Source organism: Sciurus carolinensis, chromosome 1 (genome assembly GCF_902686445.1).
Source record: "Sciurus carolinensis chromosome 1, mSciCar1.2, whole genome shotgun sequence".
Lineage (NCBI taxonomy): Eukaryota > Metazoa > Chordata > Mammalia > Rodentia > Sciuridae > Sciurus > Sciurus carolinensis.
Genome location: NC_062213.1, coordinates 17,119,659 through 17,383,740, shown reverse-complemented (window position 1 = coordinate 17,383,740; position 264,082 = coordinate 17,119,659). Strand labels below are relative to the sequence as shown.

At 45.5% G+C, this 264,082-nt stretch overlaps 1 protein-coding gene across 1 annotated transcript; it reads left to right on the top strand.

Annotated features, from left to right (window-relative positions):
• The first annotated feature begins 21,274 nt into the window (after nt 1-21,274).
• On the top strand, nt 21,275-137,975 carry Fer1l6 (fer-1 like family member 6). The gene is made up of 40 exons (XM_047542602.1): nt 21,275-21,353; nt 26,445-26,565; nt 29,252-29,306; nt 29,413-29,544; nt 32,379-32,441; nt 35,814-35,892; nt 37,117-37,273; nt 37,872-38,058; nt 39,005-39,197; nt 42,009-42,361; nt 47,640-47,748; nt 49,091-49,274; nt 53,886-54,006; nt 56,405-56,505; nt 59,692-59,782; nt 63,699-63,818; nt 65,647-65,799; nt 72,078-72,255; nt 76,259-76,383; nt 81,327-81,461; nt 84,374-84,523; nt 91,661-91,771; nt 92,015-92,176; nt 93,357-93,528; nt 95,817-96,043; nt 97,504-97,626; nt 98,857-98,896; nt 99,967-100,082; nt 101,275-101,406; nt 102,255-102,380; nt 105,258-105,385; nt 110,935-111,105; nt 113,640-113,800; nt 116,067-116,209; nt 118,361-118,449; nt 118,879-118,977; nt 121,400-121,641; nt 123,095-123,258; nt 135,113-135,213; nt 136,437-137,975. Exons 1-40 carry the CDS (start codon nt 21,275-21,277, stop codon nt 136,618-136,620), a joined length of 5,577 nt encoding a protein of 1,858 aa, XP_047398558.1. The 3' UTR covers nt 136,621-137,975.
• The last annotated feature ends 126,107 nt before the right edge of the window (nt 137,976-264,082 follow it).

Here is a 264,082-nt window from a genome sequence, read left to right as displayed (position 1 = left end):
AGCTGTGTCCCTTGGGAACTGTTATAGTAGGATGCTTGCCACCAGGAGTGCCTCATGTGAGCTGTCCGTGGGCTTTAAAATTGCTCTGGCCCCCTCCCGTCATTCCAAGACAAGCCCGTATGTTAGTCCACTCTGCTCAGGAGCCAAGTTCACTGAGAAGGCGAGGAGCTGGGGAGGACAGGAGAGCAGCTGGTCCAGCCTGGGTGGCACCCTGCTCTTCCCCGTAGATTTTGTAGGGCATTACCTACTGAGTTAAATAAGACATTACCCTCTGAGTTTGGAAAGTGCATTGGCACTTTTAGATAAAAGGTAACTGCCACCTGATATTTAAAAAACTAAATAGTACTGAATTTTTTTTTTTTCAGGCAAAATAAGGGTACCATGACATCTTATTCTCTCGGACTCAACCATTTGACATTTTCTAGCTCTCCAGCTGTTAAGAGAAGAGGGTGACTATTAGTAAAACAAACAAATTGATAGTATTCAAGCTTTAAAAAGCCACCTTCCAGGGGCTATTCAGCACCGAGTCACAAACACACAGCGTTGCTAAGCTTTCTCCAGTGCAGTCTTCATTTAAAAGAAAATTGAACACCTGCTATATAATCTTGATGGGATGGCTACCCTGGGTGGGTTGAGAAGGGTGAGGTAAATCCTGCAAGAGCGCTCAGGATGCTTGGGAAGAGATCGAGGGGATGGTGATGGTGACAGTGAGGACTTTGGGATGCATTTTCTGTGGATCAGAATACTGTAGTCATGTGGAATCCAAAGGTCAATTTTAACCATACAACAGTAATTGAATGACGACTACATGATGTGACTTTCTAGAAAGAGACTTCTCCTGTAGCCAGTTTCAGTGATGATTTCCCTGTGTTGTGAGTGTCACAGTGATTTGGTTTCTTTCAGATTGCATGTAACAAAATGATACACAAGTCACTCTTACTGATGGAAGTTTGTTCTGCGAACACATTGAACAATGGATAGTAAAGCGGAGAGTGCAGAGGTCAAGAACCAAGGTTTTGGAGTCAAGTCTTGGTTCCATAACCTGCAGACTGGTTGATCCTGGGCAAGTCCCTTAACTTCTCTGTGTATCCATTTCTTCCTCTGTGAAATAGGGATAATAGCAGGTACCTTATAGAGCTGTTTTGAGAATGAAATAAAAACAGAGGTCCCCGAGGTCCCCGAGGGACAACAGGCTCCCTTGGCACTTTATTTCATGATCGTTTTGAAAACTCAGCTATTTTGGCTCTGCTTCGAATTCTTCTACCACCACAACTAATTGCATTCTCTTCGTCTTCTACCAAGTCACTCCCGCTGACTCGTAACTCATAACAGGAAATAGCCCTGTTGTCACTTCTCCTTGTGGCACAGCGGGCTGCTTTTACCTGCATGAGTTTTGGGCTTCTGCCCCCATTACTGTCTTCTCAGTTCTCCTTTTATCCATCTAACTGGATATTGTCATCCCTTTTGTGACAGGTCACCTCCCAGACCTCTAGAGGACCCATGGGCCAATCAGCTGTGGCCGACAGATGAGGTCACATGGAGGCAGAATAGCCTGACTCCTGAGCCTCTGAGGATCACAGGCAACCTCAGTGGGGTGTTTCCAGTCCTGTGGTTACAGGGATGAGCAGAGGTCCCCAAAGGGTCTCAGTGCCCTTGACAGTCAGGCTGGGAAGAAGATAAGAGGCAGGTCCCATCTCCCATCTTTTATGTAACACGTAGCTTTCCTAATTGCTTTTCATTTTCACATCTAGAATATTAGCAACCTCAGGAGAGGAACTTAATTCTTTATGGTTCCTTTGGTATACGCATGGCCTGGTATAGATAACTGGTCAGTAATACAAGACACACACACACTTTTCAACAAATATTTAGTAATAATGATCTTTGTGTGTGTGTGGTGGCAGGGATTGAACCCAGGGCCTCATGCATACTAGGGAAGTGCTCTACCATTGAATTATATCCTCATTTCTAGTAATAATGAACTTGCTTCACTTTTTCTATTATATATACATATGCATACACATATTTTTTTTCTAATATCAAAGAAATGTATAGGCCTCATTGAAAAGTTGTAATGTTTTAAGAATCATATGCAGGAAATGCCATTTGCAATCTCTGTGATCTTGTCCCCATGACATTGTTTCTCCAGGTCTCTATTTCTCATCTAACCAGAAATGGAGATGATAGTTCTGCTAACTGTGGAGATTGCAAAGCCTAAATGACATGTAGTTTGTAAAGTGCCTGCCACAGTCTGCTTATGACATGATGGTTGGTGAGCAGACATTAGTTCTCCTACTTACCAAGAATACCTTCTTATTGCTGGGCTTCTCAAGGAGAGGGAAACAAAACTCAGGGAGTTTGGGGTGCCTGAGTTCCCCATGGACTCATTTTAGATCTCCTGTCACTAAGGGGACCCTCGTTTACTCTTTCGATTACTCTCACTTAACTGTGTTTACACAGGGGCACCTGGAAATGCATTTTCCCAGTATGCTTCACACAGGTTGAGATTTTTTTTTTGGTACCAGCGATTGAAGTGAGGGGTGCTTAACCAGTGAGCCACATCTCCAGCCTTTTCGTATTTTATTTAGAGATAGGGTCTTGCTGAGTTGCTTAAAGTCTCACTAAATTGCTGAGGCTGGCTTTGAACTTGCGATCCTTCTGCCTTAGCTTCCTGGACCACTGGGATTACAGGCATGTGTCACCACATTTGGCTCAGGTTGAGGTTTTGCAGCTCCAAGAAATTTATGGAAAAGCTAGAAAATGCCTAGAAAGGCTAGCCTCATGAGACCCGTTCTGTCATTCGAACGCTGAATCATGACCAGGAGTCCAGAGCCGGTCTCTGACCTTTGGCATTCAGTGTAATCATTTTTCACAAGAATTCACTGAGTAGTGTCCACAGTAATATACCCAGGATTAGAATTTGTAGACAATTTAGAATCTGTTAGTTATTTGTAAAAGCTTTTTTGGTTTATTGTCTCTTGAAAATGATTTCTATTTTAAATATTCAGAAGCAACTCATTTTCTAAAATAGGATCCAAGTGTTAATATAAAGGAGAATTCATTTCCTGTTCTTCGAGGGAAGATTGGCTTGCTTGCAGACTGCCTGGGTCACTTTTTCTGCCTGTTTTTCAGCAGTTCTAGTGCACATTCCCTTGAACCTAGCAAGAGAAGAGAGCACGAAACCATAGTTGGAAGCATCTTTAGCAGTACCCCGGAGAAGACAGGCGTGGGCTTTTGTCCCACACTTAGGGACTTAGCCACAGTTCTCACATCATGGTCTGTGCAAAGGTGTCATTCTAAGGCTCTGGTCTCCAACTGAATTAGAGGGTCCAATAAAATTTTTTTATTGTCAAATCAGTTTGGGGACCACTACATTCTATGGTACTTTTGTACTTTTGCAGACTCTTATTACACATTAGCGGGTTGAATTGAATTTAAGGAGTCCTAGGAGACTGGGTTTATCCCTACATTTTTCAAATGTATTTCAAAATGGAGCCTCTTTATGGATGGAAGTCTATTCGTGAATCACAGGATCTGGATTAGACACTGTTAGGCCAGGTCCTCTGAGAAAAGCAGATGCCAAGACAAGTGTTAGTGTGCCAGAGATTTATTCAGGAAAACGTGGGAAGGATGCAGGTCTGACACTTGTGACAGACAGGAGGCTGGAAGGGGAACTAGGTGGGAAGAATCTTCTCAGATAGTTTCCTGCAGGTCAATGGAGAGACTTGTGTCCCAAGTCACTCATTAGAGGAGTCCTGTGTCTTACAGGAAGGGGCCCAAATTGTTTGCTTGCTATGCATAGTCATTAGCTGGGAGCAGCCCACTGAGTTGTGGTCTCAGTGTGACACAGTGGTGGCCTGGTGGCAGTGCAACTGGGCCTGTTAATTAATCCTTCTCCCTGAGCTGGAGATCTGGGCACACAGTCTCCTGACCTCCACCAGTTCTGGTCAGACAGACGAGGTCATTCAACACTTCTGGGTCCTGAACAGTTGCTTTGTCCACTGGGGGGATATGTCCTTTCTCCCTCATGGGGCTGTTGGGACACAGCCACAAATGCAAGCTCTCTCTACTCAAGAAAGCATTCTAGCAATTTGGGGGATTATTGTTATGGGTGACCAAAGCCTTTTCAAGTGTGTCAGCTGCTGGAAGTCACTGTGCTCCTTGGTCCCAAGGCCTTGTCTAGTGCATGATTGTTGTGGATTTCCCCAGGCCTAGCAAGGTGTGGGCATCTAACAGGTACTCGGTAAATGTTTGTTGAATGAAGATAACAACTGTGTGAGCTCTCCAAGGAAACGGGCAGTGACTAAGGTTGTGTGTGGCATCATGATGGGAGACACCGAGATGTATTCCTTCGACAGGAGGCAGAGCATGGGGGAGGGCGTGTGGCTTCTGTCACCGTGATCTGCTCTATATCTGGATCCCAAGTAGCAGCTTCCTGTTGAGGATATTATTTTTCCAAAGTGGGGGAGAAAATCAAAACCTTACTTTGCAATATGTTCTCTTCTGCATTTTGAAAATAATTCTGAAGCTAATTGTATTGACAATTCCCAAACCATGATTATACAGCATTGCCCCTCCCACCAAAGTTAATTTCCCAGAGTGTGTACCTTCTTGATTGCTCTGAGATTGTCCAGCTCATCCCTTCTTCCTTTGGGGGAGTTCTAGCCAGGGCTGCATGGTTAAGGAAAGAAAGTAAGTGAAGGTGATTTGAGGCTGGGCCATCTCTTAGAGTTGAGTGTAAGCCCTTCTATTTGGTTCTAATTCCTGAAGGCCGGTGTTTGTTTCCTTCCTTATTTGTATATTTCTTAGACCAGCTCAGTATCTTGGTCAGTAAATGCTTATGGAATAACCCAAGGAATGAATTGCATGCGTGTGGTATGTAGTGGGTGCTGGGGAATTGTGGGGGACCTGATTCATGCCTAATGGTGACGGCGAACACTAATGAAAAAAATCACACAAAAATAAAATTACAAACTTTGAATGGTAAGAATGAGAAAGCACTGGGCTCTGGAGAGCTTCGAGCAGGGACCTGCTCAGCCTGGCTCTCCGAGAAGAGCTTTCTGAGTGTGTGACATTAAGTGACTCATGGAATCTGGGATGGTGTTACCCAGGCAAAGAGGGGTGCCAGGCCTGTGCATTCAGGCCCAGAGCAGAGCTTGTGCAGAGCCCGGGAGCCAGGGTGTGTTCTGGCCATCACTGAAGGAAGGCTGTGTGGCCCCAGCAGAGCCAGCCACGTGGCAGTGGTGGTGGGGACCCCACAGGATGAAGCAGGGATAAGCCCACAGCATTGTCTGCTTGGCATTTCTCTATGACCTGCCACTGATGCTCATTTATTTCTGACTGTCTACCATGAAGCCAGATGAGACTCAAGGTCTGGGTATCATTCTGAAAAAAGAAAAAAAAAAGCCCTGGGATCTTTTTTTGTGAATTTAGAGAACAGACCAGACAAGGGCAGGAGGCAAGAGGCTTGGTTCCCTTGAAAGGGTCCGGATGAGGGGTCAGCTCTGGCGGTGCCACGTAGCTGGGGCTCGGACCCCTCACCTTGTCAGTAATGGCTTCCCTGTCTGAGACCGGTGAGGCTTGGGTGCAGTCATCCTGGACAGTCTGCGACTCTGACTGGGACAAATCTGCTGTGGCAGAAAGTGGGAGGTGGCGTGCTCTGGGCCTGAGCCACAGCCCCTTTCTCTGAGGCGCCCTTTACTAGCCACGTGGCTGGGCAGCCAGGGCTGCCCTTGAAGGGCCATCCCTGCACAGGCCTCCCCTGCTGGCCTCTCTTCTTCCTGGGTGCTTGGCCCCTCAAGTGCTCTGACCATTTGTGGCCCACAGGCCTCCACCCCAGGCCCCACTGTGAGGCCCTCTTCAGTCCCAGAAAGACACCCAGTGGGAGAGCCTGAGACATCTCTATTCCCTCGGCACCACCAAGAAGAGCTGGGGGAGCTGACAGAGGTGGGGGTGTTCACTTCCCAGGCTCTGGAGCTCAGAGCAGCGGACGTGTGTCCACGCACCGTTCTGGAGAAGCCTGAATTCAAGCTGCTGGCAGCACGGTCCTCTGAGGGCTCCAGGGTGGAATACCCCCTGCCTCCTCCAGCATCTGTGGCTCAGTGTTCCTGGGCTCGTGGTCACATCACCCCAGTCTCTATTTGCATGTCCACATGACCTTCTCTGCTGTGTGGCTTCTCCTTCCAGTCTCTCACAAGGACACTTGTCTTTGGATTCAGGGCCCAGCAGGTAATTAATCCAGGGTGATCTCATCGTGAGATCCTTAATCACATCTGCGAACACAGGTCTGGAATGTGACTTAGCTTTTGGGGGACCACCATTCCGTGGTGACTGGAGAGGCATTTCATCCACCCAAAATGCCTTCTTTTTATTCTATCCATTTTTCTTCCTGATGAACTTGACCTCTTTGAAATGACATCAAAACACAGGCCCCAGAGAAATGCCACAGGTTGGGGCCTGAGGCACAGGTTCCTGGGTCAGGCGGTCTCAGTTCAAAGCCCAGCACTTACCAACCTCTCTGTGGCTCGGTTTGGCCATCTGCACATTGGGCACAATAACGGTACTTGCCTTTGAGGGCTGCTGTGGGGCCCGAGTAGTGTGACACTTCTAAAGGCAGCTGTGACTGGCCCGGGTGCAGGCTCAGTCCACGCTCCACATGATGACGGTGAGGAAGTGAGCAATGGGGAGCTTGTGACAGCTGGACAGCGGACGCTGGACAGGATCAAAATCTCAGTGTGACGGCCGGATGTGGCCACCCTGGCCAGAGCCTTGGCACTCTTTGGAACTAGGTTCTATTGAGGTTTCTTGGGTTTTGGTGCCAGGGTCGAATCCAGATCCAGGGCCTCACATGTGCTAGACAAGTGTCTGCCACCGAGCTGCCCCCCAGCCCTCTTTTGAGTCCCCATGTGCTTGTGGCTACCTGACTTGGGAGAAAACACTCTGGCGCCTCTGCTCTGAGCCTCTGTGTTTGCTGATTGGAGTCTTGGTTTCCGGAAGCCACGCTGAACAGAGCAATTTCAAACAGAGATAGGGAGCCGCCAGGCAGGTACACTCAGAAAAGGCACTTCCTGGGAGGGACCCGCCCTGTGGGAGGGGGCAGCCAGGTGCCTGGTACCCAGGCCGCTGGGCTCTCAAGGGATCTTTCCTCCTCCCAAGACAAGTGCTGGATACCGTCCCTCCTGCTGGGCTCAGCTCTGCTGGTCTGGGAAGCGTGGGCAGTCCTGTGCCCACCCAGGAGCCTGCTGGTCAAGGTGAGGTCTGTTGCTGTTTCTCGCTGCTGAGCTCGGCCCTTGCTCTGCCACAGCCCAGGCTGTTGGAAACCCTCGGCCATGCCACTCCTCTGCCTGTCCTTAGAGAGCTGGGCATCAAGGGTGAGGATGCAAATAGCACAGAAAGACGGAGCTTGGGTGTCAGGCTGCTCCGTGGCTCTAGGTAGGTTCCTTAACCTCTCTGAGTCCAGGTGCCGATGACCTGGATGGATATTTAGGAGGGAGCCTAGAGTGGAGATCTGACAAGTCAGGCTTGGATTGTACCTCTGTTGCTCAGGGCTGTGAGGCCTCGGGCGATTCCTAACCTTCTAGACCTCAATTTCCTCTTCTGAAAGAAAGATTGAGCACCTCCCTCAGCTGACCACGGGGAGGGTCCAGCAAAAAGAAAATGCATACAGAGCAGAGAGCCCAGAGCTTGCGCCTGTACCTGCTGTCATAACCATCCTGGGGCAACTTCGAACAATGACAAAATAGATGCCTGTAGACAATAGGGAATCAACCAGTTAACAACTTCAGCGTGGGCTAGAAGGTGAAGCATTGATGGGCAATAAGGAGGCACCCAGCTCTAACCCCAGCTTGGCCACTTTGCAGCTGGGTGACTCTGAGCAAGTTGTCCAACCTCTCTGAACCTTAGTTTTCTTGTCTTGAAGTAAGAATAATAGTAGCTATTTTCTTCACATTCTAAGTGCTTACATGTATGCACTCATTGCTCAGCACTGTAGAAGACAGGTACTGTTTGATACACATTTTAAGATGAGGAAATGAAGGCACAGAGAGGTTACACATTTTGCTCCAGGTCACACAGAGGATACACAGAGGAGGCCAAAGTTAGAGTTGAGCCTGTGTCTTAGGCAGTATGCTCTGAATATTTACCAGCCTCCTTTTCCTCTCAGGGTTTCACACATGGTCCTGTATGACCAGGACCTGAGGTCACTATTTACCTGTCTGGTTGACTCTGGGCCTCTCCTTGTCTCCTGTGTGTGGCGCTGGGATTTCTGGGAACTGGGACTTCAAGCCACTGTAGAGAGTAGTGCGTTGCATTTCTGTGTAAGATCAATATGGGACCTTCTTCTGATTTGGCTCCTGTCATCCACTGGGGACCAATTAGGCCTTGCGTTGTTTGTGCAGTTTGTGAGTTCATCATCTCTGGAAAGAGCAAATCTTTTCTGAGTCTCCTGGTTCGAGGCCAGTGACTAGGCCCGACTTTGGACCCCTTCTCTTTGGCGTGTCCAGGATGAGCCTGGAAGGACAGGACTGGGAGGCTTTCCATGATTGCTACTCAGTGCACTTTGACCTTGAGCTGAGGCTGGCATTTCAAGGATGGTTACTCCTGGAAGTTCACGGGACTGGAAGAGCTTCCTCCTCCTATCCAAGAGGCACAGATTCCAGCTTCTGCTGCAGCAACTGAGAAGAAACCTGAGCACAGCCCTGAGAAACATGCTGGCTGAGCGAGGAAGAGAAGGGCTGACAAGACCCTGTTGTTTCTGGAACCCTGCAAATTCACACAGAGGGCTCATTCAGGATACGGTGCTTCTACAAAGCCTCCCCAAAATGGCTGCAGCAGGAAGCTGGTCTGCACAGGGAGCTACGGAAGCAATACACTTACAGTGGAGTTTTTTCTTTTTTCTTTTCTCTTTTTGACATCATTTCTGGTGCATGGATGACTGGAAGCTGTTTGTGAGTAATTGCATCGAGTTTCATCATTCTGATTCAGGGCTAACCTGATTTAGAGAGGCTCATTTGACTGTTCTAATTAAAGTTTTTCCTCTTGGATTTAATCAGCTTGAGTGAAGTAGATTATCTCTCCTTGTGGTTACATAAGTTATTAAGGCACTCACACATATAAAGTAGGTAGGACCCTTTGCAGGTCGTATTTGAAATACCAAAATCATTCATTTTCAAAATCTAACGTCTTTTGCTTTTAACGGATGTGAATTTCCTTTTATATTTTTTAAGGACATAGAGAAAAGTAATGAGGTACCATTTTGAATCCAGGGGAGCATATTATGTAATGCACAGGAATTCTGAAGTTAAGCTCTGTTGAAGTAAAAAGGCAGGTTTTGAATGAATGGGATGTGAGGTGCCTGTTAGCCCTCAGCTTACCTGGGCTTGGAGAGGGCAGCCAAGGCTTGCTGAGGTCTTAGCATCTCGGCAGGTGCACACAGGGTAAATGGGTGTGCGGAGGTCCCAGCCCTGCCCGTAAGCTCATGTATGACTTTGAGTTTGTTCCTTTTGTTCTCTGGGTTTCAGTTTCACCAGTTGTCCAATGAATAAATGGATCTCGATTGGTGGTCATCAAACATAGAAGACTTACATTTATTCATAGGTTACTCCAATTCCTCAACATATAAAATAGACAAAAATGAACCCTCTCAGGTTGAAGGAGGTAGGAGGGGTGATGGCCAAATCAGGTCACCTGGTGCTCTGCTTGATCTCCATTCTCTTTCTCATACACTTGAACTCTCAGGCACATACCTAAACTTGAGATTGAGATTGACTGACAGTTTCTCCCAGGTCATATATCTGGAACTTTATTTTCAACTTTAACTTTAGTTTAACCTTGTTTCTCTAGTCATTTTGCAAAAAGATAGATAAGGAAATGACCCTATTATTTCATCTCCTCTTGATCAAAATTGCAAAATATTGTTATGCTTTATTCTGATTTTTTTTCTTGAAGAAACTAATAAGAAGCCTCTTTTCCCCCTGTTGCATATTTTGGGTTCTCTGTGGTCATCAGCTCATAATGTTGGAAGGAGGTGAATGCTTCATCACTGGAGGCCATGAGGCTAGGGCTGGCTGTTGAGAGAGGCTTATTTGTTTTATTACAAATACTTCATAAATCAGTCAATATTCTGTTACTATAATAAAATACCTGAGACCAGATAGATTTAAAAAAAAATAGAAGTTTATTTAGTTCATGGTTTTGGAGGCCAGGAAGTCCAATATCAAGATGTCAACAACTGGTGAGGGCCTACTTGATGCATCATAACATGGTGGAGGACGTCATGTGGCAGGAGAGAGTAACATGCTGTCTCGGGTCTCTTTTCCTTGTCCTATAAACAACAAATGCCTCATGACTTCATTTAGTCCTAATTACCTCCCAGAGGCCCAACCTCCACATACCATTAACATATGAATTTGGGCCTCAAGTTTTCAACACATGAACTCTGAGAGACACATTCAAATCTTAGCAAGATCTATCATGTTCAAAGCACTATGGTGCCTCCCCCACCTTGCTAACGAGGGGTAGAGACATACACATCAGCAATATGGGAGAGGAGGGCTCTTTTAGGGTACAAATAAGTGACACTGCTTTTTACTTTCAAAGTAATTGCTCCAGCAAGTTAGGAGAAAGTTTAGCATATCTTTATGAAGGTATGTCTTCCAGTTTCTTAAATTTCCCTAGGAGTGCAAAGGGCAGATTTGCTTTTAAATGCCAAACAGACAAGATCAACCCATTAGCACTCACAGATTTGGCTTCTGTCTCTAAACTGCATTGCTATTGAAAGGGACCTTTCTTTGATAAAGGATGGTTCCAGGGCTTCATTGGCCTGTAATATGCTGGATTGTTCTTGGATGTGTAGCCACGCTGTGCCAAGTCCACTGAGCCAGCAGAGGTTTGCAGTCCCAGCCACATCCTGGATCAGCTAGGCCTGCCCCAGGACCTCTAGTGTGGGGGTTGGACACTGGGCACCAACCTGGAGTCCTAATCCTCATGGTGAATCCCCGTTGTTCCCACACCAGGGTTCTTTACTTTCTTTCCAGAGGGTGAACCCCAGTCAGGGACAAGCAACCCATCAAAAATAATTCTGATAACACTGGACTTCAGAAAGGTCCTTCCGCCTTTCCTCTGGGGAATAGTGTCCCCAGGCAATTTTGCCTTTCCTTCCCAGTCGGTCTCAGATTCTGTATCCTGTACCCCGACAGGAGTCAGGGTCAGTGGAGACCCCGAAAGAGCCCCTTCCCCTGAGTCCCACTCCCCAGAGCTGAGAAACACTGGTCAGGTCCCTCTGCCCAGAAAGGGACCTGCTGCAGGCAGCCCTGCCAGGCCTGCCGCAGTGGAGGAGCAAGTGGCAACCTCTAGTTGGCAGCTTAGCAACATTTCACCTGGCCAAGTGCCCGTGCCCGGCCATGATGACCCTGGAGTGGTGGAGGTGGAATGTCTCCAGGGCGTGGGGGGAAGTGGCGAGGAGAAGAGGAGGTGGCCTGGGCAGGGAGAGAATGAGGTACCCGGCAGAAGGCTGCAACGGCTCCCGATTGTTCTTGGGATAAAATCCAGGTCCCTCAGGTGGCCTGTCTCTGCATGTCCCGCTCCTTGCCCTCTCTGGGCTTGACACTCTCCTGTCCTTCCCTCCACTCGTTACTCTAGGCATGCCGGGAGGGGACTTCTCTTCCACTGCCCTGGCTTTTGCCTGCAGACTTCCACACTTGCCGTTCCCTCTTTCTAAAGCTCTGACAGCATGGAGGGGGATTCTTTGAAATGCCATTTCAGGGTCAGTCTGGAAGGGTGTTGCCCAGGGCGTGTAGTGAGGAGAACAACCTGGTGGAAGGTCCGTCTGACTCTCTTGTCTGACTTGGTGCTGGAGGGCAGAGACCTTCCAGAAGGTGCCTTTTGGGTGCTGCCAACCCTGAGGTTCACCGAGTGCCTTTCAGACCTTCCAGTTGCTGCCACCCAAGGCTACCTGTTTCTCTCCCTCCCTCTCTCACTCAAATTTTTGCAAAAGGAACTTTCTGTCTTTCCCTCTTACAACCTCAGATAACTGCTGAAACCTTACAGCATCCAACCAAAGTCACACTTGAACCTCAATGTACTTTGAAAAAATAGTGACTTAAATAGTTAGGTACTTAGGAAGGAACTGGATTCCCCAGAGAGATTCAAGATTGATGTTAACGGGGACACATGTAAAGGAATGTTTAAGAGCCCTTCCAGCTCTGAGGTGCTACACATTTCCAGAAGAATGGGCAGAGTGCATGACCTTTGTCATTTAATTACCTTCTGGAACCACAGAGAAATCGAAGAGCTGTGTAAGAAACCCCCACCAGGCATCCAGGGTCAATTGCAGGCAGAGAAGTTATTTTCTCAGACAGGATTTTGCATCTCTCAATAGGAAGTTTGTGGGGATATTTTAATTCTGGAAAGTCCCTGAGGAAGGTCTTCTGTCATGAATGTAGAGAGGAAGGTTTGAAGGCTTGAGGTTAATGAAACAGAAGGCTTTGGTCTGACTTGTGTTTGTGGACAGAACATGATGAGAGGCGGGCAAGAGATGTCAGTCCCAGCAGAGCTGAGCATGAATCAGTCCAAGGAACTGAAACAGGGCTCAGCTCTGAGCCAGCCAGAGATGGGAGCTTTCTGACTGCACCCTCCTCCTGGTGCGCAGTGGGAGTCTTTGAGGCATCTCTGTGCACTGTTACGCTTGACTGGCTGCTGGGTCTGAGCCCTGCCTACATTCGCTTTTTACCATGACCTTGGGCATGTGGCCTGACCTCTTCAAGAGAGCGTCTCCTCTTTAGACCGAGGCTACTGTTGCCTGCTTCCAAGGTTGTCGAGGTCATTAAATGAGTGATCACATGGAAAGGAATCTGATACATAGCAGGTACTCAGTCCAGGCCCGTCCTTTCCAATCATCTCTTCTCTGCTTCGCAGCATCTTCTTCCTCTTTTCAGACATGACTAGGGTGTTGCCCATTCCAGGCCCGAGGAAGTCATTCTTCCCTCCAGTCTCCAAAAACCCTTCGTCCCCACTCATGAGAGCACTTCTTGTATTGTGTCTGTAACTTCGTGGGCATCTGCACCCCCACCAGCCCCTGTGCCACACACACCGTGGGCGTCTCTAAGCTCAGGACCCTGCTGGATTTATCTTTGTGCACCAGGGCCTACTGCAGTACTTAGAACACAGAAAGACTCTACATGCTTTTACTGAATAACTGCAAGAAGAAGAATAGCCAACACATAAAAGATACTTAGGTAGAAGGAGGGGAAAGAAAAAGAAGGACAACTAGAACAGGGAGTGATTCTAAGTAAAGGATGAGGCCATTTAACAGAGTACAATTGGTTTGCCAGAGTGGATAATTTCCTCTTTTCCACAAGCTCCAAGGTCAGAATGGGGGCAAGGCTCAGCCACTGACGTTTTAGATCATTCTCTTCTGCCTCTGTGCTCATCTTGGAATGACTTTTACTCCTTTCTGTCGTGTATGATACAGTTTTGATAGGGCCGAAAAAACTTCTGCTGAGCTTTCATGGAACTTTCTATCTGTCTACACCTTGGGCATGTGGCTGTCCATTTATCCACGATCCAACTTTGCATGAGCTCTGGTGTGTGCAGCATCACGGTGGATACTGAGGGTGCAGCTTAAACTTGGTGTCTGCCTTCAAAACTTAGCATCTAAGGAAGGAGAGTCATGTGTTTTCAAGTAACATGTCCATGTGGTCATGCAGATAAGGATGAAGTAACAATGGAGTCAAGAGGAACGAGTGACTTGTTCCTCCTTGGAAGACCAGAGAACATGTCACATCAAAGGAGTCCATTGAGCTGGACCTAGAAGGACAGTTCGGAAAGATGGGACGTGGGGGAGAAGCCACCCTCAAGAGAGCCTAGAGGGAGGAAGGCTCATGGGCAAGAGGGTGGGTGAGTTCAGGGGAGCTCCAGGACAGGGTCTGGGGGTCAGTGCTGGACAGGTGTGGCGAGGCTCTGTGACAGAGGCCCTGAGGAGATTCAGAGAAGGTCAATGCCATTTCTAACTTAATTTACATGAAAGACATGGTACGAACTATTTATAAGCGGTTTGTTGCCTCTATTATCACATTTTTCTCTTTGTGACAACCTGTAAAATAGGCATAACTTCTCCATTTTATAGATGAAGAAGCTTAGGTACAAAGAGATGACGAATGTGCTCAAGTTACGTAATTAGCAGTGGCTGAACTAACACTTCAAGCCAGGAATTTTGAGCAGCAAATCTGTGCTTTTAAAAATTAATCATTTTATTAAAGCATGACATACACGCAGAAAAAAAATACTAATTATGATTAGTATTATGAGTGAATGATTGAAAATTTTCACAAAGTGAATAATCTCCAAATCAAGTTGGAGAGATTTAGCATCTTTGCAACATGCCATGTTTATTTAGTCCATAAACATGGACTAACCCTCCATTTACTTATTATATTTTGTGTAATTTCCAGGTCAGAAGTATCATTCATATTTCTTAGATTTGTTCTTAAGTTTTCAAATTTTTGATGCTATTATAATAGCTTTTATTTATAATTTTAATTCCTTATTTTGGGTATAAGGAGGTGTAATTGGTGTTTGCATGTTGCCCTGATTTCTAGATACCCTGCTAAACTCGTTTACTAATTAACTAGCCAAACTCTATTGGACTGGTGGGAGCATCCAGTGCAGTGTTGAATAGAGGTGGTGATGGCAAACATCCTAGTCTTATTTATTTGTTTATTTTTTTTATCTCAGGAAGACTTTCGGAATATGCTATGGATATGTTATTGACTCTAGGGTTTTGCTGATTATCAGAGGAGGAAGCTCTCCACTCTTCTAGTTTTCAAAGATGGCTGCAGCATGGAGTGGGTTGCAGGAGGGAGAGAGAAAGGAAGCAGAAAGACCAAAGAGCTGAGCTAGCCTGGGAGCCCATGGATAAGAGGAGGGAAAGCACAGGAAGGCTGTCCTGGGTTCTTTCTTTCCTCAGTGATTCTGACCTGATAGTGAGAATTTTGAAATAGAAAAGAACAATGAAATCTGCAAGGATTCTTTCTCTGGTGTCCCCAATGGAGTTCTTTAAGACATAACAGATACTTTATGATAAATCTTTGGAAAAGTCTGGACATTCTGTCACCCTGTTGGAGAGTCCTAGTGCATATTAGTATTTAAAAGTTCCAAGAGTCCTGTAACAAAGGTGGTTTATTTAATTTAATTTAACACAGTGCCCATCTTCCTACCTTCAATATCCATAAGGCCAAAAAGTGAGGTTCAGGAGGAATTTTGCAGCCTCTCTTTACCCATCATGGAGTTTAGTGGTTCTCACTTTTAACAAAATCTGTTAGAAGTCAGGGTGTGGGGGTTCCTGAGGTGGTAACCGTCCTCTTCTCTTTCCCCCACATATTCAAAACCCACTGAGAAAGAGAGGGACGGAACCATGACCTCCGCTGCTGGAGGCTGGGTTGGAGGAAGCCAGCTGGCCTGGAGTCCAGATGGTTTTCCAAACACTGTTCTGGATCAGACAGACCCACCTGCCCAGCCACAGCAGGGAGGAGCCTGCCTCAGTGGCTTCCTTCCACTTGACAGTAGGAAGTAGAATGCAAATGCTCCCTGGGCAAGTAGACCCCCAAGGGAAAGGCCACATGGGGACAGGAGTGTAGGACCTCAATCCCAAGAGGAGAATGTGAACCAATGGATGTCATACTCTTCATCCCACCAAAAGACAATCAAGGAACATGGAAGGAGGAAGGTTTAGGGAATAGAGAAAAGAAGAAAGCTAAAGAGGGAGTTGAAAACATATATGCTGCGAATAAGGGAGAGAGCTGTGGATTCCAAGTGTGGAGAAGCTACCTGTAAGCCATCTTTAGTTTAATGGTGGGTTCCCTGGGATCTGGGGGAGCAGAGAGCTGGGCTCCAGTGAGCTTGGATATAAAGAGGATGGGAGAGAAAAGATGCACCATTTTCTCAGAGGCCCAGGCAAGGGAGAATTTTAGGCTGAGGAAAATCCAGCAGCTTAACTGCGCTGGGTCATTGACATCACCTGCCGATTTTTATTTTCCTGGTACTCTAACCAACCCAGTCATGTGTGATGTGCAGATGCTTAGCTATAGAGGAGCAGGAACAGGGAGGGATAGAACAGGGGCCCAGGCTGAAGGAGGATCCCCCAACCCTTGGAAGATGCGTCCATAGTGAACATGGCTGTCTTGCAGCCGGATGGGGATGGGATGGGGATGGGGTGGGGATGGGACGTGGGAGGAATGCCAAGAAAAAGCCTCTCTTCTCCTGGGTTAGTCCTACAACACCTTCCCGCCATGGTGCCCTTGAACATTTGGCAAGTGTCTCTGAGGTGCTGTGGGAGGCCAGCCCTTCAGGTGTGGCTCTAAATTATTCCTGAGTCATCCCTGGTTCAGAGGAATCACAGGAGGAGAAATTAATTAGCATCCTTCAGATGCATTTTCTAGACTCAGCTGACTTCTTGCAGGTGAAACATCAAGTTTCCTAGTGACATCTGTTGACTTGTGACATTCGATGACATTGTGGTGGCTGATGGAGTTGGAAGGTGAAAAGCAAGGGCCTAACGGTGGGGTGGGAGGTTCTGAATCACAGTAGGCAGGAGCAGCTGTGTTCCCATTGGACTGGCAGTTGTGCTGAGGACATTAGCTCACTGGGGACCTTTTATCCCGCTCCCCAGGGGAGGGACCATTTTCCCTTGAACCTGAGGGTTCTGTTTCTCTCAGTCTAGGAGGACCCTGTGCTAAATAGAGGAGGTGGCCAATTCTGTGGGCTAACTGTGGCGATGGGGGTGGGGTGGACGGGGGTCAAAGGTTGGGTTATTAAGTACTACCTACACACTAAGTGTTCTGAATGTAATACATTTGATTGTTTCTCTTGATTAAGAAATTCTCTCTTTAACTTCCTTTATAAAACATCAGACTCCTCTTTGAGGGGCAGTTCCTTGTCTCTGATCACTGACCACAGGGGTTTGTAGCCCTGATGCCCATTGGAATCCCCAGGAGCTTCAAAAACTCCTGCATGTGGGTCCCATTCCTGACCAATGAAAGATTATCTGGGATGGGATCCAGCCAGAACGTGGGGGGCAGTTTTAGAAAACTCTCTTCACATAAATCTGATGTTGAGCAGAATTACCTTAAAGAAATAGGACATTGAACAGGTAAATTTTGGTAGGAAGATCTTGGGAAGAGGGAGTGAAAGTTTCAGAGTCTTGAGGAGGGTTGCCATTTTAACAATCTTCCCTCCAACTCAGTTACAGCTGTTTCTATATTCAGTTGTTTGACTTAAATAAATATATTCCAGTCTTAGAAATAAGATGAATACACAGGAAGGATATTCCTAAGAGGGACTTTTCCAGCGGGCAACTGTGAATTTATCCAAGACTCTTTGGTTTAACTTAGAAATATTGTGATTTGTTTTGTTTCCAAGAGAAACTTGATTCTATACAAATATATTTTTTGATAAAGGAATTTTACTAAATGCATAATCAAATGTGGTTTAATCTTTTAAAGTTTGAAAGAGTTTTCATACAAATGAATCCATAGCTCAGCCAAAGTTTGCTTTCTATTTGTTTTCCCGTACTGGGTGTCACGGTTTCGGGCCTGGAAGGGGAGAAGCAGGGTGTACAGTCACCTGCAGGCCAGCTGCATCCTGTGCCCTCTTACATGGGGCCTGGGTAGTCCTGTTGTGCCCTTGGCCCAGCTAACTCAGTGCCTGGCCATCTGGCCTGAGCCCTTCTCTTCTGCACTGAAGGCAGACAATTGATTCCAGAAGGGATGTCTCATGGCTTAACTGGGCAGCCACTTGGCAACTCTGGCTGCAGGCAGTTTTCTAACCCTGACTTCACCGAGTCATAGACACCGTATGAAATTAGCTATTTGTAGTGCTTTTAAACAGTTTAGCTTGGGGTTTAGGAAGGTTGTCTTTATCACATCTTAGTGAGGAAAAAGCAGAGTTGACTTTGTGGACATTTCCTGAAGAAGAAGAGCAGAAGAGGAACCTGGTGCTCAGAGAAGTCCTGTGGCCAGGCCCGCTGGCATAGTTAGAGAGTGGTTAGATGAGACCCAAACGCCTGTGGCCCAGCTCCTCCTCCTAGGTGCCAGGTTGGCTGGCAGCAAGGCCCTGTGCTCGACACAGAGCACCCGCCACAGATGGACTGAAGCAAGTCTAATGGTGCCTTGTTCAATACTCTTGTTGCTTGGATACAGATATCGGAGTCACGGTAGCTTTCACCCCGAGGAGACCAGGTTGGTATGGGCGTTCCTGCATGTCTCTGGGCTTATCTTGGGGTGAACCTGGGAGGAGATTTCATCCACCTAAGACAGAAAGCCTTTCTGGGTTCCTGTGCTGGAGTTCCCAGGCAATGAGAGGTGGGTGGGATGGCAACTGCCTTGGGGACTTGCCAGGTAAGTCCTCCTAATTTGGTGGTTGATCCCGATATATTGGCACACTCCTGGCCCCCTCTCATTTTAAGAAAGGACAGTGGCATCTGCCTCATGGCATCTTGTGGGATCCTAGTTCATGTGTGTAAAATGAAGTTCCTGGCACATAGCTCTATGCAGGTGCAAAAAAATTCAAACTCACATTTCCTTGTTGCCAAGATCATAATAATTTGTCACATTTTTACACCTTACATTGTTTCCTACCTTGATGTCACCCTGTGAATCGGAGAAATATATTCTCCTATAAAGTGGGAGAAAAACAGGAGCACCCAGCCCCATAATTCTAGAATTGGATTCCCCCAGGACCGCAGCTGTCTTGCAGCCCAGACTCACTTTCTGCAGCCTTATCTGCAGTGGCACCAGGGCTCCGAGCTGGCACGTCACAGGGCTGTGGAGGAGAGATCAATTTTGATCTGGAAGCCTTTTCATCTGGGCGTCATGCTGGGTGCGCCCTTGACGACTGGCTCAGTTTCAGGCAGACAACTTGTGTGTTTATGAAACTCAAGTCAACCCACCCAGGAGGGTCGGCTGGTTGCAAATGCTTTGGGAATTCCTGAAAGGTTCCTTTGTCGTCTTCTGTCGGGGGTCCAAGCTGGGCCTAGCCCAGTACTTCTCAACCTCTGCTCTGCCCCCGATCAGTTAAACGCTTCTGAGGATGATTCAATACACCAGTGTTTTTAAAAACTTCCTTAGCAGATGCTAATGGGCAGCAGGGCCAAGTTCTCCTGATTTCAGAAGGGCAAGAGGAGGGGCATCTCTGTCTTCCCAAGACAGCAACTCAGCCATGCCTCTGTGCCTGCCACTGGCTTCCCTGTGGAAGAATCCAGAATGCTGAGACCATCCCTGATGTAGATGTCAGCTCACAGGAAAGGGATGCCCCCTCTCACAGATATTGTCATTTATTAGTAACAACTTCCTATTGTGGATGAAAGTAACAGCCTTGTCAAGCACCTGTGGAGCCATGGCTAGGTTCCTGGGAACATCAGCTTCTGCTTCCATGGCCTGATTGTGGCACTGAGCCCTGAGGGCCACAATCCAGGGTTTGGAGGGCACTAGCCTCAAGTCCCCTATTTGGTAACTACCCTTTGCCAACACAATCGTAGGAATATTACCAGAAGTCTTCTCTTAGTATTTTCAGAAAGGGGGAGTCCCAGAGGTTCCTGGGAGACTCAAGATGATGGCAACCCAAAGTGGGGAATGTCCTTCCCCAAAGGGCACTTATTTTGCACTTTCTGTATACCAGACACTGTTCTAAGTGCTTTGCTTCCTCTGCCTCATGCCATTCTCACAAGAGTCCTGTAAGGTAGGTGAGCAGCCCACACATGAGGGAACCGAGGCTCACAGAAGCAGCGTGACGGCCCAAGGAGTGAGGAGTGCCATCCATGCCCGAGGGCTCCAGAGCCCACCCTTGCCATCCTCCTGTAGTGCAGGGTCTCAACGGACCTGGGCCAGTGCCCCTTCTGATGCTTGTCCTCTCTACAGTGCCCTTCACTGTTGTCCTTGGGCCTCTGTGCGCCTCCAGGGACAGGGACCTCCCCCTACCCGCTCCCAAAGCATCCATCCCTCTGCTCAGACAGCACCAATGTGGAGCCTCCTAATTCCTCCTCTGCATCAAAGCAGAACATAAGCAGAATAAATAAACAAACAAGAACAGACGTAAATAGATGGATGAATCATGTGGACCTCCGCTGTAGCACCTCCTGCTAGTTGGTCCCGTTGCTATTCCTTAGCACAGCAAGAGCTAAGTTTTCTTGAGCAACAAGTATGTCCCAGGTTCTGTGCTAAATTCTTTGCATTTGTCACCACACTCCACACCCCAGTGGTCTCAGGGTGCAGAGGCAAAGCGACCAGTGCAAGACTGTGAAGACAGCGCCAGGGCTGGAGTCCAGGCACCCCGAGAGTGGAGCCCGATCTTACCCCTGCCCTCCACCACCTCGCAAGTCCCAGAGCAGGGAGCTAAATGGAGGAGGCCTGCTGTTCCTGCCTCTCACACGCTGCTGCAGGGCCTCAGAGTGATCACGGAGCAGGCTGGCAGCCCCCGCCCTCTCCTCCAAGTGCACAAGCCCTGGTTCCCCCCCCTCTGTCCTCTGCACTGTGACCATCCATCTCTCCACCCAGAGCAGCATGCTCCTCAGTCCCTCAACTCAGACAGGGATTCTCTCTGGGGGCTGGAGCATCCGGAATATTCTTGTCTGTTAGACACAGTGGCTTGGAACCCTTTCTGAGATGAGAGGAGGCTCAGACCTAGCTTTCTGCTCACTGCTAATGATACAAGAATGGTAGCTGGTATGTTGGGCACAGCTGAGCTGTGCACTGTGGGATGAGCTCATTAAGTCCAAGTGCCTCTTCACTCTAGAAATGGTCGGAGTCTGTCTCTGGAGAGGGAGATCACTCTGCCAAGGGGAATGGGCAGGTACCAGCCACCCAGGGTTAGACCCTGTGCTCTGAAATCAGGCAGACCTAGGATACTGCAGCAGCTCTGGTGCCAAGGAACCATGTGGCCTTAGAAGCAGTCCCTGCCTCTCTGGGCCTTGGCTCCTCATCTGTGAGCTGGGCAGAAGATCTCTGTGCTGAGCAAATGACGTGATTCCTTTTGAGTGCTGGCACAGGTGAGGCAGGAACAGGAGAGGGGTACCAGCTGTGCTGTTGGCATCCCAGCGAGCGTCATCTTAGCGCACTTGTTGCTGGTGGGTGTCCTGACACTTGTCCTTTGACCCGTCCTGGGTGGAGGAGGAGGCTGGTCAGCCCGGAGCATTTGTGAATTTGTGTTTGCTTTCTCCCGACAGGTCTGAATGACTCAAGTTTCTATTACTGTGTGTTTAGTTTTTATTCTTCTTTTCAGAAAGGGGATGTTCGGACTGAAGCTAAAGAAGAAGAAGAAAAATAAAGGAGAGAAGGGGTTAGTCCTAGCCAACAAGGCTGCGCAAGGTGAGGCTTGGGGGGCAGAGCTGACCTGGGTCTGGGACCTCACAGAGGGGACCCTCCTTGGCTGAGAATGTGGTTGTCCATGCAGTGAGGGGGGATGTGCTGCCTGCGGTGCTTCCCATCACAGGTGCAGCCTGAGGATTGTCACTCCGAGGTCCCTGTCATTGCCAAGCTGGGATAGGGTAGACACCTGCTGGGCCTTGGAAGGGGCCCCACAAGGAGGCAGCTACACAGTTTGAGCTCCATTTCTGTTCTACTTTGCTCTTGGCCTTGGATAGGTCACCCAATAGTTCCAAGCCTCAGTTTCTCCCTTCACCAAATGGTCAGGACATGGGTGGCTGGGCTGATCTCACACAGCAATGGGGAGGATCAAGTGAGATTTTGAAAATGAGAGTGAGGAGCACAGCCACTCTGAGAGCTTGGATAGACATTGTCTCATCCATCTTAGCCGTAGGTAAGGTTACCACGGTTTTACGAATGAGGTTACAGGGAGGCAGAGTCAATCAGTGTGGAAAAGATTGGCTGTAGGATTTGCAAGATCCAGGGAAGCATGAAAATGCAAAGCCATTGTTGAGTTAAGAATGTTAAGATGGGGACAGCAGAGCCTAAACCAAGAGCAATGAGGTCCTTCTGAGCGTGAGGCCCTATCTGGTAACACAGACCACATACTGGCCCCGAACACGGGAGGTACAGAGTCAGGAAGAAATGGCACTGGGATGTAAATCCCGGCTCTTGGACTTCCCACCTTTAGAATGGGCTACTTCCTTCTCCAAAAGAGCAAAGTTTTGAGTTAGAGCAGGAACTGAGCCAGTGGAGGCCAGGCCTCAGTGTGGATGGAATCAGATTGAATTAATGGCTTCCAAGTGGACAGGTCTAGGGGGATGGACCTGCTGGAGACTTCTGCTGAGTGGCCATGATAATAAGCACAGCTTTCCCGACCACTCTTCAGTGCTGTGCGTCTGGTTAATGTTTGCCCCTCTCTCTGCTCGTGGCAAAGGGCGGCTTCACTGCCATCCAGGGCAGCTTTCCTGTGACCTGTGCCCACCCAACTCCATTCTTTGTCCTTAGATAAAACACTGTGACAGAGGAAAGTACTGGGGACTCTTGGGTGGGAGGAGAGGAGCACTTTATTTCCAGTGGGAACAAGACTTAAAGCCCGACAGAAGTCATTTTCTATTCAATCAAACTGATGACATCAGGGAGTGGATGGAAAAGGATTTGGAGTCTTTCCTGTTGTCCTTGAAATTAGGTCGTGAGGACACAAGATTGAATAAGGCGTAGTCCCTTCTCTCAGAAACCTTATGAAAAACATTTATGACATACTTAATAATTTTCTGCTGCTTGTTACTTGACATACATTATTTATGACCCTGAACAGTAGATTCTATTGCCTGTTTTACAACAGAGGTTCAGAGAAGGTGAGTGGCTTTCCTCGAGTTACAGAGCTAATAAGTGGAGAGCCAGCTCCTAAGCCTAGGTCAGTCTGGGTCCCCTGGCCCAGGCGCTGGCCTCTGTCAGAAGCCTCACTGACAGGCTGGTGGAGAGTTGGAGCAGGCAACCCTGGGCATTTCAGAGGAGCTGGCTCCTGGGGCTCATTCTAATCACGGTTGGCAGCCCACAAAGCAAACAGGGCAGAGAGGACTCGGGCCCCTCCTAGAAAGCAAATGGGTCCATCCTGCTGGGAGGGACCAGGCATGTGAGAGACTGACAAACAGGTGATAGAATGGAGACTCTGGTTTTCCTTCTTGGCTTGGTCTACAATGTTAGGGCTTTTCTGGGTGAAATGTCTGGAGATTCTAAAAGTCTCTGCTTCTGGTGTCTGTGTATTTTCAGACCTGTGGTTATGTGCTTAAAATTCTCATTACCCTAAGCCAGGTATTAACTAGTTACCCAACAAGTAGTTCCTGGATGCCTCCCATGATCCTCCATTGAGTCACTGGTTCAACAAATGTTAATGGAACATCTGCTAAGTGTCAGGTGCTGGGCTGGGTTCTGAGAGTGTAATGGTGACACTGGGTCATATGAAGGGCGGACAGCCCTGTGGTGGACTCTACTGTTTGTCCTCTAGCTCTGTTCTCCACCCTTCTCCACCCATGCACCCATGGAGGCTAACCTCATAGCCAGGTCCCTGAGCATCTGGATTCAGGTCGCATCTGGCCAATGGGGCCCCAGAGGGAGGTTGAGAAGGGAGGTGAGGGAGCTCAGGGTCCAGTTGATGGCATCCCTCTCCTGAAAGAAGAAGGCTATTTGTCTTAGGGAGGCTGGCTCAACTCAAGCTTCCTCCCCTTCCCAGTGTGGTGACTCTTCCTCTCTCTTCTCACTTGGGAGGCGAGGAGACCTAGCAACTTGGCTGCTACCTCAGAGAACTGCCTCAGACAGCATGAGCTTTGGGGGTTTTCTGACACCCGCACCTTGGTGAAAAGCCCTATTCTGGATGTGCCATCTTTTGTGGACCCTGAATTTTACAAGTTGAGGCGAGTTCTAGAAAGGAAATGGATAGTAGCTGAAATGGAAGCTGTCGGGGGTTCGCTGATTTCTGACTCATTGGAATTGAGACTTTGGTGCAGTCAGAGAGGAGCTCTCCAGGGAGGTTACATCTGAACGGAAACTTCAAAGTGAGAGGGAGTCCAAGGGGACAGACAGGGAGGAGAACAGCTCAGGCAGAGGGATACCCAGGGAGAGCAATGCCAAGACAGGAGCGACCTGGCTGTGTGGCTAGAGAGCAGCGAGGGGGAGAGAGGGACAGCTGGCCAGGAGGAACAGGTGACAGCCAGACGGAGCAGGGCATAGGACTCATGGAGGGACTTCAGACTTTTTTCTAAGCATAATGGAAAGTCATTGAGGAGTTTTAAGACAAGAAGTGACATGACATGGTTAACTTTTTAGAAGATTAGCTTGGATGTCTCATGGTAAGTAGACTGGAGAGAGCACAGTAGGACTTCAGTGAGTGAACAAATGAAAGCATAGAAGCCTTAGCTGGTGCTCTGCCACCTTGAGGTGTCTCTCACCACCCACAATATAAAACCCCAGAGAAAGGGTTAATTCCCACGTGCTAAGCATCTAACCTAGCACAGTTTCTAGCATGTGCTAGGTCGTTGGCTGGAAGTAGATCCTCATCCTGAAAACCCCTGTGGTCAAGTATTTGCTTCATCGTGTGGTCTCGGGGTGCTCACCTGGCACTTACGTTCCCTCTGCGTCTCCAGTGCTGCCGTGGCTTTAGCTTGATGGGTGGGAGGACAGTCAAAGCGGGTTCTGCTCATTCAGGGATATTCTCTGAGCCGCTGAGCACCTCTTGGGGCCACACCTGTGTGCAGGAGCTCCTTGGCTGTGGGCTGCGTTATCTCGTCTGGCTTTGAGACAGGACTCTGGCATGGTTGACTGGTTAAATCAGAATCAAATTCATTGAAAATGGAAGGTGTCTTAGACATTATTAAACTGATCTCCTTATAGTGGAGTTCCATTATAAGGGTGGTGGGGGGGGGCTGTGGGGAGACACTCCCTGTTTCACCACATGACATACAGAATAGCTTGGTACAGATGGACTTATGTGTATATTGAGATTCAATATGAAATTACTCTGTCAAAAGTACTCTGTTGCCATAAACAGTCCCAAGACCACTTTCTTGACCCAATCCTTTCATTGTACAGGGAAGGAAAAGAAAGACCAAGAAATTCTGTGACTTACTTAAGTCACCCAACTTGGAATTCACAGGTTCAGCCCCTTCTACATACAACTCTGACAGCCATGGTGCTGGGGTTTTATGTATTTTGTTTAATATTCCTGATTTGCCTTGTTTTATATGTGAGAAAAACAGAACTGAGAAAACTTAAGTCACTTGCCCAAATCATAAAACTAGAAAGTGGGAGGGCTTAGATTTAAATCCAAAGCACTGGGATTCTGGGCTTGGAACTGCACCGTGCAGAGACTGGGGGAGTGGTAGGGAGGCCCAGCCACTCTTGCGTCTGCCAGGAACCTGGTTGAGAAGTGGTTCCCAAGCTTTGATGCACCTTAGTGTTACCTGGGGAATTCAAACAATCTTGACATCTGGGCAACATTCCAGATGAATTACATCAGAATCTGGTGTTAGGAGGGAAAGCGTCTAAACAATATGCTTGCTAGCCATTTAGTTAAATTTTCTAACTATTTGTACAGCCGTTTCCTAGGGTTTCCCAAGAAACCTACCGAGGGCAAGTACCTTGGTAACTTGACACCATACAAATTTATTCTTTCACAGTTATGGAGGCCAGAGGCCTGGTGGCAGTATCACTGTGTCAAAATGAAGGGGCCCCCTGCCCTCCAAAGAATCTGTTTCTTGTCTCCTCCAGCTTCAGGTGGCCGTGGCCTGCCTTGGGTTTTTGGTAGCATCCCTGCCCCCAGGGTCAGATTGCTGCAGTTTTGTTCTGTTTAAAATCTCCCTCCTCCCTGTTGTCAGGATACATCTGATTGTGATTAGGGCCTACCCAGATGACACAGGACAATCTCTTCATCTCAAAATCCTGAATAATCACATCTACAGAGACCTTCTCCAAATAAGGCATTGTTTACAGGCCCCAAGAATGAGGACCCACCAACTTTTTAGGGCATGGCACTGCTGCTCAAAACTGGCTGGCAGATGTAGGAAAGGCCTCATCCAGGTTCTTGCTGTTAGAAATGCAGAATCTTGACCCTTCCCAGACCTCCTGAATCAGAGTCTGCACTTCAACAACTTCCTGGTTGATCCTTATGTAGTTTAAACTTTGCTGATGGGGCTCAGAGAGACTCAGTGGCTTGTCTCAGATTCCACTGTGCTAAGTTATGACCTGAAAGCACATCTTTAGATTGATTCACCGTGCAGTTTTCTTTCTGTAAGACCATCCATACATATCTGCTCTTTTTTTTTAATAGATAGAAGATGATTTTTTTTTTTTTTTTAGAAAAATTGAGGTATGTGCCTGGTTTTTCTGCCAATAGAATGTTAAGTTTCATGGTGGCAGAGACTGTCCTCTTGTCTCCTGTAGGTGTGGTGACTTCCATGGTACTGGGTCCAGAGTGGGGACTTGATCACCACTATGTTCCAATCTAACAGGATCCTCTTCCTTTGCTCACCCCTCTAGATGGTCAGAGCGAAGCCACACTGCCACAGGAGGGGCCTTCTCACCAGGAAGGACCAGTGGGAGACTCGGTTCATGATGCTGCGTCCATCACCCCTGCCCCCTCAGCTCCTCTGAGGAGAAGGTATAGAGTTGATGCAGGTGCTCAGCACGTTTCCTGAGTGCGCCCTCTGTGCCAGGTACCCCTGAAGGCTCTGGCAGATCAGAAGACCTGATCCCTGTCTACGGGGCGCTGAAGGTCTCAGGCAGGAAGACAGACTTCTGTGTTGGCTCAGTTTTCTCTGGGTGCTAGCCTCTTATTTCTGGTCAGCCTTCAGCAGGCCAGAATCCTGGCTCTGCCAGCTTCAGGTCCTATGTCTTCTGAGTTTTGATGACATTGCTGTGGCTGGGGATGTAGCTCAGTGGTAGAGGATTTGCCTAGCATGTGTGAAGCCCAGGGTTCAATTTCCAGCACACACACACACACACACACACACACACACACACACACATTCACAAGCTTATGCACACACAATGCTCGTGCCCCTCATAGTTCAGGAATGACAGCAAGAGTAGAAGACAGGTTCAGGAGCTGTCTTTTACCTGCCCTTTAATTCATCAAGATACTAATTGTCTTAGCTTTGTGTTTGTCCCAAATGAAAAGGTGGTTCCTATACTATGGATAAAAGTTCAAAAAAAACTGGCTTTCTGCCGCTGTATCAATTAGCTACTGGTGTATTAAGAAAACTCCCCAATCAGTGGCTTAATATCATAGTTATTGATTATTGCTCTTGAGTCGTGGTCACGTGGGTAGTTTTGTGACCTCTGATAGTTTTACGATGCATCCCTCATTTGATCTGTGGTCATTTGGCAGTTCTACTAAATTTAGTTTTGGGGTCTGACGATGGTAGGCTGGCCTGGTACTGCAACCACTGGGCTCCCATCATATGGCATTAGAAAGTTAGTCGGAGCTTGTTCCAATGGTGACATTGGCAGGATTCCAACAGAGTACCCAAGGTCTCTTGAGGCCTAGGCTTAGAACAAACAAAAGTCATTTCTGCTGTACTCTGTTGGCCAATGCAAGTTACGAGGTCAGCCTGTGCTAGAGTGGGAGGAGACCACAAGGTACCAGGCCACAAGCTTGGACACAGAGAAGCCAATGACTGGGGTCACCCGTGCTTATAGTCTGCCATATTTGTTTATGCCAGTTTCTTACAATAATTCATCATGCCCTTTTATTCTTTCTCTGTAGAGGGAGGACAATATATGTGGGGAAGGGGCAGAAGGGGTATAAAAAGAAATCAGAGAATCTGGTAGCTCAGAGGTGACAATTAAAAGAAGACATACTTGTGTGCACAATTTCACTGTCATTTGTCTTCCCCCTACTCTGGCCCCTGACTACCACCCTTTCTCCCAGCCTCTGACTAGGAACTCCAATTATTCTTAAATATCTTTCAAGGCATCTCTTGTCATCTGTTTTACCAAGATAATAGCACTGAATGGAGAGAGGCAGGAGAAAGAGAAGTGAGGAGTAGTTGTCTCTTTCTTTCTCCTTGGTCAGAGCACTGACTAGCAATTGAAATTCTATCCATCCACCAATGCTCAATTCAAATCCAATCTCTTCAGTGAATTTCTTTTAGGAATTTTGTCTCTACATCTTTTGTATTGCATTCCCTCTGGTACATTTTACACTTACATATAATAGTTCTCGTTCCTCTCTCCCCTGCATAGATTGTTAGCTCTAGGACTAGGATGGTGGCTTGTCTTTGTTTTTTTCTTAACTGAGCTTAGCACTGGGCTTTCACATAATGAAAAATACATATGAACTTACCATTTTATTGATAAATATAATAAATGATATCTGTGCTTTCTTATATCTCCCTTAGCTCCAGAGTGAACTTAGGTGGTAGGAATTATTATTTCCACTTTCAGATAAGGAAATTAAGGATAAAGTCTCAAACTAGGGAGAACAAATATTCCAATTCCCATCAGTCTGACTCTAAAGACTTGAGATTTTCACTAGCTTACTCTATTCTTTACTAGACCCAAATATACTCAGTGAAAATGGGAATGAAGTCACATGTAAGATGGTTTTGTCAGACGCCAAGAGAACACAATTCAACAGGAACTCAAGCTCAGTTCATTTCCCACCCGTTACTGCTTCGGTGACAACGAGGATCCTTTATCTCTTTCCAATCTCTAAGTGCACATCTGTTCAGTTACCTGTGGTGACCCAGATAAATGAAATGCCTGAATGTGAAATCTCAGTGAGATGGCATCTTTCCAATTTTGTCAGATGTCATTCTTTCCAATTTTCTCCCTTACCAATCCTTTCAAAAGCAATCACAACCAAGAATTATTATATCTACAAAAATGGTGAGGTGGTCCTATGTCTAGGATCAGACAGGAGCTGGGAGATCCTTATTTTGATCCAGCTCTGCCACAGACTTTCTGAGACCTCTCAGTTTCTAGTTTTATAATATCAAAAAATAAAATTATATAAATAATATGGATAAGTTTATAAAAAGTGCTACTAAAACTTATGCTTACCAGGCACTGAGTTAAATGTTTTCTTGCATTACATCATTGATTTCTAGCAGTTACCTTGTGTGATAAGTACTATTAATAACTCCATTTTTAGGATAGGGAAACGGAGTCACAGAGAAGTTAAGACATTTGCCCATTATATGTATCTCCCCAGAGATGTAGAGAGAATATGTAATACTATATAATTGAAAAACCTTAGAAGTACTTGGGAAAATATCATGGCTTATAGATCCAAAGTTTGTACTTACTTGATGAAACAACTATATAAAATTTTCTATTAATAGATCAAAACTGCTGACTAAGATCCATGATGGAGAGATCAAATCCCAAAATTATCAAGTAAGTAAGTGATTATCTCTTCCTGTCCAGCCTCCCCCCACCGCAGTTCTCCCGTGTAAACACTGGGCAGCGTCCAGCATGGCGGACACTCTGCTTTGTGTTGTAGATTGCCATCAACATCACTGAGGCCCGCCAGCTGGTGGGTGAGAACATTGACCCAGTGGTGACCATTGAGATTGGGGATGAGAAGAAGCAGAGCACAGTGAAGGAGGGAACCAACAGCCCATTTTACAATGAAGTAAGTCATGGAGATCACAGCATTGCCGGCCCTAAACGTTCTCTTCACCACCAGCCGGCAGGATTCCTCATTCAAACCATCCCTAATCCAAGTTCATGGCAAGCTCTGAGTCACCTTACAAACACAGTCTCAAGAGTTTTAAACAAAAAAATTAATGGAAAGGAGAGGCAAGGAATTCTTCCTGAGGTTAAAGCCATCACTGTGTGTTCAGTAGGCCCACTTGATTTCTTACAAGCTCCTTGTCATCCATGATAAGCTCTAGACTGTACATAATAACATTGAAAGTTGGTCAGGGAGAAGATACACATTCTTTTCCAGGGCAGAGATGTGGCAAATTTAATAACTGATTTTGAAATAGGCATAACATATTGGAAAGCAAAACAGTTGTATTTTTTTTAATCTATGTAGTGATTGTGAAGGTAAACTTCAAAAAGAGAAGCTTCTAAATATTAAACATACTAAATACTCCTTATAAAATGAAAGTGTTGTATGATAAAATTATGTAAAGTAAAAAAATGTGTTTCCTTCTGATCTTTGGTCCAGAATCCCCTAGACCCTTTCTCTGGAGGCATTCATTCTTATCAGGCATTTGGCTATCTTTCAGAGATACCCCAGGCAGGCACAGGAATGTAAGTGAATATGGTACCCGTACGGCAGCATTTGCACACGCTCTCTGGGCCTCATTCTTTTCATGAAACACTGTACCTTGGAGATCAGTCCACAGCTGAACATACAGTTCAATCTTACTTCTCCCTCACGCCTTGATGTACCATAACTTACTAAACCAGTCTCTCATTCATGAATATTAACTTTTTCAGCATTTTGCTACTACTTATAATAATATTTATATGGTATAATTGGGGCATGGGGTATGTGCATTTAAAATTTTGATATCACCAAATTGCTTTCCAAAAGGTAAAAATTTATACTCTAACAGTGCACAGGAGGGATTATTTTCCTGTACGTGCTTTGACAGCATGAATTATCAAAAAGATGCAGCAAACTCTTAATTATTATTCTAATGAGAGTTTTAATTAAAAAGGAAGACGAGGAGAGCATGGATAATGACATTAACAGAAAACACCCAGATCCCATTTGAGCTGTTAGTTCCTTTCCTCTTCGTATTCCTCTGAGCCTTTAAAATGTCAGTACTTATCCCCTTCCTGCTCCATCTCCTGGCCCCCGAGACAACTTTTGGCAAGGGTATGATATGAGATCATGTGTATGACAATGCTTTGAAACTGCAAAGCCTTATAGATTCATCAATAATTATAATTCTGCATACAAGTCGTGGATCTAAATGACATTAAATTGGACCCAAGTGAAATCAGTAGAAAATCAAGCAAAAATATAGAGGGCGAACTCGGAATATTTGTCACAGCTTTTGACCCTAATTTTCAAGCCCAAAGGTCACCAGATGTTGAAGGAACTAGTTAGAAGTGGTTGGGGAGTATTTTCCATCTGGAAAAATGTGTGTGGTCCAGGGTCTAGGGAACCTACCTAGGACTGTTTAGTCTGAAATACATGAAGCTCAGCAGAAGGCAACAAACACTGGAGTTGATTTATCAGTCCAGAGGAGCCCCCACATCTCATATAATCAGCCTTATCAGAGAATGAGGAAGTTCATGTAAGTGGATTTTTTATATCAATTTTGAACAGAAAAACTTTAAAAGTTGAAAATATTCTGTGTATAAGAGTGTCATACAAATGACATTTCAGGAAACAGAATAAAGAGGACACTGAATGTCATGCCACCTTTCATTGCTACCTAAGGACCACCATTTTGAAGAACTCTGGTTATAGTGCATGATGATTTTTTTTTTTTTTTTCTATTTTGCCCCTGGAAAGGAAGTTAGTGGTCAGTTTCTCCATTTCTACTTTACATGTCCATCCCTCATGTGTCATTCCTCTACCCTGCAGCTCAAAAGAAAGAATTCAGGGGTCAATGGCCTCCCAGTCCTGCCTCGCTGTCCCCCATTAGTACCCAGACACAACCAAGCACACACTGACACCACCCAGGTCCTACCTCCTGGAACATAAACCTTCTGTTTGGGAGGAACTTGACTCCAGTTGGCTGGTTCTTGTCTTGTCTCTTGTGTGGTTACCTCAGAAGAAGTAAGATTTGGCCTAGAAAGAACGAGTGATATGAATCTAAGCACATCTTTTAAGTTCTTTATTCTTTGGTCATATGTAAAATATGGAACCAGTCCAGATAATTTCTTGACTCTGAAATTTAATTGCTTTCTTAATATCAAAAATCTCCCATGTTCAGTATTTTAAAAATTCTCTCTTCCTGGTCAATGTTGGTAGTTTCATAGGAAAATCCTGGAAAAAAAAAAAAAAAAAAGATTTAATCAAATTTAAAAACCACTCAGCTACCATTTGAATTCTTATTATAAGCAAGAAGAAAAAAAAAAAAAAAACCTGATGGTATCAAGGACTGGCAAAGTCATGGGGAAATGGCTGTTTTCATAGCTCCTTGTGGGAGTATAGAATGACTTAATTCCTTCAGGAGAAAATTTTAATATTATCTATTAAAGTTTATATGAACATAATACATGACCCAACTCTTCTACTTCTCACATCTATTTCAGAGGAACACATGCACATATCCCAAGCAAACATGTGGTTGGTGGCATTCTTTTTTTTTTGGATTAAAATTTTTTGATAGCCTAAATGGCCTTCAGTAGGAGCTAGACAATCAGGTGGGGATATACTCCTGCCACCAGGGACCAGGCAGCAGTGAGAGTGATGCAGATCTGAAATCACTCCAGAAACAGGGTTCTTAGGTGTAAGACTGGAGTCAATGCCAGAATGCACTTTATGTTTTGCAGTACTTTGTCTTTGACTTCATTGGGCCCCAAGTGCATCTTTTTGACAAGATCATCAAAATCTCAGTAAGTATACCCTTGGTGGTGATGGTGGTGGTAGGAGGTGGGGGAGATTCCAGGCACTAGGGACTCTGATAGCCAAGCATGCACAGGGATGAATAGATCCAGGAGGGTGAGTGTAGGTTGGTGAATTGGAAACCAACAAACTAGAACCTGAAATCACCAGTACAGAGAAATTTGGGAGATTCTTAAAAGAAGCCATGATTCTTGGAAGCAAGATGTAAGCTACAGAAAATCTATTACTAATCAAATGTGGGAATAAACATAAGCTTCAAATGACATCTTAATGGAGTGCCATTTTTAGTCTTTTTCTTTTTTATCAAGCATATGTTGGTGTTCTCTCTTGGGTTATATCCACACTAATGGTCATTAGTCACAGCAGTTTCCCCTTCTAGTTGGTGATAAATGGAGAAGTAGGAACAAGAATCAGGAAGAGAATCAGGAACAAGAATCAGTCTCAGCAATGGTGATGTGGGTCAGAGAATGTGATTTAGAGCTTGTGGTAGCCATGGAGATTCTCAGAAGTCTCCTCCAAGCCCTGCCCATAGGAGACCTTCCCCCAGCCCCACCAGCAGAACCACTGCTCCCACAGACCAGGTCTGAAGAGTGGAAACAGGGCTTCCTGGTCGAGGCAGGGGCCTTGTCTAGCTCTGCTCTCCATGTGGAAGAAATGGGAAGGGCTGTCATTTTTTGAGGAATGGGAAGGGAAAGTGCCCATGTTGAAGCCATATTGGCCCAACTGAGAGAAGGGAGGCTGAGTGGGATCATGACCAACTTCATACCATCCAGCAAAGGGACAGAGACTGTGGGTGGCAGGCAACATGGTTCTCACCAGTCTAAGAAATGGCCACTTTCTCTCCTGGAGAGGGGTGTGAGGTTGTGAGTGTCTGACGGTGGAGAGGTAGAGGCTTGATTCTGGAAGAACAGAACGTCCACTTTATATGTCAGTGGAAGTGTGGAGAATAGGGCTTGATGTCTTCAACAGTCATTTCAAGTTTGATTGGACTGTGGGGATGACAAAATCTGACTTGGAACTTTCCTTCCCTGTCCCCTCTGCCTTGCTGCCTTCATCCACCCTTTATCCATCACCCACTCAGCTTAATAAACACATTCATGACATATTCCCTTCAACCACAGCTGAATGTCAAAGATGTCCTGCGTTAAGGCCTAGGACCTGGTGGAGTTGTGGGATTGTCCTTCCTGGGGGCATTTAAAGAATGTGACTCTTGAGGAATGAAGTCATCAAGAGCCAACATTCTTAGTGTTTGAATTTCGGGCACGATGACAAGTGGTGCCGAAGATATTTTGGGACCTGGGATGCTGCCCAGGACTTTGCTCCATCACATCTGTTTGTGGAGTGGCTTTGCAGTCACTCCTAAGGGACTCTCCAGTCTCAGATGAGCAGGTCATCACTGGGCTTTGACATCAATCATAGGGTAGTGACCATTTGTGAGACACATGGATTTTTAGACAGAGGGTCAAAGTTCTTATCGCCTTTCTCTGTTCCTCTAACTTGGAAGATAAGGATGCTTTTGGCATCCCTAAATGACTCAGAAAGAGAGAGAGAGATAGAGAGGGGGTAGATTTTCAAGAACTGCCCTTGAGAGGGAAACATTTAATATGATTTTTCTGCAAGTTCATGAACTGAAAGTCAATGTGCTCAGAATAAATACGATGTGGGAGACGAGTCAGGGGAGGACTGTGAGCAGGTGCTATTGGAACAGCCAGCCTGTTACACATCCAAGACCAGCTTCCATTAACAATGGCCTGAGACACACAGGGCCCTGCGCTCTATGTGTGAGACACCTCCAGGGTCCTGGCACCGCATGCTGTGCCACACCAGGATCGCCTAGCGTGCAACCCGTTGAGGGATGCCTTGAAGTTTCCTGTGTTATTGGAAGATTCTTTTGGGGCTCCTCTTGCCTGCTGCCCCTCACCCTGCAAGAAGAACCGGAGACAGGTGTCTGATCTCCCTCAGGTCTGTGGGAAGCCATGGCAGCACCTGCAAGCATGGTGTGTTATAGAGTGAGCTTCCTGTGTGTGGCCTTAAATAGCTCCTCTACCCAAGCCAGGCTGTCCTTACTTCCCCTCAGTTCTCTGACACGGCTGGAAAATTTGGGCAAGTGAGAGACAGTGGAAAGAGAAATGGGAAGGGCTGTCATTTCTTGAGGTCAGTTGAATTTACTGTCTCTTACTGCCTCTGCCAAAAGGGGCTATTTAGAAGCCACAAAAGTCTCCCCTTCATCCATCATCCAATTATTTGTTCACTGAATGTTTATTGAACATCTATCATGAACAAGACAGTGTGGAAGGTAGAAGACTAGGAAACTGACCTTGATTCAAGGAACTCATTGGCCCATTTATTGTTAGGAGGACGCTCAGAAGCCATCGAGATTGCTGCTGGAATCCCTCCCCACCTCCTACCTGCCACAGGGTTCTTGGGACACGATGGTTATTTCCAGGGTTGGGGAGATCACTATCTCTAAGAAATTCCACTACATTGCTGAGAAGTTCTGACTTTTATGAAAATTTTCCCTCTAGTGAGCTGAAATCTCTCATCCTGTTACTTGAGAACCCCCCAGGGGACCTAGCCCCCTTTTTGAATGGCCACCTTTCCCAGATTTGAGTCACTTGAGTTCTTTTGTCCTCTCTCTGCTCAGTCCCTCACTGCCCTGGCTTTTTTTTTTTTTTTTTTTTTTCTTTTTTGGCTTAAAGATTAAACTAATCCTGATTCTTCAGCAACTTTCTGCATCATGAATGGGATTCTTGGGTGGGTACCCTCTCTGCCACCTTCCTGATGGCTTCTTCATTACGAGACTGTTAGCATTCAAGTGTGCTGTGTAACCAAACCAGGAACCCTGCTGGCTTCTGATCAGATTGAGGACAATCACCTTCCTTCTACAGCACCTCACCAAGGTGGCTTAAGGCGATGCTTGATGAGTTCCCTGAGATGGTTGTGAGCAAAGCACTTTGGGAGTTGAGGGGGAACAGTTTCAGCCAGGGTGGGGCTGAGGGAGGGCTGCTTGGCAGAGGTGACCATTGCTCTGGGCATTGAAGGAGGGGTAGAGTTTCAGCAGGTGGAGGGGGGCATTGACAGGCAGGCTGCACTAGGGTTCATCTTGTTAAAGAAAATTCCCAGGCAGTATGAGTATCAGGTGTCCATCAATAGAGAATCAGCTGCTGGAGGTAGAAGGTGAGATACTTCTGAAGGCCCTTTGTGACCCTGTGGTTTGATGACCAAATGCCATTGTACTCCAGATGAAGGTCAAAGCCAGAGAAGGGTCAAGACCTAGAAGCCTCTTTGATGTATAAAGAGCCCGTTTCAAGACTTATCCTCAAAGATAAATGTGCTGGACTCACGCCTCCCTCTCTCCTCAGGTCTTTCACCACAAGCTGATAGGAAGCATACTGATTGGCTCTTTCAAGGTAGATCTGGGGACTGTGTATAACCAACCTGGTAAGAAAGCATCACCTTCCATCTCTCTCGGACTCTGGTTTATAGCACCCAAGGTGGTCGTATTCATTCACTTGTCCATTTGATCATTCATGCAATAAAAATCAGCACCTATTATGCCAAGTTAATGGAGACATGGATCTTGCCCTCAAAAGTTTGACAATCAAATGATGAAATTATCATGCATGCCACCTCTGAATAGTTTCTTTTTTTCACACAAATTCTGTCTAATTTAGTGTGACGAGACATAAGCAGGAATGGTGGGCAACGGAGGGTAGAAGCTAAGAATCTGAACCCCAGAGTCAGACTGTCTGAATTTAAACCCCACTCTGCTCTTTCCTAGATGTGAAACTTTGAATGAAGGATTTAACTTCTCTGTTTCTCAGCTTCCTTATCTGTAGAAATGAGAATAAATTAAGCCTCCTAGGTTTTGGGGGTAGGAAGTTAGAGAGCCTAGCACATAATGATTCTGGCATTTCACATCAGACTGCCCCAGAGTGATTATTATTATACCCGATTTATAGGAAAATGAAATGCAGAGAAGCTAGGAATTTGTTCAAGGTCAAGAGCTAAATAAAAGCCAGCAACTGACATAGAACTTCTCCTGAAAGGCCCCCTTCTCTGCTCAAGTGATTCCAAGTCACAGGATCTCAGGGGCTGCAGAGTGGCCATGATGGAGAGCAGTGACTGGGCACCACAGCTTAGGGAGGGATAGAGTCTGCAGGGAACCGGGGGCTCCCCGCTGTGGTGGAAGGGCAGCGGCTACTGGGCTCCCCTGGCATTGGCTATCATGTGGAAATAAGAACCTAGTATTGCCAGTTTTTGTTTTAAGATAAGCCGGATGTTTAGATTTTGTAAATGATTTTGATATTTTGACTCACAGTATAGGCCAAACAAAAAGATTTGTGAGCCGCATTGGTGACCTGTGGCCTACTCTCCATTAATGTCCCCCTGGCTTGTCAAGCCTGGATTCCTACCTAGGTCATTCCTAGGTTGAGAGGTTCCTAAATACCTGTGGTGGCTGGAAAGAAAGGCAGAGAAGCCTGTGGGAAGCAAAAGGAGAGGAGGGAAAGGAAGGAGAGAGGCATGAAGCTTGGCAGTAACTGAGCCAGGCTGCTGCTGGAGTCACAGAGGGAGGGGCCCCAGAGGGGGGCCTGTGGCGTGGGAGGGGCAGGCTGGGGCCACTGGGCCCGTCCCGGGAGCTGAGCTGTCAAGGGGCCTTTACAGGTCATCAGTTCTGCGACAAGTGGGCGCTGCTCACAAACCCCAGCGACATCAGGACTGGTACCAAGGGCTACCTGAAGTGCGACATCAGCGTGATCGGGAAAGGCGACGTCTTAAAGACCAACTCCAAAACCTCCGATGCCGAGGAGCAAATAGAAAAGTGAGACAGGTCCACCAGGGCCATGGAAGAGCAATGCTGTGGCCCAACTTTGTATCTCTTCCTTCCTCCACCCCTTTCCGTATTGGCGCATGAGAACTGCCAAGTGCATGATTGGTCCACCTGGGACTCTGCTCTGTCAGAGGCACCAGGATGTGTCCTAGCGAAGGCATGGGTCACCCTGGGGAGTCACCTGCCAGGACAAGAATGGTGGTTTTCTGCTGATACCCATTATGGATACGCTGTTGCCTAGCTTACCTGATTTATCCAAATGTAGCTGAGATTTCTTTGAAGGAATGATCATTTTGACCCCTGGTTTGTGACCTGGGGAGACTTAAATGCACCTCTTTCAAGGTGCAGAGTGGGAGGCTGTCCACTCTATAATTCCAGCAGCTAGAGGAGTTTGCATTGCCCTATTCTGACTCTCCACTGTGATTTACACCAGAAAGAAAACCCATTTTAGTGACGGATCCTAGTCTTCTTGTATTACCAGAAGCCTCCTTTCCTCTTCCACTTTGCTTCTGTCTTTTCTATCCTTTCAAATGAGAGGGCTTCTTGTTTGTTTGTTTGTTTACTTTTATTTGTTTATTTTCTCTCTAAGGAACCTTTTGATCCCCCAAGGGTTTCCATCGGAGAGACCCTGGGCCAGATTCTATGTAAGACTCTACAGAGCAGAAGGGTTACCCAAAATGAACTCCAGCATCATGGCAAACGTCACCAAAGCATTTGTGGGTGACAGTAAGGACCTCGTGGATCCCTTTGTGGAGGTCACCTTTGCTGGGCAGACGGTGAGAAAACAGTCACCAGTTGTGGCTGGCCTGGACCAGCACCCTGCTCTGTATCAGGGCATTTTAATCAAATGAAATGAAGTTAAAGTCAAAATTGGGACGTGCCTTGAAAGACGAGACCTGCCACAGAAGGCACGGGGTCTGGTGGTGGGGGGAGTGGGGGGCGTTACCCACTTACTCCTCATCGGAATAGAAGCAGCAGCTCTGGGTGGGTTATGGGTTAGGACCCAGGAAGACAGACATCCTTCCTCACCACTGGCTATGTCTCTGAACCAGTCCCCAAGCCCTGTGGAATCACCACCACTTTCTAATCTGTTTCACAAGGGACCTGGGAGTCCTTGTCTTACATAAGCATGGACACCTCTGTTCCCTGCTCAAGGCCACAGGGAGCACCAGGGCCTGGGTACTTGGTAGAACTTGATCCTGGTTGGCTGGGCTTTGACACTTCAGCTACATGTTACTGCCACCAAAATATAAACTTGCCCTGACCGGGGTGAACACTGTAGTGTTTTTGACTCAGGTTCTTCTTGGAGGTCATATAGGAAGTCGCCAACACTTTATGACAAAAGATCTGAGGTCCAGACTGAGTAGTGATTTGCCCCTGTTATTGGCTTATGAAACACAAACTCAGGGTCAGCTCTGTCCACTGCATTCCTGGAGATGCACGGAACAGCTCCATTCACAGCATGGGTGTTTCAGCCCAGCTCTGATGTGCCCGTTAGCACATCCCAAGGACCCTGACTCACCTTTGTCCTGGTCCCTGGCACAGCGGCCAGCACTGAGTAGGCCCTCAGAGCGCTTTGTTGGGTGCAGCTGATTTCCCCGGGTGCCGGGGGACCAGCTGCGTCTCTTTGGTGGCTTGCTTCCTACCTCCAGCTGGCTTGAGGAGTTTTCCGCAGACAGTCACTTCCTTCCACAGCTCACGGCCTTCTGTCTGTGTTTTTAGGGGCGAACCACAGTGCAAAAGAACTGTGCCAACCCTGTGTGGCATGAACAGGTGGTCTTCAAGGAAATGTTCCCCCCCTTGTGTCGGAGGGTGAAGATCCAGGTGTGGGACGAAGGCAGCATGAATGACGTGGCGCTGGCCACCCACTTCATCGACCTGAAGAAGATCTCCAGTGAGCAGGACGGAGACAGAGGTGAAGCCCCCCACATCAGACTTGGAAACAGGTCCCAAAAAGACGGTGTTAGGGCCCTGGCCCTACACCAGGTGGGTCAGAGCGGCAGGCGTTAGGCACGGCCATACCTCTGTTGGGCCGCGGCTTGGCTTGGTTCAGGGTGGTGGTCTGAGCTGGACTCTGGGGGGCAGGTTTGGTCCTGGAACTAGGTCTTCCATGAGCCCTGCTCTGAGTCCTTGATCTCATCCAGTTGATTAGATCTGAGGTTGGTACACTTAGGTTTATCCACCAAATCCAGCTTGCTAGATTTTTTTTTTTAAGTTTGGAATGTTTCACAAGCAAAATGGTTTTTACATGTTCAGATGCCACCCCCCAAAATATCCCCAACCACTAATAGGAGCATGAAAGTATCAGGTCAGCAGGGAGCTGTGGCCGACTCAGTGAGCCAGAAATGGAAGAGAGAGTCCCAGCTAACCTGAGTCACTAGGAACAGGTCAGGGAAAGAGTTTCCACTCAGTGTATGGATTTTTGGGGGATGGGAGTACCAGGGATTGAACTCAGGGGCACTCAACCACTGAGCCACATCCTCAGCCCTATTTTGTGTTGCTTAGCGCTTTGCTTTTGCTAAAGCTGGCTTTGAACTCAAGATCCTCCTGCCTCAGCCTCCAGAGCCACTGGGATTATAGGCATGAGCCACCATACTCAACTTCTGTGTGTGACTTTTTATTTGAAAAAACCCATTAGTGGGTGATAATTCTCCAAATAGCTCAACAAACCCTTCCTCTTTAAATCTCCAGGCAACCATTCCCTGTACCACTAGTTCATGCTAATTGACAATCATGGATCTATGGATACATACACACGAACATATCATATGCATGTGTGCCCAAACACAAACACACACATACATGCCTGTATCGTAACGTGCCATAAATAGATCACATGTGAAGGTAGTATAGTTATTTTACCTTTCCCTCTATTAGGCTGAAAGCCTTGCTAAGATCAGAGAACAGGAATGACACATTTTTATGCCCCTCCCAGGGCAACAGCATAGAATGGCCTCCACGGATTTCCATTGTCTATTTCTTCACGTTTTGGAAGCATTTACCACTCGATGCAGAAAGCGCCATTTCCCCACTCGATGCAAACGTGTTCTATTCACAGCTTTTCAGAAGCACTTTGATGTGTTCAGGAAGATGGATATCAGCACTTAACAAGTAGACATCAGGGAGCATAAAATCTTCCTATTCCTTTTAACACAATTCTCCTGCTTCAAGTCTACTTAAGGGAGGGCGAGAATCCAGTCCATTGAAGTGGGGGTGGGATAGAGAACATTTAGGCATAAAAGTACTGTTAACAGGAGTATGTATGGAAACATCTTATAGTCCACTGGGGGGGGGGATTGGTAGGCAAATTAAGATACATTTATTTATTCACAATAATAGTAATATTCTTAAACATTCCTTAAGGGTCCTTGTGAAGTGCTTCTTAGATATCATTTCTTTTTTGAAATTTTTCCACATTTTTCTTGGTGCATTATAGTTGTACATATCGATGGGATTTATTGTACATATTTGTACATGCACACAATATAACAATATAATTTGGCCAATATCACTTCTCTTTTAGTGTTGGCAGGTGAGATGGGTACTATTAACAATTCCTTCAGATGAGGAAACTGAGGCACAGAGAAATTTTTAAAAAAACTTGCCTAAAGTCACATAGTTTGAAAGTTCCAGAGCTGAGATTCAAACTCAGGTAGTCAGTCTTCAGGACCCCCAGGCTGCACTGTGAGTCAAAAAGGAATATTAATGTTGCCAAAGAGATATTCCCAAAGATACTGTGCATTTTCTCCAACACTATATTTTAAGAAGGAAAAACACTTATGCCAGGAACAAGTTAAAATTACCAGGTCTTTTCAGTTCTATGTTTAGAACATATCTAGGAACATTCGTTCCTCTTCATCTCAACTACCTTACCCTGTTCCAAGCTGCTGATGTCTTCAGTTTTGATGATGAAATGGTCAGTGGACCACTTTGTCCCCATCCATTCTAATTCCCTCCACGTAGCAGCAGAGTGATCTCAAACGATGTGACTGTACCACATCTTTGCTCAAATTCCTTCCACATATCCCCATAGAATTCAGCATAAAGACCAAAATCCTTATCAAAACCTCCAAGACACCACCTCCCGCTGGTTCCTCGCACAGTCTCATCTTCAGCTCCCTGCTCCTCTCCAAGGGGCACATGCTGCTCCCCAAACCCAGAACACACACACACACACACACACACACACACACACACACAACTGTATGCGTACATACAAGCACACATGCACATGCATGCATTCATGCACACAAGCAACACATACATGCACACATGTGTGCACACATGCATTCTCTCTCTGTCTCCCTCCCTCTCTCTGCCTAACTGCTGTCCCTGCTCCATCAGCCTGTCCTTGGTTCCCGCAGCACAGGGTAGATCTCCTTTGTAGTGTTTATAATGTAAATATTTATTTGTTCCGTGTTTGCCTCTGCGCGTCTTCCGCTGGGCTCTCTGGTTAGTCTCTGGCACAGTGCCTGGACAGTTAGGAGTCAATAAACATTCGATGAACGAAGGAGACAAAGGGAGTCACGTTGGCCTTTATAACAGTACCACAAATGTTGCAAATGTGAACAAATATGGAGAAAAGATGAAAAGAAAAATTAATGCATTGTCTTTCGGTGACACTATATCCTGCAAATACTTTTTCACTTCTTCTGTATATTCTGTGTTTTTATAAGAATGTGAACAGCTTTCGTAGAGCAGATAACTCAAGCTTGGGTCCTCCTAGGCTTCCTCCCTACCTTTGGACCTGCCTGGATCAACCTGTACGGCTCCCCCAGGAACCACAGTCTGATGGACGACTACCAGGAACTGAATGAAGGCTTTGGGGAAGGGGTGTCATTCAGAGGCAGAATCTTGGTAGAAATTGCTGTGGAAATCCTCTCAGGAGGGGCACAGGAGTCTAAATTTTCCAAGGTACTGAAGGAGCTAAAGTTGTCTTCCAAGGACAAAGACTCCAAATCTTCCAAAGGCTCCAGTAAGGACAAGGCAGACAGAACGGACGACGGGAAACCCCAGCCGCTGTCAGACAAAACCCACTCCACCGAGGTGGAGGTGGAGCCCTTTGATGTGCCCCTCGAGGTAGGTCTGAGCTCTGCTCCTCCAGATGCACCTGAGGTGAGCCCAGGGCCCGCCGCCGCCCCTGTGCAGGCTCCCTGGAGCTCTCTGCCTGCAGCTGCCCCGTTCTTCCTGCCACACTGTTGACCCTGCTCGCCTTCTGGGGTGGATCCTCTGCTGCTGCTTGTACACAGAACAGCCACCTGTTAGGGCAGATTCCTTCAGAGTCCCCCCAGACACGGATTCCATGGGAACCCGGGGAAGGAGGCGTGGCGGTGCTCTGGGGTGCTGTGGGAGTGGGTGGGGGTGCCTGGCTGCACTGGATCTGTGGCCTAATCCCGCGGCGTGTGCTTTGGATGGGAGGTCGTGTAGGAGGAGGGCGACAAGCTGGGTGGAAGAACTTGGGGAACCTCTTCCCCTGCTGCACCTGGGAGGAGGGCTCAGCCCGGGGACTTTGGCTCCCTGCTCTCACTGGCTGGAGAGCACAGCAGCCTTTTGCGGCCCTCCTCTGCATCACGAGCAGGCGCTCCAGGGCTCCAGGACGTGCGTCTCTCGCCCGCTTAACTTAGCAAGCGCAATCTGTAGTGGAGCAAGGGAGTCTCACGTTTGGTCAGCGCTGAGGTGGGTAGATTCTCAGCTCGGCTTATTCTGCCTCTGGAGTGAGTTTCTCGGGTCGACAGGACGGGAGGCGACGGCTGGGCCCCCAGAGCTGTCCATTCCTCGGACAGACTAGGCGGCCACGGATTGAAGGGTGAGGGTCACTCAGGCCTTGGCAGAGCCACTTACTTTTACCTCTGGGGTCTTATAAAATGTGAAGACATTGTCTAGGAGAACACAGGGCTGGTGGCCTTGGGGTCACTTCTCCTCGTGGCTCTGATGCTAACACTGCTCTGCGTCTCCACTTTCTCATCAACAAAATGAGGTCTGAAGCTGCTCCGTCGTGGGCATCTGCTGGGGGTTAAGGAGAGAGCGGTAAATGGGTCAGCAGTTTCTGCCTCGCACAGTCTGCTCGCCACGGGTCTGTCGTATCAATGGTACCACGGTTTGCTCCTGCCACCAGGGGGCAGCTCTTCAAAACTTTCCACCAGTCTGTGACTGGTACTTTAGGGACTTCCCCAGCTCTGCCTCTGTACGCACCTACTGGGAAATAGTCTCTGGAAATGGCTGCTGCCGGTAAGCTGTGGTTAGAATCTGCATGGTCCTTAGGGGAGTCTCTCTGTGTTCAGAAGCTAGGCCAATGTTGAGAACTTAACTTTGGACTCTGCCAAAATTGTGGGTAGCTCAATGGCCACATGAGCTGATGTCTCCTGTATCTGCCCTTCTGGTAATCTTTCCTACTGAGGGTTGAGATTGGACGTTCTTTTATAAACATGGATGGCCACGTAGAAAGAAAGTAGATTTTCTTCATGGAAGTCAAGATCCTTAAGATATTTCGCTGAGGGTCCCTGAAGAAGTAAACTCTATCTGGGAGCAAGGGAGTCTTGGGAACTTACGTGGGGTGGAAAACACACTTGCCTACCAAGCCAGGGGGCATCTTGGCTGTGGTGTAGAAGGTGGCAGAGAGGGCGAAATGCAGGATCATCATTCAAACTCTTATCTCTAGCTTCTTCCTTCACCTTGGCTTCTGCTTGTGGCCAGATGCTTTTCGGGTTTATTTATTGGTATCATCCACTGCTGCCTAACAGGTCACCCCAAAGCTTAGCTTAAGATAACAAGTGCTTATTTCCTGTGGATAAGGAATTTGGGAGTAGCTCAGCTCATGTTATGCCTCAGGATTTCTTGTGAAGTTTCAGTCAAGGTCTTGGCAGGGATGGTGGCCTTCAGAAGGCCCCATCTCACCTGCCGAGTGAGGTGGCTCCTTTACTTGGCAGGAGGTCGGTCCCTGTTAGCTGTTGGCAGGAGGCCTTGGTTGCTCACTCTGCGGACCCTCTCATGGGCTGCTTGAGTGCCCTCCTGACATAGCAGCTGGCTCCCCTGGAGCAGGTGATCCAAAAGGGAGCAACGCAGAGACTCTTTCATGACCTAGCTATGGAAGTCGCTCGCTGACGTTTCTGCTGTGTTCTACTAGAAACAATTTATTTAGTGTGGCCCACCTGCAAAGGGAGGAGAATTAGGCTTCACTTTTTCCAGAGAGGATTGGCTGAGAATTTGCGGTTATATTTTGAAACCACAACTCTGACCTTCTACCCTCCCCGCAGCTGAGCAGTCTGGAGCTTGCCCTCCAAAACCCTTCCTACCACATCTCGTTAGCTGCCCTGGTCCTCCAGCTCCAGTGTCCCCAGCTGGAGCCAAGCCCTTACTGCACATCTGGGCAGTCGAGAGACCCCACAATGCTGGCCTCCCCAGCGCCCACCCATCACCACCATCAAAGCTTCCCCCTCCCCTGTGCCAAACGCTCATGGAGCAGAGTCGACCTAAGATAGGCTCATTTGAAAAATCCTGTCAACACTTATTGAGGAGCTTCTTATTTAAACATCATTTTCAACATCGGTAAGAATAAAAATTGAGCCTGGCTCCGTGGAGGTTATGGTCTAGGAGGGGAAGGAAGACAGGCAAACTCAAAGGAGCTGCATTGGGAGGTACAGATGGAGGGTTGTAAAAGCAACTGGCTTTGCACTGTGGCCGAAGGCGCAGGGTTACTGCCTCGCCTCTGGAGGAACTTTGCCTTCATTTGAACCTTCGGCCGGTGATTCGCCCTCCTGGCGCTTACTTCCTGTGATAGCCCCCTCCTTCAGAGCCTGTTCCATATCGTTTCTATTTCCTCCCGTGGGCCCTATTATGATGCTTGTGTCACAGATAATGAAAGTGACAGCCAGAGACTGAGCACGACTTGCCCAAAGTTAGGAAGCAGCAGAGCTGGGATTTGAAGTAGTCTCCTCTGGCTGGGGTCCCTGCGGTCCCTCTCCCAGGCTCCTCCTCTGGAGAGTGAATGCAGCCTGGGAGGGTGAGATAAGAAGCTGCTTATAGCAGTGGTGGAGTGTGACTAAGATCCGTGAAAAACTGTTCAGCATCTCTAGCGATTAGGGAAATGCAAATCAAGACTGCATGAGATTTCATTCACTCCCATCAGAATGGCAATGATCAAGGCTGTTGGCAAGGATGCGAGGGGAAAAGGCACACTCATGCATTGCTGGTGGGACTGAAAATTGGTGCAACCACTCTGGAAAGCAGTGTGGAGATTCCTCAAAAAATTAGGAATTTAGCCACCATATGACCCAGCTATCCCACTCCTCAATATATATGCAGAGGGTTTAAAATCAGCATACTAGAATGATGCAGCCACATCAATGTTTATAGCAGCACAGTTCACAATAGCTAAGCTATGGAACCAACCTAGATGCCCTTCAGCAGATGAACAGATTTAAAAAAAATGTATATAAACATAATGGAATATGACTCAGCCATGAAGAAGAATGGAATATGGCATTTGCCAGTAAATGGATGGAACTGGAGACTATTGTGCTAAGTGAAATAAGCCAGTCCCCAAAAACCAAAGGTCAAATGTTTTCTCTGATATGTGGAAGCTAATCCAAAACAGAAGGTAGGAAGAAAGAGAAAGAGAAAGGAAAAAATAAAGGGGAGAAGGATTTCCATCAAAGTTGAGGAAAGATCAGTAAAGTAAGGGGATTGAGGAGAAGAAGGAAGGACAAGATAGGGGAAGAACAGTGTAATGAATCTGACTAAACTTTCACATGTACATACATCACTACACCACAGTGAGTTCAAACATCGAGTAGATCCACAAGACACTAATTGAAACTATGTATGTATATAAATAAATTGCAGAAAGATCAGTAGAGTAGAGGGAGGGGAACGGAGGAGGGGGAAGTGCTGGGAACTGAATTGGAACAAATATACTCCATGCTTTTGTGATTATGTCAAAATGTATCCCAATGTTAATATATATCTAAAAATAATCCATTTTTTAAAAAACGATCCAGCACAAGCTGCCACCCTGTTCCATGTTTCTGGTCAATAGAAACATTTCCTGGGGCTGTCAATACCACAGGTGGCTCCCGAGTGAAGGAAGGGTCACCTTCCATCTATTGATTGGCTATCTGAGGGATGCTTTTGACTGTATGTGACTTTAAGCCCTAGGGACCAAAAATGCTTTGTTTCCTTAGTTAACCTTACTGGTTTTCTGCAGATTTTAATAAATCCAACTAAAACCAAACCAAAACAAAACCCAACAAACCAGGAAGCAGATTGTGCAACTTTAACTCACTCAGAAATGTGATTCTGGTCACTGTACTCCAGGGACATCTATTCCCTAAATCATCAGACTGTTCCATGTCAATAAGAGTCATTTGCAAATAATTGTGTATTACCTTGTGACGGCCCTGTCTTGTGACCTGTCGTAGTCCTAGGCTTCCAGGCTGGAGACTCCTTGTCGAAGCCGCCTTGGTGGAGAGATCTCTCAGGTCTGGCTTTTACTTGCTTTGACTTGACCTTGGGAAGCCCCTTAGTTTCTGAACTTTAGTTTATTAAGGTAAAAGGAGGAAGTTGGAATAGACACTGGCCCTTTGCAGTTTATAAGCACGTGCACCTCAGGAGGGATGGATCCCTCCCAGCAGCAGCCTTAGTGCTTGTAGCACCCCGGATGCACAGGACTGGGTCCCCCTAAACCTCCACCCTTTTATCCAAGTTTTCTGGTTACTTCAGGAAGTAAATTTGACTTTGGGTCCGCACCAGAGGATTGGGTTAACACACATTGGAGTTCCAGGAGCACTGGGTCTGTGGTCAGAATCCAGGGGAAAGCTACTCAACAGCCTCAAGCTTCATTTTCCTTGTCTGCAAAATGGGAATGGTCCCAGATTTTGCCCTCTCAAAGTTTTCAGGAGGAACAAGTAACATAATATGTGTGTGAGCATCCTGTATGAGCCATGAAGACAAACTCGAAAGCAAGGGTCGAATCTGTGACTCTCAGGATTTCACCTTTGATTTTGGGTTTCTGAAAACCTGATCCATTGAAGGTCATCCCAGGCCTGCGTTTTTACCCACAGAGTCTTAGAAAAATATAGACACCAAGTTCACCCTTTGATCTGAAAGGAGGTTCTCTGTATTTTAAGATAGAAGATCAGAAGGTTGAGTCTCATCGTTCTAGATAAGTGGTTGGATTTTGAATTTGCAATGGGTTTTCCATGGTTCCTGCTTGTCTGATCAGTGGGGAGATGTGACATTTCAGGCTGACACAGAGAGTCAGGTGTCTATAAATGATGTTGAACCAGGTCAGCATCACTGACTTGGTTTCCTGCTGAAAGAAGAAAACCAGTTCTGTCTAATAATTTTTTTCTTTCTATAGATCATGCCAGAAAAATATGAGGAATTTTTACTCTTTGGGGCATTTTTTGAAGCTACCATGATTGACCGGAAGATTGGTGATAAACCCATCAGCTTCGAAGTTTCTATTGGTAGGTGAAGACAAGTACAGTGCTTGACACCGATCTGTTTCCTGAATAGATTAATTAGTGTCCTATGTGAAGTGACAGCGATCTAGTGGCAGTTGGCATCTCAGAAAGAAGTGAGCAGTCCCTAGTGTCAATATATAAGGGACAGATTTGTTTAAAAATGTGGTTAATAGAATAGGCTAGATTCAGAGTTTCAGGGATAAATAAGCTAATACCTGCAAAGAAGCACATGCCCCGTGGATGCTGTTCATGTAAGTCCTAGCAATCTTCCTGGGCTGTGGTGCAGGCGGGTGAGCCATCCAAGCAAGAGCATTCAATCAGGGAAGGTCTCCATCCACGCAGCTGTCTTGCAGCAGGGCAGAAGGAAGTGGAGAAGGCACAATCTCCACGAGCAGGGAGGTGGCCACTGTGAGCTGCTGGCTCTCTTGGTAGCTGGGAGTTGGGTCCCCCTTCCTGGTAAAGTATCTGGATGAAGCACCAACAGTATCTACTGCAGAAATAGAGAGCGACAGTAGGCAGCCAATGGGGAGCTGAGGGGACGAGGCTGCAAGGGAGGCCAGCAGGGGAGGGCTGAGGAAGGCTTCCCAGATTTAGGGGCTCCAGGATCATGAGCTCATGACCACAGACTTTTCTTGATTTAAGTAAAATTGACCAAGTCTATAATATGACCAGCTCTGGGACTCCTTCCAAAAGTGGTGAATATTCCTCTTAGTCTTTTTTTTTAAGCATTTGAAATCAGATTGTCAAATGGAAAGATGGAGGACACCGATATTCCTGCAGGGGCTGTCTCTTCCTGTACGGAGCTCTAAGCCGCCCTGTGTGCCCCCACCTAATGCTTTCCTTCCCTTCTTCCCTTCTTCCTTCTTTCCCCACCTCCTATTACTTTTTAAAACATGCTGTTGACTTTGGGGACTTAGACAAGAAATCTTCTCGTAGAGGAAAAGCCGTTTGGGAAAGGTTTTGGGGATTTATTTTTTTCTTGGAGTGAAAAAAGTGATTTACAAAATTATATTACCTGCAACGATCCTTTACCAACTTTTGGACGGATATACACTAAGATATTAAAAGTGGTTATAACTGAATCTTGTCATTTCTAGTGACCCTTTTCTTTTTTACTTGCCGGTGTCTTCTACTTTCTAAGTTGGGTACTTTTTACAAAAGAGCAGGTAAGGTGGGTGGAGAGGGTGGCTCATTGTCACAGTCAGTTCTATTTTGTTCCCACCACTTCTTCTTTCCACCTTCACCCTGAGATCTTGGCAGGACCAGAACTTGGGTCCCTCATGCCAAGTTGACTGGTTCTACTTGCTGACACCCGGCCCCTCTCCCCTTGCTGCCACCTCTACAGGTAATTTTGGGAACCTGATTGATGGAGGGTTCCATCATGGCAGCAAGAAGAAGTCCTCTGAAGCAGCTGGAGAAGAGGCCCTGCCCCTGCTGCAGGAAGGAGCAGAGGAAGCAGCCCCCGACCTGGCCATCCCCATGTCTTCCACCACTCACCCGGAGAAGCCTCTGGTAACAGAGGGGAACAGGTAGGAGGCTCAGCAGGTGAGACCAACCCAGGTTCCCGGTAGTTGGGTTTTGTCCAGTTCCTGAGACTCTTTCATTCACTTCTTCCCCAAATTCAGAAACAGCCTTTTTTATTTCAGTTATGGAGCAAGGTGCACACAGGGGACACATGCTCAGCACCACTCCACTAAATCTTACAGCATGACCCGCCTCCGCATGACACATCCCGGTGATTTAGATGCAAACACCTCCACTTGGGCATCTTGCAAATCATTCGCCTGGCTCATTGTCTTCAGACATACCTTTCCTCCTTGTCCTGTCTTACGGATTCATTCCGTCATTCTCTTGAGGCCTGCAAACCACCACGGGAAGGTTGTCAAGGGCAGAACAGTGATGTTGATGGTGGTCAGGCCTGAAATGCTTCTGCTCTATGACTTCAAAGCACATAGAGTACAAAGGTCTGAAGTTAAGATTTTACACTAAACACTCTTAACAGTCATGATACACATCTGTGGCCCCATGCTAGCTTGATTTGGTGGGATTACTAAATACATATTTCTTATTTTTGCCACCGCTATTGGCAAACCAAAGAACTCAAAGAATGATTGTCTCTCAGCAGGAAAGACCATTTCGGAGAATAGCTGGGGACCTCCATGCACCTCACAGATCTCCTTTAATCCATGCAAATGTTCAATCTATAGAGAGATGTAAAATGATAGCATTCTTTTTTAAGAAAATAGTGTCAAGCACCAATGAAGCCATGTATGAAAAGAAACAAGCAAATGTAGTAAGAGTCTTCTCTTGTTGAGTCTTGTGCTTGCATAAAAATTCTCTGACCTCTGGGTGGCTCTCCTCATGTGACATGTGAGGAGATGGGAATCCAGTGATGTCACGTGGCCCCTACAAGGCCATACTGCTATCTCTTCAATCTCTGCTCTTCTTGGCCTAGACACTCTTTCTGGAAGCTGACCCATGGCTCTGTTAGGGCAGCAAGGACTCCCAAACCTATTTCCCCTGACAGCTCTCTTCCCTGAACATCAGGGGCAAACACCTCCACTTGGGCATCTTGCAAATCGTTCACCAGGCTCGTTGTCTTCAGAGATAACTTTCCTCCTTGTCCTGTCTTTCCTATCTTATGGATTCATTCCATGATTCTCTTGAGGCCTGCAAACCACCACGGGAAGGTTGCCAATTGTTCTTTTCTTCCTTCATACCCACATCCAATCAGTGATGACGTCTGATTGATTCTAGTGCTTCAGTATTTCTCAAATCTATTGCTCTTTCTTTAATTCTGGTCATTAGCATCTTTGGCCTAGAGAATCTTAAAAATCTCCTACCTGGCTTGGATTTTCTTCAAGGTACTCACTGAACTAGTTGAACCCATTACTCCCCTGGTTCACACCCTCATTGACTCCCTGTGGCTTTCAGAATTAATTCCAGAGGCTGGAGCTTGTGGCTTTAATCCGTCTACTTCTCCAGCATCATCTGCAGTCACTACCGAACCCCGCCGCGCCCTCCCCGCTGTTTCCTCTAGCCATGCAATGCCTCTGGCAGTTCCCCAGACTTGTCCTGCTGACTGCTGCTTCTGGGTCTTTGGACATGTTCCTCCCCCTGCCTGGCAACAGGCCCCTCCTCAGCTGCCAGCTCCTTTACCCTTCAAGAGTCAGCCCAGGCTCCCTCCCCTGGACCCCAAGCCTGGTTTGGACTTCTGTACACTTTTAGCAAGCACAAATCACACTGGCCTGAGATATTTGTCCTTGTCCATCTTCCCTCTAAGACGAGAGCACGTGGACGGCAGGGCATCAGCTGTTTATCTGCTCGTCTCAGTGCCTGGCACATGAGAGGTGCAGAAATGCTTTTGGATGAATCAAGGGGTCACTGGGTTGGCACAGGGCACTCTAGGGGTAGAGAAGGGGCAGGTGACTCACCCTGCTGGGGAGGAGGCAGAGATGGGATAAGTCATAGAAAAGGTGACACCCTGAAGGGCAAGGAAGGCTTAAGAGGTGGAAGGGAGTGTTGGGGACAAAGCAGGGTGGAGTCAGTGAAAACAATCTTAGCTGCTTGCTGCTCCTCTTGTTTTGAGCATTCCCTACATTGTTTAAACCCTCCCCTGCATGGAACACATTCCCTTTCTCCTGGATCCCCTTCTCCGGCTCTTTGCAGGGGGAGGTAACTGGGGATTGAACTCAGGGGCGCTCAACCACTGAGTCACATCCCCAGCCCTTTTTTTATATTTTATTTAGAGACAGGGTCTCACTGATTTGCTTAGCACCTTGCTTTTGCTGAAGCTGGTTTTGAACTCACCATCCTCCTGCCTCAGCCTACCATGTCACTGGGATTATAGGGGTGCACCACTGCGCCTAGCCCTTGGGGTCTCTTTTTGGCTCCCTGGCATTCATACTTGGTTGCTTTTCCTTTTGGGATGAAAGAATCCCAAACTCTCCTGTCCTAGAACTCCATTCTCACAGCTGAGACATCAGTGAATCCTACAACCGAATCTATAGGTTGGAGAGACTTTCTGAGACTACTCAGAAGTACTCTGTCTCCAAACCCCCTGCCCACCTTGCTGGACTAGCCCATTTCTGACCATTGGTGGAAATGCAGGGGTGTAGCATGGGAAGGGTGTGGGAGGAGCTGAGAGGTCTCAAGGCATCCTTGGATAGACCACATATTAGTGCTAGCCAGAAGGCTTGAGAAGATAAAAATAAGTGATGATGGTGGTTTTTGGTAGAGTTGGACTTTCTTTTTACTTCTTAGTCACTGTATTGAGTTTTTGCCCACAGAGTGGCCAACCAGGGTAGGCAGAAGCTGGATTGGAAGAGTCTGTCCATACTAAACTGCTATACACAGGCAGTTTCGTGCACACACAAACACACACATACACGAACACAAACAACTTATGTCAATAAAATACAACAGTATACATGTTCTAGGCTTTCTAATTTTACAAAGCAGTGCATTTGCATATGATTTACGTGCTGGGTCAGAGGTCAGGAATGAGATCGTAGCAGAAGACTTGCCTTGTTGGGCCATCGTTCAAGTCTCAGGATTCCAGAACTACCCTTGCCCTAAGTTACAAGGCTGGTCCTGTGTCAGGGCAGCCATTCAAATTGGCAGTCTTCTCTCTTCCCTGGCATGAGGTATTCTCAGTCTGCTGCCTTCCATCTGCACTGCAGTTTGCCTCGGAAGTCACAGCCTCCTGGTCCCTGTCAACCCAGTACAACTAAGTGGACCCTGAGATTTAGAGTCAAAGGCTCTGAACATCACTAGCACAAAATGATCCAAACCAAAGCACTTGGGGCAATACTGGGTAGGACTGTATTCATTCAGCTGCAGGATTTCTCAATGCGATGATTTGAAAACAGAGACGCAGAGCGGTTCCTTTCTAACCTATGTCGCTGTTGCTGTCATCTTCCTGCTGTAATGACAACATCAATTTCTGCCAAGAACTTATCTGGCTTCTTTTCTGAATGGACGCCTGCTGGTTTATTTTCTGCAGAACAGGCCAGGGGGCCTTCGCTGATTTCATTGTCTACTCCAGAAGAAATTCAGGTTGGAATCCATTCTTTCAGGCTGAAGTTCTTTTTAGTTTTTCAGGAATGAAAACAAAGCTTGTTTTCTCCCTATTTCTCTGTCTCTCTGTCCACCTCTCTCCCCACCCCACCTCTGGAGGTGTGCCACTCCAAACACCATCCACATTATCGGGGCCATTTGCCCCAACCCCTGTTCTGGAGGCTTGCTTTGGCCTGCCTTCTATAGTCCCAGGTGTCTGTGAGAAGATTCCTGGGGCTGGGGGAAACCCAGTTGAGAAAGTCACTGTCATTAGAAGGGAGTTTCTACATTTTTGCCACAGCTCTCCCACCTTACCTGCCTCTGCACCTGTCCCCTTCCTCCTTGGGAACTGAGTCTGGATTAATTCCTTCTCCTCTATCCCCCATCACACCGGGCTCACTGCCTTTCTCAACGCATTTAATCTATCCAACGCCACCCTCAAACACCCCTGGGACTCTACGGCTTCCACTTTTAGCAACTTTGCTATCCCTCTTGTCCCATCTTTGCCAAGCAATTCACCGACATTACTAGCACCGATGACTGGCAACATTAAGTACTGATGGGTGGAAGGGTGGTTGGGTGGGTGGATGGATGGGGGATGGATGGATGGGGGGTGGATGCCAAGTCACAGAACACTGAAGTTTCGTTTGGGACCTATCTTCATCCTCATTAAATATATTAGTACCTTCTATTTCTCTAGCGATTTCAGTTCACATCTGTTATCTCAGTCAATCCTTACATGTGTCTAGAATACAGACTATCAAATATGAAGTCAACTTTCCTCTCTCAATGTAAACCTCCATGAAGAAGGCCTGCCCCATAACTCCTGCCCTCATGGGCCATTTCTAACCCCTTACCCTGGGTCTACTGGTAGCTGCTAATGCCTCTCACTGTAGCCCTTAACTCTTCGCCCTTCATTGACCCTGGGTCCCCAGTTGTAGATCAAGGATGATACTGTTGGTGTGATAGTGCTGACCCCTCTCCTAACCCATCCCACCAGAACTTGAAAACAGGAACACGGGGCTAGCGCTGCCTGGAACACTGATTGCCAGCCGACTTTCAGACCCCATGTGCCTTTGCAGGAATTACAACTATTTACCGTTTGAGGCCAAGAAACCCTGCGTCTCCTTCATCAGTTCTTGGGGAGATCAGACCTTTAGGCTGCACTGGTCCAACATGCTGGAGAAAATGGCAGACTTCCTGGTAGGTGCCTTTGATAGCTGCTGGATTTGCAGAGAAGGAAAGTGGGGGCAAAGGGGGTCTTTAAAAATCCCTCCAGGGGAGGGTCTTCATCTCAGTTCAGGTACTGAATTGAGTCTGCTGCATTTCAGGAACACGTGGTTCCTACCATGTGAACCCAGGGGAATGAGAAGACGTTTGCAAAATCTCTGTACTTTAAATCAAACTATCCAAATTCAAATCCTTTCTCTGCTTCTTACTGTTACTGGGCCTAACAATAGGTTGATTCCTTAATCTCCAAAGAGCAGAAGTTTAAAAACATGTCACAGGTTTTATTGTATTTCTTTATTTTCTTTTCAAGAGATGCCATGTTCTTACTTTGGAACATTCTAATTTCTTATGTTTCACTTAAATCATAAACAAATGTGATATTCAACAAAATGACAGTACAACACCACAAGAAAATTAACTGCTTGAAAATTTTTAAGTTACTGGAGCTCAGTTGCCTGTAATTACTAAGCTAAATTTCTGTTGCCCTGTCTGCACATGACCATCCTGAGGGGTATATATTACAGGAAGAAAAAAATGTTAGTGATGGTGATTATTAGTGATTAGTCTTATGGGTATACCAAATGCTAGAATTTTCTTGGCCTCTCTTTTTTATCCAAACTTTTCTAAGAAGCTACTTCTTACCCAAGTAAATTTTTGTTACCCCTCGAAATTATAAATGTAAAAGTAATCCAGAGACGGTTTAATCTTGTGGATGATTTATGTAGGTAAATATAACTTTTGAGTAGAATCTTGAATAATATCTAATTTTTGAGTTCATAATATAACTATTATCTCCTACATAAAGTCATTTACCCCATTGTTTTCGGAGATTCGATTCTTGTAAAGTAGCCAGAATATACTAAGTTCTATATTCAGTAAAGAGAAGATAGTGTTTTGAAAAAACTCTGGTTTTAGTCTTCTCTTTACCCAATTAACTGGACAAATAATTTTATCTTGGGCATTATATTTTCTCTGAAATAGAGTTGTCTCATATTGTAATTTTTCCAATTGTTTTTTGAAAATAAACTAAAAAAAAGTTGTCGCAAAATTGATAGGTTCTGCTCACCTTGTCCCCACTCTTACAATTTCCCTCCCTCCCACCCCCACCTCCACAGGTGTCCTCTACTTGCTGTCCACACACCTCACCAGAAGGCTCTTGTCTTGTCTCTTCTATTCCATTAATAGCTGCACTAAGGAAAGAACACATTTCTCCCTCCCACTTACTTTATAATCTTAATTGTATAAAACAAAGTGTTGACTCTGGCCATGGGATTCCAGGCATTGTGGAGCTGGACCCAGAAAGCAGGTTGGAGGGCCTGGTCTGGGGTCGCACCATGATGTCATGTGGAGGCGCAGACTCTCTTTGGAAGGCTGGTCTTGCTTTCCCGCGGAGAGAATAGCTTTTCTCAAAGAGTCTTGACAAAACAAATCAGAAGTTTTCCGGGAGGCCATAGTATTCCTTAACTCCCATTCCCAATTTCCTTCTTAGTGTCAGGATCCCTTCAATCATGGCTAATAGGGTTAAAGTTCACACCCTTCTATAGAGTTATAGGAGGGACAATTATTATCCTGTTTTACAGATGAGCAAATTGGGCATGAAAGTGTTGGTTTATCACAACTCAGGTAGTCAGACCCCAGAGCCCACATCCTTAATGACTCCATGATGTTATTTGTTCTTATAGTAAAGGTGGAGAGAGAGAGAAGTATATGTCCCCATACACCAGACTTTGGCATATGACAGAGAATATAATTTTTGTATATTCTAGTACAGTAGTGGCAGCACAAAATCACCTTTGGGTGCCATTTACTTCCAAACTACTGAACGGAATCTTAGAACTTAGGCCAAAAGGACACATGTAATTACTAAGTATACAAGTGTATAGCCATTTCCATGTATAGTCTATTCCCCTCTGGCTAAAAGCTCATACAATCACTTGTATGGATAGCTTTTTAATTTCAGAGATTGTTCAATAAAATTATACTACTATTTGATAAATTGATGGGAACATGGTTTTTGGAGTTCTGGGTTATTGTATCAAATTCCCTCTATGCTGTTAGCTATTCCTCATGACATAGATTTCCCCACATAGTGGACTCTGAGTGGTACCCAGTTAGGGGATTGATCTGGGATAGAAGCAATGACTTGGAGCAATGTGAAAGACTGGCATCCAGACCAGTTCTCTTAAGAAAAACAAGGCTCAAAGTCAGAATGCAGAAGAATTCCCAGTTCAAGAACAAGAGAATGGAAGTGTTCTTCCTCCCTTTCCAAAACAAACAAACAAACAAACAAGAGCTGTCATTTTGAGGTTGTTTCTATCAATCTCTCCACTACAAGTCTCACCCCCCATCCCTGCTATTTATTTGCTTGCAGGAAGAAAGCATAGAAGAAGTCAGAGAACTGATCAAGATTTCAGAGGAGGCACCGGAAGAGAAAATGAAGATGGTGCTCAGTGATTTCATCCGTCAAAGCAGGTAGCTGGCACATGGGGAGCTGAGCGCGCATGGAATCAACTTTTAATGACGTTGAAAAAATAGTCCATTTCACATGTATTCAGATGGACACTTTGAGTTTTATATCTGTCCTCATTTTGTTCAGTAATTTGGCTAGAACTGGCAGACTAACTTCTGCTTCCTGACAGTTAAATAACTAAACCATAAACCAAAGGGGAGCAATAAAAAGGAAGACAGAACTGCTGCAGCGATTATAAAATAAGAAAAATGTTCAGCGTTCAACCCAGCATGATGTTTTTCATTTGGTAGATACTCAACAAACTATTTGTCAACTATGTGGATAAATTATATCAAATATGACAGTTAAACTTTTCATAGAACACATTAATGTTTGCTAATTAATGAATCCTGTTCTAGGTGGTAGACAATATAATTAATAAAAGATCAAAAATAGGGTATATAATTACCTATTCCTGAATAGCAAATTACCCTAAAACTCAGTGGCTTAACACAAAATTTATGATTGCACAGCTTGTGTGTGTGTGTGTGTGTGTGTGTGTGTGTACCTGAGGTGGGTCCTCTGGCTCAGGACTACCTCTGGGTACAAAATCAAAGCATTGTCTGGGGCTGAAGTCATCTCTAGGTTCAACTGGAAAAGACCCACTTTCAAGATCACTTATATGGTGGTTCACAGAATTCAGTTCTTGGTGGGCTGCTGGGTTGGGAATGTCACTTCCCTGCTAGGCCCCCTCCATTCGCTGCTGTGCAGGACACTCCACGATGCCACTCCCAACATGGCAGCTTGCTTCATCCGAGCCAGCAGGCAGGAAGAGTCAGAGAGAACGTCCCAAGATGGAAGTCATGATAGGCTTATCATGACCTGCCCTGGAAGTGCCACCCCATCTCTCCTGACATATTCCATAGAAGCAAGTCACTAGGTTCAAAGTGAGGGGACTGCAGAGTGGCATGAATTGTAGGAGGTGGGACTCACTGGGGGCCATGTTACCCCACATGGAAACACCTTGGATCCACTATTGCAATTAATTAGGTCCAGGCTTGAGCCAAAATGAGAATTTGCCATAATGGAATTAACAGAAAGGGAGTCCCCATTGATTTGTTGAAAGGCAAAACCAGAAGGCAGGCAGTAGCTAACTATGTTGTTCTGTTTTATTTACATCTTTCCTAACCTTGCAATTACCCAACCATTTTAACCTTATAGAAAAAGAAATGAGAAATAAATATACATTTTTCCCTTTTTCATTATAACAGCAGTATATATTAGTCCTACTCCTGCTGTGAGCTCAAGGCCACCTGTGATTCCCTTTAAGCATCTTTAAAAAGCTGTATAATCTCTATTCTTAAAAACTGTTTATGAACAAATTAATAGCTTAAAAACTTTTTTATCTTAGGAGATTATTTTAGGATAATAATTAATTGTTCCCCTTCTCTTCAAATTTCAAATCAACTGAAAACGTATTTGTGAGGGTCAAAGATCAAAATGTCAATTTTATATTTAGTAGGTCTGGATTTGAGAAAGTGACTTGGATTTGAGGACAAAATTGGCTTTCTGCCCCTCCCCACCTATTTATGGTCTAGCAGTGGGACTTTACGTTCTCCCTACAGCAAGGCCAAGTCACTTACCATGTAGAGGTAACAAGGCTGCCCACAGCCAGAAGACAGGCTGGTCTGATAGAAGAAGAATGGATGGAAGCATGTGCCATCTCACTTTCCCCAAGTTTGATGAGGAAGCAAATCCTTTCCTTGTGGGGAAGGAGATCTTAAGTGTCCACCATGTCTGTCCCATCTTGGAGAGTGGAATGGAAGTCTTTGCGTCTCTGGAAAAAGCAGGAATGAGTCAACAAAACTCCCACTTCAAAACATAATCCTTTTAGTTTTTTAAAAAAAATTAAGAGAAAGGGCAACTTTACTAGAGGATTTCCAGCAAGGCTTCCAACCGCCACTGGGCAGAGCTCTGGTAAGGGACATCTCATTGGGAGGCATGGCTTCTAAGGCTCCCCTTCTTGTTCCCTTTGTTAGTGACTCTTTTTCATCACAGAAGGACTATATGTTCATCGTTTTTAAAAAGTATAAAGTAGAGGTATTCTTTTCAATTCTTACTCCAACTCCACTTTCCAGAGAGGAGAGATTTATTTGTCCTCCTGGACTTTTTTCTGCCTTAGCAAACACACACCCTCGTATACCCACACTCGTAAGAACACTGTATTTCTTCCCAAATGATATCACACATTGTGCTCGGCAGCTTGTGTTTTCACTCAATGGTAAATCACAGGCACCTTTCTACAGGAGCCTGTAAGAGGTGTCTTCAATCTTCAAGTGATGGATGTGTCCAAACACATTCAACTTGTTCCTAATGATATTTAACTTGTCTCCATTTATTGTAGTACTATGGTATAAACTTACTCTTGCAAAATCGTTCAGTTATTTTCAAAGGGTAAGATTTCTAGTATAATTTTTGAGTCATATAATATACATTTAAATGTTGGTCGGTGCTGTTAAATAGTCTAAAACATTGCAATGATTTACACACTCTTCTACAATAGCACACACTCTCCTGCCCCAACCCACAGTTTCACCAACCTTGAATATTATTCATTTTATAGGTGAAGTTATATTGATTTTAGTTTGCATTTAAGGTATCACTAAGGAGGACAAATTCTTATTTCTTCAAGGTTTTTTTTTTTTCCATTATCATTTCTTCTTGAATCACATCCACAGGCTTTACTAATACAATACTGAACACATTTTAACTTCATTTCCAAAAAATGTTAGTACTCAGTAAGGTGGGGATATATCTCAGCATTGAGTCTAAAATATTTGCTTTGCATGTAGCTCTTTAGGAAATTTTTGGTATGTTTTAAGTTTGCAAGATAAAGGAAAACTGCATTCTTTTGTGAGGTTTTTCTTTTTTCCTATGATTTTTGATAAAAATCACAATGGATCTGTGATGAAAGAAAGTGGGAAAACATTCATTCCCACAAACCAATGCGGGGTCAGGGCACCATTTCCAATTGCATTCTCTCTCCTAGAGAAGTTCATGAACCACTGCTAATCCTAAATTAAAAATCTTGGTTCTGGGTCTCTATCAGCTTTCCACTTGAATTGTAGAATGAATATTTGCCCATCTCTGGAATTATATAAATGGATTTTGACTAAGCAGCCTTCGAAATCGTTATTCTTCTCTTGCAGTGCCTTTATCTCTGAAGCAGAAAAAAAACCCAAGATGTTGAACCAAACCACTTTAGATAAGAAACGACTCACACTCTGTTGGCAGGAGCTGGTATGTGAAAAGCTATTTATACTTTTAACAGAGCTAAAACGTGCTTTAAAAATAAACCTTGTGGGCGAAGCATAGGTCACAGGCCAGATAAGGATAAGGGTTAAAGGTCGCACGTTTGTATGGTGTAGAGGCATGAGTGAGAAGGGAATATATATTACATTGGAAATGTGCATCCAAGATTGACCAGGACCAGCCAGAGGCCCTCCGCTCTACTTCCTGTTCTGACCGAGTACCCCTTCCGCATTTTCTTGACACTTGTGTTTTCTTAAAGGCTATCAACTCTTTTCACTTGGCCCCCTGCCTCAGGAACCAAGAAACCAAAAGAAATAACTATTCTCCCTTTCCTTGAGTTCCTTCCTCCCATTAAGAATTGTGTTAAAACTTGTCAGCACGTCTTGAGAACAGGGCATCGTTGCCACCCCTCTGTGCCCTGGAGACCTGCACTCTGCCCCTAGATGCTTGTGGGCGCCTTAGAACTGTTCCACCCTTGCTGAGTGTTGACTGAGAAATGCAGGAGAAGCCAGACCCTGCATCATCTCACCTTGAACCCAATCCAGCCATGGCACCAAGGGATATTTTGTGTGAGGCCATAATAATTCTGAAAAAAAAAAAATCACTCAGTGTTTAACTTCTGAGGGACATTTTAAAGACATAAGTGGAGGTAAGAAATATTAAATGGAGTTTTAAAGGTCATGGCTAGTGAATAGTTAATTGAAGTCCAGAGACTAAAACCCAGTTGTCCTAATTCCTGATTCATCCTCTGGCCAGACACTTCTCTTCTACTCTCCAGCACAGCTGAGGGAGACTAGATCTCTCCATCTACCAGATCTTGCTTCCTCAGCCTCTCCGACTGAGTTGTCGTCTCTACCACATCCTCCACTGCATGTGCTCTTCAGAACTCTGACTTCTCACTGTCTCACAGTCCTTGACCTGGACAAACCCCCACTTCCACCATCTTTACAGCAGCCTGGGTGTCCCTTCTCGTCTCCAGATCATTGCATGTAGCCTCCTGGTGGAAGTCTTGCATACTTGGCTCATGGCACCTAAGACCCAACATATCCTACTGAGCACAAGGCCTTGTATAAATGTGTTCTTCCTCCTGTATTTGCTCTCCAGCTACATTTTTTTGCCCCAACAAGAAACCTAAATGTCAATTCTGACTCTTTATCTTTTCACCTTAAACAGACAGTTTGACTCCAGGTCCTATTGATTTTGCCCCTTAAAGACTCTGGAACTTACTCCACCTTCTGACCTATTCAATGGTCTTCCTTCAAGTCATCTTCCATACTACAACCAGAAAGATCTTTCTACAACAAAATCTAATGAGATGACTAGTGCCTAAAAAAATTACTAGGGTCTCTCAATCATTCATAGGCTGAAGTCCAAATTCCTTTTGCCTGAGAAGCGGGGCTGTTTACCATCTGCATCCCAATCTTATCCACCATCACTTCTTTCCCATATAGTTTTAGACTCTTGTTGATTATTTATCTCTACTTGTGGTTGTTCTCTCTGCCTGGGCCATCCTTTGTCTTCTTAGACACCTGATGAATTCTCTTCACTTTTAAAGAGTCAGCTCAAATGTCATATCCTCCATGAAGCCTGGCTTTGCCCCTATCTGGTCCCATGACAGTTTATATATTTTTATTATTTGCATGTATTACTTTCATCTCATCAAATTGTCAAAGTCTCAGGGAAAGGAAGCAGGCAATCGGACCCCTGCCCCAGGCCTTGACTCCTAGCATAGTCCCAGGAGACAGCAGAAGTTCGTCTTCCAGTCAATATGGACAGAGGCTTCCTGCTTGCCAGGCACTGTGCTGGGTGTTGGGAACACAAACCAAAAATATGTGAGGTTTGACCTTCAGGAATTTATAGACTGATGGTGGTTCATTCAGTCCATAAACATTTATTTAACACCTGCTCAGCTGGGAATATGCTATGTGTCACTGCTACATGACAGTATCTGTCAGACACTGACCATACAAGGGAAGGACTAGACAGAAGAGGTCCCCGTCCCCGTGAAGTTTACACTTTAATAAAGAAGGTGGGCAGGTACTCAACCAAGGCAGAAAAATGGTCACAGGTTATGATGAGGAAAGCCACAGTGATCAGGAAATGTGGGAGAAGGTCATACAAAGGAGACACTTAAACTGAAACCATGTGGAGTCTGGGGAACACCTGAGCTGGAGGAAGCACACAGGCTCCGGCCCTGGGATGGACCAGGCGTGGCATGCCTAGGACCTCCTGAGGTGCCGGGCTCTGTGGGCAAGCAGGACTGTTAGGAGAAGGAGTGGGGAGTGGGCAGGGCCAGCTGTCATGGGGCCTTAGAAGGCACTGTTAAGAGTTTGGCTTTTGTTTTATTCTTTTCTCTAAACTCATAAATGTGGGCTGAACCAATGACTCAAATCATTTCACACAAATGACCAAAAAAATCTATGAAAAAAATATTCAGCTTCTCTAGCAATTAGGGAAATGCAAATCAGAACTACACTAAGATCTCATCTCACTGCAGTCAGGGTGGCAGTGATCAAGAACATGAATAATAATAAATGCTGGTGAGGATGTGGGGAGAAGGTACACTCTTACGTTGTTGGTGGGACTGCAAATTAGTACAATCACTCTAAAGCAATGTGGAGATTCTTCAGAAAACTAGGACTAGACACCATATGACCCAGCTATTACTTTCCTCAGTGTTTATCCAAAAGATCTAAAATCCACATCCTACAGAGATAACGCAATTCACAATAGCCAAATTATGGAATCAACCCAGATGCCCATCAGTAGATGAATGGATTAAGAAAATGTGGTCTATATACACAATAGAGTTTTACTAAGCCATAAAGAAGAATGAAATAAGGGAAATAAATGGATGGAAATGGAGAAAATCATACTAAGTGAAAAAAGTCAGACTCAGAAAATCAAAGGTGAAATGTTTTCTCTCATACGTAGAAGCTAGAGCAAAATAAGGGAAGGAAGGCTGTCGGGAGGGGATCAGATATCAGAAACATACAGGGAAGGTCAGTGGAGTAGATGTAGGAGAATGAGGGAGGAAGGGAGGGAAAGGGGAAGACAAACGGAATAAATGTAACAAAATCACATCATATTCATATATAAAGATGCCAAAGGGAATTTCACTTTTATGTATATGTAGAAGGAGGGAAGTTTCATAGAGGAGTGAAGGAAGACTAGGGGGAGGGAGAGGGGAGGGAAAGGGGGGATGGATTGGAAACCAAATTCCTTGCATATATGATTTTGTCAAAATGAACCCAGTTACTATGCAGAATTATGATGCTCTGATAAAAAACAAAAAATTGAATTTACACAAATAAAGAGGTTCAGATGTTCTAGCCACTCTAAGGTGCTCTAGGTGGCCTTCCTCAGGGGACACCTCCTTGGGCTGGGAGCCTTGTGAGACCACCAGGTCCAGGAGCTGCGTGCAGTGGTTAATGACAGGCCCTCTGGCCTCAGTTGGGCATCAACTCCAGCTCCATGACTCCGCTTTCAGTCTGGAGAGGAGTAACGATGGACTAATACAGTGTTGTGAATATTGCCGGCTAATACAGTGTTGTGAATATTGCCGGCATAGAGTTAAGAACTCAGGAAATCTTAGCTGCCATTATTGTGGTTATTGAGGATTTCGGAAAGCCTAGATTCAGGTCCTGGCTCAGAAAGCGAAGTTCCCTCAACAAGCTTCTGTCCTTTGCGGGCATCAGCTTCCCATCCCTCTAAGGAAGGACACATGGTATGCACTGTCACGGGATTCCCAAGAAGTTCCTATCAAATGGGCAGCATGAGTAGTGGTTGGCCCCAAACCTGCTCAGTGTGGAGCATGAAGCCCACTCAGGGCTCTTCAGCATCAGAACAGCACTCATTACCCAGACTTCCAGAAAGATCTACTCTGACTCTCGTCCTGTTTTAGGAGGCGATGGCCACGGAAGCCAAGGGAATCCTTGAGCAGCACAAGAAACGGTTCTCTCTTGATGAAATGATCCAGGAAGCCCAAACCTTTGTGGAAAAAATCCGCTTTCTGGTTGACGAGGTAATCAACTCTCAAGGCGAACCTCATCCGGAAGGCTTGACTAAATGTCTTCCTCACGAGGGCTGGTGCTGGGTAAGGGAAAAGCCCTGCTGAGCTGACCCGAGCAGGCACTATTAGTTTAGGGATGAGAAAAGAGATTTTTAAATTAAGCCAAACGTGTACAGCTTTATTGAATTTTCTACAAATCCTGAGGATTCAGCAAATTAAAGTTGTGTTCCCAAACAGACTCACAAACGGCAAAATAAGCCCTTTGAAGGTGGGAACTTTGATTGGTTTTCAACTATAAGAGGATTTAAACTCAAGTCCAGTAAAGAAAGGTCAAACAGCATCTCTCTCTCTCTCTCTCTCTCTCTCTCTCTCTTTGTGATACTGAGGACTGAATCTGGGAGAGCTTTACCACTGAGCTGTATTCTTAAACACTTTTTTTAAAAATTTTGAGTCAGGATCTCACTAAGTTGCTTCGAGCCCTGCTAAATCGCTGAGGCTAGCCTCAAACTTGCAATCCTCCTTCCTCAGCCTCCGAGTTCCAGGGATTACAGGTGTGCACCACCACACCCAACCCGCATCCCATTTAAAAAAGTTGGTTGTAAACTATGTTCTGGTGACTTCTAGAATGATCTTTAAAGATTCTCGTGTTTGCTTCTGTCACATTCTTTTTGCTTGAAGGCTGCAAATGTATAGAAACTTTGGGAGCCAGGGATTGTGGGGGAGGTTTCAGAGAGAGGAAAAGATTTACTGCTCCTGTTGTTCTAGAAAGCTTTAATTCTCATCTCAAATCATTTGCTCCCTGGAGGCATATTAAACAGTGAGCCAGGCAGTCAGCAGACAAGGGATTTTAATGAGAACCCAGAAGTTTTAAATCAGGCAATGAGCTGTATGCTCTGAGATTGACCAACTCTGGGCCAGAAAAACCATCCTGTTGCTGTTCCCATATCAGAGAGAAGAGATGGACACCCCTTTTGGGTACCAATTATACCTGACTGTCAAGGGCGAGGAAGGCAGGGCATCTGCGTACAGTCCAGGTGTCAAGCCTACTTTATAACTGCATAGCTTCTTTTTATTTGGGTAATTATGTTGGCTCAGCAATGAGCATTTCAGACACTTACAATATAATGAGCCACTGGTATGGAAGTCTGCAGTTCCTATCTTGATTAGCTTCTCTTTAAAGTCTAATGTGCATTTTAGTCTAATTTAATTCTCCTGAATTAACCACTTAAATATTTGGCAATTATATTTTAGCTATAAAGTTCCTGGTAGATTTTTTTTATCTGGGGTGGGAGTATCAGGAATTTAACTTGGGGGTACTCAACCACTGAGCCACATCCCTAGCCCTAGTTTGTATTTTATTTAGACACAGGGTCTCACGGAGTCACTTAGCGCCTTGTTTTTGCTGAAGCTGGCTTTGAACTTGCCAATCTTTTGGTTATATCTTCTCATCTGAATATTCTAGAAATGCTACCTGGCCCTGAAAAGGTCTAATGCTAAGAAGCTAGGTCATTATTACTGCATTGGAAAAAGAAATTCATAGGGAATTGTAGAAAAATGTTTATTCTACTGATAGAGAAAAGCAGGCCACCAACTCCAAATCATGGGTCCAACCTGCATGTCCTCAAAGCACAGTGAACAATTTGGCTTCTGGGATTTAGATGAACTTCTAATTCACCACCCAAGGCTTCCTCTTCTTCTGCCTCTGCTGACTGCATAAGTCCCCAGATGGCTTGGGTCGCGGTATTAGCTTGGCGGAGGAGGGCCTCTTTCTGGCTGGGAGGACTCTGGAAGCACATTTGCTAAGCCCCGACCTGAGGATCGCCTTCCCTCTGCCACGCAGCCACAGCACACCGTCCCTGACGTGTTCATCTGGATGCTCAGCAACAACAAGAGAGTGGCATATGCCCGCCTGGCCGCCAAAGACCTGCTCTTCTCCCCCGTCCAGGAGCAGATGGGCAAGCTCTGTGGGAGGATCCAAACGCTCTTCCTCAAAGTAAGTCCGCGCTGTTTCTGACTAAGAGACGGAAACATCTATTTTTCTGAATGGCTCAGGATTTGGAGTGTGTGCCTGTGTCTCTGACTCTTCCCGGGGCTTTCAAAGGTATGAAGACAACCAGAGCTCCTTGTCCCTTGTGATTCAAATTGGGGATAAGAGGAGAGGAGAGATGAGAAAGAGGTTCCAGTAGACATTACAGGGAAACAGTTCCTAAATGGAAGTCCGTGATGCATCCCTCACCTTTCCAGGTGTCCATAGCTGCTGGGAAACCCATGATACAGATACGGCAGTGGGCAGCTGTATTCGTAGCCTCTGAGTGCTGTCCAGCTCTGAGAGGCGATTGTCGCTGTGCTTGTTGGGTGCTGCACATGGAAGTGCCCAGGCTTTGAGCATGAGACCCAGTGTGGGGTCGTGATTTAGAGCATGTCATTAGCTGGGGAGAACCTGGGTGGGCATTCATGCTAGTTTGCTAGGGGTGTCGTAACAAAGTATCGCACATGAACTAGCTTAAGTAACAGGAAGGGATTGCCCCTCAAATTCTGAAGACCACAAGTCCCAAATCAAGCTGTTGACAGGGCCATGCTCCCTCTAAAGGTGTCAGGAGAGAATGGTTCCAGCCCTCTCTCCTAGCTTCTAGTTAGTTCTGGTCCAGGGCACATTCCACGTGGCATCAATATTTGTACAGCATTCTTTTTGGGTGTGTGCCTGTATCTTCATGTGACTTTCTTTTTATCGTATGACATTAGTCATATTGGATTTGGGGTCTACCCCAATACAATATCATTCTAACTTAACTAATTACATCCACAATGACCCTATTTCCAAATAAGGTAACATCCTGAGTACTGAGGATTAGGACTTCAACAGATGAATTTGGGGGGAACATAATTCAACCCATAAAAGAATTCCAGGGCCAATATCCCTTGGCTATCTGATCCTGGGCAAGTTGCTTAATGTTCTTCTTCTGTTTAAACACTGTTCATCCCATTTTCCACCTATTCGTGGAATGGTTGTGAGAATTTAGTGAACAAATCTGAGCAAGGAACACAGGTTTGCTCACTGGCTAAATGCTCAGACAACCGGTCACCAGCATCCCGGAGAACCTTGCTGCAGTAGTGTGTCCCCTTCATGTCCCATCAGTTGTTTGTGGCTCTGCATGTTATTTTCTGTCATGCAGGGAAAATAATTTTTAAACCCACTCCCAGAAAAGCATTTACTGAAAACATGAAAATTTTCATTCAAGTCCTTCACCATGAATATCAGGAATTTTCTTTAATTTTCTCCATTCAGGGAATGTTAGGGAGACAGGAAACATTTGTCTTAAAAATAGCAAATCATTTCAAAAGGCCCAGTACTAAAAATACTAGAAAGTAGTATAAAGTTACTCTCTCCTAAATATTTTGATGTGTCCTGGCACTATTTAAAATTAGAACAAAGAACAGCTGTCAAATAAAACCAGACGACAGACGTGACAGAGAACAGAGAGCTGTGCCCTGTGCCATTCATCCTGGGCATATTATCTTCATCAACCTGTCTACCAACCTTGGCTCCTTTCTTTATCTATGTTTTCCTTTTGACACTGGGGTGTCTCTGGGTCACAGCTCTCTAAATCTTGTTGAATTCAATTATACCTACGTGATGACATGTCTTGATTCCATGATTCAGCAAATCTCTTTTCCTTCCTGTTTTGATTGTCACCCTGATTTTAACTCCCTCCCACCCACTGCCTCCTTTCGTGTCCCTTCCCCTCCCTGAATTGGGAAGTCTGAAAAGCAAGGGCTGTTGCGGGGAAACATAGTCTTCCCACACCTGCCGCTCAGTCTGGTTTCTGGGTGGGGAATTAGGAAGTGGGAAAAAGCCAAGAATGTAAATCTCTACCCCACAGATTCCTCAGAGTGGGTTCTAGTGCACTGTTTTCCTTTGAGTGGCTCCATGAACATCCCGTGTTTATACCTTGAGGAGCTGTGGTTGTGACCTTGGAAACCCCAGTTCTTGCCCATCCACCCATGGAAGGTTACAGGAAGTCCCACAGTCAGGGAACACGTTCAACATCCATGTTTGCCAAGCTTGCTCCCCGAGAATAACTATCCATACATTTTAGGAAACTTCTGGTTCTTTGGGGTCCAGTTTGGGGACTGGGAACGAGGAAGAAACAAAGGTGTGTCCTCTGGAGTGGCACTGCTAAGCCAGGTTATTCTGTGATGTAATCAAGGTCTCCCGGTCCCGGGCTCCATGATCTCTCTTCTCCTCTCATTTAAATATGTTCATGAAGCTACTAAAGATGGTGGATCAGAATGTGCGGACCTCAGTCCAATCCATTATTCAAAGAAACCAGCTCTCTCCTTTCAGTCTCTTTTCCACTATGACCCTGATGGCCAGAAATGTGGAAGAGGAAATTCGTTACCAAAGGCAATATGTCCTGCAGAAGGAGCAGGATGCACTCAGAGCCCCAGAGGGTGGCACTCAGTCCCCTCTTGTGCTGAGCCGACCCCTCTCACTCTGCCGCCAGCCCCGTCCTACCTTCTGCTCCATACCTCGTGTCCTTCTCCTCTTCTCTGGCCTCCAGTTTTCCCCAGGATGTAAAAAGAAGCATGGCTGAAAGGCGCCTTTCTGGGTTCTGCCCCAGAGTGGAACCTGTCCGTGACCATGACCCTCTCTCTTATGAACGCTGATCGACCAGCTTCAGCACAGTCTGCGTGGCCTGCCACTCTCTCTCCTTTCCCTGACTTGCCAAGTCGTGTGCTGTCTTTTAAGCCAGCTGGTATGCACCAGGACCCTGGTGGGAGGTGGACGGGCGAGGCTGAGGCTTTAGCATTCCATCTCATGCAATATTTTTATGTCTGTGATCAAAATTGTTTTTTTAGCACTTTTTTTTGCATTTTTAGTTATTTTTCTCTGCATGTTTTCTTGTTTCCTATCTTTCTGTCCCGTTCTCAAAGGTCAAGACCATGTAGTGACTGGTCAGGCTTCAGGGGCTCCTGAGAAGGGAAGGAAGGAGAGTGGGGCAGAGGAGGGAAGCAGGGACAGACACACGCCAGGCTGGAAGTGCACAGCAAATTAAAAATGGGTTGCAGGCCCTGGGAAGTGCTGGGAACGCTGAGGGAAGCCAGCTCGCAGGCTTCAGACTCTGCATGGTGTCACCAGTGATGTCAAGTTGCTTATCTTTTGACATACAAGTTGCAGTCTCCTGGAGTGCAGCTGAGGTCCTGGAGGAACACTGTCCAGGTGTTCACTGAGTTTTTTGGTTCTAGCTGTGACTTCGTACACATCCACTTTGCTTAGTAGCAGTAGAAAGGACAGATGTTTTCTCTTGTGGTTCTTATTTTGCATTAAGAAGCAAAAAAGTTTCAGACCTGCCTGTGGGCAGGGTGGGGTAATGGTACCTGGTGTGTTAAGAGCCTTACTGTGGGAACAGTGGGCTGGGAGACCAGCAGGAAGAAGTGCAAACTCTCAACACTGACTTCTTACCTGGCTGCCCAGGCAGTTCTCATGCACTGACACACACAGCCATGTGTGAGGGTCACTGACTGAGTCTGGGCTCTGGAACCAGGTAGAGCTGGGTTTCAGTGTTGGCTCTAATCCTGCCTTGCTCTGTGACCTTGGATGTTGTCTTAACCTCTCTGAACTCATATTTCTTTACCTTTAAAATATGCTTAATAAAAATATATCTACTTCATAGAGTTATTGGGAGACCAAATGATAAACAGTGACTTAACAGTATACAGAACTGTTACTAGAATATTCCATGTGAAGGAAGAAACATTAGACCAGGGCCTAGAACAATGTAAGTGCTTGGCATGTGTCAAATATCATTAGTGTTAGAAAAGCAAGTAAAGGCTTATTCATTCAACAGAGTTAGTACCACATTCTTCCTGGACACTCCTCTAGGCACCGGGGACATCACTGTGAGGCAACAGACAAGAGTTCCTGCCTTTATGAACTGGTACCCTAACGATGTCTGCCAGCGGCAGAGTCTTGGCTTTTACTAAAACAAAAGGACTTTCAGTCCTCTCGCTCTCCCTCCCTCTCCCTCTCCTTCTCTCTCCCTCCCTCCCCCTTCCCCTCCCCCTCCCCTTCCCCCTCTCCCTCTCCCTTTCCCTCTCCCTCCAGTGCTGGGAGGAAAGCAGGGTCTCATGCATGAGCAAGGACTTACCCCTGAGCTTCATCCCTGGCCCTCTCAGTAAACATTTGTGTAATTCAACAAGTGCTCCATTCACTTTACCTGCTATTACTAGAGAAGTGATGAATGTAGAATTATTTATCTTCTTATAATTAAAAAAATCACAGGTTGGAGAGTAGTTGCCCTTATTAGCCTCAAAATGACCCTATCTCATTTGTGTTTTTTTGAGCTGAATGAAGAGTGGTATCCTTCTCCCTGAAGGGTAAAGCCCCAACTCCTCCACACACTGCGTGGGCTCCTGGCCTCTCTCGTCCTCTGTCCAGCGGTCAGCCTCGCTGGTGTGAGTCCCTTTCTGAAAGCTCTCGGTGACATTCCGGGCACTGAATGTACATGAGCCCCTGTTGCTGGGTCTTCCCTCACGCCCTTTCCTCTTCCTAGGATGCTCTCAGACTGGTCACCTCCAAGGGGCTCATGACAGCTCAGCAAATGGAGTGCCCCAGCCCCCAACCATAGGAGATGCGTCCCAAGACCCTCAGCAGGTGCCTGAAATGGCAGAAGTACCAAATCCTACCCAGCCTATGGTCTTTTCTCTACATACACACCTGTCATAAAGTTGAATTTATAAATTAGGCACAGAGATTGACAATAATAACTAAATAAAATAGAACAATTATAACAACATACTGTAAGAAAACTCACGAATTCTTGATTTCTGAAATTTCCCATTTAATAGTTTTAGAGCCCAGATAACTGAAACTTCAGAAAGTGAAACCAGAATCATGGCGAAGGGGCACAGCTGTGTTGGAATTTTAAAGAAAGGGTGGAAGCACTGGTCGCCCCTTCTCTGCACCTTTGGAATTTCTCTCTCTCCATTTGAGTAAGGAATGCAGGTCGGGTCGGCCTCCTTGTCTGGATGTGGCTCTTGGAGGCAGGGCCAGGCTGTGTCTCGGCCACTGCAGTGGTCTCCTGCCTCTCCTGCAGCAAAGGCCCGGCAGCACTTGCAGTAGGTGCTGAATTGAGTTGCTCCAAATCCACTCATGGAACCCATGGAGCAAGATAAAAAAAGCCAACAGTCATGCTCAATTTTGAAGTTAGAGGTTCTCTGGGGGAGCCTTGGAAATTGTTCAAGCAAGTTCTGGCCTGTCATAACAGGATTCTGTGATTCTCCACGGTCAGGAAGTGGTGTAGAAGGATGGAGAGGCCTCTGAGAGGAAATTCTCAACATCACTCTGAAGAGACTCTTAGAAGAGTCAACAAAATCCGGAGAAGCAGCCATGTCTTAAGTGCCACCTGCTGCTCTCCAGTGAGGGCCTCGCCAGTGATTCTGAGCATAGCCAAGTCGGAACCTGGGACTCTAGATGGGAACAGGGGGTCCCCACACCTGGCGACCACGACATAAAGGGGATGCTGTGTGTGTATTGAGTTGTGTCCTTAGGACTTAGAATATACACAGCCCCACATGTACATAGGCACAGGCGGACATGTGTATTGTGTGTGCACACACTCCAGGTCACACACACCACACGCAGCCATACAAACGTAAACACAGAAAATCACACACACAGACCTGAGCACAGTCCCAGTAGAGGAAGCGGTGAACCTACCCTGCAGGAGGAAGGAACGAAGTTCAGGTGTCCAGGCAGGACCCACGGGCCCAGCAGGCCAGGCAGGCTCCTTGGACTGCACAAAGACCTGGGGGAAGTTCAGGAACAAGCCTCCAACTCTGAGTGGTGAGGAAGTGGGCTGTGGGGTTCAGAGGCAAGAGTCTGGATTTGGAATCATCTCTTTGGCTTGAATCTTGGCTCTGCCACTTGCAAACAGACCTCAGACAACTCACTTAATTTCTCTGAGCCTAAATTTCCTCATCTAGGAAACGGGCAATAAATGTATGTACCTGTTAGGTTTGAGTGATCCAGGGCTTGGAAGTGCTTAGCACACTTCATGTGTAAGCCTCAGGCCCCCCAAAACCTGGATCCTCCTCTGGGGTTGTGCAGTATGGCAACTGAGGCCACTTCTCTCATTTTGACACAAGCAGAGCCTTCGAGAATGACTGAGCAGACTTCCAGGCGTGTCTCCAGGAAGGATCTCTTTTCTCAGAGTGAGGCTCACATTGTCTCCTGCTAACGAAGCAGTCTTCCTTGTATTCTCTCCCCAGCTTCCTGGGAAACGGCCAGCTGGTTGGTCAGTGCAAGCAAAAGTGGATGTGTACCTCTGGCTGGGCTCCCTCCAATACTCTGGTGCCATTCTGGACAACCTGCCAGCAGGTTATGAAGCAGAAATACCCCCCAAAGCGGCTGGCATCAATCACCCTCCATGCAACCTGCTCTACCAAGGTATGGCTCCCACTGGGCAGAGGGGCATTACACGCCCATGGTGGGCTTCTGTGGAAATGGCACGGAGGGCAGCTTGCGTGAGCAGCTTGCACATTGTTCTAGAATCGACTTCTTTGCCTTCTGTAAGGCAGTTTCTGGTTCTTTCTGCCTTCCAGTGTTCCATTTAAACGTAGAAACTGAAGTCACTAAACATATCTGGAATAAACATCGATGCTTCTCTGTTAATGAAGAAGAAGCAGTTTGAGCTCCTTCGTAGGAGGACTATATAGGTTGAGTTTGCATTTTAAGTAAAATGTATCTTTTAAAGAAGTCTCAGCAAGTCTGTGTGCTGATGTGACCTATGGAATTAAGGCAGAGTTCTCCTTTTGATGTGGCATTGAGGCTTGAGCTCTTTCATGTCCCAGGAGTCACCCAGGGAAGACTGGCATTGTTGGGGTCACTCATGTTTCTCTAGCTCAGTTCTTGGCTAGGCTGCTTCTAGAAGGTCAACGTACTTTATGGAACCCTTTCTTCTACGTGGTCATTTTTTTATGAGTACCATCGTGTTTACATTTTCATACAATTTTGAATTTTATTATAAATATTAATGCTTCGTGATTTCATTTTGCTTTCTGTTTCCAAATTGCTTTACTTTGCATGAATTTTTGTTGCCAGATGCAGATAAAGCAGGTTGCAGTTTTACCTTGCCTTCCACTGACACTGAGTTTTGAGTTGAGGCAACGTTGAGAGGGCTGCAGAACTTGGTGCACACTGAGGTCTCCTTGGGTGCACAAGGCTTCTCTGATGTTGGTGGCCTTGATTTCCAGGGGCGTCTAAGAGGCTCAGTCATTGAGAAGTCAAGGTTCCAGAGATACACATCCAGGGTCTCAGCTTGTGGTGTCTGTGCCTAAAGCCAATACCTAGGAGCATTGTGTTTTTGAAAATGCATCATACCTACTATGTGTCAAGTATTGTACCCTGTACTGGATACACAAGGTTTCTTTCATTTCTCACACCAACCCTGGGAGGTTTCCTCATTTTATGGAGAGGTAAATATCCAGAGAGGCTTAGAAATTCCCCAAGATCACACAGTTAGTAAATGATGGAGAAACCCATCTCCAGCCCCTGATTTCTTTCTGTTTTTCATCCTACCTTTAGAGAGTTTTTAATCTTTGGACAAATAACACCCCCATGAAGTTATCTTCATATTTCTGTAAACACTATCTCTAGAGACCCAAGGACCAAGATACTTTTTGCTCTTCTAGCAACTAACAGTTTAGAGGAGAGGAGAGACTTTCCCATTGCTTTTTGACCTTCTGCAGCACGCTGCTTTCCTGGAGTGACCTAATAAACTTTTTCTGCTGTGCACTGACATTGACAGCATTGGCTGCCTTCCATCCCTACTGGAGATTTTCTGCTCCAGAGAATATCCATTCAGCAATTAATTAGTTTGCACCTATATATGGAAGGCGTGGTGGCAAAACTGGTAGTGGGTGTAGAGATGAGTGAGAGGTGATCATGACCCACTGGTGGGACAATCAAACATGTCTCTAAAACCACAAGGAGAAAGTGAACCATGTCACAGGAGTTGGACCACCGGTGTGTGGGGAGGTAGCTAGATTAGTCAAAGGAGCAGAACTGGTAAGAATTCGGGTTTCAAAAAACCAAAGGCTTAGTCTAAGTAAGTGGCGCTCCCTGGAGTTGTGTGTGTGTGGCTTTAAATTGGGAGCTCTGCTAAAATTTCAGGGGAAGCTGGGGGACATTCTCAGGTAATGAGACATTTCCATGTTCATTCCCAGCTCTGTAGTATGCTAAGGGACACGTGGGCTGTCTTCTAACATGCTCTTGTCAGGAAATTCTGTGCTCCCTGCTGAGTTTTCCATTGTTGAATGCTGCCATTTCAAAGGACTCTTGTCACCAGGGTGTATCCCGTCCACATGTGAGTTCACTGGTGTCTGTATAGGGAGATGGCTCTAGAACTGAGTTCAAAGGAATCGTTCTCTCCTTCCCCTGACTCGATCAGAACTTGGGGCCCCCCTGCACTGTGAGTACCTGGGCTTAATTGGGGAAGTGCAGAGCTTGAGTCCAAATGCTCTGCAGGGTCAGAGTGGAGATTCTAAGGTTGCTACACTCTCAGGCTCATGCTGGTCCACGTAGTCAGTCATCCTCCCGTGCTTTGCTCTGAGCCCTCAGCTCCTGTGCACACACCATCAAGAACCCCCTATAGCCTGCTAAACTCAGTTCCAATGCCTCATTCAGGCCTCCATGGCCCTCGGCAATATGCCCACCACTGCCTGGGACTATATACTGTGGTCAGACTAGACCATATTCCTGCCCATCCATGGCCTGGAGTTAGTTTCTGTGCTTGTCTTCATTTGTTCTGTGACGACTGCTTGAGTTATCCATCCCTGCCAATCAAATGCTATCACCCTTTAGGACTCTGCTCAAAGGGCAGTGCCACCTCCCCTGGAGTCCGCCTTTCATATTTGACTGTGGTTTGTGAATGCAAATTACTCTGTTGCGTGCATGTATTCTTTATGAAGAGTTTTGTTATATTTCTCATGCTGCTTGCTTTTTTCACTAGGTACTAGATTCTCCAGAGCCATGTCTTTTGCTAAGTGGACTTCTAACCTGCTGCCTCTCATTGCTTAACCTCCCCCTCGGGAGGGACACACAGGTTGCTTCCAGCCGCTCACCCGGCTGGTCACACTGCAGTGAGCGAGAGTAGCAGCACACCCGCATCTTCACACCACTTTTGACGTTCTCTCCATGTGCTAGGCACCATCTTCACCCTTTAGCCCCCTATAATAGCCCCGTGGGGAGCTCTTGCTACCCCCATTTCACAGACAAGGAAATAAAGGCACAGAAAAGGTTATAACCGCGTACAGGTTCCTTTACAGGCCTATTTGATATTCGCCTGGGAGTGATGTTGGGTGTACCTGGTGGGGGTGGTGCTCCCAGGGCATTTGCACCCTTCATTTAACTAAGTAGAGCTATTTAAATTGGTGTGCAAGAGTTCCTATTCACCCGTCCCCTCGTCCATTCAGAGATATGGATATACACTGAACATAAAACCTTTGGGAAAGACAGGAAAGAGAGGGCATGGGTAAGGAGGTAAAATGGAATCAATGAATTGTTTTTTTTTTTTTAAAAGAGGTTCTTGGAGGAGCCAGTGGTCATGAAGTCCCGTGAACCAAACAGTAGGAGCAACTCAACTCTCCTCTAGGTTTCCCAGTTGAACCCTGCTCTACTCCAACCTGCATCCTTTTTCTGCTTCCATTCTGTCAAACAGGTGGGCTCACTCCTGCCCTTTACCTGTCTTGCCCCCTGCCTATTTCTCCCAGGACACTCACCCCTGGCTTCCTGCCACTGTGATTGGATGCTTGTCTTTTCTTCTGTCTCCTGGGAGTTCCATAAAGGCAAGGACTATCTTAGTTACACCAGAACCCTTAGAGACCAGCACTGTCTTAAAGACCAAGAGCAAGACTATACACAGCAGGTATTCAATGTGTTTTGCTGGCAGAGTGGAGGAATGGACAAGTGGGTGTCTCAAGACATCTATTGAGTTTATCGAAATAAAAGCTACTTGTGGAGCAGCCCCTAACACACACACACACACACACACACACACACACACACACAATTGCAAACAAGAGAATTATAGGGAATAAAATACAATATTTTAGAAAAAGAAGTGATTTTAGAATCAGACAAAAGTAAAATTCAGGCCCTGCAAACTTGGGGAAGTATTTTAACTATTTTGTGGGCCATCCTCATCCATAAAAGGGGAATAATTATATATATATATATATATTCCACAAGGACATTGTGAAGAGTAAGGCACCCAGCTTGCAGAAGCACCAAGGAGAGCACCTGTTCCCCAAGTGCTCCATAAACGGCACCCCTTCTGGCTCCCCACTGCCACCACAGGGAAGGTGGCAGATACACACGTCACATACGAACCTCGCTCATGCGGCTCCCAGCAAGCCCACTAACGTCTGCCCTTCCCACAATTTGTCCGCAGCCCAGCATACCTTCCAGCTGAGAGCTCACATGTACCAAGCCCGGGGCCTCATCGCAGCTGACAGCAATGGACTTTCAGACCCTTTTGCCAAAGTCACATTCCTGTCCCACTGCCAGACCACAAAGGTAACCAGGGAACCAGCAACAGAACCTAGGAAGGAAAAATCAGGTGGTGCACACCAGCATCTCTGGGTGTGAGGGTGTTTCAGACTCAGAAATAAATGTGGGCCAGGAAGGACTGATGTGTGGGGTGTGTGTCGGGGGTCATTTCCCTGCAAGCCATTGTACTAAGGCAGAGGGAGCAAGTCTTGAGGCAAAGGGAAGGTGGGAGCAAAAGAAGAAAGGGGAGGAGTGGAACCTGGCATGCGGGGGGCACCCACGGGGGTGCCAGGCGCAGGGTGTGAGGTAGGGATCAAGCAAATGAGAAGGCACCACAGACAACCCTCACGAGGCTCGGATCTGTCACGACCCGGGTCTTGGTGGGGAAGAAGTTTCCAGTTTCGCTATCAGGGAGTTCTTGTGTTTGTATTTACCATCTGGGAGGCTCTGCACACTTTGAACCCCACTGTGCTCCAGAATCCTCCCTACCCTGCTCTGGAAACCACTAGTTGGTGGTGGATGTTGTATTGAAGGATTCTGGCAGACGTCCATTTCCTCTGCACTTCCTCCCTTTCCTATAGGTGGAGCTAAGGTGTAAACGGGCTCCTGATGAGCAGAGGTCGAGTAGGATGTTTTCTCGTTAGGCTGTCCTCTGACTTGCTGTTTGGAGAGGGTCAGGCTCTGGAAAGAATCATCCATCTCAGGTGGGCAAGACACCAAGAGCCCAGCTCACCTGCTCTACAGCTACATGTCTTAATAGCACAGCTCGGTTAATCTCAGGTTTGTCACCTTAAAGTAGGGCTGCTCTGAGGAAGTCAAGTGTATAAATGACTGATGGATGGTGGCCGTTTTACTGGCTGATGTCATTCTCCAAGGCAAAGCCTAGGGCCAGCCTGATGGGTTAGGTTGCATTTTGATTTACAATGCACAGACCGAGAGCGTGATGTGAACCAGCATCGTGTCCATTCACCCCGCTCCCATCAAATACTGGCTCTGTGTGGGTTCCAGAAGATTCAGGGCCAGACCTCGCTGCTGCAGATGTGCAACCCAGGCACAGACACAGTCCTCCAGATGGAGGGACTGGCTGCGCCAGGCTAAGCCCCACAGTGCAGAGCTGTGCAAAGCCCTGCAGTGGGAGGAGGAGAGGTCCATTCTGCCTGGGAGGACAGTCAGGAGAGCCTCAAGGAAGGTGGCTCCAACCTCATTCAGTAACTGAGAATGGAGACACGCGGGCAGCAGACCATTTTCTCCTTCCTGGGTTTTGAGGGTCATCCAGAGCCCAGGAGTTGAGTGGAGACGGTGCAGCCCTGCTGCCCAGGTCCCACTTGCAAGCTCCCCCACTTATTAGCTGTATAACATCAAACGAAACCCCCTTGCACCTCAGTTTCTTCCTCTGTGAACAGGATGATAGTGGTGTATATCACCCACCTCCCAGAGCACGAAGCACCCCAAATTGTGTCTGGTTTATAACAGCTGCCGTGTGATTGCTTGTTCTTGTCACCACTGAGGCTTCCGACCCAAAGCAAGGGGACTCTCAAGCCATGGACCTGGGTCCCTCCTCCACCTGCCTCGCTGTGGGATGCCAGGTCCTCAGAGGTGACCCCGGGAGCCGAGGGTTGAGTGAGCTTCCTGGCTGCTGTCCAGTCACCTGTTTTGCATCTTCAACAGCATCTTCTTTGCTTTCCATCCATATCTCAAAGCAGCAGATGGATTTTGTTTATCAAATAATCATTTGAAAGGGAAAATAGGTTCTGATGAGCCCTAGATTTGCCTTCATAATTTTGAATCAAGTATTTAATTTTTGCTAATAATGATAGTTATTTATTCAAAGCTTCCCACCATGTGCCAGGCACAAGGCTAAGCATTTTCTGTGCCTTGTTTGTCAATCTCACTGCAGTCCAAATGGACATGTTAGTATTGTCTGAATTCCACAGATCAGGCAGGTGAGGCTCAGGGACAGGACAGCTGGAAGATGTGGAACCCAGGTGTGTCCAATTCCAGGGTCACCTTGCTGAATCACTGTTTCCATGTTGGTAAGAAAGGGTCCCAGTTTCCCTCCCCTGTTCTGGTGCTTGCTGCCTCCCAGGGACTGGTCTGTGGCATCTGGCCTCCCTCTCATGCTCCTTGTGACAGGGAAATCTGAGCCCTGGTACTCAGCTGCTGGCACTCCTATGAACTGACTCCTGGTGCATGGAGGATCAGCCTCTGGAAGGCCGGTCCTTCACTAGGTGCAGAATGTTTTGGACAGGTGAGTCCAGTTATTGCAGATGTCATTGAGGACGTGGCCTTAGAAATCCTGTACCTGAGGATAAAGCGACAGGGGGAAAGTTGCAGAGAAAGGCTGTGGGGATGGATGGGGAGGGGTCAAGTGGCCAAGAGGGAGCATTAGAGGGGAAGGGGAGGGGGCTCAGAGGTGGGGATCCCAGAACCTGAGGTTTCCAACAATCAGAATGATGCTTAGTCCCCTGAGGACATGAACCTTCAGGCAAGATCCCCTGTGTACCTCAGCTGGTGTGTGGTAGAACTGGGCCTTTAAATCATTCTGGTGCTGGGGGTTGAACCCAGGACCCTGTGCATGCTGGGCAGCTGCTCTACCACTTAGCTGCATCCCAACCCTAAATGCGGATTCATTTGTAAATGAGTAGAGACTAGGACAGAGTGGGGGGCGGGGACAAAAAGCATTCATTAAGCCTGCCGTGCGCCTCGCTGTTAATACTCTTTATCTCAGATAAGGGTTATCATAACGCCACCAGATAGGTGCTAACCCCATATATATGAGAAAGCCAAGGTCTGGGGGTTAAATTGCCTTCTCAAGTTGGACACAGGGTAGATAATGAAACTAGAATTCCAATCAAGGCTGCCTGATTTTAAAGCAATACTCTGTCCAGGGTATTCAATCCTCTCTTCAAAGTGTTACCTAAGCATTACCATAATCTCCCAAATAATGATTCAACACAGTAAAATGAATAATCTTTAAGGAATCCCTTAAGAAATTAAACTAATCATGGATACCTTGGACGAGAAGTGGGAGAATGTATTTTTGTCTGGGTGAGCCTTTTGTACCTCTTGAAGGTGACTGTGGTCTTTTACATATAGGAGCAACTCCATGGATGGGTCAGTACCCACTCAATACCCACACAAATAGCTATGAAGCCCCTGCTGTGCATAGGAGACTGTCTTGGTACCTAACCCTGGGCCTGCACATTGTAGGTCCTGAATGAATGAATATATGATGGGTGAATGAGTGAATGAATGTATGCTGGTCTCTGAAATCCCTTCAGCTGGCACTTACAGACTTTGCTAAGGAACACGTCAAATATTTCTATAGGAAAGATGCTGTGAAGATCATAAATTGCTTCTGTATAGCACTGTCAGGTGCACGCTGCGAGAGGGATCACATGTCTGTTTTCAAAAGCAGAATAAAAACACATGGTTCTGTGTGCTGACAGTTCTGGTACTGGGTAACTTTGCATTGTGACTCCATGGTTCCTGATCATTGGTTGGTTGAAGTCCTTTTCATCCTTTCTTCTGTGCAATGTCTAAGACCTCACTGAGTCATAAAATACTCTAAAACCAAAACAGTGAGAAAGGAAGGAAACTGCAGAAACACATAATATTTTTATGATTCACCTAAAGATGAATACAAATATTCTTCCATGACCACAGTACAAATGATTTAATACCATAACTGGAAACAATTCCATGTAAAACTCTGAAATAACAGTTTCCTGTGGCCTTTGGAGTCTGAGAAGTGAGTCCAGGTCTTTCTCCCAGGGCCCCCAGGGAGATGATAACAGTAAAGGCTCAGATCAGAGATGCTGGAAATTTTCCTCAGCCCCAGGGGCTGCTGTGGTCCATTCACTTATCAGATCACCCGTCTGAGCGTGCAGCCTGGAAGACAGAGACGTGACTGACTCTCCAGGATTGTCCTCACATCACATGGCAGCCTGTGCCCAGACACAGGGCCCTCCCATCCTGAGGAGACCACCAGCCTTTAGCTCTGTGAAATGGACATATTTCCAAACATCCAGCTAAACAGAGAAGAGAACTCAGGTCCAAATATGCCCTCCCTTCTGAAGGCACCTCTTGAGAGGCCTGGCGGCAGGGCTGTGAGCCTCTCCCAGGTGAGACTCATGACTCTGGCCCAATCGTGCCTCTGACCTCCATCCACGTGATGGGAGCAGCCTGCTACCAGCTCCACAGTGCGCTGCCAGAGCCAACCCCAGGGAAGGAAGATGCTGTGTATCGGTGAGGCTTCTTCTGAGGCCCCTGGCCCTTTCAAAGCAGTCAATAAATACCACAAACCCAGAATTCCATGGAAGGAACATTCGATTTTAAACTCAACTTTAGGAGATTTGATAATAACGTTCTATTTGCTCCTAAGGAGGAGCCACTAGATCCCTCCTCTTCAGTGTCCCATCCACGAAGTGGAGTTAATACAGCATGTCTTTGGTGAGGATGGATGAGGTTAGCAGCCTGAGCTTTGATGCCAGATGATCCAGACCCAGTTCTACCACCTGCTGGCTCTGGACAAGTGAGTCTCAGTTTCCTCATCTTTAAAATGTGTATTAATACCTACACCCAGAACTGCAGTGAGGTTTGAATGAGCAGAGCTTGCACAGTGCAGTAGGAAGCATATAGTAAGTGCTCAATAAAGGTCAGGTAGTGTTATCATCGGTGCACTAACTTACTGTGAGGAACGAGTTGAGAGTATTTATGCAAGTGGGGTGTGAAACGTTGCTCTGCCGATGAAACTCATTAAGAAGGGAGGCTCCTCCGGGTCAGGGAATCTTTGCATCCCCCTGGCGTTGAGTACATAGCAGCTGCTCAGTTTATATGACACTTGAATGCTGAATGACTGAGCCAGGATGGTGGCCCTGGGTTCTCTCTGCCCTCCATAGGTGTCTGTTGAATGACCCTTGGTTGACCCTGCAGCCCAACTGAACGGCTCCCTTGACCCCTCCTTCCAGATCATTTCCCAGACTCTCTCCCCCACCTGGAACCAGACACTGCTGTTCAATGGGCTGGTGATGCACGGCGAGGAGCGGGAGATAGTGGCGTCCCCGCCCCTGGTGGTGGTGGAGCTCTATGACAGCGATGCCGTGGTGAGTGTCCCCGGGCCAGCTGGCAGCACCGCTTTACAGAGGCTGCACTGCACTAACTCCCCTTAAAGCAAATGAAGTCCCAATGGGGTGAGTGGCCAGGGCCCTGGACGTGCCTGAGGCAAAGCTGATCCCTGAAAACAAGGGTCACCACACCGGGCAGCTGGTGATGCCCAGTTTACTCTACTCAGAGGGTACTTCCTTAGAATTCTCTTGAAATTGCAATTAAAATGGGACCCAGTTAGCAAACTTTAGTCAACACTCACTTCTCCAGAAAATAATACTTATAAAAAGCAACCCCAGCTTGCTGGTGCTCTTGCTCTGTAATAAAAATGGCCACACCTTGTAAAACTCAGAGGTTTTTAGCGCTCCTACCAGCTGTGACCAGGTCTCTCCTTTGCTTGGTCATCGCTTCCAGACCCCACAACAAACAGTCGCCCCAACCCCTGCTCTGCTACGACGGGAACCAAACCTCTTCCTCTCCAAAGAGGTTTGTGTTCTGAAATTGGGGGAAGATTGAAATGCTTACTGGAGGATTTTTTTCTTAAAAGCTAAGACAATTTTTTTTTTTTTAATTAAGAAGTCTAAAATGAAAGGCAAAGCTTTGGTTCTTGTATTTGATGTCTCTGGCTCCTCAGGGGGTTGTCGAAGCTCAAATCTACAAAGTGGAACCGTTGTTCTGAGAAGCCTTGCCAAAGCCTCCCCGCACCCCACAGCACCACTGACAGCTGGGCCATGGGCCGAGGTCGGGAGGGAACCAGGGCATGGGAATCACAGCAGGGGAGCAGAGGCCTCAGAGAGCACAAAGCCCCCTTCTGGCTTTCTAGTAGAGAAGATAGAAAAGTCCAATGCCCTCTTGAAGGTCACTGGAGACCAAAGCCAGGACTTGAACTTGGGTCTGCGGTGCCCATTCTTTGCTGCACGCAGGTGGCTAGTATGGCTGTCTTCTCCACAGGCACATGTTCTGGTTCTCTGTCACTCCATCCCTCTGGGTCCCAGCCGTCCTCTGCACATTGGGGCCAGATGTACACATGTGTGAAAGGTGACTTGTCCTGTTCAAGATGTGGAGTTGATGTCCTACAGGAAGTGTCACAAAATAAATACCCTTTCAATTTTGTTCCCAGCCACACACTCCTGATCCTAAGTGCTGCTCCCTGTTGGAGAAGTAACCAAGCACCTTTGAAAGGCCTGCTCCTCCAGCCCGCCGGCGGGCGGGCTGTGTTTCCCGTCAGCACTATGTTATTTTCCACTCCCTTCTAGGTCTTCACTCAGGCGCAGTCTTCCTCAGCTTGACCCTAAGCCAACCCTTTCCAGAAAACTCAAGCCTACATTCTAGAATCTGAAAGGGAAAGGAAACATGGAGAGAGGCCAAACATGAAAGTGCACACGTTCCTCCTGGAGAAATACGTGGAGACACGCACAATATTGTGTTCACACCTGTGGCCTGCAGCTGAATGGGACCCAAAATATGGCCATGATCAGATGATGAGAACAGGACTCTGCAGGACCCATGTTTCCAGCCTAGAACTTTCATCTTCTGGTTGCTTGTGCTCTCAGAAGGGTCTGTAGGTTCTATAAGAAATGAGTTTATATTTTGCAAATTGTTTTTGGTTTATGTTTACTCTTCTTTCATTTCAGGGCCAATTTGAATTAACCATTCCTAACAGGATTAATAACAAACTAATTATTTGGTTGACCAATTATTTTATATCCAGCTGTTCTACCTCTGCCCAGGCCCAGGACAGGTCTGACCCCAACGGTGGATACCAACAGGCAGCTTTGTTTTCTCAAGGCCCGTTTCCACCTGCACTGAGTGTCCTGCAGTCAGCAGTGCCAATGCCAGTTCATGAATCTGAGGGCAGCGAGGCTGCATGGCTGCCCAAACCTGACCTACGCCAAGGGAGAATGTGGCACTGCCCTTGGACTGCAAAGGTCATTTACCCAACAGCTTTCATCCCAGCAGAAGTCACTGAAGGCCCGCCCTGGGCCAGGGGAGGCCGCCATGAATAAAGCAGGTGGCCCTGCCCAATGGAGCTGACATACTTGTGGTCCCTGACAAAAGTAGCAAAGCTGAGTGATTGCTTCAGTCACATGCTGCTCCCGAGGCGCGTGGACCTGGACTCCTGGGAGCAGGCCTGGGGAAGAGGCAGGAAGTGGCACCATCAAATCATTCTGAAAGAAGCCTAAGACCCATACACATACATACAAAGATATTTTCATTTCCTCTTATTTCCAAGAAAAATGGAGCAGGACTGTCCATCACTTAATGATAATCGTTACCATCATCTTCCCACTTATATGCCAGTCCCTACGCAAAGCAAATACATCTTATTGTTACTCTTCACTCTACAAACAGGTATAATTTTCAATCACTCATTAGGAGGAGGTAGATTTAAGAATGCAAACTCAAGTTTGCCTGACTCCAAAGCTCTTGCTCCCAACCACAATGGCGCCCTGCCTGGGATCCTTTGGAATATTTGCTGACACCTAACTTTTCCTTTCCCCACCCCAGTCTACCCAGGATGATTATTTTAACTGGGCTTGATGTGTGACAAAAGAGACAACCCCTAAGATAGCCTTGGCCAGAGAGCCCCATGATGACCCTCTTAGAGTGTCCCCTGGGAGCCTGAGTGGATCCCTCTCCTCCCCAAACCTGAGGAACTGGACAAGAAGAACTGGCAAAAGAAGAGAGTGAGGCAGCAGAAAGAGGGAGACACTGATGCTGACAGTCTTGTGAAGATCATTTGCAAGGGCTGGGGATATAGCTCAGTTGGTAGAGTGCTTGCCTCACAAGCACAAGGCCCTGGGTTCAAATCCCCAGCACTACACAAAAATTATTTGCAAAACCGCATCCGTGTGGGTCAGAACCCATAGGTAACCATGAGGAAACAAAAATCCATTTCTTTATGCCCTAGGGGAAGCCAGAGTATTTGGGTGCCACAGTGGCTGCTCCAGTGGTGAAGCTGGCTGACCAGGACTATGAGCCTCCCAGGCTGAGTTATCACCCCATCTTTTGTGGGAGCATCTCTGGAGGGGACCTCCTTGCTGTGTTTGAACTGCTGCAGGTAAGGGATCCAGAAGTGGCATCTGCACTGAATGTCTGCACCCGGCCAGAGAAGTGGCTTCCCTGGAGGTGTCACTTCAGTGAAGCTGTGCCTGGTTCCTCCCTGCTATCCTGTGGCTGGAATGATCTCCTCTGGGAGTCTTAGAGGTAGCACTTAAGAACTCAGGTGACATGGGCTTTTCCTAGAACCCCTGCACTACTAATCAGAGTCTTAGGATGAGAAATCTTTACAGGTTTGGTCATTGATGCTCGGTTAGCCCCACGTGTGAGTCCCTGAATCCCATGTGTTCCATGAATAGACACAAAAGGGGAAGGCGGGAAAACATTTTGGTCACTTAGCACATGCTAAGTTGTATTTGCTGCCTTACTTAACCTTCATCTTACTAGATGTCCCTTGAGCCTGCTGAGATGGGCATTGTGGTTCCCATTTTGCAGGTAGTAGACTGAGGATTCATGCAGTTGGCTGACTAGTTCATCATGCAGCCAGTTGGAGGTTGAGTTGAGAGTTGAACTTAGACCTGTAAAGCCTTTAGCTTCTTCCACAGCCTCACAGTTTCCCAAAGACCAAGGGCTCCTAGTCCTTCTCACTGAGACCATGGGGATTTTGAACATGTGTGGAGGAAGACTTTCAGAAGCAGAGGCAGGATATGGAGAAGGGAAGCTGAGACCCTGACTGTCCAGTGAAGAACCAATGAGGAACAAAGAAATGAGCCCGTGGACTGTGTCAGAGATTTCTCTCATTGGCCCCCCACTCACAGGGGGCAGGGGACACTTCACCTTTGGGAAGGCCAATCCTGCCTTAGTCCATTCAGGCTGCTTTAAGAGACTTTGAGTGTCATCTGGTTTACCCCACTAAAGAAAAATCTTTTTGGAGACAGAATGGCTGTTTTGGACAAACAGTGTACTGTCAGGGAAACTGAGTCTAGGAGGCTCTTGGAGGATGGTGTAGAAAGAGTTCAAGCATTAGCTCCAGTTCCATAAGGTTGCAACCTGGGAAGGTAGGAGAATAAGACAATTCCACAACCTACAAATAGTAGGCTCCAGGATTCCAGGCTGATAGAACACATGATTCCAATAGAACCAGCGGAAGCCAGGTAGATGTGTGTTGCACAGAGGTATGGATGGTCAGAACCGAAGGCAACTTGTGAAACCAGCTGGTCCAGTCTTTCCTTAAACCAGAGTCTAGGTGAGTTTTTGACTCTGAATGAGTGATTTTAGGTCACAACCAGGGAGGGGACCAAATACCACTGGATTCATAAGCAGGGAGTTTGCCCTTGTTGATCTTCTTAATGCTTCTAGAGAAAGTCCAGTTTAATATTCATTTCTCTATAATACCCCAACTCATCTGTCTCTGATACCTCAATATAATTTCTCAACTTGCTACTTTTGTTTTTAAGAGAGAGCAGTCTGCAGACTCAGTACCTCAAGAAAAGATCAGTGCTAACTATGGGACATTTCTCAAAGTCAGCTTCTTGGAACACCAGGCCCTCAAAATATATTGAAAAAAAGTTTAAGAATTGCTCCACATTCTATATTCCAACAATATGGTTTTCCTTTTTCATTGGTTTTCTTTTAAAGTGACTTTCCATGTAGGACAAATGGCACTTGTTTTACTTAGCAACATGGTATTTCCTTTTTTTTGGGTTTTTTTGTTTTTGTTTTTTGGTACTGGGGAATGAATCCAGAGGCACTTAACCACTGACCTTGTTTTTCTTTTGTATTTTATTTATAGACAGTGTCTCACTGAGTTACTTAGGGCCTCACCTAAGTTGCTGAGGCTGACTTTGAAATCGCAATCCTCTTACCTCAGCCTCCTGAGCTGCTGGCATTTCCTTTTAAAAAAACAAAGATGTGTCCCATAAAAAGTGGTTGCTGGATAATGATACAGATAGTAAAGGCGTTGGAGGGATGGCTGACTCAGGAAAACTAGGTCTAGTCCAACACTCCCACCTTGTAGGTGAGAAAGCTGAGGCTCAAGGTTAGCTGGCTTGGAGTCAGGCAACTGTCTTAGAAGCACGAAGCTGCCTTCCTAAGTGCTCTGGGCCTGAGTCCCCTTGTCTGTCAACAAGGGGCTGGACAGGTTGATCACCGAGGCCCTCGAGGCTCAGCCCTCTGTCCCGGGTCCCGCCTCCCCTTCTCTCTCAGCGCTGAGTTGGATGCAATGGTGAGGGCTGCTGCTGCTTCCTGACAGCTGGCTTAATAGAGGAAGCATCCTCCGGGGCAAGAGGCTTAAGAGAGACAATTCATTAGGGCGTCATTAGAAATTCTCATTTTATCACTTGTTCAACAAGTAATTTGATCATCAGCGAGACATCTCAGCATGCAGGTCTCTTACATGCCAAGAGGATGGGGACTGGAAGTTCCTTCATCTGTCACCAGCCGAGCTCAGGTTTCATCTGTGGATGGCTGACTTGAGCTTTGCCATCTCCATTGCTGAAGCACTTGCCTGATCCGGAAGCTTGAATTTTCTGTGAACCAGATTAAATCCATCAATTCCATTTCCCTCCTCCATCCAAGCCCACCACCCCGTCTTCCCAGTTCTAGTTGGTACCTGCTGTGCACCCGGATGCTCAGGCTTCCAAACTCATTGAGGCTTGTTTCTGCACACTGTCTATACCCATTGCCAGCCAGCCCCAGGGATGTTCCTGGTACAGTTCCCGTCTTCTCTGTTGCCGTGGACTCTTCTAGTTCCCATTTGAAAGGTACACTGTCCAGTCTATTGGCCACCTGTCCTATCCCTGTTCACAGCATCCTGCACGTTCCTTTGAGAGAAGCCAAGAAGATCCTAGCATTCTCCTCTTCAGAGATCCTCAGTCACTCCATACTTCTTACCTCTAATGACGTTTCCCAAAGTCTGTTTCGTTGAAGCACCAATCTCTCCAAATACAGTGAAAAGAAAGTCCGAGAAATACTTCATATTACACTTCTCTTGGGGATTCAAAGTGCCCACTACCATTTAAAGGCTCTGAGCAATTCTGCAGCAAAGAACTTTTTTAAATTTCTTTTTCAAAAGCCAGTATTTCTCCAACTGTGTTTGACCACAGAACACTTTTTTTTTTTTTTTTTTTTTAATGATCACTGTCAATATTTCCATGAAGAGAATTTCCACAGCCTGGCTTTTAACTCTTAAAATTGGTCTTCAGACTACTTTGCCAGCCTAATACTGGCACATTACTTACTGTACACAGCCTCTTTATGCCAGTTCACTCTGAATCCTGATCTCACAACACAGATTGATTCTTTAGATGGCATCTGTGTGACCTTTCTGTTTTAAAGATGCAGTTATTAATTAATGAATGATTTGCCAATCTTGACTTTATAGATACCATTCACAGAAGAAAAAAAAATTGACTAAAGAAGTCAGGGAAGACCAGTTGGCTGATCCTCCTACTTTTATTATCATTATTATTATTATTTTTTATTCATTGTATACAAATGGGGTACACCTTTCTAAGACTTTCCAGCAGAGGGTCCCAAGCCGTCGACTTGGTCAGGCCACACAGGGCCTCTTCTGTGGTCAGCAGGTCAGCTGGGACAGCAAAGGCTACCCTAACTTGTTCCCTGGCCTGCATTATCCGCTGCCATGTGACCTCGCCATGTGACCTCACTGCAGACATCCGGGCTGTTTCCGGCTTTGCAGCAAACTTGTTATTTGAACTTGGGTTCAGTGAAGTTCCTCTGGAATCTTTATTTTTTTTCCTTTTCTGCCAGGATCGGTCACACCCTTTCTGCCTTCTGCAGGTGTCATTCCACTTCTTGGGCTTCCCTTTCTCTACTCAGAAGCTGGGTATCACTCTTAACTGTTGTTCCTTAAAAAGTAATTTTTTCCTCTTCTCTGATTGTTTTTAAGTTATTTTCCTGTATCTTTGCTTTGTAGCAGTTTTATTCTCTTGTGTAAAAGTGAAAATGTCTTTGTCTTCCTCCTGATTTTTGGAGCTTTTGAAACTGTGGCTTGATGTTTCTAATTAGTTTTGAAAAATTATGAGTCATTATCTCTTCAAATATTCCTTCTGCTCCATCCTTCCAGCTCCCCGTCCTCTCCTCCCCTCTCCCCTCACCTCCGTGAGTCCAATTATGTGTATGCTGGAACTTGTGATTTATACTCTATGACTCTCATGTTCTTTTATGTATTATTTACCCTTTTATCTCTCTGAGCTTTATTCTAGGCATAATAATCTGTCTTCCAGTTGATTTCCTCTGCCTTTATCTGCATTTGATCTTTTTTTTAACCCATTCACTAATTTCTTGTTTCCAGTCAGTAGATTTTTATCATAAAATTTCCATTTCTTCCCTTTTTCTATAGGTTTTAGTCTCCTATTGAAATTCTTGGACTGGGGGTGTAGCTCAATGGTAGAGTGCTTGCCTAGCATGAGTGAGCCCTGGTGATAGGCCCCAAACTGGGAAAAAAGAAAGAAAGAGAAAAGAGAGAGAGAAAAATTCTTAACCTCCTGTTGAGCAGATTAAGCATTGTTATTTTAGAGTTCATGTCTGATTACTATATTATCTGAATCCTGCAAGGGTCTGTTTCTTTGGTTACTGTTTCTCCTGGACTTCAATCACACTGTGAGAAAAATACTCCTTTATGCCATATTTTATTGCATGCTAGATATTGCATATATCAATATGCAGGGAAAATTGGGGCCCAAACTGAAATATTTTGAAACCACTAGCAATCCTAGATCATCTGTAATTAAGATGATTTTAAGCTGCAAAAGTCAGTGGATTTCCAGGTTACCCCTACTCCTAGGGAAACTCTGTGTGCCAGAAAGTGTGCCAAGTGTCTTGCCTGCTGTCTCAGACTCTTCGCAGCAACTCTGTGAGTTAGACATCACCACTTTTATGCTGCAAATGATAAAACCGAGAGTCAGAGATACTCAGTGATGTGTCCAAGTTCACACAGCAAGCGAGGGAGGCCAAGCCTGGTCCCTCGTCACTGTCCTGGACAGGGGTGTAATGGAAGGAAAGATGGTGGGCTGAGAGAGACAGAAAGGAGAAAGGCTTCTGAGCACCAGTTTCAGATGGGCAGGGCTGGGGCTGGGGACACGCCTGGCCTGTTAGTTGGCTCCTCCTTAAATTTTGCATCAGATACCTCAGCTGCTGTTCCTTTGCCCACCCTGTTGCGGGACCTCCTTCGAGGTCCTGATGTTTTATCTGCACTGGGACATTTGAGCAGTCTGGCCTTCTCCCAGCCCATCCTGCTCACCCCTGATTCTTACTATTTTACTTTCATAATGGTCCCTTGTTTTTCCCTGGCACCATGTGCTGAGTGGCTGCGTATCATGTGGCTTTGTAGGTCAGTCAGCCACAGGCCCATTCACTGTGCAGAAGCTTGATCTTGGCTGTCAGCAAATTCCTTCGGTCTCCACCGTGCTGTAGGTCCCTCCAGGGCTGTGCTGAACTCTAAAGGATGTCTTCAGGGCAGCTCCCGTGCTGCCACGTCAGCATTCCCCGGAAGAGGGAGCATGACGCATTAACAGTGCCAGGAGAGCTTGGGAAGGGTGCGGGTAGGAGGGGAGGGATGGAGAGAGGACGGTTAATGGATACCAAGGTGCAGCTGGATAGGAGAAAGAACTTCTCATGTCCCACAGCACAGTAAGACAACCCTGACTGACAGCAGAGTTATTTCAAACTGGCTAGTAGAGAGGATTTTGAATGTTCCCCACACATATTTATCTTAGGTAATAGATATGTCAATTACCTTGATCTGATCATTTACCATTCATATATATGTATCAAGGTGTCACACTATACCCAGTAAATATGGCCAATTTTTATGTGTCAATTAAAATGAAAATCTAATAAAAAACATATCCAGAGGCACTTTCTCCCACGTTGCCATCATGGCCATTTCGTGGTTTTATGGTTGGAGCCAGAAGCAATTAACTTCCCCAGTGAGGTGGTTTCTGCAGGCTATGCTGCCCACCCCAGCGCTGCCAGGCAGTGCTGGGCAATTCATCCTCATCATGCCAGCTTCTTTATCTGGATCCTTCGGCAGCCTTATTATCTTGAGCCTATTTGGCCTTTTGCAGAATCTGTTTTTCTTTTTCTGAGCTTTCTTCTAATTAGCTTAACCACATCTGCCATTGCCAGCTAGAATATGTCTGTGAAAAAGGAACGGGGCTGTGTTTGCGCTTTGCAGGTTTTGATGAGCAATCAAGCTTTTTCTAGCTTACAGAGCTGATGTGTCAGTTGGCCAATAAGCATTTATCAAGAATGCACTCTATGGAGCACTGCTTGAGAGACTTGGAGAATGAGAGGACGTAAACAAAGACTTCCTCTTGGCCAAATCCTGTATAGGTTGTTTAACAAAGAGTCTCAGTGAGGTGAAACACTGGCTCCAAAGCAAAGTTTAATGAATCTGATTCCCAAGGAGCTAATGGGTCACCTGACCCAGTTCTACATAGACCTATATGGAAGACACTCTGCATTCAAAGAATGCAAGGGCAGGAAAATGACCACAGGAGCTGGGACTAAGTCAGGAAAGGCCTCTTGAAAGATGTGTGTGTTGAGCCAGGTCTTGAAGGCAGTGTGGGTGGCCCGCTCAGGAGGAAGACCCTGCCCTTAGTGACACTCTCGTCTTTTTTTTGGTGGGAGATGTCAACAAAGTACAGTTGCCTTCCTGTGTAACCTCAAGGGCAGAAGTGACACATCTTTCTCCTGAGTTCTGCCTTCAAAAAACATTGTGCTCCATCTCACTGATGAAGAAGTAGTTGCTGTTGCATCAAATTTGAATCTCTTTGTAGTGGTGCATTACCCATTTTCTGGAGATCTTGACAGAGTGGGGGGAATAGTCAGAACTCAAAGGTTCAGAACCGAATCAAATCTCTCTCCATTTTGCAACTGTAGTTCCTGTGGAACTTCATTCAGTTGGGAGGGTCTTTCTCTGCATCTTGCTCTTCTCCTTCTGTGTTGCTTGCTTCCTGAAGGCTGTGTCTTACCAACCTGTGGCACATCCTGAGTGCCACCTTGGAAATCAATGCATTTGTCAATGAATAAATAAAGTTGGTAAACTGCATGGTCCTTTTTGCATTTCAAGTTGACAAAACCATGATGTCTTATGGAGGGAGTGACCATGGACTGCTGTCCATCTCCCCTGCTCCTCTCCAGCTCTCTCACCAGCCCCCATTTTGTGTGGCAGGTCCCCCCGACTGGGCTGCAAGGGCTTCCTCCCTTGGACCCACCAGACTTCACCCAAATCTACCCAGTTCCTGCCAACATTCGGCCAGTGCTGAGTAAATACCGCGTGGAGGTAGGGCTCCGGAAGAGGGGGACTGTCCTCTAGGACTTGGGGGCAGTGGTCCTGCCTGCATGGTAGGAGGGGTGGATAGCTCAACCCAGGGAACGCCCATCCGGCTTGGCCTCCCATTGCTGCACAGTCCATGCCTGGAAGCAAGTAGTGGCCCTAGGAGGCACACTCTCCCACCACCTCCAGGGCGTTTACGTGGTTCCTCCCCAGGTCTGTGGGTGACAGCTCTGTGGGTCCTCTCCTCAGGTTCTCTTCTGGGGAGTCCGTGAAATGAAGAAGGTGCAGCTCCTGTCTGTGGACCGGCCGCAGGTTCTCATCGAGTGTGGGGGACGAGGAGTGAAGTCCTGCGTGATCCAGAGCTACAAGAACAATCCCAACTTCAGCGTCCAGGCAGATGCTTTCGAAGTGGTGCGTCCAGCCCGCCACAGCCCCGCCCCCTGCCCCGCCCCACCCCACCCCACCCCACCCCACCCACTGCCCTGCTGCCACAGATGAGCCCTACCCATTCCTGCTTGTCTAGGGGCAACTTCTTAGAATTGCACATGCCCATTGCCTACAAGAAAGTGCAGTCTAATTGCAAAAAAGCCAGGATTTCAGAATAAGAAAATACACGTTTGCGATTGTTGTTTTTGATGTTTTCAGGTATAGATCACACAGCAAATCAAAACAGATTGAAACACTTTTGCTGAGAATAGTGGTTCCTGAAGTTTATCCTCAGCAGCATCACCTGGGAATGCTCAGTTCTAGCACATTCTCAGACCTCTCCCAGCCCCTGAATTAGAAGCTGGTGAGGTGGGTCCCAGCTGTTTCTGGTTTAACAAGTCCTCCAGGTGGATCTGACACATAGAAAGTCAGAACCACCAACCTGGAAGCTATGCTATCGAAACTTATTTTAATGACTCAATTAAAAAAACAAATGTTATTTGTCCTTAGAATGCCGACAGTTTGCACTTTGTTCTTCTAAAGTGATGTGCATGGACACCTGTGCTTTTATTTATTTCAATATTTCAATATACTTTTGTGTTCTGATTTTGAATTAATTAAAAGGAGGGTTTGCTGTGTCCCACCCGTCAGCTCCACGGGATGCGTGATGCTAACTTAGGGAAGACTGAGGTTGAGGACCCTGAATATTGTTTGCAAACCTTTCACATGTTCCTTCCCTGGGCCTCTGGGCCATCAGGGGAAACAAGTGCAGTCATTCCATGTTAAATGACTCGACTCTCATCTGACATATTGTGGCTGTGTGAACTGTCATTTGAGGCAAGACTTCCACTGGTTAATGAGAATAAGAGCATTGAAAACATTGCTCTAGGAAATACAGAAGTGGAGGTTTTTACAATTTAAACCTGGGATGGATTGTGAATAAGACATGCTCATATATTTTTGGTACTTACTCCCTGGCTTGGGAAGACAATGCTCCAGTGTTTTGGCAAACTGAGTGACTGACCAAGGGACAGACAAGCAAGACAGGGGTAAGGAACAGGGTGGACATCTGGCTGGCCTTGGGCCTGCCTGCAGACAGGTCAGCAGGGCATGAGCAGCCAGGCCTGGCCAAGGCAATGGCCCCCTTCACCCACTTCTCCTGCAGGAGCTGCCTGAGGACGAACTTCTGCACCCGCCGCTGAGCATCTGCGTGGTAGACTGGAGAGCCTTCGGGAGGAGCACCCTTGTGGGCACCTACACCATCAACTGCTTGAAGCCGTTTTTGTGGAAATCCATACAGCCCCCTGCCCTGATCGCACAGGTGGATGGAGCCCAAGGTGGGCAAGGTAGGGGGCTCCTCCTGCACTCTGGCTCTGTGACTCCAGAGCCACAGTGTCTGCAGGCTGGCTGCTGGGGACCTGGCTCACAGCAAGTGGCTGGGTGGGTCTTGCTGACAAACTTGCTCCTGCGGTCTCCCCTACCTTTTTCAGCTGTGCGACTCTTACTTGAAGAGTCATATCAGCGTGACTCCTCTCAGAAGATGTCTTTGAGTGTGACTCATGCTCCTTCCTTCCTCCACTCTCTTGGCACGGCCTTTGCTTTGTGCTTGACGTCATTTCTGTTTGTTCCATTTTGGATCGCAGGTGCTTCAAGTTGAGAATGTGACCCTTCTTACTCCCGTGCCTTAGTGTTATCTTTGATCCATCAGGGCTTGTCTATCTTTATATCCTCCATTTTTCTTTATCTTATTCCCTGTCCCTACTCCCTGTTCCCTCCCCACCCCCATATGCCCCACAAGGACATCTTTGTAATGTTAAAACATACCTAATCTATGTAAGTTACATGGTGCTATACTCATCCCTTGATTTCCTGTTCTTGTCACTCGACACTATGTGTTAGGTCCTATCTGTACAGCAGTTCATTGCTTCCACCTGTCTCCTCTACCATATTTTGCTCTTCCTGTCCCTTTGTGTTGGACCCTTAGCTACCTGCAACTCCTCACTCCCACAAATGGCATCCTGACGAATCCTTGTGCCAGTGAAGGAAGATGCTGTGTGGGAATTTCTCTGGATTGTATGCCTAGGAGTAAGTTACTGGATCTCAGGATGCGGGCACATGTCATTTCTTCCAGTACAGTAAGAGGGCGCTCCAGAGGACAATGCTGAATTAAGTACCCCAGTCTACTGTCCACCATCACTGCCCCCGTAGCCCTACACCCCCTCCTCAGCAGCACCTCCTGCGAGTCACCTTTCTGAGGTTCTGTTTTGACATGCTTTGGATTTTGTTTTTGCTGTCCTGTGGATATAAAGTAGTATCTCGTTGTTAATTCAGCTTGGGTTTCTCTGATTACTACTGAATTTGCACACCTTGATATCCTGGCTGCCGTCTTAATCCCCCTTCTGTGATTGGCCTGCCCGTGTCCTTTTCTTGTGTCACATGTGCTTCCTTTCATTTTCTTTTGTGATTCACAAGTTCTCTGTCTATTCTTGATGCTAATAACCTACAAATTTTAGCTACTTCTCATATCTTTTCCTAGTAAGATGGAAACTAAACTTGCCTACAGTCCTCATCATTGAGCAGAAATCCTTGATTTTGATGTAGTTAGACCCACCCGTGCTTTAAATTGTATGATTTGTACTTTAGAATCTGGTTTAAAAAAACTCTTTTTCTCCCCTTGGTTACAAAGATCTTAAATTTTTTTTCAAGTAGCTTTATGGTTTTAGCATTCACATTGTCAATCTGCCTTTGTACCTGATGTTGGGGGGGTGCAGCTAGTCTTTCTCCCCAGAGTGACCATCTCTGCCCACAAGACCTGCTAACCAGTCATTTCTTTCCCCATTGGTTTTACTTCTCTCTCAACCGCCACGTTGCCATATGTCCCATCTAATGATAAGCTTTTAGTTTGTCCTACTGATTTCTATCTCTGTGTACAGCACAGAGTAGATACCTGTAAGATTTGTAGGATTAAATTTGCTGTTGAAAACTCAGCAACTGGAGGAAGGAGAACCTTGGAGGCCTTAGAAGTTAGGGAGGCTCCCAACTGGGAACTGTCCCTGAGTACGGAATTCTACAGCACAAAATGCAGAGAAGAGGACATTTAGCAACAAAGGACAGTGTTACTCTCCCTTAATGGTATTAAGGGCCAGTGAAGGCTCTCATAAGGTCCAAGGACCTACCTCTGCTCCCTATGAAGCAATGCATTCGGGTCTGCCTGTACTTAGGGGGTGACTGAGCTGTGGAGCTTCCAAAGACTCCTTGAGTTAACACATTGGGGAGAGGACCAACACTGAGGGTATGTGTCCCAAGCCTTGATTTTCATGATTCCAGTGGCCATGATTGATTGACATGTCCCTAAGGGATCCACTTATTGACTACCTACTATGTACCCACAGCAAATGCATCCCCTTATTGACTACCTACTATGTACCAGATGTCCTACATCAGGATATCATGTTATCCCCTGGTGAAATGAGTATTTTTATTGTCATTTTGTAAGTAAGGAAAAGTGGTTCAGAAATGTTAGCACTTGCCATATGTGAACCCAGGTCTGATTCCTAATATCAGATCTCTAAATGACCACCTCTATTGCAGCCCTGTTCTCTGACTGAATGTGCTTTTGCCTCAGCTATTTCAGATTCACTAATGGCGACTGACTCTTCTGAACTCCTTGAGTCCTCCCAGGATCCTCCAACAGATCATATCTACGTGGATGTTGATCCACCTCCCATGGTGGTTCCAGACTCTGCCCAGGTTCAGTCAGCCATCTTGGTGGACATACCTGACTCATCCCCTATGCTGGAGCCTGAACGCACACCTGCAGCCCAGGAAGCACCAAAAGATGGAAAAGTTAAGGTCAGGATATAATCCTTCATGTTTACAGGGCCCACTGGAATTTGCATTGGAGGATCTGTGTACTAATCTTTCCGACAACTAGCAGTGTGGCTTTGAGCCAGAAACCTCACATTTCTGAGTATTAGTTTCCCACTAATATTGATATTGATACCCACCTCAGAGCATTGTAGAATCAGAAAGTCAATATATATGAAATTATGTGACAGTAATATTGACTCAAAAAGAAACTCCTCTTAATCCATTAGCTTGGAAAGACAGTGGAGTGTCTATCCAGGACTAGTACACAAGTATTTGGAGCCTACTTTGTACATGGTCATACAGGATCAAAAAGATACATCTTTTTGATTCTGCAGAGGAGTAAGACTTCTTATCTTCACTTAAATGAGATTCAGGAAGAGAAGATGGAAAAGTACACAAAGAACCAGAGCCAAGGATAGGGTTGATCTTTCAAAGTCATAAATTTGAGTACAAAGTCCAAGACCATTTTAAAGAAAGTCCTAAGAAACTGCCTCCCCTGTGAATAATAAAGGCTGAAGTAAAAAGAACAGCGAGATGGAATCGTGGCTCTTTTCTCAGGCTGTTCCCATCTCATCCATCCTCAGAGACTCTTTGTGATCCCTCGCGGGGTTCTCTGCATCACCCCACATGGCACCCACCAGTTTAGGTTGGAGTGCTGGGTCCCAGTGTTTGTTGACATCATAAAACTCTGAAGCCAGAAAGACAGGGATGATGTTGTGACATCACATCTCTATATCCCTTTCCCTTGATAGACTTCCTGGCACACAAATGGTGCTCAGGAGATGCTGGGGAGAGTGGGAGGGCGACAGATGTATGATGCGTCTTCCATAGGCTGCCTCCAGTGCAATGACGCTCTTTTCCCCCAAACACCTCCTTTCTGCCATGAGTATATCACTTGTGGCCCCCATCACTATGTGACAGATGTCATTTATTTGCATCTGTGGTTACCAGAAATGAAGCTAATGGGAAATTGCCTAAATGACATCACTTAATCCTCACCACAGTGAAGTAGGTAGCTATCAGTGTCCCTGCCTCCTGTTGAGGAATCTGAGAATCACAATGCTGGTTTTAGTTGAATTGTAACCCAGATATCACTGAAGATAGTGCCGATTCCTCTGTGCCTCGCTGTGTCCTATGTCCTGCTCATTTGACATGTGCCTGTCTCCTCCTCTGCTGAACTCTAAGCTTCCCAAATGCCAGTCCATGTTCAATTCCCCATACATCCCCAGCATCAAGCCCAGGATCTCAACCTTCTTAATAAATGTTTGCTAAATGAATGAATGGATGAGTAGTTTATTAAACTTTCATTTATTGGCATGATACAGAGAGCTGCTACCGTAAAACCAACAGATACATCTGTTCTCTCCCTCAGTTAAGCAGTTGGCCACTAGTATGCAACAAAACGAGGCCCAACTAATGACCCGACCCTTATTCCTTGGCAGGATGCCAAGAAACCCTCGCGGAGATCCACTAAAAGGAGAAAGAGGACCATAGCGGATGAATCTGCCGAAAACGTCATTGACTGGTGGTCCAAGTATTATGCCTCCCTGAAGAAAGCACAGAAGGTAGCCTCCCCTTCCTGTGACAGTCGAGGGACTAAAGAGACCCCCCCACACACACATTCTCCTGCTTCAGATCCCATGTATCTCTTTTTAGATCCCACTAGATGTGGCTCCTGCACAAGTGTGGTTCTGTTAACTGCAAAAAGGGTAAAAAGATAAAATCTAGAAGGATCAATGATCTTGAATAGTAAAACCCTGCCTCAGAGTGGAGCCGGCACAGGACAGAGCTCTGCTGTAGTTGCTGGAAGGATGTCCAGGCCGGCTGGGCACCTGGAGGGTCTTCCTCCCAGTGAGACGCAGGGGCTCAGCAAGGAGAAGTGGGGTCTTGCTAGGTGGGCGTCAGTGATAGAGGCTTCATGTGCCCCAGGAGACCCAGGCCAACTGGCCTCCGGTCTCCAGCAGGCGGGAAATTATCGAAGTAAAGGCAGGTGTGGGCCTTGGCAGATGGAAAGAACCAGGGGCATTGCCACAGCAAGAGCAGGGCCTCGTGTACCTGGAACTAAACAAGGATCAAGCCATAAAGAAGAATCATGGGAAGGGGCTCTGCAGAGTTAGGCAAAAACCCAGTGCCTGAATTTAGTAAGACTTAACAACCTCAAAAAAAAAAAAAAAAAGGAAAGGGTAATCAAATGTTATGGTTATATTTAGTTGAATAGAGACTTTTCTGATTCTTTAAAGACTATAGATTCATCTAGGATATTGCACATGCTGATATATAGTAAATTAACAAACCAAATACTAATCTCTGCCTCCAACCTCCCTCCTTCGGCTCTGATGGAAGCGGCCACTTTCCGTGTGTGCTCGCCCTTTCCTTTTTCCCTGAGGACCTCCCCAGTCCCAGTACCAAGCCAAGGACCCAACATGCCAGCCAGTCATCCTCACAGCACAGATGAGCATGACGCCCCAGGGAAGTGTAGGAATAGTGGGGAGAGAGATTTCCCTGTGGCCGAGAAGAGTCTGCCCAGAGAGGACAGGATGCCCACAGCTCAGTGGCATGTTTTTTGGGTGTATGGTCACCTCTTCTCTTGGGCAGAACACCACACTGCACTTGGGTCCCATGTCTTTCCAGTGAGGCTTCACTCTGGGGACATCTTGGGGACTGTTTGAATACTCTTTTAAAGTGGCATCTCTGAGATGCAGAGAGTTGGGGTGATTGAATTAGAGCTGTTTGCAGTCAGGATTAGTAGATTAGGCATGGCAGCGTCAACTGTCTTGTCTCCCTCTTTTTCAAAGGCAAAGGAGAGCAATCCCAAGGAAAAGAAAGGCCACACAGGTAAGAGGCTGTTCTGGGGGTTCTTGGACAGAGATGGGGGTCACTGTAGTAAGAGAATTAGGAACCGGAAGCCATGGGAGGTATGTTAGAAGTCAGCTGCTTTCCTCAAGTGAGGAAGCAATTTCAGGAAGATGACCACACTTTGTAAAGGTCTTATAGATATTGACCTGGACAGAGCTCCCAGGTCTCTGAATTTTATTCAGTACCAGAATATTCATTTTTAAAACTCAGTTTATAAGGATTGAATAGATCTGGTTTGGCAGAAACCCAAATAAAAGAAACCTGGGATTGGAAATTTCCACAAACACAACTGAAGCCCACAGCAAGTCATAGCTTAAATCTAACCAAGGCTTGTCAGGTGACATTAATAGATGTAGGAGACCCAGGGCCACTCAGGTCCTCTGACCACTGCTAATTAGCACATGTGATTCCCTGGCCAACCCTGTGCATAGACAATAGTATCTTCATCTTGCAGAAGATGAAACAGAGGGACAAAGAGGTCAAGGAATATGTCCAAGGTTACACAGTTAAAAAATAGCAGATCCAGAAGTCCATCTCTGGCAGATTTTTCCCTGGGTCTGCTGCTAAAAAGTTACTAAGTAATTCCACTAACATCATTTTGGGTGAGACACTTAACATCTTGGAGTCTCATGAATCTCATGAATCTCAATTCCCCGAAGACATTCAAGAGGGGGTTTAACTAAAAACTTCAGAGTTGATCTAAATCTTGGGTCTGTTCTTTGCTTGTTGGGTGAATGGGAAAATAATCTATCCTCTCTGTGCCTACCTTAATGAGTTATTGCACGTACTTGGACAGATCAACACAGTGCCTGGCCTCAGGGGTCCACAGACATTGCATTTCTATGTGAGTGACATCCCCTGCTGTCATGTGGTACACAGCCTACAGGGCTATATACAGCAATCCTGCAGCAAAACACTGCTATGTTTTTTAAAAGAAGGTTCACAATATAAGGCAGTTACCAGAGCAAAGGGAAAGAAGGAACTAGGCTGTGTTCCTTTTCATCTCAAACGCCATGAGAAACCCAACAGTCTCTACTGGATATCCACAGAGACAAAACCAGAGGAAGTAGTGGTAGACATAGAAGACAGCCCAAGGAAGAAGAAAGACAAGTTGCTCAAGAAGAAACTCAAAGACGATGCAGTCCCTAACCTGGCCACCTTGAAGGTATGTGCACACAGGGGTCTCCACTGTGGGTGGGGTGAGGAGCTCAGCAGTGGAGCTCCTTGGTGCTTTGCTCAACCCTAGTAATGCCTGTGTGTGAACTAACTAACTTGATGTTTGTTAAAATCACTGGTGCAGAGAAATAAACCTTAAGTATCTAAGCCAAGACAATGGAGGTCATTTTCTTTTTTCTACATCCCTATATATTGAGAGGGGGCATAACTTACAATGCTCAACTTGGACCTGGCAAAGTAGTTTACAGTGTGTGAGCCCTCGACTCACCTTGTGGATTTGACATCACCATGCAGGTGTGTAGGTGCTTAGACAAGCAGGAGTTTTAACTCCGATAAAGTCAATTCCATCAGATAGATCTTGACATCATTCAGAAGGTATTAGAGGCATATTTGTGGATATGAAAATTTGGGGAATGAAAATTATGTATATGGATAACCAATTTGGGTACATAATTTTGTTAGGAAATTTGAATAAATAATTTCATTATATTACTAAATCTGAAGCTCAATTCTATTTTGCATTTCTAAAGTACATATATCACTTACCACTTGGAAAATTCATGCCTATGTGCATTAGAATAACAACAAATATTTCATTACTTTATATGTGCTAAGAACTAATGAACATCATTGATTTGAATTTCCTCAAAGTTCTATAGTTCGTATCTAGCAAACCATAACTATGAAATGGTTTGTCATATTTATACCTGTGTATTTTACAAATTTTTTGGTTTAGCTATATTTCTTTTGGGTTTTAAAGTTTACCAGGAAAGTTTTTAAAAGTTCAGAATAGTAGTTCCTGGAATCCTGAACCAAACCATAGTTGTCTTATTCAAGATAAGCCCTGTGTGGTGGCACACACCTGTAGTCCCAGCTACTCAAGAGGCTGAGGCAGGAGGATCACAAGTTTTGACTTGCTTGGGCAACTTAGTGAAATCCTGTCTCAAAGTTTTTTTAAAAAGGGGGTAAGGACTAGGGATGTAGCTCAGTGGTAAAGTGCCTCCTTGCATGTTCAATTCCTGGTACTTCGAACAAACCAGCAAACAAAAAGAAAGATAAGTTAACAGTGGCACCTTACATTTTTCCAAAAAGCATGTATTTTGGAGAATCTGAGCTTTTCTCTTTAAGTCAATCCTGTGCCTCCCTTCTGCTTAGCATAATCTTCTCCTTTCTCCCTAAAGATCTATGAGGGCGATCTTGAGAGTGAATTCAACAATTTTGAAGACTGGGTGAAAACATTTGAGCTCTTCAGAGGCAAATCTACTGAAGATGACCATGTTCTGGATGGAGACAGAGTCATAGGGAAGTTTAAGGCAGGTTCCCTGCTCACCCCATTGTTTGCCTTACTCTGTCGATAAATGTCAGCTGGGGCTCATTCTGGTAATGGGATTGTGGTGGGTGATGTGTTTAAGGACAATCCTTAACCTCTACTCAAGACCTTCTCTGGAACTCCACAAGAGTCAGCTCCAGTCTTCGGAGATATTTTGGTTCATGGTTGGTGGGGTGGAGCTCAGTCTGAGGTCTGCAAGGAGACAGAGTCATTACCCGAAAGGACTACAGAATGTCACTTGGCCTTCGACAACACTCTATGTATGTGATTTATCAAGCCTACCAGCTGGACAACTAAACTGAACAACACGTGCCCATCTGGTAGCCGTATGGTATCAGCATCATAGAGTTGCAGCTAGCATTTGCTATGCACCTCCTGCATGCAGGGCCTTTAATGCGCAGCATGCTGTGCTGGCATGGCATGGGTGTTGCACTTTGCCGATCTCAATTTTAATCCTAGTTATAATCCTAACTAGCTGCATAGCCTGGAACAAATTGTGCCACGTTCCTGAGCCTCAGATGCCTCATCTGGAAACAGGAATACTGCGGTGGGGATGGAATGAGATGGGAAGTGTGAGCGGGTGAAAGCATCCTGGGTCCTATTTGCTGTGACGAGGGTGTTAATGTACCAACCCCAACCCACCAATGTCCCATGAAGATGCTCAGATGCCAGCAACTCACAGGAGCTGCCGGAGGACATCCCTCTGGCAAGGGCAGCACCGACCCCGGTCCTGCTGATTCCTGGGCTGTGTCCATCCAGCTAGCTCTAGGCTCTGATTTTTGGAGGTACACTGACCCTCTTGTTTCAATTCGTTGTGTTTTGTGGTTCCAGGGCTCCTTCTGCATCTACAAAAGTCCCGAGGATTCTAGCTCTGAGGACAATGGGCAGCTAAGAATCCAGCAAGGAATTCCACTCAACCACCCTGTTCAAGTCCTGATCAGGGTGTACATTGTCGCGGTGAGTCCCTGTGTTGCTCCAAGGGGGTGTAGTAGTCTGCATGGGTTACCAGAACAAAAACCACAGCCAGGTGGCTTCAACCACCGAAATCTGTGTCCCAGTTCCGGAGGTCATAAGTCCATGGTTAAGGTGCCCAGGGTTGGTTTCTGTGAGGCCTCTCTCACTGGCTTGTGGGGAGAGATCAATCTGGAATCTTGTCCCCTTATTATAGGGCCACAAGCCCTATCAGATTAGGCTTTATGACCTCATTTGACCTCAATTACCTGCTGAAGACCCAATCCCCAAACAGTCACACTGGGGGTTGGGGCTTCAACATATACCTTTAGTGGGGTACACAATTCAGTCTCTAACAGGGTGTGAAGTTTGGTCACTGTAATGGACATTTCCTGGCTGAAGCAGGGAGCTCATCTGTTGCCACTGTGAAATTCTCCCAATGGCTTCTACATCCAACAGCCAGAAATTTCATTTTGAATATATTTCCAGGAAAAACATTATCTCTGCTGGGTTTCCCCCTTTCTGATAATAACAGCACAAAACTTTAATTATGAAACTTTTGGGACTGATTGGCAGGACTCTGGGAACCAAATAGCCACACCTGCTTTGCACCATCAGGGCAATTGTACAGACCCTAATAGTTCATGGATTGTTCTCATCGTCTGACTTTGAACTTGACTTTCATAATTGTATTTGATTGCAGTAGTCCTATTTTATGTCATCTTTCCTTACATTACCTATCTCCTTTTTAAGAAGCATAAATGAAGCATAAAATAAAAATGGGCTCTTCTTTAATTTGAGGGAGGACCAGCTGTTCTTCCACCCTGCAATTCTCAGGTTTCCTTCATCAGCCAAACAACCACTATGTGCCAGGGACATTGGGACAGAGAGATCAAGGTCACTGCCCTCAAGAAAGTCCCAGCTACCTGGAGAGATTAGAAGTACTTACACTGACAATGTCAGGTAGTCTCTGTTAAACACCCACCCACAGGATGGTTCCAGAGCAGCCTTTTCAAAGTTGCATTCAGGAAGTTATTCATGTCCTGGGAGATAATTAACCTGCATCCCTCGAGAAACAGACAGTGTGTTCAAGTAAAGTTGAGCAATAATGAATCTAATAATTCATTTCCCTTCTCCAGTTCCTGAGATTTGCAAAGCTCATTTGCACATTCAAGACTCTGAGAATTCCAGAAGCAAAGAGACCTACTTAACTGTGAAATCTTGAACACCATTCTCTAAACTCATTGCTCCATGCATTTTTTTCTTCTACAGAAAAGCCTAGAGAACTAAGGTTTGGGGGGATGCTGTTTGGATATTCCAGAATTATGAGAGTATGATAGTAGGAAAGAGAGGGAGAATTTCAGTAGGCCACAAAGGCTAGAGAAGCATTTGCCACCTTATTCCATGTCCAGCACCCTCTGGACCAAGGACAGGAGGGCAGATCAGATTCCTGTCCAGGAGGCAGCATGGAGAAGGGAGGATGGGAGGACTTGAACAGAGTCAGAGGGTGGTGGCCCTGGGTTGCAGAAAGGGAGACATTCACTGCATTAGGGCTTTTCATTGACCTCTGCGGTAGTGGCGGCAGTGTGTGGTTTCCTCTCTCATCCTGATATGTAACTAATTAAGTCATAAATTAACTTTGAAATATTTTAATTTAAGAAAACACTAAATGGAGTTTTTAAAACACTACTTTAAATGGCATAAAGCAAAACATTTTCCTCACCTCTATTTTTTGGGGATGGCAGGGAGTTCACCTAAAAGATATCTTGGATTTCTTTTTAAGATCAGTAAATATGGGTTTTCATTCCTTATAGTAACTGCATCGTGTTTTCTTAAATGAACGTATTATTCTTTCATTTATTCATTCATTCATTCATTTACTCAACAAATATTAAAAGACCCTATTTTATGTCCTAGAGGTAAAGTAATTAATAAGACAGACAGTGAGTGCCCTCGAATTCATGGAAAGTGCAGTCCAGTTGAGGGTGGTATGGGGTTAAGAAGATAGGAAAATAAAATAACAGATAAATAATCAGTATTAACGTTAGAGGTGACGGCTATGCAGAGAATTAAAATTGGGTGATGTGACAAGAAGAAATGGAGGAGGTACCATTTTGGATTGGATTTCTCCCCTTGTGATTGACATAAAGGTCGGTTACACTTTTCACCTATGAGGCAGTGCTCTAGGGACTTTCTTTCTGATGTGCTTATGCCTATCTGTCTGTGGGATCCAGTCTTAAATGTGGGATTCTCACTCTGCTGCACTGCAGGGTGGAGCTGCTCCAACTATTTGATGGACAGCCTTGACCTTGGTCTCTGCCTGCACAGTATTTGATTTTGATAGTTTAAGGCCCAGCTAGCCTGGAATCAGGCTTCACCCTCAGACACAGATCGTCCCTCAGCAGGCCACTGTGAATGGGATGGGACTGCAGGGGTCATGGGTCAGAAAGCACTGATGCTGGGAGGGCCCTTCAGGTCCACCCCATGACTTCACACTCAGGTCTAGAGACAGCATGACTTTCCCAAAGTCACACGAGTAGGCAGAACTAGGACTAGAACCTCACTCACGCTTTCTGCCTCCTGGTCCAACATGTTCCTTCTTAGTCTGTGCCCAGAGCTGCTTTCCACTGGGGAGACATCACCAGAGAAAGCTGAACTTGGGAAAAGCCAATAATTTTCCTTTTGACAGCAAGATGGAGATGCTAAAGCAATGGTTCTTCACCTTGGCTGTGCACTAGAATCATTGAGAGAGCTCTAAAAATCCCAAAGTCCACGTCCCATGAAATCCAAGCGTCTGGAAACAGGACTTGGGGATCCATTTAGGAAAGCATTTATGACCCCTGAATGCAGCCAGTGCTGAAACTCTTTCTTTTTTCTCCCCAGGCATTTAATCTTAGCCCAGCTGATCCAGATGGCAAATCAGATCCCTACATTGTGCTCAGACTTGGCAAAACCGAAATCAAGGAGCGTGACAAATACATCCCCAAACAACTGAACCCGGTGTTTGGAATGTGGGTGGTCATCTGGCTGTCCTTGTCCTTCCTGTGTCTTCTCCTGTGATGTTTCTTACAGGGGTGATGTGTGTATGTGCCTGTGTTCATGTGTAGGGGAGTCTTGGGTTAAGTAGTGGTGGAATGTTAAATGATGACTTCTGCTCTTGATAAGGCTAATCAAGTCTGTTCATGGAGACAGGTAGAATTTTCTGTGGACCACTCAGGAATTTGGTAGTACATGGTGGTCTTCATGCAATTACATAGTGTTCCAATAGCCATTTTCTCAATCTTAAATTTAAGAGGCACCTTGAAGGGTCATCAGCTTCCACCTCCTACTTCTGGACAAAGAGGTTTCTTTTTACAAACAAGGTAAAGTCCTGAGAAGTTAAGAAGCATATTCAAGTCCACACAGTTCCTAATTAGAAGAGACGGGGCCAGATGTTTGGTCTTTTGTCCCCTACGGGACAGATTTTTCTATCACATCATTTTGCTGTTAATTTAAAGTGGCCACTGAGATCAAAAAATTGAACCAAGTCCCCAGTTGTGTTTTGGTTTCCTTCAAAGTGATAAAACCCATTGCATGGTTACCTGTGTAGGTGGGCTGGTCACCTAGGAGTTCCCCACCCCACGGCAACTTCACCACCCTCATTGCTGAGTCACACATTGGTGTCCCCTGCTTGAGTCTGTACACCTGGCTGCCCCTGACTTTGGAATAAAAAGAAACCCAGGTTTCTCTCTGTTACATACAAGTAGTGCAACCTTATACAGATGACCTAACCTCTCTGATCCTAATTTTCTTCATCTGTAAAGCAATAGTATAGCACCTGACTCTTCAGACTCCTTTGAAAGAATATATGAAGCACCTAGCACGTGGTCTCTGCTAGTACACAGTTAATACTCAAAATACAGCTCCCTTCCCTTCCTCCTTGAAAATTTTAGCAATGGATACACTTGAAGTACATTTAATTTCTTTTTTTTTTTCTTAGTAACTAGGAGTCTGGGATGAAATCTCCATCAGTCTCATTTAAAATCATTTACGTCTTTGTAATCACTTTGGACCCTCTGACATTTGACCAGCATCAGTCTCTTAGATTTTATAGCTCCTGAGAAGATGAGGCAATAAATGATCTTGGTTGTCCAGATTAATGGGGATGTTGAAATGGCAGTGCCAGGGAAACTCACCCTTGCATCTCTGATCCAGAGACGACCTTTGTCATTGCCTGTGTTGATGTCACCAGCACTTTGTCCTGCCAAGTGCTTGGCAGACTCTGTTCACTAACTGCTTCCATCACGGCACCTGGAATTAGGCTGGTTTTATTACCCATCCCGTGGCCATGGCAAACAGAGAAGGGGATGATGGACGATTCCCGCCTGCCTCTGGCTCTGCAGGGCTTCTTCCAGAAGCTCTCCAGGTGTGGCTGTCTTGTCAGATGTGTTTGTAATTGTTACTTGGGGACAAGAATTGCTGGCTCTACCTGACAGTGTTCCAGCAAGGAGAGTGGTGGGCTCCCATGTCTGCCCTGGGGTCTTTATGTGAGGCCGTCATGGCCTCCCCACCTCATGCCCTGGCTGCTCGCCCTGCCTTGCTCTCTCCTCGGTAGCCTGACTTGAGTTGATGCCTTGGTGTTTATTGGCCGTCTCATGCTCCCTGGTAGAATAGAAGATCTACTTGAGCAGGCCCTTGGTCCACGCCATGTCCAGCACCGAGGACAGGGCCTGGAACAGGAGAGTACTGAGTATCTGTGGAATGAAGGAATGACAAGTGTACGACTGAACTTCTGCCACGGTCAGTGGGATCTGATGGGACCTGTCACTGTGCATCCACCTGAGGCTGCCTATCCACAGGGCCTGGCAGTTCCTCCTGGGTGGCCCTCAGTTTCCCAAAATGCATCCTGATATCTCCATTGCCTTGACCGTCAGCTGATCTGTGGGGGCCTCTAGCTCCCCTTGCTCATTCACATCTGCAGACCGTGACACACCTTGCATTCACATTGTCCTGGCCGTGTCCTGGCCATATCCTGGACATGACACACCTTGTTTTCCTTGTCCACCTGCAGAACTTCATTCAGTCCTCACGGTTGTTGAGAGTCTGCCCTGCGTCAGGCGCCCTAGAGCCTCCAAGCTTCCTATGAATGCTGGGAGAAAAATAAGTCAATGCGTGATTCTGAGAAAGCGTGGCAAGTCCCGTGAAAGCCCTGGGAGGACCCTGGCCATCGGGGGGAACCGGGGTGTTGGGTGCTCTAGAAAGCAGCCCATGCAAAGTCCAGAGTAGGGAGAGGGCAGGATGAGGCAGGAACTGGGACTTTCACCCAGGTTCTACCCCAGAAGAGACGGGTGGCCACCTGAGAATGCGTATCGGCTCCTAAGGCTGTGCCTCACACTTCCAGTGGCTGGGGGTCTGGAAGCAAGACGCTGGCGGGGTGGGCTTCTTCCCAGGGTTGTAGAAAAGACTCTGCTCCGGGCCTGCCTCCCAGCTGCTAGTGCCTTGCTGGCTGTCCTTGGTTTGGAGATGGGTCACTACAGTCCCAGCCTTCATCTTTACAAGGCCTCTTGCTGCATCTCTTCACATTGTCCTCTGTCTCTGCATGTCCGTCCCTGCATAATTTCCTCTTCTTATAAGGACCCCAGTCATTGGATAAGGGTCACCCCAACAACCTCATCTCAACTTGATTACCTCTGTAAAAGCAACATTTCCAAAAAGGGTCACAGTCTAAGGCACAGCAGTTAGGACTTCAGCTGGGATACATAAGCATACACTGTATATGGTTCCTGCTCATTATTAGGATATTATTACTTTGCTCTTAAGGCCTTTTACCTGGTGGGATGAGACCTTCCCAAATTATCAAGGACAATCTTTCTTATGTAAAGTCAACTAGTAGTAGATGTGAGTCCCATCTACATAATACCTCCACAGCTACACCTCAATTAGTTGCATAACTGGGGACCATGGTCTCCCCAAGTTGATGCATTACAACCACCTGCACCCTGCGAGGAGTTTGCAAACATTTGTTCTCTTCAATGAAGACAGACCCTAGGTGCAGATGTGTCAGGTGCTGGAGAAGAATAAAGAGGTTCTCACCCCATTTCCTTGGAGGCTGCACGCTCCTGGAGGAGGCATGCATTAACTCAGATGAATACGACATTTCTTGTGTGATATATAATGGAGAGGTGTATGGACTTTTGAGACTACACAGTTAGTGAATTTGACCTGCTTGGGTCAGATGCTGAGATTAGAAATTCCTCAGATCTGGAGCCGGGAGCATTCCCATGCACATTCAATCCCCCTGAAGAGATTTCTTTTTGTTCCCTGATTCCCCTCTTCCAGGAACACCTTGCCTGTGACTCCTCTGAGCCATCATTTTTAGCCACTTTCTTATCTGCCTTCCCCACCCAGAAATGATTCTACTTCTCTTAAAATCCACAGTACCTGGCACATAGTGGTTGTATAATAAATATCACATGAACAAATGAAGGAATGAGATGAATGAATGAACAGAGGAACCCTGGGACATCTTTGCTCTGCAGCTCAGGGGTCTGCATGCTCTTACTGTCTCCATATTTGCTCATTTCATGATGCATTATCTTTCCTCAAATCAGCATTGAGTGCAGCTAATGATAGCATGTCCCAGCACAAGCTGGTGTAAGCCTAGTGTTCGCCTGGGTGACTGGGGAAACCACCACCATGTGCTGTTTTGGGGAACTCCAAATGACAGCTCTAGTTGAAATTAAGGTAAGGTTTATCGCGCTCCCCGACCCGCAGGAATGACGCGATAAATGCTGGCAGTAAGAGCTCGTTAATTCAGTGTCTATCTTTATTGTAGCGCTACGGAGAATCTCCTCTTAACAGGGAAGTTACAGCCCCTATGTAGAGATAAGCAACCAATCACATTACAGAGCGCGAAGGGAGAGCGTAAACAAAACAATACAGTGAATCTAGGCAGGCAGTGTACACACGCCGATCATATATAGTGGCCCAATGAGGGTAACTTCCTTCTTTTAGCGTCACTTGTTAGTCTCAAAGTAGAACCGCACTGGCAAGATGCCAGGCGCCATCTTGGGACCATGTGCTCGCCCAGGGCCAGGGGTCCTGGGAACCCCGACAGAGGTTAATCTGTGAGCCCAGCCTGGGGAGATGGACCAGAGCAATCGGGTCCTTTGTCATGGTTACCAGGGACAGTTAAGCACTTATTAAATCCCTTAGTGGCAGCCAGCCCTGGTGACCAATGGAGGCTTTTCCCTGTGACCTCCTGAATATCAATTACAGGCGAGAATCCAAATCTTGGAGCCCAGGTAGGCAACACTGTGCGTTCAGATGGAAGACACCTGGACAGCCATATCCTTGTCCTGCTGGAGCAGCTGTCAGTCACCGTCACCAGAGCTGCCATGTCTGTGCTTTTTTCTCCCCTGGGGAGGTTTAATTGGCTCATGGCTGTGCTGTGATTGCAGTCTCTGCCACACTGGAGAGGGAGTGTCAGAACTAAGTGACCTGACCATGAGGACATCTGACCAGACAGGCCCATGGACATGCAGGAAATAAAAAGCCTACCACTCTCCATCTTCCTCTCTGTCCCTTGATCCTAGCCCAGCCCACCTGTCCCAGAGGGACCAGAGTCTGCACCAGCTAGAGAAACGCTAGTGCACCTTTGACTTTATGGTTAGAAAGACGTTTCTCTAAAATGCCACATTTCACTCAGTTTAATTCTTAAGCATCTGCTTTGATGCAAGAACTCAGTAATATAGATAATCCATTGTCACAAGAAATCTGACAGCATTGCAGTTTCTTTCCATATCTCTTAACTAAGGATATGGAAAACTAGGTTTCAGGGGTTTTATCTGTAACATGAAGGTATGGGATGTGGCGATTTCTGAGATCCCTTGCAGTTCAAAGCAACTTTCATTAAGTATCCTTTTTGTAGGTCAATTTAAGCTCCAGCAATGCAGAGACTGAAAGAGCAGGTCCCTATTCTTAAAAGGCTCAGGGTCTCGTAGAGACAGCATGTTGGGAATTTTTTGTTCTTATGATTTTTCAGAGTTTTCTTTTCAAATATATCTAGCTGGTATTCCTTGATAAAGCAACAATGGAGGGAAATGGCAATTTATTGGGCTTGAGTTGCGTGTTTGGAGGTGAAGTATGTTTTATATACACAGCATTGCCTTTAGCCTCATGTATGTTAGAAAGACCTACTTACCCCTATTTATGCAGAGATTAATTAACTTACCCTGGTTGTAAAACCAGGAGGTTGTCGATTGCAAACCAAGACTGCAAATCAGTCCCATTTGAGACCAAAATCACTAGTTGAAGACTCTTAAGACATGGCCCATCAAAGGGGAAATTATTGGCTATTGGAAATAGACAATTAAGGACACAATGCAGAGTGTTTTGGTACCTATTGAGTCTCATAATTTTGGTACTCAGTTCAAAATTAAACTAAACAAATATCTGTCCAGGGTGAATGCAATTGTTGAGCAGTTAGTGGATGTGAATAGCACTAGCTAAAAGCGAACCTGGGAAAAATTCCTTCTGTTGCCAAACATTGTAAATCCTGAAGCCTCTGCTTGGACTGCAGGTCATTCGAGATCCAGGCCACATTCCCAAAGGAGTCCTTGCTCTCCGTGCTAATCTATGACCATGACATGATTGGGACAGATGACCTCATTGGCGAGACCAAGATAGACCTAGAGAACCGCTTCTACAGCAAACACCGTGCCATCTGTGGCTTGCAGGGCCAGTATGAAATGTAAGTTCCTTCTCCGGCAGAGACCCCACTGGAGGCCATGACCATTCAGGGCTCTAGACTCTGTGTCCCCCTGTCAATTGCTAGGAAGACCAAACTGGTCCAGCTTTCACATCCCAAGTGTGCTCCATATCAGCTGTGCTGGTTTGGGGACGCTGCTCTATGCACTTGAGGGTCACCAGGTTTGGAATGCAGCTGTTATTTAGAACCCAGGGCAGGTTTTTCAAGATTCAAGGCTGAATCATGATACACTTGTTCCATCAGATGTGCCCTGGCAGGGAATGATTCTAGAAGGATTAAATAAGGCAGATGTCAGTATCTCAGCATCCTATAATGCATGCTGGGAGTCACCCAGCAAGTCCTAAGATCCTTATGTGGAGAATCTCTTTCAATTTCCTCAAGAACTCATTAAAATATTATTTTACAAATGAAGGAAGACTGGGCCTAAATCTCTTTTCAAAGATTTTGAATTATACTTAATTTAAAATGTAGACTACCAACTTATTTTTTTTAAGCATGTTGTGTCTGATATCATTTTTAAAATTTTTAGTTGTAGATAGACACATGACTTTATTTTATTCACTGTTTTATGTGGTGCTGAGGATCAAACCCAGTGCCTCACTCATGCTAGACAAGCACTCTACCACTGAGCTACAACCCCAGCCCATATCTGATATCTTAAAAAAATTTTTTTACAAATTTCAGCTGGAAAAACAAAGAACATTCATTGGTGTTCCATGTATAATTATAAGACTATTTTCCTGAATATAAAATAACTCACAGTCACTGTAGGAAATTTAAGAAATATTACAAATTCAAACTAATACCCTAATTATTCTACCCCCAAATAATGTACATAAACATTTTTGTGTATTTTGTTTTAACCTTTTTCTATTCTATTTTTCCCCAAAGTTGAATTACACTATCCATGAAGTTTTGTCAACTGCCCATCATACTAATTAGCCCTCATATTCGAAGATTTTATAATGTCATCAGTATTCTTTGTAATCATACTTTAATAGCTCTATAGTATTCCATCATATGAATTTATTATAAAATAATGGAGTCACTTTGCCTTCCTAAACTGTAGGTCACAAATACTTTCTTTATTCTATTATAAATATTGCTGCTGTGAGCATTCTCATGTAAAAGCTACCAAGTACCTCTCTGAATTCACTGGGTATCCGTGAATGGATTATTCTATCAATGGGGATTATTCTATTAAAGTGAATGCACATTTTAAGGACTTTCAATGTACTTATGACCAAATGACCTGTTAAAAGGGCAGTGCCCATTCACACTGTCACTGAGGAAGTCAGACCCTGATCTCCTCCATGGCAAGATTTCTAGCAGGTTCTCTTTCTGGTCTGCTCTTTCGGGAGCTTAGAATCCAGTTCACGAGGGGACTCTAGTGAATGCCTAAGTCACCTGGTAATTTTCCTGACTCTCCAAGTACCCTGGAGGATTCTGCTCAGAGTGATTAGGCCTTCCTATTCTGAAATCAGAGGGTGACCACAGACAAATGTCATGCAACCTTCATTCAGAAGAGTTCCTGATGGCTGACTTGCCAGGGAGCACTTTCTTGATGGAAGATGCAACCTTCATTCACTCAAACAGCTTTCAGATACGATAGGCACTCATATTTGGAGGGAGGCCGTGTGTGGCTTCAGGCTGGTGTGGAGGAACTTCCCAGGACCTTTCACATCACAGATTCTATGTGGGAAACTACTCTGTGGTCCTTTTTTGATTTATTCATATTTTTAAGCTGGTTAAATTCTGATGAACTTTGTGTCCCAATGTGCAGATACATCCCAGCTATCTTGATCAGAGTTCTTAGAACTTCCTTGCAAATTAATAATTTTTAACCAACAGCTATTTTTTAAGGGAAGAAAGTCTTGGGGAGATTTAGGAACTTCTCTTGAAAATAACTGATTAAAAGAACAACATTTGCAGACCCTCTGCATGTGACTTGAGTCTATAGTTTTTGTGGAGGAAAAGAAGGGAAGAAAGGAGCAGAGAGATGCAAAGGAAGAGGGAGGCTTTTCTCTTAGAATAAGCAGCAGCCACAGGGCATGAAACCAAATCAACAAAAGTTATTTGCCAGGAACTCCATGGAGACAAAAGCAGATTGGTGACTGTCACAGGTTCTGAGGAGCTGGAAAGAGGAGTACCTGCCTTATAGGGATAAGGCTTTCTATTGGGGTGATAAAAACTTTGAAACTCGTTGGAGGTGGTGGTAGCACAACATTGTGAATATATGAAATGCCACCAAATTCATGAACTTTAAAATGGTTGACATTGTTCTGTGAATGTCACTTCCACTCACAAGTCCTGCTTTACCTGCAAGCTGGACATAAGCAAAGGTGTTTGACCAGAAAGGAGAGAAACAGAAGAAAAACAGCAGCCCAGGTGTACAGAATGGCAAGTGAATCTAAGGTGCCTGCATGGGTCATCCTTGGGCAGCCTGTGGGGAACCTCAGTGTGTTCTCCAGGGGACGCCAGGCCTCACCCCTTCTGTAACTTCCTCCACATTTCAGAGAAGGGTACAATGCCTGGAGGGACACGTCCAAACCCACGGAGATCCTCACCAAGCTCTGCAAAGACAACAAGCTGGATGGACCCTACTTCCGCCCTGGGAAGATACAGATTGGAAGCAAGGTCTTTTCTGGAAAAACAGTCTTCACCGACCAGGACACTGGTAACCCCCTACAGAGTACTCTGCTGTAGCTCTTCTCTTGAAGAGCGCGATTCCATGGCATTCCAGGGCATAGTGTATCCCCTATCAGAAAGTAATGCATACCCACGGTAGAAATATGGAAGAGCAATTAGGAGAATGGAAACCACTCATGATCCCCAAACTCAGACAACTAACCGTGCTGCATTCTGACATATTTCCTTGCTCTGTGTGTGTTCGTGTGTGTATGATATATTATGTCTTTAAAGAACTAGAAACATGCCATAGTTTTGTACCCTGCTTTTTGGATTTCTAATAGGTTATATGATTCTGTTTTGTTCTTTCAAATGATCATGGATAATATTCCATTTCATGGCTATGCTATTTAGTTACATCCTGCTCATTTTTTATAATGACATTAATTAATTGTAGCATTGATTAATTAATGCTACAAGTTCCTTATCCATATTCATGTACATTTTTTTTTGGATTTTTAAAGTATTGATCATAAAGTAGGATCAGGTCAGAATACAGACCATAGCCTTGAAATTAATATTATATAGATAATTGGATACAATCAATTGTCCCATAAATGCTATACCAATAACCATCTTATTTCAACACCAACAAGTAGGTTTTCTACACAAGCAACATAGCACGTGCCAGGAAGGTCCCAGAGAAGTTTCCATGTATTCAGGATAAAAAAATCCACCTTTGTTTTAATGACAGAGAACAACTCTTTACTGTCACATCTGTGCATTGCCACCAATCTAGAGCAGTCCAGTGCTTTTGGTGCATAGAGTTCAATTAAGGACACAATGCGGGGTGTTTTGGTAACTACTGAGCCTCATAATCTTGGTACTAAGATTTCTTGTTGCTTTGTACTTCAGTCCCACAAATCCTAGGTTCTTGCATGCAAAATAATTGGTACTGCAACAGTGTATGAATGACATATTGATGGATTTCTGTTGAGAAAAGCACATTTGCACAATATACTCTAAAGTCAATGTAATTCCTTGGTCAGTATTCTACATTTTATGATTATGTAATTACCTTTTTGCCCACTAAAAATCTAAAATTATGTTTTTAGAGTCAGTTCCTGACTGATTAAACTTTATGACAAAGATTTCATTCATTGATTTTTGTTTGTGCCCATCAACTTTTTAACTGATTATAGTTACTGTCATTGGGAGATTTATTCTATGGCTCCTTTAAAAAAGTCAAATTCTACTTTCTTTAATCAAATTTGGTCCTTCTAAGCTTTTTGAAGATTTTATTTTCTCAATTTTTGTCTTATTTTGAGAGTATTCTTCCTGCCGCTATTTTTATCATAAATTATCTCCTTCGGAGAGAATCTTTCCTGTGGTGGAGTTTTAGTCAGCCTTTTTTGCTGCTGTGACTAAAAGACCTGACCAGAACAATTGTAGAGGAGGACAAGTTTATTTAAGGGCTAAAAGTTTCAGAGGTCACTATACATAGACAGCAGGCTCCATTTCCTCAGGGCTTGGGTGAGGCAGGACCTCATGGTGGAAGAGTGTCGTGGGGGGGAAGCAACTCACATGACAAACAGGAAGCAGAGAGTCCACTCACCGATACAAAATATATACCCCAAAGGCATGCCCCCAATGCCCACCTCCTCCAGCCACACCCTCCCCACGTTCAGTAACCACTCAGTCAATCCCACCAGCGGATTAATTCACTGATTGGGTTAAGACTCCCAGAACCCAATCATTTCTCCTCTAAACCTTCTTGCATTGTCTTACACATGAGCTTTTGGGGCACATCTGATGTCTAAATCATAACGGTGAGTACTGGTGTGAGGGTGCATCACGCAATAATGAGAAACAAGAGACCAATAGGAACAAATATGGTGCCCACATCACCGCTGTGCTTAGGGCTGTCCTGACCCCCAGGCCCTCTTAGTGCAGTGTTACCAACAGTTTCACATTCCCCGAGGCCCTAGCCTGAAGCCAAGCAGTGATTCATGGATTCTAGAGGAATCTGTCTTGGTGGGTGGATGGAGCCCTACTCCAGGACCCCTGCTGTTCTGAGTCTCTTGTCAACCTGTCCCATCTCTCTCTCCTCTCTCCCCTTCTCCACTTTCTTTCTTGTTCCATTTCCCCTTCCTTTTTTCTTTGTTGTCTTTTCTCTCCCCATTTCTCTGTATTTTTAAAAAATGAACCTCACAGGAAGTATTAGGGGGCACCTGACAGTCCCTGCTGCCTCTTTTCAGGAACATCCGTCTGACAAGTCACCCAACTGACAAGTCTCTTTGTCTTCTTCCCTGCAGAGGAGACGGTGGAGTCCTATGAGCACTTGGCCCTCAAGGTTCTCCACTCCTGGGAGGATTTCCCAGAGGTGGGATGTAGGCTGGTTCCTGAGCACATAGAAACCCGGCCGCTCTACCACAAGGATAAGCCAGGAATGGAGCAGGTATCGGCAAGACGGGCCTGGCCTCAATAGGAATGCTCTCCCCCGAGGGGTGTGATGTTGTCCCTAAAAACTAATCTCCAGTGTCCTAGAGTATTGTGTGTAGGGGGACTCTAAAGATAGATGCCAGAAGCTCTCCCACCCACCTCTAACAACCAAAAATGCTTGGCCTCTCGTGGGTGGAAGGGCAGGGATGCTGCTAAATCAAACATCCCACAATGCACAGGACAGCCCCCACCTTCAACAATGAAGAATATCTAGCCCAGAATGTCTATTATGCAGAAGTTGGAGCCAGTGCCAGACTGGGTACTTTTCCTTTTTATGATTTGAGTTCTCAAACTCTTTGGTAAATCCTGACATTTAAGGAGCTTTAAAACCCATCAGACATGCCTCAGACCTTGTCTAATATCTGTCTTTAGATTCTCCCCTACACACACACACGCTCAGAGTTTTCCTAGAGAAGCAACAGAGGGTAGCTGACCTTGAAGAACTGGCAAGAAGAAACCGTGTGGAAAAAAATCCAACCTCGGAGCAAAGCCAAGAGTCAGAAGGAAGAGAAGACAAACTTGGTTAAGAGGCTTCCATGAGCAAGGCCCTCTATACAAAGCCTCTCACCTGTTTAGGACAATCATACAATGGTTTATCCAAACTGGGGCCATCTTGAGTGAACAGGGGCACTATTACTAAATGGTACAAGGGACACACAGGATTTTCCTAAACAGGGATTCGTGGTTCCCCTGACTTTACAACTTAATGCAACTCCATATTGGGTTTCTATAAATTGATCCCCACTTTTAAGATGAGGAGACTGGGACTGAGAGGGGCTACGTAACTTGCTCATTGTTTCCTGGCTGGCAAGTACAGAGCTGGCATTTCCCACAGGCCGAGTGAGTCCCTCCCCGGTGCTCTGCCACAGGCCAAGGTGGCTCCTGCCCCAGCTTAGGATTCACTTGCTCTGTAACTGGCAAAGCACGTGAGCTCCAGTGTAAAGGGCCAGCAACGCCTGCCCTGCTGTCCCAGCAGTATCTGGGGACAGCAGGGGTCAAGGGGGGTGTCCACCTTGGAAGAGTAAACTCTTATCAGTTGTAGAAGCTGATTGTTTCTTGAAATGCATTGCCAGATGTTTGAGATATGTTGGTAACGGATCCTTCATTTTTTCCTGTCAGATGTGACTTCTTGATTAAGGATGAAAGTTAATGTACCTTTAGACAATAAATCATCCCAACTTTCCTTAGGACTCCATTGAGTGTTTTTCCCAAATGTTAAACCTTTGCTCACATTGTTCATCTTCTGAAAACCTTTATTTTTTTCTCCCCTAGTCAAACCCCTCTCCTACCCAAATCCTTCACACCCTTCCTATACTGTGGAATTCCACCTCCTTATAAAATCTCCTCTGGTTGTCCCCAGCCCTCGTCACTCTCTTGTCCTCTTGCCTGAGCTGATGAGTGTTTATAATACACACAAGAGCCGAGCCCGGAATGCAAGGAGCTTCTCCTCATGTGTTCTGAATTCTCTGGCCACAGGGTAGAGTTCCAGGCAACGAACACAAGGCCCTAAACTGACACTAGTTAGCCACAGAACTTCAGTTAATTTCCTTGACTTCTCTAAGCCTCTAAATGTGAAGTAGAAGCATGGTTGGGGTAGCTGTTAACAGAGGTAAAGGATGTGAAGGTACATTGGTACAAGGATGTGAAGGTAAGAGGAAGAAGATGGTATTTTCCCCTTCTTGGTCTTTAGAAATGTGTAAAAGCAGGGTTTCCAAGGTAACAGACAAGGGCTGTATCAGGACTCTACTACTTTGCTGTGAGTAAGCATGGTCATGAAGTTTTCTCATCTGCCAAAAGGTAGTAATGGTGTCCCCCCACTGGGGTATTGCGAGAATTTACTGCATATCAGTGCATCACACTGTGTCTACCACATAGTAGCTGCTCAGTAAGGATCTGCCCACCCTTCCCCTCTTAAAATATGATCTAATTCCTAATAAAAACTTAAGTTCTGTCTTTGTTAACACGTATGCTACACATGTACAAAGGTACCACGCTAAGCCCTGAACTCATTTCTAAATGAGTAAAGGGATCTGTTAAAACTATGCATGGTCAATTAGCTTTGCCCCCTACCCTCTCACAAGGCTAATAATCTTAATTTCTTAACAAGGGCCGCCTGCAGATGTGGGTGGACATGTTTCCCAAGGATATGCCTCAGCCTGGACCTCCTGTGGACATTTCACCAAGGAAACCCAAAGGGTAAGCCAGCTGCAGCCCAGCGTTAGGAGAGGAGGCCATGGTAGCAGACTAACTGGTCGTGGCCTTTGATCTGGGGTCTGATAGGCCACCTATACTCATACCCCACTTTCCACCTGCTCCCGTACCGCAGGGAGTAGGTGATGGTGGTAGCGATGGATGAAATGACAGCTTTTGATCTTCAAGTTCCTCATCTGAAAATTGCCTATTAATAGAAGGAGAATCTGCTCAGAGTAACTGGTGCCCTTGGCAAGTCTGAAATCTCCAGCCGGGATCCTCAGTTCTGATGGGACCAAGACCTTGAGTGCTGATATTTCTGAAGTTGGCAGATACGAAGACACTCAGGGACCAAAAGCAGCACTAGAATCACACTGATACCAGCTGAGTCAGTGTTCAGGGTCATCTACCTAATGCTGCCTTTCCCCTCCCCAGGTATGAGTTGAGGGTTACTATCTGGAACACGGAAGATGTCATTTTGGAAGATGAAAATATCTTCACGGGCCAAAAATCCAGTGATATTTATGTTAAAGGGTAAGTGTATCAACAAACTCCATCCTTCCTTCCTTTCCTCCTGCTCCTCACTGCTTTAATCCCTAACTAAATCTTGACCTCGCGGAAGATGCTACACCCACATCTCATGGATGCAGCTCATCTTAATTTGTTAGATAAAGTTAGATTAATTAGAACAAATAAAAAATTTAAAAATATTCTAGTAAATTTTATTATATAAACATGTTTCAATTAGATGTTGAATGTCAACAAGATATTCAAGATAGTCAAGATCCATGGGCTTTGACTTGGCATGGTGGCACATGCCTGTAATCCCAGCAGATCAGGAGGCTGAGGCAGGAGGATCGCGTGAGCCACCCTCAGCAAAAAATGAGGTGCTAAGCAACTCAGTGAGACCCTGTCTCTAAATAAAATACAAATGGGGCTGCAGATATGGCTCAGTTGTCAAGTGCCCCTGAGTTCAATCCCCGGTACCCCCCCAAAAAAGATCTATGGTCCTTTAAACTGAAGAAAGTAGAGTGATGTGTTGCTATCAATGAAAGATTAATCTGTCTAGCAATTATAAAGCTAATGCAAAAATTAAAACCTAGATCTGCCCATTTGCTAGTGCTACTGATTAAAGAGATACCAACCCATTGATCCAGGGAATGAAGCTTCTGATATGTCTGTCTTACATCTTTACCTTGCTTCCTCTTAGACGAAGCAAGGGAAAGAAAGGGATGAGTGGGTAGAGAATCAGGAATAAAAGGTCATTTAAATCCGTACTTTAACCAACACTCATCTCAGACTCATGCTAATATCTCCTTGCCTTCAGAATAACATCCTGTCTTCAGAATGCACATTACCAAAGCATTTGGCAGTCAAAACATGTTCAGTGGCTCAAAATTCTCATTTGTTTAGGATAAGAATACCTGGGTGAGTTGAATTATTAACTAAGAAGGAGCAATACAAGTAGCATGACTCAAATAATAGTTTGAAAGGCAGAATTGGGATTCTCTGAAATTGCTTTCTGATCACCAGTTCAGGAAACAGTAATGTGTCCTGTACAGAAAGGTATTTTACCATGGCTCTCAACATGGAAGCTTTTGGGGGAGTTCAGACTGCGGCTCCCAGAGTCCTGGCCCACTCGTGAACCGAAAGAGATGTTTATATCCACTCTCTCCTTCCCTCGCCTTCCCCAGCTTCTCACCCAACACCAGTCTGGCTTCCTCCCCAACTCTCCTCGGAAGCAGCTCTCACTGAAGTGCCAGGCCCCCCATGTCTCTGACCTAGAGGTCCTGTTTGGGTTTAATGCCTTTATCTTATTGTTCTCTATGGGAGCACTTGACATAACTGACTACTACTTTTTGAGACACTTTTTTTTTTTGCCTTAACCTTTGTAGCAACACATTCTCTGGTCTTTCTTCAACCCTGTTGATCACTTCTTAGTGATTTGAAAGCTTATTCTCCTTCCTCTAGCAGTTCAGTAGTGTATGATATTGTTCCAGACCCTCTTGTCTCACCCTGGTTTATCTTTATGCCATTTTCTTCTTTCTTTAGCTAAATAATCGAGTCCCTAACCCAAGTGGTATCACTGCTCTGTGAAAAGAAGGGTCTTGCCTCTTCCCCTTCCCTGCCCTGGGCAGGAGGATCCTTTGCTTTCAGAAAGCAAGTGACTTGGATTGTCATTTAGCTTGAACAAAAAGTGTTTATTTTTCTGAATTAATTAATTCTGCATGGATAAAGTACTAGGGAAACATTTGTTAGCCGTAGCTTATGTAATGTTGGACATGGAGGAGGAAAACCAGACCATACTAAGAAAGAACATGGAGAGAATTTGGAGTACCCAAAGCATGTTACAGATATCATCTCACAGTCCTATGAACAGATACTGTAACTGCTTCCATTGTACAGATGAAATGAGGACACAGAGAAGTTAGATAACTGATCCAGGGCTGCACAGTTAGTAGGCGGCAGAGCTGGGATTAGAATCCAGATGGCCACACTCCGATCCAGGCCTGCTGGTCTCTCAGGGCCAGAGAGAAGGGGCCCAAACAGGTCTGAGCTCAGGTCTAATCCAGCCCAATTCTAGAGGACTTAGAGTAGTGGGCAGTCTTGTTCAATACTCTGGTACAGAGGTGAGACCCTTACAAAGAGGGCCCCAGGGCTATGGGTTCAGATGACACCTTCACTTCCTGTTTCCTGAATTTTCCATCTGGACCACATGGGGTTTCAGGTCTGTCCCAACAATGGAAGACACTTCCCCACCCTGCCTGAAAGTGAGTCTTCTGTCCATTCCAGGCCCTTCCACCTCCTCTTTTTCTTTTTTAAATTTCAATGGAAACTTCCACCCAGCCTAATCACATCATAATTTTAAAGCTGTCACCACATCGAAACTCTTGATTACACTGATGCCTGAATACTGTACTCTGAGTGTGTGAACTTGGCTCTGATCTTCATTCAGGTGGATAAAGGGTTTGGAAGACGACAAGCAGGAGACAGACGTGCACTACAACTCCCTCACGGGAGAAGGGAACTTCAACTGGCGCTTCCTGTTTCCGTTTCAGTATCTCCCAGCTGAGAAGCAAATGGTCATTACCAAGAGGGAGAATATCTTTTCCTTAGAGAAGATGGAGTGTAAGACTCCAGCTGTGTTGGTGCTGCAGGTTTGGGATTTCGAAAGGCTGTCCTCAGATGACTTCCTGGGTAAGCCAGTGACTTCATTAAGCCCATATTCACGTTCAGGGCTCTGTCCCAGCTTTTGGAAAGTTGTGTCTGATTCAGTTGCAAGGATAATCATTTCTGTGCTATTTATCGTAGGAAGAAATTGGAAACAGCCCAACCGGCTATTACTATACAATCAGCTCAATAAATTGTGGGGCATCCGTTTAATGGACCAGTCCATATTAAAATAGACATAAGTTGATCTTTGTTCTATCACTAAAACTTGGAATTCATAGGTCCACTCTGTGCCTGTTTCCCTCCTTTACAAAATGAGAATAGAAATACTGTGTACATCAGAAGGTGATGAAGCTGTAAATGTGATGATGTAATTAAAGAACAAACCACAGTGCCTTGCACACAGTAGGCACTCAATAACCCTGCAGCCATTGAAAAACACTGAAATATTTAAAGAGTCAGAAAATTCTACAGGATGTATTGAGAAAAGAAAAAAAGTGTGAAAAATTCCATTTCTGTAAAATATATGTTCATGTGTATAGGAAAAAGGGATATTCACAGGGAAAGAGGAGACAGACAGACAGACAGAGAATAGGAATAGCCAACCACACAGAAAGCTGTGTCCAATTTGGGGGGAATGGAGTTATGGAAAAATGTTCTGTTCTCAATTTTTTTTGCTGGTGTGCATGCTTTAAAATCTCCATAATTAACAAATATTACTTTATAACAGGAAAACGTTGTTAAAATAAGATCTAGAATTCTCTCATGGCAATATTTTACTCTGAAGAAATTCTGTAGAGAACCCCCTGAGGTTTGCTGTCTGTCCTGGGGAGCAGACACAATAGCAGGAAGTCTTGGGCCCTGAGCCGGAGCATGGGTGGACACCAAGAGGGTGGGAGGTGGCAGGTAGGGACTGTCACAGGGCGCTCAGTGCTTAGGAGGAGGAAGCCAACACTCGACCAGCCCCAGGAAGCCGCCCAGCAGGGAAGGTACCCAGGAGCCAAGACACCCAAACTGAGACTCGAAAGTCACATTGGAGTTCTGCCTTGTCTACTGCCTGTGACCGCGTCATTGATTCCTCGATGGCACCCAACACACCTTGGCCGTATCTATTATCCCAATACCCAGCACACTGCACCTCCCACACAATGCCTGGCCCACTGAGTGACTGGCGAGTGAACTGCTGAGTCCAGATGGTGACAGAAAAGTCGTTCCAGCTGGGCACAGGGGCACATGCCTGTGATCCCAGTGACCCAGGAGGCTGAGGCAGGAGGATCACAAGCTCAAGAAGGTCAGCCTGGGCCATTTAGAGAGACACCATCTGAAAATGAAAAATAAATAAGACCGGGGATATAGCTCCATAGTACAGTGCCTCTGGGTTCAACCCCCAGAACCTAAAAAAAAAAAAAAAAAAAGGAAAAGGAAAAGGTCTTCCATAACTTTCCAGTTTTCCAAAACTATCATGGGTGTCTCTTCACAGGCTCCCTGGAAATGAACCTCAATAGTTTCCCTCGAGCTGCCAAATCTGCCAAAGCCTGCGATCTTTCCAGGTTTGAAAACGCCAGTGAGGAGAACAAGATCTCTATATTCCAGCAGAAGCGTGTGCGTGGCTGGTGGCCTTTTGCTAAAAGCAAAGAGCTCACAGTAAGTGACAGTTGTGGGGAGGGGGGCAGTCAGGGGACATCATGCTTTTAATGAGTCATTTTGTGAACTTCCCAAGTTAAGTGCTTTGAATTGACGTAGAGCCCTTTAAGCAGAGCTGCCGCTGAGAAGCAAGGATTTTTAATGCTTTGGAGCGAGTGGCATTAAGCCTGCCATATTTCAGCCTGCTTGATTGGATGCCTATCTGTGTTGGGTGGTTTTCTATCATTCTGGCCTGAACTTATGCCCCTGGCATTAATTTTTCCAACATTTTTTGAAATTATGCATGAGATCCTGAGTAATGTACCATTCAATGTAACTCCCTTGTCCTTTTACCCTCGAGCACTGGACTTGACTTAAAAATTGATCCATCCTTTTCAAACCTCCTCAGGAGGGCAATAGCAGGAAGAGCCATTGATCTCTTTCCCTGGGTTGCCACCTTGGGCCATCCTGCGTGGCAGGCACTGTAGGAATTTCGGACCTTTGACAAATATTGGGAAGAACTTTTTTCTGCTTTTTTCTGAGTCTTCATGGCTCCATGGAGGGATGACTTTTGTGACCCAAGAGGTTGGGCAAGGGCATGGAAGCTAGCAGATGGGCTCTTCGCTGTGCTGCTAGCTGATCTCCCTACTGTAGGGGGCAGTGGGTGTGCGGCAGGGCCCTCTGTACCTCACTGGGTGAGTGGCCGCTCCAGGCCAGACGCCATGCGGTCTAGTTGTGTTGTGTTTTCTGGGAATTTTTCTCTTTCCTCCATTCTCAGTTTAATCCCCTCTGACTGATGACTTTGGTGCAGAGGCTGAGATTCCTGCCAGGGCAACCCTCCAGGTCCCCCAGGTCCTTGTTGGGGGTTCACTATACACCAGCCTCTGAGCCTGGTCCCGGGTTTCAGGGCTTAGTATACGATAGCTGCTCAGCCAGTATTTGTTAGAGGAACGAGGGAACTCAGAAGTGAATCAGTCATGAGATCGACTTTCCAATAGCTCTGAGTCCTGTGAGAGCGACAAATGTGTCAACAATGCAGTTGTGTGTGAAATAATCTGGGTGTAAAATGAAGAGAAGGAACGGAGAGGAGAGAGGGATCTGATTATCTCTGGAGGGGGGAGGTGGTCATGCAGAGTAGAGCATGAATTTTTCAAGAACAGAGAACAATGATAGGTCCTTCTAGATGAAACAGAGAGTGACAGGTCCTTCAGCTGGAGGAACCAAGATGAGCACAGCGTGCAGGTGCCATGCAGCCCCATTCTGGAAGGCTGGCCACCCAGGGGCCAGCACCAGCAGAACACTGAACCAGGTTGGAAGGTGGGGGTCACCAAGTCCACAGATCCAAATTCTTACCTTTGGACCTAATTCTGGTTTCTGTAAATTAATAAGCAGCAATTATATGTGAATGCTTATACAACTGCAGTCGCAAAGATATTTTATAGCCCTTTAGAGCTTGTCTAACACGTACTGACCTCTTCCGCCATTCCATCTGATGCCAGCTGACTTCATTTCCCAGGCCTTTGTTTCTTTAATTCATCTAATGAAAATTTACTGAGAACTATTAAATGATAGACCTCAGGAATGAAATAGAATAATTCAGACAAGGTCTCCACTGTTGTGAAGCTTACAGTCTAAAGTCAAAGACACACACAAGTAAAGTCACCCACTCTCCCACACCAGGCAAAAACACAAACGAGGCTGGGCAGGACCCAACATGCCAATTGGAAGCATATTCAGGCTGGGACTTCATTCAATATGGCGGTGGGGGCACTTTCTGTGTCCGTGAACTCGGTGGGCTGAGACCTGCAGAAGGGAAGGTGGCGAGCCGGCAGGGAGGAATGGGAGGGGAATCATCACGCTCGATGCTTAGGACAAGCTAAAATTCAAACAGACGAGAACTCCACAACCAGAGCAAGCGAGGACACCAGAGCCAGGTCACGCTGGCCTGCCAGGCCATGGGAAGAGTGTGGACTTCATCCCGAAGAGAAGCCACTGAGGGGTGGCCATCAGGGAGGTGAGGGGATCCACTCATATGAGAACTCTGGCATGCTGTGTGGACAGTGGGTGGGAGAGGGTCGAACAGGAAAAAGAGGCAGGGGAGGGCTAGGCAGCCATGGGGGAAGAAGGGAAGAAAACGAGCTGAAGCGGAAACCCAGAGAGGTCAGTCTGAGAAGGGCAGTCGGGTCACTGTGTTAAGTGCTCCTGAGTGGTTATGTAAGAAGTGACAGAGGTGTGCCCATTGGATTTAGCAGATAGAGTTCTTGGAGACCTTTTTTATTATTTTTACAATGAGTTCTTTTTTTTTAATAATTTGTTTATTTTGATTGATTATACACAAATGGGGTAAAACTTATTTCTCTGGTTGTACATGAAGTAGAGTCATTACCATTTGTGTAATCATACATGTACATAGGGAAATGATGTTATTTTTCCTTCCCCCACCCCTCCCACTTATCTTTCCTCTATACAATCCATCCTTCCTCCATTCTTGCCTCCCTCCCACCCCCAATTATGTATCATCATCCACTTATCAGCGAGATCATTCATCCTTTGGTTCTTTAGGATTGGCTTATCTCACTTAGCATGATATTCTCCAGCTTCATCCATTTGCCTGCAAATGCCATAATTTTATTCTTCTTTATGGTTGAGTAATATTCCATGGTGTGTGTGTGTGTGTGTGTGTGTGTGTGTGTGTGTGTGTGTATATCACAGTTTCTTTATCCATTCATCAACTGAAGGGCATCTAGGTTGGTTCCACAATCTGGCTATGGTGAATTGAGCAGCTATGAACTTTGATGTGGCTGCATCACTGTAGTATGCTGATTTTAAGTCCTTTGAGTATAGACCAAGGAGTGGGATAGCTGGATCAAATGGCGGTTCCATTACAAGTTTTCTAAGGAATCTCCACACTGCTTTCCAGAGTGGCTGCACTAATTTGCATCCCCACCAGCAATGTATGAGTGTGCCTTTTTCCCCACATCCTCGCCAACACCTATTGTTGCTTGTGTTCTTGATAATCGCCATTCTCTGGCTACCTTTTAAAGAACAGCGTTGTGAACGTTCATAGCGACATCATTCACTCTAGCCTAAAAGTGGAAACACTGTCTGTCAGCTGATGAATGGATAAATAAAGATCGGCTACCTATGCAATAGAGCAGTATTCAGCCATAGAAAGGAAGGAAGTGCTGACACCTGGAAAACAGTATACCAGTGAAAGGAGCCACGACGGACTACATGATGTCCCATGCCACTTGCACGCGCAGTCCCAGACAGGTAATCCATAGAAAATCCATCAGTGGTTGCCAGAGACCAGGGAGAAAGGGAATGGGAGTGGCTGCTCACTGGCCCCAGGACAGCAGGCTGGCAGCAGGTTCAAGGCCAACTTAGGGGCAAAGCCTGGCTCCACTGACCAGCTGTGTGGCCTCAGGCAGCTCTGCCTCCCTGAGCCTCATTACCTGTACAGAGAAAATGAAGGTCTGCCTCTCACAGAGCCATTATGACACTCAAATGACAGATTCTGTGTGACTGGGGCATATTAAGTGTCCAATAAGTGACAGAACTCAGCATGAGCTGTTGCTTGGCAATCCCACCTCCTTCTGCCCCAGATGAGGGAATGCCTCCAACCTGAAATAGCCAAGTATCTTAATCAGCATCTGACCCTTAGGGATGAAGCTCCTGGTAAATATAAGAAAAGAGAAGGGGAGATTGAAAACTCTAGCTGTGTGCTTATACCATGGTGTAAATGATTCCCAAGGGCTGGGTGCAGCTCAGTGGTACCTGCAGGCACAAGGCCCTGGATCCAATCCCTGCCACCAAAACAAACCATAAATACATAGTGCTCCTGAGGACTTGGCCGTGACTCCTGGCTCTCGCAGCTTGTGAAAAGACTGTTCCTTTAGTGAGTGTGGGGTCTTAATGAAATAGTCTCCATTTCTATTGGATGTCAAGTTCCCTCTTCTGAGTCTAGCTTATCATGTTTCCTGTTGGCTGTTCATTTGTTCAACCATTTCAGAAGCCTCCTCTGGGTGGGGCTTTGGTAGGGGTCTCCCAAAGACAGGGGCATAGGAGGCAGCCTCTGCCGCCCAGGAGCTTGCTGTCTCCTGGGGAAGATAGAGCAGAGAAGCAGCCAGCAGTCACCAGTTTGCAGAGGGGAAAGCACTCTGACTATAGCAATAACAAACATTGCTACTATGAACTGCTGTTGCAGAAGTGGGTCTGAAAGGCTGCATGTACACACTGGCAAGGGGCAGGCCATGCATGCCTCAGAGCTCTGGCCCACCTCTCAGCAGCCCTCTCAGGAAGCCCAGCCACGCCCTCGACAGCAGTCAGCCACAGGCGGTCAGTTCTTGTTCCTCAACTCCAGCTTCCCTGATCCTGCGCCTGCTTCTAAATGTGCCTGTGAACTAACCACACGGTTAGCCTGCCTCCAGGGTCCCCAGACCAGCACCCTTCAGTCAGAACAGCTCTGAAGTTTCCCTTTTTTCATGACTGTATTAGTCAGGGTTCTCTAGAAGAACAGAATCAACAGAAAGTATGACTATGAAAAGGGGATTTATTAGATTGGCTCACCCAACCAGAGCTGGGTAGTCCACAATGGCCGTCTACAGGCTAGAGAGCTGGAAGAAGCAGCAGCTGCACAGTCCAAGAGGCGGAAGCCCCAGAACAAGAGGGATCAACAGTGCTACTCTAGTCCAAGACCAAGGCTTCTGGGAATTCCCTGGAGAATCACCAGCAGAGTCCACTTTGGAAGATGGAAGAAGGGAGAGTTCAATACCCTCAGACGATCGAAGCAGCAATCAAGAACCCTTTCAAGAAGAGTCGAGCTTACATCTGCTACTGCTTCCTTGTTCTTCCAGCTTTTATTCCATCCTAGTGGGTGGTGCTGCCCATGCTTAGGGAAAGTCTCCACTTCAGTTCACTAGCCCACATTCCAGTCATTCCTGGACACACCCTCATGGACACACCCAGAAGCCTCTTAATCATCTGCATCTCTTAATCCAATCAAGTTTATAATTCAAATTAACCATTACAATGGCAAAGCTCCCATGTGGCTCATCTCTGTCTGTGAGTGATTATCACAAGAGATGGTGTCCATCTCCATTGCTGCAGGAACCCTCGAATGAATAGCCTGTTTGTTCTCAATTTGGTGGGCTTCCCTGACTTCCACAGTTCTAAACACTTTAAGTGTATCAACTTACTTATCTGCTAAAACCCCAGGACATATGGATGTATATCAATTTCCATTTTATGGACAAGGAAGATGAGGCACAGAGAAGCTAAGTGCTCTGCCTATGTCACACAGCTAGTCAGGGGAGGATGGGATTCGATCGCAAGCAGCCTGCTTCTATATCCCTTGGTCTTAACCACTGTGTAGTACTTCCTCTTCTGGCAGAGAGATATGAAAACAGAAGGGACATCCAACGTGGTCCTGGGGATAATCCCAGTATTCTCCATGGAGGTGTTCTCTGCTGGGAAAAGAAAACTTAAAACAAAATCTTTCCTCAGCTCCGAAAAACTCTCCCTGGGTAGTACAGGGAAAAACAGTTTTATCACTAAGTAATTAACCCAGAATATGAAGCAAATGACAAGCAACCTGCTAAGAGATTGCAGAGACAGAAAGAAACTCCCCCATTGCATATAACCAAGTGGTTATAATCCACTACATACCTAACTTCAGGGTCAATCCCCGGTCCTCAAGTGAGGGGACTTGACAGCACCATTTGTCACACTTAGTCCATTCTAGATTTGCCTGGCAATTGGGGTGACCACCTGCTTAACTGATTGTCCAGAAGAAAAATAAACTTGCAGATCTTTATGACAAGAGGTAGTTCTGCAAGTCGGACCAAGGTACCCAATGAAATTAGACCACTTCTCTCCCTCAGAAACTGGGGGACCGGGATGCTAACTCCCAGGTCCTGGAGAAAGGCATCCTGGGTGTTAAAGACACACGCTTGCCTGGGTTTCAGAAGGATTTATATACATTTCAAAGCGAAGAGAAGGGACTTGGAATTATAGCTCTGTAAAGTAAAGCTGTAGGGGCAAGGGAGAGGATGAAGCCCTTTCTTCTCTTCCTTTTTATTTGCTTTCACTCTGTCTAAAGGGAAAATCTGACTTCTTCCTCCACCCTCGGCAGCCTGGGGCAGAGCTTGACTGGCTGAAGCTTGAACCTGGTCCCAAGCCCTGCTTTCCCTGCAGGAGATGCAACCCAGCCTCCTGTCCTCTTTCTCCCTAATCCCTGGAGCCTCACCAGGAAGCTGGGCCGCTAACATCTTTCTCCTGCTGTGTGGCATCTGGATGGATCGGAGTCCATGAGAAGTCAGGGGAGACCTCTGTTCTGGGAGCGCTTCCTGTGCCAGGTCTCAGCTTCCCGTCACTAAAGCCAGTGGGTTGAACTGGGTGTCTCCAGGGTAGGCTTCCAGCAGGTTCTCAGGTCCTGGCTGGATCTGCACCTCCGCCACAGGGTGAAGTGTCTGGGAAGCCACCCTTTCCTTGTCTCAGTCACGGGCGGGTGAGAGGGGTTTGTTTACTGCCACCTGCCAGATCCATCTTTAAAGCTTCCTATCAGTGTCCCCAAGCAGTGTGACACGGACATCAGGATCACAGGGCTCTTTGTGTGGAATGCAGCTGTCCTCACCGGTGACATCTTGGAGGGTCACCATCACATCTGAGTGTTAACAGTGATTGCCTAATATAATGGTATATCCATATCTTGTTCACTTCTCCAGTATCAGGAGGAGATCCCGTTGGCCCCCAAATGTCTCTTTCAGCCATTTCTCTTTCCATACACTCACTCCTAGTCCACATATTGCTTTTGGTTATTATATTTCTTTGTTCTATTTTATTTTCTAATTGTCCTCTGACTTTTTTTTTTTTAATGACATTGACTATTTGGTGACCTAGGCCTGGTTTACCTGGCTGTTTTCTTATGATGTTGCTTATCTTATTCCCTAACCATGTATTTCCTGTGAACTTGAAGTTAGGTACGAGAACTTTATCAGGTTGTATCTTTGACCTGGTGAACCAGGTCAGAGGCACATGCTCTCCAATGGTCTCACCGATGTGATGCTCTGTGCTCACTTGGAGATGTTGGTAAGCAGAAAATCTCTTCACTGTAAAGTGCATTTCCCCTTGGAATTTAGCAAGTAACCGATTGGGTAACATTTTGGCACCGTGGGGAATTTCTGTTCTGCTGTTACCTTTCACCCAGTTGGTTTTAGTAACCGCTGGTGAGCTTGGCTAATTTATTTCATTGGCTTTGTAAGATAATTTTCTTAAGTCTTCCTAACTCTTGTTCTTCCTTCTTTTCTTCTGTTCATCTGTCTACCCATTTATATCACCTAATTCTATTATTCTTTCTCCATTTATTAGTTGACAATCATCTATTAAGAAAAGTTTTCTCTCAGAGACTTTCTTACCTCCTTAAAAAATGTTTAAATACATTTCTTAATTATCAAACTTTAGAATCAAGACTTGGTGTAACTTCCACATTCCACCCTTGACTTTCTGGGTCTGGTTTATTTCACTTAACATGATGTTCTCCATTTCCATTTACCAGCAAATGCCATAATTTCATTCTTCTTTGTGGCTGAGTAAAACTCCATTGTGTACATATGTCATAGTGAATTTCATCTTTATGTATATCTAAAAGCACTGATTTAAAAAAGAAAAACTATAAATAAATAGAAGGAAGACCAACAGAATAGAGAAAAGGGAACAGGGGAGGGAGGAAAGGGGGAGTACTAGGAACTGAATGGGAGCAAATTATAGTCCATGCTTGTATGATTATGTTGAAAGGAACCCAAATGTTATATATAACTATAATGCACTCACTAAAAAAAAAAAAAGTTGATATAAGAGTCACCACCAATGATGGAAAATAGGATTTTGTCTCCTGATTTTTTTTATCACTATGGACACATTGATTTTAAAAATATATATTGTCTAGTTCTATCCACTGAAAGAACTTAGAAGCAAAATCACCCAGTAGCAAAGAAGCCTCCTAGCACCTGGATCCTGGTTTCTATTAGCTGCTACTACAAGAAGCCAGGGATCATTGAAGAAGTGACTGACTTCGGGTCCAGGGCAGATAAATCCAAGAGGAGTCTGAGACATCTCATTAGGGCAAATAAGAAATTTGAATATCCAAATGAATGACTATGCTTTGTACACAAAGATTCATTCTGAGTTTTGAGTTATTTCCTTAATTCAGCTACCCAGAAATGGAATTCCTAGGGGGTTATGACCATACAATACACATACTTACCATGTATGTATGCATGCATATACGTGTGTGTTCATGTATCCACATATATGTAGATGTGTGTATATACGTGTACACACACACATGCGCGCACACACACACTCACACACACACATATTCCTTTTCCTAAAGGAATTTGAACCGCACACATCCCACCACTGATGTTGGTAAACTTCCTGTGTCATACTGGCGAGGGCTGTGTTTTGGTAGATGCTGCTGAGGAAGGGGTCTCCATTCCGAGAGCTCACTCTCACTTCCCCGGTGTCCACCATCTAGGCTTGGTGAGTTCCGAAGCTCATAGATAACAGACATGGCCCAACAAACCCACCATCTTTTCAGGGACCTCTGCCTTATCATTTTCGTTGATCCGAGGGTGTTATTATGTTAATGGCTGGTATCTCAAACTGCCCATGTCTTTCTAGCGCTGATTTTAAATTACATTTGAGGGCTATTATTAGCTTAAGACCAGGACTTGCAGCTCGGCTGAATACTGACGATTGGGACAGGATGCAGAACCCTCTGTGTGGGGAGGTTGCGGCGAGGACTGGTGTTCATCAGAATGTGGCGAGAGCACTTTCCTCTCCGCCTTCCTGGTCCTAGCAGGGCGGAGCGGCTGGAGCAGGGCTCTGCATGATAATCACCCATGACTTCTATGCCTTAGGCAGATTAATGAAATACTCTCTGCCTTCCTTTGCTTTACTTTTTTTTTTTTTTTCCCTGTAAGAATCTGACCTCTGGGTCTTCTCTGGGCATTTTCTGTATGAGCAGAGATGTTTTTCACTAAACATGTGTGTCTGTTGATGAAACATTGCTGAAGGTAGCAGCTCCCAGTTTTTAAGGGATTTCTATTTGCCAGGCGCCAGGCCAAGCATTGTCTATGTGTTATTTCACTTATGTTTCAAAGCAACCTAAAGGGGTACACACTATTCACATCCCCAGGACAGGGAGACTTAAAGGGGGCAGGTAACTCACCCAGGGTTGCACAGCTATAGAGCTGGCTTCAGTGCCGATCTGTCTCACTACCTCCTATGCACTCAACTACTTGCTATGCTGTGGTGTGACATTCCTTAGGCTATTCTGGGCCACCCACAGTGGGGTCAAATGCATATACCAATGTCAGAGTGACATAAGGATTATGGGGTTTCTCTTAAACATCTCAGAAAAGGCACACAAAGCCATTCTTAAATAGCCTAGCTCTTTTTTTCTCTAACAAAAGGCCCTTTGACACAAAAAGTAGCAGATAAATGAGACTGGGCATCAGAGGACCTGGATCCAAATCCTGGTTTTATAACCCAAGTTAGCAGACCTTGTCAAACCCTCATTGCATTGACTGTAAAATGGGGCTAGAAGTGTTGTCTATTTTGTCTATTTTGCCAGGTTGTCAAATGGTTTAGATGGAATAACACAGGCACGAGGCACCACAAGTTATAAAAGGCCATGGCTAAGCTTGTCATCTTTGAACAGCAGAGAAGAGAGGGGCTGCTGGGATCCTTTTTCTCTGATCCCAATGTATATTCTGCTGATTTCTACATATGCTCTCTTCCAAGCATTCTGGAACCTAGCTCCACTTAAGTTGACTTTCCTTCAAATTGGAGCTACTGGATGAAGCATGTCATTTATGAAATGTAGTTTGGTGGTGCTTAAGTCACCCACTGAATGGCCTCTGGAGATGTCTGTTTGCACATAGATGTGCCTCTGCCATGAGTTTTGGGCTCATTTCTTCCAATCATCAAGGCTTGCAAGAGCTGCTCAGGCCTCAACTCTGCCTTTCATAAATCCTAGAAGGTAGAGCCAGGTGGTCAAGAGAGCAGAGCATCTGGCCATTTGACACAGGAGAAGATAGATCTGGGAAGACCAGTGTCTTTAGATGGCGATTAGGAAGAAAATCATGGGATCATCTCATGTTAGAGCTGAGAAGAGCCTTGTGAAGCTTCTAGTCTATCTGGCAAATGGATAAAGAAATCTGCTGGCAGCTGCTACCACAGAAGCCACAAGCCTTGGTATCACACAGACCTGGGCTCAGATTCCAGTTGGCTGGCCTGTTGTGTGCATGACCTTGGAAAAGTTACTTGACTGCTGTGTCTTGATTTCTCCACCTATGAGAAGGAGCTCTGCCTTTGCCTTGCTTATCGCTGAGTGAGAGAGGGAGAGAGGATAGAATAAATGAACTGGAGTAAAGTGAGCAATCAATAAATGATGGCATCTGCAGTTAGAGTTCTCTTGTGATACTCCATCTCCAAAGCTGCGTGAAAGAGGGATTACAATCAACAGGAACTTTCTTTTCTTTCTTACTGTTTTCAAATACATCCTGATGCTTATATATGTAAGCCATTGACTGTAGGGCCAAGGTTTCTCAATAGGAATGAGAGAATGCATATGTTCATGCAGTTGAGGAACATTTCTGGAATTTAGGACATTTAAGTTCGGGTTTGGTCACGAAGAGTGACCAAGACCTGTAACAAAAGCCCACTGCGTTTATTTAACATGCAAACATCCAGCCACTTTATCTTCTTTTGCCCCTCAACCTCACACCAAATATTCAAATTCTTTCTAATTTCTCCCAGACCTGCTTGGTGGGTAGTCTTGTCTTTTCAGGGCGAATGGTTAAGTTAACACAGGCCCACAGGTTCAGCTGATTCAGACCTTTTCACTGGGGTGAGAAGTAAACCTGCCTTGAAATCAGGTAATATCTGATCCTTGTGTGATCCAGAGAGAGGCACCTGAGCAGTGATCATATGTCCCGAAACACTTCTAGGACAGCCCCTCCCAGTTCTGCCTCCTGGTATCACCTTAAATCTCAACAGACAGAGCCAAAGGAGGCAGGAGGAGGGCGAGTCTCTCTCCTCCAGTAAGACCAGATGCCCAGGAGATCAGGGGTCCTATCTTAGTCATTGAGTCTCTATTGCCTATAACAGTGCCTGGCACACCGAGGTTCCCCAAAGGAGTGAGTGATTGCAGGAATGAGAAAAAATGACGACTTGTGTCGCAGTCCTGTCTCATCCTTTGATGATTCAAGATGTACATCACTGTCAATGACTTTGGCAAACTGCTTTTTAAAAGCACATTACTTCTAATTTTTGAATCACAGGGGGTGTTTCTTATAGATGGGGCAGGAGGAGGGGTGATAGAGTAAAAGGATAATTCTGAAGCAAATAGGTAGACACAAAAGGGGTGAAGGATGACAGAGGAGCCATCGGGTAGATGTAGGGTCCCACCCACCAACTTCCTCTTGAGGGTCACAGATGCAAAAGGACCTGCCACTCAAGTCCTCAGTCCCCTTTCGAATTGCTTTTAAGTTCCTATCATGAGCATTATTTCTTCACCTATTAAATCACGATCAGCAGCATGATACACCTGACTGGTTGTGTGTGTAGCCATGTGCACACATGCTGCCCTCTCCTTCTGCAAAACTCAGCAGAAACATTTTGGGGCTTTTATTCTTCATCATAAATGGTTTCTTTCCCCTGGAACTGAAAAGAAAGCAGTGTGTCTCCAAATCAGCAGAACGGTCCCAGCACTTGCTGGCCTTCTCTGACACGGTAGCCCTTCCTCTAGAATTGGCTTTGCCCTGGCAGGTCTTCATGCGTAGGAACGGAAGCACTTGTCTTTACACAGGGCAAGGTCGAGGCCGAGTTCCACCTGGTCACAGCCGAAGAAGCTGAGAAGAACCCTGTGGGGAAAGCACGGAAGGAGCCGGAGCCCTTGGCCAAGCCCAAGTGAGTGGAGCTGGGGTGGGGCAGGATGGGGAAGGGCCTCTGCAGTCCCTCTAGTCTCAGAGGACGTGTGTTCCTCTGGAGCTTCCCTAGGGAGAACGGAGGAGCAGGAGTTGGGCGGTCAGTGCCACCCAACCCATGCAGCTTGTGTTTCCACTGTGGAGCTTTCCTGAAAGCCCTGGAGTCTGCAAACAGAGAGGGCCCTGTCTGTGACCACCACACCAGCATTTCTACAATGCCTTCCTATTCTTTTTCTACTTAGGTTTCATGCAAATATGAATTTCACAAGGTTTTCTGCTTGACTTCCAATTGAACATACAGAATTGTCTTAATGTTGCTTTTTTATTCCTTTACTGAAAAGTTTTCCTATGTTGCCATGGTTGTCCTAACTAGGATTCTTAATATCTATGGAATATTTTACAGATTAATGCCCACGATGGACTTGATCGTCACCCCATAATCAGATAGTCAATTTTCTCCTTTTTTCTATAATATGATGAAAATGTTTTCCTTTTGTAAATCACTAAATTCCCAGAAGTAGATTTACTAGGGAAAAAAGGTTGCTTTATTGAATTTGGTCCTTAGTTACATAAAAATTAAGAAGTAAATAGATATAGATATGAAATATGTAATCCATTGAAATTCTATGTGTCCTGTTCCACGTGTCTCAAGACGAGTGGTCTCGTCTTTATGCCTTCCTTTCGTCTCTTCCAGTGCTAGGAACATACCAGGTGCTTAGTTATTCACTAACTCGGTTATTTATAAGCACCCAGTAGAACGCTCTGGAGAATACAGAAGAGATGCAAGACGTAAGATATACCTTTCTGGGAGAAATAAGACTCATAAACTGGCTCTCAGAGTGTAGAAGACAAATAAATCAAGTGATAGGTCAGACAGGAATTCAGAGTGAGAGGCCCATTATGGACTGAGGTGGTCAGAGGAGGCTCCAGGCAAAACGAGGCCTGAACTGGTCACGGTGGGGCCTCTGGAGGGCGGTGGGGCCTCGGCTCTAACTCCAGACCAAGCTTCACTGTGCTGCGGGAACCGTCACCACCCACACGCCTGGTCGTTCCTGCTTTAGGCAACACGTGGTCTCTTCCTCCACTCTCAGGCCCCAGAAACTGGGTCCTCAGAAATCGGGAGCCAGGAATACTTCCTGAGGGCCTGGGAATCCCGAGTGTTGGCCACGCGACCCCCTGCCCTGATTTTCTCTTGCTTCCCTGCAGCCGCCCAGACACCTCCTTCTCCTGGTTCATGAGCCCCTTCAAGTGCCTGTACCACCTCATCTGGAAGAACTACAAGAAGTACATCATCATCGGCTTCATCCTGATCATCCTCATAATCTTCCTGGTCCTCTTCATCTACACCTTGCCTGGAGCCATCAGCCGAAGGATTGTCGTGGGCTCATAGGGGTCCTGCAGGGCCGGACCCTCCTTTCTGTAAACCCTTTCCTCTTCCTCATCTGCAAACATCTAAGAAAGTACCAGGCAAGGCGTCATGCTGGATGCTGAGAGGACAGAGGCGCAAAGGACTCAAGAACTGTCCCCGTGTCTCTGGACAGATCCACTCTTCTTGAAGGAGTGGGAAAGAGATGCTCCCTCCCGTCCCAGCCCCTGCAGCCATCTCACAGTCTTTAGCCTCAGTCATGCTTGTGGCCTGGGAAGCATGGAATAGTGACTCCTTCACCTCAGGGTAATCAACAGGGACCCCAGATTGACTTAAGTGGATGTTTTCCTTATATAATTAGCGATATTCAGAGAGACTGAACTCTGGGTCTGAGATTTTATTAGAAGTACCTTATGTTAAGTGAAATGTTGCAGCAAACAGACAAAAATATGCGAGCAAGTTACTAGATATTTACGCTGTCCTGTATATCTTAACCTTTAAAATCCCTACAGTTTACAGAACGCAGTCACTGATTCAGGCTGGGAAACTGGCTTGGAGTACAACTGCCATAAATCATCTAACATACTTCATTATTGACATCCCCATCCAGAGATAAGATGTTGCTGGATCATTTTCATTAAAATGACCATGTTTAATAGTAATGGTGAGTTCTGAAGAAATCCATTTTGATTTATGCTCTCCTGCAATTTCCAAAAGAAATTTTACAATTTGTTGTAAGATATGTGAAATATAACTCTGTGTGTGTGTGTGTGTGTGTGTGTGTGTGTGTGTGTGTGTGTCAGGGGGAGCTCCACAGTCCAGTAGGAATACTCATTTCTCAGGTACACAGAGCTACCAAGTACTGAGTTCCCATAGACCATACCTGACCGATATATGTGCAGGCTCAATTATGAGCCTCTAGTGCAAATAAATTTCAAAACCAGTCTTAGGAACACTAGCCCATGCACTTGTCAAGTGGGGTCAGTTGTTGCTGAAGAGAAACTTCTGACCTTCACATTTTGTCCAAGCCACGGAGTTGAAGCAAGGGACTGATTTTCAGATATAGAGGAAAGAAAAGAACTGCAATGTTTGGTCTCAATTCTGAAGCAGAATTTTTAGCTTCACGTACAAACAACATGTCAATCATTTACTCCTTCTATAATAAAGGGTCATTTTTGGTGGCATTGGGGAAGTTGGTTTGGGATTCCTTTCTTGACACCAGAAGCACCAGGGCCACTGTTTTATTTTTTGATAGGCTTGCACAGATGACTCTCCTAAAGGCAAGTGTGTCTACTTCTACATAAAACATCATTCTATGGAGGAACTTTAGATTACATAGAGGGAAATGAGAGGTAGGAGGAGGTGGGTGCATGAAAGATGGTGGACTGAGACATCATGACCCTATGTACATGTATGATTACATGAATGGTATGAATCTACGTCGTGCACAACCATAGAAACGAAAAGTTGTACCCCATTTTTGTACAATGAATCAAAATGCAGACTGTAAAAATAAAAAATTTAAATTTAAATTTAAAAACATCATTCTAGAATGTCCCTGATTCATCAAAAAAGACCAAAGCACGTTCTGTGGGATATTAGACTCAAGCATCGATCTCTGAAATTTGGCCCTAGACGCTCCCTCCCTGGTAATCATCGTGCCCCATTTTTCTGAAATGCTGAGAAACAGAAAATGCACTGGTTTTGTAATGTTTTCATGTGAGGTGGAGATGGCCACTGGCTTCATTCTTACTGTGCAATAATGCACCGCCATCAACGATGTGGTCAAAAGTATGTGATGCTGCGTGACATATACCTAGAATTCACGCTAAGTGAGCTAAAATGTGCATCAGCAAACTGTATGCACAGCATGTTGAAGAAAGGAAAAATAGATGCGTGCATAGAAAAAATGCCTGGAGGGATGTTACAAGATGATGATAGTGACTATCTTCAAATAGCATTATCTTTTCTTTCCTTCTTGCTTTTCCATTTCTCCTAAAACTTCTAAGATAAACATGTATTGGTTTTACTGTAAAAAGTTTAATGAGTAAATAAAAATAAATTGACATGTATTCAGTTAAAGATATTTATTGGGTATCTCCTGTGCCCTGGGCAGTAGGGATGGAGATGAAATAAGATACACAGGGTCTTTAAATTCTGCACCTCCCCACGATACTATCTCATCTTGAGATCATGGGTCATCCAGGAGAAGTAGGAATTGAGTTTCATGGATGAGATTTAAGGAAAAGTAACACCTCTGTAGCATTGTTGAAAAGAAGAGCGTTATTTTAGGACGAGTTTGGAAGTCAGGTACACTTTCTGCTGGATTCTGAATGGCAGACCATAGATAAGGCAATGGACATCCTTGGAACCCATAAAACAAACAAGATAAAAATTGGAAACCCAAGTTAAATAGAGTTCATCAACTTCCCTGTGATGTCAAAATACTAAAAACCCGTTAGGTAGAAGCATTTGAAACACTTTTAGATCAGATGCCCTCCTAAGAAATGTGTGAGAAGGAGTGGTAAGCATGGACGATTCTGGAATCAGGTCTGCCTGGTGTTCTATACATAGATTATCACATATGGTCTGCCCTGCATGTATAACACACTTAAAATAAAATAATGTTCTGTTCCTGACTGTGCAAACCTGACCTTAAAGATATTACAGTAAAAAAAAAGAAAAAAAAAAAACTTACATTTCCGACAAGTTGTCATGAGCCTTACTTGTGTTCTTAGATAAGATTCATTTAAATGTATTCATTTGACAACTTGGAGTTTTTCCTACAGCTTAAATCTGTTTCAGAATGGTTTACACACACACACACACACACACACTTACAACATTTGAATTCTTTCCCCAAAATAAAACAAAACAAAATTAATACTGGTTAAAACAACGACCCGCCACAGAATAGGACACCCACCTCTGTGTCACCAGAGCTGAGTCATTTGGTACCTTCCTGGCTCCTGCCATCAAGACTACCTGGTGATTACCAGACCCACTTCACAACCAGGGACATTTGGTGTTATTCATTCAACAGGTAATTTCTGACTTTCCTCCTCATGCCAGGTATTGCAATCAGCACTGGGGACACAGAGGTGCATAGAGTCCCTGCTCACACTTATGGAGACATAGGTTCGATGGAGAGAAGACGTAAGTCAAGCACATGTACAGATAATTACAGAATGAAGGTTTGAACGGGGCAATGCGCTGGAAGCAGAGAAAGCATCTTGCGGAAGTCCTCACCCCAGTCTGGCACCAGGGAGGCATCCTAGGGAAGCAATGGCTGAAGGCAGATGAAGGATGGGGAAGAGGAGAGGTGCAGAGGAGAGTGCTTGAGACAGAAGATAATGCATGCAAAGGCCCTGAGGCAGAGGAAGCAAAGCACAGGAGGGGTCTGAAGGAGAGCGGGCACAGTGGGAGGCAGAAGGACCCGAGATGGACCTGGAAAGTCCTGTAGGGGTCACACCCCTAAGGAGGAGGGTCTTTATCTGAAGGGTGATGGGTGACTGTTGAAGGATTTTTCAGCCATGGAGAGACACAGTCCAATTCTATGCAGGGAACAGACCAGAGCTACTGTCCCCACAAGAGAGGTGGCTGTTTTCACACAGTCCTGGCAGCAGAGGAGGGAAATGGAGGAATCAGGGATTGGAGGTCGATGGGGAACTTGGGGTCTAGTGTTGACTGCTCCTAGGAACTGCGTGGCCTGTGCACACTGCCAGTGTCCTCGCGTCGTGTGGGGAGGTTCGTCTGCGTGGTGACAGCAAGTTCAGGGCATCTGCTGGTGCAAAGCTGACCTGGGGGTGGGGTCCACGGCGTGGAGAGTTCGGAGGAGTGAACTTGGGACCACCTTATGAAGGCTCTCATGCTGCACTGGAAGGTGGACTTCCTGCAGCCCAGGACCTGGAGCCGGGGAGTCTGAGCAGAGAGGCGCATGGATTGGAGAAGGCACTTGGACCTCGGTGGATGGCAGGCTGTGGGGGATGAGAGGAGAGGACACTTCAGGAGGCAGTGGACGTGGAGGACATAGGAGGACCCAGGAGCCTACGCTGGCTGTGGCTGCGGGAAGCGGGTGGGAAAACTGGAGTCCAGAGGTCGGAGCCTCCAGAGGGGACCTGGGAGCTGGAATCCTGGCCCTCATTTCTGTCTGGTCACTTCATCTCTGCGTCTCAAGTTCCTCTGATAAAGAGGACCTACTGCCCACTTGGCAAGAGTTGTGGAGATCACGGCCAGCGTCAAGCAGGTGTCCGGCACGAAGCCAGGCCTTGGAGGGTGGCAGCTGGAGCCACAGGTATGGACTCTGTGTAGCATCGACAGGGCGTGGAGTCGCATTGGGCATAAGAAGAGGAGGGTCGGATCTCTGTTCTGGACATGCTCCTGTCTCAGTGTCTCAGGTTCTGGGGATTGGGATTTGGATGATATATATATATATATAATTTTTTTTTTTTTTTTGGCAGGGGAGGGCATCGTTCTGTCCTCCATACTGGGGACCCGTCCGTCACCCAGACGCTGCAGTCCAGCCTGTTAGGAAGTCCTTCACAGCGCTTTGAAAGCTGGAGGGCTGAGTTTGGCGTTTGAAGTGGGAGGTGCTGTGCAGACACTTTCTCTCTGGAACGAAATGCTTCCATTTGCTGTGCACTCTAAGTGACAATGATCTCCAGCCTTGCCAGACTGATTAGAACCGGCTCGGCACCTTGAGCTGGATCCTCCCGCACTGCCCGACCCCGGGCTCAGCCTTCGGCGGTTCTGCAATTCCTCCACAATCAAGAGGAGCCTCTGCGTTCTCCTGAGCTTCTAAAGGGCAGTTTGAGAAAAGCGCTCTATTTTTCTGAAGTATTCTGTAGCTCATGAATCATTTAAACTAGTGGAAAGAAAATGGGTTTTGGAAACAGAGAAAATAGTGTTGAAACTTGGGTGTACGTACCTACGCACTGTGTGACCTTAAGCAGGTTACTCAACAACTCTGAATCTTATGTTTCTGATGCATGGAATGGAGATAACACCCATCCTACAGGACCGTGCGAGTCTGGACATGTGCAAAGCAGATCCTGATGGGGATAGAGGTAGAGGAACATTTGTAAAGTCTAGCATACTGCCTTCCCTGTCACAGGAATTCAAATCAATGATTGCTAAGAAACAACACTCAACGTTTTCTGAGAGCTGTTCTAGATCTCAAAGCAATAGAAGTATTTTCTCACCAATTCTCCCAATGTCCCCATTTTGTAGAGAAGGAAAGAGTTCAGGGACTTCAGTGACCTTGGGTCACAAGACTCTGGAAGCCTGAACTAAGAATAGTGGGGCAGAAAGAAGGAGCATCGGCCCTGTTGAAGGTGGGACCACCAGAACCCTCCAGAGGAGCTATCCTGGAACTTTTCCACATGACAGCAAAATGTCTTCCTCAGGCCACAGTCACTTGGTGAGTGTCATGTGTTGCTCAATCAAATCCAAACATACCAACTGGGGACTATGCAGCCTTCCGCCTCCCAGATAACCGAGTGCTTCCGCTTGGAGGTACGCCAGCCCCGCCCCGCACTTGCAGGTGCACCCACAGCAACACAGGTCACGTGGGCCCGCCCGGCTTCCAGGAGCGGGAACTGCACGCAGAGCCCTCGTGCTCAGGGGCAGCCGAGACCCACGAGCTGGCGAGGAGCGGAATGCTCTCCACGTAGCAATAGCACGATTCCAATTTACACGTCAGAAGTGTAAGGCTGCATAGGTGCTGACCGGGAAACCCTACTGTGTGTTTCACACGTCTTCTCTCCTTCTTCCCAGCACAGGCGCTACCTACGCTGTTCTGGACGTGGCCGTCCCCTCCTAACAGTTAATGGTCTACTTTTCCAACCCTCTTTGTGATGTTTAAGGTGCTCTCACGAAGCTGCTCGATAAGTGCAGGCCTGCGGTTTTCAGCAGGGTATTTAAAAACGGGATCAGGGTGAGCCGTCCTGATGGACGTCCCCAGCTCTGGCACCAGAGTCACCTTCTGCTCTGAGAGCCCACCTGGGGCTCTCAGGAAGTACGGAGCAGGTGGCTCTTTTCTTCCTCTGCACTCAGGAGGCTCAGTTGGAGGTCTGGTGGTTAGAGGCCAGCACTGGGCAGCTCCAGGGGCTGCGGCCAGAGGGGCTGTGCACTGAGGTGAGCTTTGAAAGTCGGTCCTCCGCTGGGCGGGGCTTCCTTCCTTCGTTCTCCTGTCCCAGCCCAGGACACACTGTGCCGGGCTCTAGCCTTCACCCTTATGTCTCTTCATCTCTTCATACTGGGTCACCGCAGGTCCTGGCAACGATGGGTGGAAGTGGCATTATAGCAACTACCGCCCCTTAGAAAGTCCTGTTTGCTTGCTCAGGAAACAAGACCTCTCTCTAAGATAAAACCTTAACCCAGGGCTAAGTCAACCATCATTTCACCCCAGGCACCGCGACAGGAAGGGATATGTGGGGTGGTCCCCTGGCCAGTGTGGGCTAAGGACAGGTATCAAGAAGTCTGTGGGAGGCCGGGGGGCGTTGAAAAGTTCTGGTTTACCTGACAAAAAATAAGTGTCAGTTCCCGCCCTTTGCCCCTCTCCCTGAACCCTGCCTGGGATGTAGACGTGATGTGGGAGGTGCAGCAGCCGTGTCTCAACGTGAGAATGGATCCCGGGCCAATGGCAGAGAAGGAAGTGTGAAGGAGCCCTAGCTCTGAGTCTGCGCTTCAGACAACCGTGAACCTGTGAGTCAGGTTTCCTGTGGCTGCAGTCAGCACAGCGCGGACTGGTATAGTCTACAAAATACAGATGGCAAACTGCTTTTAAGGGGAAATACGCCATTTCAGCCAAAATGGTAGAGGAAGGGCAGGGCAGGAGGCAGGACTGGTCAGGTTCATCAAGGGCAGAAACACACAGGAGTCCACGCACGTACAGGCCCTGGTAGCCCAGGATTCAGAACACCCCCGCTCCTGGCCGGGGCAGCCCTGGCATAGAACCTGGCACACGCAGAGCCCGGGACAGGGCGGGGACAGGAATGAAACAAAAACTTCCTAAAACTCCTCAATAATTCAGTGACTTGGTGAATCAGCTTTTAGTAAATCAGCTTTCAGCAAATTGATTTTCGGCAAGGTCTGTGCTTCCGCCTGGAACCCCCGCCGTTTGCAGGCCTGTGGTGCCTCCACCGAAGCCAGGGAGCCGCCTCTCTCCCCTGCCGCCTGGGCCCGGAGTCCCACAGGGTGGGCGACAGCTTTCCACACTCTCGTGCTTCCCCTGGCCCAGCCTCCCGTGAGGACTGAGGCCTGGACACAGCCAGGCTCTGGTTGGCCCCTCCTGCAGTTGAAGCTCTTTCCCAGGAGGCCTGGGCTCCCCCAGGGTGGTACGGGCGAGATGAGGCCCGAGCCAGGATCTGCCAGACGCGCCTCGGTGTGACTGACCCCGCGGAGGCACAAGCTGGGGCTGCTGGCCCAAGAACCCAGGGCAGCGTCTTGCATGGGGCGCTTGCTGTATACATGCTTATAATAGTCTCTGCCCTCCGGGGGCCCACTGAGCATCTGCACGGGGAGTCACCCCATCTCTGGGTACCTTATTCTTCGAGGCTACAGTGAGACTTCTTTCTAGAAAACAGGAAAAAAAAAATAAATGAAATGGACCTTCAAGATTTAAACTGTGAAATCGTTGGCGGTCAGCCTGAGAAACAGCTACTGGGCAGGTGGAGGGAGGAGCATCACAAGTTCAAGACCAGCCTGGGAGACTTAGCAAGACCCTGTCTCAAAATAAAAAAATTAAAAAAAAAAAAAATCTGGAGATGTAGTCCAGTGGTAGAGCACTCAGGTTCAATCCCCAGCACAGGAAAAAAAAAAAAAAAAAAAATCCAGGTTGGTTTCCTCTGTGACCTCTCTCCTTGCTCTCTACTTGGCCTCCTCTCCTCTTCTCCCTGTGCCTTTCCACACTCTTCTCTCTGTGTGTGCATGTGTCCATATTTTCTCTTAGAAGGACAGCAGTTAGCTTGGATTAGGAGCTCCCCATTACAATGCCATTTTAACCGAATCACCTCTCCACAGTCCCTATATCTAAATGTGGCCACTCTCTGAAGTACTGGAGGTTAAGACTAAAACGTACAGATTTGGGAGGAGGACACAGTTAGACCACAACGGTCTTCATTAGGCTCTCAAAATACTTACTAAATTAGTGCAACCATCTTGTCCCCAAATTATCCAGTTTGCCTTCTCTACTGTGTCCACCAAAGCGACCGTCCGTCAATCTGACTTCCCGAGTGACGGAGCCTGTGGTGGTGCTGAGGCGAGCTTTCATTCCACGCGACAAGTGTGTTTTTCTTTCCTTTTATATGTGCAGGGGAGGGACACTGGGGATTGAACTCAGGGACACGCCCCCACTGAGCACATCCCCAGCCCTATTTTGTACTTTATTCAGAGACAGGTCTTAGCACCTCACTGTTGCTGAGGTTGACTTTGAACTCGTGATCCTCCTGCCTCAGCCTCCTGAGCGGCTGGGATCACAGGTGTGTGACACCATGCCCAGGGTGCATCTTAATCAGTTTGAGACAGTCCCCAAAGCCTCATCACCCCGGGACTGGCAACTGAGCCTTCAGAACCAAGAATCTGCCTCCTCCACAGTTCAGTGCCATCGTTGCGCAGTGTGTCACAGTCCGTGCCAGAGTCAGAACCAGCAGAGCCCCAGAGGAGAAGCTATGCATGGTGATTGAGAACAGGCCACGGGCGGCACTGAAGCCTGATCTAAGTCCCAATTCTAACACTCACCTTTCTTGTGAGAAAATAAGATGGGGTAATAGTCCCAAACTTGCAGGCCAGCCATGAGGGATGAACGTCACAGTGAAGTCCAATTCCTGACACGCGGAGGTTGCTGGGCGAAGGACCTGTGGTTTGGGTCTTCTATGACAACTTTCTGGCTATTGACAGCTATTTCAGACATTTAAAATTGCCGTCTCCATGACTTATTGCCTCTTCCTTCTCTCTCCCTTCTTTTTTTAAGCATATCTGCATCAGGAGACAAGGGGTTTGAGTTCCACCAATTGACTGTGTGACCTTGGACAAGTGACTGACTTCTTAAGGATTCTTTATCTGAAAACTAATACCAATAGTAATGGACCACCCACCCATCAGGAGGCACTGCCACATCATATAATTCAGTTTTCTTAAATAATGGGAAAACATCTTTTCCAGTTTAGAGATGAGAAGAAATCTCCCAGCTGGTCGAGCTTACTGGGCGAGTGCATAGCTAGGCCGGAGTTTAAACCCTGAGCTGGGCTTCAAAGTTGAAATTCTTTTCCCTCCATCACCCTCTTCTCCCTCCCAGAGGACTTTGGTATGGGGAGGTGTGGAAAGGCACAGGGTCTCACATGCTGAATCCACATCAGTGAACCCTTGGGGACCCCAGCTCTCAACCATAACTTCCCCAGTGGAAGTTCCTGAAGAGCATCCCCCTCTGGACCTGGGTTAGTTGACTTGGAACCAAGCAAATTCCTTGCTCTTTGTTCTGAGTAGGTAGGGGTCACTGGTAAGGCAGCCAGAGATGGGCTTCTACTGGATTCTCTGGTGCCAGGAGCTGTTGGCCTTGGTGATTTAGAACATTTGCAGGTGGGCAGAAATAGGGGAGTATAGGGTGTAAAAATAACTCATAGAAATTGGTGTAGGGACTAGTACCAAAGTCAGGAAGATCATCCAACTGGACCCTACCTAACTCTGGTTACCTAACAGGGAAAGAGGTCAGAAAGGGGGAGAAAGGCCAAAGAGGAGATAAGAATTGGAACCCAGAGAAATTTCTAGAAATAGTGTCAGTGTGCAGGTTCCTAGAGGAAGGCGGAAAGGAGCTGCCATGACGATGAATCCACCCACATAGATAGGCTCAATCCCCCATCACCTTTTGTCCCACTGCAGGAGTGGACCTCAGTCCTGGTCAGTCTTGGAGAGAAGAGCTATTAGGAGCTTAAGGTACCCCCAAGAGATGGTGCTTGGCATCTAGTTAAAGAGAGGGATGAAGGGAGGGTGGTGAGGCTGAAGATGCAAAAACAAATGAACAAACAAATAGAAATTTAAAAATCAGAGGGCAAGATAAAGACTAAGATGCCTATCTGTGATGTTGAAGGCTGGTTCTAGTTGGAGAAGGCCACATCTTTGATCTTGATTCTGCCTTCATTGAGCCCGAGTTACCAACTCAAGGCAAACCCCATCCTTAGGAAATTCACCAAACTGGCTGCAAGAATCACAAGTCATTACTACCCAAATTCAATGAGTTCAATTTGCTTCCTTGCCAGGCTCTGTGACACACACCTGTAATTCCAGTGACTAGGGAGATGGAGGCAGGAAGATCACAAATTCAAGGTCAGCCTGGACAATTTAGTAAGACCCTGTCTCAAAATAAAATTTAAAAAGGGGGCTGGGAGGTAGCTCAGTGGTAGAACACTTGCCTGGCATGTGTGAAGCCCCGGGTTCCATCCACAGCACCATTAAATAAATAAAGTATGCAATTCAATTAACCTCCATTACAAAGAACAGTCTCTTATTTCCCATTTCACAGTATACAGAGCACTCAGTTCAGGTCCGGAAATACCAGCTGGAGCTAATAACCATGAGCTTAAATTAGGCCGAAGCCCAGCCGAGCATTCCCATGAGGAGCTTCGTTCTTCTCAATGCTTGCACGGGGTGTGCCCATGGAGGCACTGGTGTGTTGGAAAGCGGGACTACAAACTAGTCATTGTGTTGGTAGTGGACACAAGGAGCCCAATGGGGACAGAGAAGCCATTTTATCAATTGCAGTGAGCGTGCTTCCCCTCCGTGGTTTTTGTAAGCCGTCCCATTCCCTGCCCTGAATAGAAGGCAGGTGGGCCAGGGTTAATCTGTTAACCCACCCTCTGATTTGCCTTTTTACTTTAGGTGCTTCTAAAGAAGCAGAGAACTGTGAGATCACGAGGCTCTGCTGTGTCTGGGCGCAGATCCAAGAGGCAGGATCATGGCTCCGAATGAGCAGTGGCTTTAGCATCATTAACCTTGCCCAAGAGAGTCGCCTGGCTGCTGAGGGCCGGCCCCCACCCCTCTCCAGTGCTCTTCCCTGTGACCATGGGGTTGGGGGAGGAGACAGAAACAAACCCACCATTCCCAGTGTTCTGGGGACCGAGGCGTTTCTGGGACATGCAATGCTGAAACCTGAAAGACCCTGGCAATCGGGATGAGTTGATCACCTCTTACATCGAACCTCGTGATGTGTCCTCTCTAAAGAGGGGGATGCTCCCTACGGCGGCTCCAGCAGCACCCAGGACTGATGAGAAGTGGGCTAATCCGTGGGTTGTGTGCTGGTGGGGACAAAATGCTGGCTATAATTACAGTACCACCTTGCATTGCTTGCTCTGCTTGATTGTGTGGCAAGGCTACTGTGGTTTGTATTTATACTTTCCTGTTTTTTCCAAACTTTGTACAATAAACATCTGTTGCACATTAACCAGAAAAAAGGAATTAAATTCAAACCATAGGAGTGAAAAGAAAAGACCAATAATTTAAACAATAAAACCTTTTATTGGGGGGGAGGGTACTGGGGGTTGAACTCCGGGGCACTCAGCTACTGAGCCACATCCCAGCTCCTTTTTGTATCTTGTTTACGGACAGGGTCTCACTGAGTTGCTTAGCACTTTGCTTTGTCTGAGGCTAACTTTGAACTCCTGACCTCCTGTCTCAGTCTCTGAGATGCTGGGATTACCGGCATGTACTACTGCACCCGATTAATAAAGCCCATTTTTGAAATGTGATTCTTTGACCATTTTTCTATACCTCAGATGAAATGAGAGGCAAGATTGTATTTATTAACTGCTGTAGAATATCTCGTAAGGAAAAGGAGAAATGTGTTCCAAGTTAACCACCCACTGCCTGCAGATTACCCAGTGGTAGTATTGAAATTTTGAAGACGTGTTGGTCTGTACTCTTCCCATCTCAGTCATAATCAACTGTGAGTAGATACTCCCCAGACCCAGGCTATATTGTCCTGTTCCTCCCCAAAGAGCCTCACTGATTTATGATTATGATCTAGTGTTATTTCTCCATTTAATCAGCACCTTTGGAGCAGGGGTGGCTGAAAATACAATGCTCTGTTACCTGCTTAACTGGGGAGAATCTGCAGGAATAGAATTCAGCTGTTTCCTGCATGTCTGGTTCTAAATATGCCGAAGGGTCTTCATCCAAAAGGTAGAGGCCAGCGGCACTTTTTCTCCAACCTCCAGCGTATCCCTGGAGGTGCAATCCAAAGCAGAGTGTGGAGGCGCCCCAGCTCCGCAGGACACCATCTACAGATTGAACAGCACTTATCAAAGGACCGATCATTCCGCCTTAGGTGCCAGGACACGCAGAAACCAATTCAATGGGGAGGCAAAGAAACTTCATGCATTCATTCATCCAAAAAGAACTTCCTTTATTGCCCCCATCACTGCTGTGTTTGGAGCTGGAGACCCCAGATGCATAAGATAATCTCTATCTACTGGCACTGAGCCTAACAGCCGTGATAAACGGTGATGCTGCCAACAGTGAAGCTGCGAGCTGAGACCCCCACCCCACCCCTGCACTGGGACCTTAAGGAGTAGGTTTGGCCACTGCTGAGGTTGAGAAGCAAAGCTTCCGACATCTTCTCCGTTTGGGAACTGATAGAAAGTCATATAGTCAAAGAAAGTCAAAGTCCTTTCTTTGACCTGAAGGAAAAAAAGAACACACACTTTGAAAATGACAAAAGTTCTTTGGGCAGGACATTGGTCTCAGAAAATCCAGACGGCAAACACTAACTAGCCGGAAGAAAGGCCTTCTCTAGAACCTCCCTGGAGCAGCCACTGAAGAGGTTAAAAATAAATCCTTCATATACAGAGCAGGTGGGTCTTGTCCCCTTCACACACATTCACTGCAAATTCCATTTCAAATTGTTCTGGGAGCAGAGAAATTATTAAATACACAGAGGCAGACTCGCACTCAGCAGAGGAGTGAGTCTCTTCTCCCAGAGGACTGAGGCCGAAGGAAGATGAGAAAGACCCCTGGGCAGGTCTGCTCCCTGAGTGAGTAGCCAGCTTCCCAGGCGACATGGGTGGCTGCTGGAGAGGTACCCAGATCCCCAGGCACTCTTGTCTCAGCCCCCTGTACCACTCCAGCCCACCTTGTGAGAATCGGCAGCTCCACTGGAACTCCATTCCTCTGGGTTAAGACCTTGTGGTTTTTACACAACACACTCTTGATGTTGCTCACAGTGGGCAACATTAGGCAAACCAAGTCCCAGGCATTTGCAGAAGCACAGGAATGAGGATGGAGACGCCCTCTTCCATGTCTATCAAGAGAGGGCTGTGGCCCAGTGGCTCCCAGTCTCCAGGGCTAGTCCTCAGTCATTGGCTAGCATGCACGTTGTGTTCTGAGGAGCTTGTGTCACTGAGCCTGCCTTTTGGGGACAATCTGACCTTCCTCTGTGGCAGCTGCTAGGTTCCACTCCTGACTGCCTTCTTATTCTGAAGCAGGGCTACGTCAAGTCCAAGTTTCAATTAATTTATTTTAGAGTTTATTTTGGTTCCAGGTTTTTGTTGTTGTTATTGTTCTGAGTGCTCTAGTCTTACTAAAGTTCTGGAATTTTCTCAGGAAATAAATCTTCAAATCTCACCTTTCTAGCATTTAATTTCTTTTTCCTTTCTTCCTCTCTCTCCCTACTTCCCCACCCCAGTAGTAGGTACTAGGGATTGAACCCAGGGCACTCCACCAACTAAGCCGCATCCCTGACCCTTTTTATTTTTTATTTTGAGACAGGTTCTCTCTAAGTTGCCCAGGCTGGCCTTGGACTTGTGATTCTCCCACCTCAAACTGCTGAGTCATTGGAATTACAGGCATGTGCCACTGCACCTGGCAATTTTATTCTTTTAATTCCCATTGGAGGTAGGCTGTTTCTTCTTCTTCTTTCCTATGCCTTATCCTTGCTTTCATCTTTTCTGCCTCTTTATCTCTTCATTTATAATCAGTGAATTACTCTTCTGCAATCTTCACAGTGCTGTACCTGTTAAAGGCTCCATGCCTGCTTGTCCTTGCTTTATAATTGCTGCTCTTATTCCATAATCAGTGGATCATGTTCATTCTTCTGTCTCCTGGAGATTCTTAGGTGTACTTACTCCATGCACACTGCTAATGTACGCTGCACTTTTTCAGTTTTTTCTGTTTCTGATCTAGAGTGATGCCCCTATCTTATTTCACAGGCGGTTGTATATTTAGTAATTTCTTCATTATTTCTGTGTGTTTTTGAAATGACAGCACTTATCCCATGCTCAGTGCATCACCCGGAGTCAGAAGTCTGAGCAGAGGCTCTGGATCCTTCTCAATTCCCACAGCTACCTCCAGGACGCCAGCCTCAAAGCGTCTCAAAAGCCCAGAGATCAATTTGCCCAATGCTGGCAGCTCTCCTCCAGAGAAACCCCACAGTCACCAGCCGCTGCTGCTCTGTATCCAGGAGACACACTTGCTCCCTGGTTCCACTTAACAAATAAAGAAGAGGAGGGGGAAGAAGAGCTATTTCTTCATGCGCCCATCTGAGGTGAATAGCAGTATATATTTCCCAGTTTGCACCCCTATTCTAGCAAATTTATCTCAAAAAAACAACTCCATAGATTTCCAACTGGTCTGCATGTCCTGTGGAGGCATCCCTTGTATCACGTGGCTCTAACATGCAGAGTCAAGTATGACTCTAATGAACAATTCTAAGGAGTGAGAAAGATCTGTCTTATTAAAGCTGCTTCTTGCCAGGAGCTTTGGCACACTCCTGTAATTCCAGGGGCTTTGGAGGCTGAGGCAGGAGGATCAAAAGTTCAAAACTGGCCTCAGCAACTTAGTGAGGCCCTAAACAACTTAGTGATATCCAGTCTCAAAATAAAAAATAAGAAGGGCTGAGAATGGGACTCAGTGGTTCAGGGCTCAGGGTTCATCCATGAGACCAAAAAAAAAAAAAAAAAGCTCTTCCTGGTAGAAGAACGAGGGTAGCGATACTGCCAGAACAAAGACCAGGATCCAGAACTTCTGATCACTAGCACAATGCAACACATTCCAAGAGAAACAGCTCACCTATGTTGATGATTTAGGAAATAAATGTTTCTGAAAGGCTGGGACTAATTCATCCACTCTGTGTGCTCTTCTGAACACATAGAAGGTATTCAGTAAAGTGCTCTTTACATCTCTCTAATTAAGTCAATGGCTGTTATTAAATTAATTATTCATTCACTTCTTGATATATTCCTGCCTTCTTGAAACATCCTAGACTTTGATGACAGCATTAAGAACGCTTTCCTCAGAAAATGTGAACAGATGCATGCGCGCAAGTGTGAACATACACACATACACACATAGACACACATACACATGAAGACAGACAGACAGACAGACACACACACAGTACAAAATTCTGTATCAAGTTCAAAGGGTTCCCAAGCTCCTAAAGCTGGATTAAAGCCTTAAAATTCTCTTTTGAAATCTCAAAGAGGCCTTGAAGATTACTGATTTCAGTTTATCCATATCACAAGAAGCTCAAGACAGGTGTCACCAGCAGGTGATTTTAGAGACATGCAAAGAAGGTGAAGGGTTCTACTGTCAGGAAGTCCCTCCAAGCTGGCTGGGGAACAAGACCTTCCCCTCCCTCAGATGCAGATCTCCCTCAGAATTGTTCTCCTTCCTATTTACCCCTCCTGAGCTTCCTACTGGCAGAAGTGACCTGTCCATGCTTCCCAGGGACAGGAGTCCTAAGACTGCAGGTCAAGTCTCCAGACCCTCGGTCCACCGCCCTGTAGGGCACGTTCTGTCTCCCGGAGTTGCTGGGCCTTTCCTCTGCCCTCTCACACCCCTCCTCCCACCTGTCCTTCCAGGTGCTGTTCTCATTTGGCTGCTTTATTATGTTACGTTTCTTCCCATTTTTAAAATTTAAAAAATGAATTAAAGATTTTCATCCATAAAGTGATAAACAACTGAGAATACTTGAAACCAAACTCATTTGCATATTTCCAAGTGCTCCCCAGTCCAAATGCTTTAAAAATAAGTAAATAAGTCACGGGCATGGCCCCTTCCGACCCTGAGGATCAACAACATAAATAAGATGGGACCAGGTGGTAGGTGGATATTTTAAATCATGTCTCGAATATGTCACTTGAGGGTTGGGAAGCCTCTATTATGTTAAACTAAATTAAAATCCAAATAAATTATGTTTCCAGAGAGATGGGCACAGAACAAAATTAAGTTTTGCCACTGATGACATGCTGTGATTAAATCAAACGAGCTGATACTTCTTGATAATAAAACTTGTTGACTGCCCCAGAAACTTAATTACAGAACGACTGAGGAAGAGCTATCACAAGAACTGAATAGATAGTAGGCCAGCAGCAACTTTTCAAAATCCTTTTCAGGGTTGGCCCCTGGAAGGTCCCCTGAAACATATGAAAGACAAAATATTTCTGAGTGTTTGGTCAGTGGTGGAATCCAAGTCTCCGGGCCATGCCGGTTACACAGCAGTGAGTAACACGGGCCAGGTTTCCAGGTGAGGCCTCGACATCGGTGGATTGGTTTTTCTATAAAAAAATGATAATAATGGAAAGTTTTGCTTTCAGGAATTACTGCCTAGGTTGTATTAGACCATTTATCCTGCTGCAAACCCTAAGAAAACCCAGACAAAATGTAAAGAATGCCTATTGGGAAGCATCAGAAATTACTCAGGCAAAGAAAATTGACAGGGCAAGATCCAGTGAGTTGGAGGAGGGGAGGTCAGAAAGCAGAGTTCCTTTTCTTCTCAGTTTGATCACTGAGTCCAAAACCGAAGGCTGAGACACTAAGAGATCAAGAAGAGTTCTGTGGATTCTCACAGGACTAGAAGGAAGTGAAATCAGATTCACAACTCCCCAAAGAGGAAGGGCTTTGAAAAATACTCAAGACTGCTAGTGGTAAAATACAAAGGGCTGCCACCTGGAAAATGGAACGTCCCTCCAAGAACGAAGGCTTCTAGCAACTTGTCCCTGATTCCATTAAGATTAACTTCCCTTAGCTTAATTTTAGAAAGGTTCAACAGAGCTACAGAAACAAATGTGAAAAATAGGAAACAAATATTAGGCTTAAGCTCAGTCACATAAATAATTATATTAAATAAAAATGGACCAAACACTCTAATGAAAAGTCAGAGATATCAAACTGGATAAAAACACAAGATCCAAGGACAAGTTATCTGGAAGAAAAGTGTTTTACATAAAAAGATACAGTTAAGTTGAATGCAAAAAGATAGGAAAAGATTCCTTATGAAAAAAACTAAGCATAAGAGAGCTGAGTGATTACATTAATATCAAAGTAGTCATCAAAGTACAAGTATTATTAGAGATATAGATAAAAGAGGACACTTCTAAACACTGAAATATCAATTCATCAAGAACATAACAATATTAATGAATATGCATAGCATCACAAAGGTTCATGAAGGAAAAACTGACAAAACTAAAAGAAAAAGGGAAGAGATGACAGAGTTGGAACTTTTCATACTCTTAGTCATTAACAGAATTATCAACTACTATGGACACTATCAACCAATTTAAGCTAATGGACATATATATATAACTTAAACTCCCTGACAGCAGCAGAACACATGTTATTTTAAAATTGCCATGAATATTCACCTAGATGGACCATATGCTTCTTCATAAAATAAGTCTTAGTGCATCACATTAAGAGATAAAATCTTACAGAGTATGTTCTTGGCCAAACTGAAATTGAAATGAATAAAAATAAGTCTTCTAGAAAACCCTCCAAACACTGAGCAAAAAGAACATGCTTCAAAACAGTCTGTGTCAGGAGTAAAATTAGAAAATATTTTTAACTGAATGATTAAGAAAAAAAAAAAGCCAAAATATGTGGGATGCAGCTAAAACAGTCCCTAGAGGGAAATTTACAGCTTTAAACACTGATATTAGAAAAACAACAACAATAAAGTTTTAGAATCCATGATCCAAATTCCTACCTTAAGAAATTAGAGGAAGAAAAGCAACTAAACCCAACATACAAAGAAGAAAATTAAGGTAAGATCAGAAATCAGGAACAGAAAACAAGCAATAGAAAAGTGAAGGCCAAAAATAATAAAGAAAATACAGAGAAAACAAAATGATAACAGGAAATAAAAGAGCAGATAAAGTACGTATTCTCCAGACATTAAAAGGAGAACCAGGCACTGTAATAAACAACTTTTTACCAATAACTTCAGCAAATGGACACACTGTTTGGAAAAAAACAACTGACCAAAACCAGCAAGAGGAGAAATGGACATTTCAAACACTGTTCTATCTGTTCGTGAAATTGAGTCCACAATCAACAATGTTCCCACAGAACAGATGGCCTCTAAGGACAGAAGGACTGTGGTTTTACACAGCCTCATACTGAATGAGCTTCATTTTGTCCTGAGGAGGGTTGACAACATCTAGAAAAAAGGTCTGTTGTTTGCATAAATGGATTCAGAGGAAGTATCTGGAACAGACCATCAGCATCACTTTATCTCTCGGGCAGGAATTTCTTGGAATGCTGAAGTCATGGTTATGCCAGCCGTGAGCTGAGGCTGTGGGGGTCTCAGTCCTCAGGATGAAGTTCCAGGAGGCTGCAACCCATCTCTGACGGTTGCCCATGGGATGAGGGAGGGGGCTTCCGGAAGCCTAAACAGCCTCTGTCTTGACCCAGCCACAGCTGCACAAGCGTGTTCAGTCCATGCAACACACAGAGCTCTCACTTACGAAGTGTGAGACACGTCAATAAAAATTTCATCCACTTTTATTAAACATAAGCACATTAAGAATAATAATGGTTATGATTTCTAGAGTATTCACAGGCATTACAGCTTTGGGGGCTGATTTATGAGATGAAAGAAAACAAATTGAGTCATTAAAAATACAAGGATGCCCTATCACAAGCCATTAGCTCAAGATTACACCGTAATAAAAAGCTTGTGATCACTATTAAATGAAGACGGTGAGATAAAAATTGGCCTGTGTCCTGCAGATGCAACTCTAGTCTCCATTTTTCCACAGATGAGAATAGCCCGAGGGGAGGAAGGGGCAGTTCTCTTCCCTAAATTCATTTCCTTTACTTAGTCATTGTTTCTTACTTTCCCAATTAATCTCGAATTGATGACATAAGAACAATAACGTGCACAAATTTAAGCACATAGCTCAATGAATCTTTATAGACTGAACACACCTGTGTGACCAACATGCAGAAAGGTCCAGAACATTTCCAGCATCCTAGAAACTTCCCTTTGTGTATCTCCCTCCCAGCAAAGACAACCACTCATCAAATTTCCATCCTGCGGTTCAATTTTACTGCTGTTCGAACTTTAACACGTACAGCGTGTTCTCTTTGGAGCCTGGTTTACTCACTCCACTTTATGTCTGTGAGCTTTCTTCTTATTTTTAGTAGCACTCTAAAGGTGCATCGCTGGGCTGTCATCAAACAAGGCTTGGTGCCCTGGGAAGAGCCGGGTTTTGCAAACTGAGCAGGATCTGAGTGATGGCTCTGTTACTCTGGCCTTGGGATCGATTTTGAACCTCTCTGAGCTCATCACCTTCTTTTTGGAGTGAGAAAATGATGGATATGTGGCAGTGTTGTAGGAAGGATTATAAATAATATCAGTAACGCTAAAGATTTATTGAGCACTCAGTGCGTAACAGGGGCCTGAACACTCTCAACAACAGTTCGCTGGCCTTCATTGTCAGCACTGCCACGTGTGTGGATCCCAATCTCTGCTCCTGTCTTCTAAATTCTAGGTTCCAGAGAGGCAAGCCAATGATCTCAACATGGGTCAGGTAGACATATCTGAAAAAAATCAAATTATCAAGTAAGGAACATAGAAAATGAGGACACAGGATCCATACCCCAGGACAGAGTGCACCTCTGGAGAAGAGGGAACTACCCCCAAGAGCATCCACTGCAGCCTCAGGAGCTTTGCTGGAGAAACATGTAATTCCTGCAACTAGATGTGCATAGTCCAGGAAAGAACTAGAATTCGCACTCCCAATGTACAAAGAGTTTTGTCACTTGGCTTGTACAACACAAACACCACATCTCCTTGAGGTTTAAGGTACAAGGAAAGAGGTAATGTTGACCAAGTAATACATTGAGAAGTTCAACCAGTCACCAAGTCCAGAGTACAACCCAAATAAGAGAGTCTCTCCTTGGCTAGTTTAGCTGGAACCATCTTGTGCCATCTTAACCAGGTCCCCAAGCTCATACAAACCAATTGCCCACAAACACACAAAACCACAACTCTGACATGGCCAGAGCAGGCTGTTACTATCCCCATTTTCCAGATGGCAAAGTTCACAGAAAGAAGTGAAAGGAGCTGGTCTGCTCACCTGTAAATCTGAAGTGACAGGATTGCTACCTGGAAGTCTTACCACTTCAAAGGATCACTTTGAATAGGCTTTGATTTCAGCTGGCCTAATCCGGTGCCAACTGCCTGGGGAAGCAGTGGGGGCTCCTCCCCCTGCCCCTCCCAGCCCCCCTGCCCTGCTGGACCTGCCCCCGTGTTGCTGAGATGTGTTGTGTCTACCACGTGGCGCTAAGAACAAAGATCATAAAACAGAACCGCAAGTTAGCTTGCAAAAGATGATGGAAGGGGACAAAAATGCATATTTAAAAAGACTCATTTTTGAAAAGGCTGAGTGATTGTTTCCTCTCAGAATAAAATTATGTAAATTTATTCACTGCAGGGAGGGAGACAGATGCCCTTTGGAGAATGAAGCTAAATTAATTTTAGCTCAATATGCATTTCTAGTACAATAACAACTTCATCTTGGAGTGTGGAGGGAGGGGAGAGGCTGACCCAATTTCACTCTTAAAAGGGGCATGGCAGAGCGGGGCTTGCCGAGTGCTTACGTCGGGCATTGCTGGGTAGCAGGTTGCATGCTTTGGACGGTGCATGATTTAGACAGCAGACATCCCTTCCAACCCTCTTGCCCCATCTCTTCTCCACAGACCCCCTGTATCGTCCAGGGGTGCTGGGTTCCCTATCTCCATCCAGAAAAGAATTGTAGTACAGGACACAGAGGCAGCAGGCAAGAAGTGGGTTTATTGCAAAAGCAACAGAGACACAGAGAGAGACTTCCCTGAAGAGAAGGGGCCCCAGAGCTGGGAATCTGGTGTGGGAGGTTTGGCTTGTTCTTGTATGGTCTCTGGACTTCCATCTTTTCTTGTTTCCTCCCCTGTCCACGCACTCCTCAGTATTGATTGGTGCCCCCTCTGTCCTTGCATCTGTTTTAGTTTTTATATTGGTTCCCCCACTTAGAAGCATGAATACAGAGGTGTCTGTCTGATTGTTCCCTGGCTTGTGTCCACAAGTGCTTTCTTCAGGCAGGAAGTTGACCTCATCAAACCACCGTCCCCATGCTCCTTCATCCTGGCCCTGCCCCCTACTTCCTCACTCACCATCTTGCCCTGGCTGCCTAAGTCCTTCTACATCTCCCTCACCTCCTGGGGCAGTCAACCTTTGACTTAACTCCCATGAAGAACTGCAAGAGACATCATGACTCAATGGACAGAATGACAGTGGACTCCTCACTTCAGGTAGCTACAGCCTCTGGGGCCTCCTGTTCTCCTCTGCAGAATGGGAACTGTCCATGGTTCCTGTAAGGATTCCAGGTAATGGTGTCTGTAGGCACCTGGCACAGGTAGACTCTCAAGCAGAGTCCTTATTACCTTTAGTCTGACTTGGCCCCACTCATCCTCCCTATCATTCATTCATCTGTCCGTTCATTCATTCATTCAACAGATGTTCATTCATACAGAGTGCTAGCCTAGCAGAAGAGGTGAAACTTCAAAGACAAACAGAATAGGGCACAGTTTCTTTCTGCAAGAATCTCACCTGGTGGCAATTGAAGTAGACAATTAACTACAGTGTACATGGTGGCTGGGGAAAGTGCCCAGTGACAGTGCAGAGGGAGTTCTGTGAAGACATGATTAGTTTTTAGGTGGGGCGGGGGTGCAGGAAAAGGCTTCATGAGAAGGGGATTTTAGGCCTGGAAAGGCAACGCTTCAGACAAAGCCATTTCAGTGAGGGTGGCAGATACAATTCATGAATGAGAACAGGCCTTGGGATGGGCGCTTAGGCCGGGTCCAGAGTTGGAGGCATTGTGCCCCAGTGAAAATAACACAGCAGTGAATCAAGACACAACTTCTTCTGACATTAGGGCAGATGTTGGGTGACAGTGTTCTTATCTAGACCACAGAAAATAGAAAAGCAAAATCACCGTTAAGTGGGAAGAGGGAGAAGACTTAGCTTAACTCCTTTGATTTAAGTTTGCAATAGAAGACTTTGGGCATGACTTTTACCCCACAGTTCTGGAAATTGATAGGTTCCTGGAAAGCCCTTCTTAATTCCAAGTTGTGTAAATCAAATCAAGTGCAAAATACACTGGGTATCCTTGCTACTTATAAATAAATAAAAAGGAACCCCAGCGGTGAATCATTTTATAAAGCAAAGACACAGCTATTCAATTCTCTGATGTTTAAGTGCAGTTTTTCCCGTAGAATAATAGCATGGAGGGGCACCTGTGCTCTGGCTGTCCCAGGGACTGTGGAATTACCTTTACATGGTTTTACACAAATTAAAGTGAGGCAAATAAAATGTCCTAGTTTTATGGTGACAAAATTGCTTCTACCTTTTTAATAGTTAATTTTGTCAATGTGGTTTGCAAATATAGACAACATCTAAAATCAATTTTTGGAAGAAACTTTTTTTCTTCTTTAAAGTCTGCTTCTTCCTTGTTTCTAATCTTTAACATAATGTCGATCCCCTTTGGCATGATAACAAGAATTGAATGCCATGATGCAGATTTGAAATGCAGGGAAACCCAGCTCTGACTCCCAGTCTCTATTTTCCCATCTGTAATGATCCCCACATGGTTGGCAGTATGTTAGTGTAACTGCCTTCTGAATAAGCGTGATGGTGTTTGGGGATAAAAATGCACTTTGGTTCTTATTCTTACCTCCTTTAAACTTTATTTCCTAGGCATGGGGTGGAGATGAGGCAACAGTAGAGGAAGAGGGGTGTTATGGTTTAGGTAGGAGGTGTACTCCAAAGGCTAATGTGTGAGACAATGCAAGAAGGTTCAGAGGTGAAATGATTATTGAGATGAGAGTTGTAACCCAATCAGTGGATTAATCCACTGATTTGGATTAACTGGGTGGTTATAGTAGGTAGGGTATGGCTGGAGAGGTAGGTCATTAGGGGTATGCCTTTTTGTCCCTGGTGAAACAAGTTTAGTCTCTCTCTGCTTCCTAATTCCCAAGTTCTGAGTTGTCTTTCTCCTCCATATTCTTCTGCCATGATGCTCTGCCTCACCTCTGGCCCAAAGGAATGGAATCAGCAGTCTATGGACTGAAACCTCTGAAACCTTGAGCCCCAAATGAACTTTTCCTCCTGGAAAATTGTTTTTGTCAGGTCTTTTTGTCACAGTGGCAAAAAAAAAAAAAAAAATAGCTGAGTGAAACAAGGGTTGGCCACCCCATGCCTGCAGGTGACAAGCCCACAGGCCCACATTTTTCTACTCATACCTGGGCAGGTGACAATCTCAAAGTTGCAAACACAGTCACAATTCTGCAATTAAAACAGCCAGTCCTCTTTTGTTTGTTTGTGGCACTGGGCACTATCACTGAGCTACTTTCCCAGAATTTTTTTTTTTCTTTTTGAGATAGGGTCTCACTAAGTTGCCTAGGCTGACCTTGAACTTGTGGTCTTCCAGCCTCAGCCTTCCAATAACTGGGATTACAGGCATGTACCACCACATCCTGCAATTACATTTTAATGATCCCAAACTCTGAATGCATAATAGCCAAGATATGGAATCAACCTAAATGTTCATCAGTGGATGAATTGATGAAGAAAATGTGGTATACATACATGATGGAATACCATTCAACCATGCAAAGAAACAAATTCTGTCCTTTGCAAAAGGATAATCCTGAAAGCCATTGTGTTAAGTGAAATAAGCCGGATACAGGAAGACAAAGGCTGCATGATGTCACTCACATGTGGGATCTGAAAAAGTTGAACTCATAGAAGTTGAGGGTAAAAGGTTGATCTGTAGGCTGAGGAGGGGAGGGAGAGTGGGTGACAGGACAATGTTTAAAGGGTACAATGTCACAGTATGAATCAGGTCTGGTGTTCTGCTGCAGGGTAGGGTGACTATAATTAACAATAATTATACTGTATATTTCAAAATAGCTAGAAGTGAGGATTCTGAATGGTCTCACCACATAGAAATGATAAATGGCTGCGGTGGTAGATATACTAATTATCCTGACTTGATGTTCACATGTGTTAAAACACCACCTTGTACCCATAGATACATATAATTATTACATGTTAATCAAAAATGAAGTAAAACATAAAACAAAACCAAGAATAAAACTTGAACTTGACCTAGCTTTACATCTTCCCCACTCTGGGCTCAGGCCTGTGCAGTGAAGGGGACCTTGGACCTGCTTTGTACTCCCTCCTGTGCACTTCCTCCTGGTCCAGAGCTGCAGGGTGAGATCTGCCAGGCTAGGCGAGAGCATCAAGGTGAGGTGCAGTAGGGGAGAGGACAGTTTTGTTTAGTGGCTGACTGCTCCTTGACCCTGTCAGTGGAAAAGTCTTGCTGAAGGTATTCCAGGGACTATGGGAGTCCCTTGAAGGCTTCCTCACCAGGAATGAGGCCAGAAGGTGGCACATCTGCTCTCGTTATCAATCTTCTCTCCATCTTTCTTAATTGCCAATCAGGGAAGGGAGTCAACAGACGAAGCAGGTTCTTCTTCATATCCGTTGCAAATCATGCATGTGGGGTTAGCCGGCATGTTGATGCTTCAGTAAAGATCCAGGCAGGGACAGCCTCCCTTTAACACCTGTCACAAGACCAGAAATAATAAACCTCTTGGCTTCTAGTAGGTGTTCAATAAATCGCCTGCATGGCCTTGTCCTTATTCTCTTTTCTTCCACTTGGCAGATGAGAGGGGACTTTATGGGAAGTCCCAACAGGTGCCTGTTCATATGCACCAAAATTGTTTTCTAGAAATGCTCTGTGGTGAACACATTTAGATTTCCCAAAGCCAAAGTCTTGTTAATTATTCAACAGTTTTAAATATGCCACAAGTAAAACCACATGCTTTAAAACTCAAAACTGTTCAAACACATCCTGGGCTTGGCACATTCTGTTGGTACTTCTCCAGCAGAATTCAACAAGAGATCCCATTATGGGTTTGAGGTTCCTTTTTAAAACAAAAAAAAAAAGTATCAATTTCTCAAGAGTGATGCATCTATTCTGCAGATCTACATGAAAGTCTAAAGCATAAATTTAAAAAATGGTTTGGAGATCTCACCGAAAATCTGTTTGCATCAGTTCTTTGGAAAATGCAGAATTAGCATGCTGATTCTGTTTCTACCACCTCTGAGCTTGGCAAAGAAAGAGTTGGACTATTTTCCTGACAACCAACTTAATCAAAAAGCAGGAGCCTTCCAGGAAACTAAGAGTACTAATTACCCAGATGCTGGGTTTGCACACACACTGCGTACACGTGGTATGTGTGCCACCCGCCCCTCCGAGACATTGTGGGCGTTGAGGTTTCCCACTGATGGAGCTGAGAGTTTTGTTTTTCTCCTGACAACAACATCATGGAATCACAACTGCTCTCTCACTGTAATTTGGCTGACTCCCTCGGAGAACAGCACCCTTTCCAAAGCTGGAGGTAGCTTTAGTGCATCAGAGGACACTGCAGATGTGGACTCCCGCCTTCTTTTGTAAGTTCAACTTCAAGTCTCCATCCCCCTTACTGCATCGCATTTCTGCTCCTCAAGGGTACACACTGCTCCTCACCGTAACGAGCTGGCAGCCTTTTTGCCCTCTGCCCTTGCTCCCACTTCTTGATCCAGCTCTGTCCACCCCACCGCCAATGCTAAAGAGTGTAGGGAACTCCTACTGAGCCCTCACTTTGCTCCACTGCCCATCACTGTAGGTCGAGCAGAGGCTGGTGGCCTCTTAAAGAGGGTGTCACATAAAGAGGATATCATTAAAGCTTCTCAGAGAATTTTGTGCATTGAGAGATGAACACCTGCTCAATGAGATCAGAGGTGTGAATCAACTTACCCCAAGACACAGCACTTAGACACAGCTCTCAGATCCAGCCTTCCTGCCTTGATTAAAGAGCTCTTCCTTCTTCGCCTCACTAGATCCAGGAGCTCTGAAATGTCCAGAGGGCACCCCCATCACTGCTCGTTTCCATTGTTCTCAAGTTGTGTTTCTCTGTCCCCATCACTGTGTATCCATCACTGTTATTCCTAAGGAGACCTTTTAACATGACTAGTGTCCCCAGATTCTTCCACCAGAATACTCAGAAATAGACCTTCATGGAAGAATGTCTGTAATAATGGTGTGTGATGAGAAAGAAGGAAGGCACAGAAAAATTTGTGTGTGATGAATCCACTCCAGAATGCATAATAGACCACCAGAGCAGCAACCCTCCCAGGGTAGCATTATCAGATTCAAGGGAAGGAGTTCAACTCTTGTTTTGTACAGTTTTGTTATTTAAATTTAAAAAATAGTTAGTGATCACCAGCTAGAATTTGCAATGTACATGTATAACTAACCTAAGCCCATCTTCAAATTGCACTATACTGCTTCCTCGGTAGTACAGATACCTTATCATAAAGTATTTCTGATGTCACCCGTGCGTTCCTTACAGAGGACACTGCTGCCCATTTCACCCACCCAAACACTGTAGTCATCCAATACACTTTTGCTGTTATTACTTTGAGCAGTATCTTAAATTAAGGACAAGAGAAACAGCCTTTTTTATTTTATCTTCATTTATTCCAGTGATTTTCTTTCTGCAGACTGGAGTTTCTGCCCCATATCATTTCCCATCTTCCTGAAGTATTTGTTCTAACATTTCTTGCATGAAAGTTGTGCTGGTGATAAATATTTTCAGTTTTTGTTTGTCTGAGAAAACTTTTATTTCTTTTTCACTTTTGAAGGATAGTGTTTCTGGATATGGACTTCCAGATTGGTAGTTTGGTTTTTTTTCCCTACAACACTTTAGTAGATATCTCACTCCATTCTTTCCTTTGCTTGCACAGTTTCTGATGAAAAGTTTGATGTAAGTTTTATCTTCATTCCTTTATAAATAAAGTATGTTTTTTCTCCCCTGGTTTGTTACAAGATTTTCTCTTTGCTTTTGGTCTTTTTACAGCTTCTATCAGATGGACTACATGTAGACTTCTTGATATTATTCTACTTCTTGTTCTCTGAGCTTCCTGGATGGGTGGTTTGATGTCTGTCATTAACTTTGGAAAATTCTTGCCATTACTACTTCAATTATTCCTTCTGTTCCATTATTTCTTTCTTTTATTTCTGGTATTCCAATTATTGTATTTTGATCTTTTGAAATTTTCCCTAGTTCTGAATGTTTTGTTCTATAGTTTTTCCATTAATTTCCCCTTTACATTAAGGTTTGAAAAGGTATTTTAGTGTTATACAGAATGATGAGTTTATTGTGGCAGCCTTGTACATGTATATAACATACTTTGGTAATTTCCACTCTCCCTCCCCACTCCCCCTGATCCCCTTCCTCTTCTCTAATAGTCTTCCTTCTTCTTAGGTTTGAGCCACTGTGATTAACCTATCTTCAAGTTCACTAATTCTTTCCCTTGTCATATTCAATCCACTGATGAAGTCATCAAAAGAACTCTTCATTTATATCCCAGTGATTTTTTTTAATCCTTGCATTTCCTTTGATTCTAGATTAGATTTCTCATTCTTTGCTTCCATTGCCCATCTCTTCTTGTACATTGTCTACTTTTTCCTTTAGAGCCCTTAATATATTAGCCATAGTTATGTTGCTGGTCTAGTTCCAATATCTGGAACTTCTCTGAGTTTGGTTCTGGTGTTTGTCTCATCAGACCATGCTTTTTCTTGACTTTTGGCATGGCTTACAATGTTTTGGTAAAAGCTGGACATGGTGTATTGATTAATAGGAACTGAGGTAAATAGACCTGCAGCATGATATTTTGTGTTCATCTGGCTAGGAACTGGCCTGTGTTGAATATTTGCCATAGCTGTAGGGGCCAGAAACCCCAAGCTCCTCCAGTGCTTGTGATCTGTTTTCTCATGGTTCTGATAAAATCACAGTTTGTTTAGTTGGTTTTTTTCTCCCCTAAGGCCTGGAGGGATGACTTCCAAGTTCTTACATGTTAGAGCTGAAACTGGAAACCTATCATTTAATTCTTTAACAAACAAAAATTCTTTTCTTTTCAATTGCTTCAATTGAAAGAAAAACATTTTCAAAGTAGGGCGTCTCTCATGAGAATCTATGCTGGTCACTAGGAGGATGCCTATTGTTTTCTTACTTTGGCAAGGAGACACACCTGCAAACCTAGGAAGACCTACCACAGAATCCCCCGCCCCAAGGGAGGCAGGATTGCCCTCCTGGTGGGAATGGAGCAGTCTTCTTCCCACCCTAGCTGTTAAACTTCTTCATTCAGTTGGCAGCTAGTTCCCTGGACCCCAGATCATCTAGAAGAAAGAGGTTCTAGAAATTCAATATGTGCCACCCAGCTTGCCACTCTTCTTTCAGCAGACCCCCCAATCCCTATAATGGTGGTCATGGTCCTTCCCAATACAGGAATAGCTATGGCTTAATTTCCAGAGACACATGGATAAAGGAATTCAGAGATTCACTGAGGTGTAACTGACTGAGAGTGATTCTCCTCCTGAGAGCAGTCTCTTCCAGGGGAGAAGGGCCACGTGAGCAGGAAGGGTTGACCCCTCCCTGTGGGGGAGCTGTGGAGACGTGCAGGGCTCCCCCAGCCTCACCCTGCTCTCAGCTCTGAGGACTCTACTCCTCTCTCCCTGAGATGAACCCAACCAAGGACAGCAGAAGAGTGAAAGATTCACTGCAGCGCCCCGAGGTCGGTGGTTTAGCAGCATGAATTGAACCAGCCGTGAGGGCTGGGCGAACTCCTTCATGCTTTTGGGCTTCAGTATCCTGAAGTATGAAATGGGAGCAGAAACTCCTACTTGGCCATTTCTAACACCACCTGGTAGGCTATTGGGGCTCCTTATGGAGCCCGGTGAGTGTGGGAGTCTGGGCTTCCCACTTGCCCTTCGTTATGGGGTTGGGGCTGCAAAATAGTCTGTGATATTTGCCTGGTATAGAGGAGTTACAGTTTCTAAGTTTTCTGTCTCTCTGGGCTGCACATATTTGCAGAGTTGTGTGTGTGTGTGTGTGACTTTTGATGTTTATGCCCAATGGTGTTTCCAGGTTTCTGATTTTATAAGTTCAACTTTGGGATACATGAGGAAAAACCAAAGCAACAAAAACAAAATGACAGGGGATTCATCATGATATCATTCTTTAGGTCCTAAGTCTCTCTCCATGAGGCTGTCTTCTCTCACTCTCGAGTCTTCTATGTTTGTTCTGCGGTGCACAGTGGGTGCGCAGGCAAAGGGCACCTGCTGTACCTTCTTTAGAATGTAACTCTGCTATGTATTTCATTCTTTGCTTGCAATGGATGCCTTTTTATGCATGTGAGTAGAGATTGCATTATTGTTTAAATGGCTACACATTATTGCATCACATTGATAAGCATTGCTTTGGCTAAATCAATTATCTGTGGATAGATGTATGCCCCCCCAACAGAGTTCTTGTACTACGAATAACACTGAATTGAAAATCTAAGTAACTACATAATTGTTATATTCTTAATTAATTCCTCAGGCTAACTTTCTAGACATACATTTTATATATAAAGCTGATTAAAAATGCAACCAACTGCTCTCCAGAGATCCAGAAAGATTATAGCAAATTATGTAATACCAGAAGCTCTCTGTATCTTCAATATCAGTGTTATTTTTTTAACTGACAACCCAGTGAGCTAAAAATGGTATGTTGCAAAAATTACTTTTATTGGGTTGCTTGTGAGACTTGTCATGTGAAAGCAATTAATTTTATTAGTATCCAACTTCTAGGCAGTAAGAGGGCTGATGGAGAGATACTCAGCTTGGAGGCTTGAAAGGGATCCTTTGGTGGACTAGCCACGTGGCGGGTTGTGGAATAACACTGCAGGGTGGCAGAAAGTGGCCAGGTACCAGGTACCAGGGGCTGGGGGAGTGGAGAGCCACTCTTACTAACACCAGGTTGCTTCTGTCCTTCACAAGGTCATTTAATTTCTCTGGAATTTTTGGGCTTGTTTTCCAAAGAAGCATGTATTGTCCATCAAAAATGGATGATGGTCATCACAAAGAGTAGATTAAAAGCATTATTTAATTGTTGTTCTTTAACTACTGCCCTTCACACATGAAAGTAAGCTCACACATGCACACACACACACACACACACACCATGCAGTCACACAGAGCCCTGACCTGTTTTAACCTGGTCTTCTGTGCTGCACCATAATTAGTTGGTATGAAACTATTATTAGCCCGTGTTACAGTGGGCTCTAAGGACAGTCACGTAGGATGAGTGCAAGATGATAGGGCTGAGCCTGCGAGAGAGGAAGGGCATGCTTTGCCGCCGCACTGCTCCGTTCCCTCGAACATCTCACCAGCGACTCCGACGCTTGACATTTTCATCATGAGTGCCCAACAAATTCAACAGCAAGAGCTATTTGCATTCGTCTCCAGGATTTTTTAATACAAGGTCCCTGAAGTCAGGAGACCTCCAGGCACTTCAATCCCTTCATCTGAACCAGCGGCCACCTCATAACGTTGCTCTGGTTGGCATTTGCTAACTTGAAATATACAGGATTACTTTTCACTGTGTGGAGTTGTCTAGACTCTGGAGTAAAGTGGCCCCCTGTGCTGGTGATAGTGGGCTTCTCAGGACAGCCAGTGAAACTACTCTGGTTTCCCTAGGGTATTGCATCTGGCACCATTAACTTCCATCCAAATGTGCCAGGTCAGATAGCTAAGGCCTGAGACTTTGGGAGACACAAACATGAGACTTCACACAGAGTATTCCGAGGCATTGCTATAGATTTGAATCCTACCGACACAAATTGTCATCGGTTCTATTTAGTTCAATTCCCATTGGTAAACGTAAAGAGTGAGGTGCATTTTACAATTTTGTACATTGAGTTAAATAACTTAGTTCTGACAGGAGAGTACTTCCACTTTGACTAAGGAGTAATGGAAACAGAATATACTACTTACAATTTCATACATCTGTGCATGCAATTATTTTTACAGAATAGCTTCCTGTTCTGTTTCAAACCTTGTTCTCCGTCACCTCACATACCTGCAGCCCAGCCCAGGCTGTCGTGTCCATGTACTGCAACTCCAGCTCTGCCTCTGTGTGTTGTTGTAGCTGAGCTGTCACAGTGGACAATGGAGAATTTCTGGAAATCAGCAGGATCTACTGGTCACATCATGTGCCAGGGGCAGCGGGAGCTCACATTTCCTGATTCCTGCATCCATGAGGCCAGTCTCTGCCCCACCATCCCGCCTGTGGCCAGTGTGTCCTGAAGTTGCCCAGTCCTGGGACTGATGTGTTCACTTCTGGAAGAGGGGTGTGCAGCCCCTCCACACTCTCCAACCCGGAAGTTCCCAGGGAGAGTTGTGCACTTGGGGTTATTGATCATGCAGCTACTGTTCCCCAAAGCCAGAGCTGGATCCTGCTCTGCTTCCTTGTACATTCATGGGTAGAACCCAGGGGTAGAAGCAAGACGAGATACGGAAGCTGGAAAGAGGTGATTACAGGAGAGCAGCAGAAAGGCGTAACTGCAGGGAGGGATGCCAGGAGGAGAGGGATGCCAGGAGGAGAGGGACTCGGGAACCAACATTTTAAGAGTTTAGAAGATTTACTCACGTTGCCTGGTGTGAGACCACAGCCCCAGCCTCCTCTTCAGAGGGCTTCAGAAAGTCCAAGCACAATCATCAAGAGTTTGATATGGTGTCTTCGTTGACTTTACCATAACATAACTGTTGTTATAACTGAATACCACAGACTTAGTAATTAATATAGAATAAAGACTTAATTGGCTCACAGTTCTGAGGCCTGGGAAGTTCACATTAGAGAGCTGTCTCCATTGAGGTCCTTCTTGCTGCTGGGGACTCTGCAGAGTGCATCACATGATGAGACAGAACGTTCTAGCTCAGATCCCCTCTACTTCTTATTAAGCCAGAGTCCCATTGCATTAGGATCCCACCCTCATGACCATGTCTGACTATAACTACCTCTCAAAGGTCCCACCTGCAAACACCATAGTAGGGTTAAGTTTCTACCTCTTACAACCATACAGAGGGATTGAATTTCGACGTGGACTTTTGGTGAAGACACAAGAACATAGATTTGTTACTTTTTAGAAGCATCGCCCTGCTAGGCCAGCCTTAAGGAAAGGAGCAAACACATTAGCAAATTCTACCATTTTACGTTGTGAGATGAACGCTTTTATTATCTCCATTCCTCAGCTTAGGAATCTGAGGCTCAGAGAGGTTTTCATGAGTTACCCATAGTCACAAGCTCTCTAGGTGATAGTGTAGTGGGAAATGAGGGTCAGGATGCCGAGAACTGGAAACAAGGCTTTATCAGTGGTGCCCAGCCCAGCGGGAGAATTCTCAAAGTCTCAGCCCCGAGCACAGCAGAACTTTTACTTTTTATACATAAGCAAATTTGGGTACATCCAGGCAAGAGAGTTGGTGCAATTCTATTGGAGGGTGTATTCTACATTCCTTATATAGGTGCAAGCTTGTCAATAGCCTGGGGACTCCTAGTTCACACAGCTTACGGACTTTTACTGCATGCACTAAGCCTAAAGGGGATCGTCCTGTCCCCACACTTTGTTCCCTGATTCTGCTACTGCGGTTGTCTGGTACAGGTACCTGCTAGCCACTGCTAGCCCCTAAATGTCAGTAAGCAGAGCTGCCGTGTGTCAGTGTGCAAAACCACAGCCCATCAGCTCTCAGACTGCTAAAGTTCCCATTCTGTTCTACCACAGTAGGACTTGGGATTGAGTCTAGATTGCAAAGATCCCAAACCCTTGCCTAGAGGGAGGTAAGACTGATATACCATGAACCAACTTCACCTCTGCCCATTGGCTCAGCCGGGTAACCCACAGACTGGGGAGTTCCTGAGCAGACGTAGGTAGTTCTTCTGGGTAGTTAGACATTTTTAATACCTTAAAAAATTAAAATAAACTATAAAGTCCCATACAATGACTATCACAAAGGTCTAAGGACAAAACATCCAAAATTATAATCAAGAACTAACTCAAGTAAGTTTTTCAGAAAATATAAATGAGCGGGCCAAGATGGCGGACTAGAGGGCGGCTGCATTTCACGCTGCTCCAGGACGCAAGATTCAAAAGAGGAGATAGTGAGAGACTTGGGACCAACTCAAAGCTGCCGGGTGAGTCTCTCCTGTTGGGGAGGCGTCCCGGATGGGGCGGTAGCCCCGGAACGCAGGGAATTTGTGAAGTGGAGTTGCTCGGCGAGACGCCCCTCCCCCCACTGGAGCGGTAAACACGGACAACTGGGATCATCGTAGAGGAGGCGGCTCAGCATAGCGCTTGGACTCGAGCAGCCGCTGGGGCTCCCGGCGGCTGCCTGGGGAGGAGCTGCGTGGTGAGCTGTTTGGACCCAGAGTGACCGCTTCCGAACACCGGGGGGTTGCCCGGAGGAGGAGGAGAGGCCCGGCGGGTCGCTTGGGTCTAGGAGTGACTGCATCAGAGCCACGGGCGGTTGCCAGAGGAGGAGCTGCGTGGTGAGCTGTTTGAACTCAGAGTGGGCGCTCCTGAGCGCCGGGGGACTGCCCGGAGGAAAAGGAGGAGCACGGCGGGACGCTTGGTCTGGGAATGACTGCATCAGAACCACAGGCGGTTGCCAGAGGAGGAGCTGTGTGGTGAACTGTTTGAACTCAGAGCTAGCGCTCCTGAGTGCCGGGAGGTTGCCCGGAGGAGGAGGAGGAGCGTGGCTTGTTGTTTGACCTGGGAGTGACTGCATCAGAGCTGCGGGCAGTTGCCGAAGGAGGAGCTGCGTGACGAGCTGTTTGAACTCAGAGCAGCTGCTCCAGAACACTGGTGGCCTGCCTGGAGGAGGAGAGCGGTGGGACGCTTAGTCTGTGAGTGACTGCATCAGAACCACAGGCGGTTGCCAGAGGAGGAGGCGAGTGGTGAGTTGATTGGACTAAAAGCAACCGCTCCGGAACACCGGTGGCCTGCCTGGAGAAGGAGCGTGGTGAGTCACCTGGTCTCGGTGCCACCACTCCTGAACACCTGGGCGGCTACCCCAAGGAGGAGGAGGAGGAACAGGGCGGGTCACTTGGACTTGGAGTGACTGCCTAGGGCTACGGGTGGTTGGTGGGAGGAGGAGACCCAAAGTGAGTTGTTTGGATTCCTAGTGACTGCGTCGGAAACCGGGCGGCTGTCCGGAGGAGGAGGTGTGTGGCGGGTCTCTGTGTCTCGGAGCTATTGTACGGGGCTCCAGGTGGTGGCTCAGGGGAGGGACTGCATAGCCAGGCGATTGGTGCAGAGCAGGGTCCCAGGAGCTAGGTGGCTTCTTGCTGGAAGAGCCGCACAGAGACATGCCTAGGGGCGGAGCGAAGTTTCCAGGGCTGCGGGCAGACTGTCTGGGAGAGGCAGCCTAAGGAGACTCGCCTGCGAAGGGTGAGGCTCCCAGGCCCAGGACGTAGGTCCGGGCCCCTGGGATCGTTGCAGAAGAAGACAGCCCAGCCCAGGGGGTAGTTGTAGATTGAGGGGAACCTCTAGGAGGGCAACTGACTAGCGAGACGTCCCCACCGAGTGACTCTTCCCGGCCAGGGGAGGTTTTCCCACAGGGACAGTAAGTCAGAGACATAGGCACAAACAGGCCTTGCCTCAGCCCGCAGCCTACTTCCCCGTTGGATGACCATTGGTCAACAAGTGGAGACACCTCTGCCCACTAGCAGGGAATATACGCCACCTGAGGGTCACCACCCTAGAGAGGCAGCTTCTTCGTGGAGCTCTGCATTATCAACCTCCTCCAAGACTTCAGGCTACTGAAGGATAAGAGGGGATATACTAACAATCTTCAGGGACATTATAAGTTGATAGAGGAAATCTGCAATATCTTAATGACCCACTGATCCCTGAACAATATGAGAAAACAAGGGAAGAAAATGCCCCAAACAAATCTAGATGTTACATCAATAAAATCCAACGACAGCATGGCAGAAGAAATGACAGAAAGGGAGTTCAGAATGTACATAATTAAAATGATTAGGGAAGCAAACGATGAGATGAAAGAGCAAATGCAGGCATTGAACGATCGCACCAATCGACAGTTAACAGAGCAAATTCAGGAAGCAAAAGATCATTTCAATAAAGAGTTAGAGATATTGAAAAGAAACCAAACAGAAATCCTTGAAATGAAGGAAACAATAAACCAAATTAAGAACTCCATAGAAAGCACAACCAATAGGATAGAACAGCTGGAAGACAGAACTTCAGATATTGAAGACAAAATATTTAACCTCGAAAACAAAGTTGAACAAACAGAGAAGATGGTGAGAAATCATGAACAGAATCTCCAAGAACTATGGGATATCATGAAAAGGCCAAATTTGAGAATTATTGGGATTGAGGAAGGCTTAGAGAAACAAACCAAAGGAATGAACAATCTATTTGAAGAAATAATATCAGAAAATTTCCCAAATCTGAAGAATGAAATGGAAAATCAAGTCCAAGAGGCTTATAGGACTCCAAATACACAAAATTACAACAGACCCACACCAAGGCACATTATAATGAAAATACCCAACATACAAAATAAAGACAGAATTTTAAAGGCTGTGAGAGAAAAGAACCAAATTACATTCAGGGGGAAGCCAATACGGATATCAGCAGATTTTTCAATCCAGACCCTAAAAGCTAGAAGGGCCTGGAACAACATTTTCCAAGCTCTGAAAGAAAATGGATGCCAACCAAGAATCTTATACCCAGCAAAACTTACCTTCAAATTTGACAATGAAATAAGATCATTCCATGATAAACAAAAGCTAAAAGAATTTACAAAAAGAAAGCCAGCATTACAGAACATTCTCAGCAAAATATTCCATGAGGAAGAGATAAAAAACAAAGAAGCAAATCAGCAAAGGGAGGAATTATCCTAAAGGAACTGTCAAATAAAGGAGGAACCAAGATGTGTCAAAAATTTTAAATATGAACCAAATGACTGGGAATACAAATCATATCTCAATAATAACCCTGAATGTTAATGGCCTGAATTCATCAATCAAAAGACATAGACTGGCAGATTGGATTAAAAAGAAAGATCCAACAATATGTTGCCTGCAAGAGACTCACCTCATAGAAAGAGATACCCATAGACTAAAGGTGAAAGGATGGGGAAAAACATACCATGCACATGGGCTCAGCAAAAAAGCTGGAGTATCCATCCTCATTTCAGATAAAGTGGACTTCAAGCCAATGTTAGTTAGAAGGGATAAAGAAGGACATTTCATACTGCTTAAGGGAAGCATAAATCAGCAAGACATAACAATCATAAACATCTATGCCCCAAACAGTGGCTCATCCATATATGTGAAACAAATCCTTCTCAATTTTAGAAACCAAATAGACCATAACACAATAATACTAGGTGATTTTAACACGCCTCTTTCACCACTGGACAGATCTTCCAAACAAAAATTGAACAAAGAAACCATAGATCTCAATAACACAATCAATAATTTAGACTTAACAGACATTTATAGAATATACCATCCAACCAAGAGCGAATACACTTTCTTCTCAGCAGCACATGGATCCTTCTCTAAAATAGACCATATATTATGCCACAAAGCTAATGTCAGCAAATACAAGAAGATAGAGACACTACCTTGTATTCTATCAGATCATAATGGATTGAAGTTACAAATTAATGAAAGAGTAAAAAACAGAAACTACTCCAACACCTGGAGATTAAACAATATGCTACTATATGATGAATGGATAACAGAAGATATTAGGAAGGAAATTAAAAAATTCTTAGAGGTAAACGAGAACAAAGAAACAACATATCAAAATCTCTGGGACACTATGAAAGCGGTACTTAGAGGAAGATTTATTTCATGGAGCACATTTAATAAAAGAAGTAAAACTCAAAAAATAAATGACCTAACACTACAGCTCAAAGCCCTAGAAAAAGAAGAACAGACCAACACCAAAAGTAGTAGAAGACAGGAAATAGTTAAACTGAGAGCTGAAATCAACGAAATTGAAACGAAAGAAACAATACAAAAAATTGACAAAATAAATAGTTGGTTCTTCGAAAAAATAAACAAAATTGATAAACCTTTAGCCACACTAACAAAGAGAAGACGAGAGAAAACCCAAATCACTAAAATTCGGAATGAACAAGGAAATATCACAACAGACACGACCGAAATACAAAACATAATTAGAAGCTATTTTGAAAATCTATACTCCAACAAAATAGAAAATTTCGAAGACATCAACAGGTTTCTAGAGACATATGAATTGCCTAAACTGAACGAGGAGGACATACACAATTTAAATAGACCAATTTCAAGTAATGAAATAGAAGAAGTCATCAAAAGCCTTCCAACAAAGAAAAGTCCAGGACCAGATGGGTTCTCAGCCGAGTTTTACAAAACTTTTAAAGAAGAACTCATTCCAATACTTCTCAAAGTATTCCAGAAAATAGAAGAGGAGGGAACTCTCCCAAACTCATTCTATGAAGCCAATATTACGCTGATTCCTAAACCAGACAGAGACACATCGAGGAAAGAAAATTTCAGACCAATATCCTTAATGAACATCGACGCAAAAATTCTCAACAAAATTTTAGCAAATCGCATACAAAAACATATTAAAAAGATAGTGCACCATGATCAAGTGGGTTTCATCCCAGGGATGCAAGGTTGGTTCAACATCAGGAAATCAATAAATGTCATTCACCATATCAATAGACTTAAAGTCAAGAATCACATGATTATTTCGATAGATGCAGAAAAAGCATTTGATAAAATACAGCACCCCTTCATGCTCAAAACACTAGAAAAAATAGGGATAGTGGGAACATTCCTTAATATTGTAAAGGCCATCTATGCTAAACCCATGGCTAATATCATTCTTAATGGTGAAAAACTGAAAGCATTCCCTCTAAAAACTGGAACAAGGCAGGGATGCCCTCTTTCACCACTTCTATTCAATATCGTCCTTGAAACTCTAGCCAGAGCAATTAGACAGACCAAAGAAATTAAAGGGATACGAATAGGAAAAGAAGAACTCAAACTATCCCTATTTGCTGATGATATGATTGTATACTTAGAGGAACCAGGAAATTCCACCAGAAAACTTTTAGATCTCATAAGTGAATTCAGTAAAGTAGCGGGATATAAGATCAATGCACATAAATCGAAGGCATTTTTATATATAAGCGATGAATCTTCAGAAAGAGAAATTAGGAAAACTACCCCATTCACAATAGCTTCGAAAAAAATAAAGTATTTGGGAATCAATCTCACAAAAGAGGTGAAAGACCTCTACAATGAGAACTACAGAACACTAAAGAAAGAAATTCAAGAAAACCTTAGAAGATGGAAAGATCTCCCATGTTCTTGGATAGGAAGAATTAATATTGTCAAAATGGCCATACTACCAAAAGTGCTATACAGATTCAATGCAATTCCAATTAAAATCTCAATGATGTACCTTACAGAAATAGAGCAAGCAATTATGAAATTCATCTGGAAGAATAAAAAACCCAGAATAGCTAAAGCAATCCTTGGCAGAAAGAGTGAAGCAGGGGGTATCGCAATACCAGATCTTCAACTCTACTACAAAGCAATAGTAACAAAAACGGCATGGTATTGGTACCAAAATAGAAAGGTGGATCAATGGTACAGAATAGAGGACACGGACACAAACCCAAATAAATACAATTTTCTCATACTAGACAAAGGGGCCAAAAATATGCAATGGAGAAAAGATAGCCTCTTCAACAAATGGTGCTGGGAGAATTGGAAATCCATATGCAACAGAATGAAACTAAACCCATATCTCTCACCATGCACAAAACTAAACTCAAAATGGATTAAGGATCTCGGAATCAGACCAGAGACCTTGCACCTTATAGAAGAAAAAGTAGGTCCAGAGCTTCAACATGTCGGCTTAGGACCAGACTTCCTCAACAGGACTCCCATAGCACAAGAAATAAAAGCAAGAATTAATAACTGGGATAGATTCAAACTAAAAAGCTTTCTCTCAGCAAAGGAAACTATCAGCAATGCAAAGAAAGAGCCTACAGAGTGGGAGAAAATCTTTGCCAATCATACTTCAGATAGAGCGCTAATCTCCAGAATCTATAAAGAACTCAAAAAACTCTACACCAAGAATGTAAATAATCCAATTGACAAATGGGCTAAGGAAATGAATAGACACTTCACAGAAGAAGATGTACAAGCAATCAACAAACATATGGAAAAATGTTCAACATCTCTAGTAATAAGAGAAATGCAAATCAAAACCACCCTAAGATTCCATCTCACCCCAATTAGAATGGCAATTATCAAGAATACAAGCAACAACAGGTGTTGGCGAGGATGTGGGGAGAAAGGTACACTCTTACATTGCTGGTGGGGCTGCAAATTAGTGCAGCCACTCTGGAAAGCAGTGTGGAGATTCCTTAGAAAACTTGGAATGGAAACACCATTTGACCCAGCTATCCCACTCCTTGGCCTATACCCAAAGGACTTAAAATCAGCATATTACAGAGATACAGCCACATCAATGTTCATAGCTGCTCAGTTCACAATAGCCAGATTGTGGAACCAACCTAGATGTCCTTCAATTGATGAATGGATAAAGAAAATGTGGTATATATATACAATGGAATATTACTCAGCCATAAAGAATGATAAAATTATGGCATTTGCAGGCAAATGGATGAAACTGGAGAATATCATGCTAAGTGAGATAAGCCAATCTCAAAAAACCAAAGGAAGAATGATATCGCTAATAAGTGGATGATGACACATAATGGGGGTGGGAAGGGTTAGTGTTGGGGTTGGAGTTGGGTTTAGGGAGGGGGGCAGGAATGGAGGAAGGAAGGACTGTATAGATGGAGGGGAAGGGTGGGAGGGGAGGGGGGGAAGGGAAAAAATGGCAGAATGAATCAAACAACATTACCCTATGTAAATTTATGATTACACAAATGGTATGCCTTTACGCCATGTACAAATAGAGAAACAACATGTATCCCATTTGTTTACAATAAAAAGAAAAAAAAAAATTTAAAAAAAAAAAAAAAAAAAAAAAAAGAAAATATAAATGAACTACACTGAAAGGAGACAGCTGGGTGATACCCCATGGTCTGCTTCTAACAGGACTCATTTCTGAAGGCAATCAAGTGCATGTGCACTTTTGAAAAGTTAAATTACCACATGATTGTTTATATCCACACAGACCAGAAAATGACAATGTGGGAGAAAAGTTACCACAGTGTCATAACTTTAGCCTGAGGCACTGGTGCTGGCGCTGGGAGGAATTAACCGCTCTTCAGCTTCTAGGAGCTTAACAGATACTGTTTCTTGGACCCCCACCACGCCCGGAGAGGTTGGTGCTATTAGTCGCATCTTCTCCATATTCAGCCTTTAGCCAAAGGTTAAATGATGCGCTCAGTCGCACAGCTTCTGGTTTTCTTCAGGATACCACATGTCCTAGTGTGCTGGGACAGTCCCAGCTTCCCCCTGCTGTCCATCATTCAGAGTATTCGCTCCCAACTTTAAGATGGTTGCCTCTTAGATGGCAATGTGTGGGGTCGCCTTAGCCATCAGTGAACATGGGTGAACTCGGATCAGGTGACTCTACAGCCCATGCTGAGGTCACTGTGCTCCAGAGGGATTTCCATTCAGTGGGGTCTGACCATGGAGACCCTCTCAGGAGGTCCAAGCAGGGTCAGGAGTCACTTTAGCAATCATTCCCCAGGTGACTCTACTGCTGATGACTGAGGACCACGTTCCAAGGGAGACTCCCCTGCCTTTGTCTCACGTTTCTAGGGTTGCCACGGAAGCCCCACAGATGGGGCCACCGCACCTGTCATCATCTCACTCTTCTGGAGGCTGAAGTTCCAGAGGTGTCTGCAGGGTGGCTTCCTCTGAGGCCCCTGTCCTTGGCTTGCAGATGGCCACCTCCTTGCTGGGTGACCACATGGTTCTTTCTCTGTGAATGTCTAATCAAATTTTCACTTCTTAAAAGGACAGCAGTCCAATTGGATTTGGGTTTACCCTAAGGGGTCATTTTAACTTAATCACCTCTTTAAAACCTATCTCTAAATACAGCCACATTCTGAGACTTTCCACCTCCACCACCCCACTGACTGGCTAAACAGAGTAGCAAAACTGAACTCAGCTGCTAGGTGGTGAATCACGTGTAAATCTGGAGTAAACTGAATGGCATTGCCATTTATGAACATTACAGACGTTTTTATCCTTCCTTCTTGATAGAGGTTCCCTGAACTGCAAAGGTGGGAGGTCTCTTGAGCAGCTGGAAAATGAGCAAGGGGCTCAATAGTGGTTAAGGAGGACAGGGAAGATCTGCTAACAGGTTTCGGGGAAGGAATTTTCCTTCTAGCTAAGACAGATTACGAAGGAGAAGGTCTTTCCTGCCTTCCGAGGACATGATTATTTGCAGATATGATGTCTGGAGTTCTGGCTGCCATCTTGTGTCTGTGAGGAAGAAGGGGTGACCTTAAGAAGCACATGAACACACACTGGAATCACTTGCACCCAGACTATAAGTGAAACAGTAAATGTCCTGGCCACTGGCCCCCTAAGAATTGGGTTTTCTGCTATTTCAAACAAGAACCTTCCTCTTCTACCTGGTATAAGAGTTGTAACTCTTTATTCTTCTACGGAAAGCATGTTAACACTCAGGTTTTACATTTTCAAGTGTTATTTGTTATCGGAAATTAGCAAAGTTACATTTTCATTTTAAAAACACAAAAATTTTAAAAAGCATATAAATGAGTTGTATGTTTAAAAAACACACAAAGAAGGTACACCTTCTTGTAGGCACACATACATGTATTTATTTCACAAAAATGGCATTGTATTCTGTCCCAAGTCCCACATCTGTGAATGAATTGGTCTAATATTAGGTCATGATGTTCTCTTCACATTTTGGGAGGTGGCAAGGCAGACCCTCTGTGTGGGTGTACCATAATTTACATGATCTTATGCTGATGAGCTTATATATTGTTTATGGTTTTTAACCAGCATGACCACTATTATAAATACTATGATAAACATCTTCATGTGTATACATTTGCTCACTTGGCCAAATCCTTTTATAGGACACACTCAGAATTACTGAATCCAAGTTATTGTGTAAACACCTTTGAGGAATTTAGTCTGAATTGCAACACTGCCCTCCAAGAACAGGGAGCTCTGTAATCTGCAGACTCTGCTTCTCCACACCTTCCCCACCCGGTGCTCGATGTTTCTCCTTGAATCTCTGCCAATCTGATTCATTCTCTCTCTCTCTCTTCTCTCTCTCTCTCTCTCTCTCTCTCTCTCTCTCTCTCTCTCTCTCTCTCTCTCTCTCTCTCTCCCTCCTTCCCTCATCAGATGCGAAGGAAAGTCTTTGATTACCAAATACACCTGGACCTCATGCTGGTGTCTTGTCAACTGCTGGCTACCTGCAGCACAGAGAATTTCTATCACTTTTGACTCGCAGACTTCAGGGCTCCTGGGCTCCTTGTGTGGCACACAATAGCCCAGCTCATACTCCCCGCTTAATGAAGGGGCCCTGTGTGTCTGCAGGAGTCACCTCTCCTCCCAGCCTGCCTGAGTGAGAGCTCTGCTGCCGATGTCAGCTCCACTCTTTAAAATAACTTGTCTCCAGTGGTGATATACAACCCTGGCTGCAGCTCAGAATCACCTGGGCTGTAATTTTTTTTAATCTTTAATTTAAATTTTACTTTCTTTTATGAGTCGGTAATACATGACTCATAATTTTAAAAATGCAAAGGGATACTCAATTAAGGGTCCCTCTTACCTGTGGTCACCAACTGTCCAATTCCCCTCCCCACAAGCAACCAAGTTACTAATTTCTTATGGATCCTTCCACAGATAAGGACAGATTTTTATATGTCCTTTCTGAGGTCCCAAGAGAGACTTTCTGAATCAGAATTTCCAGGATGGAGAATCTAGGAACTTAGGTTCTTTTTATTTTAAAAGCCCCCAGTGACTCTGAATCGCAGCCAAGACTTAAAGCGACCACTGTCTCACGCCACTCATTCCTTCATTCCATACATATGTGGGCATGTGTCTGTGTACCAGACACTGTGCTGGGTGCCAGGGACACAGCCGGAGACCCAAGAAAATTGCTGCTTTCATGGAGCTCAGACTATAGCGTGGGGGAAGCAGAAAACAAACTGTGGTTATCAGAGAGTGGCAAGTTCTGTGATGAAAGCTAAAGAGAGATAATGGAAAGTCTTCAAATGGCTTTTATCGCAGCATGAGTTCCCTTCAGCCTCCCCTCCCATTCTTTCTTAGCCCCTGCACTGGAGAGCAGGTGGGAGTTGGAAGAAAAATATCTTAAGGCAATTAGATGATTCCTAGAGCCCCAATTCTGACTCAGTTTGAAGCCAAAGCCTAAAGTCATTTTCATGTGATGCTTTCTTCTCAAGAGCGCAGATCATGGACGCCTTCGCCCTAACTTGGAAACAAGGCCGGGAAATGTCAGTGTGCCATGACTCTGGAAGACAGTCTCATTCCTTCTTCCTCTCCCCCAATTCAGTAAAGGCTGTGCTAAAGCGTGGCAGGGGCTTCTGGATGCCCAGCTAGCATCTGAGAACAGGGATGTCCCTTTCAGGGTTGGGGTAACACCAAGTGTCTCCCCAAAGGAAAGGCAACGGGAGGTCTCTTGCCACTAGCACGTACAGCATCTGATTCCACAGGCTGAAGTTATGCCTGTTCTGGGCCCCGTGCTGGGCGCCCTCATTATGCTGATTACAGGAGGAAGCTCGGGCTTGTAAGGAACTCCTCCAAGTGGCCCTGTCTTCACATCCAATTTTGCTGACGTCAGAGTTTGGTGTAACCCTCAAAGGTTTGCATCGAAATTTGAATGAGACAATCTGTGCATTGTGCTCAACAAAATTCTGGCAAATGGTTTAAGCTTTCCAGGATGGAAGCTGTCTTGTTGTTATTGGTGGAGGTGGTGGTGGTGGAGGATATTGGCTACATGCACAAAAATCTGGCAGCTATAAGCTATTTTCCACCATTTTTTTTTCAACCAAATGTCAAGTAGGAAGGAGGCTGGGGAACCCGAGGAAGCACGTAGTGAGGGCTGCATTGCCACCACCAGCCCGACCAAGCTCTCGGGTCTGGCGAGGGGCAAAGGGGGAAATAAAGACTCACACACACAGATTTTGAAGATTAAGCTGGGATAAGATGGAGCTCTGCCCTCTGATGGAGACGCAGATCTAAAGAGTTACGCCAGCAATCTTTATTTCTATATGTCTCATTATCAGGTTCAAGACTATGCAACCATTATTCTTTGTATTCAGGAAAGTTACAGTAACTAGGACATTTATGTAACTTTTCCACAGTTGCGATCCACAGTTGCAAAGTGCAATGTTCGGAGCTTTGTGCAGCTCTCAAGAAAGTCCATTGTTAAAAGCTACTGTAAAGCAGGCAGGAACTGGAGAAGCAGAGCTGGTGAAACATTGTGGTTGTCTAGCATAAGAATTCCTTCCTTCCCAAGAACTGTGTCTCTGAGACCAAGGTCAGAGCTGATAGGACTCTTGCACAGAGCCTCCTCATGCAGGGCATTGCCACAGCAGCTAAGCATCCTGTGACTTGCACAGAAACATTCCCAGGCACCAGCATGCCACAGCCATGAGGTCATCAGAGACCCCCAATCTCAGTCACTGCTCTCCCATCCTCTGTCACCAGGGAGAAGTTTCCTGATCCAGCTTGCATTGCTAATGCCTCAAATCCTGCCTCCTTTCTCCTCCATTTGACCCTGAGCCACAGAACTGACTTCTACCTGGACTCTCAGTGTCTAATGTGGTGTTTACACACGGCAGGAGCTAGAAGTTGAAAGAATAAAGCAATTACCAAGTGAGCTGCCTTCTCTTCCAGCTTCCTTATCTTTGAGGTTGGTCCCAATACCTGAGTCTTCAGTCACTGGTCATTTTGCAATTATCACTGGCAAATGATAGGTAGGTATATTTTTGCCCTTAATTCTCACACCAGTCATTGGGACAGGAGGCATTTGCTCCACTTTACAGATGAGGAAAGTGAGACCCATAATACTAACATGGTGTCCACATAAATTGGAAATAACTGGGGTAGTCAGCAGCCCCAATTCAGCCTCTTCTTTTCATCAACCCTTTCTAAGCCTCAGAAACCTTCAACCTAACTTCACCCTCATTTTGGGCACCTTCTTGCAGTTAGAAATGCTGGTTTGGGGCAATTTCTTTAGAAGATAACTGCTGTTCGGGATCTTAATTCCTAATATTGAACCTTGAAATCTGGGAGTTTACACATGACTTAGCATGTCCCCAGGGCTGCTCACGTGCAATAAGCTTGTGCCTTAACAGCTTCCGTAATTTCCAGGGCTGACAAGTCACGTGAGGACAGAGCTGATGCATATTGTTTTAGTCAGCCTTTTTGCTGCTGTGACTAAATGAACTGATTAGCACAATTTTAGGGAAGGCAAGGTTTATTTGAGGGCTCATGGTTTCAGAGGTCTTAGTCCATAGAAGGCCGGCTCCATTCCTCGGGGCTCGAGGTGAGGCAGAACATCATGGCAGGAGAGAGTGGCAGAGAGAAGCAGCTAACATCATCAAAAGGTGAAGAGAGAGACTCCACTCTCCAGATACAAAATATATACCTCAAAGCCACACCCCAATTCCAATCTCCTCCAGCCGCACCCTACCACTTCAATTAATCCCACCAGGGATTAATTCACTGATTGGGTTAAGACTCTCACAACCCAACCATTTCTCCTCTGAACCTCCCTGCATTGTCTCACATGTGAACTCTTGGGGGACACCTCACATAACACCAAACCATAACACGTGAGTCTAGAGTGGCATTCCCAGATTGTAAGTCTAGTAAGTCCCAGGTGACAAAACGTTTTTGGTGTGTGGCCCTCACTTAAGTGGTAGCTAGGTACTGATCCTCATGGGACCCTGACCGGAAACCACCTGTTTTGTTCTTCTTTGTTATGAGTTGAATTTTCTCCCTCAAAAAGGTATGTTGAAGTTCTAACCTCCAGCACTTCAGAATGTGAACAATTTGGAGTAAAGTTCTTGTAGATGTAATTAACTAAATCTGATGAGGTCATGCTGGAATACAGTGAGCCTCTCATCCCATATATCTGGTGTCTTCCTAAGAAGATAGCCATGTAAAGACAGACACAGGCCAATCATGGTGGCGTACGCCTGTAATCCCAGCAGTGTAGGAGGCTGAGGCAGGAGAATCACAAATTTGAGGCCAGCCTCAGCAACTTAGCAAGGTCATAAGCAATTTAGTGAGACCCTGTCTTAACATAAAAAGTAAAAATGAACTGGGGATGTGGCTCAGTGCTTAAGTGCCCCTGGGTTCAATCCCAGTACCAAAAAAAAAAAAAAAAAAAAGGCACAGGAAGATAAAAGACCAAATAAATATAGAGGCACATCTCAGAAAGAAGTATCTACAAGCCAAGGAACACCACAGACTGTAAGTTATCAGCAGAAGCCAGGCAGGCGATAGATTCTTCCTCAGAGCCCTCAGAAGCAACAATCCTTCTAACACCTTGATCTTGGGCTTCTAGTTTCTAGAACTGTGAGACAATACATTTCTACTGCATTAAGTCACACAGTTTGTGGTACTTTGTTGCAGCAGCCAGGGGAGCCTTAGACACTCACCAAGCCTGAGAATATAAGTTAGCCAAGAATGAGACAGGAAAACCCTGCCGGACCTTTCATCACACTGGATGCATAAGCTGAAAAGAGGTGATGGGCACAGAGCAAGCCAAATGCGGAGTGACCAGGAAGCAACAGGAGCAACAGACTGTGCTGCCATGATCCACAGTGCCACCACCCCATCTTTATGGCTGCTACATTCTTCCTCCATGAGTGGCTATCAGAAACACGTCTGTCTGAAACTGTTAGTGGGTCTGAAATACCCAACTCTTGCCTGGAAGATCTAAGTCCCTTTGTCATAAAAAGCAGTCTCGATGTCCAGCCGAGCTCCAGAGCTCCAGACAGGGCTTCCAGACGCATTGTCCCACGTCTCCCTCACTCTAGTTTCCAAGGAGAGAGGCATCCGCTCACAGTCCAGAGCCGATGCTGGTCCCCTTGCACACAGCCTGGCCGACTTGGAGCTAATGCAGACTCTGCCTCACTCAAATCTGATCAGAACTCCATGCTACCACCAGTCCCGGGCTAACTGTCCTTCTGGGTTTGGGTAAGACTGTTCTCTGATGTGCAACTTCCCTCCTTGCAAGTAGATCAGTAAACCTGAGCTTGCCGATGGTGGAGTTGTCCATGGTGGTCTTAGGACTGGGCCGGGACCACCTCATTTGTTCCAGGGATCATTATGCAGTAGAGGAATTCCACAGCTGGGAACCCAGGAAGAACCAGCTATGGATGTGCCCAATGTTCCCCCTGTAAGTCCCCTCCTCTCACCCATCCTTTTCTCCTCCTCACGTGTGAAACTGTCCAAAGGTGAAGTGGTTGGGCCAGGAGAGCCATAACCTAACGGGGGCATTGGTCCTCTGATAGGGACTAACTGGGTGGTGACTGTGGGCGCTGGGTCCCCAGGGCAGTGCACCTGAGGTTCATATCTTGTCTGTGGCGAGGGGAGCGCTCTCTGCTTCCTGATCGTCAAGTCCTGAGCTGCTGTCCTCTGCCACACCCTTCCATGATGTTCTGCCTCACCTCGGGCCCCAAGGAATGGAGTCCTCCGTCTATGAACTGAGACCTCTGAAACTGTGAGCCCCCAATAAACTTTTCCTCCTCTAAAATTGTTCTTGTCAGGACTTTTGGTCACAGCAGTGAAAAAAAAAAACAACTAAAACAGGGTGATCCTGCAGCTGCTGAGCATGCAGGGCCAGAGCTCCAAGAGACTTTCACACCCAAAAGACCAAGATTCGGAACTTCAATCTGTAGAGAAGCCATGCTCAAAATCGTAGAGAAGCCTCATTCGAAATGGGGACAGGTGTGATGCGATCTGATTGACGTTTTCAAGAGCTCACCCTGGGCATCCTGAGGACAATGAATTAGAGGGGAGCAAGGGTGTGTCCGTAGATGCTATCACATGGCAGAGGAGGGAGAGGTGTTCTGCACCAAGGTGACGGCAGTGGGGACAGAGTGGAACACATGGACTTCAGAGCTCCAACCAACAGGACATAATTTCTAATGAAGGTGTGTTGGGAGCGGGTGGTGGTATTTGGTGGGAACAGTGTCCAGAAAAAGGGCACTAAGCCTCAGTTCAGAAAGGAGTCCTTCCAACATGTCTACCTTACCAGCCCCATTCTGTAGTTGGGTGGAGTGACTTGTCTGAGGTTGCCCAGCTGATTTTAAATGTCAGCCAGGATTTGAGACAGAAAGCGTGGCTCCAATGGCCATCCTCTGTGCCAGGGTGTGTTCTCTCTCACACGCACATACCAGAGCTTTGAAGGTGGTCTGCTGACTCTCGACACCGAGCTTGGGAACTGGGACTCAGGGCCAGTGTTTGCCAGTCAGCCACAGCCTCCCAATCCCATGATCCCTCCACAGTCTCACCTGAGGGCTTACCACCCATGTGGTGTGGCCTCCTGCACTGGATCAATTCCATGAGAGAGTGAACAGTCACTGCTTCCAGAGCATGTTCTGGGCAGTGCAGGCAGCCACCATGCCCATGGAGTTGCCCAGATGGACAAGGGAGCTCAGAGACCTCTTGTAGGGGACCATGTGTGATTGGTAATCCACGGGGCATGCTCAAAGAGAGGAATGAGCAGAGAGAGGGAAGCTCTGGCTGGGGACATCAGAGAGGGTGACATCTAAGCTCAGGCAAACGGAGAAATGAATGAGTTCACTGACCACATTGTGCTTGGTGCCGAAGATTAAAGGGTATACTGGATGATTTCTGGGGTTTTCTCCAAATCTGACAGCCCTCTTCTGCTGCCCTTGCCATGCCCCTAGAAGCTGACTGGTAAGTGCAGCATTACATTAACAGGCTGCCATGCCCATTGGTTTCAGTTGGGCACGTCCTGTGAGAAGCAGCCATGGGAGATTAGCAGGTGGGAGAAAAGCCATGCTGGGTACTGATTCCCCAAAGCATGGTCCCGGAAGTGGCCCAGGGTTGGTTGCATTTGGTTGGTGGCACTCTTCATGTGACTCACCCTTGCTTGTCTTTTCAGGCCTAATGGGATGGTAGAGAAAGGAGTCGAGGAGGAGGAAAACCAGTATTTGAGAACACTGTGAACTAGGTACAGTTTTTAAAAGCAGTTTTGGAGGTTTCCTCACATCCCTTACATAATGAGGGTCTGTCATCCCCATTTTACAGATGAGGAAGATGAGTCTCAGTCAAGGTAAACATCTTGCCCAGAAACACAGAACTGGCTAGGAAATGAGAGAGCCAGGGTCCCTAGGTCCACCGTCCCTGCGCCCGCTCTGCTGCTCGGGATACAGTCATTGCCTATTTAGTAATTCATTGATTAATTTTTTAATTCAATTAAAAAAATGCCCAAATCTAAGTGTCCCTTCCTTCTTCTCCCTCTCTACCCCAGGGAGGATGTTCCAGGAAAGGTGGACAGAGTGGGAATGCTCACGGAGAAGAGAGGCCTACAGCAGAGGCAAAGTCCAGGCAGAGGCAGAGGGGAGCAGGGAGTGACATGTCCCTGGGTCTGGGGGACATTGGCTGACACAGAGGCAGGAGTCTTACTCCTCATTTCATGCACTCTGTTAAAGTTTCCTAGCGCACCCTCCCTGGGGCAGGGAGGGAGGGAACAGGAGAGGATGACGGGCCAGGAGAAGTCTGGGGAGAGCTATGGCTCTCACACTGCTGTCAGAACATCTGTCTAGAACATCTTGGTGGCCAGAAAGCACAATGGGAGTCTGTCAAAGGGACTCAGGGGCCAGCCCACCAGTGCTACCAAGGGCCAAGTTTAGGGCTTGAGCATGGCTTTGAACATCACAGCTCACAGTGATAGTAATGGGTTGTTAAGCCATAGAGAACGATCCACGCACCCGTACTGATAAAAATGAATAAATAAGGGAGAAGAAAAATCTCTTCCTCAAATTAGAAAGCCAACTAATACATGATGAAAATACAAAACCACCTTTTGGCACCATTTGGCAGCTATCATGATTGATTCAGGCATCTAGCAATAAGGATGTTAAAACCAGTGAGTGAAATTTTTGGTGTCTGAGGATATTTATGTAAGATTCCCTGCAGAAGATAACTATTAGTTTTAAAGGGGAAAACAGTAACTTTATAGTGGTAAAAGTGATACTCCTTAACCAAAACTAGCATCATACCGATGGGAGAAAGGTACATCTTGTGCCTCCCAAGATCTTTCTCTAGAAAGAACATGAGGTCCTTCCACCACATTCCTGTGAAATATCCATAACCTGAACCCAGTTGTGAGGAAAAATGAGATACACCCATGATACTACGTGACACGTAATGTCTTCAAAATGTCAATGTCATGAATGTCAAAGAAAGAGCTAGAACTATTCAGGATTAAAAGAGGCCAAGTGCACACATGACTTACCCTTTCTGTAAAAGAAGTTACTGGAAAGATTGATAGAAAGATTGATAGATGAGTAGACAGTTAATAGATGATTGATGAAAAAAAACTAGACATATAATGGCATTAAATTGATTTTATCTTTCATATGTTAATAGTTTTACTGTGATTCTATTAGAGAATGATCCTTATTTTTAGGAAATACAAACAGAAATGTGTGGGGGTAAAACAACTTTATGTCTGCAACTTACTCTCAAATAGTTGAGAAATAAAGTCATGTGTGTGTGCATTGAGGAAAAATGATCCCTGAGCTTAAGGAATTTACAGGAGCATTCACTAAGAGGTCCCCAAATACAATTTACCAACAAATATCACACATCTTAGTAAAACAATTATTGTCTTTGATTTAGCAATTCTGCCTTTTAGTCTATCCTAACGTGTCCAAATATCTGGCTAAAAGAATGTCGACTTCAACCATGTTTAAAGGAGCAAACAGCTCAAGGCGACGTGATTCCCAGGAGTGGAGCCTGGATAGATGAGGTACGGTCACCTCTGTGATGAAATGGTACAGTCGCAAACTGCCTCCTGAGTGCTGCGCAGCACGTGGAAAGTCCTGGAGAAGCGTTCTGCAGGTGCTGAAGTGTTTTTTTTTCAAGCCATGATAATAAATCTAGACTCAATCCTGAAGCAACCGGGAGCTAGGGAGGATCCTAAGCAAGGGGACAGCACAATCCTCAAAGCATAACTGAGAGCGGGAGGGAGGGGGTGAGCCAGAGCACCAGCGACAAGCTGTTTCCCTGCCATTATGAGAAACTCCTGGCCGAGGGGTTGCGGTGGGGTAGAGAGAAGTGGAGAACCCCCGAGGTGTTAAAACTCAGAACTGCTGAATTGTACTGATCCCCATACATATGGATGGCAAAGATGAGGGCACCTTTGCCATATTTTCCCCCAATATTCTAAATGTTCCATTAACTGTTTGATAGCTCCCATCAGTGTGACTCTTGTCTCGTCAGCATAGAATTAAGAAAACCTGGTGTCTAGGGTGGGTTATGTTAACCCATGCTGCTCCAGAGTTCCTCAGTTTACCCCTGAAGACGACTGAGGAGCAGAGGGCCGACATGGCTTCCAAAGGGGGGAAACTGCCATGTTATTTTCCGTAGTAGCCACACCATTTGCCTTCCCACCATCAGTGCATCAGGGGCTCCAACTGCTCTGCTGCTGATCTGCAGTTGTTCTGTGTTTGTTATTTGGTGTTTGGATAGTAGCCCTCCTAATGGGAATGAGGTGTTATCTCCCAGTGGATTTGATTTGGGGTTCCTTAATGATTTGTGAGATTGACCATCTTTTACGAGCTCAGTGACCATTGTTTATCTTCTTTGGAGAAAATTCTATTCAAAATCTTCGCCCACTCTAAATTAGAGTTGTGTGTGAGTTGTGGTTCTTTATGTCTTGATATCAGCACTTTATCAGACATGATTTGCTAAGAGATTCTCCAATTCCATAGATTGTCCTTTCATTTTCTTCATTGTGTCCTTTGATGCATACTTCTTTATTTGGATGTAGTCTAATTTTTTTTATTTTAATTTGAGCTTTTATTGGCCTATTTAAGAAATTATTTCCAAATTGAATGACATGAACCTTTCCTCCAATGTTTTCTTGCAGCAAGTTTTATGCATTCTTCTAGCTTATTTTTTTCCATTTTGAGTTAATTTTTGCATATGGGGTAAAAGGTCCCACTTGATCCTTTGCATGTGGATATCCAGTTTTCCCAGCATCATTTGTTAACTCCTGCCTAGTGTTTCTTTTGACTAACAAATGAAAGTAACTTTTTTGTTTTCTATGAAAGAATTGATGGTTTACAAGTGGATCAGGTCACCACGAGAGGAGAGGACTGAAACATGGAGGGTGTATTAATCAGACATATTTTTATATATGTGAGATTGTCACTCAGTATCCCATTATTTAGTATAACTAATAGTGCACTAGTAGCGGGGCATGTTGGTGCATGCCTGTCATTCCAGTGACTCCTTGAGCCTGAGACAGGAGGATCTCCAGTTTGGGGCAAGTTTGTAGAACCCTGTCTCCAAGTGAAAAATAAAGCAGTGTTGGGGTGGAGCTCCATGGTACAGTCAGTGGGAGAGCTGCTGTTTCAACCCCACCCTTCTGCAAAACACCAAAACCCAAGCCACTGGGAGGAAGAAGGAAGGGGAGGAGGAGAGGAGGGCCACTGCTGCCATTTTTCCTGTTTGCATCTTCAGTGGAAGATAGTCCTAAGGAAGAAGGAGGAAGAAAACATGAAAGAGGAAAAGGAAAACCTCGGCACAGATTTACAAAACATGATTTGGAGATACTTAATCAATCATTTGAACAGAATCCCTACCCAGAGTTTGCAACCAGGGAGGAGCTGGCCAACCAAATGCATTGCTACATCTCTGTGATAAATAATTTTTTCCAAAATAAAAGAGCCAGACTACAGCCTAGAGAGAAACAGAAAATGTTTGTCACCAGGAGACAACAGGAATCCCCTGTCCAAGCTCATCCTGTTGTGGGCACCCAGGTTGCCCAGATGCAATCTCTCAGCAGTGCCCCTGCACAGCCCTCTTGCCCCCAACAAGCTCCACTGGGAAGAGCTGGCTACTTTTCTATGGAGACATGGGGACTTGCTAATGAAGAGGATGGGTCATATGACTCTGTGGTTGCAGGCAGTGCAATCAAATCCAGTTTTGGTTTGGAGTGTCAGTGGAACACAGGGAGAGGATCTTCTCCCAGCTTCAGACCCGTCATGTATAGCCATCCTACATTGTCACTGCAGACTTTTGAGAGGGCCACTTTCTCAACAGAGGAAAGCCAGCATAGCAGGCCCTTGTTTTGGCCCTATGTTGACAGTGAGCAGGGAAAGATGCAGCAGCAGGAGGAGCAGGAGCTCCCCTGTCAGTATTGGCTGGATGAAGGACAGCAGGAGAACGACTGGGGATATTATCTTCACCAGCTGCCACAGCCCCAGTATTACCAAAAGATGCTCCTATTTCAGGACCCATTTCTAATGCCCCAGGAGCAGGGGGACTTAGAGCAGCAGGTGCCCTCCCTCCTGCAACAGCAGGAAGCAGGTTGTGAAGGCAATGGAGAGGCCCTGAGCTCTCAGGGGCAGTGTACATCTCCCACACAAAATGGTGGTCAGCTCTCTGCAAGAGCCTCTTGGTCAAGATGGATAGCAAGGTGCTCCAGAGCAGCCCATGTCCCCAATCCAGCAGCTGTGGGAAGAGGGGTCTGCAGAGGTCACTGACTGGGCTAATTTTTAACTGGAGGACATGGAATCAGTTTTTAGAGTGCTATAGTGTGATATCACTCTATTATCATCCACTGGTTCAGGGAAAAGAATTCTCTGGAACATGTACATGAATTGATCACTTTAGGAAGCCTCCATGAAAAAAGCAAAAAAAAAAAAAAAAAAAACCCAATTAAATAAAAAATAACAAAAGTACCTTCAAAGGGCCAGCTCTACCCACCAGTGGTATACACATGACTGTGCGTCATCCAGTGCCCTGGAGAAAGGTGGTCTTATGCAGGTGGTACCAGACCAACTAGCAGAGGCAGCACAGGCCAAAGTGAAACCAGTGTGTGCTTCAGATAGACACTTCCTTCACAGCCCTGCCTCAGACATTGTCTCCCCCTTGGTGGGAAGATCCTCCAAGATGCCTTTGTATGGAGGGATACACAGGCTGCCGTCCTCCTCTATGGACCAGGACAGCATCTTCGGCCACAGCATCACATGCCAGGACAGTGTGGACTCTGAAATTTGTCAATGTCATTGGTGTCAAAATGGATTTGATGGTGTGGAAACCCTACAAAATAAATAAATAAATAAATAAATAAATAAATAAATAAAAAGTAAATAAATAAAAAAAAAGAAATAAAAACAAACCAAAAACTAAAACTAAAAAAAAAAAAAAAAAACAAGAAAACAAACAAACAAACAAACAAAAAAACACCAAAAAACAAAAACAAAAACCAAGGGCATTATGAAGGAAACCATCTCAACCAGGATTGCCTGACAAGAAGTCACAAGTTTCTGCCAGAATTCAGCCTTCTAAGAAAAGACTTCTACAGGGATGTCTGCCTAGCAACTGTCTGTCTAACTTTGGACTGTCATATCCCTTCTTATTGACCATTGTTGTAAAGACATGTTGTTTGGAAATATCTGTTGTCATTCTTTCTACTTTTCCCTTTAAAAATCTTCCCCGGTCCTAAACTCTCTGTGCTCACAGTGGATATGCCTGAGGTTTACTGGGGCAGGCATCTGCCTATTGCATGGTCAATCTGTTTCCAATTAACATTTTGGGGGAATCTTTGTCTGACTGTAATTTAGATGGACACCTCCAGTCACCTAAAGGCACAGGGCTACCTGAGTCTCCCCTGAAGGCAGCACTTCCAGTGGAGCCACAGCTCCTGCTACTGCAGTCTCAAGGTCCCACCTACACAGCTCTGCAGGCACAGGCCTTAACACACTGGGGGCACCATTCACACAGCGCCAGTGGAGAAGCTGAGCTGAGCTTCCTGAATTCCTGCTGGACTCCTGGGAAGTTTTGTGTGCAAGCAGGCCAAGGCTCAGCACTCTGTCAGCTCCTTCCATTTTTCTCTAGCAATGTGTAGTGACAAAGCATTGAACACTGGTTGCAATCATTTAAGCAACAGCAGGACCTGGAGAGAAAGCTTGCACTTGTGGTTATTGCACTTTGCCCACACTCGTATAACCTTGTGAAGAGTCTGATATGCTGTATTTGTGATGGGTCTCATACTTGTTTGTGAAATTAGGGTAGACTATACTTATTAAATTGTCCAATAAAGCATGTTCTGTATGGAAAAAAAAAAAAAGAAAACCTACATTTCCCATGGTCTTTTGCAGCTTGGGGACAGATCTATGATCAGTTCTACTAACTGGATACACCAGTGTGATCCAGAAGCAAACTGTGCTGGACAGGAGCCATCCTTTTTGCTGGTATAGGGACAGCAGAAACTGTGTTGTTTCTTGGGTCAAGACGACCCTGGCTTCATCAATGGGACAACCCTGCAGTGTGAATCTGTGCAAGTACTCTGGAAAGCAGTATGGAAATTCCTTAGAAAACTTGGAATAGAACCACCATTTGACCCAGTTATCCAACTCCTCAGTCTATACCCAAAGGACTTAAATCAGCATACTAAATGACACGGTCACATCAATGTTTATAGCAGCTCTACTCACAGAGCCAAACTATGGAAACTACCTAGGTGTCCTTCAATGGATGAATGGATAAAGAAACTGTGGCACATATACACAATGGAATAGTACTCATCCATAAAGAAGAATGAAATAATGGCATCCAAAACTTGGATCTGGAGACTCTCATGCTAAGTGAAATAAACCGACCCCAAAAAGCCAAGGTCAAATGTTCTCAATGATTTGTGGATGCTAACACAAAATGGGGGAGGTTGGGGAGGGGAATAACAGAAGTTCATTGGATTAGACAAAGGGGAATGAAGGAAAGGGAGGAGGAATGGAAGTAGGAAAGAGTAGAATGAATCAGACTTCACTTTCCTATGTTCATAAGGTGAACACACGACCAGTGAAACTCCACACCATGTACAACCACAAGAATGGGATCCTAATTAGAAATAAGTTATGCTCTATGTATGTATAATATGTCAAAAGACACTCTACTGTCACGTATAACTAAAAAGAACACATTTTTAAAGTTTATAAAATTGAAGGTGCCAGACCCCGTGTTGGTACTGGTGGAGGTGGTGTTCCCAGGTGTTGGACCAGCTCTAGAGACCAGGTGCTCGAAGGTGAACATGTGAACAGAAAATTTTGAACCCAGGTGAACACAGAAATACTAGAGAGAACTGAACCAAATAAAGAGGGTGTTAGAACCAGGGCTGGTCAGGAAAGCTTCTGTATTAGGACACCACGTTTCTTTCTGTGAGGTTTCCTGTTTGGATCATTGCTTGGATCCTGTTGCCTACCGATCTTACCGGTCACACTGAGAGCAAAATCTCTCCCGATGTCAGTGATGGCAGTAAAGGACCCTGGACTACCCTGGACTAGGAACAAAGAAGCCCAAGAGCTTCAGCAAGTCACATTCTCGCATCTGAAAAATGACCATGTGATGCCAATAGCTGTCTTGTGTGCTGAGCCCTCGACTCACATCAGAGCATCTCCCTCAATCCTCACTCCCCGCCCTGCTGGGTGTCAGCAATACTGTTACCTCGTCCACCAGGGCAAGTCCTGGGGCCAGAGAGGCTAAGAAACCTGCTCCAGGTCACAAGGCTGGAAAGTGCTAGAATACACATTAATGTCTGACTCTTGCTTAAAAAGCCTTGCTCATGAGCACTGTCCCCAGTGCCCAAGTGACAAAGAGGGTCATTAGGTGACAAATGAACTCACATGTGACAGCAGGTATTCTCTCCTTTTTTAAAAGCTGAGATTTATAGTCTGAAAACTCTGGCTTCAAATCCTGGCTCTGCAGCTTATTTACTCTGAATTAAAGAGAATCTCTCTGTTTCTCTCATTGTCCATAAAATGACTATAATACTGACTGCTGCCTTGTCTACCTCCCAGCAGGAGACTGAAAATAATAATAAAACAAGATCGCACAAAAATTAACATTTACATAACATTTCACATGCCTCAGGCACTGTTCTAAGTGCTTTTCAGAAATGTGAGCTAATGCCCATGAATATACTTTTAAAATCAGGTCAAAGAAGTTTTTATTAACCTCAAGATTTTATAGCCTAACTGAAATGTCTTAGTCCTCGCTGGCGGCTCTGCATTCACAGGGGACAGATCTTCAAGCAAAAGCTCGAGTTCTGTCCAGCGATGGCTTCTCTTAGCCCTTCTCTAGGGACATAGAGTCTCCAGAGAGCGAACACGAAGGTCGCTCCCAGCAGAAGCTCAGGCCCCACCCCTCCTCAGTGTTCAGGCTTATGATCTGAAATTTCACCATAATGACCTCAGGGCAAAACACAGCAGACCCCACTACCAACCCTTCCCCGAACAGGTGGGTCCTGCATGCACCAGCTCAGGGTCCTGAACCGCCGAGGTTGCCCCGTAGGTGATTCCTCTCCTCCTCAGGCAGCCACTCGGCTCCCTTTTCTCTAGTCCCTCTTCCCCACACCATATCTGACTTTCTCTCCATCTCAGGTACCTGGGAATCCCAAGTAAGTGTTTGTTTTTTTTCCCTGGGCAAGAAAACCTGGCCCTAGTGTGCATCATTATCTCTTTGGAAAAAAACAGTTTGGGAGGTGAGCGAAAAGGACCTCTCCTCTCCTCGGCAGAAAACACAGGGCTCGCACATCCTCACCTCCTGCAAATGCCTCCGTTCATAGTCTCTGCTCACCGTCGGTCATTTTGGTTCCTTCCTATTTGTCTTGCTCGTGTACGGCTCTATTATCATTTACTCCGTAGTTTGCTTTCAAACTAGTCACTTTTAACTTAAATTGATTCTAAGCAAACTTTATATGACTATCATAAATGGAAAATCAATATTGAAAAGATTTTTTTTGGGTATTATGGTAAACCTTGCAGCAACTAAAAGTAACTTGGTTACTCTGTTATTTAAAAAAAGCAGCAGGGGCTGGGTATAAGCTCTGATGGTAGAGCACTTGCCTAGCATACACAAGGCCTTGGGTTCAATCCCCAGCACTGCAAAAAACAAAACAAAACACGGAGCAATAGAAATAGATTCTATGTAACTTACACTTCTTGCTGAAGGCCCTGTGCTGAAGGCCAGCTTTCTCTAAGTACAATTGGAAAGACTGGGAAAAAAGCTGCAAAGAGAATTGCTCTAATTCATCATTACCTCGTGCCTTGCCAAGATATGTTCTAAAATCAGGGTAGGTAGTACAGGTGCGTGATCCCCTACCTGGGACATGATGCATCAGGGTTAAAGTTCTCCCAGTCTTCAGAGAGATCAGCCACAACTCCCAGAGGGCCCTCAGAGAGCTCTGTCTCTGGCAAATTCCCTACTGCATCCTTTGATCAGGATGTTAGATATCAGCCAGGTATGGTGGCACATGCCTATAATCCCAGCAACTAGGAAAACTGAGGCAGGAGGATACAAGTTCAAGGATGATCTCAGCAACTTATCAAGACCCTCAGTAACTTAGCTATACCCTGTTTTAAAATTAAAGATTAAAAAAGGGGGTCTGGGGAATGTAGTTCAGTGGTGAAGCACCCCGAGTTTCAATCCCCAGTGGGGGAAAAAAGAAAAGGATAAAAGGATATGAGAGATTTAAAAAATTTATCTCATTAATTAATTGTAGTCAAACTCGAAGTCCTGAAACCCTGTAAGGGAGCAGTCATAAAGGACCATGGGCCAGCAAGGGCCTCCATCATCAGGATAAATGACCCAAGAGAAGGATGAGTACTGTTGTATAGCATGAGCCCACATGTGTGCATGCGTGCATGCAAATACACACACACACACACACACACACACACACACACACTCACACTCACTCACTCATGCACACACTCCTTCTCTTGGATCCAGTCTACTGCAGGATACTCTTATTCCTCCAGATGGCTGCTGTACCAAGAACAAACATGTACTCCTTTCTGGGAGATGCCTTCTTTCTAGAAAGGTCTTGGGTGATGAGATTTGGCCCACTGTGATCCGCCTCTGGACCTGCTCTCTTGCTGTCCTCAAAACGCTTTTTCCTCGCCATTGAGTGGCAAGACTTCAGTGCTCATGTGTGGCTGCAATGTGGCGGCAGGTCCATGGTGTCTACCCAGTCACCTTCATGGGTGTCCCACACTTGGGACTCACAAAACCTGAATGGAAGGCAGCCTCATGTGCACAGGTCATGTCACCAGGGACATCTTAGGACCTGGAGCAAAGGCCTCTGCATAGTGGAGGCCCATCTGTGTTGGCCTGCCCTCCATGCACCCCAAGGCTGCAGCACTCCAGAGATCACCCTCTGCCAAACCCCAGCATCCCATCTGGGCAACAGCAGCACAATAAAGAAAGGGACAGTGGTAGCTTCTTCTAAAAAAAACTCCCCACTATATTAACTTCTTCCACTCATGACACCAGCCCACAGAGGGAACCTGAGATGAGGACCCCCAGTGCCTTTGACCTTGGAGACCTTCCCCTCCCCAGACAAGACCTAATGACAGCTTATAGGACTAAGTGTTCCAGCAAACGTGCTTTTGGAAACATTGGTCTTTTCCATTTTTTAATTTCTAAGTGCTTTTGCAGCTATGAGCACTGTAGCCCACGGAGATGAAGGGCTCATTCAGAGAGTCACACAACCACTAAGAAACAAGCCGGCACCCAGCTAACGTCCTCTCATGAAGACCAGTGTGTAGCCACATGGTTATGCACATGCAGCTCCAGGGACGCCAGGTACATTCCCTGCTTGGTGAACAGTGCCCCCTGGAGTTGTGCAGGGCACCCAGGTGAGGCTGCACCGTGCTGAGTTTGCATCAGAGCTGCTGAAATCCACAGCTCATGGCCCTCTCAGGTCCCTGTTTGGGCACCAACTGCTGTGGCCTTCTCATCTCTGCTGTCAGCCACAGCTGTTAATTAAGGAGGCACCAGAAGAGGGGGGATAGGGGATGAAGAAAAGACAAACAGACACACATAGAGAGAAAAAGGTGGGGCCAGGTGGGACACTACTCTCTGATGGAGATACAGTGACCAAGCTAGCTCAGCACATTTATTATATAGGTTTCATCATCAAAAGGTTATTTGTGAGAAAGTGTTAGCGAAGCAGGCAATCTGAAGGTCACAGGACTGGTGAGACATTAGGGTCATCTTGTTATGCTCAGAATTCTCTATCCCTGGGAGTCTGTGCGGGAACTCAAGGTCCCGACTGGTAAGGCTGAGCCTTTGCACAGAGATTCCTTGGGCTGGTGTCACCATAGCGACTGGGCCATCTTGAGCTGTACTAGTGCACAGGCAGTTCCCAGCACAAATGCAGCCACGAGAGAGTCAGAAAGACCGTGATTCAAATCACTGCTCTCCACACACGGTCTTATGCCTTTTGACTGAACCCAAGATAGAGAAGTTCTTGGGTTGAATCTGATGAACATTTTCTGTTATTCTCATTTTCTGTTATTTTCTGTTATAACTCTAACAAGGTCCTGAGAAAAGAGATGCAACATTTTTATTCTTTATTCTACAGACTGCTCAGTGTAGATGCTAACTGACCACACTGATGTAGTTTGGAGAATCAGAACACTTTTCTCTTTTCCTGCCTCCCTTCCTTCCTTCTTAGAAAAAAAAGAGAGAGCAAGACACCAAGTACCTAAGCACTGTGCTCTAAAGCAGACCTCACAGGAGCTTTGGCAGAGCCACTGGAACAGGGTGAGCTCAGCCGCTGAGGAAACTCTTTTCAGGACAAATCTCCCTGCGTTTATTTTTGGTCTTCCTCCTCACCACACAAGTGAGCACCATCTCCAAAGGGCGATCAAAATGCCACAAGTGTTTCCATTTCTCCTTCCACCTCACCCCTCCTGTGTCAGGCAGGCTCCAGCACCCTGGTGTGCGTCCTTTCCTGTCCCACTAGTCCATGCCAGGTGTGGGGGTGTCCTGCCTTGCTTCTCTGACCCAAGGAACCAGTCTCAAGTCCTCTTCCCCACCACGTCTTCCCCAGAGCCCCGTCCTGCGGAGTCCGACTCCGACCTCTCCCTCACGTCCTCGGTGGCTCCTGGGCTCATCTCCCCACTGACCCAGCCCTTGCACACAACTGCAGCTCATCCTGGTCCCTGCTCCCAGCCGGAACATCAAGGTCCTTTCTACTTCCAAGTCTGTTCTTTCCTCCCTTCTTGGGACAGCTCCTTCTCAACCTTCAACTTTCAACTTCAGTCAGTATTTTTCTCTTTCCCCTTGACATTTAAAACTACTTGATAAAATTTTATAAATATTTCTTTGTGCTTGTGCGTTTGATCCTGTGGGCTCCCTGAGGGCCAGGACAGCACCCTCTTGATTGGCCTCTGTTAACTCAGGACACAGCACCATCCCTGTCCTGGGGCTCCGCTTATCAGCTCTGTGACGTTGCACCAGTTATGTGATCTCACTCACATTTTAATAGGAAGGGGAATTACTGCGTCCTACTTATTTGAGTTAAGTCAGATCATTTGCCAAGGGCCTGGAATAGTACTTGGTCCGTAGTAGGTATTTCCTGCTGGTATCCTTGCTTGTCCACCTGGGGGTGGAGAGAAGGTGGGTCAAGACACTTGATGGTTAGCAAAAGTCACCAAACTCCAGTGAACTGAAACCAAAATGGAAATGCTCGCTGGTGCTTGTAACTCACTGCAGGAGGACAGCAGGAGAGGAAAAGGGACCAAATCTCCCTCAACTGCTCACTTCTCTCTCCCTTTAACTTTCTTTCTTCAGCTCTATGTGTGTGTGTGTGAGTGTGTGCATGTGTGATCTCTGTTTCCCCCCGGATGTCACTTTTATCCCCTTAACTACCTTCTTCCTGAGGCCAGAAACTGGTCTCTGCAGCTCTTGGCCTCCGAGCACAGCTTTACCCGCTCCCACCAGGATCCCAGGGAAGCACTCTGCTCACCCTGACCTGAGTCACGGCCTGCTCCCCTGACAGTCACTAGTGTCAGGGAAGAAGAGGCAGATGGCTATTCTCTGGGGAACAACACCCCCAAAAGAAGGCGATGCATTTCTAAGGAGGAGTAAGAGAGAGTCCCAGGCACACCGACTAGGTCCCCCACTAGAAGCAAACTAACACAGCGACGATTACCACTGTCCCTGTGACCACTTCTATGTCTTCCTCCCTGGTTAAATTCTGGCATCTTGGAAACAGGGACAATGCCTGAGGTAGGGTGGTGTCCCCTACCTCTAGCACACGGTCAGGTGCACACAAGGCAGTGAATAATGTTTGTGGCCTGGGTGTGGAATGCACCAAGGTAAGTACCAGAACTTTCCTTCATTCCTGCCGGTGTTTCTCTTTCCAGCTGCAAACTGATTCCATGACCATGGTCTGGAGAAACGGTTGCATAATGGCAACCATTTGGCTTCTGTCTCCTCAGCTATTTACGTCTTAGAATGGTCTCTCTGAGACTCGCCTATTTTCCTTTGCCTCGCTTGGCTTCTTCCACCAGTTTCTGTGTTCCTATTTATAAGTCTCACTTGAGCCCAGCTCCCAGGGCTGCCCCTCTCCTCACGCCCGCCCTCCCAGGGCAGATTGCTTTGGTTAACCTGGAATGGCTTTCAGAGGAAGCACAGCTGTTCATACCAACTCACTGTGGCTCCATCCAGCCTCCTGCCAAAGGTGGCAGCCTTCCCCAGTGTTCATTTAAGCCACCGCCCCAAGGTCAGAGGGTCACTTAGCTGCTGCCTGATTTAATACACGGGGAAGTCAAGAGACTATCAGATGAAGCCACCAGGCCAGTCTCAGAATCAGATGAACCCTGCTGTGCATCTTGCAAGGTCCAGGTCCCTAAGCCTTGGCCAAACCTTGGACACCTTCCTGAAGCCCCAGGAGAGAAGTCAGACACCGTCTATGTGCTAGGCTCTGTGCAGTGTAGCACCAGTGCCTGCTCTTGAAAGATTGGAGAAAACCCATTTCTACAATGCAGCATGTCACACCTAAGTCTTGGTCCATGGGTCACACAGCATTGAATGCTGAAGGCCTTTGAACCTGGGAGGACCTTGGTTTGCCTCCAGAAAATCCTCCAGGGCTCATTTATCAGCTCATAGAAGTGACTAAAGAAAAATCCTTCAAGGTGACTTATTTGCAGTCATAGAAATTTCTGAGCTAAAGGCTGGGGTTGTAACCCAGTGGTAGAAGACTCACCTAGCATGTGCCAGGCCTTGGATTCACTCCCCAAGACCAACAAATGAAGACATTTTAGACATGGAGGAACCTTAGAGATAATCTGATTCCAAACCCTTGGTTCACAGGAAAGGAAAACAGATTACAATTCCACCATGAAATCATTTCCCAGGGTGCACACTGCTCCCAAAACTGTCATCTTAACAATGCAAAGCATTCATTTTGGAAAAAGAAAACCACTGAACACGTATGTGTGGGGCCGTGACCTACATATACCATGTCACATTTAACCCTCTCAGTAAAGAAATAGATGTTTTTAAGGTGTTTTATTCCACTTTGCAAATGAAGAAATTAAAGCATAGAGACATTAAGTGACATTTCCAAGATGATGGAATTTGAACTCAGGCTTATTTGTTTGCACATCCTCTACTTCTATGAGAATGGAAATATATTGCATTTATGCTACTGAAATAGTGTTGGGAATCTAGATTCTGTTCTTAAATCTACTACTAACAAGTTATATATGAACTGGGAAGTTCTTTTCATTTCACTGGAACTTGGTTTCCTGTTCTGTAGATAGAACTGGACTGGGTCAGCAATGGTCATTTACGGCCCAAAAGGGACACTCTTCCACCCTATGGCCAAGACAGAGGATACCGCAAGATCAGAGCACCACTTACCCCTGATCTTAATTGGGCGTCTAACCAAGAGCTTCACAAAGCTACACCCGAGCAACTGCAATTGGCACAAAATAAACTTCCTTGCCACCTGTTGGCCTAATGACCTTTCAGATGATTTCATCTGTGCGACCTCTGGCCCTGGGTTTTGCTATTTCTCTGCAGTATTGGAAGAAAAATGCAAACAGTGTATCTGTAAATCTGCAGAATCCTGCCTGATGCAGGGCCCTGCTATCCTCCTGACTGATCCTGGGATATGCCCAGGACTCTAGGGGATCTGCCACCCATGAGGGGACCAAGACTTCATTCCATTTCCTTCCTAACTCTGCTCCACACAGATGGAAAGCTTTCCTAACCCATGACATTTCTAGAACATCACACAATTCTCTTATGAAATAACTGTCTATTGCTAAAGTACTTTAATATAATAATAAGGCAGCTGAAGAGGTATGTGGACAAATTTCACAGTCTTCACACACTGATTGGCTTACAGGCCAGAGGGATGGAGGAGAGGTGAAGGAGCCACTGTTGATCTGAGTTATCTCTACAGAAATATGCAGAACTGCCAAGCCACGTCAAATCATGAGGCTTTTTAATCTGATGCTATCCCATTTACTGATTTGTTTTATTTTTCTTCTTGCTTTGGGAGTCTTGTTAGGAAAGACAGTTCCTGAGCTGACATGTTGGAATATTGGGCCTACATTTTTTTTCTTCTAGCAGGTTCAGGGTTTCTGGTCTAATTCCTGGGTCTTTGAGTCGAGTTCTACGCAGGGTGAGAAACAGGGATTAAATTTCATTCTAATACATATGGGTTAATGGAATGGCATCAAATTAAAAAGCAAAGGAAACAAGAGTGTCAAGAGAGAGCCTACAGAATGCGAGGAAACCATTGTTACCTGCTCCTCAAATAGGACATTAATATCCAGGATATTAAAAAACTTAAAGTAAAAAAAAAAATCCCAAATAACTCAATCAATAAGTGGGCAAAGGAACTAAACAGACACTTCTCAAAAGAAGAAATACTAATGGTTAACAAATATATGAAAAACTGTTCAACATCTCTAGCAATTAGAGAAATGCAAATTAAAACTACAGTGAGAATGACAATTCTCACTCCAGTCAGAATGACAATTATCAACAATATAAGTAGCAATAAATGTTGATGAGGATGTGGGGGAAAAGGTCCACTCATACACTGCTGGTGGGACTGCAAACTGGTGCAACCATATGGAAAGCAGTATGGAGATTCCTTAGAAAACTTGGAATGGACCCACCATTTGACCCAGCTATCCCACTCCTCAGCATATACCCAAAGGACTTAAAATCAGCATAGAGCAGCTCAACTCACAACCAAGCTATGGCACCAACCTAGCTGCCCTTCAACAGATGAAGGATAAAGAAATGTGGTACATATACACAATGCCATTGTAGTCAGCCATAAAGAAGAATTACTTTATGACATTTGCCAAAAAATAGATGGAACTGGAGACTATCGTGCTAAATGAAATTAGCCAGTCCCAAAAAGTCAAGGTCAAATATTTTCTCTGATAGGCAGAAATAATCCAAAATACAGTGGGGAGGTGGCGGCAGGGGGCATCAAAAGAAAAGAATAGAAGAAAGCTCAGAGGAGTAGACAAAGGGGAAGAGAGGAACAGAGAAAGACCTGACCTAACGTTCCTGTGTACATACATGAATACACCACAGTGAATCGCCATCATGTACATCGCAAGACACTCATTTAAAAAATAAGTCTGTAAGTAAATAACCAAAAGACCAGTGGAGTAGAGGGAAGGGACAGGGAGAAGGGGAAGTACTGGGGACCGAATCAGAACAAATTATATTCCTTGCCTCCATAATTATATCAAAATGAATTCTATCGTCATGTATAACTAAAAAGAAGCAATAAAGATAAAAGGAAATAAAAATAAAATAAAAAGGGAAAAGGAAAAAAGGGTCAAGCTTATGGTGAACCCAGGACAGGAAGTGAAAAAGGAATGGAAACCCAAACTGTTGAAATCGGACGCTGCGTGAGGGGCAGCAGGAGGTGTGCAGGCCAGAGGAGCGGGGTGGGGGGCCTGCAGGGTCACCAGGCTGCCTCTCTCTGCGCAGCCTCAGCAGTGTCCCCGCCCTTCACCCGCAGGCAGAGGCCTCTGCATCCCGCCAGCAACCGCCCTGGGAAAAGCAAGTGCAGTCCATTCTTCAAGGTGAAGGCTGGAGTCTAGTGTCAGATTTCCCCAGATTGTCAGCACGGCCATGCCTTGGCTCTGCTCAAGAAGGCGAGTCAGCCCAGCTTTGAAGGATCCCTGCCTGGTTCTGGGAGGGCGACACAGGACGCCAGGCAGAAAGGTAGGGCAGCCTGAAGCTTGTGTGAACCAGGAGCCACTTCCTGAGTCCTGGGACCTCACCCCACCTTCAGTGGGACCGCTGCGCTTCTCTCACACCTCATTTTCTTTTCTCTTCTCTTCTCTTCTCTTCTCTTCTCTTCTCTTCTCTTCTTTTCTTTTCTGTACCGGGGATTGAACCAGGGGTACTCAACCTCTGAGACACATCCTCAGACCTTTTGTTCTTTTTCTTTTGAGCCAGGGTCTTGCCCAGTTGCTTCGGGCCTCGCTAAGTTGCCGAGGCTGGCTTTGAACTCGTGATCCTCCTGCCTTACAGGCAAGCGCCATTACACCCAGCTTACATCCCAATTCAGGCTTTTCCATTTGTTCAGCTGCTAGGGTAGTAGCAGAGACCATGAGCGTTTATTAGACAACTCAAAAACACAAACAATAAGCACTTTGTCCAAGAAGGAGAATTTACCAGGATCCAGGTCTGTCCTTCCCATTGCTCTAGCTCAGAGGTTCTCAAAGTGTGGTCCCCAGGCAGCGACATGCCCTGCAGGAGTGTTGATTCCATGTGCTCCCATTCTCATCCGTTACCACTGCTTGAGAAGAACAGACACTCTGGACTTTGTTAGAAATGCCCTACCCCAGGCCTCCTAAATCAGAAATGCTGGGGGCAGGGGGCAGAGATGTATTTCCTAATCGGTCTTCCAGGTAATTCTGATGCCCACCAAAGTTTGAAAACACTTCTTTAGCTGAACAAGTTAACCCCTGTGAGCAGAGGAAATCCCTCCCCTTCACCCCTCTGCCAATTCCACTTCTCTGTGGAACGCTCCCAGGACTGTCCATGGTTGGTGATGTGGTCCGTGTCTCCTGCACCAGGTACCAAAGGATCTGAACTCAGGATTGTGCCATCCCGAGCATCTGATACTGGTGGGTTTGAAATGAAACATACACAAGACTCAGGTTTGGTAGAGGATGAGAGGGACTAAAGGACTAGCGACACTCAGCCCCCTCCCCGCTTCATGCTCAGCCCCTGGAAACGCCATCACAGCTGGTCACAGCCACCATTGACCTGGGAGTTGTTAGGAGTTGCCAGGCACGGTGGGAAGTGCTTTACATGTCTCATCTCAGGAAATTTTGAGGGGTATGGCTTCATAGTCCCCACCTTACGAAGCTCTTGGGGTTCAGTACAGAGGTTGCAGGACTTGCTGGAGGGTGTTCAGTTCTTTGCCAATGTGAGTTGGGACCTGGCCCCATGTCTCTATGACTCTAAATTAGGGTCTGGACCACTAAACTACCTCAGCCAATAACCACCCTCCCCCACACTCCCTGCCCACCTCAGGGGCTTCACCAGGGTCCATGCAGGGTCGGCATAAGACTAGGAAGGCAAACCTCCTCCTCACTCAGTAGGTGCTCAGTGGATGGCAGTGGCTGCCCCTGGGCTCTTCAGGCAGCAAAGCTGGGTGGTGGAGTGGGAGTTGTGGGCACGTTGGACCATTCCTGAGCTCTGTGGCCCAGGCAGCCATCTAACCCTCTGTGAGTCAGCAACTGGCTTCTTAAAACAAATTTGGCATCTGCCTCCTGGGAATGCTATGGGAGATGCGGGAACTCCTTCATGGAATACAGTACTTGACTTTCACATCCACCTTGTGGAGAAGCAGGGAGCTGAGGGGCTTGCTCAAGGTGGCACAGCCAGAGAAAGAGGCTCTGTCCCTCCATTCAGCCTTGGGTCCATTCCTCCATCCTACACTGCCCGGCATTCAAAAGGAGGCCCAGGTCTCATGACTGCCTTGGTTACTGCGGCAATGTGCTCCTGTTCATGCAGAGATTAAGGAAGAACCTGGGCTTTGCCCCACACTGGCTCTGACACAAGTCACATTGGGACAGTATCCTAGGAAGATGCTCTTGCTAACAGATATGGGGGGGCACTTCCTTTCTCTGGTTTCTCATGATTGTTTTGACAGCTCTGAAGTCCTACTTCCTTCTGAGGGAAACCAGGACCCTGTATGGTTTTTGTAACCTGCATTGTTTACCAGAGTTGACAACTGAGCAAAGAGCAGATTCCAGGCTTCCTGGTTCCCAGCCTCTGCCTCACACAGCACAGTCTCTCTGGGAAGAGAGTCAAGAACCCTGCTGCTTCAGGTGGAAAGGACAGCAATGAAGGTCAGGATTGTCTCTTCGCCAGCCAGGAGGCTCGAACCCTCAGAGGAGCATATGGGTCAAGGAAAGTTGGCTTATGCTGTTCATTGGTTTGTTTGTTTTTATTTATTACTAGGGATTGAACCCAGAAGCACTTAACCACTGAGCCACATTCCTAGCCCATTTATGTGTGTGTGTGTGTGTGTGTGTGTGTGTGTGTGTTATTTTTTTGAAACAGGGTTTTGCTAAGTTGCTTAGGACCACTCACTGAGTTGCTGAGGCTGACTTTGAACTTGCAATCCTTCCACCTCAGCCTCCTGAGCTGCTGTAATTACAGGCGTGCACCACCACGCCCAGCAAGAGCTGATATTTATTGCATGCTCACAGCTGCCTAAAACTCTAGCTGCTTCCCAATGAAAGGCAACCGATGGTTCTAAATCTAGAGCCCAACCACCTGGTTCAAATCCCGACTCTCCACTTACTAGTGGTGTCTCTACCCGTTACTTAACCTCTTTCTGCCTCAGTTCCCTCAACTGTAAGATGGGACTGTACTTTTATGAGGTCATTCTGAGCATCTAATGTGTTATGCTTTACCCTGTCCGTGTTTTCTCATTTCGTCATATAATAACATTTCAAAGCAAGTGATATTATGTCCCCATTTGCATGCGAAGAGGTTGAAGCTTAGCACCAAGAAATACCCTGCCCCATGTCCCAAAGATGGTAGAGATTATAATAATAATTACCCAGCACTGATTAGATTCCTGCAATTTTCCTGACACAATAAAGCAAAGGAGTTGCCACCGTGTTCCCTACATTACCCACAGTGAAACTGGGGCATAGAGAGATTAAATAACCTGCCCACAGTCACACTGGTAAACAGTAGCGCCACCACGTCAACCCGGGCAGTGTGGCTTCTGAGTCTGTGTAGCTGATCACTGTTTTCACCAAAGTCCCAGCGCTTACTCCCTCTGCCCACCATATCATGCAACCTACTAATGAGCAGTGGAATTGGCCATTTCATGAAAATAGCAAAGCTGTTCTTTGCCTGTAGCATCTTATTTCACCCCAGAATCCTCAAACAGGTATTGCTAACTTTGCAAGAACAGATTATCCAATCGGAGCACTGTTTCTTGCTAGAGGTGCTGTTGGCATTTGGGATGAACCAGTTCTCATGGTCTTGCGGTTTGTGAACTATCACCGCGCCTATGTAGAAGTAGAGGAGGAGGCAAACTAGAGAAGGAGGTGAACCTAAATAAGGACACTTCACCCCTCTCTGCCCTACTATTAACTGAGAGGCCTAAGGCAAGGGCACAGCGGGTGGACATCTGGGGAGTGGAAGTTAGGATCTCGGCCCTGATGGGCTCTGCACCCACCAAGGGATTTACCCTCCATTCCTCAGTTGACCCAGGGGCCCAGATGATGCCTCTCCTACCCACTTCCCAAAGCTGTAAGCCTCAAGCGACACAGGAGGGTAGGAACACCTGGTATGTGAATATCACCACGATGTTTGCATCGAAAGCAAGTCTCAGGGCGCTGAGTGCTGTTTCCTTTTGGACACTTCTTGCCATTCATAGAAGCATGAGCTGTTTGCCAGGCTGGACTCTGAGTCATTTGTCCCCCTAGTGACACCAGGAGAGCACTTTCTTCCCAGGATAATCACTGCCAAGTGCCAAAACCCTCAAGGGTGAGCACGGGGTGTCCACAGAACGCTTGTAGCCCAGGCTCAAGGCTGGTGGGAGGGATTGAATTTGGGCTCTGAGGCTTTGCTACCTTCTCTGCTAGGAATGCCTGGGCAGGGGGTTTGTGAGCACCATCCAAGGGCATTGTGGTCCAGAACACGGATTCAGGAGTGCTGCATTGTATATTTGCCTTTTTAAAAAAGAAAGGAAATACTACGAAAACTAAGCTCTTATTATGTTCTAGATACTAAGCTAAAGTCTTGATGCATCTTTATTTCAATTAATCATCATAGCACCTCCGTGAATTATCCACAATCACTCCCGCTTTACAAATAAGGAAACTAAAGATCAAGAAGTTAAGTAATTTGCCTAAAACAATACACCTAATTGGCTCGTGTGGTAAACAAAATAATGCCTCCCTCCAATGACCATGTCCTAATCCACAGAATCTATGAACCTATGCTGGCTCTGTTGCAAAGAGAATTAAGATTGCTGATGGAATCAAAGTTGCTAATCAGTTGACCATAGAATCAGGAAATTTCCCTGGGTAATCTTGATGGACCCAATATGAGCACAAATGTCTTGAAAACGGAAAAGGGAGACAGAAAAGGAGAAGCTGGAAAAGACTGAAAACACAGATGCAGAGGATGTGAAGGAATGGTTAGAGGCAGTGTTGCTGCCTTACAGATGGAGGAAGGAGCCAAGAGCCAAGGGATATTGGCAGCCTTCTGCAGTTGGACAGAAGGAGAACAGTCCTGCTAACACCTTGATTTTAGCCCAGTGAGATCTGTGTTGGACATTTAACCATAGAACTACAATTAAATTCATTTGCATGGTTTTAAACCAACACGTTTCTGATGATTTGTTATGGTGGCAATAGGAAACTGAAATAGTGGGGCCTCTTGAATTTGAATTTGAATCTGCCTTATGGAAAACATGAAATACTAATCACTACACCACACTGACCTGTCTTGGAAACCTGATTCTATCATTTGCTGTTTGTGTGAACTTGGGCAAATTCAACAGTGACAGAGAAATAGTCTTGGTGGGCTGCTTTGGATTTGGGAAGTATTGCATTTGATTGTGCTTCCCAAATTACTTATCTGGTAAAAGGTTACCCAGATTAGAAGATATTTAAAGGGAAGAAAAGTTTCCTAGATGGTCCAAGGTACAGCTGAAGAAGCCCTATCTGTCCTATAACTCAACTGATAATGATTTTGGGGTGGATTTTGGACGACTCTTTAGAAACTACAGTAAATCCGAAAGAAGAAGATTCAAACGATGCCAGAGGCCCCCAGGGTTTAGATTCAGCCATGTGTCTTAGTCCAATAGCAGCCCTTGACTTATCTCTGGGCCATGGGAGAGGCTTAACATCAGACCACGCAGCACCTTGCTGTTTAAGCAGCTATGATGAACTAAGATATTTGGGGAGGAATATTCCATTAATATTCAGAAACTTCCCTGGGTGTCAAGACCCTCTGACACACTCCTTACCAAGATATAAGTGAACTGACTTCCTCTACTCTCCGAAGTCTCCAGCACGTTATCCATGCAGCCGACTAGCACGGAACCCTGTGCAGTGAGATGGCCAAGTCCCCCTCTACTAAGTTAGGGCAAAGTCAGAGAGCTGACACAACCTTGAAGCACAATGGCAGAGGTGACTGTCGCCTCCCCTAGGTAAAGGCAACTGCTCCTTGTTTTGTTGTCTCTGGGGAGTAGACTTTTAAAAAAGCATTTTCCCAAGAAATAGCTGCAGATGAGGGACTAGCGGTTTTGTTGATTTGTTGCAATAAGAAAACCATATCTTGAACCAGCGCCTGCAATACGAGGCTCCTCCTAATTAAGCTTTTGCTAGTCCACTGCTATTTTTCCGCCTCCACGTGTCTTTCTGTACCCACTACACAGGTGTCAAATAGTGTTATGACAGAAATAACCACCTACGTGTATTTCAAGCCTGTGATGATGCCACAAATTTCTGCAATTCCCTCAGGAAACTCTTGTTGCTTGGGATTAAACTTTCTGGCTGAAAGAGGAACTTGGGAGCTTCCATTTTATCTTTCCTGTCATGATAGCCTTTATTTCATGGATCCTCATATAAGGTTCCGCTAGGGGTCAAGCCAATGGATTCTCATTATACACCACAGGCCTGGAGAAATAAGCAGAGGGTGGACACTAGGCCCCAGGGACTCGGCCTACAACAAATAGGAATTGGCTACCTGATGCTGGCTTTTAGTTATCTATTGCTCCAGGTCGACTTATCTCAAAACTTAACAGCTGAGAACAGTAAACATCTATCATCTCACATCACGTGTGACTCAGGAATGGGGTACTTAGCTGGGTGGCTGGAGCTGGGCCTCTCCTCAGGCTGAGGTGGAGATGTGCCTGGGGTTCCAGTTATCTCAAGGCTTCTAGGAGGGAGGATCCAGATAAGCCCGGTCAAGTAGCTGGCAGACCGTGGTCCCCGCCCTGCAGGCCTCTTCCTGTCTCACATGGGAGTTGACTTCCCCCAGGGAGAGCAATTCAAGGGTGAGAGGGGAACCAGAGTCAGACATATTTTTTATAACCTAACCGTGGAAGTGACAATCCTGAACTTCTCCCATTAGAAGCAAGTCAAGTAAGCCCTGCTTGCCTTCAAAGAGAGGGGATTCCACAGGAGGCAGGAATGCTGGAGCCATCTCAGGGGCTGGCCTGACCCCGATTATGGGCCCACAGCAGGTGCTACATCCCCAGGAACTACTGATACCTCAAAGCCAGTGTTGAAACCCAAAAAATCTGGGTCATTTTTTGCCCTCTGAACAAAATTATCCTGGAAAGACTGCAGGACCCTTCCAGAAGGGGGAGAAAGATGTATCACATATTTCTGAGGCTGCAGAGGGAGTTCCAAGGGCTCTAGCCCCCTGTTCATCCACGGGGCTCTGGGTTCTCTAGCTTTGTCACCTGACTCTGTTCTCTTTGGTGGCTGTGACTCAAGTATGGGCTTCCCCTCCCTGAAAAGGAAGGGATTTTGTTTGTTTGTTTGCTTGCTTGCTTGTTAGGACCTTCGTGACCTGCCAGTCTTTTTTGGCTCTTGGGACCACATGATCGATTAACTGCCACCAAAGATCAGACCATTGGAGCGACTGCCCTTATAAAGATGCTTACTGTGGTGGCCACATCCATTGCTTCTGGTGGGTGGGGGGAGCTTGGTGACCAATGCCCCCAGATCCTCAGTAATGTCAAGAAGGTCATCCACTTCAGTGCCCTCTGTCATTATCCCTGGTCTCTACAATGGCCATTCACACAGCTTTCAAAGATACTGGTTCTTTCTCTGCCAATGTGTTATTCAAGGCTTAGTGAAAGTTTCTTTTTTGTTATCTCAGAAAATGTTTAGGAGTAGCTTGTTTTTTACATAGTAATCGTACTCCAACAGTTTTCTGTCTGTGCTTTTAATTTCTTTCTCTAAAAGACACCAAGAGATTTCTGGAATTTGGACTTCATTTCCCATGAACCGCCTTTGAGACAGGCATCAGTGAACCAGCTAACCAACCAATTAGAGTGAGTTGCAGACACTGGGGTCGGCACCCCAAGTCAAGCATGTGGACCACGCTTACCCCTTTCTGCCTTGGTGGCTACCTAGTGGGCTTTCGTTGCCACAGAACCTTTCTCAAGTGGAATCCAAGTGGAGGTTTCCCACCTCGAAGTAGGGGGCTTGAGACCAGGAATAAAATCCTCCAACTTTCCAAGCTGAGTGTTTCTGACTTGTGTGTTGCTGTCACTTTCATGCCTCCAGGAGACCAGGAGCAGGAAATGGAAGCCCCCAGAACCCCAGGCTCAGACTGCAGCCTCTGCTCTGCCTCTGAGGGTCTTGGAAAGGTTCCTCAGCCTCTGTGGGTTTCAGTACGCTCCACTGTGCTACAGAGGCCGGCTTAGCTGGTTCTAAAGTTCCCTCCAGCCCTTACAATATAGTCACTTAGCCTAATTTTCCTGGACAGCAGTCCTAAACCCTAACCTGCTTTCCTTCTATCCATTATTTATTTGGAGCCTAATGATTCTTTCCCGAGCCCAGTAACTTGGTTGATTAGCCATTACTCATTACATTGCATGGGTCTAATTGTCTTCTATATCTAAACAGAGATAGATCAGAACCTCCTGTCCCTAGGGAGTCTAAGATACTCCAGAAAACAGTCACTTTTCATCAGAAAGGGAAAAGAAATGGGGGCTGGGGCTATAGCTCAGTTGGTAGAGTGCTTGCCTTGTAAGCACAAGGCCCTGGGTTCAATCCCCAGCACCACCACCAAAAAAAAAAAGAAATGATAGTAGAGCAATATACACATTCAAATCTATGTTAATATTTCCTACAATTTGTTGCACACCAACTATTTATTAGGTCATTACATACTCTATTTCATTTATTTTCACAACAGAACTCTGAAGATACATATGACTCTCCATTTTATAGGTGGGGAAACTCTGGTTTAGAGCCACAGGACAGACCTACCTGCCCAAGCTACAAATGCTAGCAAATGGCATAGGTAGGATTCCAAACTCAGGCTACTTGCTTCCAAAACCAATGTCTGTCGCACCTCACTGCATACCACGCAAACCCAAGGCTTCCTTATCTGTTTCTAGAGTTCTATTTATACCAACTGTTCAAGGTTACTGACCAAAATACATCCATTTTCTCCAGATCTGCCTTCACCCATGATCTGTCAGTTAAATAACTGACCTTTCCCAGGGCACTTGGCACATCTTGTCCATCTCTCCACTCTCTCCCTGTCCCCAGACCTAGCTCTCAGCAGGTGCATGTGTGGGGGGCCTAATTAGCCTCCATCAAGCTTCCAAAAACATCTTCTGCAATGAATACCTTGCTAATGAATTTTGATGAAAGAAGCCTTTTTAAGCATCATTTTAAGAAAAAAATAGCATCTGTCATACTGTCCATTATGAGCATCATCAGCCGAGGCTCCTTTTTTTTCCTGTTCCAATTTAAAAAATCAAGTCCGACCTACTGGAAGGCTCACATTTTTGAAGCTATTACTGGAGCTGTGGTCAGACTTCCTCCTGGGCATAGGAAGCCCCGGAAGGAGGAGTGGGCCTGGCACTCGGATTCACCCGCCCTGGGCCTGCTCATCAGCAGCCTGTCAGGCTGCCGAGCACAGTTGGTATTAATGTGGATCCTGGGACTCATTATATGAGCTCTGGGAGTCATGCTGATTCAAATCCAGGTTGCTCCAGACGCAGGAGGAGGTCTGGAATGCTGGGGAAATCACAGGATCAAACAGCAAAGTGTCTAGAGACCTGCCACTTTGTCATCCAGCTTGGCTTGGTCCAAGTTAGGATAGGACTATGGAGCTCAGATGAGGTTGCTTGTTGGTTCCTCATCAGGGATGAAGCACAGGGCTTTGTCTTGGACTTAGAATTAGGACACTTTTCGGCTAAGAAAGACCACATCTGTTTTTTTCTGACTTGAGGGCAGCGTTGGACCAGAAAATGCCTGGAGACTCAGAGGCCAATGCTTACACTCTTGCTATTACAGAATCAGATTTAGATTTGATTGGTAGATTTCCTAGTGGAAATTTTTGTAATTGGGATATTTTCTATTTGGCCCATCCAGTAAGCTGAATGATTTGGAACTGAAAAGAGCTATTCTTTCCCACTCTTCCATGTTATAGTGAGACAGTACAACTTAGAAGCCATCACTCATTCCTGTCTGTGCAACTTAACAGGAATCCCTCTTTCTTGTCATTTCCAGCACTGCCATCCTGGCCCAGGCCACCATCTCCTCTCACCTGAAACACTGCCACCACCTACCATGTAGTGTCTTGGGTTGCTCCGGGCCCTACCCATCAGTCTGGTGTTTAGAAGATGAAAACTGGATTTATCACTCCTTGGTCTGAACCTTCTAGTGTGTTCCCACTGCGTTTAAAGTGAAACCCAGTCTTGCCTAGAGGTCCCCTGTGCTGCCCTCTCCTCCTTGCTGGCTCATCCCTGACACATTGGTCTTCCTACCATCTCTGGACCTGGCAAATGTGCTCCCACCCTAGAATCCTGCGCTTGCTCTTCCCTCTGCCTTTCCTACAATGGTGCCTACATTCCTGCCTGTTCCTGCAATGGCTGGCCTCTTACCCTCCAGGCATGCAGGTCATGGCCTCTGTGGCATCTGACCTGTTTCTCCACCCCATCAGGCTCCATCATACCTCCCTGTTTATCTCCTCCACAGGACTTTCCACCACCTGAAATAATTGTGTTCAGTCTTCCTCCCTCTCTCCCTCCCTCTCTCTCTTTCTTTCTTCTCTTTCCTAAAAAATGTGAACTTTATCCTTTTGTGTTATGGCTCCTTCTCCAGAGCCTGGCATAGCATCTTGCACATGGTTGGTTCCCAAATGTTTGTGTTGAATAAAGAGTGCGCTGCATACATTTAATGTACAGTGAGAACACCAGGGAGGAAGAGCTGAATCTGTCGTGGGGTGGGAAGGCTTCCTGGAGGAGGTCATCTGTGACCTGTGTCTTGAAGCATGAGAGGTTTCAGTTCAGTTGCTCAGGATGGGAAAGGACATGGAGTAGGGAACAGACACCTCTTTAAAAAACACTGAACTCCATGACCCCGGTCTGCAAAGCCTGGGGAAGGCTCCACAGAAAAGACCCTGCAGCTGGGCCTTTAGGCTGAAAAAAGAGTGCCCAGGGCAAAGGAAAGGAAGAGGCATTTCAGCAGCGTGAACATTCTGCATCAGGCATAGAGTCGTGGAGAAGAACCGTGAGCAGGAGGCTGGAGGCCGGCGTGGCAGTGCCAGGGCGAGGTCATCAAGGGCCTGGTTAAAAAGATTCTTTTTAACCTACGAAAAATAGAGCTAATAAAAAGCTGTTTTCACCATTCTGTGGAAAACGAACATATAAATACTACGACTGAACAATTCACATGTACCATAAAGAAGAGTCAGCGAGAAGACCTGAATGGAACACATACATTCATATAAGTATACCCAAAATATATTTTTTTAAATATTTTGATAGGTCAAAGAGCTTTATGCATGACCAGTTCTTCTTGTTAGAAAGCTCATTTTCATGATAACACCTGGGCTTCTTGAACTATCTGTGATGAAGGACCAGATATTTTCACTTCTGGTCTATTGTAATTGATATTTCTATACAAAGCAACAAAAATGTCATGGTAATTTGAAATTGCTGTAAATGGTTTCAGGCAAGGAGAAACTTCCTCCTGGTTTCCGTACTTACTACCTCTCAGTAGGATAAGGAACCTTTGTGGGGCGAGCTGTAAACCACGGACCACACTGAACTACACGGCACTAGAAAGTGAGAGGCGGGGGGTCCTGCAGAAGATGGTCTTTGGGCATCGCTTGGTCCAGATCCCTGTCGCTGGGCAGGTGGATAGCCACATCATCTGTCCCCATTGGCCTCAGTTAACACCTTCTTGTCCCCCATGGGCCTCTGCTTCTCCATGACTCGCTGCAGGAGAGCGTGGGGTTATCAAAGAACTCTAACTAAACATTTGTCAACTACAAAATGGACGGGTCCCCGAGGAAAATGGTGTGACTCTGCAGGAACGCCTCTTGACTCTCCACGGTCCCTGCTGGCTAACCCGACAGCAGGTTGAGGAATACCACTTTGGCGACGTTTTGGCTTGGAGTTCAGCAGGTGCCCTTTGACCTACCAAAACTAACAAAGAAATTTGTGTTTTGAATTTACATCTATAATTGTACAAAATGTGCTTCATTCAGGTGTGATCAATGTCTCTCTTTTATATCTGTGAGAGTCAGATTGTTGTTCAGTCATAGTGTGTGCTTATTTTGGATTGTGTAGTAAAAATAGTGGACTGTAAATACCAACTCTGCCATTTTACTAATCATATTTGGCAAGTAAAGTGACCTCACTTCTATGAGTTCCAGTTTCTTCATCTGAAAAGATGAGAGAAATAACATTTTCATCCTAGGTTCTTTTGAAATCTTGATTAAATAACGTGTGAAATGCCCAGCATGCAGCAGGGGCTCAGTAAATGCTCTCCCTTCACCTTAGTCATTTTATTCCTCATAAGTACCCTCAGCCACGTTCTTAAGAAAAGAATGAGAGTCTTTGAATAGCCTTCCAATAGCCCAGCGTAGTGAACAGGATTTGTAGGATCCCTGAGCTTGGTGGAGGAGAGACATCTGCTTGGCTTTCCCCTTGATCTGAGTTTTCCTCAGGTCCTGGAGCTGAGTCTCTGGACCTTGGCAGGTATGTAAGATCAAAGGGAAACCCGGCCTCAGGGAAGGGAAGGGAAATGGCCTCAAAGTGCCTAAGGTAATGGGAATGGCAACGGCTTGACCAACGAGGCTGTCAGAGTTTCGCCAGGAGCTGGGCAGATTCTCCTTGGACCACATAAGAGGAATGAGAACCCACCAGAACCACACCAGCCCTTGCCGTCCGCGCTGTGAAACACGGGCTTCCAGGCAGCAAAAGCAATGAGAAGGGAAGACAGCCCTGAACTCCGGCCCTGAGAGTGGCCAGGAAATGTCTGAGCCCCAGTGCTCCCTCACCCTCCACACTCCTGTCAAGGCCTGTAGGGTTTAAGGATAGCCCATGTGTTCTTGGGGACAGCTGCCAAAGTGTCCCCAGGATTGTCAGGCTCCCTCTGCCAGGGCGCCTCTGCTCTGCTCTCATTTTCTCTGACTCTTCCTCTCGAGATCATTCTCCCTACCCAAGGTCATTGAAACGAGCTGTCCTTGGAGTGATTTTGGAGGTTACTGATCGCGTGCAACAGAGGCAGGTCTGGCTTCAGTTCCTCCACTCACGAGCCAAGGGGCCCAGGCCCCAGGCGTCAGCTGCCTCGCCTACAAAGCTGCATGGCAATGATGCCCGTCTGCTGAGGTCGCCTTGCGATTGGTTGAGGTGTGCTTCCTCTGGTGCCTGGTAAGGAATGTTCACTGAATACTGTTGCTATTAAATCGTTGTTGTTTTATTATTAACAGGCACAGCTGTCTCGGCCCATCAAAGACACAGTTGTTTTCTAGGACTGCTGTAACAGGGTAGTACAAACGGAATGGCTTAATACCTGTCGCAAGCGGCAGAGAGGCGAGTGACTAGAATTTGGTTCCAAACAAGTTGGCTTTATTTGATACACTCGGGATAACACAGACCTTAATCTTTCTAATATCACACCTCAATCAAATAGTCCAAAGTCCTCTCTGCCTTGTGTGGTTCCGATGAACCCGAATGCGACGTTATCTTAGTCGGAGAGCAGACGACAGCTGGTCTCGGAACTCCCTCCGGCCGCTGGTCTGGGAATCGAGGATGGCAGGCTCCGTGGGTCGTGAAGCCGTCGGAGCAGCGGAGTCTCGGCGGTCTTGACGGATGGATGATCGGTGGGGCTCGCGGACCTGGCTGAGGTGGATTCGTCAGGAGATCTGGGCTGAGCGAGGAGCTGTCTGAGAGGGGAGTGCATATACCCTTCTTCTTGGCTTGTTTCCAGTTCTGGTCCAGATGGTGTCTTATCTCCTTGGTGCAGCGCTCTCGTGACACTTATGTCTTTTTGGCTTGCCGTCCACTAGGGGCTTGTCATTTATTCGTCAGACACCCAAGTCTGCTCCTTTCAATATCACAATTTTTTTTTTCTCTCACAGAGACCAAAGTCTGAATTCAAGGCGTCAGCAAGACCTCATTCTCTCTGAGGGCTCCATGGAGAACATCTTCCTGCCTCTTTCTGGTGCTGGTGGCTGTGGGCTGCTCCAGTCTCTGCCTCGACTTCACATAACAGGCTCTTCTGCGTGTCTGTCTTCTCCTCTTCTTAGTTCCCTATGTCTCTTTCTCAGAACAACACTTGGAAGGCACGCAGGGGTCACCTGGATCACCCCAGAAAATCTCCCTACACGAGATCATTAATTTTATCACATCTGTCACCGGATGAGGTAAAATTCACCCCTTTGCCATGTAAGATAATCTCAGGTTCTGGGGATTGAACATGGGCATAACTTTTTGGAAGTCACCATCAAACCTACTACAAAATATATTCCATGGGAAGTGAGCTGGGAGGGCTTTTGCTTGTTCCTATTCAAGTCTAAACCCTGACAACATTTCATTGTTGGCTGCAAAACCCTCTTTGGTACCTTTCCCAGGACCAATCAGTGGCCCATCCTAACACATACCTGACAGAGGAGCCCCCTGATCATTCTGCCCCTGGATTCACACAGTACATATACAGTCTGGGGTTGAGCCTGAGGGGTGATAGGATGGGATAAAACAAGTTGTCATAACTAGAGATGTGTAGCTGGAACAAAAGAACTCTTTAAAGAGAAAAAAAATCAAACTTTGCCTCACTTGGACATCATAGGCTGTTGTGGAGATGCTTTGGAGAAACCATGCCTTGGGTCATTTGGTCTTTTGTACCTGGATATGAACTAAACCATGGTTAATCTTCACTCTTGACATTAAGTGAATTTGGTGTTCTCAAAACTATTGAAATAGAAATATTACTGTCGTAACTAGGGGCTGGGGAGATAGCTCAGTTGGTAGAGCGCTTGCCTTGCGAGCACAAGGCCCTGGGTTCAATCCCCAGCACCGCAAAAAAAAAAAAAAAAAAAAAAAAAAAAAAAAAAAAAACTGTCGTAACTAAGTGGGGAGAGATGCCATGTCACACAATTCAAGGAGAAACCATGCATACTGTGCTCTGTGGACTTGTGTTCCATATCACCCATGCCCGGATCTGAGTGAGCAGCGGCAGTTCTGTGAGATGAGCACAGGGCACTGAGGAGACGAGACCTGCCCAGGAGGTCAGAGGCCTCCAGCAGAATTTCCTCACTCTAGACCAGCCCTGGGGCCATCTCTGCAAACACCTTCATCTTTGTGGAAAGATGAAATGGAAGGGTCTACTAGGCTGATGTCCATGTCTTCACCCCTGGAACCTGGGAATGCAACCTTTTACAGCAAAAGAGACTTTGCAGATGCAATTCAGTCAGGAATCCTGAGATGGAGAGCTTGTTCTGCACCTAGGTGGGTACTAAATGCAATCATGGATCTTCTTATAAGAGGGAGGCGAGAGAGAGTTGAACCAGTCAGAAGCAACCCGCACTGCCAACATCCTGAGGTTAGCCCAGTACACAGGTTCCAAGCTCCTGACCTCCAGAAGTGTGAAAGAAGCATCTGTTGTTTGAGGTCGTCAAGGTGGTCCTGAGCTCCAGCAGCAGAGGAAACTCACGCGAAGCGTGAGCTGTGATCTATAGTCAGGTCCATTTAAATAACGAGTAGTCAAAAGTGCTATACAGATTCAATGCAATTCCAATTAAAATCCCAATGACGTACCTTACAGAAACAGAATAAGCAATTATGAAATTCACCTGGAAGAATCTGGAAGAATAAGAAACCCAGAATAGCTAAAGCAATCCTTAGCAGGAAGAATGAAACAGGGGGTATCGCAATACCAGAACTTCAACTCTACTACAAAGCAATAGTAACAAAAATGCCATGGTATTGGCACCAAAATAGACAGGTAGAACAATGGTACAGAATACAGGACACGGACACAAACCCAAATAAATACAATTTCTCATTCTAGACAAAGGTGCCAAAAATATGCAATGGAGAAAAGATAGCCTCTTCAACAAATGGTGCTGGGAGAATTGGAAATCCATATGCAACAGAATGAAACTAAACCCCTATCTCTCACCCTGCACAAAAATCAACTCAAAATGGATCAAAGACCAGAGACCCTTCATCACATAGAAGAAAAAGTAGGTCCAAATCTTTAACATGTCAGCTTAGGATCAGACTTCCTGAACAGGACTCCCATAGCACAAGAAATAAAAGCAAGAATCAACAACTGGGATAGATTCAAACTAAAAAGCTTTCTCTCAGCAAAGGAAACTATCAGTAATGTGAAGAGAGAGCCTACAGAGTGGGAGAAAATCTTTGCCACTCATACTTCAGATAGAGCACTAATTTCCAGAATATATAAAGAACTCAAAAAACTCTACACCAAGAATGCAAATAATCCAATCGACAAATGGGCGAAGGAAATGAACAGACGCTTCATAGAAGAAGATCTACAAGCAATCAACAAACATATGGAAAAATGTTCAACATCTTTAGTAATAAGAGAAATGCAAATCAAAACTACCCTAAGATTCCATCTCACTCCAATTAGAATGGCGATTATCAAGAATACAAGCAACAATAGGTGTTGGTGAGGATGTGGGGAGAAAGGTACACTCATACATTGCTGGTGGGGCTGAAAATTAGTGCAATCACTCTAGAAAGCAGTGTGGAGACTCCTTAGAAAACTTGGAATGGAACCACCATTTGACCCAGCTATCCCACTCCTTGGCCTACACCCAAAGGACTTAAAATCAGCATACTACAGAGATACAGCCACATCAATGTTCATAGCTGCTCAATTCACAATAGCCAGATTGTGGAACCAATCTAGATGTCCTTCAATTGATGAATGGATAAAGAAACTGTGGTATATATATACAATGGAATATTACTCAGCCATAAAGAATGATACAATTATGGCATTTGCAGGCAAATGGATGAAATTAGAGAATATCATGCTAAGTGAGATAAGCCAACTCAAAAAACTGAAGGATGAATGATCTCGCTGATAAGCAGATTATGACACATAATGGGGGTGGGAGGGGTTAGTGTTAGGTTAGGGTTAGGGAGGGGGGTAAGAATGGAGAAAGGAAGGACTGTATAGAGGGAAAAGAGGGGTGGGAGGGGTGGGGGGGAAGGGAAAAAATAACAGAATGAATCAAACAACATTACCCTATGTAAATTTATGATTACACAAATGGTATGCCTTTACCCATGTACAGAGAAACAACATGTATCCCATTTGTTTACAATAAAAAATTAAATTTAATTTAAAAAATTAAAAAATGATAACAGGTAGTAAGGTCCATTAAGATAACGGTTGCTAAGGGCCCGCCTGGCGCCAGCCATGCCCCGCCCCGTTTCACACCCGCTGGCTTTAATCCTGACTACAACCCTGAGAGGTGAGAATTGCAGCCACAGAGAAGGATGAGAGGGGCTTCTGAGAGTTTTATGATTAGGAGGGCCGCAGTATTATCTCCGGCCCTGGGCTCCCCAGGAGCCGTGATCTGTACCAAGGATCTGGGTCCTGCCGGCTTCTATCTAAGCAGTTTTTCAATGTTTTTTACTATTTATGAGTGCAAAGGCTCCATAACTTATGAGATCTATTTCCAATAATCTTCAAATATTCATATGCACACATGTACTTTGGGATCTTTGATCTTTGCCTTAACTTTTCTGTTCTTTCTTTCTTTTTTGAGATGGGGTCGTGCTGTGTTGCCAAAGACGGCCTTAAACTCCCGGGCTCAAGCCATCCTCCTGCCTCAGCTTCCCAAGGAACTGGGAAAATGCCCCCACCACCTTGCCTGAGCCAATACCTTAATTTCTTAGTAGATTCTGAGTTAAAATTAATTATAATTGATGAAGATCCAATTTTATAACACATGAGAACACACTCAATAGACAACTAGTATCTGTCCATTAGATCACATAAAAATAAAAGTGTTAATAAAATTAACCAAAACCTTAAAACATGGCAAAGGACAATAGAGCGTGTCCCCTGAAGACGTACTAGAGCTTTGTTTAACCAGCCCACTCAAGCATGGATAATTTTCTTGGCCAAAGGCTCTCAAAATTTTGGGTCGCAGAACTCCTTAAACTACTGAAAATCAGTGAGGTCCCTGTAGTCCTTCTGCCAATGTGGGTTATATTCATTGATCTTTACCCATATCAGAAATTAAAACTGAAATATTCATAATATTTGTTATTAATTCATCTAAAGAAACAATGATAAGTCTACCACATATTAATATAAATGGCATTTTATGAAAAAAATATATGCCAACACAAAATAATTTAGTGAGAAGAGTAGTATTGCCCCAGATACACTGGTGAACACCTGTCATCCCCACAACTCAGGAGGCTGAGGCAGGGTGAGAGCAAGTTCAAGGTCAACCTTGGAACCTTAGAGAGATTCTATCTCAAAATAATGAAAGGGGCTGGTTGTAGCTCAGTAGTAGAAAACACTTGTCTAGGGCCGGTTTCAAGATGGCAGACTAGAGGGCGGCTGCATTTCATGTTGCTCCAGGACACAGGATTCAAAAGAGGAGATAGTGAGAGACTTGGGACCAACTCAAAGCCACCGGGTGAGTCTCTCCTGTTGGAGAGGTGTCCTGGATGGGGCGGTAGCCCCGGAACACAGGGAACTTTGTGAAGTAGAGTTGCTCGGCGAGACGCCCCTCCCCCCACTGGAGCAGTGAACACGGACCACTGGGATCAACGTAGAGGAGGCGGCTCAGCACAGCGCTTGGACTCGGAGCACCACTGAGGCTCTGGGTAGCTGCCTGAGGAGGAACTGCTTGGCGAGCTGTTTGGACACAGAACGACCGCTTCTGAACACTGGGGGGTTGCCCGGAGGAAGAGGAGAAGTGCGGCGGGTCTAGGAGTGACTGCATCAGAACCACAGGCGGTTGCCAGAGGAGGAGGCGAGTGGTGAGTTGTTTGGACTCAAAGCGACCGCTCCTGAACACCGGTGGCCTGCCTGGAGGAGGAGCGCAGTGGGGCGCTTGGTCTCCAAGCAACAGCTCCTGAACACCCGGGGGGCTACCCCGAGGAGGAGGAGGTACAGGGCAGGTCACTTGGACTCGGAGTGACAGCCTAGGGCTACGGGTGGTTGGCGGGAGGAGGAGAAGCAAAGTGAGTTGCTTAGACTCCTAGTGACTGCGTGGGAACACAGGGCGGCTGTCCGGAGGAAGATGCGTGTGGTGGGTCTCTGGGTCTCGGAGCTATTGTACAGGGCTCCAGGTGGCGGCTCAGAGGAGGGGACGCATAGCCAGGCGATTAGGTGCAGAGCAGGGTCCCAGGACCTAGGCGGCTTCTTGGTGGAAGAGCCGCACAGAGATACGCTTAGGGCGGAGCGAAGGTTCCAGGACTGCGGGCAGATTCTCTGAGGAGAGGCAGCCTAAGGAGACTCATCTGCAAAGGGTGAGGCTCCCAGGCCCAGGAGGTAGGTCCGGGCCCCTGGGAACGTTGCAGAGGAAGACAGCCCAGCCCAGGAGGTAGTTGTAGATTGAAGGGAACCTCTAGGAGGGAAACTGACCAGTGAGACCTCCCCACCGGGTGAGTCTTCCCCGCCCGGTGACATTTTCCCACAAGGACGGTAAAACCAGAGACACAGGCACAAACAGGCCTTGCCTCAGCCCGCAGCCTTGTTCCCCTTTGGATGAACATTGGTCAACAAGTGGAGGCACCTCTGCCCACTAGCAGGGAATATACGCCACCTGAGTGTCACCAACCCTAGAGAGGCAGCATCCATGTGGAGCACTGCATTATCAACTTCCTCCAAGACTTCAGGCTACTGAAGGATAAGTGGGGATATACTAGCAATCTTCAGGGAAATTGTAAGTTAATAGAGGAAATCTGCAATATCTTAATGACCCACTGATTCCTGAACAATATGAGAAAACAAGGGAAGAAAATGCCCCAAACAAATCTAGATGTTACATCAATAAAATCCAACGACAACATGGCAGAAAAAATGACAGAAAGGGAGTTCAGAATGTACATAATTAAAATGATCAGGGAAGCAAACGATGAGATGAAAGAGCAAATGCAGGCATTGAATGATGAGATGAAAGAGCAAATGCAGGCATTGAATGATAGCACCAATCGACAGTTAAAAGAGCAAATACAGGAAGCAAAAGATCATTTCAATAAAGAGTTAGAGATATTGAAAAAAAACCAAACAGAAATCCTTGAAATGAACGAAACAATAAACCAAATTAAGAACTCCATAGAAAGCACAACCAATAGGATAGAACACCTGGAAGACAGAATCTCAGATATTGAAGACAAAATATTTAACCTTGAAAACAAAGTTGAACAAACAGAGAAGATGGTAAGAAATCATGAACAGAATCTCCAAGAACTATGGGATATCATGAAAAGGCCAAATTTGAGAATTATTGGGATTGAGGAAGGCTTAGAGAAACAAACCAAAGGAATGAACAATCTATTCAATGAAATAATATCAGAAAATTTCCCAAATCTGAAGAATGAAATGGAAAATCAAGTTCAAGAGGCTTATAGGACTCCAAATACACAAAATTACAACAGACCCACACCAAGGCCCATTATAATGAAAATACCTAACATACAAAATAAAGACAGAATTTTAAAGGCTATGAGAGAAAAGAACCAAATTACATTCAGGGGGAAACCAATACGGATATCAGCAGATTTTTCAATCCAGACCCTAAAAGCTAGAAGGGCCTGGAACAACATTTTTCAAGCTCTGAAAGAAAATGGATGCCAACCAAGAATCTTATACCCAGCATAACTTACCTTCAAATTTGACGATGAAATAAAATCATTCCATGATAAACAAAAGCTAAAAGAATTTAGAAAAAGAAAGCCAGCATTAGAGAACATTCTCAGCAAAATATTTCATGAGGAAGAGATAAAAAACAAAGAAGCAAATCAGCAAAGGGAGGAATTATCCTAAAGGAACTGTCAAATAAAGGAGGAACCGAGTTGTGTCAAAAAAATAAATAAATAAATAAAATTTAAAAAGTGAACCAAATGACCGGGAATACAAATCATATCTCAATAATAACACTGAATGTTAATGGCCTGAATTCATCAATCAAAAGACATAGACTGGCAGATTGGATTAAAAAGAAAGATCCAACAATATGTTGCCTGCAAGAGACTCACCTCATAGAACGATATACCCATAGACTAAAGGTGAAAGGATGGGCAAAAACATACCATGCACCTGGATTCAGCAAAAAAGCTGGAGTATCCATCCTCATTTCAGATAATGTGGACTTCAAGCCAAAGTTAGTCAGAAGGGATAAAGAAGGACATTTCATACTGCTTAAGGGAAGCATAAATCAGCAAGATATAACAATCATAAACATCTATGCCCCAAACAGTGGTTCATCCATGTATGTCAAACAAATCCTTTTCAATTTTAGAAACCAAATAGACCGTAACACAATAATACTAGGTGATTTTAACACGCCTCTCTCGCCACTGGACAGATCTTCCAAACAAAAATTGAACAAAGAAACCATAGATCTCAATAACACAATCAATAATTTAGACTTAATAGACACAATCAATAATTAGACACAATCTAATTAGACATTTATAGAATATACCATCCAACCAAGAGCGAATACACTTTCTTCTCAGCAGCACATGGATCCTTCTCTAAAATAGACCATATATTATGCCACAAAGCTAATGTTAGCAAATACAAGAAGATAGAGACACTACCTTGTATTCTATCACATCATAATGATTGAAGTTAGAAATAAATGAAAGAGTAAAAAACAGAAACTACTCCAACACCTGGAGATTAAACAATATGCTATTATATGATGAATGGATAACAGAAGATATTAGGAAGGAAATTAAAAAATTCTTAGAGGTAAATGAGAACAAAGAAACATCATATCAAAATCTCTGGGACACTATGAAAGCAGTACTTAGAGGAAAATTTATTTCATGGAGCGCATTTAATAAAAGAAGTAAAACTCAACAAATAAACGACCTAACACTACAGCTCAAAGCCCTAGAAAAAGAAGAACAGACCAACACTAAAAGTAGCAGAAGACAGGAAATAGTTAAACTCAGAGCTGAAATCAACGAAATTGAAACGAAAGAAACAATACAAAAAATTGACAAAATAAATAGTTGGTTCTTCAAAAAAATAAACAAAATTGATAAACCTTTAGCCACACTAACAAAGAGAAGACGAGAGAAAACCCAAATCACTAAAATTCAGAATGAACAAGGAAATATCACAACAGACACGACTGAAATACAAAACATAATTAGAAGCTATTTTTAAAATCTATACGCCAACAAAATAGAAAATTTTGAAGACATCAACAGGTTTCTAGAGACATATGAATTGCCTAAACTGAACGAGGAGGACATACACAATTTAAATAGACCAATTTCAAGTAATGAAATAGAAGAAGTCATCAATAGCCTACCAACAAAGAAAAGTCCAGGACCAGATGGGTTCTCAGCCAAGTTCTACAAAACCTTTAAAGAAGAGCTCATTCCAATACTTCTCAAAGTATTCCAGAAAATAGAAGAGGAGGGAACCCTCCCAAACTCATTCTATGAAGCCAATATCACCCTGATACCTAAACCAGACAGAGACACATCGAGGAAAGAAAATTTCAGACCAATATCCTTAATGAACATCGACGCAAAAATTCTCAACAAAATTTTAGCAAATCGCATACAAAAACATATTAAAAAGATAGTGCACCATGATCAAGTGGGTTTCATCCCAGGGATGCAAGGTTGGTTCAACATCAGGAAATCAATAAATGTAATTCACCATATCAATAGACTTAAAGTCAAGAATCACATGATTATTTCAATACATGCAGAAAAAGCATTTGATAAAATACAGCACCCCTTCATGCTCAAAACACTAGAAAAAATAGGGATAGTGGGAACATTCCTTAACATTGTAAAGGCCGTCTATGCTAAGCCCATGGCTAATATCATTCTAAATGGTGAAAAACTGAAAGCATTCCCCCTAAAAACTGGAACAAGGCAGGGATGCCCTCTTTCACCACTTCTTTTCAATATCGTCCTTGAAACTCTAGCCAGAGCAATTAGACAGACCAAAGAAATTAAAGGGATACGAATAGGAAAAGAAGAACTCAAACTATTCCTATTTGCTGATGATATGATGGTATACTTAGAGGAACCAGGAAATTCCACCAGAAAACTTTTAGATCTCATAAGTGAATTCAGTAAAGTAGTGGGATATAAGATCAATGCACATAAATCTAAGGCATTTTTATATGTAAGTGATGAATCTTCAGAAAGAGAAATTAGGAAAACTACCCCATTCACAATAGCATCGAAAAAAATAAAATACTTGGGAATCAATCTCACAAAAGAGGTGAAAGACCTCTACAATGAGAACTACAGAACACTAAAGAAAGAAATTAAAGAAAACCTTAGAAGATGGAAAGATCTCCCATGTTCTTGGATAGGAAGAATTAATATTGTCAAAATGGCCATACTACCAAAAGTGCTATACAGATTCAATGCAATTCCAATTAAAATCCCAATGATGTACCTTTCAGAAATAGAGCAAGCAATTATGAAATTCATCTGGAAGAATAAAAAACCCAGAATAACTAAAGCAATCCTTGGCAGAAAGAGTGAAGCAGGGGGTATCGCAATACCTGATCTTCAACTCTACTACAAAGCAGTAGTAACAAAACGGCATGGTATTGGTACCATAATAGAAAGGTGGATCAATGGTACAGAATAGAGGACACGGACACAAACCCAAATAAATACAATTTTCTCATACTAGACAAAGGGGTCAAAATATGCAATGGAGAAAAGATAGCCTCTTCAACAAATGATGCTGGGAGAATTGGAAATCCATATGCAACAGAATGAAACTAAATCCATATCTCTCACCATGCACAAAACTAAACTCAAAATGGATTAAGGACCTCGGAATCAGACCAGAGACCCTGCATCTTATAGAAGAAAAAGTAGGTCCAGAGCTTCAACATGTCGGCTTAGGACCAGACTTCCTCAACAGGACTCCCATAGCACAAGAAATAAAAGCAAAAATCAATAACTGGGATAGATTCAAACTAAAAAGCTTTTTCTCAGCAAAGGAAACTATCAGCAATGCGAAGAAAGAGCCTACAGAGTGGGAGAAAATCTTTGCCAATCATACTTCAGATAGAGCACTAATCTCCAGAATCTATAAAGAACTCAAAAAACTCTACACCAAGAAGGCAAATAATCCAATCGACAAATGGGCTAAGGAAATGAATAGACACTTCACAGAAGAAGATATACAAGCGATCAACAAACATATGGAAAAATGTTCAACATCTCTAGTAATAAGAGAAATGCAAATCAAAACCACCCTAAGATTCCATCTCACCCCAATTAGAATGGTGATTTTCAAGACTACAAGCAACAATAGGTGTTGGCGAGGATGTGGGGAGAAAGGTACACTCATACATTGCTGGTGGGGCTGCAAATTAGTGCAGCCACTCTGGAAAGCAGTGTGGAGACTCCTTAGAAAACTTGGAATGGAACCACCATTTGATCCAGCTATCCCACTCCTTGGCCTACACCCAAAGGACTTAAAATCAGCATATTACAGAGATACAACCACATCAATGTTCATAGCTACTCAGTTCATAATATCCAGATTTTGGAACCAACCTAGATGTCCTTCAATTGATGAATGGATAAAGAAACTGTGGTATATATATATATATATATATATATATATATATATATACACAATGGAATATTACTCAGCCATAAAGAATGATACAATTATGGCATTTGCAGGCAAATGGATGAAATTGGAGAATATCATGCTAAGTGAGATAAGCCAATCTCAAAAAACCAAAGGACGAATGATATCACTAATAAGTGGATGATGACACATAATGGGGGGTGGGAGGGGTTAGTGTTAGGGTTAGAGTTAGGGTTAGGGAGGGGGGCAAGAATGGAGGAAGGAAGGACTGTATAGAAGGAAAAGAGGGGTGGGAGGGGTGGGGGGAAGGGAAAAAATAACAGAATGAATCAAACAACATTACCCTATGTAAATTTATGATTACACAAATGGTATGCCTTTACGCCATGTACAAACAGAGAAACAACATGTATCCCATTTGTTTACAATAAAAAAAAAAAATCACAAAAAAAAAGAAAACACTTGTCTAGCATGAACAAGGCCCAGGTTTAATCCCAATAGTTCAGTTAAAAAAACAAAAAAAGTAACACTGATTTATATTTTTGCAAATTTCTTTAATATCTGGCCTACGAGGAGACAGTTAGATTCTTGCATATGCTTCTGCATTCATCTGGTGGTATGCTATTTTAGATGGAGTATGTGAAGAAAATCTTGCCTTGCTCAGATATGTGGTTTGGAGGGGTGGTTGAATTTCAATAGCTTCTCCACATAATTGTGGATATTCTTCTTTGATACTTATTGCATTTAATTTGATGCTCAGTAGATTTCTGAAGATTAATGACAATATGGAATCTAAAATGTCAGTGAATTTAGAACTCTGTTATATTAAAGTCCTCTGATTCACCTCTCACTTAAGTGGATCTTTTACCCACATGCGAATTTTGTCCATCATGTATTGATCATTGGAAAATATCAATTCACTGAGCTATGGAGATCTTCCCAGTGTTAACGGTTAAATACACAACAAAAGCAATCACATATGTAAACACTACCATTAATCTCATCAGAACAGTGTTACCACTGGGAGGCTGTTCAGGATTGAGTGATGGATAAGAGTTTCAAAGTCCTAATTTTCACTTGAAATAGAAAGTTGTATCATTACAATGAATACCGTCAGAAAATGTCCTTGAAGTATCTATCAGATTCATTTCATTCATTTTTGAGAGGCTTTGCCAAATAACCAAGTCTGAAAAAAAAACAGCTAGCCTATAACTCAAGCTCTTCCCGTGACGACCCCTGTACTTTGCCATCCCGCAGAAGTATTTGATGGGCACCATGCTTTCCATTTTGTCACATAGAATATTAAAAAGATGCTCTCGAAGGTCAAGACTTCATCAGACTAATGCTTTTCACTGCTTCATCAAGGACATTTTTAAGCAAAACAGGTATTGTTTTTGCAGAGAGAACACGGCAGCCGAGAAACACACCAATTACCAGGGCAGCCTGGTCCTGCTTGTGCCGAGGTGACAGCAGTTTAACTCACTTTGCTTTTGCCTTATCAGTGTCAGTGTAAAATAGATAAGTAGGTGGGAGGGCGAAAGTGTCCCAGTGTTCTTATGAAAGACTTCCGGTCCCCAGGGGTCCACTCACCATCCTCTGAGAACCTCTGCTCCCAGATGTCTTCACGCACTGAGAGTTCATGATCCCGCCATCAAAATTTCTAGATGGCTTTTTTTTTTTTTTTTTTTTTTTTGCAGTGCTGGGGATCGAACCCAGGGCCTTGTGCTTGCAAGTCAAGCCCTCTACCGACTGAGCTATCTCCCCAGCCCTAGATGGCTTTATCTAAACCTATGACCACAATAGATGCCTTAAAAGATGAGTGCTCCCAATCTTCCTGCTACCCCTCCACCGAGCTTCTGAGGAGAGGGATGGGAAGTGCGCTGGTGGAGGGAACAGGGGTCCTGCAGGGTGAATACCCCTGGTCTGAGACTGCCCTCCACACCCCATAGTAGTGCTGGGGTAGAACAAAGAGGAAGGGGCCTCGATCAAAGCCTCGCAGGGCAGCCCGGGCCCTTCCCAGCACTTTCTGGGCAAAGTTTTCAGAAAATTATCCCCTTTCTGCAGGGCTGTTGATCCCTTTCCTTAATTCCTAAGGACATCAACCATTAGACACAGAGCAGCCTTTCCGGTCCAGGTCAGCCACTCCGTGACTATTAATAACCCTTCAAGAAGTCACCATTCTTTTCATTTCAAGATGACTGATTTTTTTAAAAATCTAATTATGGTCGTTCATGAAAAGAAAATTTCAAAGGGTGGTTTGAGGACAGTGACCTGGTAAATGATTGCTTCTCTTGCACGGAGCTCTCCAGCCACATGTAGGCCTTTATCACATTCCCCTCATCCCTGATCAGCGGCTCTAAGACCCATCAGACCTCAGAGAGAGGAAGGGGAATGAGGTTCACACCAAGGTGCAAGGTTCTTAGGGTATTAATAAACCTAAGTGTGTCCTACCAGGACAGGCAGTGTGATGGGGTGATGTTTTAAAGAGGTCTGCAGAGAATCTCTAAGGAATGTTAGGGAAGAGGTGATTCGGGGTCTGGAATCGGGTTAACTGACATGATTTCCCCACGGGAAGGCAGGTAAATATGATTGGTGCAGCGCTGCCTTAGGATCAGCAGGAGCACATTCTCTGCCACCTTGGGGAAAAGGGTGAAAAGGGTGCACAGAGTTCTCCCAAAGAAAGATCCTTCCAAGACCGAAAGGGACTCATGGCCTGCTTCACCTGTGGCAGAACTTGGGCTGCAGAGGAAGCTCCATAAGATCTGCAAGGAATAAAACAACTAAAACTCCGAATTCTTCAAGGCCGACCCTGAGCCAGTGTACAGGTTAGGATGACTGGGAGCCTCAGACACACAGAAGGCCACACTTGCCTGCAAACACTAGGTGCTCAATAGAAAGATTCACGAGAGGTGGGATACCCAAGAAAGGCTTTTTCAGTGGCTCACCAGCACCAAGTGAACACCTTGGGCCACGGGATACTCTAGCCCCCAGGGCCCAGGAGGAGATCCACTGCCTCTGGGGTTAGCGACAGGTAAACACATGACAGGAGGAGGGAAGACAGCCCCTCGGCCCATCCCACTAGCTTTACACCGATGCCTGGGTCGGGACAGAAACCTTCCTACCACATCCGGGTCAAAGGAACACTGCGGCTGAGGCTGAAGCAGATGCAAGGCTCATCTGCCTCCGGGGAAGGGACAGGATCCTGCCCTGATACCACTGGAAGAGGCACAAAAGTCTTTCCTGCCAAAGATCCCCCTTCCCAACACCTATTTGCAAGGCCCATGGCTGCCACCTGGGGAGGGGCAGGAAGGCAAGAAACCCCAGGCACTCCATCTGCCCAAGACAGGCTGGAGCAGAACCGAGAGTTCCCCGTCAAGAGCTGGCTCCAACACGAGCCACTGGAATCCAGCGGGGCACAGAGGCACAGTCGGCAGAGAGGGGTCCTCAGTGGCACTGGTGCAACGTGCCTGGTAAGGTGACACACCTGGTAAGGTGACACCTGCAACAGGGACAGAAACAACCCCCCGCTCCAGTTCTCCCACTATGCCTCAGACAGCAGCAAGCAGAGCACGTGGAGAACCAAAGACAGTGACAGCGATAGCAGCGAACACCCCAGCACCACGTCAGTGACAGACTAGATTGGCCCAACCCGCCAAGCCAACGGGAGACGTCATGTACCTCGGCGCCTGCTCTGCTGCTCACGATGGCCTGCCCTCAGCATCAACAAACACAGGAACACAAGAAAGCGTGTGCACACACAACACCTGACACGTCCAATAACAGTCAGTAGTAGAACCAGACCCAGGGAGGACCCAGACGTTAAGGACCTCCCGACAAGGATTTAAAGTAACTGCGACCGATGCGAGGAAGGAGCTAATGGAGGAGGCAGCAACGTGGAACCGAGGAGAACCTTCAGCAGAGGTGAAAGGATGGAAAGAAAAGGGTCAGATGGAAGAACGAGAGGCAAAACCCGCGACATCAGAACTGAGGATTCCTCCACCAGCCTTCCGCACCGCTGCACCGGAGGGGCCGAGCCCCAAGTCCGAAGTGAAGACCTGGGGCGGAGGGAGCCTCGAGCGCGCTGGTGGCGAAAGGGAACCCGCGTGCCCGGTTGCAAACCAGGAAGCCATGAGCAAGACACACCGAGACTCCGAGACAAGGAACAGACCTACCACTTGTGACCCGGCTGGCAACAGAGACTGGCAGATTCAACTAGGGGGAGCTTTTAGCAGAACTCTCAGAATCAGGCAGAAAACAGAAATAGAAGGAATCCCAAATACCTTACATTCTCTCAAAGCTTAAAAAATACGAGGGAATATGTATTTTTCCTGGGCATACAAAAGGCATTGGTAAGCTATTAGGCCATAAAGTGAATCTCAACAAATAACAATTTTGCAGCCAGGTGTGCATGTCTGTAATCCCAGCGACTCTGGAGGCTGAGACTGGAGGATCACAAATTCCAGACCTCAGCAACTTGGCAAGACCCTGTCTCAAACTAAAAGATAAAAAGAGGGTTTACTAGGGGGTCTGGGGATGTTCCTTAGTGGCTAAGCACCCCTGGGTTCAATCCCCAGTACAAAAAAAAAAAAATTGTCTTACAAAGACCACATTCTCTGACCATGGTACAATTAAGAGAAAACCAATAATGAAAGAAAACACACAAATACGCATTTGGTAAATTAACATGCTTATAAATGAGTCATGAGTGAAAGAAAAAAAATGCAGCAAAAATAGGAAAATATTTACAATTTCATAAGATAAGAAATGTTACATGCAAAAATTATGGGATGCAGTGAACACAATGGAGTGAACCTGTAATCCCAGCTACTTGGGAGGCTGAGACTGGAGGATCTTCAAGTTCAAGGTCAACATGGACAACATAGCAAGACTCTTTCTCAAAAAAAAAAAAAAAAAAAAAAATTTTTTTTTTGTAGGATACAACCAAAGTTAGTGGAGGGAAATTTATAGCCCAAAACAATTTTGTTAGAAAAGAAGAAAGGATAAAATTTAATGAGAGAAGCATCCAACTCAAGATGGCAGAAAAATAAAAATGAAATAAACCCTAAGAAAGTAGAAGGAAGGGGAAAGCAAATAAATAAATAAATAATAAACTGAAAAACAGAGGGTCAAAACAGATAAATTTCATTTCAATGGAAACTAGTGTAATAGGGCAATTTTTGATAATACTGACCAAAACAAATAAAATACATTAAAGCATAAGTGAGCTACCTAAAACTATTAAGAGAGCATATTTACCACAAAAAACTTTAAATGAGAAGCTGTTATAAATTTATTTAAACAAATTTTAAAACCTACATAAAATATCCAGAATTCTAAGAAAAATAGAACTCATCAAAACTAATGAAAGCAGAATTTTTAAAATAAATTTCACCCAGACCTGTGATCATGAAAAAACTGGACACAGTATATGAGACACAGAGGATTTTACAAAATATAAGGAACAGATAATTCCAGCTACATACGAAATCTTGTAGAGAATACAAAGAGGACATTTTAACCTGATGCCATAACTTGGCAAGAAAACACAGGCTAATTTCACAAATCAACATGCGAAAACCCTAAGCAAAATGTGCAAATCAAGCTTTATGATGTATAAAAATAATTACCACACCATGGTCAAGTTCATCTCCGTGATGCGAACGTGGTGAAACATCAAAAAGAGATGATAACTCAAGTGATCAGAATAAACAGAGAATCTTCATATTGAGAAGTCTTCAGCAAAACGCCAGACTCATTCATGATCTAAAAAAAAAATCTTGAAAAACCTGGCATATGAGAGAATTTCCTAGATCTGATCAAGGGTGTCTGCACATCCTTGTGAGAAGTACTCGTGCAATATTCTAAGTCTTCCCTTTAATTTCATGAGCAAGACAAAGTGTCTCATCATCACCATTTATAAAATCGGTTCCAGAGGGTTGACAAGCACCATAAAATAAAGAGGAAAGAATAGGTGGGTGGGAAATGGAGAAGAAAATTGGTTGTTGTTCACAGCTGGTAAAATTATTGACAGAGAAAACCACAGAAAATCCATAGGTAAGTAATTGTAGTAAACAGAAGAGTTTTTCAGCCAGGTTTCTGGATATGAGTATCACACAGTCATCAAATCATCTAGGCATCATTCAAAAAAAATTATGACTGTGATGGTTCAAAGAACAAAAGCAGGAAGTGTTGAAGAGCACAAACTGCAGCTGGGTTGCCTGACTTAAAATCCACACTGCAGCCTGGTGTGGTGGCGCACGCCTGTAATCCCAGCGGCTCAGGAGGCTGAGGCAGGAGGATCTCGAGTTCAAAGCCAGACTCAGCAAAAGTGAGGTGCTAAGCAACTCAGTGAGATCCTATCTTTAAATAAAATACAAAATAGGCCTGGGGATGTGGCTCAGTGGTCGAGTGCCCCTGAGTTCAACCCCTGGTACATCATCCCCCCTCAAAAAAATTCCACACTGCCACTTGCATGCTGTATGACTTGGAGTATGTCACCTAACCTCTCTAGGCCTAGTTTTCTCATCTGTTAAAGGGGAATAGTAATAATACCTACTTCAAAGGATTGTAAATGATGGCAGAAGTTAATATAAGTAAAGCTTTTAGGACTCTGCCTTGCACAATGTATTTGCTGCATACACGCTTCACTATGATTGTACTGCTACAATTATAACAGCAAGGGTTTTTGCAAAAGGTATATAAAGTGTTATGCAAAAAATTATAAAACTTAACAAAAGATATTTAAAATGGCTTAATTAATGGGACAGATTCATGTTTGTGATTCAGAAAACAATATCCTTAAGATGTCAATCTTCCCCATACTGGCCTACAAATTCAATGTCATTCTTACCTAAATGCTGACAGAGGTGCTCAAGGATCTGGACAAGCTTATTTTAACATTTAAATGAAACTACTATGGTTCAAGAACAGCCATGTGCCTCTGAAGTAGAAGAACAAAGAATGAGGACACCCTCTGCTAGGAAAAAGGACATGTCCTAAAAGCAGTGTAAAGAGTCGGGTTGGGTCATCAGGATGGACAGTGAGGACAAGAGAACAGAATGGAGAGTCAGAAATTACCCTCATATGTCCAGCAACATAACATCCAGTGGCCCCACTGCAGATCAGTAAAAAAGAATTCTTAAATGGCTAAGTAGTTCCACTCCCTTATCCATTTAGAAAACTGGATCTCCATAACATACAAAATTTGTGTAAAGCCAAACTTTAAGCCTTGAGAAGGGAAAGTAGAATATCCACATGACCTCAGGGTAGAGAGGATTTCTTCAATAAGGCATAAATCATAGGCCGGAATCCATAAACCTGATGGAACTGTGTCCACTAAAAAAATATAATGAATTAAGTGAAAAGATAATGGCCTGGGGAGGACGCTTAGAACACAGATATTCTTCATTTAGTAAACTGAAATGGAGGATATAGCAAGAGCTTTGGTAAGTTAGGAAAAGAAAAGCAAATAAGCAACATAAAATGGGCAGAAGAGGTGAACCTGCATTTTGCAGTGGTATGAACAATAACTGCCTGGAAAGACGCTCACGCTCACTGGTACCCGAGGAAGTGTAGATGGGGAAACCCCCAGTCGGGGACCAGAAACGCCTGATAACACTGGTGTTGTGAAGATGTGGGAGTCCAGGGCTCTCCCACGCTGGGGGCCCGTGCGTGATGCTGAAATAGCCACATTGAACTTCAGTTAGACAGAGATCCCTTTGACGCCTCAACCCAGCACCGTGCCACACCATGGAGAAATTCCAGCATCTGTGAAACAGGGACCCAGGTGCGAGAACGTCCTTGACAGGGTCCTTTGTTGTTGCACAAAGAAACGGAAGCCACCTAGGGGCCCGTCCACAAGAGAAGAGACAGCTACAGATGACCTAGACCTAGCATGGGTTACCAAACAGCATGGAAACCAGGGAAAGGGAGGCGTGCACAGGAAGCGCTCACACCACCAAGAGGTGCTGGAGAGGAGATGCGCCCACGAGTTAGGTAGAGTTTACGGATAGTTAACATATGCAGAGATGATACTCGGTATTATTAGGATCTGCTGCAGACGTAGCTAAGTGTAGATGAAAAAATGGAAATAACGAAATGCCAAATTCAGGAGAATGGTTGTCTCTGAGATTCGTGGGGTCATGATGAGGCTCACAGGCTTCTTAGGGTGGTGGGTATTCCTTACACTGAGTGGCGGGAACCTGGCTCTTCCTTATACGGCTTTGTACGTTCACGAGGTTTCATGTGCTTTCAAAGGAGCCTGGACTGAGAAGCAGTCTGAGGACAGCTCTGTGACCTCGGGTTCCTCTGTGACTTCCCTCTCTGGGTTCCATCTCCTCTTCCTGGTTTTAGCTGTAGCTACCTGCTTCTGGGATCACAATGACGATGACAATGACTGCATTCTTCAGAGAGCCACACCTGGTTGGAACAGGGAAGCAGCCGGGATGGGGAGGACAGGGCACTTGAGGACACTCCACAGCCACAGACCAGCAAAGGTCCTGGATGCCTCCCGTCCTGTCCCCGCCTGTCCATTGACTAAATGTGCACAGCATCACACAGATCCCAAATGTCTCCCTGTGTCCTCGTGCCCTGCCTGGGAGGCTCAGGGAAATTCTCTCTCTCTCTCTCTCCCCACTGTGAGAAAGAGCCAGGTGAAACCACTGAGAAGCCTTTCAGCAGGAGGCTGCCAAGTGACTTGACAAGTTAAATGAGGCAGGGACAGTAAGTTATCCTAATGAATCTCTAAGTCACACACACACACACACACACACACACACACACACACACAAATATTGGGCACAAAAACCCTGAGAGAAGAAAACACGTGTTTCATAAAATGCCGCCTGTCAAGTACCTACATGTGCGCAGTGGCACTTTTGCCGTGTTTTTAGCATTCTTTCTCCTCAACTCACACAAGCATGGGGGTGGGCTTCACAGCCCCATTTGGGGACAGGAAGGGCCCAGCTCAAATGTGGAGGGGAGCTTGTGGCACAGCTCCAGGGGCCCTGGAGCCGGTTTAGTTCCTGGCTTTACCTCTTGCTCCACACATGACCCTGGGCAAATGTCCTCTGAGCCTCGGGTGCCTGTCCTGCAAGATAGGGATAAGGTGGAACCTGCTCTGAATGGTGAGATAACAGATGGGACCGTGGGCCTGGTGTGCAGGAAGCCCTGGGTGAGCACAAGCTGCCATTGTGAAGTCACTGTCCCAGGCCACCAGGTTAAGAGGGGTTCTCCAAAGCTGCATTCCTTCCAAAGAAAATACTGTTTGTGGCTGTGAAATTGTTACTGGGACATGCTTGCATTGGTCACCTTTCCACAATGTAATCAATGCCTGACATGAAACAACCAAAAGGGAAAGGGTTAACTGGGCTCAGTTTGGGGGATTTCAATCCAAGGTTGACGTGCTCCGTGGCTTCTAGACCTCTGGGGAAGCAGTGCTTCCTGGTGAAGGGACTCGGTGGAGCAAAGCCACTCACCTTGCAGACAGAAAGTGAACGAAGAGAAGGATGAAGAGGCTGGGGTCCCAGTGCCCCACAAGGCACGCCCCCCAATAACCTGAGGACCTCCCATAGACCCCACTTCCTAAAGGTGCCACCACTTCCCAAGAGTACCATACTGGAACTGTGAACACCTGGGCCTTCCAGGGACATTTCAAGCACAAACTATGGCAATTCTCACTACTCATAAATTTAACAACGTAAATTTAACAAACATAGGTTGAACAGCGCTAGAGCGAACTCAGGGAGACAGACCTCCTCCCTGCCATGATCCCAAGGCATCCTGGCCACAGATGAGCAGATGTTTGCAGATGGCTCTCCTCGCTCTCCTTTCTCTTTCCGTAGCCCTGGCTGAGACTCACCTTCTGAGGGAATCCCTTTCCGTTACTTTACATTTAGGTAACCACAGATCTTCAAAGTAAGAAGTGCATTGCATTTGCTGTATAAACTTAAGAATATCAAAGCAGAATGAGACTCCTGGATAAGAAAGGTTTATAAATGTCTCTGAAAGCCCTCTGTTATATGAGTTGTCAAGGAGATAGAATGTAAATCTGGGAGGATACTATGGAAGTTATAATAATGAAACAGAAAATTCGTGTGAATCTCTTGCTCTGAAACTGACTTGTAACGGGTCTTGGATGAGCCCAATGCTAAGGGAGCAAAGATTCCTCAACTTCTTCATTTTTCTGCAAAGCTAAGACCAAAGCTCCATGGATAGACCCAAGGAGACCTGTCCCCAGGGTTAGACAAGAGACCTGCTGACAGTGGCTGCAGATGTGATGGAGAGGTTTCTAAAGGAGCACCAACATGAAAACCTAAGGCGGCAGAATAGAGGGTGTTCAGCAAAAGCCCCCACGTGCCTGGCGATGAACCGGGCGCCACAGGGAGATGAAGCCATGAGGCGGAGTCCTGTCCTGCAGGAGCTACCAAGACCAGAGGTGTGACGAGCTCATTAATCAGGAGCAACACAGGGCTGCGCCGGGCAGACCAACGATACATTTGGTAAGAGATCAGGGTGGCGGGAGGCTTTGTATCATGCCAACCTGGCTAAACTGGAACTGTGTTGCCCAGAATTCCCTTCCCTGTGTTAGAACCGGTCAAAAGTGAAGTTTGCAACATCTGGAAGAAGCTCTGCAGGTCAGGTTGGCGCCACATACAGGCGCATCTCATGCCCGTTGTTGCTGATCTGCTGGCCTCAGGTTCCTCCAGGTCCCACCTGGTCTCTCCCTTCAGCATCCCTGAGCCCAGGGACAGGGCTGTGTGCAGCTCCAGGCCAAGAGCACCAGCTTTTCCAGAGGCCACGCACGTCATCAAAGGCGGAGGCGCTGAGAGGAGGATGCGAGTTCCATTTGCCGGCATGGTGCCTGACTCATCTCTGTGGGTCCCGAATGGCTGAGCTGGGCTGCTCTGCTCCACCTCCATCTTTCTTCCCACTTCCGGCCTTGCTGATCTGGAGCAAGCCAGGCCCAGCACCAGCCTCAGAAGCAACAGGCCCCTGGGGCCTCCGCCACCACCTCCCGCCCTGCACAGGCTCCGCCGGGGCTGCATCCCTGGCTCCACAGCACTCTTGGCGGGTCTGCTTTCCTCAGAGAGCAACCCTAGCCTAGAACGTGGGACAGAAGTCAGGCAAAGAGAAGGTTCTGGGTCCTTCTAAAAGCTCACATTTCTAAATCATCAAATACGTGAACAGATTCCAGTGCTGCTCTCCAGACACCACTCCTCCATGTTGGCAGGATAAGTTCTTATTTCCATCTCAGCTCAAACCAGTTCCTGAGATGCGTCCCCAGTCCCAGGCCGGAGGCTGAGACCAGAGGATCACTTCAAAGCCAGCCTCAGCATCTTTGTAAGGCCCTGTCTCTAAATAAAGTATTACAAAGGGCTGAGGATGTGACTCAGTGGGTAAATGTCCCCTGGGTTCAATTTCTGGTTACTAAAAAAAGTAATAATAAAAGGCTCACAGGGTCCATTGTTTGGGGCACCACGTCCAATTTCCAGTAACTAGGGTACTCTCTGTATGTTTAATATATGATGAAAAACTGGATGGGTGGGGGGGGGTTATGATGGTGAATTTGCTTTGCTAAGCATCCCCAGAACAAGAGGAGCAGTGGGAGAGAAATGGCCCTGAGCACCGAGGACCCGGAGCAGAAGTTCCATCAAGGGCGCACCTGCAGAGAAGCCACTCACGTCTGCTGCAGCATCAGGCTCTGCCAGGTTCTTGTCCTTGGTCCCCAATGTTTGATCTTCAAGCACCCTGATGTTTCATGTTTCCTCCACAGAACGTTAGTCTTCAGATCCTTCCCATGAACGTAATGTCGCTGGACTTTTGCAAGAGCAGAGTAAGGTGGGAATCATGACCTTAGTATCCCCACATTACAATCAATCAGTGCTAACCTCCATTCCTCTTCCCTGCCCATTTCCTCCTCAGTGGAACGGAGAGAAACACTGTTGCCTAACAATTCAGAGCATGCACTTAGTGTTGGCTTTAAATTCTGGCTCTGCCTTTTTTTTTTTTTTTTTATTTGGCTGTGTGATCCAGGGCAACTTCTCTGTGCCTCAGTTTGCTCTTCTTTAAAATGGTGCTAATAATGAATGGTACCTCCCTCACGGTGTTATGAAGACTGAATGAGTTAACATGTATAAAGTACTAAGAACGCCTATGTACATGTAGTAGGTCCAATTACATTTACTAAGTCTACACTTAGAAGGCTACTGTGTTACTGTAGGAGACAGACAGTGATGGCTTCCACGGTGTGGGAAGCAGAAGCAGCTTAGCTGTTGTCTCTCTCCCTGGTGCTGAGGGCCATGTCAGCATTTGGTTGGTGCTGAATAAAAAATTCACAGGGGTAAAAATGAGCAGCGCTTCAGATCTGAGCTGCAGCCAGGTTGCGGTCCCGCTGGGCACCCTGGGCAGCAGTGGTAACGGGCCCACTGGCGGAGCGGCAGCCTGTGCGACCGGGAGCCAAGCAGAGGTCCTGACCGCGAGCGCTCGGGCCGGGCTCAGTCGCTGCTGCTCCCTGGTGCTGAGAAACAGTGAAGGCCTGAGTAGGTCCAGCTGCTGTCCTATCATTTTTTTTTCCTTCTTGCTGTGCTGGGGATGGGACCCAGGCCTGGCCCATCCTCGGCGAGCACTGTGCCACTGAGCTGTATCACCACTGTAAAAATTTAAGAGCACAAAATTGTAAGATACTAAATAACTTCAAAACTAAAAGAGGTCGGGCGTAGGGGTTCACACCTGTCATCCCAGCAACTTGGGAGGCTGAGGCAGGAGGATGGCGAGTTCAAAGCCAGCCTCAGCAGATTCATGAGGCACTTAGCAACTTAGCAAGACCCTGTCTCTACATAAAATATAAAAAGGGCTGGGGATGTGGCTCAGTGGTTAAGCACCCCAGGTTCAACCCCCAGTACCAAAAAATAAAATAAAATAAAATAAAAGAGGCCTCTAAAGTCCCATTCCTGCTTTCCCATCTTGTCACAGTAGGAAGAACTGGCCTGCCACTCAATCAAAAGCCTGGTAAAGAGTCACTCACAGAACTCAGGAGTAAAGTCTGCTGATTCAGGGACTGGCCCAGCGTGGCAGCGTGCACCCAGATGTACAAGGCAATGAGTGGCCAGGGACAGAAGTCCATGCACAACAGGCTGGACCCGCTCGCTCTGTCTGAGTTCCCCTGCTGTCATTCTGTCATCTGTCATCAAAACACAGTGCTCCATGCTGACTCTGGCTGGAGAACCAGGGAGGCAGAAGGCAGAACAGCCATCTACACGATCTTTCCAACGGCTCGCCGGGAGACCCCAAGCTTATAAGAACTCAGTCCTGAGGCGGGCCAAAATGGCGGCCTAGAGGGCGGCTGCATTTCACGCTGCTCCAGGACACAAGATTCAAAAGAGGAGATAGTGAGAGACTTGGGACCAACTCAAAGCTGCCGGGTGAGTCTCTCCTGTTGGGGAGGCGTCCCGGATGGGGCAGTAGCCCCGGAACGCAGGGAATTTGTGAAGTGGAGTTGCTCGGCGACGCCCCTCCCCCCGCTGGAGCGGTAAACACGGACAACTGGGATCATCGTAGAGGAGGCGGCTCAGCACAGCGCTTGGACTCGAGCAGCCGCTGGGGCTCCGGGCGGCTGCCTGGGGAGGAGCTGCGTGGCGAGCTGTTTGGACCCAGAACAACCGCTTCTGAACACCGGGGGGTTGCCCGGAGGAAGAGGAGGAGCGCGGCGGGACACTTGGTCTAGGAGTGACTGCATCAGAGCCACGGGCGGTGGCCAGAGGAGGAGCTGCGTGGTGAACTGTTTGAACTCAGAGCGAGCGCTCCTGAGTGCCGGGAGGTTGCCCGGAGGAGGAGGAGGAGCGCAGAGTGTTGCTTGACCTGGGAGTGACTGCATCAGAGCCGCGGGCGGTTGCCGGAGGAGGAGGCGAGTGGTGAGTTGATTGGACTAAAAGCGACCGCTCCTGAACACCGGTGGCCTGCCTGGAGGAGGAGCGTGGTGAGTCACCTGGTCTCGGAGCCACCGCTCCTGAACACCCGGGGGGCTACCCCAAGGAGGAGGAGGAGGAACAGGGCGGGTCACTTGGACTTGGAGTGACTGCCTAGGGCTATGGGTGGTTGGCGGGAGGAGGAGACCTGAAGTGAGTTGTTTGGACTCCTAGTGACTGCGTCGGAAACCGGGCGGCTGTCCGGAGGAGGAGGTGTGTGGCGGGTCTCTGGGTCTCGGAGCTATTATACAGGGCTCCAGGTGGTGGCTCAGGGGAGGGGCTGCATAGCCAGGCGATTGGTGCAGAGCAGGGTCCCAGGAGCTAGGTGGCTTCTTGCTGGAAGAGCCACACAGAGACACGCCTAGGGGCGGAGCGAAGTTTCCAGGGCGGCGGGCAGATTCTCTGGGAGAGGCAGCCTAAGGAGACTCGCCTGTGAAGGGTGAGGCTCCTAGGCCCAGGACGTAGGTCCAGGCCCCTGGGATCGTTGCAGAGGAAGACAGCCCAGCCCAGGTGGTAGTTGTAGATTGAGGGGAACCTCTAGGAGGGCAACTGACCAGCGAGACGTCCCCACCGAGTGAGTCTTCCCGGCCGGGTGAGGTTTTCCCACAGGGACGGTAAAGCCAGAGACACAGGCACAAACAGGCCTTGCCTCAGCCCACAGTCTAGTTCCCCATTGGATGACCATTGGTCAACAAGTGGAGGCACCTCTGCCCACTAGCAGGGAATATACGCCACCTGAGGGTTACCACACCTAGAGAGGCAGCTTCTTCATGGAGCTCTGCATTATCAACCTCCTCCAAGACTTCAGGCTACTGAAGGATAAGAGGGGATATACTAGCAATCTTCAGGGACATTATAAGTTGATAGAGGAAATCTGCAACATCTTAATGACCCACTGATCCCTGAACAATATGAGAAAACAAGGGAAGAAAATGCCCCAAACAAATCTAGATGTTACATCAATAAAATCCAACGACAGCATGGCAGAAGAAATGACAGAAAGGAAGTTCAGAATGTACATAATTAAAATGATCAGGGAAGCAAACGATGAGATGAAAGAGCAAATGCAGGCATTGAACGATCGCACCAATCGACAGTTAACAGAGCAAATTCAGGAAGCAAAAGATCATTTCAATAAAGAGTTAGAGATATTGAAAAAAAACAAAACAGAAATCCTTGAAATGAAGGAAACAATAAACCAAATTAAGAACTCCATAGAAAGCATAACCAATAGGATAGAACAGCTGGAAGACAGAACTTCAGATATTGAAGACAAAATATTTAACCTCGAAAACAAAGTTGAACAAACAGAGAAGATGGTGAGAAATCATGAATAGAATCTCCAAGAACTATGGGATATCATGAAAAGGCCAAATTTGAGAATTATTGGGATTGAAGAAGGCTTAGAGAAACAAACCAAAGGAATGAACAATCTATTTGAAGAAATAATATCAGAAAATTTCCCAAATCTGAAGAATGAAATGGAAAATCAAGTTCAAGAGGCTTATAGGACTCCAAATACACAAAATTACAACAGACCCACACCAAGGCCCATTACAATGAAAATACCTAACATACAAAATAAAGACAGAATTTTAAAGGCTGTGAGAGAAAAGAACCAAATTACATTCAGGGGGAAACCAATACGGATATCAGCAGATTTTTCAATCCAGACCCTAAAGGCTAGAAGGGCCTGGAACAACATTTTTCAAGCTCTGAAAGAAAATGGATGCCAACCAAGAATCTTATACCCAGCAAAACTTACCTTCAAATTTGACGATGAAATAAGATCATTCCATGATAAACAAAAGCTAAAAGAATTTACAAAAAGAAAGCCAGCATTACAGAACATTCTCAGCAAAATATTTCATGAGGAAGAGATAAAAAACAAAGAAGCAAATCAGCAAAGGGAGGAATTATCCTAAAGGAACTGTCAAATAAAGGAGGAACCAAGATGTGTCAAAAATTTTAAATATGAACCAAATGACTGGGAATACAAATCATATCTCAATAATAACCCTGAATGTTAATGGCCTGAATTCATCAATCAAAAGACATAGACTGGCAGATTGGATTAAAAAGAAAGATCCAACAATATGTTGCCTGCAAGAGACTCACCTCATAGAAAGAGATACCCATAGACTAAAGGTGAAAGGATGGGGAAAAACATACCATGCACATGGGCTCAGCAAAAAGGCTGGAGTATCCATCCTCATTTCAGATAATGTGGACTTCAAGTCAATGTTAGTTAGAAGGGATAAAGAAGGACATTTCATACTGCTTAAGGGAAGCATAAATCAGCAAGATATAACAATCATAAACATCTATGCCCCAAACAGTGGCTCATCCATGTATGTGAAACAAATCCTTCTCAATTTTAGAAACCAAATAGACCATAACACAATAATACTAGGTGATTTTAACACGCCTCTTTCACCACTGGACAGATCTTCCAAACAAAAATTGAACAAAGAAACCATAGATCTCAATAACACAATCAATAATTTAGACTTAATAGACACAATCAATAATTAGACACAATCTAATTAGACATTTATAGAATATACCATCCAACCAAGAGCGAATACACTTTCTTCTCAGCAGCACATGGATCCTTCTCTAAAATAGACCATATATTATGCCACAAAGCTAATGTCAGCAAATACAAGAAGATAGAGACACTACCTTGTATTCTATCAGATCATAATGGATTGAAGTTACAAATTAATGAAAGAGTAAAAAACAGAAACTATTCCAACACCTGGAGATTAAACAATATGCTACTATATGATGAATGGATAACAGAAGATATTAGGAAGGAAATTAAAAAATGCCTAGAGGTAAACAAGAACAAAGAAACATCATATCAAAATCTCTGGGACACTATGAAAGCGGTACTTAGAGGAAGATTTATTTCATGGAGCACATTTAATAAAAGAAGTAAAACTCAAAAAATAAATGACCTAACACTACAGCTCAAAGCCCTAGAAAAAGAAGAACAGACCAACACCAAAAGTAGTAGAAGACAGGAAATAGTTAAACTGAGAGCTGAAATCAACGAAATTGAAACGAAAGAAACAATACAAAAAATTGACAAAATAAATAGTTGGTTCTTCGAAAAAATAAACAAAATTGATAAACCTTTAGCCACACTAACAAAGAGAAGACGAGAGAAAACCCAAATCACTAAAATTCGGAATGAACAAGGAAATATCACAACAGACACGACTGAAATACAAAACATAATTAGAAGCTATTTTGAAAATCTATACTCCAACAAAATAGAAAATTTCGAAGACATCAACAGGTTTCTAGAGACATATGAATTGCCTAAACTGAACGAGGAGGACATACACAATTTAAATAGACCAATTTCAAGTAATGAAATAGAAGAAGTCATCAAAAGCCTTCCAACAAAGAAAAGTCCAGGACCAGATGGGTTCTCAGCCGAGTTCTACAAAACTTTTAAAGAAGAACTCATTCCAATACTTCTCAAAGTATTCCAGAAAATAGAAGAGGAGGGAACTCTCCCAAACTCATTCTATGAAGCCAATATTACCCTGATTCCTAAACCAGACAGAGACACATCGAGGAAAGAAAATTTCAGACCAATATCCTTAATGAACATCGACGCAAAAATTCTCAACAAAATTTTAGCAAATCGCATACAAAAACATATTAAAAAGATAGTGCACCATGATCAAGTGGGTTTCATCCCAGGGATGCAAGGTTGGTTCAACATCAGGAAATCAATAAATGTAATTCACCATATCAATAGACTTAAAGTCAAGAATCACATGATTATTTCGATAGATGCAGAAAAAGCATTTGATAAAATACAGCACCCCTTCATGCTCAAAACACTAGAAAAAATAGGGATAGTGGGAACATTCCTTAACATTGTAAAGGCCATCTACGCTAAACCCATGGCTAATATCATTCTAAATGGTGAAAAACTGAAAGCATTCCCTCTAAAAACTGGAACAAGGCAGGGATGCCCTCTTTCACCATTTCTATTCAATATCGTCCTTGAAACTCTAGCCAGAGCAATTAGACAGACCAAAGAAATTAAAGGGATACGAATAGGAAAAGAAGAACTCAAACTATCCCTATTTGCTGATGATATGATGGTATACTTAGAGGAACCAGGAAATTCCACCAGAAAACTTTTAGATCTCATAAGTGAATTCAGTAAAGTAGCGGGATATAAGATCAATGCACATAAATCTAAGGCATTTTTATATATAAGCAATGAATCTTCAGAAAGAAAAATTAGGAAAACTACCCCATTCACAATAGCTTCGAAAAAAATAAAGTATTTGGGAATCAATCTCACAAAAGAGGTGAAAGACCTCTACAATGAGAACTACAGAACACTAAAGAAAGAAATTAAAGAAAACCTTAGAAGATGGAAAGATCTCCCATGTTCTTAGATAGGAAGAATTAATATTGTCAAAATGGCCATACTACCAAAAGTGCTATACAGATTCAATGCAATTCCAATTAAAATCCCAATGATGTACCTTACAGAAATAGAGCAAGCAATTATGAAATTCATCTGGAAGAATAAAAAGCCCAGAATAGCTAAAGCAATCCTTGGCAGAAAGAGTGAAGCAGGGGGTATCGCAATACCAGATCTTCAACTCTACTACAAAGCAATAGTAACAAAAACGGCATGGTATTGGTACCAAAATAGAAAGGTGGATCAATGGTACAGAACAGAGGACACGGACACAAACCCAAAAAAATACAATTTTCTCATACTAGACAAAGGTGCCAAAAATATGCAATGGAGAAAAGATAGCCTCTTCAACAAATGGTGCTGGGAGAATTGGAAATCCATATGCAACAGAATGAAACTAAACCCATATCTCTCACCATGCACGAAACTAAACTCAAAATGGATTAAGGATCTCGGAATCAGACCAGAGACCTTGCATCTTATAGAAGAAAAAGTAGGTCCAGAGCTTCAACATGTTGGCTTAGGACCAGACTTCCTCAACAGGACTCCCATAGCACAAGAAATAAAAGCAAGAATTAATAACTGGGATAGATTCAAACTAAAAAGCTTTCTCTCAGCAAAGGAAACTATCAGCAATGCAAAGAAACAGCCTACAGAGTGGGAGAAAATCTTTGCCAATCATACTTCAGATAGAGCGCTAATCTCCAGAATCTATAAAGAACTCAAAAAACTCTACACCAAGAATGTAAATAATCCAACTGACAAATGGGCTAAGGAAATGAATAGACACTTCACAGAAGAAGATCTACAAGCAATCAACAAACATATGGAAAAATGTTCAACATCTCTAGTAATAAGAGAAATGCAAATCAAAACCACCCTAAGATTCCATCTCACCCCAATTAGAATGGCAATTATCAAGAATACAAGCAACAACAGGTGTTGGCGAGGATGTGGGGAGAAAGGTACACTCTTACATTGCTGGTGGGGCTGCAAATTAGTGCAGCCACTCTGGAAAGCAGTGTGGAGATTCCTTAGAAAACTTGGAATGGAAACACCATTTGACCCAGCTATCCCACTCCTTGGCCTATACCCAAAGGACTTAAAATCAGCATATTACAGAGATACAGCCACATCAATGTTCATAGCTGCTCAGTTCACAATAGCCAGATTGTGGAACCAACCTAGATGTCCTTCAATTGATGAATGGATAAAGAAAATGTGGTATATATATACAATGGAATATTACTCAGCCATAAAGAACGATAAAATTATGGCATTTGCAGGCAAATGGAGGAAACTGGAGAATATCATGCTAAGTGAGATAAGCCAATCTCAAAAAACCAAAGGACGAATGATATCACTAATAAGTGGATGATGACACATAATGGGGGGTGGGAAGGGTTAGTGTTGGGATTGGAGTTGGGTTTAGGGAGGGGGGCAGGAATGGAGGAAGGAAGGACTGTATAGATGGAGGGGAAGGGTGGGAGGGGAGGGGCGGAATAAAAAAAAAAAAAAGAACAATTAAAATTAAAAAAAAAAAAAGAAAGAAAACTAAGGCACACAGAAACTAAACAATTTGCCCATGGTCACACAACTGGTAAGTGGCAAAGCTGTGATAGAACTCAAGAAGACTGGATTTAGAGTTAATTTAAATAAATGCAGGAAAATACATTGTAACAATCTCCAATTAAGTCCACTGGAGTGGGTTACTATCAGGAGAAAGGAATAGGAATGGTGATGAAATAATAAATAGTACAAATGGCACAACAAAAAGCAGAGCCTTGCACTAACCAGTTATAGGAGAAAGACACGTCCCCAGTGAAACTTACACTGCTAAAGCAGTTTTGGAGAATAGAATTATGGGAGAGTTTCAGTTTCTATGCTCTAAAGAAGGTTTTCTGCAGGCCATGGTGCTCATACCTGTAATCCAGCTGAGGCAGGAGAGTCAAAATTTGAGTCCAACTTCATCAATTTAATGAGAACCTGTCCCAAAATTTTAAAAAATTGAAAAAAATGCTGAGGGTAGTAGAATGCTTGCCTATCATATGCAAGAACCTGGGTTCATTCCCCAGTACCTTTAAAGAAAAAATGAATAAATAAAAGGAAAAGGAAATTTAAAAAAGAAAAAGAAAAAAAGAAAGAAATGCTTCTAGCAGAGTATGGTGGTGCATGCCTGAAATTCCCAGAGGTTCAGAAGGAGGCTGACGCAGAGGATCACAAGTTTGAGGTCAGTCTCAGCAACTTAGTGAGACCCTAAACAACTTAGCAAGACCCTGTCTCAAAATGAAAAATAAAAAGGGTTGGGAATGTGGCTCAATGGTAAAGAAATGCTTCCACTCTAAATCTGCTAGGCTCTGTCCTTGGTGCTGCCTAACATTTTTATTAGTTACTTGGTCTATGAAATTTAGGTCTGGTCCATTGAGATGCAATATAGATTTTTAGCAGCCTAAGGAAAGCACAGAAATATTTATACTATTTTATGATGCATATGTTTAAATTCTGCCTTCATCACCTTTCAAGTAAAAATTAAGAATATAGACGCTTGAAACAGATGATCAGGGTTTAAATCCTGTCATCTACCAACTTGTTACAATAGGACCTTGGAAAAGTGACTTGACTCATCTCAGTGTTTAAGTTTTCTCCTGTGTAATATGGGAAGAATAATATAGCTTTGTATCTTAGGGTTACTGTGAAGATTTGTTTCGTTACTGCATATGAAATGCTTAGAATGGTATTGGCATACAATAAATTGGTCACTTGTTTCTTGCTTAATGATACAGAAATCTAGAACTTTGAGCCAATCTTTTGGGGGCAAATTTCAAACTATTTTGACCCCTCATTTGGAGAGAAATACAAGTCATCATCCTTAATTTACATGTCGGAATGTAAATCTTGCTCCCTATATGCTAGTGTCTGAAGCCCTTGAATGTTCTTTCAGTCAGTCTTATTGTGAGCCTGTGCTTCTGGTTTTTCACTCATGTGCTAAACCTTGTTAAGATGACAACAAGAACAACAACCCTGGACTTTCTCTTTACAAATGTAATACACCTATGTTGTGAAACTTTGGGAAATATAGATGAGCAGAAAGAAAATAAAATTTGTCCATAGTGGTAGAGCACTTGCCTAGAATGTGTGAGAGACCCTGGGTTTGACCCCCAGCACTGCAAAAAAATTAAAAATGAAGAAACCTCTGAAAAAAAAAAAAAAAAAGAACTCAGTCCTCAGATTTTGCAGGAATAAGTCTGAACGAGAAACTGTAGGGAGAGGGAGACACACTGGGGGTCTCAGCTGGTTTTCGTTGCCCTGACCACTCTGTCTCGAGGAGTCATGTCCTGCATCGCTGTCACATCCCGGGTTTAATTCCCTCGTGGCACTAATCGCAGTGGGAAATGACTCATCTGCTCATTCAGGTTTGGCTTCCCTGTTTGAACGTAAGCTCCATGAAGGCAGGAACTTTCTCTATTTCCTTCCCATCTTATCCATCCCCCAGAACAGCATATGACTTGTACTTGATAAATATTTATTGAATTAATAAATGAGCAGGTATATAAGTATTTTCTGTAGCTTGAGATAACCCACACTAAGAGCAGCCCTGTAGCCTGGCATGGTGGCACACACCTGTAATCCAGTGACTTGGGAGGCTGAGGCCCACAAGTTGGAGGCCAGCCTCAGCAATTTAGTGAGGCTCTAAGCAACTTAGTAAGACCCTGTCTCAAAATTAAAAAAAAAAAAAAAAATTTAAAAGGGCTGAGAAAACAGCTCAGTGATTAAGAGTCCCTTGGTTAAATCCCCAGTACCAATAAAAAAAGAAAGAAAAGAAGAGCTCTGTAAACTCGTCTACTAGAATTCTACTAGAATCCAGTACTGTCAAAGAAAAAAGTTAACCACCACTATGAGTCTAACCCTGTACACTGTTCATAGCACTAAGTATGCGTTGCCTGCTTGGATCCTCACAGCAGATCTGCAAGGTAAGTACTATCAGTCGGGTTTTGCAGGTGAGAAAATGGAACCTCAGAAAAGAAAGGTTGCAGGATGACCTCCAGATCACATAACCAAGAACAGCAGGACCAGAACTCAAGCAGCCAAGTCCAAGTTCGGCATTTGTTCTATGCTTAAGGAATGCTTCAAAGGAAGAGCGTTCACTTCATAGCTGAGCCTTTTCTAATTTCCGTAGTAACATCACCTAAGACAGAGTCCAGTGTCATCTCCTTACCCTGGAAAAGCTATGGCCAGTGGGGAGGGCAGGAGGGAGGCCAGGCTGGACGCAGGCCAGGCCGGACGCAGGCCAGGCCAGAGCAGCAGGAACCAGCTCTGGATTCCCAGACAGGCCTTGGCATCTCTCAGCAGGACCCTGTTTCTTCTTCCCTCAAGTGGCTGTGATAATGCTCGACTTGTCGGCCTCACCCTGTGCCACGAGGCTCTGATTAAAATGGTGAGAAGGGCCACAGAGAGGTGAGACCAGCTTCACAACAGGATGCCTGGGCACTTGCATCCGGGCCCTCACTGTCTGCAGATCTGATGGTGACAGATCCCCAACTCCCCACCCACCTCGTTTCCACCCTGTCCTGGGACTTTGCTTTTTCCCACACCTGACCTCCTTTCGGGATAAAGGATAGTGAGGATCATTGTATGACTCTGTGGCTACAGTAAAAGTCACTGAATTATCATCTTTATATGGTATGTGAATTATATCTCAATTTTTTTAAAAAAGGTACTACTAGGCTAGCTAAAGATTTACCAAGATGATAGGAATAGGGAGGAGACAAATTAATGATAGGGCATCTGGGGTCAGGAATTAAGGAACCAAAGGTGATTATAGTTTCAAGCCTAGAAATGAAATGTTGCCTTTAAAAAAGAAGGGCAGGCAAGTTTGAGGGAGACAGTGGTTAACTCAGTGTAGAGTGCACTGAGCACAAGATTTCAATGGACCACACACTTCATGTGCATCAGGAAACTGGGAAATTGGGCCTGAATTTCTGGGATGGTAAGGACTGGGAACTATCTACATAGAAGTCATGGTTAAAAACCAGAGACTGACAGTTTTCTCAAGATTTGGAGCAGGGGTCAGCACAAATTTTCTACTCCCAATATTCCAAGTCTCCTCTAAGTTAATGGGCTCCAATCCTTGCCAATTTATGGCCTCTTTGTGTATAGTTATGTCTGGTTGGCCTAGGGTGTGTCTCACTATTTTTTAAAGCACCTCCTCTGCCCATCCCAATTTATGGATCTGGGAGCTTACTATACATTCTATATGAATGTTGGGTAGTTTGTGTCAAAATAAATTGCAAAGATTGGTTTCTGTGTCTAATATTCTACATGAGAACCAAATGAGCTTCTGGTATAGCTATCAACTCTGATTATTTTCTGTATAGTCTTGGGGTAAATATTTGTAGGTATGAGTTTTCCAAAGAGAATCATCAAAATATAGTTATTTTTAAACTGTCTGATCCCTCCATTATCTGAATTTCATGTATGTCTGTTTATATGGTCTATTTTTCCTCTAGGGCGTTGGACTTTTGGTCCTATTTTTTAGTATGCCTTGTAATTTTTGACTGGATGCTTGGCATTGTGAATCAGAATCTGTTTGGGCTTTGAATAATGACATCTTTCTCCAAGAAGAGTTAAGGTTTGCTTTTCTTCAAGCAGATGAAGGACCAGTTGATCATCGTTAGCCTTTCTGGCTTGGCTTTAGCTTTACAGTGGCTGGCTTTCTAGAATTTTCCCCTTACTCTGGGAGCACAGCGATCGCTCTGAAGGGGTTACTCCAGGGTATACCTCGCTCTCCTACGTCAGGCTTCTTGCAATCTTAACCAAAATCTCAGGGTGTGCCACTGCAGCAAGATTTGCACCCCATTCTCTATTTCTCCAGGACTGTCTACTGCTGAAATCTTCACTCCTATTTTTAGCCTCCCTGCTGCAATATTCTTCTAGTATTTTGGAATCTTACTCTGTCCATGTACAGTGTAGGATTTATTTGCGTGTTTGGAGCTCGCTCCTCTGTGGTTTTCTCCTTTCTGGCAGTCCAGATGCTAAGGAGACCTCTGTCAACTCAGCATAGTGAGGTGGTTCTTTCTGTTTATTCACAACGAAAAAATATTCCCAGGCAGTCATCTGAGATGAGTGTGGGCCACATCTGATTTGCTGCCCTTCTCTCAGGAAACATACCACCTCAACTCCCTGCCCATGTTGGAGGCTTCCCAAAGTTGACAAATGTATTTTTTTAATCTTCAATTTCATAATTATGTTTAGAGGGCAGGTTAGGGTTATGCAGTTTACTCCATCATCAGTAGTACAGCACTTGCCTAGCACGTGTGAGGCACCGGGTTCCATCCTCAGCACCACATAAAAATAAATAAAATACAGGCATTGTGTCCATCTACAACTAAAAATATTTTTAAAAAAAAACTAGAAATCTGAAGCAAGAATATAAAGAGATGGCTGAGGACTGGCACTTGGGAACCTAATTTAGAGGAACCAGAGTAAGAGAAATGAGAGAGAGAAGAAAGAAAGAAGAGGAAAACTGGAATATGAAAATCTTGCCAAGGTCACAAGAGAAAAGCACAGTGAGGTCAGCATTACAAAAAAGAAAAAAGGGGTCAAAGCAAGGCTGAGATAAGTTCATATTCTTGATAAGAAGATTGCCCAGGCAGCATGTACTGGGTGTCCTGTGTTTATTTTGGGGGGTGGGAGGCAGGATTACAATTGCAACTATGTTCACAGAACAGTTCTAAACGTTCAGCACGTAGGTCTTTGTAAGCTGTATGATTAGGAAAAGTTTCAGATGTCTACAAAGAGTTTTTAAGAGGCTGGAGGAAAGCTGATAGAGGTCTGGCCTGGAGTGTCCTTAGCAAAGGGCTGGGAGACATTGGTCCAGCAGACCCTCCCATCCCTGCCAGACCGTTTACCACATCTGCAAATGTGGTCTGTGCACAACATTCAGTTCATGGTTTGGAAGACAAATGAATTTAATTTCAAGGGTCCCAACTCACGTGTGGAGAAACTGGGCTTGTGATTCCTCTCTCGTCCCCTTGATATTCATGCAAGCAACACTCATAAAGTTAAACAGAGGCTGTCAGCTCAGAGCCCGAGTGAGCAGACTTTGCATCATAGGAAATCTGATTTTCTCTACTTCTCTCCCCAAACGTGTTCCAAGCTGTCAGCGTGTCCACTCGACCAGTCTGACAATGGCAAGTCCTACTATTGCAGGCTCACAGCATCTAGGTCTCTCCACCAGTCAAGAGCTTCTTCTAGTCCCCCTACCCATGTCAACTCTCCTCCACCACAGGTGGGGAACACCCCGTCTCACTGCGCCCTCTCCCTTCCTGGAAGTGCCCAGTTTCCAGCTGATATAGACACACTCAACACCATGGAGAAATTCACTAATCCATAAGGTCACAGGTAGGTGGAACTAGGTCTCATGGTTCCACCTGACTCAACCCAGGGTGGTGTCCTTTACTGGCTAAGTGTGCTGGCCACTGGACCGGACTTCCCACATTCACATCCTAGCTTTACCACTTGATTCCTCTGTGACTTGGACAAACCTTGTGGTTTTATTCTATCTTCCATAGAATTGGGATAAGAGCATGATTTAGTCAGCTTTTTCACTGCTGTGACTAAAAGATGAGACCAGAAAAACTGTAGAGGAGGAAAAGTTTATTTAAGGGCTCAAGGTTGCAGAGGTCTCAGCTCATAAGAGGCTGGCTCCATTCCTCGGGGTTCAAGTGAAGCAGGACATCATGGCGGAAGAGTGTGGCAGAGGGAAGCAGTTCACATCATGATCAGGAAGCAGACAGAGACTCCACTCTCCAGATACAAACTATAGCCACGTCCCCAATGAACCACCTCCTCCAGCCACACCCCACCTGCTTCCAGTCACCATTCAGTTAATCCCATGAGGGATTAAGTCACTGATGGGGTTCAGGCTATTTACCAATCATTTCTTCTCCAAGTCTTCTTGCATTGTCTCACACGTGAGCTTTTGGGGGACCCCTGACATGCAAGCCATAATAGCACGTTTGCCTTGTCGGTCTGCCGAGTGGATTACCGCAGTACCCGGCTCCTCTTGGGAAGGCTGAGAAAGCTCATTATAAACTGGAGAGCACAGTGCGCATGTGCACTGTTGTTCTGGGGGCACATCTCGTCTCCTGTCAATCCTTTCTCATGTGACTCTCAGGAAGCAGATAACTGGACTGGTAAGCACTGAGCAAGTCAGCTTCTGTACAGTGCAGGCTTAGGGGTCCCTCCAAGGAGCCTGGAGGATGCTGACCATGAGGACAGGAGCTTCAGCATCTCAGAGGAAGGCTGCCCCAGAAGCAGCAGGAGCAGAGAAAAGCCCTGACCGAGGCCCACACAGTCAGACCTGGGTGACGGCTGGAGACAGACTCCCTTAGATGTCATTGTAACCCACCCAGCAACTGCCACCTCCACGTTCCCTCCCAGGGTACGGCGGGTGCTCCCTGACTCATCTCAAAGGGAACACCTCTTTAGGAAGGCGCGATGCATCTGCATCAGGCCGATTGAGAATGGTTCCCTGGCAACTTGTCATCTTATAGGGTCTGGAACACAAAAGCAGAAAGTGCTTTAGAGGCTGACGCTCCGTGTCCCAACCCTGGCTCTGCCTTGTAACTCCTCTGTGACCTTGGGGAAGTTACTTTGCTTCTGTGGTGCCGTGACCTTGCATACAGATGGCAATGATAACGTTCACGCCACAGTGTTACTGTTGAGTGTCCAATGAGATGGCGTAGATGCAGCGCTGCACATACTGAGCTGGGTTCAGAGGGAGCAAACAAGACCATGGCCAGATGTCTGCTCCTTCCTCAGCCAAATGAATCATTATGTCTAAGGGTGCCCAGGGAGCACCGACAAACACCCATCAACCTGTCCACCCCAGGGTATTCCAGGTGTCTCCAGAGTTCCTAGAATTGAACTATTAGTTACTCAAAATATAACAAAATTCTGGGGTGTCTTGTTCTAGAAAGTTCAGAGAAAATTCTGTTGGCTTCATCACCATAATCCCTATTTTGAATTGAACCATGAAAAGGTTATTCATTACTTTAAACAAAAAAATGAACCCAGGTGTGCTGTCACCAGGAAGCAGCATGTACTATACTGAGAGTTGTTTAAATAATTTCCTTAGTTCAGAACCTTGTTTAAACTCCTTTGGCTGAAGTTACCATGTTTTGCATTTATTTTCATGTCATTGAGTTGAGACCTTTGGTGGCAGAAACCATGAGCCACTGATCTTTGTAGTGCACTGCTTTATTAGTATTTGGCACATAGGCAGTGATCAATCATTTTTTTATTGCGGTGCTAGGGATCGAGCCCAGAGTCTTGCGTGTGCTATATAAGTTATCTACCATAGAACTGCATTCCCAGCCTCAATAAATCTTTTAAAGTGTATTTGAAACTGAACCATTCTTCCTATCTACAGTCTATAATTTTTAAAAATAAATTAAATTCAATACTACTCTCTCCACCCAGTAGTGGTTTACTATGACCATAAATGGTGTCATGTCCTGTAAACATCAAAAAATAAACACAAGTATCTGTCCACATTAACAATGCATCATTAAAAAAGATGTCCACGACAGTCAAAAGATCCCCAGTATTTCCAAAGTAGATTCTCCTTCCATGCAGGTGTTTCAAGATAACCTCTCAGGAATCTCACTGACCAACAGCAACAAAAATATCCATATAGAGCTACCACTTATTTGCTGCTCATCACGTGCCTGTGCAAAGCGCTTTACATGGATCCCCGAGTCCTTGTTGAGGCTTCATGACAAGGTCAGAGAGAGGGCAGATTGAATGTGCTTTGATGCCCACTAGGGCAGCTGCCTGAGGCCACTCAGTTAACTAGCCAAATTCCAAATCCATGAGGTCAGACTTCAAAGCTAGGACTCTGCCACTGCTCCTAAGACCGTAGGATCCCGCGCTGGGCATCCCAGGTCCATTCCAAAGACTTCACTGGGCGCCTCACTTTCTCCCTCCTGTGCACCTTCTACTTCAGCCGGGAGGGGCTCCTGGCTCTTTAACAACACCCCCCCCCCCAGCACTTCCCAAACTGCCTCAGCCTGTACTCCTGGCGGATGTGCAGAGTCCCTCTCCTGGCTGCTGCTGACCCCGGAGATGGCATCCAGGCAGAACCCAAACCTGTCTCCCTTGGCACTCGGTACAGGAAATGGGGACGGAAGCCCCCCTCCAGGACCAGGTGGCTCTGTCCAACACAGACAGATTCCCCTCCTGGCTTTTTCCCACCTCCCAGCCTAATTGATTTAATGGGCCTTTGTGGGACTCGCCAGTGAAGCGTGAAATGCACTCACAGGCTGCTGGGAGCCACCCGTCAAAGGACTCCAGAAGAACAAAAATGCTGCATAGGAACCAGATAAATAACTGCCAGATTAGTCACCATCTGCACCTTGTCGTCAACAAACCAAGCCCACAACAATCCTCGCTCACCCCCACTGCTCAGATGGCCCAGTGAGGCTCAGCAACGGCAGGGGAAAGAGTCTCCAGCGTTTTGGACACAGAATTCACTTTGGGCAAATTCCATCAACCCAACTGGCATTATCAAGCACCTACTATCATCTGGTGCTCTCTCTATTGTTAAAGCTGACACACAAGTGAGCTCAAAAAGAGATGGGAGGAGACAGATGGCAGCTTCGTCCTGATCCCACGGCCTGAGAAGATGCAGACGCTGCTGCTGGTCTCAGGTGGTGACCAGGTTACCCGAGGAAGAAGTGAGGGAATGTTTACATCCAGACCTGGCTTAGCCAGCACGTCCCCATTTCCCACTCCCTTCCACCTCTGCCACAGGGCCTGTGGGTGTAATTCCTCCCTCCACTCAACACTGATGAGAAGTGAAGCATCCAGCAGCGGTCCCCGGAAACGAATCCATGGTGGAGACCTCCCAGGACTGCCTGCCACAGCCAAACTGAGTCAAAGGACTTCTACTTTCTTCATATTTTCCTGGTGAAATGATTCATTTCAGAATCATTTCCCTTCCTTGGAGCCTCAGATGGTGACCCACAAATTAAAATAAATTAAAAGTGTCTAAGAGCTGAGTCTCACTTCTCCCAATTGTGAAGTGGAAAATGAGCACCCACCTCCTGGGTCCTCAAGAGGAACAGGTGAGCTAACTCCTGAAGGTCTCCAAGGAATACCTCCTGGATGTGGTGCCTGTGCTGCTCCAGCTGCTGGGGTTATAGCAGTGGACAAAACAGACTTTGAAAAGTCCCCATCCTTCTAGGGGGTGAGGAAGGGTAGCATATAGCAGTGTAAATAGGTAGTGTGTCCTTGGTAAAATGCACACACGCGTTGAGGTGAATGGAGATGATCATCAGCACTAAGAACTGAGCTCCTTCAAGGTCATATCAAAGGCGTATTGTGGGTGAGAGGAAGAGAAGGGTCTCAGTTCCCACAGTCGCTTAGCACCCCGTCTCCACTGGAAGAAATGAAGGAGAGCATCCTCAGGGGATCAGCGCTACGGCCAAGACAACGGTGCTTTTGAGAACAGCAGGAGCACGGTCCTCCCACTCAGTCCACCAGCTCTGTGGACTTGCTCATTGAACTTGACCGTCTGAACATCCCTAAAGATGTTCTTGCATCTTGAAACGATGTTGGCAAAATGTACATGTTCCATGGGCCTTTGCTTCCTGATGTAGAAAGAAATGGATCGACTTGGGGGTTGGTCCTTGTAGTTGGAACAGAGCTCAATGTTATAGGTACTCAGAGGGACCTGACCAAAGCCCTGACCAAAGCCCCTAACCTCAACCTTTCCCTTACTCTCTGTTCCCAGACCTACTCTTTCCTTGGGCTCTAATTTCAATAACTGAGCTCCTACCTTAGTTTTGGCAGCTGCAAGCTTGTGCTGTCAGTCACATGACAGTCCACACCCCATCTATGATGGGCTCCTTGTTGCTTATTCTACTTCCTCATTTGGAGCCTGAATCTTCCCTGAATGCAGGTTGATTCCAGAGGCCTGACACTGGACAGCAGGCATTCCTATGGTCTCTAGCTTAGGTAGTAGCGATATTAATGTTAAACACTAGTACTGAGGAGGAGCCCTTCATAAGATTGTGGCTTACATTGGTCATTTGGCCATCGCCATACCAGATAGCACATCAGCTCTGTGCCCATCTCATAGACAAAGAAACTGAGTCTCTCAAGGCAGCCTAATTCAGAGATCATGCTCTCCATCATTCATGCCCCTAGGACTGCCCCTCACTGAGGTTAATCATTAAGGCCATGAATGGGTGATACAAGAGAAATAGATATCTCAAAAGTCTCATGATGAACACCAGTCCTCTCCCTTAATGGAGGAGATTATTTCACTATCCATCCAGCTACCCATCATCCCTTGTCCATCTTCCCATCAGTCTATATACCCATCCACCTACCCGTCCGTGAACTCATCTTCCAATCTATCAACACATTCATCAGCTCACCAAGTCATCTAACCATAAACCACCTGTCCATTCTACAAAGCATTAGTCCATCCATCAATCCAATCACTCATCCTTATATTCACCTAACCAACCAACCATTCATCTTCCAATTCATCAATCCAACCATCTACTCAGTCATTCAAACATCTACCCCCCATTCGTTTTATATATATATATATATATATATATATATATATATATATATATATATACACCTTTCCATCTTTCTGTTCATCCATTGATCCATTCATCCATCCAAATTATTTGACCTTGGGCTGTGATATCCAACAGCATCATTGAAATGGCTGATCTTCACAGCCCCTTTCTATGTGAGATTCCGACATTCTATGATTTCATAAAAAATGGAATGACCATATATAAAATTACCTACACTATCAAGAAGCCCTCAAAGAGTTTGTGCCCAGTGAGGAAGATCAAAAGACAAGTGCACAAATAACTAGTGCAGAGAGAGAACATGAAAAGGGTAAAATAGCCCGGGCCACCCAGAGAGAGGTGGCCTGTTCTTGAAATCTGTCACAAGCAACATTGTGGTAAGAAAGGCACCAGAAGATCTCCCCCAGGAGCAAGTCTCCTGCTCCCAGTCCCTGCCCTCTTTACATAAGGACATCTGCTCCCAGGTGGCCCCATTAAAAGCACAATTTGCCTGGGAAGCTCTTTAATCAGCTCCTATCTATGGGATTAGCAGTCAGATCATATGATTCCAGAATCTCATTTTCTGATCCTCAAATCAGGGCATGTGACAGGCTTTCATGCCAAGAAGAGGTCTGTCTATTTGGAATCTAAGTTTTTGTAAATTCTGCCTCATGCATGTGTAGTGTCTGTAAAACGTTTGATCCTGAGAGATAAGGATTTCTGTCAAGGGAAGCTGGGAAATCTCATTTTCACCTCCATCTTTTTTAACTAAAAATTTTTGATGGACACATAACATTTTTACATATTTATGGGGTACAGTGCTATGTTCTGATTCACATATACATTGGTTATTGATCAACTTAGGGTAATCAGCATATTCCTCACCTTAAAGTTTTATCATTCCTTTGTGGTGAGTACTTTCAAGTTCTCCTCTTCTATTTTGAATTTTATAATTCGTTTTTGTTCATTATATTCCCCTTGTTTGAGGCACTACTCAGCAAGTCCAGACAAGCAAGAGCATCTGGCAGAGGTCAAAGGGCACCCCAACAGTACCAAAAGAGCAACAAGAGTCACAGAAAAGAGGGACAAGAAAACTTGGAGAATAACAGGTAATTCTGAAAAACAGGTGGGAAATTTCTTCGGACCCACCCCCAATGACCTTGACTCCCTTCATAATTACGTTCTGGGCTGGATTGGCATGGAGGAAATCAGGTAGACCAGTGTACACCAGAGTTAGGGCCTGGGACCCTGAGAGAGGCCGGGGACCCCCTGGTGCTTCCCCTTCCTACTCACCACTCTCTCTCCTCAAAGAGGCAGGAGCTCCTGCCCACAGGAAGCACAGACTCCACACTGTGGGGACATGGGTTCCCACTGAGGTGGACATGGCCAGCAGAGAGCCTTTCCTGAGATGGAAAGGCGCCCCACACATGGCAGAAAAGGGAGCCAGAGGCTGGGAAACCCGCTCTACCAGGGTCAGGGTTGTACCCAAGACTGGCTCCTGTGATCTGTACTGGTGATGATCTGTGAGTGGAAAAGTAATAGCAATAACAAAAATATATAATATTTACTGTGTCAACAGTCATCATATTCAATCCTAATAACCCCTAATGGGATTAGCTGTCAGATCATGTCAGATTCTGTCATGATTCCAGAATCTCATTTATTGATCCCCCAAATCAGGGCTTGTGACAGACTTTCATGACGAGAAGAGGTCTGTCTATTTGGAATCTAAGCTTTTGTAAATTCTGCCTCATGCACTTATAAAGTGGGTACTATTATTACTTCCATTTTATAGCTGGGAAATTCAAACACCAAAAGGTGAAGTAACTTCAGATCCAAAACTGTTCATTAATTTGCTGATCCAGAACAGGATCCAGGCAACCTACCTTTACAGCCTGCAGGCCTATCATGCCTACCTGGGAGCCTCACAACGTCCTATTTCAAATGTTTTGCATCTGCTCATTTATTGAGTCCTCACAAGGACCTTCTGTGGTGTGTCCTATTGTCTCCATTTCACAGATAAGGAAACCAGGCTAAAGTGTAACTCACCTAAGGTCACACAGCTTGAGAGGGCAAAGCTGGTGTTTAATCCTCATCTGCTGACTCCAGAGTCTTCACTCTGAACCTCTCAGCAAGGTCGCCTCTTGTGAATAGTAACATTTTTCGTTCGCTGAAACCATCAGAAAGTGCCAGACTCTGATTTCTTCCCTTATCATCTCATTGATTCTGACCTTATGCAGTAAGGTAATTGCTTACAGGAAGTATGCATGACTCCACAAAGTTCCATTTATCCCTTTAAATTGGGGTGCTATAAAATCAGGGCGCTTCTTAGTGAAGAGAATATGCAACTTCTTATGCGCTCCTCCCCGTCCCTTGATTACATAGCCCTCTTCCAGATTTCCCAAGCAGATAGCAAGGGACCCATTTCTGGTTGCATCTCTGCCACCTCTTTCCCTGGTTCCTAGGGATGCAGGTTCTCCAGGGCCCAGGGACCATAAGAAGGGGAAATGCCAGGCTGATTTGCACCTGTGGGTTGATTCCATGACATTCAGACTGCAGGTGGCGCCAGGTCAGGGACCAGCTCCGCTTGGCCTGCCCCTGTCTCCAGGGCAGGCTGGAGCCAGGCAAGGGTGCACTGGGCCCTAGAGACTCAGGAACTGACTCCAGATCTGGGAACTTTTGCCAAAAGTGGACTGGGTCCGGAGATTGCCCATCATTTCCCAAAGGAACGATGGCAGGGGATTTTCTGGCCAGGGCACTGCAGGGATAATTAAGGTAGCAGTGGTCGTCACAGCAGTAGCCGTGACCGTGCTAGTGGTGGTTACAGTATCGGCAGCAGCACTTGTGGCAAGAGCAGCAGGCGTAGGGACAGTGACACAGCAGTCCCCACAGCAGCAGCAGTAGTGGGACAGCAGTCACAGCTGTCCTGCTTCTACTGGGTGGTAGTGGAGAGAAGCAGTCGCCCTATCGTGTCAGTAGCACAGCCAACACTTACTGAGCATTGATGAGGCACCAAGTGCTTCTAAGCACTTTAATATATGGAGCAACTTAACTAACACAGCAACTGTTATCAAATTGCACTTTACAAACGTGAAATCTGAGGCACAGAAGGGGTTAGATGACTGGCTTCGGGTCCTGGGCCTGGGCCGCAGCCCTGGGGAGTGGTCACACTCTCACTTCACGGTCTCTCCAGTTGGGTGAGCTATCAAAAGCAGACGGGGTTTCCTTCCCTCCCTGTGCTGCATGAAACCACCCAGTATAACAGGACCTGGGAGTCGCCCACAGCTGCCTGGTACAGGGTCAGAATTCAGGGTCACAGTTGCCAGCCTGTCCTACTGGAGGGCCCATGGCTTCTGGGAAGAGAGTGAAAGGAACAGGATTCTTTGGCCCAGTCTGCTTCTCTGAGAACAGAGACACCGATATGAATGAATCTCCCCAGATGGCCCCTCTCCCCTCTCCTCTCTGCATTTGTCCATTCTTCATATTTTCCCTCCTGCGTAGACACTCCTAGGTTTGCAGGAGTGCAGGACGTCTAGTTCAAAACCAAGAAGCCCAGGCATCCAGGATGAGTAGGTCACTCTCACCCTGCACCTTGGCACAAACCAGTTTTCCATTTTCCACAGCCCTTCAACCCCAGTCCTCCTAGCCTGGAAGGAGATCTTCCCGCGGCCACCTTCTCCCCACCATCGCCTCCCCTCCCCTCTCCCTTCCTCTCCTCTCCTCCTGGCCTCCCCACTTTCCTGACTTTTCCTTTTCTTCTCTCTTTCTCTCCCTCCTTTACTATTGTGCTCTCTGTCCTTTAAGCTGGTCCCTGCAGTGACCCAGTGGGTGCAGTGGATAAGAAAATAAATAAGGTCTCTTCCCTTAGTTGTTCATTTGTTCAACAAATAGCACATGCATCTCTGTGTGAGTCAGTGTTGGAGGTACTGAACTTTTATTTGAAAGCTTTACAGTCCTGGTCGGGAAAATAGGCATTTGCCACAATGCACACATATAAAATGACTGCAAAATTCCAACCATGGAAACTTGAAGAAAAGAGGCCAAGATGTCTCTTATAAACAAGTCTATCTCAGGACCTGGGATAAGAATTTGATCTCACTGGTATAAATCTCCAGGATATATAAAGAACTCAAAAAAACACCAAATAACCCAACCAATAAATGGGCTAAGGAACTGAACAGGCACTTCACAGAAGAAGAAATACAATCAGTCAACAAATATATGAAAAAATGTTCAACATCTCTAGTAATTAGAGAAATGTAAATCAAAACTACTCTAAGATTTCATCTCACTCCAGTCAGAATGGCAATTATCAAAAATATAAGCAATAATAAATGTCGACAAGTATGTGGGGGAAAGGTACACTCATACCTTGCTCATGGGACTTCAAATTGGTGCAATCACTCTGGAAAGCACTATGGAGAGTCCTCAGAAAACTTGGAATGGACTCCCCATTTGACCCAGCTATCCCACTCCTTGGTTTATACACAAGGGATTTAAAATCAGCATACTACAGTGAAGCAGCCACATCAACATTTATAGCAGCTCAATTCACAGTAGCTAAGCTATGAAACCAACCTAGGTGTCCTTCAGCAGATGAATGGATAAAGAAAATGTGGTATATATACACAATGGAATGTTACCCAGCCATTATTTATTCGAAATAATTGCATTTGCCAATAAATGGATGGAACTGGAGACTATCATGCTAAATTAAATAAGCCAATCTCAAAAAACCAAAGGCTGAATGTTCTCTCTGATATACTGATGCTAACACACAATAAGGAGGTGGAGGGAAGAACAGAAGTTCACTGGAGTAGACAAAGGGGAGTGAAGGGAAGGGAGGGCAAGGGAATGGAAAGACAGTGGAATGCATTAGACATAACTTTCCTATGCTCATATATGAACATGAGACCAGTGTAACTCCACAAGAATGGGAAGTCATACTCCACGTAGGTGCAATATGTCACAATATACCCTATTGTCATGTAGAACCAAAAAGAACAAATTTTTGAAAAGGAATGTGATCCCTTTGGAAGGGTCAGCAGGAGGCACACTGGAGGATCTGAAGGAGGCCTACAGGATGAGAAGGAGCCCACCAGGACCAGAGGAAGTGGGGAGCATTTGCACAGGGGAGCGTGCAAAGCCCTGCTCATGGGAGAAGACTGAGAACTGAAAGGAGCTGGAGGGACAGAAGGAACAACGCAGGGGACACAGGGACAAGGCGGGCAGGCCTGACCGTGTGGGATCATGAGGGACATTTAGGAAGCTTCCTTCTGTCCTGGGGGCAATGGCAATCCACCAAAGGGTTTAAGCAAGAGGCCAGTGGGTCAGATCGACTTTCTGAAAGCTTCATCCTGACTCATGCGTGGGGCTCTAAGGGGACAAGGCTGATTGGAGAAGGGACCATGGCAGCACGTACATGAGACTGGTTATGCATCGAGCCACGGGTGGAGAAGAGTTGGCCCAGGCCGGTGGTGGCGCCAGTGTTCTTTCCTCCACGTTCTGCTATGTGGAGGGCAGTACAGTGAGCCAAAGGTCAAGTTCTTGGGTGACCTTGGATAAGTCACCTAATCACTTTTAACCTCACCTTCCTCCTCTGTAAATGGAATTGCCAGACCACTTTTCATACCACCACGTCTTGCTCTACCAGAAGTGATAGTAGTAGAGGTCTGGAAAATCCAAGAAGATTCCAAAGGCCTGTGCACAGGTGGAAGCTTTCTTAGCTTGGCCTCACCATGGAACTCTCCTGACCCAACTGATCTCCCTCACTGGCCTCTCTGCCTCCAGTCTCACCCTAATAAATTCCTCTTGATAATAATTATTTGATTAATACTAAATATGGATCTAGTCCCCAGCTGCTTGGGTCTGAATCTACTCCACCTTCAAGGT

Coding starts and splice junctions, on each gene's coding strand:
- Fer1l6 (XM_047542602.1), top strand. CDS start 21,275: ATGTTCGGACTGAAGCTAAAGAAGAAGAAGAAAAATAAAGGAGAGAAG. Junction 84,524..91,660: donor CTGTGTTTGAACTGCTGCAG/GTAAGGGATCCA, acceptor TTTGTGTGGCAG/GTCCCCCCGACTGGGCTGCA. Junction 101,407..102,254: donor GAGTCATAGGGAAGTTTAAG/GCAGGTTCCCTG, acceptor TTGTGGTTCCAG/GGCTCCTTCTGCATCTACAA.